This window comes from Hippopotamus amphibius, chromosome 11 (genome assembly GCF_030028045.1).
Source record: "Hippopotamus amphibius kiboko isolate mHipAmp2 chromosome 11, mHipAmp2.hap2, whole genome shotgun sequence".
NCBI classification, from domain to species: Eukaryota; Metazoa; Chordata; class Mammalia; order Artiodactyla; family Hippopotamidae; genus Hippopotamus; species Hippopotamus amphibius.
In genome coordinates this window covers 57,088,094-57,376,451 of record NC_080196.1, presented here as the reverse complement: position 1 = coordinate 57,376,451, position 288,358 = coordinate 57,088,094, and the positions used below count along the sequence as shown (strand labels likewise).

General features: G+C 37.3%; 1 protein-coding gene and 1 pseudogene across 3 annotated transcripts; one reads left to right on the top strand and one right to left on the bottom strand.

The window, feature by feature from the left end:
- The first annotated feature begins 47,300 nt into the window (after positions 1-47,300).
- Positions 47,301-184,401, top strand: PIK3C3 (phosphatidylinositol 3-kinase catalytic subunit type 3). 3 transcript variants are annotated; one of them, XM_057698878.1, is made up of 25 exons: positions 47,301-47,458; positions 50,750-50,938; positions 55,765-55,908; positions 61,840-61,969; positions 86,900-86,986; positions 89,172-89,267; positions 91,886-91,957; positions 94,407-94,511; positions 96,794-96,886; positions 105,913-106,098; positions 112,760-112,914; positions 114,520-114,610; positions 117,914-117,981; positions 124,285-124,390; positions 125,875-125,991; positions 134,361-134,492; positions 137,059-137,187; positions 137,840-137,909; positions 139,881-139,945; positions 142,800-142,884; positions 149,405-149,479; positions 165,904-166,072; positions 172,590-172,680; positions 177,000-177,125; positions 184,048-184,401. In XM_057698878.1, exons 1-25 carry the CDS (start codon positions 47,391-47,393, stop codon positions 184,060-184,062), a joined length of 2,664 nt encoding a protein of 887 aa, XP_057554861.1. In that variant the 5' UTR covers positions 47,301-47,390; the 3' UTR covers positions 184,063-184,401. The 3 variants fall into 3 exon arrangements, with proteins under 3 accessions (XP_057554861.1, XP_057554863.1, XP_057554864.1); XM_057698880.1 differs by lacking the exon at positions 96,794-96,886; XM_057698881.1 differs by lacking the exons at positions 165,904-166,072; positions 172,590-172,680; positions 177,000-177,125; positions 184,048-184,401 and adding an exon at positions 150,677-152,454.
- On the bottom strand, positions 127,011-129,802 carry LOC130831514 (protein transport protein Sec61 subunit alpha-like; annotated as a pseudogene).
- Positions 184,402-288,358: the final 103,957 nt, after the last annotated feature.

Sequence of the window (288,358 nt, the reverse complement as noted above, 5' to 3'; positions counted from 1 at the left end):
AAAGCTTAGCAATGGAGGAACCAACAGACATAACCTAAGTATAATTGTATATTAAATCTTTGGGCCATGTATGTCATCTTTGGGCCTTTGGGACCTTTTTAAAGTCTCTTGAACATTTTTTTAACTTTAGAAATAAATTCTGTCTTTAAGAAAAAATATTCTGAGAAATTAATCACGTTACCCAGGGACACCGGGTGGTTGGTAACAAAGCCCATTTGGTAAACATCTAGTGAGAACCAGACTTCCATTTCCTTCCAACTCTACCTGCTTCAGGATAAGAAAACACCTGTCTTACCTTAGGTGGAGATCAAAATCAATCAACAAATATATGTCAAGTATATTCTTTGTACAAATTTCTTTCATGTGAGCTTCTGAGAGCACACAGAGAAAAAATAAGATATAGACTCTTCCTTCAAGATGTTCACATTCTAAACGGGAAGATATAATATACATGATTTGATGCTATCCTATCTACGTAATTCAACGCCTTGTATCAATGGTCTACCACAGGTGAGATGGGATGAAATGTACAAGTATAAGTAAGAGATAGTTCTTGTGGGGAGATTTTTTTACCCTCCAGTTAAGTGCATAAGCTAAGCAAACCATAGGATGAGGTATAACAGTACACAGGGCCCCAAGTGATACAGGCAAAGTGTTTCAAGGACTCAAGGAAGAATGAGAGACCTCCCTAAGATCTAGCGTGGTGCCTGGCTCTTTATTGGTACTTGTGGCAAAGGTGGTTTTCATGGTAACAAAAGTATTAGTTCAGAGTAGGAAATACTTTGACCTGCAAAACATAGGAAAAAATATGATGGGAAAAGGAAGTTTTATTTTGATCTTGAGAAACTGGTAAGATTTGGCAATACTGTAAGTATCGTCTCTTCATCTACACTGTCCAGTGGCTATTTGTGGCAATTAAGCACTTGAGATGCAGCTTGGGAAAACTGAGATGTGCTATAAGTGTAACATGCATAGCAGATTTAGATGACTTAGTACAAAGAGAAGAATATAAGATATCCCGTCAACAATATTCTATATCAATTACATACTGAAATAATAATATTTTGGGTATATTGGGTTAAATAAAATATATTCTTAAAATTAATTCCTACCATACAAATTTCTTATGTGACTACTAGAAAATTTTATATCTCATGTGTATCTTGCATTCTGTTTCTGTCAGATAGCGCCAGTGTTGAGAGTGTCTGGCACAGAGAAGGTGCTCACTACATGTGTATTGAACCAGACTGAGACATACGAAGGCTATTCCAAGAGATGCAAATAACAAAAGCAGTGGCACAAAATGAGAAAACCAAGGTATTCCAGGGGACAGGGAAAAAAGCATGATGTGATGGTGCTTTGGAAAAAAGAAAAGCTACGAATGCACCTGTATTTTGCTTTTATGTTTATATAAAGATTGTTTCCTTTCTTCATCTATTATTGGGCCTCATTAATTGGGAAAATAATCCCCTTAAATGATAAGAAATAATTTCACATGCAATATAGTATATCAAAAGAAGACAGGGAGTCCTGGTTCTTTGCAAACTTGCATTGTGACATTGACTAGGGTGGACTAAGGTCCCTACGTTTCTACCATGGAGGGGTATGGTTCGGGGAGGGGTGGGTAGGGAGTAGCCTATGGGGCCAAAAACAGTAAGTTACATTCTAGCTCCTGCTGATGCATGTTTTCCTTCTTCTAATCTTGCTGCTGTTGGGCTTAAGCTGCCTCGGACTCCAAAAATCTTCCTTCCAGTCTACTTTTGGTTCTTGTTAGGAGAAAACACAAGAATGTGTCCAGCTCAGCCCACTGCCAGTCATCACGGTATTTAAGAAAAAAATCTCAGAAGCTGATGAAAAACACATTCATTCTAAACTCCCCTATGAAAATGTAATAAATTGTTGCAAATATTATTTGAGTCCATCCTAAATAACACCTCCTGAAGGGACAGCTCATATGTGTGCTTCTGGTCAAAAAATGATGATGAGTCAAGATGACCAAAATTTGAATTGTGGTCACATTTTCTTCTAAAGACACTGACTATTGTCCCTATTAGAGTAAAATGGCAAGCTGAGCCAGAGATGTAAAATAATTGAATTAATGAAATTCCTAGCAGCAACACAAGTGCCCTATTAGGAGACCCAGGTGGACTGGTTGGGAATATATTAGTCTAGATTCTCAGGGGTGCCAGTAACAGAAATCCAACCCCAATAGTTTAAGCTAAAAAGAGATTGCATTGGATCATAGAACTGGGAAATGAGAGATGGAGCTACTTCATCATCTCTCCCTTTGCTCAACTCATATCCCTGCTTCTCTTTGCACATTGGCCTCATTCGTTATAACTTCAGACAATTTTGCTCCATGTAATGATTGAGGAGAGGAAGTAGCAAGACCACCAGAAGTTCCAGGTTTGCATCATTCCAGCTTTGCTGTTCCAGAGAAAGAGATAGTAGTTTTTCAATATATAAAATGCCAGGTAAGAACTCTAACTGGCTGGTTTTGGACTATAAACCAGATGCTATGAATGATGAGGCCTGATAACATGCTTAACCCATAACCAGAAGTTTGAGAGACTGTGATACACGTGATTCTCAAGCTTCTCAAGCATAATTTTCAATGTATTTGCTTTTTCACATTCTTACATGTGTCCCTCCCCAAAGTGCAATTCTGACAGTTTACCAATAATTCAGCCCCTTTATTTCCTAATCAAATTGAGCATATTTGGTGCTATGGAAATCAAGAAGCTAACTAGGCTCCTGGTGGTACATTAATTTATGTGGTCAGAGATGGTTTTGCAAAGAAAAAAAAAAAAAGTAGGTAGCCTAAATGATGGCTTCACAAATAAGAGGAAGATATCACTGACATTGCCTGCAAAAACTTGCATTCCTACCATCAGAATTTGATTACACTGCTTTATGAAATTCTTGCTTTGTCTCCTGTTAAAATGGAAATTTTCAGCAGAAATTAATTTATCAATCCTCTTCTCAAGGTATGATTTGATAAGAACACTTGGAAAAGCATAAAAGCTCCAAGTAACCAAAAAAGAGAACCAAGAGATGCCATCCTGGAGGTCAAAGGCATAGGACCACAGACACTAAAGAGAGTGCCTTCTCTGGTGTTGCACTGCCCCAGCACACACAGTTCTGTTTCTGATTTCCCTTTATTTCTATGACCCAATCTGCTGTTTTCTTTTTGCCCTATTGGGGCTCCCTGACCCCACCCTAATCTTCTTTAGGACAAATGTCCCTTTACATCAGATCCGGTGATACTTCAAAACATGTGCAGCTTACAGCTAGCTTAGGCTAAACAGGAGAAAGCTAAGGCTACTGAAAGGCCAGATGAGATGAGACCCAAAAGAGATCAGCATCAGCACAGTGGTGACAAGCTAATGGGGCTGGCAGAGCTGCAACTGGCAGACGGCCAGCACCTTATCTTCCAGAAAGGGAATCGTGTATTGCTAGGTGGTTCTACATGTTGGTAATAGCTCCAGGGCCAGAGGAAGGAGGGGCACAGGTCAGACAAGGTTATCAATTCCTCTGGCCCTCCATTGGGCTGTCTTGCGTGATTAAGTTTTTGTTTGTTTGCTTGTTTGCTATTCTCACTCTCTCTCCCTCTTTGAAGATGTGTCCTACACTGGTCTAGACATAGTTGTTGATGGTGTTCACAGTTGCTATCACCCTTTGCATCACCTGAGGGTGTGCAGATGAGTTGGAGGCAGCAATGAACAACCAGGTAGCCAACTCTCATAAAGATGAATCAAATGATAGTGATCTGATAAGAAGACTTGTGAGATCCATGTTTTTCACCCAAAAGGGTAAGAGTTATTATATCTTCTGAAATCATCAGTCGTGATAAAGTAACCAACTGGAAGACACACTATTCATGCTTCACCCAAATCCACTGACTGGGTAAACCGAGAACCATGGCTTGTACCACAACCATAAATTTAAAGTTAGTATTTCAGGTCTATATCTAAAGAATGACAGAATATCATCTCTCCTGATACAGCCAGCAAGAATGCATCATCCTTTTCCTCCCGATCTAATCAGGAACACTTCTGCCATGTTCATTTTTCTTTATAAGTCAAAAAAAGCACAGAAGAGATTTAGGCCCTCTCTTCTACACCTCCCTCCACTCTGGGTTGGGGAGGAAGTAGGCTGCATCAGAGCAAAACCTTTGATTCTACCCTGACCACACCACAGGTACTCTTTGTTTTCATAGGAATCAATTTCAAATGCTGTACACAAGTGCCATCTAGTGGTCAGTGAAACTCACATTCCTCTTCAAGAAAGAAGCAAAGATCTAATGCCTCTCATGAATAACCAAATGTGTTTTTATCTTTTTCACTTAAGCAGGAAGCTTTTTTTTTACTTGTCTTCTCTTTTTAGAGGGAATTATTTCTTTCATCTGTTTATCTTGGTTCAGAATAGAAGTATCTCGGCTCCTCTTCTGTCAAAGTGTGCTTTGAGTCATAAAATGTAGGCTGGGGGTTATTCACAAGGAAACACGTTGAGAATGTTTTCTTTATTGCCAGTCAGTACCCTGTGGAATAAAATAGAGGTGCTTCCATTGACTCTGTACTTTAGCAGACGGTATAGGAATGAGTGGCTAGAATGAAAGAGAAAGGTAAGAAACGGGGATGGAGCAAATCACAGTCATTACCTTCAGTGGTTCTCCACTGCATATTGGATGACAACAGAAGCTCCCACCCCAAAGTCAGAGTCTCTACAGTCTTGCTCAGATTCACTTTTCCAGTCTGTTTCTCCTTCTGCCCCCCAGTATAAAGTTTTATCTTCACGTTAGCCTATCCACTGACTTCTGAATAAATACAGTTGACCTTTGAAAACCCTCCCCACAGTGGAAAATTCCCATGTAACTTATAGTCGAAACTCTGTATATGCACTTCCTCCAAATCTGTGGCTCTGCATTGGAGAATTCAACCGACCACTGACTGTAGTAATGCAGTGTTTACTACCAGAAAAAGAAAAACATGTATAAGTGGGCCTACATGGTCCAAAACCATATTGTTTAAGGGTCAGTTGTATGTATTTTAATTGCTCTTCATTTTCTTACTATTGGCCCTCCTCCCCAGTCTGTGATATTCTTCCTCTCCTTTCCCTGCTTATTCAACCCTTATCATCCTTCAAGTCACATATTGCCATAATAGGATATCAAAGTAAAACTATTTTAGTCTTGGTTCTCAACTGAAATCTGTATCAATTAGTTATTGCTACATAACAAACCACCCCAAAACTTAGTGGCTTTAAACATAAACATTAAGTATCATTCACAAGGCCATGGGTTACCTAGGCAGTGCCAGTCTCAGCAAGGCTTACTGATGTATCTGTGGTCAGTGGAGGGTCACGAGGGCAGCTCTGCTACCCTTTGTCCAGCTCCCTCAAATGTACATTGGTATGACATAATAAGAACCACATATTTACTTTCTCTTCCTGGTTCCTGACACAGAGTTCCTAAAACCCTTGGAATACCTGGGTGATAGAAGAGTCTTTTGTTCTAAGGAGACGACTCTTGGTGGGCTCCTGGATAGCTTCAGGATGGAGGCTGGTTACCAGAAAGTCCAAGCCATGATTAGAAGCTTGGAATTTCCAGCCCCCCCCCCAACCTCCGGGGATGGGAGAGCGGTTGGAGATTTAATCAATATCTATCATGCCTACATGAGGAAGCCTCTATAAAAATCCCTGAACTATGAGATCTGGAGAGCTACCAGGTTGATGAACACATCCATGTGCTGGGAGGGTGGCACAATCCCAACTCATGGGGACGGGAGGTCCTGTACTCAGGACACTTCCAGACCTCACCCTGTGTAACTCTTCATCCAGCTGTTCATTTGTATCCTTTAAAATAAATCAGTAAATGTAAGTTAGCATTTCCTTGCATTCTGTGGGCCCTTAAAGGAAATTACCTAACCTGGGGAGAGGGTTGTGGGAACTGCAAATTTATAGCGAGTTGGTCATAAGTACAGGTGACAACCTGGGATTTGTAAATGGTGTCTGAAGTGCAGGGTGGGCAATCTAGTGGGACCGAGTCCTTAACCTGTGGAGTCTGCACTAACTCTATGTACTTAATGTCACAATTGAATTGTAGGACACCTGATTGGTATCCAGAGAGTTGTAAAATTAATTGATGTCAGGAAAAACCCCATGCATTTGGTGTGAGAAGTGTTGTGAGTACAGTATAGAAAAATAGTTCCCTACTTAATTAATTAGCTGGCTGTAGGCCGGTCTACAATGGTCACAGCTGGGACAACTGAGCTCTTCCTCTTATGTGCTCCCATCTTCCAGTCAGCTAGCCTGGGTTTGTTCACAAGGTGGTATAAGCTACCCACAGAGAACAGAACTAGTCAAGATTTCTTGAGTCTCAGGCTTGGAACCAGCACGCTGTCATTTCTACTGCAATCAGTTGGCCAAAGCAAATTACAAGATCAGTTCAGATTACAAAGAAATAGATTCCTCCCTCTGATAGCATCAATATGAACTACAAAGTCACTTCACACAGGGTGTGGATACAAGGACAAGTGAAGAAAAATGGCTATTTTAGTAATCAGTCCTCTTCAATGCCCCCATAGATGCTACATTTCACAGTGACATGAAAGCCCCTCTGTAGAATTTTAAAGGGATTCTCTGAAACTGTTTGTAGGGGATTTGTTTGTGTGTTTCTTTGTTTTGTTTTGTTTTCACAGCACCATGCAGCTTGTGGAATCTTAGTTTCCCAACCAGGGATTGAAACTGGGGCCTCAGCCGTGAAAGCACGGAGCCCTAAACATTGGACCACCAGGAAATTCCCAGGTTTATAGTTCTTAACCCTCACTCTCATCAAGAGTTGGAGCTCAGACAAGATGCTATGCTTTGAATATAACTGACACTCCCTCCAACACACACACCTAGATTAAGGGTAAGAAGTACCTTCCCTTAAATTGAGGTCTACAAAAGAGGTAATTCCGTGGTAAGGTCTACAAAAGAGGTAATTCCATGGTAAACCTTTTAAAGACCTTGAAATGTGTTTCCTAAACTCTGGAGGGTGCCGTGAACTGGTGACTGACTCAACATGGATAAGTATAAAGTAAGGGCAGTTGGATAAAGCACTGTGGTTTGTGAAATTACTGCATTCTCACCAATGAGGGGTCACACATGCGAGGCTTCCTGTAGGAAAGACGTGAACCAAGAGATTTTTAGAAAGATATGACATTGTCCCGGATCCCCATCTAGAGGGCCATGAAAATCTAATCACTATAAAGGACTCAAGCAAAAGATAGCAGTGTGTACCATGGAATGTCTGGAAGTTAAATGGTCAGCTGGGAAAAAATGCAATTACCCATTCTGAGGGACCTGACGATCAGAGATGCTCAGATTGGGAGGAAGGGGGGAAGAGGTGGGGTTCTCAAGAACCACAGAGGCACTCCCATGAGAGAAACAATGAGCCTTTGGTAAAGAAAATCCAGATCACAGTGATACTTTCAGTCAAGTAAGACCTTTTCTGCTGCCACTGACTCTCCTTCTCCTCCCCAAAACCCCAACCCAGCATTATAACTCATATTCAGGAAGATAAACAGAGAGGAACAGTACTAGGTGAAGAACCACAGTGACCCTTTGCAAGAACTAGACTTGGGGCAGGGAGGCAGAGAAGCTGTAATTTCGTGAGAGGTTTTAATTTTTCATTATTGCACTAGACGTACTAATTACTGAGCTTTTATAGCCTCAGATCTACCAAGAGTCATGGACCATGCCTTACTTTCCACTCAAAAGTAAAGGAACATATTAGTCCTGCAGCATGTGTGTGAATGGGCATTGGAGGAATGGAATAAATCAAACTGTTTTTTAATCACACCTCTTGAGTGCTGCAGGTTCAGTATAATGATTTCCTTAAGTTTCCTCTTTAGTGCAGTTGTCCCGGTGCCTCTTTAGACACTGTCCTCTCTGCCTTCTCTGGGTTGATCTGAACTTTTCTTAAAAGAAAGCGTGAAGTCTATCTAGAGCTAAGGAATCCAAATTGGAATTATAATTTATTATATGACTGTGAGTACATCCCATAACTTCTCTGATCCTGTATTTTCATCCTTTTATTAAAAGTAAAATATGATAATAATACTCATATTCATGGTTATTGAAAGTATCAGATGAAGTGATACAAATGAAAGAGACTTTAAAATATTTACTGTTTTAGACATTAAAATAAGTTTTTAAAATATTTATGAAGTCATTTATAGGAACAATAAACCCATTACATATTTATACAGTATAAGTAATATATTTGTATGAAAAGTAACTATATTTTCCAAAGCAAAATAATTTAGGGAGATGAATGGCATTGTTTTCATTTTTGCAAATCTTTTTAATGTCTGCCCTAGTAGAGGAAAGCTAGATTCTGACATCTGCTTCTGCATTCAATACTGCAAAGTGTGATTTCACTTATAATAGTACATGAAGAAAATTTGGCCTCATACAGGTAGGTGAAAGAGGGGAGAGTATATTAATAGCAACTTCAGATAATTCTAGATATTATTTTTTGATACTACACCAAAACTCAACAAGTTGTTATTTCTTTAAAGTTAGTTACAATGTGGAAGCCAAACCCTATCAATGATTTTTGTACTCTACATAAAAATTCATTGGTTTATTGTGTACTTTGAGTAGATTTTTTATCCATGAGGATTTTATAACATAATGTATCAGTCATTTGGAACATACTGGCTCATTGAGTTACACAGATCATCCAGACATTGACACATTTCCTTATACAATATTTTTTAAATCACATTTGTTAATAATATCACCACTGACCTCATCAGAAAATTCTTTTAGTATTGGGAAGCTATCATGGTCACGTGGCAGATATAAAGGGTTCATACTGTCAATTTTTGTTTAAAAGCTCAAATGTTTCATTGGCAATAAATATTTTTCATGTTTTCTTGAAGTGACAGATTTACATTGTTCATTTTCAGAAAAGGTCTGCCAAATTCTCAACTCTGAATAACCATAATTTGTCTGTCATGTTTGATTTCAAGCAAAACGGTGTCTCATGAAAAAAGCTGCTAGTTAGATGATTTCAAAAGCACTTCTCCAGTGGGAAAGGGAGTGTCTATCATGTTGACCACACTGTCTATGCCTCTCAGCCAAGCTAACAATGATGGCCTTCAGTCACACATCTCAACAGGAATTTTATTTTGGCTTGAATCATCCAGAGCAGCCATAGTAATAATGCCAAATGTAGTGAATCATAAAATTGGAAAATATTTTAAACATCATCTAGCCCTCTCTGAAAGAAAGTCTTCTCTACAGCAGGCCTGGAGGTCATTCAGCTTTTGATCAAGCAGTTCCAGCAATGTGAATCTCAACAGTTCTCTAAGCAGCCTATTCCAACATTCTTGGATAGCTTCAATTATTATTCAGATCTTTGTCATATTAAGCCAAAATGTTCCTTTTTTGGTTATATGATGCAGAAGAGAATGAATCTACTTTCTCTTCCATATGGCTAAGCTTCAAGCACTTTACATTTCCTTGAGTTTTAAAGACCATTTTAAAGCATACCCTTTCCCACTCCATAGCGCACACACACACACACACACACACACACACACACACACACAAAACCTTCCCTCATCATGCTATTTCTTCTCTAGGATAGAACCTGGTTTCTTTACTACTCATCCTCAAATAACAGTTTCTATATCCCCATCACCTTATCATCCTAGATTCTTTCTGTTCACTCATGGACCTCTTCAAAATAACGCCAGAATGCTGCTAAAAGATTCTGAATTAGGTATTTCTGGATCAATTCCTTTCCTCCCTGTACACTTATACTGATGCAGTCTACACTTGTATTTGCTTTTTTGTTTGATTTTGTGTTTGTTATTTAGGAACCACATCAAACTGTGGGCTCATATTGAATTAGTCTTCAAGCAAAATCTTTAGCTTTTTTTCTTACATGAACATTGTTAATTTGGCTTTCCTATTCTGTACTTGTGCAATTCATTATTTTTAGCATAAGTGAAGGTACATATATGCTGAAAATTTTTATCTTATAGATTTAGACCCATTTAAAATGATCTAGACTGTTTGAATTTTTATCAATTTCAATTTTGTATCTATGGCAGAGAGCACTTGCTGGCCATGAAAACCTAGCTTCTCCTTCCTGGGCACGTGACTGGAACCTTTCCCAGCAACCTTTGTAGTTAGATGCTGCACTGAGACTGTTTTCCAGCCAATGAATGTGGATAAAAAGACTGTACTTTTTAGGGGGACTTTAGGGCAGCAGCATGCCTACTTCATCCTCTCTCCCTTCTTCTACTCTTGAACCCAGACATGATGACTCACCTAAACTATACTGTTGACAAAAAATTGGGGGAGGGGGGTATGACAGAGCCATAGGCAGAAGCAGCTTGGTTCCCTGAGTCTCGGTGCAGAAAAGAGCTGCCTTTTGACCTGCAATAACTGCCCTGGAATTATAAGCAAGAAATAAACTGTTCCTTAAGTCACTACATTTGGAGTCTATTTATTATAATGGCTTAGCTTATATTATTAATATAATATGCAGCGTATTAGAGGTAGGTATGATTGTTAGGACATTTGTCTTCATCCAAATTGTTTATCTGAATGGTAGGAATAATGAGGAGAAATATAATGCTCGCTAAAAAAATTAGGCCTTCTATATGCCTGTGCTCCATTTCAGCTCAAGAAGCCTGTTTCATTTCCTGGAAGATGCCCTAATCCCCTGATTCTGGTCGTAGCGCTTTTATTATAAGTAACCCCCTCTTTGAAGTCCCTTCCATCTTCCCCAGGCAGAGTCAGTACCTCTCTCTACCAATGCACCTACTGAAACCTTGCCCAAGCCTCACCATTTGTAATTCCATTAAAATTGTTTGCCTGCTCTCTTCTCGTTAGATTATGCACTCCCAGGGATAGGGACCACATTTTATTTTTCTGTGTATTCTCAGTCAGTCACAATGTCTGACACATAATGAATGCTCAATAAATGCTTGAGAATGAATAAGTAAACAACTAGACACTTTTAGATTCGGACCTATAGGAAAAAGAAATCATCAGGAGCTGTTGGTTCTAACATCACTATGTTTCCATTAATGTCAAATAGAGACTGAATCCCTGAGTACAAATTTACAGAAACAGAGAAATTAGTTCTCTGGGGAGTGTCTCTGGTATTCTGAGTTCTGTAAATTCTTTTCTAATCCTATTTTTGCTTTGACTCTAGAGCAAGTCATGGTGTCACAAACACATATGACTAGTCAATGTTCCATGTTGCAATGAACAAGCCTCTGAAAACCACAGCATGCTTTTCAAACCTTGTACATTCTCTTAAGATAGAACCTACTGTCTTTTCATATTTTTTTCTTTTTTTACTTTTGGTTCTATTTATTTAAGACTATTCATGACAGCCAGTTGGTCCATACTAGTTTCAGACAATTTATCACAGTGCACAGCTGTTGCATTAAATCTATTTCTTAAAGGAGAAAAATCATTTATTGTTTTAACAAGAAGAGAATAAGGCACCAGACCTACAAAGTAGCCTAGATGTCAGTTCATGGCTCCCTGCTCTTTAGAATCTTTATCTAGAAGTTATCTGATTGGCTCAAACTCCATTCAACGTCCTGTGGAAATCCAAAACCTTTATCAGATTTCCTCCAAATTCTTGGATATATGGGGGGTGGATGGGGGAAACAAATGTCCTAATGCTGACCTCTTATTTGGAGGTTTTGCTTCTCACCATCTCAGGTAACCTCCGCCTTCTACACCACATCAACCCAGGTATGGAATTGAGCTCCTTTCTAAGCTCCTACTAAAAATCCCATCAGATGTCATCTATGATTTGGGGGAAAGGGAAGGAAAGCCAACATTACAGAATTGCAAACAACTTCAAAATGAATGTCAGCCTTTCAAGTAGCCTCGCTCTCTCAATTTTTTTAACCCACCCCAGGGGTTTTTTGCAATAAGCCACTTCACCTGCAGTGCCTCAGCCCTGTGTCTTCTTACTGGCTCTTCTCCCCTTCCTGCTTCTTCTAAGTCTTTTCTCTCCCATCTCGATTTCTATTTCTTTATAACTCAGAGCAACGTAGTTGTTTCATCTTGGCTTGGGTTTCTGCAGACCCAGTTAGGATCTCACCTTTCTCTCAATCTTACCAATGTACTTTCTCAAATAATAACATTGTTCTTCTAAGTGAATTCCAAGCAATAAAACTTAAAGTCCATTACAAACATATCCTGGGCAATGAGGAGAGACTGCTGCTATATGGACCTCAGTCATTTTGTATAGAGACTTGTCCAAGAATCTACAGTATATCAGCTGCAGAACACAGCTCTGCCTCTGAGCCCCCTGACTCCCAGCTGACTCCTCACCACATTTCACCAGCCTCTGCAGTGTGGAGTGAGTGGCCAATACCCTAAGCCCAATCAACACGCCTCTATCCTCCTCCCTTTATGCCCCAAGCTCAGTAACAGTACACCTTTTCCATTCTCTGATCCCATGTTCCTGTCTTCACAATCTGTTCACTACCTCTACCCTTCTAAGACTGGGATACCTCAGTACATCCAAGATTAGAACCACAATACCAACTTTCAATATTTTACTATTCCCAGATATTATATTTCATGTCCTAAATTACTACAATTTGTTCATGTTTTTCAAAATCAGATCTGTATGATTTACATCTTGAGCTAAACTTAAAAAGCATGCTGGTGGGATGAATTGGGAGATTGGGATTGCATATATACATTAATATGTATAAAATAGATGACTAATAAGAAAAAAAATCAAATTGTACACTTTAAATATATGCAGTTTATTGTATATCAATTATATCTCAATAAAATTATTTTTAAAAGAAAAGAAAGCATTCTGACCATATTTTCCCCCTCTTTAAAATTCCTACAATGTATCTTGTTATTTTAATTCACATATCCTGAGTAACTAGGAAGGCAGGGTATGTTTTCTTATCTTTATTTATTAGTCATCTGAATTCATTTAGGACTAGATGACTAGATTATCAATTCTTAGAAGTTGGGATAGAGATGGGGGAAGCCAAGAAAAACCACAGGGGGATATATTGTTTAATTAACCATTACCAGGATGAAATATTCAATATTAGATATTCAAATAGGGTTGGGCATTAGATAATCAGCATTCATGCATATACTAAGATAGAATTATCCACATTTTGTCAATGAAACCAACATATAATATGAACTGTACATAAACATTCCTCTAAACTGTATCATATATGCTTTATCTCAGAGTTGGGTATAAGATGGGTTAATAATTGTTTCAACATGACATCAATATGTCTCTTCAAAAAGTTCATACAAACACACACACATATACACACACACATTCCAGATGTGTTGCCTTCATGCTCTGGGCACCTGGTTGTTTCTAAATAGCTGGGTGCATGGCCTCCTGCAGGTGGGACATCTGGGTGATTGACTGTGTTCTTCCCTATTCATCCAAAAGTTTTGGCAGCTAGTTGCAGACAGATTGAAAATCTTCCCCTGAAATGAGCAGGAGTAGCCTCTGTCAGCTGGATATTGACAGGGTCCGATGCAGTTTCTTTCCCAAGTCTTGGCTACCATCAAAATGTTATTTTCCAGCTGCTAAGTGCTGATCTTTTTATATTATAACTCAAGAACAATTACATTCAGAATGAAACATGAAAAATACATTTTGAGAAAAGGAAAGAAGAATACATTTAGTGAGATTTCAGTCCAAGCAGAGGTGTTTAGATAACAGATAAAGTCACAGAATGGTATATAGGGCAATGTATTTGTGAATATCAGACTATTTGACATCTAAAAATTTCCTTTATGACTGATTTGGGCTTTATGTATTTAGGAAGAAATGGAATTGGTCATCTATTGGCAATTAAATTTATGTTGGTCCAGATCTGTGTGTGTCCATTTATTCTCATAAACAGTGAAATACTAAATTAAGGAATTTTCTGAGTTCCAATGGATAAACACATGTTTTAAATTGATTACGGATTGTCTGGAATTAGCAATCACAAATAAATTACTTGAAGTATACCTATATAGTAAAATATACACTTTTTTTTCTGCATATGCATACATTATTTAGCTGTATGGTTTGGTGATTGAGAACATCTGTTTAGCAATCAGGCTGGGGATGAATTTTGGTTCTAACATCTAGTATCTACATGAACTTGGGCAAAGTACTTAACCTCTCTGTGACTTTATAAAATGTGAATAACAGTAGAGCCTGCATCATAAGGTCATTTTATGAGGATTAAATGAGATAATATGTGTAAGCCATATGGGAGGTGCCTGGAATACAATAAACTTTCAATAAACCTAATAGGATTGTGTATGTGAGTGTGAAAAAGAAAGGGGGGGGTGTATGTGTGTGTGTGTGTGTTTAAGATCTAGATATATACTATTTTTTCTGAATAATGAAAAGCTTCTGTCACTGATTTTCTAAATTTTATCCTCAAAGAACTGTGATATGATTCATAGGTTATAAAAATACAGGAAGAAAAAAACAAACTTAAAGAATGGAAAGAAATTTTGTTCAAAAACAAAATGCAACTATCATAGCTTATCTCTATATTGTTAATCTTTCTTATATGTCACTTTGATCATTTCACTTCCTAGCTCTAAAACCTTCAGTGGACTTTAATCAAGTTCTTACTTGGCCACTTACAATTTATTTGACTTTGGGCCAGCTGTTGTGTCCTCATCAACTGATGAGAATGAGAATCCCTATCCTACCTGCCCCTTGAAACTGTTGTAAGGATCAAGTGGGAAGCTTTAATGGCTATTTGCTGCTCTTGTCTGCCTAGCTCCTTCTTTCCTTGAAGACACTGCCCCCTTTCTCCATCTGTGTGTCTCCTGTGGAATTGTTCATCCTGGGGTCTGCTTACTTCTCATCTCAGACCTGGGCATGTGGTAGAGGCCTGATCAATTGTGGTACTCCATTCCCACGTCCTCAGCACTTGGTCCAAGGAGTGCACATCCAAGAAGAACTAAGAATAGTTTATCCATGAATTCAGACACAAACAGACCCTTGGTGAGAACACATCCTCTTCTTGGATCACCATTTGTATAGAGGATGGAGGCTGGAGCTTTTGCTATCACTTCCCCAGCCACATAAGGGAAGCTCTCAATAAAAGTAGAGAAAGAGGGCAACCAGTAAAAAGAAGTAGGTTTGAACAAAAGGAGACAGAACAAGTCTATAGCAAAACCACTTTTCCAATCTTGCTATAGAGCTACAAGACATCATTTACATTATTTCTTGCTACCCTATATCATGCAGCCTACAGGTTTCTGCCTTTATTCACATTGCTCTATTGCCACTCCTCTCCCTGTACACCACTTCCAACACCTACATCTCTTCTCCTGTTGCACTTTCAAATCCTTGGCCCTTTAATTTCTAGATTTCTTTTACTTCTCCACTCCTTGCTGATTTCCTTCTCCACTCCTTGCTGATTTCCTTCTCCTCTGAAATGTTACCAGATATTACCATGTACTTCATATTTGAACACACTACATGTGTTCTATAATGATACTTTTGGATGTTTCCTGTATCAGTCTGGGTTTCTGATGCACACCTGCTTCTGTAATAGAGCTCAAGGCTGCTTGCTTGCCAACTGCTTCCTAACTTTTAAATATCCAATCCTTGTTCACAGCAAAATTGGTAGATCTTTAATAGATAGTGCTTAGTTAAAAGTTTAAAAAAAATCCAGAATATTATACCAACACCATTTATAGACATTAAACACACTCATAGAGAAACAAAACACGCATCTTATAAAAACAGATGCAAATAGAAAGGTATATATTAAACACAATAAACTGGATGTGGAAGAAGGGCATAATTGTAGGAGTAGGGTACAGTGATGAAGACTTCTTACATGAATTAATGGTGATGGTGTGCTGTAAACTGAGGAGGATTAAAAAAAAATCAACCCTCCACATCTGAGATCCTAAATAAATCCATAAATGTATACCTATATTCTGGGTATCAAGTATTACAGAATCCCTTGGCAGTTTGAAGAACTGAAATCAGAACCTCCTCAAGTACATGTTTTGTTACATATACACTGTTTATACATGTTCATGTAAAAGCATGTTTCAATTAAGTCATTATTCTATTTAAAAAAATTTAACTCACACCAATATTTCATAAAAAGGAGCAGCTCTTTTTGTTGTTGGCAAAACTCTGTTTATCCGACTTTAGTATACATGTTTCATGTTTTAATAATGAATGGAGTATGCTGTATAAAATGTATACTAGAGAACTCTGAGAACATTTAAGAGTAATTTAACCAATCAAAAATACATTTTACAAGTATTTGTTGAAACTTTTTTTTCTGTTTTTTTTTGTTTGTTGTTTGGTTTAGGTTTTGTGCGTTGGGTTTTTGGAGGAATTTTTAGGGGGTTTTGGGGGGGTTGTTGTTTTAATGCAGGACAGCGAACACCTTCAGGAGCAAAGGCACATGGTGTCCTTGTGTGATTCCAGACTTGCAGGGCCTGATGATGTCAGTGACCACACTAATGACATTAATGACAATGACAATGTCGGTGGCAGAGCCGCCAAGACTGGCAAAATGAAAAATCTCATATTTGAAATGGGCCTTTTAAATTTCTTCTTTTTCTTCTTTTTTTTTTTGTCCTTTTCTCCATTGGCAATAATAGATAGAGAATCACAAACAATTTCCAACTATATTACATTCCTTGACACAGGAGACCATATCTTAAATCTCCAGTTCTCAACCACAGTGTCATGACATACCCATTTGTTCATAACAGCTGTGAAATACTTTAAGCTCAATCATAGTGTGTGATATAAATAATTAGACATGAATAGAGAAAATACTTCAAAATGTGATCTTTTAATAAAACAGTATCTTTGAGGCTCTACCAAGACCACTGTCACTTTCATTCATTTTCTTTCAAATATGCTCTTTTGAGAGAGGAAAAAATGAAGACATAACTAGTATGTTAAAAGTTGTACATGAAGCCCCTCTATTTTGTGCATACCACAACCCCATGCTGAAAACCTTCATGGGTCCTCATTTTAAATGTCTCGTCATCCCCCAAACAAGGAAAGATTTCAGCATTCAGGTTACTATCTCACAATCTAAGTCTACCAATATGCTTCTCAGTTGCAGAATTGGCACAAAAATCTTTTGTCAAAGTCTGGATCCTGAATTTTTTTTTTGAAAAATATGGTCACCATGAAAATCTGCTAAAAAGGCAGTGTTTGTTGATTGCTATGTAAAAGAGAAACAGAACCAGAGAACCATTATGCAGACCTTTAATCAAATATAAATCAGCCCTAAACCAGTAACACAAGAAAACCCAGATTAAAAAAATTCTTTCATCAGAGCAATGCATTTAACTGATAATTTCAAGAATCCCCATCTCCAAACTCTTTTCACTCTGTTAACCAAACAAAAACAAAAACAAAACAAAATAGAAAAAAAGAAAGATAGAAAGAAAGAAAGAAAGAAAGAAAGAAAGAAAGAAAAAGAAAGAGAGAGAAAGAAAGAAAGAAAGAAAGAAGAAAGAAAGAAAGAAAGAAAGAAAGAAAGAAAGAAAGAAAGAAAGAAAGAAAGAAAGAAAGAAAGAAAGAAAGAAAGAAAGGAAAGAAATAAAGAAAGAAAGAAAGAAAGAAAAAGAAAAAGAGAGAGAGAGAAAGGAAGGCAGAAAGAAAGAAAGGGGAAAGAAAGAAAAAGGAGAAACTGCAAAGGGCATCCAAGCTGCTAAGAATTTATAAGACCAGAAAGGGAGACATTTGGTTATATTCATTCCTGCAATAGAGTGCCAGTCATTTGCAGTGCACTGAATAAAGAACTGCCGTTTTCAATTCACACTGGGGAGAGAGAATGGGAAGATTCTATAGGTAAAAAGGAAAATGTCACAGTCACACAAGATACTAAAGATACAAAGTTGAGTGAGAAAAAAATGTGAGAAGAAAAGGGGAAAAGAAGATTGTGGGTGGTGGGGCAAGACAAAGAGCAGACAGATGAAATTGAGTTTTTAATTTTAAGAGGAGAAGGAATTAAATTCTCCACCAAAAAAATAAATCAAGAGAAGTTTTATAGGATAATTAATACATTAATAACATACAGGAAGAGCTGAGCTCTCAGGTGAAGCCAGTTCAAGGACAAAAGAGCGAGCTCCCACTCTTCGGATTCTGTCAAGGGATCTTCAATGAATTCACGAAGTAGAGACACAGAATTCGTAATTCTTAGAGATGCTCGTCTGCACCCACAGAGTCTCTTGTGTACATCTCTGAAAGGCCTTATTATTGACTAATGAGCTTGTCTGAATCACCTATTTGCTTTATTATTTGCAAGCAAACATACAATTATGCCTGAGCTAATATGAGATTCCAACTTTTCATTTTTTATTCAGCTTAGTTAACGCATAAAACCGTTCACAGCGTTCGTGACAAAAAGGTTACTCTTTATTCTTTTGTGCCAGTGATTTTTTCAAAGCAAGCTTCGCTGGATGTCATTTTCTCTAGAAACTTTTTTCCCTCCTTCCATTAGTGGAACAGTCTAATTACTGCATAATCAAAAAGAGAGGCGCACACGGCTGCCTGGCTTCGCCACGTCCACACAATGGTGCCGAATGCGTCTTAACAGTCCAGTGAACTGTCAGCTGCAAAAGTAATTGGAAATTGGGGGCTATTTCTTCGTGTACTGGGAGTGGGAGTTGCTCTTGGGCTTGTTAACAAGCAAATCACTCTCCGGAGGTCGGGCGTCTATAGTTAGTTTGTAAAGACTCTTTATAATGTTAAAAGGAAAAGAGAAAAAAAGAAGAAGAAGAAGAAGTCAAGACACTGCCTCACTCCCTCCTAAATTTTTTTTTTTCAATTACACATTAAATGACTTGGCATTTGAGGTAATGTTATCTAGTGCTAATTCACCTGTTAGGAAATTGCCTCTCTCTAGAACCTGGGGTTAATAGAGTGCAAAAGACCATTCTTATCAAGGGGTGGGAGAAAGGCGATTAATTTACACTATAAATTAAAACATAGAAAATGGAAAGAAAACAGAATCCGAGTTCTGGCCTCACTCCTGAAAAGCTATTATGTTTTGTTGTTTTTTCTGTTTTTAATTTGTTATTTTTATCCACGTTAGCAGGTCTCTAATCATTCCAGGCAGAACACACAGCATGGATGAAACTATACATGAAAGAATATGCTTCAGGAAGCAAAATTAATTGACATTTCAAGGAACATATTCACAGAGTCCATAGAGTTATAGCTGTGTGGCTTCTATTCACATCACAGTAGAATCATCTGTCTGTTTAATATTTGCAAAAGCACATTGGAAAAGGAAAACCACCAGGTGCTAAGTAGCCTTATTGACAAGCATGAATCCTGTTTATCATATTTCACCTTTAATAAAAATAGTGATGCTAATAATGGTTTAATCCATTTGTATCACATTTGGAATCCATTGCAAAGCAATGTAGGTCAGAAGATGGCTTCCCACAAGTGAGCCAGGAAATAATTGTTTATGGACCACTATGCTGCTCTTGGGGAAGACCAGTTATTATAAATAAAGTCTCTAGTGAATTGAGAGTGAAAAACAAATAACGAAAGACAGATACGTAAGGTATTCATTTTCATTTCAGGAGACAGGCCTTTGTTCACGTCTTCACCCACCTCCAACAACTAAAGGTAACAGCAAATCTGATCATGTGCAAAAATTTTGTTTTCTAAATTGAAGTATAGTTGATTTACAATGTTGAATTAGTTTCTAGTGAATAGCAAAGCAATTCATTTGTTTATATATATATATATATATACACATTATTATTTTTCTTATTCTTTTCCATTATGATTTATTACAGAATATGGAATATAGTTCCCTCTGCTACACAGTAGGACCTTGTTGTTTACCTATTTTATATATAATAGTTTATATCTGCTAATCCCAAACTCCTAATTTATCCCTCCCCCACCCCCTTTCCCCTTCAGTAACCATAAGTTTGTTTTCTATGTCTGTGAGTCTGTTTATCTTCCATAAGTAAGTTTATTTATGTCATATTTTAGATTCCACATATAAATATCATATGGTATTTGTTTTTCTCTTTCTGACTTACTTCACTTAGTATGATAATCTCTGGGTCCATCCATGTTGCTGCAAATGACATTATTTCATTCCTTCTTGTGGCTAAGCACATGCACAATTTTGAATAAGCTGCTAATGCTTACCTTTCACTCCCCTGACCGCCAGGTCCCAGCCTTCTCTTGATTCTGATACTTTCCCAGGAGCCCACAATCAGATGCCTCATGTTAGACCTGACATTGCCCTTCTCCCTCTCTGCAGTACTCACTTTTCCTATTTCTTTCTCTCAAGACTCTTGTCATAGGTAATCAAACACAGGAATTTGACCTGATTGGCAAATGCTTAATGTACAAGTCCACAAAGTAATATGTGTGATTGATCAAGTGTCCACCACTTACAAGTTTGGTGGCATTGGGCAGATGGCTCAGTTTCTTAAATGTGTTTCCTCATTTGTAAAACCGGGTCAATACCCAATAAGGGTCTGGGGAAGATTAAATGAGAAGATACGTACAAAGTCTGCATTTATATGCATTGATAACTATTTCAGTGCTTAGCACATAATAGATACTCAATGAGTATTAGATATTGGATTATTATTCCCACAACCAAGTACAGTACCTGTCATATAATTGGAACTAAATATATGTTTGTTGAATAGAATGAATGAGTAAAGAGAGATGAGGCTAGATTGCAGTCAGCATCTGAAATGTCAGAACCACCATCATCAAGTAGCAGTTATTTCATGTATAAAATATGCAAGCATCACATGGTTTTCAGAGTAACATAGTATCTCAGACTGGTTTAGTTTCCTTCTACAATAAAGCATAGATTACATAGAGGATAAATGTTACATGCTATCAGTAAGGCATTTGAGGCTAATACAATTATTATTAGCACTCAAGAAAACATGGAATGGTCCGCATCATTGTTGCCTGAGATTATTTGAATTGTAGTTAGTTAATGACTGACTCTTTAACTATTTTATTTTTTTTAAACTCTTTATTGGAATATATTTGCTTTACACTCTTGTACCTGTCTCTGAAGTACACCAAAGTGAATCAGCTGCATCTACACACATATCCCCATATCCCCTCCCTCCTGCGACAGTCCAAATAGATCTCTTTGGCATCAATTCCACTCAGGCTATTGTTGAAAACAATGACTTTTTTAAAAAATCAAGACTGTAATTAAGAAATTTCAATGTATCACAAAGTAAGTATTAGAAGACAGAAACTTTAAAATGTCCCTCATTGGGAAAATTGTCTTTAAAATAGTACAAAAATCAATGGGGACAAGGAGATACATTTAGAGAAAATAAAGAAAAAGAACTGGATAAAGGAAAAATCTTAGGGGGAGGAGAGGGGTTTTTAAAGAAAGTGAACTTGGATTTGAATACAACTCCATCACTTCTTAGTTCTATAGCTTTACACACATCACTTACACTCTTTCAACTTCAGTTTTCTTATCTTTAAAATGGAAATTATGTCTCTGCAAATTTCTAGTGAGAATAAGAATAATAAATATTCCAGGCACAGAGTAGCCACTCAGTAAATAGCAATGGTAGAAGAACTGGTGGCAGCAGCAGCAGAGAAGCAGCAGTAGGAGTAGACTGGTCTTTGGGGAATCATATTTAACTACCGGCTAAATACAAAACAGCAATTTCATGCTGTAGGGGAAAAAAAAAAGCAGTATCCTGAAACATATTTTTTTAGGCATGTAATGGAAGGGGGAAAAACAAATGGCTAATAAACATATGGGAAAAAGTTCAATTTTACTAGTCATCAGGGAAATGCAAATTAAATATCGTGGTCCCATTATGCACACATCAGATTGGCAAAAATTAAAGTGTGACAATATCAAATACAACTGAGGATATGAAAAACAGGAGCTATGAGAAGCACTTTGTAGAGCAATTTGCAACATCTAGTTTAAAAGCTTTAGGTCCTGTGACCTCCTAGGTGGTGCAATGGTTAAGAATCTGCCTGCCAGTGCAGGGGACACAAGTTCGATCCCTGCCCCAGGAAGATTCCACATGCCACAGAGCAACTAAGCCCATGCACCACAACTACTGAACCTGTGCTCTAGAGCCCATGAGCCACAACTGTTGAGGCTGTGTGCCACAACTACTGAAGCCCACAAGCCTAGTGCCCATGCTTCGCAACAAGAGAAGCCACCACAACGACGAGCCTGTGCACCACAATGAAGAGTACCCCTTCCTCGCCGCAACTAGAGAAAGCCCATGTTACAGCAACAAAGACACAACACAGCCAATAAAACTAAATAAATAAATAAATTTTAAGAAAATAAAATAAAAGCTCTGAGTCCTTTGCTGCTCTCCAGCAGCATGGCTCCACCAGAGACATGCTCACATCTGAGCAGAAGGACAAGTGTACAAACATCCCTTATAGCAAAACAAAACAAAACAAACAAAAAGGAGAAAACCTAAGTGTCTCTCAGCAGGAGAATGGATATATAAAAATGGTATAATAATTAAATGGGATATGTCAGGACATTTAAAATTAATGAATCAAAGCTACATGTATCAACATGAATAAACCTTAAAAACAATGCTAAAATGAGAAAAGCATGTTACTACATTAAAAAAAATTAAGCTGCTTTATATTGGTTCTGGAAAAGTACAAAAACATGAAATGGTACATACTAGATTCATAATGTTAGTTTTTCCTAGAAAGGGAACCAGAAGAATAGGAATACAAAGTCCATGATATTTGATGTCTTTCAAAAATATCTGAAGCAAATATGCCAAATGGATAAGATTTCTTGAACTTGGTACTGTGTGTGCAGAAAGGCCCATATAATCACATCATGTAGACAAATCTCTGGGGTTTAGAGTCACCATCTGTAAAATGAAACAACTGGACCAGCTAATCACCAAGTTCCCTTCCAGCTGAGATATTCCATAACTCAGAAAGTGATAAGAGGGACTTATAATAATGGGGCGGGCCAGTCAAGTTGTTCTCTCTGTCATAGAAAGGTAAAATCAGTTTAAATTTGAGGAGAAATACTAGAAAGTTACAATAAGCAAGATAGTTTGGTACTGGCATAAAGATAAACACATAGATCAATAGAACAGATTTGAGAGTTCAGAAATAAGTCCTTATAATTATGGTAAGTTGATTTTCAGCAAGGGTACCAATACCATTCAATGGGGAAAAAATAGTATTTTCAACAAATGGTACTAGGACAACTGGATATCCACAGACAAAAGATGTAGTTGAACCAGTAACTCACACTGTATACCTAAACTAACTCAAAATATATCACAGACCCAAATATCAGAGCTAAAATTATAAAACTCTAAGAAAAAAATATGAATCTTTGTGACCTTGGATCAGGCAGTATTTTCTTAGATATGAAAACATGAGCACAAAAGACAAAAGAAAAATAGATAACTTAGATTTCATTAAATTAAAACCTTTTGTATTTTAAAGGATACCATCAAAAGATGAAAAGACAACCTATGGAATGAGAGAAAATATTTGCAAATCACATGTCTAATAAAAGCCTTGTATCAATAAATAATTCTTATCTCTCAACAATAAAAAGACAAATAACCCAATTTTTTAAATGGGCATGGGATTTGAATATACATTTCTCTACATACAAACACATATGGCATACAAAGGAGCAATAAAAACATGAAAAGATGTTCAACATCATTAGTCATTAGAGAAATGCAAATTAAAATCACAGAGGGATATCACTCCATACTCACCAGGATGTCTATAACAAAAAGATGGCCAATATCAAGTGGCAAGGATGTGGAGAAATAGGAAACCTCATGCGTTGCTAGTGGGAATGTAAATTGGTGCAGCCACTTTGGAAAACATTTTGGTAGTTCTTCAAAATGTTAAACAGAGGAGTTAGCATATTACCCAGTAATTCTACTCCTAGGTGTACACAAAAGCATTGAAAGCATATGTTCACACAAAACTTGTACATAAGTGTTCATAGCAGCATTATTCATAAAAGCCAAAGAGCAAAAATAATTCAAATATCTATGAACTGAGGAATGGATAAACAAATTTGGTAAAGCCATACAATGGAATATTAGTTGGCCTTAAAAAGTAATACAGTACTGATACATGCTACAACGTGGGTAAACCTTGAAAACAAGACGTTGAGTGAAAGAAGACAGACACAAAAGGTCATATGCTATATGATTCAATTTATATGAAATGTCCAATATAGGCAAACCTACAGAAACAGGAAGTAGATTAGTGATTGCCAGGGAATAAGGGAAGGGGAGATGGGTAGTATTTCTCTATGAAGTGATTAAAATGTATTAAAAATTAGATAGTCATAATGAATGCACAACTTTGAATACACTAAAAACCATTGAATTGTGTTCTCTAAAGGGTGAATGTTATGGTATGTGATTTATATCTTAATAAAGCTGTTACTCAAAAATTTATGGGAGAAATTTGTTTTTTTTAAATAATATGTTGATTATCAAAATTATTAGAATTATTAGAATTTCCATGGACAGCTCTGAGGAAATATGTGGGGGCATTGTAGCGAAGTTTCAGAAGAGTATGTATTACTGTCTTAATGCCTTTAGACATTTTTTTATCTGAAGGCATGAAGTTGGTTCATAGACTTTATAAGATTTCTTCCAGTTTCATTCAGTGATGAACCTAAGACTTCTGTTACCAAATATTGATTTTTTTTCTGTTTTCTCTTGGGTTTCACTTCTTAATACAAAATGTATTCTCTTTCTCATCAGATTTGAGGAAAATCCTTTGTGGAAATCAAAATTCAGTAACTACATTCTCCCGTCATCATTCAGGAAGGAATTGTTCCATACAGGTAAATATTACAAAACAACTGAAATTTAAATGCAGCCAAGCTCCACACTGTGTTTTCCTTAATCACACTTGATAGAAGTATCTCAAAAATTCTTTATTTCTCTGATTTCTGGAGCAGAGAATAGTGAACATACGCCCTTTTCCTCACGAATGGGGTCAGCATCATGAATGTCCATTCCCTGTAATACACTATTGTGCACTGCTGGGCTCTGCACTGATTTTGTGTGTCCTGTCCTCCCAGGCTGTCAACAGTCACTTCTGCTGTCATTATAGAATGGCTTCCGAGAAGGCTTTTCATAGACTAACAGAGAGATTATTTCACTTCTCCCTAGCCTTCTCCCATGCTTCATCCCAATAAACTCTTTCATATCAGTCACTTTGAGGGGTAGGGGGAAGAGGGCTTTTTATAGAGATAGAGTGAAAATAGAGGCCAACAATTGCCCTGCACTTCGAAAACTCGAATTCACCTCAGCTTAACTTATAGGTGGAAGGCTCTTGAATTCAGTTATTATTCCTCTTAGGATGGATGGCTTATGTTGAACTCGATGTTAACAAATGGATGAATTTCCATCTTTTCAGTCCCAGGGAGAGCCAGGGGAGTTGGGATGAATACCAGGACTTTATCCTAATAAAGTGGATATAAGGCTACTCCCAGCATCCCCATTCTATGACCGAAACCCCTTCTCCCACCCCCCTTTCTCTTTTCACAAATGTTGGTATTATATCCATAAAGATGGTAAGGGGCAGAGGAGGTTTAAAGAGTATGTGGGCTCAAGAGAGGCAGAAACAGGGTTCCTATGTTGACTTGTTTCCTGCTAAGATGTAAGCAGAAGAATAGGGATTAATTATCATAGTATTAGCTTCTTAATCTTACTTAAAGATGCTACTTAAGCAAAGTAATTAATGAAATAAATTCCTCTGGCTGCATCATGTTGACCAGACAGGACTATTTTTTATTCATGTACTATTTTTCATCTTTGAACCCTGAATACTCACATGGTCTTGGCTTCTAATTTTTCTAAAGGAAGAAAAAAAAAGTCTGCAGAGAAAATTTTCTCCCAAACTGGCTGCTACTTATTTTCCTTCTTTTGTCTTCCCAACACTTTAGTGTTAGATAATTACAAATAAAACTTTAATAGCCCTTGCATCTTCATGGGTAGGAAATAATCAGATTAAGTGCTTGAGTATTGTAACAAATATTTTGGAATCTTAGTATTCCTGTTCACTTTTTTCTTGATCCACAGAAAGGTGGAGTATATCTGAAGTCTTATTTCTAAATAAATCAGATATTAGATTCCAGAAATTATTTGGAGGGAACAAATCTAATTTCAGTAGTTAAGGTTACTGTGTGTTCCGGATGGTACAGTTATTTTTTGTTTCAGGTATTGGTTCCTGATTGTGTGGAAGAGAAATACCTGATGACCTTTATTAGAAATGCAGTGTGAACAAGCAATGAAGATTTGTTGAATGACTGATATTTCAAGGTAATTTGTTGGCGCAACATATCCTACCAGTCTTGACTAATGTAAGCTAGAAGTCCAAAGATGGAGCAAATCTGTACGAAAAGGGCATTCAGCTTCAGCTTTGTCAAGACTGGTTGTTGTTTGGAAAGAAAGAAAGCGTTTGAGGCTAGAATATACAACTTGAGCAAAAAGGGAGATGTGAGGTCCACGTGAATAACAAAAGAGAAAGACAAATGTAAAGAAAACACTGGGGAATATGGCTGGCCATATGGTACAGGGCCAAATTTAACAGAGCCTTTGAAACCCAATGCATTACAAAAGATACGTGAACTGCAAGTAACAAATTGATTTGAGCTAGTTTAATCCAAATGGTGAAAATTATTTAAATGATATGGAGGAGTTTAAAGGAACCCAAATTCAGGAATGCCTCCAAGGCTCAGAAAAGGTTTAGAAACAGATCTGGGAAAGCTGGTAGAAGTACTTTCTCTGAACATCTCACCTCTATGCTTTTGGTATGTGTTTTTCATTCTTCTTTCTCTCTCACACTCTGAAAATGAGCTTTCTCAACGTCTATTTACATGTTACAGTTCTAGACACAGACTGGTGATTTCTAGATTCCAACATCATATCCCAGGAGAGATGACATTTGGGTGCTGCTAAAATCAGATCCCCCACTAACCCAATCAGCTGTAGGCCAAAAGGGACGATCACATCATACTTACAAGGATGTTGGGAGCTCATCCTGTGAATCAAGGGTTTCCCACAAGGGAGATGGCCTTGTGCACTAGGCTGGCCCCCAGCAGTTGCTCACTAAAAAAAGGAGATAAATTAATATATGCTAGCTTATACAACAATGAAAAGCTAAATAATATGTTAAAAACTATTTTAGAAAAATTTACCTTGGCATTAATGAGCAGATTAGATTGAGATCAACATAGATCAGAAACAGAATAGATCAAGAAACATACACACACGAACATGTATCCTAGTAAAATTAACTGTTTATTTCAAAAGTAAAGATGAAGGAAAATTCAGTTAAATTGTGTTAATAATCATGATTATTTCTTGTTTGATATTCTAGGACTTGAATACTGAGTAGACAATATATTTCTTATTCAGTTAAAGGCATATTTTTTAATTCATCCAATCAAGTCAGTTCCTCAAATTTTAAAGATAAATACACAGAGACCTCATAACATTAGTAAATGAAACATTAATGCTATCTACCTGGTCAATAATGAGAATTTCCTCTATCCTTAAACATTTAAGTCAGAAGGGTTTTATGTTTAACTTTTCAAGCTATGAATAATATATTTTCTCATATATTTTTTTCATTTGGAATTTACATCCACTTTTGATTCAATCCTGCAAGAAAAGATAGCTTGATAAGGTGGAGAGGGCCCTAGCCTGATAGCTGTAAGACCTGCTCTGAAATCATAATTGCACCTCTCTTGGTTTGGAGTCCTTGAGCCAAGGAATTAGGCAGTCTGAATCTTTGTTTTCTCATAAAGACATTGATTTTTATAACAGGGTTTTGAGCAACACCAGAAAGTATCAATTGGTTTGGGTTGGACACCAAAGGCAGAGAGTTGGCACATATATGGTCTCTCCATTACCCATGCCATCCTGTGGACCAGTGTGATTGACTGAGTAGCACTGGTCCCACCATAAGGCTGGACTCCAAGAGAAGAATCTTGCTCTCTGCCCCTGTATTCCCTTCCTGTGGTGCTCTGCATTGTGGAAGATGGGACTAGTCTAAGCAAGGACACCAGAGTTTGAACTTGGGTGCAACTGTTCTGAGGTTGCTGAAAGCCAGCAGCTCTACACAAAGCTACCCACAGGAAGTTGATCTTTTCATAAAGCCAAGCCTTAATTATTTACTGATATGAATAATTTTCCTATTCCAAGGTAGTGTCTGTCCCTACTCAGCAAATACAAAGGCACGCATGATCAAAGTATTCTTTGCGGCCATCACTTGATGATAAACTTGGCACTTATGTTTTCAGATAAACATATGTTCTCCCAAACCTACAGTAGTGTGAGTCATGGCTCCCTCTGACCCAACTTCTACTGACATCTCTTATCACATGGTCATATCAATGTTAGTGTCCCCCATTGAAGCCAGAAACCCCAAGGGAAGATAATTTGCCTTTTTCGCCTTTGTGTTACCTGAACATTTTACAGTGCTTAGAGCAGAATATATTAGATGTTCAATAAATAGTTGTTAGACTAAGAAAATACAAAGTGTTTCCTCATAAAACAAACATCTAAAAGAAAGAAATGAAGGGAAACAAAGATTTAAAAATTAGGCAAATGTGTAACTTGAGACTTTCCTAAATTTCCAAGTGGATTTCCACCTGCCCTGGGAAGTGTTTTTTGTAAAAAGTACAAAGGGATCCTTTAGCAGTATGATGTGCCCTTTCTTTCTAGTCCAGTTGCTTTTACCCTTTTCAGTTAATACCTATAATTAAAGGATGTGTGATTCTTTGGATTTACTGTATTTGATTTCACTCAGCTCTTTAATCTGTAAGTTTATGTCTTTCACCATATTTGGAAAATTTTCGGCTATTTCTTTGATTAAGTTTTATTTGCATTCTCTCCTCTCTTTTGGAGACTCTAATGATATAAATGTTAGCTCAGGTTCCTGAGACTATTCATTCTTAGCCCATTTTCTCTCTATTTTTCGGATAAGGTAAATTCTATTGATCTATCTTTAAGTTCACCGATTTTCTTCTCGGTCATGTCCACTCTACTACTGAGTTCATCAATAAGTTTTTCATTTCAATTACAGCAATTTCTAGTTCTTTTAATCTCCATTAGGTTCTTTTTTATAACATATTTCTTCACTGAGATTTTCAGTTTTTTCATTTGTTTCAAGAGAATTCATAATCATTTGTTGAAGCATTTGATGATGGCTGCTTTAAAATCTTTGTTAGATAGTTTCAATACATCATTCATCTCTGTGTTGACAAGTGTTGTCTTTTCTCATTCAGGTTATGATTTCCTGGTTCTTGAAATGACAAATGATTTTTGAATGCACCATGGATATTTGAGATATTATAGACTCTGGATCCTACTCAATCTTTTTTTTTTTTTAAGCACGTAGTCCGCTTGTTGAAGTGTAGGGAGAGATGCTGTTTCTGTAGTCACCACCTCCCATCTCCCCACCCCCCACACCACTCCTGCAAAAGTGAACCCTGATTCCTATTGCCTCTTTGCAGATATATGGAGTGGAATCTCATCTCCCACTTTTGCCAGGCTGATACCTACCCAGGAAAGTGAGATAACACTAAACACCACAGCATTGCTTCCAGTGGGAGTGTAAACCCAGCTTCAAGCTGAGCCTCCTGCTGACACTGGGAGAGGAGAGGAGAGAAAGTAAAGTGCCAACTAGCCCTGCCTCCTACCAACTCAGTCTGCCTTGTCAGATGCCAGGTGGTGGTGGAGACTGACTCCTCACCAGGCCTTGCAAATCAGAAGATGGAAGGGGGAGGGATGTGGGAGTGGGAGAGGAGGAGGGGAGATGGGAGGTTCCTACAGACTAGCCCTGTATCATACAGCTGAACTCAGTCTCATTGCAGCCAGGTGAGTGTAGAGGTTCAGCTCCCCCTCAGCCCCACTGACATGGGTTGGGCTGGGGAAGAGTAAAGCATAGTGACGCTGAACCACATCCACCTCCCCAAATTCCCCACACATGCCTACCTCGCACCATCTCTTTAAATCTTCTTGCTGCCTGCTGTGAGTGGAGGCTCAGGTCCATAAGGATCTACTGCCAATGCCATGTTGGAAAAGCCTGCTTCCCTGGGAGGGAGGCAAAGCAGATCAGTCCTCCATTCAGCCCTGCTGAAACCACAGTGGAGGCCTCTCTTTTCCTGATTTTTTGGCTAGGAGAAACAAGCTTTTCTTGCAGGGTTTTTTGGTTGTTTTTTGGTTTGTTTGTTTTTTTGTCTGCACGTGTTGGTGGCTTCAAGGTTGGAAATTTCTGCCAGCTAAATCCAAAGCAGGGATATATGGGAAGCAATAAGGAAACCCAGGGAACTAATTATCCTGTGGTTCCTCAAGTCCTGAGGTCCCTAGACCATTTCTTTCCACCTTTCAGAGTCTCCTTATGCTTGTTTGTTTTGTTATGTCCAGGGCGTCTTAGCTGGCTTTTATTTCAATCAGAACAAAAAGTTTGGGGTATGATACTTTAATTCAGACAACTGGGACACTCTCCACATTCACAGGTGGGGGCCAGCCCAACCAGCAACCTTCTTAAGGAAAAATATTTTAGAGGAATGCATGCATTCATGCATGAATATCATATGCTCTAAAATTTTAGTTGTTACCACATAATTTGAAGAGAAGTTTCATCCACTATCATCTACTTTCATGTATTTTAATATAACCATTCTTTATTTTCACTCTAACACACAAAAAAATTTTTACTACAACAAGCAGACAGATTAACATAAAAACACTCTTTGTGAAGTACATATTGTGAAATATATACTTGTGAAGTATATAGTTTAATATTTTAAAGAATAAATACTTAGTTATTGATCAAATACTACTGAGCTTGTCTCCAAATCTAACTTTAAAACCTTTTTTCTTTAACTTTTAAAAAATTCATTTTAATTTTTATTAGAAAGGTAATACATGCTTATTGTGGAACTCATAAAAGCATAGAAAAGTTTAAAGAAGAAACTAAAGATATCCTTAATCTTACTGCTTTTAATATTTTGGAATATCCCTTTCTAGTCTTTTTGTGTATGTGTCTACTTACATGGATTAATGGGATTAACACAGTACGTAAAGATTTAAATCCTCCTTTTTTTGATCTAGCACTGTATCCTGACCATTTCTTAGACCAAATTATTGGGAAAATTTATTTTGAAGGCAACAGACTTTTCTGCCTCAGGGATAAATCTGAATTTATTTGGAAAATCCCCTTTTGTCAAACATTAAATTGCTTCCTTATTTTTTGCTACTACAAATTGTGCTGCAAAGGATAACTTTTAAGTAACTGTTTATTTTTATATAATTGTGATTATTTCCTTAGGATAGATTTCTTACCTTCAATCTTTATTTTGAAGGGGAATTTCACCCCATAAGGTTAATGTTAGTGTTTTGGTCTGTTCAGCAAAGGTAGAAAAATAGTCAAGATTCTAGTTTTGAACTTTTGCAATATGCTGTTAAAGCATATAAAAGTGTACACAGTTAAATGGAAAGTGAGATCTTTGTGTTTCTAGTACCTATTTACATCTTTGTGATTAGATACTTTAATAGAGCTCATGATACTTTCAATAGTCTCCGTAATTATGTAGAATTAGTGATGAGTGGCTCTTACCTGACATATCTGATTTTCCCACTGCAATGTGAAGATTGTATATGAAATAGTAAACAACATCTTAAAGATATACTTGAGCTATTTTTTTTCAGTTTTAGGTCTTTATGATATCATGAGAAAAATGTATTACTCTTTCTTGAATGATGTGTAGGAAAACATTGTTGAACACAATTTGTTTGAGAATAGTTATAGGTAGCATGTAAGTTAATGGAATTTTTAAAGGCCTTTGGCATATAAGAATCACATGATTTTTAAAAGAAGTGAACCTATTTATCATTGTAAAGCAAAATAATCAAGCTTCAGTAGCAAGGGGTACAAGGAATATCACAAAAGATGAAAAACATTATTTGAGTTCAGATGACTTGAGGAGGAAAACAAACTGGTTATCGGTAAAGTTCTTCATTTCCTAAAATGCACATGGCAGAGGAAATATTCACATAAAAGAGTTTAAAGATTAAATTGCCTTAAATTGCCTTTCCTTCCTTTAGAAAATAGACACAATATGGCTCTTTGTAGCAACACATCTCTTCTGTAATTGAAATGATAAATAAACGGAGCTGGGCAAAACCCGAGGTGGTTAAGAGTTTGAGCTGAGAGTGTTGCCTTTACTCTTTCCAAGTTTCCTTCCTTAACTTGTGACTCTGGGGCTGAAATAATGATCTCCTTTTTTCCCTTTAAAATAAATCTTTCCCTGCTTCTAACTACCAGGGGAATATTATGAAAACATTCAGAACTAACATTACAGAACTAACATTACAGAACTAACATAGCTAAAAAACGTGCATCAGCATTGTGAAAAGGCCTATAATCCCAGAGAGAGAGAAACTCCAAACACTATCAGCAGTGCAGGGCTCTTTACTGTTGATTCTGAGAAACAGTAAGTTGGGGGTTCTTGCTGCTCATTTAGCAAAAAATAAACTTTAAAAAGAAGAAGGAGAAAGAGGAAGAAGAAGGAAAAAAACAAAAGGAAAAAGGAACTGCATAGAACATACTTCCTTGTGCTACCCTCCAACATGGTACTTCATGACCAAACTGTCACAGGATTAGAGTGAATTTAAAAGAAGGTAGGGACAGAGTAGAAGCATCAAGCTTCCGGGCTGTTGCTTCTTCTGCCCTGCTGCTTTGCTCATCCAGAGAAGAATACATATGGCAGACACCAGTTTTATTCCACTATGCTTTACCAGTTGGTGTGGGACCGAACAGGGGATCTCAAGCAGCTCCAGTTAAAAAAGATGTTCTCAAAATAATTATGACTCCCGCCTACTCCCACCCACCCCCTCCCACACATGCAACCAAACGTGTCCATCTCACCATGAGTTCTCTGGTTCCTTTTGGTATTTAGTTACTGTCACCATAGTTTCAAAGTCCACTGTGCATATCTCGATCACAGCACACATGACTCGTGTGTGTGTGTGTGTGTGTGTGTGTGTGTTGGGGAGAGTGGTAATTCTTTGTTTCATGTTCTTACCCCTTGATCATGAACTCCTTAAGAGTATCCTTGAATCCCTAAGACCTTGCAAAGTACTTGGCATGTAGTAAGCTTTCAACAGTAATAATAATTATTATCTATTGAGCAACTACTCCCAGGAATTGTGGTAAGTAATTTTAACATAGATAGTAAACAGAGGTTTAAAGAAATGAAATAGCTTGTCCAGGGTCAGCAACTAGGGGAGGCAAGTTTAGCCCCAGGAGCTAAGCTCCTGACAAGCGATAAAGCCTCATGCATTTGTTAAATGAATACAGGAAGCTCTCTACCTCTATCCCCATTGTGATAACTAACTGTGACTACAGATAGCTGATATTTTAAATTTAGGAATCTGAAAAATCTATCTTTTCACTGTCACCAAAACACTATTCAGCACTTATATATACTAAGATTGCCTTAGAAATGCTTCCTGCTTTCTAGGAACCTAGAATCCACGGCAATGACATCATATGAAGCATAGACACATAAAGAGCATACAACCTGAGAATAAAACACTATCCTATACATTAGTGAACCATAATATACTACTCAGGGGGCATCACTTTTCAAGTTACACTTGAAACTACAGCAGGAACACCTGGTATATATTTATATACGTATCTAGGTGTGTATATATCATATCAATATATATATATATATACTTCTGTAATTATATACACTTATGTATATATGTATATACATATATACAGGTTTCCCCTGCTATCCAAAAGCAGTGGGTGTCTATGAAACCTTTTGCAAACTGAAATGGCATAAAGCAAAGAAGCAAAGAGATGCACAAAATAAATCGCGATAAAGCACAAATGCTCACAAACACAGCTCAGAGATATGGTGTCTTGATGCTGAGATGCTGAGTGTGGTTCTAGGAAAGGAGCTTGGCAGTGCCCCTCTCACTGCTCTGGGTGGGAGCTGCCCTCTGTAAAAGCTCAATGCAAAACAAACACTGAACACTAGCTATTTTCATTTTTCCCCTTTCTTTATAAAAGCAAAAATCCTCTTTGGATTTCTTTTGGTTATTGAAAACAGGTACTATTGTAGATCTTTCATAAAAATAAAGTGGCCTAAAGCAAACTTTGGAAAAGGGGGGATACCTGTACATATACATACACACACACATGTGTACATACACATATACACACATGATGGAGCCATTACCAAGGAGTGGCCCCTAGACGAGTAACTACCTCTCTATTTCTCTGCTCTCTCTTTTGTAAAATAGGTTGTTGTGAGAATTAAATGAGATTAAAGCATAAAAAAGCACTTTGAATGCAATCTGTATACTCTCAGTCATTTTACAGATTATTCCAGAGGAGGGAACAGTCCCTGTGCATTTAAAGTTAGCAGCTGGGTGAGCGGAACTCCCAGAGAAAGCTTTTCAAGGACTATCTACCTTCTTCTAAACAACTCAGGACCACTCCAAGCACATAGTGCCTCACATTCAAGTTACCCCTCCAGCCAGAAATCCAGGTCATCCATCATTACCTGAATTCTCATTCCCATTTGGCAATACTAGCCCTAATCTGACTCAATTCCATCTCTTTTCTTCTGAATCCTTTCCCTGGGCCTTCTGGAACAATTTTCTGTGATCAGATGGCTGCAGCCTCATTTCTGAAAAATCCCTTCACCTCTATACCTAAGGGTAATGTATTTGTCTTTGAGGATACCATTCTCCCTTTCAAATGGAAGCTGTTTTTTTTTTTTTTTCCCCCTCTTACCTACCACCTACTTCAGGGCCAGGAAGTGGATCAGATATACTCTTGATCCCCACTGCTGCCTCCAACCATTTCTCCATCATCTCCCTTCAAACAGAGACTAATTTATTCATGGGGCACAGTAAGCACAGGACCTAGAGGCCGTGTTGTTGTTGCTTTTGGAGAACTATGGAAACATTTTGATTTCTTTTAAAATCAGAAGGAAAAACTGAATATAATCGAAGTCAGATTATATTCACCTTTGATTAACACAGTTATAAAATATACTTTTTAGTATTTTCTATGAAGGAAGAGGCTATCTTGCTTAGGGCCCAGGAAAGTAAATAATGTGACCCTGTTATAAACCCCTAGCTCTTTCCAAGTTCCTGCCATGAGGGTCTATCACCTCTACTCCCATAATTGTCCATCTAAGAGCCAGTGTTCTGCTCTTATTTACTGAGGACCTGAGCTCCCATCCGCTAGTCTCCTCTCCATCCAAACTCTAATACAAAAGATTGCCCCAACTGAATACTGAGGAATTAATTAATTAAGAGGCCATGCTTCTAGATCAGCCTCCCCACTAGATAGGAGAAGGTATGTGTTTTGGGGTGAGTAACAGGAGTGAAGAGAAAGCAAAGAGTCTGGGCTAAGGGCTGGAAAACTGTAAGTCTCTCCTGTTCTGTCCAGGTCATCTTGGACTATGGGGAAGGATCGAATCTGCTAGTAACGGGCTTTTGCAGGCCTGATGGGAAGAGCTGGGAATGGCAGAGGGAGGGATAGTAACTGAGGCTGAGAATAGTACAGCCATTTAGGGTTCTTCACCAATATTCTCTCCCTCTCTGTAGCCTCAGTTACTCTCATTTACTGGGCTTGGCTGGGCTGGGTGAGCTGAGCGAGGGATGCCAGGAGAGTGTGCTCATGGTCAGTGCTGTTAAGGACCTCCTTGTGCTCCAGCCCGGGATTGGCAGACCACACGCCTATGCCTCTGAGTGCCTCATGTCCCAAAAGCTGCGAGTTTTCAAGGTGTTTCAATGCACCTTGTAGGGAAAGAAAAAGCTCATCACAATGAAGGGAGAAAAAAACTGAATCCTTATTTCCCCTGAAGCTTCCTGAGTTCTTGAAGTGCAAAGTAGAGAGAAAAGCTCACTGTGTGTGCAGAGGGCTCTTCAGGCTGTAAAAGCCAGCCTGAGAGTGGCAGGCAGCACTCATTAGGCAGGCACAAGAGAAAGCCTCTTCTTCAAAAGGCAGGAGGCTAGATAGCAGCTGAAGGGCAGATGTGTTTGTTTTAGAGTGGGCTTGGTCCTGGGACTGCTCTGTGGAGAAGGACGATTGCCTGGGGTCAGAGAATGACCTTGCCCCAGGCATCTCTCTCTCCTTCCTTTTTTCTCTCTTTGTTAAAATCCAGATTTACATCAGGAAGCAGCCAGTTTCATAATGATGGAGACTACCTCTGTGCAGATATAATTTCTGATTGATGGGGTGTAGGGAGGGAAGGAAGAAGACAAAAGAGAGTTTGTCAATTCACTCTAAGATTCAAATCACGTCAGGGGCTCTGACAGTCTCCTTAGGAATAAAATTGGGCAAGGCAGAGAACAACTTGTGTGTGTGTGTGTGTGTGTGTGTGTGTTTTGCTTGCTCCCTCTTTTCTATAAATCTCTATTTACTCACTTAACCTACTGAACTTTGAGAATGGAGACTTACTACCCCTTCTTACATAAGGCAAAACAGGAATGAAGATCTTGCTTTTTTTCTTTTACCAATATTCCCTGGGCACACTAGCAAAACTGAACTTATTGGTTCACTTTTAAATAAACTTTTATCTAAGTTGCATCTAGTAGGATGTTCCAATGTTATTTAGTTTACTATTTGTCTCAGTATTTAAAATATTAATGTATTAATTACATATGGAAATTTGCAAATGCTCACTGTCACTCATCCAGAAACAAATATTTCTTTTTTTTTTTTTTTTCTTTTGAGTGCCAAGATTTGTCTGGCACTGTTCTGGAAACTTTGGTGAATTTAAGAAAATAAAGGTTATAGTCTTGAATTTACAAGCTGTCTTTTAAATTCTAGATTTCATTCCAATTTCAGGGCTTATGGAGACATTTGGAATCTGGGCAGGAAATTACTGTTATTCAGACTGTTACTATAGGGAGAACATCCCAGATCCAAAGATCAGAGTTTCTCATCAGGATGGTTTAATCTTAGTCTTTTGTAGGGAGAAGTAGACAAATTGCAGGTAGGGTTATCTTACAGCTGGGATTGTTTTATAATCAAGGGGATTTTCAGTCGGTCACCTGAACAAAAAATAATTTTTCTCTGTGTCTAGCTAAATTGGGGAGGACTAACAGTTCAGTTAATCACTTATGAGACAAAGAATAGAAGTATGGAGGGTCTGTGTCTGGTCTTGACATAAAGAGAAAGGTGTTTATTAGCAAGTTTTATCTAAATCACATGGAGAAGGATGGGTCTTTGTATTGTAGTAAGTCATTTCCCTGGGTCACAGAGAGTAGAGGTTTTCTTAACCATCCCTGTTTTCCAGGAACACAAGGCTCAAGATAAAGTTCAACACTGTCATTCTCAATCTGGGTATTAACTAGAACTAAACTGTCTTGCCTCTTAAGAGATTACCTACTAGGCAACCTGACTTATTCATGCAGTTGTTCATTTATTGATGTATCATCCATTGAGGGATTCATGTTCCTGTAAAAGATAATTTTCAGAAAGAGGTAAAATGCTGACTCTCATACAGGTATAAAAATGAAGACATGTTAACAATTTTATTCTACTCATTAACTAAGGAGGGAAACAGGCAGACATCCTAACCAGTTCAAAACAGAATTCAAAGATTACTCCTGATATTTTTAGATCAAGCATAATGACATGAATATGCAAATTAAGGTAAAACTGGTTTTTCCAAAGGTTGTGGAAGGAAATTAATTTGGATTTGTCTGTAGGAATTACTTTGCACTGCTATTATAGTGCCTATAATCTACAAAGTGGTAAACTAGGTAGTACTAGATAATACTGTGAAATACTAGAATTGTATAAACTGGAGGAATGTCAATAGAAAATGCATAATTCTTTGTTGAAGCACAATTTTTCTACATTACCTTTACAGTGAAGTCTTAACTTTTTAATGTTCTTTACCAGGTCCTGGCTTTTCCTAACTCTCATGCTCTTTCATTGCCTTTCCTTGTTGTTATTGGTTGAATTGTGTCCCCTCAAAATTTGTATGTTTAAGTGCTAACCCCCAGTAACTTCAAATTTGGAAATAGGGTCATTGCAGATATAATTAGTTACAGTGAGATCATACTAAAGTAGGATGGGTCCTAATTCAATACAACTGGTGTCCTTGTTAAAAAAAAAAGAGGGAAATTTTGGACGCAGATGTATGCACAGGGAGAACACGTGTATAGGTGAAGGCAGAGTTCAAGGTGATAGGTCGCTTCCCTAAGCCGAGGGACACAGAAGATTGCCAGCAAACCACCAGAAGTAGGGAGAGATGTGAAACAGATTCTTCCCCACAGACCCCAGAAGGAACCAACCCTACCAACAAGTTGATCTTGGACTTCTAGCTTCCAGAACTACAAGACAAAGAAAATGTCTGTTTTTTATAGCACCCAGTTTATGCTACTTTGTTACAGCAAATCTTGCAAACTAATATACTCCCTTTCTTACTGCATTATGCTTCTTTCAAGTCATCCTTTTCTGAGGAAACCCAGGCTGTTTCCTCTGCACAGAACACTTTTCTTTCTTCTTTCCTAACTATGTTCTCCCCAGTCACCTGGCCAATATCTACTCATCCTTCAGATCTCTGCTTCACCCTTTTGTCCTCTTCAAAGTCTTCTTTGTCCCATCTGCCCCCTACAGATGTAAAGAAACACTATATCACTTTTTATACTTATAAACAATGAGTCAATTCTGGTTATTTTCAGTGGTTATGGTCTATAAAGTAGTCATGAACACTGTATTAGTGAATACTGAACCATTGCTCCTAGGCAAAATACAGGGTTGGGTTCCTGTGAGCCTCTGGTCACATTTTCATCAATCAATACATAATCCTGTTTTATTGTGTTATTTTTTAGAGACACCTTATTTAATATATATTATTGATTCACTCATATTGAAGTCATGACCAACAGCACTGTAACTCATGCCTGGATGGAACTTCAAATATTTTCTCCATAGGCACATCACAACCTATTTACACTTAGGAACATATGACAGCACCTCAGCACTACATTTGGGGGCCATTTTAAACAGTGACGTCACCAATTAAAAACACAAACAGGCAAAACAACATGACACTAAACAGACTGCAAACAGGACACTTTACAATATGAGAGCTGAAGACAGAGCACTGCTTTGTTTGACCTCATATGGGAATTTGAGGCATTACTCAAGATTTTTCCCACTCTTCATAGGTTTGTGAACAACCATGAGAGTGCCATACGTATTAATTTGGGGGTTACAGATAAATTTTAGTGGGTAGGTAATTTCATAAGTATAGACTCTGTGAATAATGAGGATTAACTGTACTTGTTCAGTTTTCTGCCTTCCCTATGAGACTTTACCTTGGAGAGAGCAGAGGCAATACCTAGTTATGTCTGCTTTATCTCCAGTGCTATCCCAGGCCCATGGCATATGCTCAATAAATATTTGTGGAAGGAATGAGCGAATGACAGGTGCAATAATAAATCTGCATGCTATTGTGCTATGGGAAAAAAAAAGATAAATTAATTGGGGCTCTGGATTACTTCTACAAGATAACAAATGTGCACACATATGCATGTTAATAAGTGTAAAAGTTTCAAAGATATCTAAGAGTTTGGAAAATTTGTGCTTGGAGATTAAGGAGGGCTAAATAAAACGAAGCTGTTTCTTGAAGTACATGGGACAATGAAGTGTCAACAAAAAATCAGTTGATCTAAGAAATAGTGGAAAATTTTATTTGAGCCAAATTGAATATTATAACTTGGGGGCAGCCTCTCAGAAAGCTCCAAGAACTGTTCCACCCATTAGAAGTCAAAGCCCAGTTATATAAGTTTTTTGAGACAGAGGGCTGTACATTAAATGATGTATCATAGACAGTTGATACAATCCAGATGTGCAAATACAAGTGGTAGATTGCTGTGACCCCTTACAAGATCAAAAAGGAAGGTTATCTTTTAAGGAGTTGTCTTCTTTGTGCAAGGGGAATATTGCTTTTTATGGTTAAGCAGGTATTTCTACTGATGGGCAAGGTTTAGTCAATGCAGATACAGAGAATTGACTACAGGAAAAAGAGGGGGGCCAAAGGGCAGAGAAATTTTTTATGTTTAATTTTTTCTTGTGTTGCCATAAAATATGAATTTTATTTCAAAGAGGGAAGAGGTGACTTTTTAGGGAGAAGACACAGCATAAGCAACAAATGTGTGGGGAAACACACAGGTTGCAAGAAGATTGCAGTTGGCTGGAGCCTAAGCAGAGAGTCCACCTTGAGAAGCGGTACAAAACAACATACCTGGAGGCTGGAGGAAGAATCTGGAAGATAAAGCAGTCCCAGGGAAGAGAGCTGATTTTTATTACATCAGATATGATGAAGCATTAAGGGTTTTGAACAGGGGAATGACAAACTCGTAATACATTGGGTTGGCCAAAAACTTTGTTCATATTTTTTTCCTTAAGATTGCTCTAGGAGCACTTAGTTGTCTCTAACTTCATTCAAAACAATTTTTTTAGACTGTATGTGGCAACTGTCATATCAGCGTGCACTTAAGAGCTATCAAAATTTGTGAATTTTTGTGTAGCCATTTTAATATTGAAGAGGGGAGAAAAAAAAGCAATATTTTTGGTATGTTATGCTTTATTAATTCAAGAAAGGTAAAAGGCAACCAAAATGCAAACAAAGATTTGTTCAGTGTACGGAGAAGTTGCTATGACTGCTTTGAATGTATCAAAAATGGTTTGTGAAGTTTTGTGCTGGAGATTTCTCACTGGACAATGCTCTACGGTTGGGTAGACCAGTTGAAGTTGATAACGATGAAATGGAGACGTCAGTTGAGAACAGTCAGTGTTATAACACTCAGGAGTTAGCCAACATACCCAAAATATCCAAATCAAGCATTGAAAATCATTTGCACCAGCTTGGTTTTGTTAATCACTTTGATGTTTGGATTCTACATAAATTAAGAAAAAAACAAAAACCTTCTTGACCATATTTCCACATGCAATTCTCTACTTAAACTTAATGAAAATGTTCTGTTTTTAAAATAAATTGTGACAAGTGATGAAAAGTGGATACTGTACAATAATGTGGAACAGAAGAGGTCATGGGGCAAGCAAAATGACCACCACCAACCACACCAAAGGCTGGTCTTAATCCAAAGAAGGTGATGTTATGTATATGGTGGGATTGGAAGGGAGTCCTCAGTTATGTGCTACCTTTCAGAAAACTAAACAAATTTTTTTTTTTTGGTTGTGTTGGGTCTTTGTTGCTGCATGCAATTTTCTCCAGTTGCTGCAAGGAGGGGAGGCCTACCCTTTGTTGCAGTGCACGGGCTTCTCATTGCAGCAGCTTCTCTTGTTGCAGAGCATGGGCTCTAGGTGCATGGGCCTCAGTAGTTACAGCACACAGGCTCAGTAGTTGTGGCACACGGGCTTAGTGGCTCCACGGCATGTGGGATCTTCCCGGGCCAGGGATTGAACCTGCGTCCTGGGTTAACAGGCAGATTTTCAACCACTGCACCACCAGGGAACTCCTGGAAAACCAAACAGTTAATTCCAACAAGTACTATTCCCAATTAGACCAACTGAAAGCAGCACTCGATGAAAAGTATCCAGAATTAGTCAACAGAAAATGCATAATCTTCTATCAGGGTAACACAAGACCGCATGTTTCTTAGATGACCAGGCAAAAACTATTACAGCTTGGATGGGAAGTTCTGATTCATTTGCCATATTCACCACACATTTGCACCTTCGGATTTTCATTTATTACGGTCTTTACAAAATTCTGTTGATTGGAAAAATTTCAATCCCCTGGAAGACTGTAAAAGGCAACCAAAACAGTTCTTTTCTCAAAAAGATAAAAAGTTTTGGGAAGATGGAATTGTGAAGTTGCCTGAAAAATGATAGAAGGTAGTGGAACAAAAGTGTGAATATGTTGTTCAATAAAGTTCTTGGTGAAAATGAAAAATGTGTCTTTTATTTTTACTTAAAAACCGAAGGCACTTTTTGGCCAGCCCAATATATTAAGTGTATGCATGATAGAAAAAAATAGAATGTACTCTTAGCCTGACTTATTAGAAGAGTTATTATAAAGTCTTGCTCTTTTTAAGAAGTATTAAGAAGATTCTCATAGCATAGAAGTGGTCTTTAAGAAATGCAAAGAGATTTGGAAAAGGAATGGAGCAGGTAAGAAGCAGAGAGCAGCCAGAGCAGATCATAGCTTTCTAGGAAGCCCAACCATAAATTTAGTTTGGTGCCTGTTAGCATCGAGGTCCATCTCCTTTATAAGGTCTTATGGAACACTCTACTCAAGTTCCAATTTTATAATTATCAGTATGACCTTGGGAATTTTCTTTATCTCTTCAAGACTCGATTTCTGTGTTTCTAAATGAACAGGAATGGATGGTGCAGTTTAGTCCTGCTCAAGACAGATGTAGCCTCAATCATTGGAAATGAAGTCTCTCAGGCCCCACTCCCCCACCTACTGAAACAGAATCTTCATTTGGTGAATCATATGCACACTGGTCTAGAGAAGGTCTTCGTTCTCTTCTGAGAACAAATATAGTCGATTCTCATTATTCACAATTTGCAAATTTGCAAATTCACCGGCTCGTGAATATTTACTTGTTTTTCCAAAATCAATACTTGCAGCCATTCATGGACATGCATGGCACAGTGAAAAATTTGAGTTGCCCAATGTCCATGTCCCCAGTTGAGATCAAACTGCTCTGCCTTCTTGTTTCAGCTCTCATACTGTAAACAAGTGTCCTTCTTGCTGTCTATTTAGTACCATGTTGTGGTTTCTTGATTGTTTGGTTTTGGTTTTTGTGCTTTTTATTAGTGATTTCACTGTTTAAAATGGCCCCCAAGTGTAGTGCTGAAGTGCTGTCTAGTGTTCCTAAGTGCAAGAAGAGTGTGATGTGTCTCATGGAGAAAATACACGTCTTAAGTAATCTTCACTGGGGTGTGAGTTACAGTGCTCTTGGCCATGAGTTCAGTGTTAGCAAATGAACAATGTGTAGTAAATAAGGCATCTGTAAAAGAAACATACATAAAACAACATTATATATTCATTGTTTGATAAAAATGTTGTGACCGGAGGCTCACAGGAACATAACCCTTTATTTTCACTATGTGCAATGTTTCACTATTCACTAATTCAGTGCACTGTGATTTTATACATCATAACTACCATGAGAAACAAGAATCAATTCTACCACTACCAGGTGAAGATAAAGGCAAAATCTGAATATAGAATAAGAGAAAGGATATTATTCAGAATTGATACGTTCAAATACTGAGATACGGATAGAAAATAATTTCACAAAACAACTCAAATTTGGCTCCCATTTTAAATAGTCCCTGAGGTCCTGGAAAGCCTCCCTTTCCTCTTAACTCCTATAAAGAGCTCTGGTATAAAATAGTACTTCTGTGTTGTTTTGTCTTTGTTGGTTTGAAACTCGAGAGCTTCTGAATATAATCTGAAACTGACTCCATGCACAGAGGGCAAGGAGAGACCAAGGAAAGAGGCAGCTCTTGTTAGGTGGTGCTGTTAAGATGCAGGGAATTACCCAGGAGTGGATCCTGTCCACCCACCATCTTACCAGTCTATAGAGAGGCCTTAATGGGGTTCAGTCACGTACAGCATTCAATGTAGTCTCAACAACACACTGCTCTCTCAGTTCTGTGTCCTCGAACCCAGCTCTCACTGTGGGAACGGTGGGCAGAGCACACATTGAAAGATGGGGGAGGGGCAAGGAGCCTCTGATTGCCCAGGTCCAGCTCGATGATTGATCAGTGGTCAAGTCCTCTCCTGACCTCCTCCAACAGTCTTTAAGACAGAAAGAGAGACAAAGTTTCACCTTTGTCCCATAGGTAGACTAGGTTTCTCTGGGAAAATGAAAGTCCAAGTGTTTTAGTTCTCACATTCTCTCATTTAGTCTTTCTCTGCCTGTTCCCTCATCAAATCCAACCTCCAGCCTAAGCTTTCCTCTCTGAAAAGTTAACTTTCATAACACTCACACCATGCACAGCTCAAATCCAAGCAGACTTTCAAGCCAACAGTTTTCCTTCTTTTCCTTCCTCTTTTTCATTCCAAGTTTTCTTTTAGTGTTTCCATTAGCATTTTGTTTTATTTCTCACTAAAAGACAAATTCCTACAACACAGTGAAGTCCTTTCACCTTTTTAGGGTCTCTGCCACTCTTTCCCTGCACATTTATAGAATCTGGGTAGGTGGCAAAATGACTTAGAATGACTCCAGGGATCTTGAGGAATTACTTGTGTCACTAATTACTGTCAACAGACTCAGGCTCTGATTGCTCCTCTTTTTGCCTCAGAGAAGCAAGTCTGAATGTCGGGTCAACCACCTTTTTATGATTAAATATTCATGTGCAAACATGAATGCTACAAGCAAGGCAATAAGAAGTACCAAAAATAATAGCAGCATCTCTGTCCTTCGGAGCATGTAGAAGCACAAGGGAAGAATTAACATAGACCAGAATTGCAGATCAAACATAATGTGGGCTGAGGTTGCACTCATTGTAATGGGTTTTCTAACAACAGTGGGTTCTCAGAAATGTCTGAAGTCATTATCATCCCTCAATATTTATAGAAAAAGTGAAATAAAGCTCTTTGTGGCCTATGATGTTAAAGGACAGGTTTCATGAGGACATAGGAAACACACACGGAGGGATGCTGGGGTGGAACCACATGCAATGAGGTACACTATCCTCTAGTGAGATTGGAGAGGCCAATGTCTAATATGATGCTTCCTGTAATTCTTGGCACATTTTAAGCACTCAGTAAGTATTTGTTAAATAAATTGATGACCTGCAAAGACACTGAGTAGGCAAAAATCTCCTCCTTCCACGGAGTTAATCTGTAACGAGTCAAGACGGTACTTATAAGTCAAGTCAGCATGGTAGTTACACTAATGAAGAGTTTGTAGTATTTTGAATAGAAAATGAGGCAAGAAAATGGAATTGCCATGTAGTATACAGCAGTATGGATGTATTGAATTTCAAAGAACTCATTTTGTAAGAGTAGTCAATGCCATATTCATGTTTCAGGCAATAGAGTTTCACAAAAAGTCTACATATTTTATTAAGGTGGTTAATCTGAAGTTTCTGTATTTAATTTGTAAATTTCATTTTAAAATAATTTATAAGAAATATATATGTGTGTACATATATGAGGCTTACTCGGGTTTATGCAGTAAATAACATTATAACAAAAGTAATTTAAGTCAGCACTGGGATCAGAAAATTTAGTTCTCTACAAGGTGTCAATATTTTATTCAAGTCTGAGAAATCTGTTTCACATCAGACCTGACATCCACCACTGGAATTATCCCATAGACATGGTACTTGTAACTATTTGTTTTACTCTTGGGATTTACTCTGATGATTAGAAAGTTCAAGTTTCATTATTTCTTGAAATTACGTTTCCTATAAGTTCCAACCATTGGTAGTAGTCATACTTAGGAACAAATCAAGCCTGCTCTCTTTTCGTTGGAACTGTAAGTCACAGGAGAATAACTGTCATGTTTTTCCCTAATGTTGCTGCCACAAGTATTTTTGAAAACTTACTATGGGAAAAACACTATGCATTAGCCATTTTTTGGCTTTCCAGTTTAAACAGCTACACTCCTTTCAATCTTCCTTTGAAAACTTTTTCTTTTTCCCTAATTACTGTAATTCATACATACCCTAGCAACCTCTCTCTTACAATGTGGCACCTAAAAGTAAATACATGGAAAACAGAGACTTTTATTCAATATCACCAATAATAATAATAGGAATTATGAAACTCAACAATGTATTAGGCATCAAGGAGGCACACTATTCTTGCCAAGAGTTTTGGATCTAGTTGGAAATGAAGATTACAATTTTACATACTATTAATTATGCAAATAAACATTGTAAGAACTCTGAGCCGTAGAGTTGTTACTGGATGTTTCTAGGTTCTAACAGGGGTTAGGTCTTCAAAGATACATTGGGTCTCACTACACCCAAGTACTTTGATAAAAGTAGCATATATATTTTTAGTGCCAAAACTGGAATCCAGGTTTCCTTGTTCTTTGTTTAGGCCTTCCTCCTGTTACCATAATAACAGCTACTCTGTACACCAAGGCCTAATAGAAATATGGAGACAGAGATTTTGGAGGAAGAGAGAAATGGCTTTATTTTTCATTGCCAGGCAAAGAGAACACACAGCAGGCTAGCACCTCAAGACTATGCCCCCCTTCCTCGGGAGTTGGGGAAGATTTTATACGTGGGGGCTCGCAGTCTGGGGTACGTGATAAGGTTCAAATTGGTAGAGGTCGTTCATTCTTCTTCCTTTGCATTATTCTAAAACAGTCATAGCTGGCATCAGGCCCCCTGGAAACTGGGGTCTGGCAGTTTGTTGATTGTCTGTTTGTCTATGGTTTGTGGGCTGGGGACCTCCTTTCTGAAATACAAAACAAACCATAGGAATGATTTTGTTACAATAGCTGTATAGGGTCCCAGGAAGTAATAGGGCTGGGGAGTGAGAGACAGGTTGTAATATACACAGAGTTAATTACCTAGGAGTTAGCTTTGTGAAATAAACATCTAGTTAATACAATTAGTGATAGCTAAAGTAAAACAAGGAATGATTAACTCTTTCAGGTCAGGTTATCTTTCCCCTCTAGCCTGGTCGGCATTCTCTTTGTTTTCCTTGCTTTCAAGAGGAAAAAGAACACTTTTATTTGCAGTGCAACACTCCACTCTTTAGAACAGAAAGAGGAAATCTTTGCTTGAGACAGCAAACACGTGATTAAATCAACATGTTTTCGAAAGGCCACTGAAATTTAAACTTGGTAAAGCTCAAATTCTTGTGATTGTTCCCTCTTTACCAACCTCCAGACTGTGAAAGTTGTTACAGTTATTTTTGAACTGAATTTCCTTTTGGACTGATTTTAGAAACAGATGAGGCTCACAAGACTGCTTCTTATTTTCTTTAAAATAATAACAAACAACAAAAACCAAAATAAAACAAAACCCCCGCTAACACAGGAAGCACACAGGAAGCCTGGAATGCAACCAAATAGGCTGTATTTCCGGAAACCTGCTTACACTCCAGCAACGTGGTTGGCTCCCTTTGCACAGGCGCAGAAAAACGTTTGGGCGGGGCGGGAGTTCCGTCGCGCAGGGGTCGCGCCCCCCTCAGGGATTGGCGGCGCCAGGGCTGAGAGGCGGAACCGGAAGCGCCTGTGTACGCGGCTTTGCGAGTTCAGTGCCGGAGTTTTCCCAGCCCCCTGCCTTCAGCGTTAGGTGCTGCTCTTGCCCGGGGGGTACCATGGGGGAAGCGGAGAAGTTTCACTGCATCTACAGTTGTGACCTGGACATCAACGTGCAGCTTAAAATGTAAGAGAATCTGGGGACCGGAGCTGGGGTTGCTGATGCTCAGAGGCGGGGCTGCAGGGCTTGTGGGTTTGGGACAGAAGATGTTAGCTTGAGGGACGGCTGGGAGGGCTGAAGCCAGGAAAACGGAGGTGAATGGGAGCTTGGAGAGGGGATGTGGTCTCAGTGAGAAGGACAGCGATAGGAATAAGTCAGTACGGCCCGCAGGGTTTATTTTCTAGAAAGCATTTTGCAGTTCACTGCAACCTTTTGTGGGATTATTACTGTCTCAGCTTACAGATGAAGAAATCAAGTCTTGGTTAAATCGTCGTCCTGCCGTTAATAATTGGAAAATATTACTTTAAAATGGGGCCGGAAGGTGGAATGGAGGCTAAAGAAATTATGGAGAGGTAGACACAGGCAGATAAGGTAGCCGAGAATAAGATGAGCACATGAATGTAGTACTAAAAACACGAGCGGTAATAGAGGCTTAGGTGGAATACGACAGTCTGATATTATTTAGCCAGGGAGGTTGGGAGTCAGTCAAAGGAAGGGAGGGTTCCAGTTGTAAAGGGACCAGAATATATGAGACAAGAGCCTTGCAGGAATATCTTGGGGCATCACAGTTGAAGTAAAGGTACAGGGCATGGCATCTTAAGATGAGAATAACGGAACTGAGATGGGGAACAGGTAGGACCAAGTTGGAAATTATGTCCATTGGCAGTCTCGTAGATGTATTTCCATATGTGAAAACTATCAAATTATCACAAATTATTAATCCCAACATCATTCATCATATGTTTTAGTCAGTATTCAACAAATGTATCTCAGGCATAGATAGGGCTACATACCTGTAGTAAATATATTTTCTCTATCATTAGATGCTCCTTTGAATGATTGTTTCCAGAAGTTGCTTATTTCAGACTCTGACAAGTCCTTTACTGTTCATTTGGTGGTGGTAAGAATCATATGTCAGCAACCAAACTGAACTTTTGTATAATACTTTACACACCCATTTAAAGAAATTTTTACAGCATACACCAGTAGATGCTTTTATAGGACCTGTATTGCCATCACCTGATAAAGCATTTTCCTTCGGTCTCATTCCTCTTAGTATTTCTTAGCCATGTGAATGCATTTCTTTTTCTTTTTCTTTTTCTTTTTTTTTTTGGAAACTTGAACATTAAAAGGAAAGAAGAAAAAATTAAAAAAAGCTGGTCCATTATTAATAAACACACATTTAGTGTGTGTCACAATTTTGAGGAAAAGATAAAGCATAAATCAGAGGGTTGGCAAAATTCAATAATAACTACCTTTTAGCTTCTGAGACTGGTTCTTGGGAGGGCAGGAAGTACAGAGAATAGTAAATTTTAAAATTCTGTTTATTTTCCCCAGGCCTTTTCATCTATTTCTACGGTTTTAATAACAACTTGCACTTTGATGTCTCTTTTCTTAGCGCCATAGTTGAATATCAAACTGCCCACGAGACATGGTTGCTTTGGATGTCCCAAAGCACTTTATAAGCAACTTGTCTGAAATGGAGCACATCATTAGCCTGCGCTTCTAGCTCTAATTTTCTCTCACTCTGTTCTGTTGATTTTTAGCGTCATTCATTGAATAGGTTAAGACAGAAAAGGGGTCACCTGGAGTCATGCAGACCACCCCCCACCTTCTCTGTTTAATCATTCACAAGTTGTCCTGAATCTACCTGCTCAGTATCTTTGATCCATGCCCCCTTTAAACCTTAGTCTACCCTTTTGCTTTTAATTTTGATTGAAAGTCTTCCAGCTGATCTTGCTTTCAGTTACACTTCTCCATTGCATTCTTATACGCGTGCCAAAGTATCATAAGCACAAACCTGATTATATTACTGTCACTTCAGATTGTTTAGTTAACAGGTTTTGAGTGTTCATTTTGCGTCGGGCACTGTACTGACTTAGCTTCACTACCCCCTTCATGTCCTTCTCATCTCTAGCTTCTTCTCCAGGTGAGCTTTGTGCTTTAGCTGTAGCAACTTGTAATTCCCAGACACACCATCTTGCCTTTTTGCCTTTGTATATGCTGTTCTTTTATTCTGGGATGACTCCCTGCATCTGTCTCTCATCTTCCATGTATTGTTCAGGCTCGTTTCTGGCCTCTGTCTCGGTTATGAGCCCCTGCCTCCATGCCATGTTAGGTGCTCCTGAGACTTTTTGATGTATCTTTCTGTAATGGGAAGAACATTGGCTTTGGCCTCCTCTGTCCTGGTTTTTATTCTCAGCTCTGTTACTTATTTTGTGATCCTGGTTAATAAGCTCGATTTCTGAGTCTCTGCTTTATGATTTATAAAATAAGTATGGTGAAAAGTAAGTAAGAAAGTCTCTGTAAAATGTGTGGCACAGTATATGTTGTAATCTTGATTTCCTACGTCTTTTATAATCTCATGCATATGTTTTATGACTTAAAGCACTGTATTTCTTAATTTAAATAAATGATTAGATAATACATCTGCATAGTAAAAAAAAAATTGAAAGCATAAAAATATGTGCAATTAAAAGTAAGTTTTCTCCCTAGAGCAAGGACTTAATATTTTTTTGTAACACTGTATTGTTTCTCTTGTCTTTCATTTCTGGGCCTCTATGCCTAGTACAGTAAATATTGTTGAAAGAGTACAGGAATAAGTGGTCAGCTTGAAATTAATAAGATGAAAGTGATGCTTAGAAAGCTGGTGACATCTAGAGGGTAGACCCAAGAGTTGATGACAGAGTTTAAAATTAAGGAAGCCTAAAATAGAGAAATATGTTAATGAAGATAGGAATGATCTTAGCCATGTTAGGATTTTAAGACACCTTTAGAAATTGAAAAAATGACTAATTTCATCTATAGGAAAATGTTCAGGTAGCATAAGGTTACTGTGTCACAAGCATAAACTCTTCTTAATATTTGTTGTGATTGTCTTTAAAAATGTGTGTCTAGAAGATACAGAGAATGGACTGGAGAACTCGAGGTTTGGGAGGGGGCGGGGGGTGAAGGGGAAGCTGAGACGAAGCGAGAGAGTAGCACAGACATATATATACTACCAACTGTAAAATAGATAGTCAGTGGGAAGTTGTTGTATAACAAAGGGAGTCCAACTCGAGGATGGAAGATGCCTTAGAGGACTGGGGCGGGGAGGGTGGGGGGGACTCGAGGTGGGGGGAGTCAAGGAAGGGAGGGAATACGGGAATATGTGTATAAAAACAGATGATTGAACTTGGTGTACCCCCTAAAAAATAATAAATAAATAAAATATAAAAAAAAATGTGTGTCTAAACAATATTGCTTTTATGCTTTCAGAGGAAGTTTGGAAGGGAAGAGAGAACAAAAGAGTTATAAAGCCGTGTTAGAAGACCCAATGTTGAAGTTTTCAGGACTGTACCAAGACACATGTTCTGACCTCTATGTTACTTGCCAAGTTTTTGCAGAAGGGAAGCCTCTGGCCTTGCCAGTGAGAACCTCCTACAAAGCATTTAGTACGAGATGGAAGTAAGTTGTTTTCTTGCATGTGGTGGGTTCCAAACTATTCTTCCATTTCTTTATAGATGTTGAAAGTATTATTTGGAAGGAATTACAGACGAATTAAAATTCTTTATTTAATACCTATAAGCATTAATCAAATAGTTTAAAGTAGGAAGGTACTCAGGTAAAGTATTATACATAGCAATATTATAACTAATGGAGGTAGAAGTGAATTTATGTTTGCATTGAATATATTGACATATTTTTTATAAGAACTTCACTCATTCACAGAATGACCCAAACCAAAATCACATCTCTAAATTTGCTCCCATGCTATGCCCTTGAACACAGAAACACTTCTGGGTAGTCTGAGATGCTGTCTAAGCTGATATTTGGAACTTATATCTTTAGAGGGAGATCTGTTGTCATCTGTTTGGATCAGATGTTTATCTTAAATATGAAATTAACTATTTTTTTTTAATTCTTGGTTTATTAAGCATGGTGCACTAGCAAGCCATTGTTGGAATTCGAGGTAAATATAATGAACATGAAGTTCCTGTTTCTCCAGGATAATATTGTAGGTCCTTAATATAATCTCTCAACACTTCTTATTTGATAGATTGTGTGGTGCAGTTTTAATGTTAGATCCATGAGTATTATTCAGTACCCTGGTAGGCTTGGTACAGGATACATAGGTTATGTGCCCCTCAAGGAAGGAGTTCATGCCCACAGATTCATGGAGAACAGGGTGTAGCCGCATGGACTCCCAGCCTGTGCTGTTGAGGGTACAACCCTTTGTTTACCAAGTGTGGCCCAGCAGACTGGGAAAAGTTTTGTGGAGAGATCAGAAGCCTAAGCTCTGATGATGATCTGGCTACATTGAAACCAATTGTTTTAATGGTGTAATTTGCTTAGTAGTCTTTTTGTGGCTAGACACACACACACACACACACACACACACACACACACACGAGTGTAAATATGTATTTCTACTTGTATATATATGTATATATATTTTATACTGGAAAATATCAAACCTGTGAAAGTAGAGAGAAGAATATAATGAACTTCCAGGGGCCTATCACCTAGCTTCGATAATTACTAATTCAAGGCCAATCTTGTTTCAGCTATACCCACTGTTATTTTGAAGCAGATTCCAATATATCATCTTAACTTAAGTATTTCTGTATGTCTCTAACATAACTACAGTATCATCATCACACCTAAAACAACCCACCAAAACTCCTTGATTGTATCAGAGATTCTTAGACTGGAATTAGGAAATCTACAATACCTGTTTTTACAGAGACAGAGCTCAAAACATTTATTAGACTTTCTGAGGTGGCTTGTGAACCCCCCAAGATACTTAGAACCACAAATTTAGGTCTAGAAAGTCAACATTTGTGGTGAATTTCACTTTTCTTGTGGTTTTGTTCCATGGCAATATTCCTTGGCAATAAAAGAAATTAGAGGAAAAGCAAATTCCCGGTTAGAGGGAGATTAACATCTTTCTCCTCTTTCTCCCATTTACCAGCTCCTCTCTGCATTGTTTATGTATTATGTATTTTCAAGGATATGAAAACTTTCATATTTGCTTTCTCAAAGTTTGAGGTTTTTAATTTATATTTTTAAATTGTGAAACTAACAAAGTAATTAGAATGGCTTTTTTTTTAAGTTAAAAGGTTTAAAATAGCTGTGTAGAAAGTAAATTGAGAAAATACCTCATGTTGAGTAAATATATGAGGATAGGCTTTTGTCTATCCTCATATATTTAATATATTTAATATAACATATATCCTCATATATTTAATATACTCTTTGGGCTTGGGGAAACATTTGCAGATTTTGTACAACCTGCTCTTTAGTATTTAAGAGTTGAGTTTTTTACCAATTCATCAAAACAAAAACTGCACTTCTAAAGTAAATAAGGGCAAACTTTATACAGTCATTATTTTCTATAAGCACGTACTTAAAAGAAGATTCTGTAGACTGTAGGGAAAATAAATTATATGTAAAAGGATCTCTTGCTATCTTAATTTTTACATCTCCTTAGTTCAGAAAGTATGAGATTTCAAGTTGTCTAAGTCTGATTTCTGTTTCTGATAGTGAGTTGTGAGAGTTCAAATGATGAGAAGCTCATCCAAAATTCATCCAAATCTCTTCTGTCATATTCTATTCTATTCTGTCCTATAATAAGACAGCCCATGGTGAGGAAACCTATTCTTTCGTTACACTTAGGGTAAAATTATCAGCTTTAGGTGTGAAATACTGCAAATTTTTAAGTTAAATGTATAAATATTATTCTGCAGCCAAGTGGTTTAAATTTTTTTTTTGTAACTTATATTCTGCCTTGTCACATGGAGGATTTGAAACGGCTTTAGGCATAGACTAATATAATTTTAAAATTAGAAAGTTAGGATTTAGGAGTGCATTAATCAGACTAGAGAATTAGTACAATGGTGTATGGGGGTGGGGGTACATGGTGGGAAATCATATCATCTAGAATCAGGCTTTAGAATCTTGGAATATTTTGAAAGTTGCCAGGTGAATTTAAGCCTAATTAGAGTTGGGACATGAGCAAGGGGTGATGAATGGGAAGGGAGAGAACAAAATGGTGTTCAAAATACACAGTCTGACCAGATTTTCCCATTATTTCTAGAATATCTTGAGTAGTTTTCAAACTATTTTTTAGCTGCAGATTCATTTTCTTCAAAAGAAATCTTCTACAGAAGCCCAATATGTAAAACCGGTTAAAGTGTTTTGCTTTAATTTAAAGAGGTTTGGGGATCTGGCGTTGGATGACAAAAGGTTTGATGCAAATGGTTGCTTCCTCTTATTTATTGTCTCCTAGGCAAAGGACAGAATGTAGAGGTGAGTATTTTCACAGCTCATTTTGGACATTGTCACTGACTTTTCTCTTTAGCTTGTGTTAACTTCTCTCTCTGGTTTGTTCATTGGTGTAATGTGACACTGCTTAGTCTTTACCTTTTCAGTCTGGCCCACCATATGAATAGTAATTAAATAAATTTATTTAGTTTCTTAAGCTTATCTGTAGGGGAGAAAGGCTTTTTGAAGCATGTGTTTTATTTTTTTAAGAACTTCATAGAAGAAAAGGATTTAATGACATTTAGAGTCTCCTTTAAATTGATAGCCATCTCTGATTTTTGCGTAGGTCCTTGAATTTATATGGTGGATGTAAATGCTTTTTTCTTTAAGTTTGTGAAAATTCTATTCAGTGTCTTACTGATGCAGGTATATTTGACCTAGATTGTTATATGCCCTTTGAGAATAATTTTGAGTAAACAGAGAGAAGCAATTCTGTGTGTCTACTGGGTATTACTTTGTGTATTGTTTGCATAGTTTTCTTTGGGAATTTTAAAAGCCATCTGTTGTTTAAGGGAGTTGAAATGATCAGATAAATCCAGTGTTAAGTTTGAATGCAGAAGAAAATTTGCAGAGGTGAATAGAGTAAAAAAAATGGGAAAGCTGTGCTATCATTACTAAGAACAAACATTCCTTAGTGAAATCATATGTACAAATATGCTTTGAAAGCAAACTAGAGTGAAAGAAAAATCTCACGTAAAAAATTGTCACATGTCTGTCCAGAGCAGTCTAGTAACTTCTTCATATTATAAAGTTAGTGGATGGTCTCCTTTGGCCTCTTTAAAATTTTGTTTTTTTCTGCTTTATTGAGATACTGCTGTATATTATAGGACCATATTATACCTAGCAGCGTTTTGAGTATGAGTAATTCTGGTTTCTTTCTTTTCTTAATAAAAGACTGTTAAGGAGAATTCTTATAGGAAAAAATCACAGTTTGGTTCAAAACAAGTTTGGTTCTAATAGGTTTAAGTGTTTTCCCAGATTTTTACTAGCCATTATTATATTCCTTGTATCTTAGTGATGTTGTCTGTTTCTTTCTTTTTTTTTTAATTGAAGTGTGGTTGATTTACAATATTGTGTTAGTTTCAGGCATACAGCAAAGTAATTCTGTTATACATATATATGTATATATCTTTTTTTCTTATTCTTTTTCATTGTAGTTTATTAGAAGATATTGATTATAGTTCCCTGTGCTATACAGTAAATCCTTGATGTCTGAATGTCATGATTAAAAGATTTACCAGTGTTATTTTTCATGAGCTTTGTTTTTCAAAAATTTTTTTTCATGTGTTCTATAGGCATACCTTGGAGATATTGCAGGTTTGGTTCTAGATCACTACAATAAAGTGATTATTGCAATAAAGCAAATTTTTTGGTTTTCCAATACATATAAAAGTTATCTTTACACTATACTATAGTCTGTTAAGTGTGCAATAGCATTATGTCTAAAAACACAGTGTTCATACCTTAGTTAAAAATTACTTTATTGCTAAAAAGTCCTATCATCTGAGCCTTCAGCGAGTCATAGGAGTAACATCAAAGATCACTTACAACAGGTCACTGTAAAAAATATATTAATAATGAAAAAGTTTGAAATATTGCAAGAATTACCAAAATGTGACAGAGAGACACAAAATGAGCAAATGCTGTTGGAAAATTGGTGCCCATAGACTTCCTAGATGCAAGATTGCCATAAACCTCAATGTGTAGAGAATGCAGTATTTGCAAAGCTCAATAACGTGAAGTGAAATAAAATACAGATATGCCTGTATTTGAAATTGAAGTTGCCTAGAGCAAAACTGAGGTAAGTGCCATGTTATATTTTTGTGCTACTAACTTAATCTTTGGCACATTTTCTCTGGACAAACCTTCTTGTATAGATTTTTAATTTAAAGGAAAGTTATATACACATATATTTATGTTGACTTCCTTTCCTTAGCTTTATGTTTCTGTTGACTTTAATTCCACAGCTGGAATGAATGGCTAAAACTGCCTGTGAAGTACCCTGACCTGCCCAGGAATGCCCAAGTGGCCCTGACTATATGGGATGTGTATGGACCAGGAAAGGCAGTGCCTGTGGGAGGAACAACAGTTTCGCTGTTTGGAAAATATGGGTAAGCGTTTTCTTCTCTTATGGGAATGTTGTTGCTTTCTGACCCTTTTCTTTTTTGGCCTTAATAGTTTTTGCCCAGTGTGGTTCTCTGTGCTAGGAAGTGAAATCTGTTTGGTGCATATGATTCTGTAGTACTTGAAACTGAACTGGACACATATTTCCTTCAGGATATGCAGATGGATTAATTAAGAAACAGTTTTATTTCACTACTGTTAATGATTGGTAATGTGATTTCTATTAGGAAATAGTCATTGGAAACTGGAACCTTAATTTTAGGGAAAAAAGGCCATTTGGCATATGTTGTAACTGCTTTGTTATTGGATTTTTCTGCTTTGTCATTAATAGTGACAAAAAGGACATTAAACAGGGTTTAAAAGCACTAAAGCACTAATTTGCTATAATAGTAATGATTATAATAGAAAAGTTAATTTTATTTAAAGAAGTTTATAGATAATAGAAGTGTATTGTGGAAAAAAAAAACAACAACAACAACAAAAAGAAACCTCACCATAGTCCACAAGTTGTTTTTTCTCTATCCCTTTTCTCCTGAACAGAGAGATCACTCTTCGTCTTAAGAAAACTGTTGACATTCTGCTTTATCTGTGTTTATTAATTGCAGTTTTTCTCTAAAAAGCTTGGTCTTTCATCATGTATTGAGTTACCCTGGTATACAGATGAATAATTTTTTTCCCCTTTAACAATTTTAAGAATGAATTGGTGCCTTGGTAACTTGCAAAGGTGATGATTGATGGTCTTTTTTTTTTTTTTCTCCTTAAGTTTTATCGTGAACTTTTAAACAGTTTTGAAGTGTTTCAATCCATTGTTCTTTTATTCTTTATAATTCTCAAAAATTTCCATTTTTGGTCAGTAGGAACCCCTTCAAGTTGATCTCATGGTCTTTTGACAGTATAGTACACCAATAGTCATTTGTAGCTTCTTTACTTTCTGGTGACAAACAAGTCCTAGTTCCTTTCAGTATGAAATGGTGGAGACCATAATCTAGGTATTATCAAACTTATTAATTTTTGCCCATTTTAAAATTGAAAAATGTTATCTCCTAAATTAATTTTCACATCATTAAATATGAGTGAAGGTGATCATATTATGATATTACCCTTTACTATTTGTGTGTATGTTTCTGTGAATTGCTTTTTCATATCCTTTGCCCATGTTTTAAAATTGAGATATAATTTACATACCATAAAATTCTTTGCCTTTATTTTTTTGAGTTATCATTTTTTCTTATTAATGTGTAAGGGGGTCTTTGTAGATTAGTGAAATTAGCCCTTTGTGTGTTAAATGTTACAAATGTTGTTTTTCCTGTTTGATATTTTCTTTTGAATTATCGTATATTTGTTTGTCGCTTATTTACTTGTAATTCATGAATCTTAAATTATGATGTTGAATTTATCAATTTTTTATAAACCAATGGTGGTTAGAAAGGCAGGTTGTAGAACTAGATTGTCTGGGTTTAAAACCTGGCTCTTTTGCTTATTATCTTGGGCAAATTATTTAACCTCTTTATACCTCAGTTTCCTTATCTGTAAAATGTAAAAATATTTACCTCACAGCATAGTTTATGATGATAAATTACTAAAGTGCTCAGTAAATATTAGCTGTCATTATTTCTGAACTATTCTTGTTAGTTTTGAATACTGTTAATTATAAAATGTTTTAATATTAGAGAGGGATAATCATCCTCATTAGTAGTCCTTTCAGAATTTCTCTAGATATTCTCTATGTTTTTTCAGATAAATTTTAATATTACTTCCCCAGTTAAAAAGAAAGCTCGTTGTCATTTTGTTGAGAAACTGTATTGAATTGTGTATGTGAATTATAGAGAGAATTGATATCCTTATAATTTTGAATTTTTCTATTTAGGAATAGGATGTCAGAAAAGCTTCAACTCATGAATAAAATGTAGATGTGATTCCATTTAGAATAGCTTGATTGCTTAGTAATATGTAGATATTTTAGTTTAATGTGCCTATTGAAGAAATATTTATTATTGAAACCCATGCAGGAACAATAATTTAGACATAGTCTGAGACATTGTGGGCTCCAGTTTTAAATATGTTTTTGATAAAATGCCATGTTACAGTAGAACGGACATATTACAAAATCAGTATTGTTTCTTTCCAGAGTGTTTGTTCCTTTTTACTTTCTCTATCCAGGTGGAATTTGCTTGGCATACAGAAAAAAGGGCGCCGTTCTTACTGTAGTCTTAGTGGTTGAATGGTCTTGAGAAACAGCCAGATAGACCTCTTGGTTTTTCCTCCTGGCCCCTTCATAAGTGGTTTATCTTCTGAAATATCTGTGGGAGTTTCCCTCATGAAAACACCTCTTTTGGCACACGTATATTGATACATTTTTGTTGACCTTAGGATATAGTTTCAGGAGACAATCTGACTAGACATAGGTGTGAGACAGTAGAAATTTCCACAGAAGTACAGTGAAATGACCTGCCTACAGCCAAATAAACTCTCAGATTGATGTTTGTGACATTTTTACTTGGCTTTTGGCAAGTTTTCAAAAAGTACATGAAGTCAGTAGTAATCACTGTGTGTATGTGTGTGTATAAGGACTCGCGTTAGATCACCTGCTATTCCCTCTAGGCTGATGCTTATAGTGACCTTCACCTCAGAGAAAGGAAATCTGAGAAGCCCCATGAAATTAAAATAACTCCTTTTTTTCCCTCTGCGTTCTGGGGCCTTTCCTTGAAGGCGAACTGGGTTGCAGTGGAGACAAGCCCAGGCATTCCCTCGCAGGATACCGGGCTTCCTGTGAACCTTTGGATTGTGGAAGAGTAGGATATTCTGGATGTTCCAGGTGCTGTAGCAGAGTGCAGACATGCACTTTACTGCTAGGTCACAGCTGCTTCTCTGCATGGTATTGCGGACATGAACGGTGAGAAACTAGCATGAGTCTTCTGGGTGACCTCAACAGGAAGCCTGTGCAGATTTTTTCCCACCTGCCATTAAAAATCATATCATGTGCTGACGCAGTTCTCATGGCTTAGGGAAATGCTGCTTTAGACCTTCATTTCCTCAAATGTTTCTTAGGCAATGAAATAACACCAGTTGCACCCCCACCTTGTGCCCTAAATAGTCCTGCTATGGACTTAGTAGCTTTTTAAAAGTGGTCCTCAAAGTGTCCAAAAGTTGTGTTACAGTATTGGGAATCCTGTGACTACCAGGTCTTGCTCTTTGCTCATATCTGTTTTGTATACTTGAGTCAGTGCGAAGCAGTGCTTCTTGGAGAATAGTGTAGTTAATAATTGAGAGACAAATCTGTAAGGATATGACTGGAATAACTAATTGTCCTCACTTTGAAAGTCTAGCTCGTGAGATTTTCTAAGTAGCTGAAGAATGGATTGATCATTAGGTTGAACTGGCAAAGGATCACAGGCAGGCTGCAGATTTCTCTTGCAGATGTTTTTTCCAAATGTGAGTTCTGAAGTTGGGGCAGTTGCTGTTGTCGTGGCTTGGCACTGGGAGCTGGGACATCAACAGCAGCTGTTGCGGGGGCCTCTGCTGGTGTCTGAGGGAGATCCTGCTGTACTGTTTTCTTCTGTCTTGCCCATTTGGCTTAATTTCCCAAGTGGACTTGGTGCTCTGAGCATCTTCTGGCTTGCCACCTGGAGCTGTGTAACTCTCTGTAAAGGTTCCATTAGTGTCAAAAGACAGTAAATATGTTCACTTGGCATCACCCCTACCCTCCATGTCCCCTACCCTTAAATCTCTTCTCCAGATCCATCCCAAGACACCTAAATCATTTAGTAAACTGACTTCCTGCCAAATGTACTTATTTTTGATTAAGTTCAGCCAAACTATTCACTTGGGGGATGAAGTGGAGAGAAGGAAGGGAAGCTTTCTGCTGTTTCTGAAGGTACATTTAAGGATACTCACTGAAAGTGGTATTATGACCTCACTGCAACCAGTTTCTTAGAGACTAAGAAGATCTGCTTGATGTTGAATCTCTCTCTCAGTTGAAAGGTAAAGAAAATGAACTTGAACTTTATAAAAGGCTTTTTTAATAATATTACTTTTTTTATCTTTAACATGATAGATAAATATTGAGAGTTTTGATTCTTCGCAGCCAGTCAGTATATTTTGTATTGGGCCTATAAAGTAAGCTTTGCAGATATGGTTGCTGGATACTACCTGTTTATTGCCAGCCTTAAAGACCTTAACACATTTGGTCTTTAATCTTATACTGCTCATGAGCTTGTAGCTGTCCTTTATAGTTCCCAATCTAAATGTTTATGGCATCATTACTTACATACATTACATAATATTCAGTGAAAATCCTCTTTATTACCTCAGGGAAATCTGCTAAGAAATTTTCTGTTTGTCAGATCATGATAATAATGGTTGAACATTTATGTAAACCTTTTACAGTTAAGTACAGTGTTTTTAAAGATGGGAAAAATGTATCAATGTATCCAATGTGTATCTAATTAAAAAAATTATTTAACATGGGAGTGTTTGGACTTGCCTATTCACCTGCACACACTTCTAATCTTATTCTTTCCATTGCAGTTGACAGCTTGCCCTTTCAGCTTTGGGAGCATGTTGTTTGAGTAGACTTTATATTGTTTGAATGGCCTTGTTAAAAAAAAAAAAGAGAACGCACTGACAGAAGACTGTCTCTAACCTTCTTCAAAAAGACAAAACTCAGAAACTTGACAGAATATTTAAAAAACATAGCTGTCCAAAGCTCCTTTATGAGTTTGTGCAACCTTTACTCTGGATCTTCTTGGTAGCTTTTTTTTCTTTTTTTTTTTTTTCTCTTTGTGGTGCGTGGGCTTCTTATTGTGATGGCTTCTCTTGTTGCAGAGCAAGGGCTCTAGGTGCATGGGCTTCAGTAGTTGCAGCACGTGGGCTAAGCTGTTGCAGCTTACGGGCTCTAGAGTGCAGGCTTAGTAGTTGTGGTGCACAGGCTTAGTTGCTTCATGGCATGTGGGATCTTCCCAGGCCAGGGATTGAACCCACATCCCCTGCATTGGCAGGCAGATTCTTAAACACTGTGCCACCAGGGAAGTCCCCTTAGTAGCTTTTTGAAGGAAGCAGAAGCATGGCAGTCAAAGGTCACATAGTCTTTCACTTTAAAGCAGGATCATCCAGCTCAGGCTGAATTCTGATGATATGTAAAATTTCTGATTCATAGACCTGGGCATTTTTTTTTTTATTGAATCCACTGTTATATTCCCTTCTAAGACATCTCTCTTATGGAAAAGAAGACCGGAGAAAAATAAGCCCGTACTAAGTGAAAAAGAAAATAATAGCTAACATTTATTGAATAGTTATTATGAGGCAGGCGCTATTCTAAGTATTTTTTACTCGTACTGGTTTATTTAATTTTCTTAACAACCCTGTGAGATACAGTCACTTTTTATAATTTCATTTTATAGGTGAGGAAACTGAGGCACAGAGAAATTAAGTAATTTACCCAAAGTCTTGTAGGTAATAGATGGCACAGCTGGGATCCAAACCCCAGCAGTTCAACTCTGCTGTCTACTATGCTGAATTGTTACGTAAAGTAGAAAGTTATATAATTATTTTAATTTTATTTTTAGTCATTGTAAATGTGACATTCTCTCACTGGGTAGAAATTTGATTTCTATTTCTATGTCTTATATTGTTTGAAGGTGAAGTGATGAAGTGCATGTTGTCCATTACTGATGCTTCTCTTTTTCCACTCTGCCTTTAAAATCTCTTTAATAGTCCTAACTGCTTAGAGGAGAAAAGAATGGCATGTGAAAAACCGTGTTACATGGATTTTACTTGCTTGGTTAATTGCTTTACAGGCTTAAAGCTTGGCAAGAGAGACATGCGTTTCCTTGGTAGAATTCTTTCTGTTTAGGAATCTAAAATTTCTCGTAATGAACTACATAATTTAATTCTGTCCTGAGCATTCTCTTTTTGCCTAGCATGTTTCGCCAAGGGATGCATGACTTGAAAGTCTGGCCTAATGTGGAAGCAGACGGATCAGAACCCACAAAAACTCCTGGCAGAACAAGCAGTACTCTCTCAGAAGATCAGATGAGCCGCCTTGCCAAGGTAAAAAGGAAACTATTGGAACAGGTAGAAAGCTTTGAATGATATCTGTTGTAGTATAAATTGACATTATGAATTGTCAGATTACTTTTTAATTTAAATTTACTCTTTTAATAATAGTTTTGTAGAAATATACTTCATATACCATAAAGTTCACCCTTGGAAAGTGTACAGTTCAGTGGCTTTTTAGTGAATTCACAGTGTTGTGCAATCATTACCACTGTTTACTTTTAGACCATTTTTATCAAAAATATAACCATTCCTCCCTCCAGTCCCTGGCAACTGCCTATCTTTCTATCTTTGTGAGTTTTCCAATTCTGGACACTTCATATAAAGAGAATCGTATAATATGTGGCCCTTTGTGTCTGTAATCCCAACAGATATGAAAATGTAGAGCTCTTGGTGATACTTTCAGGATGACCACCTACCTTTTTTGATAACATGGTCTTAAAGAGGCAAGCGTTACATGCTAGAGATTTCTGTATTGTTTGAAGGTGAACGTTTGTTACATTAGCCAGCCTAAATTCCCTTGCTCTACCTCACCCCTCTTTTTGTAAACTGAGGTATTACCTCTTCCTTTCAAAATTGTGTTAATGTTTTCATTTAGTTTTTGTATTTCTAAGTTCAATTCCATTCTTAAATCACAACAATGTAACTTATTTTGTGAATATCTATTCAAAAAGTACTTTGTTAGATACTGTTTAAAGATCCTTTTACAATACTTTTGTTAAGAGACTTTCTTTTAATTTTTACATGTAATTTTCCTTTGTGATCTTATTAGTTATGGATGACTCCATAATGTCTGGGGAAAGTTTTGATGTCAAGCATTTTATAACTTGTTGCCTCAACCTACATATGTAAGAAATCTTAATTATAAAGAATAAGCACTTGGATTGGTTAGGCTTTGTGCTTAAGCATAAATTTTTTTTTTCAAGTTAATTCTGTGTCTTTTTGTATGGCTCTTTTATGGAAAAAATTATGTCATGTCTTCCTAATAAGCTTTTTAACCAAATTACTGTTGTCAGCTTCCCCCTCCATAATTAAATAAATGAAATTTAATTTTCAGTTCAGCTACTCCTTTGAGATTTTGTTTAGATTCTTACATGTGATATAGCAAACCTCTCAAGCTTTTCATATGTATACCTTCTCTTTAAGGGTTTATCTTAGTGATAAAATTTTGTTGCAGCTACTCTCTGTGACTTTTATATACCTTGAATAAATAGAAATTTGATCAGAATCAGCTCATTTATAGGCTGTGGGTCACAAAAGCTTATATCTCCAATGTAGCAAAACCTCATATTGTTTTTTAAGAACAACATTCATTTTGAGAATGAATATTATGATTCATACAGTAATGAAATTCTGAATTTGAGGGGAAATGGGCAGGAAATAAAAAGCTGTATAATTGCACAGTTCATCCACTTTGGTTCTCTTATATTAAACAAATTATATAGGCTTCTATTCACATGTTCCTAATTTTTTTCCCAATTATTTTTAATGCAGGGTTCAAAAATAATTTTTGTAACAACTGATTGACATTTTTCAAACAGCAGTAAATGCAGCATTGGAATTTGAAATGGACTTTTTAATGTAGCACGATGTTATAGTATACATTTCTCATTTTTATCTTTTGAATCTTTTGGTAGGAGAAAAAGATCTGACTTGATAATGATAAGCTTTTTTATGGTTGAAACTATAACCCCTTAAAGAGTTGTGTAGGTTCATAGTTATTCTTTTGATTATCAGTGTACATTTGTAACTCTAGAAATGGCAAGTAAGCATATGCAGAGCTAAATTAGGTGTTGGGAAGAAGCCTTCTTAACATTCTTGTTAATTGGTAGCAATCATCAGCAGTATAAATTCTTCATATTGGAGCTGATGGCAAGTTGGGGCCTACGTTTTCAAGACATAGTTATTGAAATTTAAATGCTGTCCGTGTTATCCAGGGTGGCTGTTCGTTTTTAAGTGAGTTTTTATGAATTTGTTTCTAAATCTTAAAAATGGGGATAAAAGTTAATGAAAATAAGTCTTTCTTATGCCAATTGGAGAGAGCTCCTTTCAAAGTTCTTTGTCCCTAATAGAATTCTACTTTTTACTTCTGAGTGGAGTAAAGTGGAGCCTTCAGAGCTTGCTGTGCTGTGACAGATAGCATTAGTGTTTAACTCATGTTCCCTAGGGACTAAATGGAAACCATTAAAAACCAATAATTACTCTTCTTAAGGGGAAAAAGGCATCACATTTGTAGCATTTTTGAAGGAACTGCTCTCCCTTTTTATTTTTTGGCACTTGGGCTAATATGTTTCATTCTTCTCTGTATAGCAGTTGGTCATGCTATTTGAAGTTTCAGAACCTGTTATATCCCTGTTGCTATTGAAGATGAATTTGTTTTATAAATGATGTCTTTGGTTTGATGAAATTGGAAGCTTGGGCATTTGGAAGCACTTTTCAGTGGGAAGAGCATTGTAGTATGAGGCAGAGATTTGGCCATCCTACCAACTCAGGGAAAATAATTTCTAAGCCTGTAAAATAAGAAATTTAGAATGGATGAGATCTGAGGTCTTGTGTAGCTATTCATATTCTGTGATTCTGAAAGTACTGAAATAGCAAATATTTAGGATTTTTTATTTACCTGGATTTTATAATTACCACTTAGTAGAGAAACAACATTCATTCATCAGTTGGCAGTTGTGGAACTGCTGTTCATGCCATTCCTTTCCTCCTGTGACACATATGCCTAGAGTACAGCACTGTTCAGGACCTGCCTCGTGTGAATGATGTGGCTCTGCACTTGGATGTTGTTGTGGTTTTGTTCTTTTTTGATTAGTGCCTGCTTCTTTACTTAAATTTTTCAGACTGGCTTCCTGAGTTATTTCCCTTGCCTTATACCAGAAAAAGTATACTTTTATATTTGTTGCGGTCTTAACTTCTAAACTTACTGGAGAGAGTATGCTTTGATGCTTGGTATGCCCTGATTGTAAAATTATACTTTGGTATTTGTTTTTTCTTAAACTTATGCCACAGTAGCTCTCTTTCTTCCTCCCTCTCTCCTCCTCTCATTTTTCTAGTTCCACATTAAAAAGTTTGTTCAGTTAGATTATCGTTGTCTTCCTCAAACTACTTTGCAGTTGTGTTTGGTACAATATACTTTTAAAGTCTGAGAAGAATGCCTGTGCTCATGTTTCCATTTTCATATAAAAGGAACAGATACTTCCATTTCTCACACTATCATTTAAGAAAAGAAATGAGTATTCAAATAGGTGAGGTTTAAGTGGCTAGAACTGATTGGTTTTTTTCTTGTTGCACTTTGACTTTTCAGCCAGTGAATCTATTCTGATTGTTTCTAATTGTTGAGAAGGTGGCTTAAGAGTAACAAGGTGTATATTAATAATAGCAAAGCATAATTACCATGCATTGTATCCATGAGCCAAAATAAATAGCATAGTGACAGTTTTCAAACTGCAGTTTAGGAGAGTTTATTCAGTTACAGAACTGCTTTAGTCTTGGCTGCCTGGGGATAGTAGGACAAGAGGGCTGTGAAAAGAAGATGAACTCTTTAAATGGCCTATGGAGAAACAATGTTAGATAATTATTAAGCAAAGAACCTCAAACTCAAGCTATACTAAATATTCTTATTCTGACTTATCACTAGGTGCGAAAGTTAAATTGTAACTGCAATATGAATAATTGAAGTTTAAAAGCCTGATTTCTAGGTTTAACATTTTAAAAAAAATCAAATTCTTTCAGGATAGTTTTAGTGGAATTAACCTCTAATGATTTTACATCATTTTGTGGACATGCCTAGTTTTCCTTTGAAGAAAAACTGAGTGTGAGAAAAGTAAACAAACTGAATAGTCTTCAGTTTAGTTCTTACTTTTTATAACTTGCATTTCGTAGACTTAGTAGGGAGCTGGAAGAAAATGAACGTGTTGAAATATACTCTTTCCCCTATCTTCCTCACTATCTTCTCTTTCCCACCTCTAAATTTCCCTAATTAATTTTAACTAATGTAGTAACCTTCTGTTTGAATTGATTTCTGAAGATAATCAAAGGCCAGACTTCTTGAGCATTTATTGCACTTTGATTGTCCTGGCCTTTTAATGACCGTGGGCCTTACTTGGGCAAGTGTGCGCGTTGTTCCCATCTGCTCCATTTTTCAGCCTGTCATATTGTGAATTTTATGACTAGGATGCATATCCACCTGGGGTTTTGGATGTGACTACCAAGGTTTAGTGTTTGATTTATATTTGAATCCATGTCTTTAGACATGAAAGGTTAGTGCAAAAGCTTGCTTCTCCACTGTCTTCTTTTCATTTTAGCAGCTCTGCCTGATGTCTTTGGAATGTGCTTTAGTTTCTGTCAATTTGATTAAGAGGCGGCAAAGAGAAAGTAACGACTGTTTGAAAAATGCTTTGTGGTCTGTGTGACACAGAAAGGGTGGGGAATATTAGAAAGAGTGTATAGGTGAGCATTGCTACAGAGGAGTTGTGGTAGTATGTGGTGATGTTTCAAGCTGACCCTCAGAGTACCTACGTGGGGTCATTCTGGGTCCAGGGTCCAGACTCAGGGTTATAGCGATAGGGACTGGATTTTTTTTTAGTTCATCCAGGAAAAATTAGTATCTTGAGATAGGTTCATGCCAATCAGTTCAAGGGGTTAATTATAATCTAGAGCTGTACTAAGATAACAGCCACGATTCATATGTGGCAATGTAAGTTAATTAAAATTAAATAAAATTTAAAATTCAGTTGCTCTGTTACCATAATCACATTTCAAGTGCTCAGTAGCCACATGTGGCTAGTGGCTACCTCGTAGACATGCAGGTATGGGATATTGCCATTATTGCCGAAAGTTCTGTTGAGCAGCGCTGGTCTAGAATGCCAATTTACTGGCTTGTAATGGGTGAGTAACCATATTATCTTTCTGGTAACCATATTACTTGCATCTGCTACCCAGGACACCATTTTTCAAGGCAAGTTGGAAATTAAATTAGTCTTCAGAAGACTGTTAATTTCTTAGTGAGCCATGAAGTAACCTGAAGGAGCTAGGAAGTTTTGTGAGATGTTTCTCAGTTTGGGGAAATCTTAAAAGGACTTTTCCTCTTTCTCTCTTGACATATCTTTCTAGTTGCAGGATTACTTGAATATGCTGGCTGCACTGTATGTTTTGAATAAGCATGAACAAATTATCATGATCACACAATAATCCTTTACAATTGAGATGAACGTAACAAGAAATTTTCTGATTACATAATTTTGTGAAATGGGATTGAGGCTATTTCTTTTTTTTTTTTTTTTTTTGAGGCTATTTCTTTTAAATTATTTTATGGTACTATTTGACCTGCTGAAATATTTGCCCTTGAAAGAAAATATTTTACATTGCATGAGCTACATTCAGTGGGTACTAATCTTGAGGTATTAATTTAGAGGAGCTTACTGAGATTTTTATTTTAAATATGTGGACAAGTCCTCTTTATCTCTACCATCATCACTTGCTGTGTTGAAGACACACGTAAATGTTGGATATTTAAGAATTGTATTACTAGGTTGAAGTCGTCCTTATTGTTAGTGCCATTGTGAGTAATAATAATAGCTATAATAATCAGCTTGCATGTATAAAGTGCTTTAAAAGCTGTAAAACCCTTTGGCATGAATCGAGAGCTAAAATGGAGTCATGGTTAAAATCATGGCTTTGGAGATAATTTTCATTCAGATTCCAGTTGTGTCTTGTTTACTTGTGATCTGGAATTAGCTGGTTAACCTTTACAAAGCCATGAATTCCTCATCTTTATTGTTTAATTTTTATTTTATTTTATTTTATTTTTATAAATTTATTTATTTGACTGCGTTGGGTCTTTGTTGCTGCGCATGGGCATTTTCTAGTTGCGAAGAGCAGGGGCTACTCTTCGTTGTGGGCTTCTCATTGCTGTGGCTTCTCTTGTTGCGGAGCATGGGCTCTAGACATACAGGCTTCAGTAGTTGTGGAACATGGGCTTAATAGTTGTGGCTCACAGGTTCTAGGGTGCCGGCTTAGTAGTTGTGGTGCACGGGCTTAGTTGTTCTGTGGCATGTAGGATCTTCCCAGACCAGGGATTGGACTCGTGTCCCCTACATTGGCAGGTGGATTCTTAACCACTGCGCAACCAGGGAAGCCCTCCTCATCTTTAAATAGGAATAAATGGTTATATCTACTTTTTTGAGTTACTGTGAAGACTAATTATAAATGAGATAAAATATTTAAAGGATTTAACCTACTATGGGACAGTAGTGAGCGTTAATGAATGTTAGTTCTTGTTACTTGATCTTATTTGCTGTCATTTTATTCTGAGAAGTGTAATGATTGGACTTGTAATATACACTGTTTTTTAACTCATGAAATGTACATTGTTTTTAAACTGCTGAAAAGATGGAAGCCTTGAGAAGTTAAGTGATTTATTTTAACCTTTCAAGTGAATAGTAAATTGTAGAACTGGGACCTAAAATCAGGTCTTTAAATCCTTTATGTAAATATCTTTCCAAGTATAAGTATCAGTAATGTATTTTAGTTTAAGGATTGTGAAGAATTAGTTTGCATAGAGAATGTGTCGTTCTTATCAAGAAGATTAAAATTGAAATATAGGAGAAGAGGCAGAGGGAGTGTGAAATGAAAAAGTGTATATTTCTGAAGGTCCTCAGGTGTAGCATAAAAGATGTGCCCAGTGACTCAGTAAACAGTGACTTGCCTGTGGTGAGTGAGCACCCATTAAATATTTGTGCTATAAATGAACTGGGGTTACAGTTAGTACTTATGGCTTCAATTACTGTTATTGTTATGGTTGTCGAGTCCAAGAACATACTGTTCACCACATAACAGTCTGGTTAATGGAGAGACTAGGTGTTGGGGCAGGGAAAAGTGATTTCATTTGAAAAGCCAACAGACTGAGAAGATGGTGGACTAGTGTCCCAAAGAACCATTTTACCTGAGTTAGAATTCAGGCTTCTTTTATACTAATAGGGGAGGGGGTGTGGCTAGTTGTTACAAACTTTTTTTTTTAATTGAAGAATAGTTGATTTACAGTGTTGTATTAATTTCAGGTATACAGCAAAGTGATTTAGTTATATATATGTGTACATATGTTTACACACACGCACACACACAAACGTTTCAGATTCTTTGCCATTATAAGTTATTACAAGATATTATATAGTTCCCTGTGCTATACAGTAGGTCCTTGTTCTTTTTCTATTTTATATATAGTAGTGTGTATCTGTTAATCATAAACTCCTAAGTTATCCCCTCCTTACTTTCTCCTTTGGTAACCATAAGTTTGTTTTCTGTGTCTGTGAATCTGTCTCTGTTTTGTAAATAAGTTCATTTGTATCTTTTCTTTAGAGTCCACATGTAAGTGATATCACATTTGTCTTTTTTTTTTTTTTTTTCTTTCTCTGACTTACCTTCCCTTAGTATGATTAATCTCTAGGTCCATCCATATTGCTGCAGATGGTAATATTTCATTCTTTTTTATGGCTGAGTAATGGAATATAATATTTATTATGTATAATGGAATACACACACACACACATATACATGCCACATCTTCTTTATTGATTTATCTGTCATTGGACACTTAGGTTGCTTCCATGCTTTGGGTATTGTAAATAGTGCTGCTATGAACCTTGGGGTGCATGTATTTTTTGAGCTAGTTTTCATCTTTTCTGGACATATGCCTAGGAGTGGGATTGCTGGATTATATGGTAACTCTATTTTTAGTTTTTTAAGGAACCTACATACTGGTCTCCATAGTGGCTGTACCAATTTACATGTCCACCAACAGTTTGGGAGGATTCCCTTTTCTCCACACCCTCTCCAGCATTTATTATTTGTAGACTTTTTGATGATGGCCATTCTGACTGGTGTGAGGTGAGGTATCATTGTAGTTTTGATTTGTATTTCTCTAATAATTAACGGTGGTGAGCATCTTTTCATGTGTCTATTGGCCATCAGTATGTCTTCTCTAAAGAAATGTCTGTTTAGGTCTTCTGCCCATTTTTTGATTGGGTTTTTTGTTTGTTTGTTTGTTTGTTTGATATTGAGCTGTATGAGCTGTTTGTATATTTTGGAAATTAAACCCTTGTCAGTCACATCGTTTGCAGATATTTTCTCCCATTCCATAGTTGTCTTTTCATTTTGTTTATGGTTTTCTTTGATGTGCAAAAGCTTTCAAGTTTGATTAGGTCCCGTTTGTTTACTTTTGCTTTTATTTCTTTTGCTTTGGGAGACTGATCTAAGAAAGTATTGCTACGACTTATGTCAGAGAATGTTTTGCCTATGTTCTCTTCTAGGAGTTTTATGGTGTCATGTCTTATATTTAAGTCTTTAAGCCATTTTGAGTTTATTTTTGTGTATCGTGTGAGGGAATGTACTAATTTCATTGATTTACATGTGGCTGAAAGGACACTTTTTTTAATGTGAAGAGACATTACAGAGAATACCAACTTTCCCCCAAAAGCCCTAACAAAAAATTAATTGAAGGTATCTCTAGGAACTTTGTATTGTATTCTGAAAACAATAAATTACATAATTATAATGAGAGAGATCATTAATAGGTCCTACTAAATAGTTATTTTCTTAAACTAATTTTACTCAGAATGTCAGTTTACTCATGAAAATTATTTCACAAAGCTCCTTCAAGGTAGAAATGTATTCAGAAGCCAAGAGAAGTATACTTAATCAACTTGCTATACTATAAAGAAAATGGTCTCTGAGATTGTTTCCTTTTCAGAATAGCTGAAAAAAAAATATGATGATGATGACACTGTTATGATGCCTCTAATTAAGAGAGAGAATGGAGTCCAACTAACCACATTCTATCAATGAAAAATGTCCACAAATACAGAAGTAACTGGCTATTCAATCAGCCACTGTGAGAGCTATAAATCAGGATTTTTGACTGCCAGTTTTTCTACCCAGTTACAATGTACCTCATTACTATTTAAATATCCCACAAATGTTGTTCTGTCAATTTTATTTTTTATTATCTTTTTCATAAATTTATTTATTTTTTATAAATTTATTTATTTATTTTATTGGCTGTGTTGGGTCTTTTTTGCTGTGCGCAGGCCTTCTCTAGTTGTGGCGAGTGGGGGCTACTCTTCATTGTGATGTGCGGGCTCCTCATTGCCGTGGCTTCTCTTGTTGCGGAGCATGGGCTCTAGGCGCGTGGGCCTCAGTAGTTGCAGCACATGGGCTCAATAGTTGTGGCTCATTGCCTCTAAAGCACAGGCTCAACAGCTGTAGCACACAGGCTCAGTTGCTCCATGGCATGTGGGATCTTCCCGGAGCAGGCATCAAACCCGTGTCCCCTGCATTGGCAGGCGGACTCTTAACCATTGCACCACCTCGGAAGCCCATAAATTTATTTATTTACTTATTGACTGCCTTGGGTCTTCATTGCTGCGCAGGGGCTTTCTCTAGTTGCGACGAGCAGGGGGCTACTCTTTGTTGTGCTGCGCGGGCTTCTCATTGTGGTGGCTTCTCTTGTAGCAGAGTACGGACTCAAGGCATGTGGGCTTCAGTAGTTGTGGCACATGGGCTCAATAGTTGTGGCTCGCAGGCTCTAGAGTGCAGGCTCAGTAGTTGTGGTGCACAGGCTTAGTTGCTCCGTGGCATGTGGGATCTCCCTGGAGCAGGGATTGAACCCGTGTCCCCTGCATTGGCATGCAGATTCTTAACTACTGCGCGATGAGGGAAGTCCCTGTTCTATTAATTTTAAAAGAATAAAATAAAAGGTAATGCTTTTAATTATCACAACACCTCCCTGAAAATTCCATGTCCCTCATTTCTCTAAAATCTAAGTATAAATATCACTACATGGGTACTGGTTTAAAAATCTACATAAGTCATCACTTCGATAATCTATTCTTGGATTTGTAAACAAAAATTATATCTAGCTTATAAATCACATTTCTAAAAATCAAAACATTTGCCAACCTTAGTTTTCTAATATATCTCTTCCTTTCTCTATGTTCCTCTAACATCAGTAGCAGATAAGCAAATAACGTTAGGTTTGATTTCCAGTTTCAGTAATGTGAAAGACTAAGATAAACTGAAAATCCTCCCACAACAAACAGCTAATAATATGAATTAGCGGTAAAATAAGTATAACAGTTTAGGTAGGTAAGCCCTGCAGAAGATGAGTTTGCAATCTAAAATTACAAACCAGTGAAAGCTGAAGTCAGTAATCATAACAAACAACTGGAATATATCTACCAGAAATTCAGATAACAGAATATTGAAAGTAAAAAAAAAAAAAAAAAAAAAAAAAAAAAAACAACTATTTAAAGATAAGACAATAATATAAAAACATAAATCAAGGAATCAAAATACAAAAAAGAACAAGATATTGTTTACTACTATAGCTATATAGTGAACCTTAATATTGGTTAGAGTAATTCTTCCCCCTTTATTCTGCTTTCTTCAAACTCAAATGCTTTTATAAGCTGCATCTACAAAACCTGCTGAGATCAATATGACCATGATACCAAAACTAGAGAAGAAAAGTGAAAGAAAGGAAAATTATAGCCAGTTCTCACTTATAAATATAGATGCAAAATTTCAGCAGAAAATTAGCAAACTGAATCAAGTGGTTAAAAAAATACATCATGGCCAAACAGGATTTATTCCAAGAATGTAAGAACAGTCTAACACAGAATATCTGTTAGTGTACATTATTGTTACATTATTGAGTATTTCAGGGGTCCCCCAAGATGAGATCATGGAATCACAGGACTCAGGCAGTTGTAATCATAGCTAAGATTTATTATAAGCAACACAGTAATAAGCATATACAACTAGATGGTTCAGTAAGGGAAAAAGATATAGATGGGGTCTAAAGAAATCCATACACAGGCTTCCTATGCTTCCTCTTCCCAGCCCAGGAAGAGACACTTGTGTGTGCTTCTTTCTCCAAGAAAAAAATAATATCTTTTAGAAAAGCCCATTTGACACTCAGAAATTAGGTTTTTTACTGGGAGTCTGGTCACATAGGCGTTCTCTGCCCTCAACTACCAAAATTCTAGCCTCCCAGAAAAAAAGCAGATGCTCACCTTAAATCACAGTGTACAAACAGCCTAGCCACAGTGAATCATCACCAATTAGGGAATATTTCAGAAGTCAAGTTCTCACACATTAGCCGAGGGTCATCTTTGCAAGCAGGTCCTTCTAAAGATAGCAGCTTCAGGCCTGCTATGTTAACTATCTCCTGCACATTAAGTTAAAGGAGAGAATAACATATGCTCAAAAGGATCCCCAATCTTACCATCTTTTCAGTAAGTTTCAACAAACATTCATCATTTGATAAAATAAAATTGGACTTTCTTAGGCAGATATAGGAAAGATATAAGAAATATACCAACATCTTTCCAAATGGTTAAATGTAAGAGACATTCTCATTAAAGTCAGGAATAAAACAAGGATGTTTCTCCTACTGTTCCGATTAGACACTGTACCAGAGCCTCCTGTCCTAGTCAGTACAAGAAAACCGTATATAGAGGTAAATAAAAATTCTTTACAGATGATGATCACATAGTCATAACAACTTAGACAAACTGTTACAAATTGTAAGTTGAGAAATGTTGTTAGCTACAAGATTAATAAACAAATCAGTTATTATTCCAAAATTCCTATTATTTCTTTTTTACCAATCTAAAAATACAATATTTAAAAGATATTTACGCTAGCAACAAAAACTACATGAAATTTAGAAATAAACCAAGCAGAAAAGATATAGATTTTCATCTTGGAAATCCAACAATTTCATGCCTAGATTTCTACACTAAAGAAACACACTTATGAGCATAAGGAGATACATACAAGTATATTCACTTCAGCCCGCATAATAACACAAAAAGTTGAGCTTGTTGGGAGAATAAAATTACTCATACACTGGGATACTATACAACAGTTTAAATGAAAGCATTTTTGATCCATGTAGATTGACATGGATACATCTCAAAAACAGCATTAAGTTTAAAAAAGCAAATTGAAATGAAAGAATGAGGGAAGTCTTTACAAATATCTGTGATTTTTTTTCATCTTTTTAATAAAGCATGAAACAAATAAGGCAAACAGTTAATATATGTTCAGTTTTGACAGTGAATACGTGGATGTTTATTATATTATTCTGGATATTTTTATAATAAAAATAAAAATTTTAATTATGTACATACATAATTTTAAAACTCAGACATTGAAATTTCCAGAACTGGGAAACATCATCATCATCATCATCATCATCATAATAACTAACTAGTGCCTTCTTACTACCTCTTTTCACCAGTCTTGGAATTCAGTTACCACTTAGCCAAGTCATTTGGTTAACTCCCCTACACTGAAGAGCACGTTGATGACGAACGTGAAAGTCAGCCAACTCTGTTAGATTGTCTGACACAGAACTACTTCAATGCACTTTTAGTGGGAGGGAAGGAAGGAGGGGAGGGAGGGAGGAAAAATGTGAATATTCTGTTATCCTGAGGGATTTTTCCTCCCAAATATCAGACAGTTCTTGGTGAAATTACTCAAGGCTGTAAAACTTGTTTAGTGGCACCAATGATGTCATCAAAAATACCTCTTAGCTACAGGTTTTTGTTTAAAAAATATGTGTAACTTTTATAAACATAGTGTATTGGATTTGATTCTGTGTTGCCTTTCTTTTGTGTCATAAAAGAAGAGTTTGGGCATCTCATAAATTTATTCCTAATGATACATGGTAGACTTTTTTATCAGTCACTTTAATTTGCTTATGGTTGTCTAAGACTGTCAAAACTTTTAGATTTGTCTTGAAATCGATGGTAACAAGTAGACTAAATTAGTTTTTGCCAGTGAAAGATTGAGCCCTAAAAGAATATCGGTTTATGTTCTGTAAATCTATCATCTGTCTTTACAGCTGTAGTTTCTGCCAGAAAACTAGAAAGTAACATGCTTTTAATACTAGATTAATCTCTGAGAAGTTAAACTGAATGAAACTTTTATGAGGCAAATAGCACTCTTCTTGAATAAGATACACATGTAAAATTTCAAAGTAAAGTTGAAGATTTGTGGCCAAGACTTCATTAATCAGGAAGGTAGAAGAAACTCCTGTGCTTTGTAAGAATTAAATATAACAGGTGTGTGTGCAAACTCTGACATACAGATGCAACTCGTTTTTAAATCTCAGTTCAAGTGAATTCTTATATACAACTATATTTTGTCTTGAATTATAAATTACTTTATAGCTTATATTTGATTTGACTCATTGTTTATTGAAGAATTATACTGTTTAATAATAGAAACCTATCTGTGAGCCATAGTGCATCCTGCAAATAGATTACTGACCAATAATGGTTTTCTATTTAACAAGTACTTATGCTCATTTCTAGTCAAGGCTTAAGGAAGTATTACTGTTGAAAGAGTTACATTATAACCTTTAACTTGAGGGAATTTAGAGGAACCAGATATAATAAACACAACCTTCTATAATCATGCTGGAAAAAAATTAGTCTTGTATATGGTAGTACCAAGCATTTCTTTTGACCAATATTCCTATAAATGTGTCAAGAGAGATTTTGAACATTCACATAGCCTCTGAATCGAAAAGTTTTTTGTCTGTTGACAAAAGTAGGCTGGGTTTTTTAATTTATTTTTTTCAAGTGGCATAGGGAAAAAAGGAAAAAAAAAAAAGAATCAACAGCTTTGTCATTTTTTTCTCCTTAGATTTCCTAAGAAAGCATAAGTGTATCTGGCCCAAGCATCACTTATTGTATAGCTACTTATTTTGGAAAATCCACTTACCTTGTAATTCCCCTCTTAAAGTTTCTTGATGTGAGTAAAGTTTGAAACCTTAAGCCTATACATTTTTCTATATAGGAGTTTTTATTAACCATATATTGAAAAGCAGCAGCATCATTTAATTTATGTGGGTTTTTAGTTGGACCTAGTTGAAAGGCCCTTGGAAGAAATAATTTGAGAGAGAACAATTATGTTGATACCTGGTTTTCATTTCATATGGTTGAGCTAAATTAATCAGATGGGTCTTTATTCTTTGAGTTTATTATGAAGTAAAATACTTCTATTTAACATCATCTAGATAAATGCTAATCTTTTATGGTTTTCTCAACAGAGTTTTCTCCACAGTTAATTGTTCTTAAAATAACTTTAGTTTGTAAATAACTTATCTTTTCTTATTGCAGCATAATATACATCTACAACGGTAGAAGATTGTTAAAGTACAAAGACTGTAAAAATCACCTCCAATCCTCTACCTACAATAGTCATCATTAGTAATTTAGTTGATATGCTTTTGGTAAATAAATAAATGTATGTGTGTATGTAATGTATGAATGTGTATGTATTTATTTTTAATTTGGGATCATATTGTGTGTGTGTATTTAAATGAACCCTGCTTTTACACTTAATGGTGTTTCAGAATTGTTCTAGGTCATTTAAGATGCTTTCATAACATGATTTATAATTACTTTAGGGTTCTGCATAGTTTGGATATGCCATAATCCTCTGTGGTTGGCTGTTCAAAGTATCTGCTATTCTGTGCTGTTGTAAAGCCTTTATCTACTGCAAATTTTCTACTAGCTTGAAAATAGTGAGAATTGTTCCTTGTTGTTTTTACATTGCTTGTTTGATATATGCTCATATACTATATTTCCAAATTATCAGACATAGTCATAAAGTGTATGTGGGTGCTTAAAACCAGGGCCAAAGTTTGTTATACATCTTTGAATTCTTTTATTTTATCAGTTATAATCTGTCTTATGTGTTCATCTTGTTTTCACAGCTAGATATTAAACTCCGTAAATTATACCATCCCTTGATAAACCAACAAAACTAGCCCACCTTTCATAGCATATGTGAACTTGGGCCATGTGTCTCTGATTAATATGTGTTCATTGACGCCTTTTGTAAAGATAGAGTATATGAATATGGAAGAAACTGGCCAAGGAAAATTTGTAAAGCAGAAACCATTTTCTCTCCAGTTTCCTTTTGAATCTGTCTGTCTCTCTCCACTTACCTCCCTACAGGTTCCTAGGCAGATTTGAATAGATAAACATTTTTCAGTTCTTTTTACTTTTCCCTTTCTTCCTTTAGGCTGTAAGTGTGGTGTCTACTATAAGCAAAAGTCTAGATCATGATGGACCTCAAGGAAGGTGATTCCCAGTAAGCATCTTATGTATGTGTAGATCTTCCTACTCTCCACCTTGAAGAGAACCTAATTTACTTAAATATTTGCTGAGGACAACCATCCTGATCTCTCTTATGTGCTGACAAATAAGCTGTTTCCTCTGTGTGGAAGAGTTCATCCTGTTTGTTTGACTTATTCCTTATCCTTCAAGTCTCTGCTTAAATGTTACCTGCCAGAGAAACCTTCTCAAGAACCCCTATTATTTTCTGTTATATCACCCTGTTCATGACTTTATTATTACTGTTTCAATTTGTGTATAGACATAGGCATTTACCATATGGGCATATAGGCATTACCATATAAATGGCTCTCCTTAAGTTCTTGAAGGCAGGGAACTTGCTTCTTTTTTTCAACATTCTATGCTTATCTTCAGAGCAGAGGACCTGATGGAAGATTAAGTAACATATATTTATGTTGAAAGTATATAAGTACTAGGGGAAAGTGGCTAAGGGCATGAATCATTCTTTTCACCAGCTTCTTTCTGAGTGTCACTCCCCCCCCGCCCCGTTAACTCCCCAAAACTCTTGAACAGAACTACAGAGTATACAAATATTTGTTTTCCGTTCTGTTACTCTTCCATATTTGAAGTCCTGTCAATAAATATAAATATTCATTGAATGAGTAAATGCTTGATTCTGTCAACCATTCATAGCTCTAGCACTCAAGAAGCTGATGGTCTAGTAGGGCAGATAAGAATAAGAAGCGATGAATTGTGAGTTGTGTTCATGGAAGTCTGTCTGTTCCCAGGGATCACTATCTGGTTTGACATTCCTTTTCTCTTCTGTTCCTAGTCTATACACAGTGTAGCAAGCTGGCCTACTTTTAGTTCTGCCTTTGGTGCTTGTATTGAACACCTACTAATCTGAAGCATCTTCCTCAAGCACATATCTGTCCTCCCATTAAATCTAATATACATGATTAGTACTCTAAGCAGTTTCCTGGGCAAGTTGTTATGCGGTTCTTACAGATTCTTTTATTTAAATAGCTTTTAAAACTGCTTGCTGTTTAATTCTTGAAGGCAGAGCTCAATAATTATGCTATTATTTCTGTGACAGTGGGCTTCTCTTCAAGTTCTATATGACTTCTTGTGAATTTTGTAGAAACCTATGTTCCTTAAAAAAAGAATGACTCTTTTACTGATAATCTTGACCTAGCTACTTTCTAGGATAGGCACCCTAGTGAGAATTATTTCTTCACAAGCAATTTGAAACAGATTGTACTAGTTTTACCCTGCTCTTTAACAGAGTGCATATTTTCTCATTTGGGAGATCTAGGTCACTGACATTTCAGACTCCAAATGAAATACAAATTGTTCAAGTTTATTTGTTGGTCTTCATTATCTGTAGAAGTTCCCAGACCGAAGACAACTAGAAGCTGCTTTGAACTGTTGAAAACCACCCAAGTCTACGTAGTCATCAGCTCCTATAGAGATAAAGTGACATAGATTATGGGCTAATAACAGCCGCTTACAATTTACATAGTGCTTTATAGTTTTCTAAAATTTTACAGAATTTTTAGTAAAAGTTTTTCATCTAGTATTTAATTACTTAATCTTCATTGAGTCGTAAAAGTAAAAGGCCTTATTTTCTGAAGAACTGAAACAGGTGGCTGGAGTATAGCGTGTCAGTTGAAGAGTTGTAGGAACTTATTTTGGAGAGGAAGGCAAGGCCTAATGATTTAGGAATTGTGATAGCAAATTCTAGACTCTACCTGATGCCTAAAGTCCAGTCAAGAGTAGCTTTGCCATCTTCAAGTTCTCTTCCCTTGCTCTTTTGCAGTTGAACAATCAGTCGTATTGTATGCTTAGATTGTCCGGTAAGTGCTGTGCCAGCTAGTCTCCAGAGATGACCTTCAATGAAACATGCCTCCCGATACTCACACTTCCATGTTGGACCTGCACTAGCTCTGTAACTCATTGTAACTAACATGATGCAGCTGAACTGACACTGTGCCTGTTCCAGGGCTAAACTTTAAGACAACTTGAAGGCTTCTGCTTTTTGCCCTTTGGGGAATAATGAGCCACCATGTAAGAAGTCCGGCTGGCTCGTTGGAGTGACTGCGTTGAAAGAGTACCTGGAGAGGGAGCAGCACTGAGAGTGCCTTCAGAAAGAGAGGTTCCACCACCCTGGTTTCCCAGCTGAGCCCATCCTTTCCCACAAAGGCGTTAGAAATGTGAGTGAAGTTATCTTGGACATTCCAGCTCCAGCCACCACATGACAACAGTCTCATGAAAGACTGTTAAACTAAGAGAAAAGTAAATATCCAGATGTCCTCAAGAAAATGACTTCTTGACATGTCCAAGAATCAAGACAAATATTAAAATGAATGTTGTTTTAAGGCACTAAGTATTGGGGTACTTTGTTACATAGTATCAGATAAATAGCACAAGTGGCTAGGGGACATTTTGAATGGTAACTTTCTAGTGCTACAGAAATTATAAAACTGATACAAGCAGAGAAATATCTAGAAATTCTGCTCTCAATCTCAAGAGACAAACTTGTAAACAAACAGTCATAGCATAAATGGTACCTCTTATTCTACAGTTGCTTTTGCATTCAGTAGTATCAGTGATCTTTCCTATCATGGTATATAGGTTTTTCTTTCCTTTTGATTATAGTATTTCTTAGTGTGTGTCAACAGTTCCCACTGTTGATAGACATTTACATTCTTTTATGTCTAAGTTTTCCATATTGCAAACATTGATGCACAAATATGAATACATCTCAGATAATTTAAACTTGTACTCCAAAATAGCTTTACCATCCTTGACCCTCTGTTCTTTGGTTACTGTTCATAAGATTAAGAGTGGTCATCTTTTAGTATTCAAATAGAGAAGCTAGGAATGTGCTGTATAGGAAGTAATATATATATATATTAGCGGCAGACATGAATTCTGGAGTTAGTGAAATGACTTTAGAAAATTTTCGATTTGTCTGATGATTTAATAAGGGAAAGAAAAATGCCCAACACATTCTCCCAAATCTAAACTTAATATGCTATTACTAGTTTTTTCCTCAAAGGAAACTAGTGGAGAATCGACTACTGTATCATAAGTATGAAACTTGTGTTTAAAAAATTACAAAGGTCGGTTGAACTTAAATGTCTTACTAAGAATGCGTCAATAGAGGAGGTAGCAAAGACTGATGGAAGGAGTATGGACTTTACAGACCTGGGGTTTAAATCCTAGCTCTGCCACTTCAGTGTAGTAGTTGATGTGATATGACCCTTTATATTTTATTCATTTAAAAAACTAGTGTGGAACATGTGGCAAAATGAGTGAGAGTATAATTCTTTAAAGACTATATGGAATAATAATACCTGTCATATTTTGTATACATTATCCTATTTGAATTTTGGCAAGAGAGAGTTAATACTTCTTTTTATAGATGTGGGTTCAAAAAATGACAGAATTTGAAAATGGAGTGCTAGGGTTAGAACCCAGGTCAAATGGCTCTTAGTCTAGCACTCTTTCCTTTAGGTCATATTGCCTGGTGTTCCTTTGTTTCCCTTGTGACTAATTCTTTGTCGGTTTCCATGTTGGTGTGTTTGTCTAATGTTCCCCCAGAGCCGGAAAAATGTTTAGTTACTGCTTTATGTGAGTAATAGTGCTAAGCATGTATTGTTGCCTTATCCATATTCATTTAGAGATTATTGCAGGGGAAAAGGAATTTATTATTCAGAAGAAAGCTAAGCTGATAATATTTTTTTTTTTTTTTTTTTTGGCACACGGGCTTAGTTGCTCCGCAGCATGTGGGATCTTCCTGGAGCTGGGATCGAACCCGTGACCTCTGCATTGGCAGGCGGATTCTTAACCACTGCGCCACCTAGGAAGCCCTGATAATATTTTTATATTACAGTGATCCTCAAACTTTTTGTATGAAGTTAATGTTTTCATTTCTGAGATACTGTGACTGTGTAGTTGTGATAAGAGTCTATTACTTGAGGAATATAAAGAATATTGATGAAGATTTTTAGTTCTATGAGAAAGATAATAATTGGCGGAAGTGTTTGGCATCCTTGTAGGAATACTGTCAAAGCATGTGTAATGAAAATGAAGATAAATCATAAAGACAAGCTGCCATGGAAGTCTTTAATGCCCAGTTTTGCTTTATGCTATGAATTTGTTTAAAGAAAGAGGGGATTTGGTACATGAATAATGCCAATGTTTAAAATTACACTTTCTAAGACAAAGTCTAGTTCCAATTTGAGGACCTTGGAAATTACCTTGAATTCTCTTTAGATTTGAAGGTTCAATGTATTATTTAATTTGTGAAAGCTATATTCGTCAGTGATATTGGCCTGTAATTTTCATTTTTGTGTGATATCGTTGTCTGGTTTTGGTATCAGGGTGATGGTGGCCTTGTAGAATGAGTTTGGGAGTGTTCCTCCCTCTGCTATATTTTGGAAGAGTTTAAGAAGGATAGGTGTTAGCTCTTCTCTAAATGTTTGACAGAATTCACCTGTGAAGCCATCTGGTGCTGTGCTTTTGTGTTTTGGAAGATTTTTAATCACAGTTTCAGTTTCAGTGTTTGTAATTGGTCTATTCATATTTTCTCTTTCTTCCTGGTTTAGTCTTGGTAGGTTGTACTTTTCTAAGAATTTATCCATTTCTTCCAGGTTATCCAATTTATTGGCGTATAGTTGCTTGTGGTAGTCTCTCATGATCTTTTGTATTTCTGTGGTGTCAGTTGTTACTTCTCCTTTTCCATTTCTAATTTTGTTGATTTGCATCTTCTCCCTTTTTTTCCTGATGAGTCTGGATGAAGTTTATCAATTTTGTTTATCTTCTCAAAGAACCAGCTTTTATTTCTATTGATCTTTGCTATTGTTTCCTTCATTTCTTTTTCATTTATTTCTGATCTGATCTTTATGATTTCTTTCCTTCTGCTAACTTTGGGGGTTTTTTGTTCTTTCTCTCATTGTTTTAGGTGTAAGCTTAGGTTGTTTATTCAATATTTTTCTTGTTACTTGAGGTAGGATTGTATGGCTATAAACTTCCCTCTTAGAACTGCCTTTGCTGTATCCCATAGGTTTGGGGTTGTCGTGTTTTCATTGTTATTTGTTTCTAGGTATACAATAAAATAAATGGAGAGATATACCATGTTCTTGGATTGGAAGAATCAACATTGTGAACATGACTATACTACTCAAAGCAATCTACACATTCAGTGCAATCCCTATCAAATCACCAGTAGCATTCTTCACAGAACTAGAACAAGAAATTTTGCAATTTGTAGGGAAATGCAAAAGACTCTGAATAGCCAAAGCAATCTTGAGAAGGAAAGATGGAGCTGGAGGAATCAGGCTTCTTGGCTTCAGACTATACTACAAAGCTACAGTAATAAGACAGTATGGTATTGGCACAAAAACAGAAATATAGATCAACAGTACAAGATAGAAAGCCCAGAGATAAACCCACACACATATGGTCACCTAATTTATGACAAAGGAGGCAAGAACATACAATGGAGAAAAGACAGCCTCTTCAATAAGTGGTGCTGGGAAAACTGGACAGCTACATGTAACAAAAAGAAATTAGAACACTTCCTAACACCATACACAAAAATAAACTCAAAATGGATTAAATATCTAAATGTAAGGGCCCATACTATAACACTCAGAGAGGAAAATGTAGGCAGAACACTCCATGACATAAATCAAACCAAGATCCTTTTTGATCCACCTCCTAGAATAATGGAAATAAAAACAAAAGTAAACAGATGGGACCTAATGAAACTTAAAAGCTTTTTTATAGCAAAAGAAATCATAAACAAGATAAGAAGACAACCCTCAGAATGGGTATTCGCCAACAAAGCAGCTAACAAAGGATTAATCTCCAAAATATACAAGCAGCTCATGCAGCTCAATATCAAAAAGTAAACAACCCAATCCAAAAATGAGCAGAAGGCCTAAGTAGACATTTCTCCAAAGAAGACGTGCAGGTGGCCAACAAACACATGAAAAGATGCTCAACATCACTAATCATTAGAGAAATGCAAGTCAAAGCCACAATGAGATATCACCTCACACCGGTTAAAATGGCCATCATCAAAAATCTAGAAACAATAATGCTGTAGAGGGTGTGGAGAAAAGGGAACCCTCTTGCACTTTTGGTGGGAATGTAAGTTGGTACAACCACTATGGAAAACAGTTTGGAGGTTCCTTAAAAAACCAAAAATGGGACTAACATATGACCCAGCAATCCCACTCCTGGGCATATACCCAAAGAAAACCATAATCCGAAAAGATACATGTACCACAATGTTCATTGCTGTAATATTTACAATAGCCAGGACATGGAAGCAACCTGAATGCCTGTCCACAGATGAATGGATAACGAAGATGTGGCACATATATACAATGGAATATTACTCAGCCATATAAAAGAATGAAATTGAGTTATTTGTAGTGAGTTGGTTGGACCTAGAGTCTGTCATACACAGTGAAGTAAATCAGAAAGAGAAAAACAAATACCATATGCTAATGCAAATATATGGAATCTAAAAAAAATGGTACTGATGAACCCAATGGCAGCGCAAGAATAAAGATGCACATGTAGAGAACGGACTTGAGGACATGGGCGGGGGCAGGGAGGGGAAGTAGGGATGAAGTGAAAAAGTAGCATAGACATATGTACACTACCAAATGTAAAATAGATAGCTAATGGGAGGCTGCTGCATAACACAGGGAGATCAACTCGGTGATTAGTGATGACCTAGAAAGGTGGGATGGGGGGTGGGAGGGAGGCTCAAGAGGGAGGAGATATGGGGATATAAGTATAAATACAGCTGATTCACTCTGTTGTACAGCAGAAACTGGCACAACAGTGTAAAGTTATTATACTCCAATAAAAATCTGGAAAAAAAGTTTGAGAAACCAAGGGTAGGTTGGTACGTAGGACCTTCAGAGGACTCTACCAACTACAACTCTATTAATTCTTTTACTACCACTAGTTCTTCTATTAATTCTTTTATTACTTCTTAAAATTGAAGCACACATGCACACCTATGCACTTGTCTTACAATATTAAAGTATAGGCTCCAGAGAAATGCTTTATATATGTTACTATTATTTTTCATATTGAGATGTGAAAAAATAGAAAAAAGTTTATTTCCAATTTGAAAAACTATTATTATAATTCTCTCCTTTTGTAATAATCAAAATACAAGAATTATAGAACATGGCAATACTTTCAGGAAAGGCTTCATTATTTTTTAGCATGTTTAGATGGCAGACTATAGACCATTTAAAATTTTTGTTTTCCTCTAAACTATAATGATTAGTCTCTAGCCAAGTCCATTTCTTATCTTGATAGTTGTGTATGGCTTTTGTTGTGTGTAGGAATGTGTCAAATGTGAAGGTGACACAACCCTTCTCTTTAGATTTTTTAGATTTTTTAAAGATTTTTTTTGTTGTTGAACAGTTTTACATTCACAGCAGTACTAAGAGGAAGGTACAGATATTTCTCATACACATTCTGCCCCAACACATGCACAGCCTCCCCCATTGTCAACACCTCCCACCAGAGTGGTACATCTGTTACATTTTGTTACAATTGATGAACCTACACTGACAAGTCCTAATCACCCAAAGTCCATATTTTACCTCAGTGTTTTCTCTTGATGTTGTACATTCTGTGGGCTTTGACAAATGTTTAATGTCATTTACCCATCATTATTGTATGATACAGAGTAGTTTTACTGCCCTAAAAATCTTCTGTGCTCCACTTATACATCCTTTCTTCCTTTCACCCCCAACACTGGACAACTAGTTATCTTTTTATTATCTCCATAGTTTTATCAATTTTTCCTTAGTTGGAATCATACTCTACATAGCCTTTTCATATTGGCTTTCACTTAGTAAAGTGCAGGTAATGTGAACTTAAGGTTCCTTGATGTCTTTTAATGGATTGATACCTTGTTTCTTTTTAGCACTGAAATAGGTTTTCTGAATGTATCAATTAATCCAGTGACTTGCTGAAGGAATCTGAATTGCTTCCAAGTTTTGGCTGTTATAAATAAAGTTCCTATATATATATCCATGGTGGGCATAAGTTTTCAACTCCTTTGGGTAAATACCTAGGAGGCTAATTCCTGGACTGTATGGTAAGAGTGTGTTTAGTTTTATAAGAACTGCCACTGTCTTCCGAAGTGACTTTCCCATTAATTACATTCCCACCAGCAATTAACAAGAGTTCCTGTAGCTCTACATCCTCACCAGTATTTGGTGCTGTCAGAGTTGCAAATCTTGGTCATTCTGATAGGTGTCTAGTGATTTCTCATTGTTTTAATTTGCATTTCCCTGGTGGCATATAATGTGGAGCATCTTTTCATATACTTATTTGCCATCCATATCTCTTATTTGGTGAGTTGTTTATTAAGGTCTTTGGTCCTTTTTTTTTTTTTTTTTGGCCCATTTTTTTAATGATTGCTTTTTTTTCCTTATTGTTGAATTTTAAGAGTTCTTTGCATGTTTTGGTGAACATTCCTTTCTCACATTTGTGTCTTTTGTAAATATTTTCTCCCAGCCCGTGGCTTGTCTTCTCATTCTCTTCACACTGCCTTTCACAGAGCAGAATTTGTTTAATTTTAATGAAGTCCAGCTTATCAATGATTTGTTTCATAGATTGTGCCTTTGGTATTGCATCTAAAAAGTTGTCACCATGCCCAAGGTCATCTAGGTTTTTTCCTATGTTATCTTCTAGGAGTTTTGTATTTTGCTATTTAGGTTTAGGTTTGTGATTCATTTTGAGTTAATTTTTGTGAAGGGTGTAAGGTCTTTGTCTACATTTATTTGTTTGCATGCACATGTCAGGTTATTCCAGCGATATTTTTTACAAAGACTCTTTGCTCCATTTTATTGCCTCAGTTTCTTGGTCAAAGATCTGTTGACTCTATGTGGTCTGTTTCTGGACTCTATTCTGTTCCATTGATCTGTCTGTTCCATTGAATCGTTTATCTGTTCTTTTGCCAGTACTCCACTGTTTTGGTTTCTGTAGCTATATATTAAGTCTCAAAGTTGGGTAATGGATAGCTTCCAGTTTTGTTCTTCGATGCTGTGTTGTCTATTATGGGTCTTTTGCCTCACCATATAAACTTTAAAGTCAGCTTGCTAATGTCTGCAAAATAATTTGCTGGGTTTTTTTTTTTTTTTTTTTTTTTGACTGGGATTGCTTTGAGTCTGTAGATCAAGTGGGAAGTGCTGACATCTTGAAAATATTGAGTCTTCTTACCCTGAATGGAGTATCTGTCCATTTATTTAGTTCTTTGATTTTTGTTCATCAGAGTTTTGTAGTTTTCCTCATATAGATCTTTTACATATTGTGTTCGATTTATACTGATTTCATTTTTGAGGGGGGTTGCTAATGTAAATGATATTGTGTTTTTAATTTCAAATTTCACTCACTGGTTGCTGGTAACAATATATAGGAAAGAGATTGACTTTTATATATGAACCTTGTATCCTCCTTGCTATAATTGCTTATTAGTTCCAGGAACTTTTTGTCCATTTTTAAATATTTTCTACATAAATGATCATGTCACCTTTGAATAAAGTATTATTTCTTTCTTCCCAATCTGTATATTGTTTATTTATTTATTATCTGTATAGCCTTTTTCTTTGCATTAGCTATTACTTCCAGTATCATGTTGATGATCATTACCAATCTTTATCCTCCTTTCTGCAAGATCTATCACTTAAAATTTTCTCCATTGTATATTTTTTTGCAGCTCACCAAAGCTCATCGACAAGGTCACATGGTGAAAGTAGATTGGCTGGACAGATTGACATTTAGAGAAATAGAAATGATAAATGAGGTGGGTTTTATCCCCTTTTTTATTTCAAAATATTTTCTCTAGAATTTTAAATGAAAAATTTATTAGAAGAATTATTTATTGCCAGGTATCTCTCAAATGTGAGAGTATTGAGGATAACCTCTCATTGTGAGTTCTATGCTAATAAAAAGGAAGACTTGGGTTATCTGCCTTTCTTATCTTTTAGTGTATTCTTGAACCCTGAGATAGGCAGTGGATATCATAAGTTGTACTAAATATACAGGTGAAGCCCATGTTAAGCTTGATGTCTCACTTGTATGTTCTCTCTTTCTCCATATGGCAGTTTATGTCCAAGTTGTTTGTATAAGTCTGTCAGCATAGTGTCAACACAACCTCTGCACTTCATTTACCTTGAGTCATCATTAGCAATTCCTCTCCCCAGTTAGGATACTCCTTGTCTTATGTAGTACACGTGGGACTGTGCACACTTAATGAGCTTACATGATTCAGGTACTTTGTGTACATCTTGATTTTGTGTATTGGTCCAGAATATGTTTAATTAAAAGATGGCTTCACTGAGACGAAGTGAGAGAGTAGCATAGACATACATATACTACCAACTGTAAAATAGATAGCCAGTGGGAAGTTGCTGTATAACAAAAGGATTTCAACTCAAGGATGGATGATGCCTTAGAGGACTGGGATGGGGAGGGTGGGGGGGAGTCGAGGGAGGGAGGGAATACGGGGATATGTGTATAAAAATAGATGATTGAACTTGGTGTACCCCCCAAAAAATAATAAATAAATAAATGAAAAAAAGAAAGATGGCTTCAATGAAACTCTTTACAAAAGTTGAGAACAAAAAAAAAATTTTTTTTTCTATACACTAGCACTGAAATACTAGATGTTAGGCCTAATGTTTTATGTTGAAAGAGCAGAAATAACAGTTATATATTAATTGCATTAGGAGAGAAGAGCAGCAATTTTGTGATATGCTATTAATTTGTGTTCTGTGAACAGTTTTCAGCAGGTGGAAAGAGAGACATTTGTCATTTTATAGTGAACACTTAGAAAAGTTAAATTCTAGCATTGTTCATTTTTTAAAAACAAATTAGTAGTGTCCAACAACATTTATATTCAGTGATATTAGGCATCTTTTCTAAATTTATTCATAATACATTCTCATATATGAAACTGGAAGAAAATTTTACTTTTTTCAATTTTTAAAATAGTCACATTCCAAAAATAGTTTAATCAAAATGCTTACTTTTTTTTCTTTTTTTTCTTTTTAATTAAAAAATATTTTTAATGTTTCTGTTCTTCAACTTAGATACCCCTGGGTGTAGAAGATGTAATGTTAGAGCACACTTTGTCCAGCCTTTTTCACTCACTCTGTCTGCATTCTTGAAAAGATAGGAGGCCATTACCATTATCATAATAGACTCTAATATGCTTCATAAAGCTGAACAGTTTAAGTGACCTCCTTAGATCTTTATGATTATATACATATAGATTTAAAGCCACTTTTCAAGCTTTTGGATCAGGACTAATCACCCTTTTAAATTTCATTTTATTTTCACTTCATTATTAACATATTGCTCTTTTCAGGGAACACATTTATACACACAATCACCATTTTATATATTGGGGAAGAAGTAACTCTTCCCAGTGTAAGGATAAAAATTTACAGATGATTGCAAGTCATTTTAAGATCATTTATAAATTGTGAAAAACTTGTAAATGTATCTGTTAAGCTCAAATGACATCTGTCCTTAGTTACATACTTTGTTTTACTTTTGTTTTTTGTTATATTAATTTCTATAGTTAGATTAGTCCATATGGTTTACAGATGGGCTGTTCTTTGCTTAAAATTATTAGAAATACAAAAATCTTTTTTTAAATAAAATAATTCTGCAAATGTATATGAAATACCTTTAAAATGTTATATAATAAAATGCATACTACTGAATAAACCAAAAATGTCATTAAGTTTGAGGAGGGATTTATAAGTGAGTAGTAGACACTTCTGGATAAAACAGTAGTACTGTGTATAATGAAATAGTAATACTGTATAAAACAGTGCATTTATAATAATGAAATAAAAATTTGTTACGTTTTAACTTGTATTTTATAATTCCATGTATTACTGAATGGGGAATAATGATACAAACTGATGTTGAAGAAAACAAATTTTCATAAAAACCTTGTATTTTATTTTTTTTTTTAGAGTGAAAAACGAAGTTCCAATTTCATGTACTTGATGGTTGAGTTTCGATGTGTCAAGTGTGATGATAAGGAATATGGTATTGTTTACTATGAAAAGGTATTTTCCTTGGAACTGTTTATGGTCTCTAAAGTAGAGGGGAAGGGAAACATTAAAAAAAATTACTGTTGTTTCTGCCAGGATGAATTATTTGGCTGCAGGATGGCAGCAGACAGCTGTCAGCAGCAACTGTTTATGTATACACAAATCAAGTCATAGAGCTGCAACAAGATTACAGAAGCTGATCACTCATGTAATGCAGTTCTGGGCTCTAGAATTCAATAAATATTCAAGAGATTACAAACTTTTTGATTAATTGTTCTGTAAATTGGCAAGTAGGACATTAGAGCAGTAGCTTCATTAACAATTAGTATCCGTTTGAAGAGTAAGAAGAGGGAATCATATTTTTTATGTAGTAGGCTGTTGAGTGTTAGTGGTATGTTTGTTATTTGAGTGTATATATAATGTGTTGGAATTATATATGTGATCCTAACACAAGTATGCTTATGAAAGACCTTATAAGTGTTCATTTATTTATATAATATATGCAAAATTAAGAAAACCATGTTATCAGTTGGCTGAGTGGTAATGAGTACACGGTTGTGAATTTGCTCTGGTCTGTTCATTACCAAAAGGAAGTCGTTGTATATTTGATATCTAGCTACTTGAAAAATATCTGTGCCTTAAATGCTTATTGATGGGTCATTTCAGTACTACAGAAATAATAATATGTATAGTTCAAAACCACATAAGTCGGTTTCCTTCTGTTATTGTGGAAGTCCTGAGACAAGTGCTTATGAGGACAGTGCAAATCAGAATCAGTGTGGATGAGGACAGACTTTCGATACATGGCATAATAGAATAATATTTCTTCTAGCATAGAGCTAAGCTGTGTGCAGTTTATTTGTTCATTAGAAGCACTTTTAAATTACACTTACACATTAGTGTTATTAAAGTTGTCACAAGTGATTTTTTAAAGTTCTAAGTTTTATAACTATTAAATTACTATTTGAAATATGTTTTCATAATGAAGGTTTAGCATTTCTATAGTTAGTTTGTGATCATTTTTTTGATACTTTTCAAGTTAATGTATTTTTTTTCCTCTAGGTTGTACCCCTTCCTAAAGTAAAAGGTTAGGAAAAGTTAACTTGTTTCAGCTTTTTATTTTATAAATGGTAGTACTCTCTGGGAAAAAAAAAAAAAGATAGGAAGGTAGACTGTTTAACATTGTTAATTCATTAGAAAGACTATGTTACAAAGAAAAGGAAATGCAGGTGAGTGAAATCGTTTTGCACCAATACATTTTAATAACATCACTTTTTACATTTTTAGTGTATGTAGTTTTATTAAAAGCAGTATTTCCTGCCCATATGGAGTTTATTTTGCAGAAACATGCTAATGGTGATGGTACTTTCAAACACTGGAGATGTGAAGGATCTTTTGAAAGACAGCTTTCATAATAGACAAAATAATAACAGAATAGAAATTAGAAGAATTTCAAGTATTTTTAAAAAGGTTCTTGACCCCTTTCTGCTGCTTCTTGAAAATTGCCCATAAATTAATGCCTGTCTACCTACCCTGTCATATTTCCACTTAGTGTAAAGATTGCTGGGCCAATGTATTGAATCTAATGGAAATAGACTTTCTTGTCACCTGTCTTTTGTGACAGATAGCCTTAGTGAAGATTACTTGTCACAGTTGAGCTGATAAATGTGTTTTCTGATGTTGTGACTGAGAACCAGCCTGTTAAACAACGGCTGTGGGAATTTGTGGTTTTCTCTAGGACTCAATTACTGAACCTAAAGTAAAGTCACAACATGTCACCTCTTTCAGTCTCTCCTGATTTTGTTGTACATATTTAAAATTGCAAATGTACTAGCATTTGGAAATTGACAGAAAAACTTGATGCTCTGTGTACTGTTGTGAGGAGATGAATTTCAACCTTAATTAATTTAGCCTTTTCCAGGATGTATGCAGTGACATTTATCATGCAGAGTTATCTTTCTTGCCTGAATTGGATAAACATAAAAGCCAAAATTCTCCAAAAATGATAAGTCCAACAAAATAATACATTTATTTCTTAAGAATTGATGGATTGATTCTTGTTATTCAAATCTGCATTGCGTCGAGAAGATATCCTCTGAGAAGCAATGCTGCTGAGTTCCTAGTTGTATATAACTTTCAGTAATGTTAACCCACATTTAAAATTCTGCTTTTCTGAGCGGAACTTAATTGTGATAATTTGAAAAATTACCCAAATCCACTTAGTAGTTTTTGCAAATAATGTAACAGATCCATTGTGCCATATTTTAATTATACTCTTTGGTTTCTTTTCTAAGTTTGAAAATTAGGGCACATTATTTGACTCAGTCATTATAAACAAAGTTTAAAACAAAATCCTGACAAAGACAATCTACTGATTTCTAGACTTCATATCTCTAAAAAGTGTAATACAGAATTTTTTATTGTTAGATTTTATTTTTCTCAGAATATTTTATCAGCAGCAAAAGGTAAAAAAATGGATACGTATTTTAAAATGCAGTTGAATGAAGATTTTTTTTAAAGGCAGGAACAATGTTTATTAAAAATTAAAATGCGTTAGAGTGCACAGGATCATGTATAGTCTCTTACCATTTGGTTAAAAAAAATTTTTTTTAACTTGTTACACTGTAATCCAGGATGGTGATGAGTCATCTCCAATTTTAACAAGCTTTGAGATCGTGAAAGTTCCTGACCCTCAGATGTCTATGGTGAGTCATTGTCAAATTTCTTATGAAAGTTCTTTTCTCCAGAGTGATTATGACTTAGATCGACATCATACACTTTCCTTTTAAAAACTGTACCTGCAGCTACATCAGTTATTTAAAAGTGATTCATGAATTCACTTCAGCTATTGATACATGGAATCAGGTTCAGGTGGAATCTTTACAAGAAATATTAACGCCGTAAAATAAAGTTAGTGTTGGGGAACCATTTTATTTGGATTATTGAAAGAGCTGTGGAATGCAGTCTTGAAGTAAGGACTTGGGAAAACAAGTATTTGAAAGATTGTCATCATAACAGAAGGGGAATTTATTTATACCAGAAGGTATCTCTAAGATCAATGGATGAAAATTTTAGGGAAACTGATTTTGTTGAAAGATAGGGAGGATTACTGTAGCAACTAGAACTATTCAATTTGGATTATGGTGTCTTGGATGATTTTGAGATACCTACCTATTGAATTGTTGAGATGATAGCTCTCTCAGGAATAAGAAAGAGGAAGAATTCCTACTTTACAGCAGAGATTTACTTTGATGACTTTAGATTCAGAAAGTTCCAGGCAAAAAAAATCCTTTTAGCAGCATAATAGATACTGTGATACTCACACTTCAAATTCGTTTACATCACTCTGAACTATGTTATTCTTATTTATACATTTCTTATTAGATTAATTACCTTCCTAATCAGAACAAGGTAGATTAAAAGTAGTACATTGGAAGATGAAAGCATGATGAGTAAATACAAGTCATTAGAGCAAAAAGTAATGGCTGATGGCCTATCATCAAAGGAAGAAATGGGGAAAAGCGAATAAAAAGTTAGGAAGAAAAGGTCGCTCAGGAATCTTAGAAACAAATGCCTAAGTACTTTCACAATCCTTATGATTAGCGTAATAAAATAGAGTTAATAGATCTAAAACTGACACTGAACTTCCATTATAAAATCAAATTGTGTTTTGCATTCTGGATATTTGAAACACACAAATGGTTATTTTCAAAATGGTTGAGAGTATACAAGTTTTGTCATATTGGGACCATATTACTTTTGTGTAACTCCTTCCAAAATGTCAGGTAAATGGACATCTGTATATTTAGTGTATTTTTTCCAAAAAAAAAAAAATGCTCATCAATAATTATAGGTTTAACATTATGGATTTTATAATTTAAAAAAATGAAGATCTAGGACCTCTGTTAAAATGTTTTACTTTTAAATGCAGTCAAGAAAGAACAAAACAAAGGATTAAAAAAAGCAACCAACAATAAAAAAGCAAGCTACACTCCTTACCACCTGTGTTAAAAAATTTTGATTTGTAGCCATTAGTGTTAACTAAATAGAGGAATATATTTTAACAAACATTGAGTGTCGCTGAGCTGGCATATCACTGTATCAGACAATAAAACAGACGTAGTTACAAGTGTGGTACTGGCACATGTACATATGCAAATAGACTGGTAGAACTGACTAAAAATCCCAGAAATAGATCCAAGTATGTATGGACATTGATAAAGGTGGCATTTCATCACTGGAGCATAGTGCTGGGGAATGAGCCATTTGGAAAAAGATAAGATTAAATCAAATCCACACCTCACACCATGCATAAGGAAAAACTCCAAATGAATCGGGGATTTAAATATTATAAAATGAAACCTTACTATTTACTGTCAGTGTAGGGAAATACTTTCTAACACTGAGTCAAAATCCAGAGGCAACAAAAAAAATGATTGGTAAATTTGACTATGTTAAAAAAAATTTGCATGGCAAAGACATTGTAACAAAGTCAAAAGACAAGTGACAAACTGGGAGAAATTATTTGTAACATCTATCACAGACAAAGGGCTGGATATTAATATGTAAAGAACTCTTAAAACCTGAAGAATAAAGGACTAAAAAGCCAATTGCACATTAGGAAACAAGCATGAACAGACAGTTCACACAGGCAAAAATGAATAAAGTCAAGTCTCTTAAGCAAAAGACAGCATGTTCAAAACTAATGATTTTGGCCTTAGGTAAAATAGTTAAGCATTTTGGTGATTGTTCCTGCCCTCAGTTTCTACTGGCAGTTAAACTCGAAGATGATAGTACAATTATATCACAAAATCGCTAGTCTCGGTTGCCAGGGGAGATTTTGTAGTGAAGGTGACATTTGAGTGGATAGAGCATGTAAAACCCTGAATACAATGGAGAGTTGAAACAAGAAGCTAGAATGGCATGGGCAGGGTGCCCCAGTGCCTGGTGAAGTATAAGGCATGCTTACTTTCCCTATAGCCATAAGATACATAGGAGACTAAAATTGTTACAAGAATAAAATGTTGAGTATTATAAACTGGACTTAAGTAAGTAACTGTTTACTTTTCTGTTTCTAAGTGTCTATTCAAGTCTATTCAAACTGTCTATTGGTGAAATTTACATTGTTGGTTAATAATTTTAAATAATTTATAGGAGAATTTAGTTGAGAGCAAACATCACAAACTTGCCCGGAGTTTAAGAAGTGGACCTTCTGACCACGATCTCAAACCTAATGCTGCCACAAGAGATCAACTAAATGTAAGATAATTTATAAAATATTAAAATAAAAATAACTAAGTGGGTATTTTGATTGCAGCTGATGTGATAGCACATCACCTAAAAGTGATTCAGATACAGGTTAATGAACCCTATATAATTTCAACAACTTCACATTTCTGTGGTTTGATATCATTTTGGGGTTTTCAGGAAATGAAATAGCCCTAGAGACAGAGCTACAAATAGTATATGCTTTCTTGATATAGTGTTCTTAGAACCTGGCCCTAAGATACATTGCCTGAGGGAGGCCTTCTGTTGCCTTAACAAGAGAAATGTTTATTATTTGGGTGTTTTTTGTTGCTGTTTGTTTTCTTTTTCTTTTCTTGTGTATGTGTTCAGCATGGCGGTCGGGAGGGGACTTTTTTCCTTCATTTTTATTGTTTTAAAAATTTTTTTATATGTAAAAGAATGAAATTAGAACACTTCCTAACACCATACACAAAAATAAACTCAAAATGGATTAAAGACCTACATGTAAGGCCAGACACTATAAAACTCCTAGAGGAAAACATAGGAAGAACACCCTATGACATCCATCAAAGCAAGATCCTTTTTGACCCACCTCCTAGAATCATGGACATAAAATCAAGAATAAACAAATGGGACCTCATGAAACTTAAAAGTTTTTGCACAGCGAAGGAAACCATAAAGAAGACTAGAAGGCAACCCTCAGAATGGGAAATAATAGTTGCCTACGAAACAACGGACAAAGGATTAACCTCCAAAATATACAAGCAGCTCCTGCAGCTTAATACCAAAAAAGCAAATAACCCAATCCACAAATGGGCTGCAGACCTAAATAGACACTTCTCCAAAGAAGACATCCAGATGGCCAACAAACACATGAAAAGATGCTCAGCATCACTCATCATCAGAGAAATGCAAGTCAAAGCCACAATGAGGTACCACTTCACACCGATCAGAATGGCCATCATCACAAAATCTGGAAACCACAAATGTTGGAGAGGGTGTGGAGAAAAGGGAACTCTCCTGCACTGTTGGTGGGACTGTAAGTTGGTACAGCCACTATGGAAAACAATTTGGAGGTTCCTTCAAAAACTACAAATAGAACTACCATATGATCCAGTAATCCCACTCCTGGGCATATACCCAAAGAAAACCATAATCCCAAAAGAAACATGTACCATAATGTTTATTGCAGCACTCTTTACAATAGCCAGGACATGGAAGCAACCTAAATGCCCATCAACAAATGAATGGATAAAGAAGATGTGGCATATATATACAATGGAATATTCCTCAGCTAGAAAAAGGGATGAGATGGAGCTATATGTCATGAGGTGGCTAGACCTAGAGTCTGTCATACAGAGTGAAGTAAGTCAGAAAGAGAAAGACAAATATTGTATGCTAACTCACGTATATAGAATCTAAAAATGGTACTGATGAACTCAGTGACAAGACAAGAACAAGGATGCAGATGCAGAGAATGGACTGGAGAACTCGAGGTTTGGGGGGGGCGGGGGGGTGAAGGGGAAGCTGATACAAAGCAAGAGAGTAGCACAGACATATATATACTGCCAACTGTAAAATAGATAGCCAGTGGGAAGTTGTTGTATAACAAAGGGAGTTCAACTCGAGGATGGAAGATGCCTTAGAGGACTGGGACAGGGAGGGTGGGGGGGACTCGAGGGAGGGTGGGGGGGGAGTCGAAGGAGGGAGGGAATACGGGAATATGTGTATAAAAATAGATGATTGAACTTGGTGTACCCCCCAAAAAATAATAAATAAAAAAAAATAAAAATAAAAATAAAAAAATTTTTATACAATTTTTTTCTTTTTTCTTTTTTTCTTTAAAAAATTTTTATACAATTTTTTAGGGTTGCTTTTCATTTACAGTTATTACAAATTATTGTTTCTATTCCCTGTGTTGTACAATACATCCCTGAGCCTTTCTTGCATGCAGTAGTTTGGTTGGGAGGCGCTTTTGTTATTTGGGTTTGTTGTGGTTTTGGTTGAAGTAAATTAGTTCTGTAATTACATACTTCTTTTAATTTAGAGCTTGACTTTTTTTATCTTATCTTTTTCTCCCCTTATACTCTGATAATATCCTTTCTGAACTGATAAGTACAGCCAATTTAAGTCTTACTTGGCTGCATATACATTCTCCTTGCTTCTATAATAAATAGTATAATTATAGATGTATTTAAATGAATGAAAATTTTTAAATGGAATGGAAATATATAGGAAGATTTTCTTTTTTTTATTTGACAAAAGTAGTTCTTTTTTTTTTTTCTTTGTTGTAGATTATTGTGAGTTATCCACCAACCAAGCAACTTACATATGAAGAACAAGATCTTGTATGGAAGTTTAGATACTATCTTACTAATCAAGAAAAAGTGAGTTTCTTGAATATTTTCATATTCCAAATTTATCTCTAAACTTTGTTGCTACTGAGCAAAATGAAGTAAAACTGCCATAGCAATACAGACTTATTGTCAAATTAAAAAAAAAAAGGTTATAGAACAATACATGTTATTACTCCATTTGTTAAAAAATTTAAAACGCAAAGACACATGTACCTATTTGTTGATGTATAGACAGTGTCTGAATGGGTTAAGTCACAGAGACTTGGGTTCAGTTTCCAGCACTACCGCTTGTTCTTTGTGGGTAAGATGAGGTGAATTGCTTTCGAAGCTTTGTTTCCTCATTTTCCTAATTATGACAACTCTCCTTCACAGGTATGATAATACAGATGAATAACCTGGTTGAGTACTTAATGCATAGTAGGTGCAGAGTAAATGTTGAGTCACTTTTATTTTTCTTCTTCTCACCTTGTTTGGCCTGGGTGGCTGGCAGAAGATTTATGTTATTAAAAGAACTGTAGAATTCTGAAGGAGATGTGGCTAGAGAGAGAATGTGAGAAATGTAATTTGAAATGGAAAATTGAGTTGGTGGAATGGCATGCAGCTTGGCATGAGGATAGAGGCTAGGTCAGAACTAGACATGTGCTTTCCATAATGAAACTATGGAGCAGATGAGAGAGAGAATTGTGATGAGGTAGTCAGTATTGAACCTGAGTGTGGAGACTTAGTTTTGAGGCTTACTATATATTACTATTTATTGTCACGAAGAAGCTTTTTGACTGCTTTGGTTTCCTCATATTTAACATGAGTCCATTAAATTATAGTGAATTATAAGTCTCTTTTGGTTCATTAAATAGTCGGTAAATTCTTAGAACATAGGTTCAAAGACAAACTGTTAAGGCATAATAATAATAACCAACATTTATTAGACAACCCCTGTGTGCCAGGGATCTCTGAAATCCCACAACAACCCCACAATGTAGGTATTATTGTTACTATGCTACAGATGGGGAAACTTGAGTCTTAGAGAGATTAAGGAACTCATGCAGAATCAAAGCTTTAAATACTCTTGATAGGCTTACATTTATGAATTAGCAGAGAAGGTATTCAGTGAAGTCATAGAAAAGAGGATGATACAGAAAATACAGCATCATGCATACTTTAGTAGAAATTCTGAAAAGTATTGCAGGCAAAACAGAGAAGCATCAGGAAAATTAATATCTGTCAGAAACCTATTATATAATTATGTGAGAGTGAATGAATATGTTTACAGTCTTATGAGATGGTCTTTAGCTACTTTAACTTATTTTTCTGAAACAATTGTATTTCCTTCAGTCGCTACTAAAGTAAAGATAACAATCCAGTTACAGCTCATTTTAACTCTTCAGCTTTTCTTCTTTATCTTTTATTGATGCCTTGGGAAATTCTTCGTAGATGAATCATATTCATTCTCTTTTGTATCTATAACAAGAATGAGAGAGGAATTTTAAATTTGCTATAGCTTTTCAGTGTTATTCTCTTTATCCCTGCAAAAAAAGAAATATTCATCAGCAGAAGCACAGGTCTGTGATTTTTGTGTTTTATAAAAAGGTTGAGTTAGTATCATGATATTCTTAAATGAAGAATAAACTTGGTCACAGAAATTGTATCTCGAATGCAACACAGCGTTGTCTAAAAATACACAGCAAGATATTGAATTAAGCCTGTTAGAATGTATAGGTTCAAGAAGCATAGAATAGATTTACAAAGCAGAACTCCCTTAGATAGAAAGTCTTCCAAGGAAAATTGTTTGTCTAAACAAGTAGTCACTTCCCACTGAAATTCAATTACTTCTAGATATGTGCAAAAGAAATAAAATGCTCAAGTGATATAAAGTGTGTGACAAATTTCATTTAACTAGTTGATTTCAAGATTTTTAGTACATATTATAGGATTCTTAAGATCACTAGAGTAGAGTGATCGCTGTTTTTTAATGTTTAGGAAGCACTTTTCAGAAAACCAAATATATATTGGTCTTGCAAAGAAATTTTTCACATAGCTGCATTTGTTTCTTTGTACCAATTTAAAATGGGTTTTGTAGAAAATAAATACACTTGTACCACTGTCCTTTAATTTATTTATGAAAGAAATTCATTCGGTGCCAGTTTCTCAGGAACTGTGATTTAGGTTATTTGACAATTGAGCCCCAAGGCAGAAAAGATTTCCTAGAGAGAAAGCAGTGCTCAGGAAACAAGTTGGTGGAAATTGGTTCTCACTAAGTTATACTTCTTGTTTATTTTTTAATTAAATTTGGTCTTTCCACGTATTTTTTTCTAAATGACCTGTCTAAAGTGTTTAGGATAAAAGCCCTCTAGTTAAGACTTGATGTTGTACCTGAAAAGTTCAGAGTACTAAGGCTGTCCAACAAAATCAGTTAAACTGATGAAGTATTTTAAAATTTGTGGTCCATAGCATGTAGAAAGTGGCTCATTTCTGTGGAACCCAAAATGTGAATATTGTAACTTTTTAAATTCAGCTTTTAACATGGAAAATGGCCTTTCTTCTTATGGAAATGTTAATTTAAAATAACCGTTATATTAATGCCTTTCCGTTATGCTTAGCGAACAAAAACAGTAGGAAGAGTCGTAATGGTGACAGATAGTGATGCACACTGCATGCTGTTATGAGGCTGCTCCTGAGACAGTGACATCAAAACATTATCATCATATTTGTGCCTCCTGGCAAGAAGTTGATGGCAAACCAGAGCGGAAATGAACTCAGTTCAGCAAGCATCTGGTATCAGCTCTTGGCCTAGCCTTATTTAAGGCTCTGGGCTTTGAGGTGTTACATCCCAGTAAATTAAAACTGTTGCGGGGAAAGGATAATTACACACAACCAAAATGGAGAAGTATGGGATGGTAACTGATAAGGGGTCACTGTTTTGTTGGTAATTAGGCAGTTCCCAAGTTAGGTAATTACTGTAATAGAGATGTGAAGGAGAACAAAATCAGGGTGCTATGGTGTGAGGGAGGTTTTACAGAGCCAATATTGGTCTTAAAGTTGAACAAACTTTGGTAGTCATTCTCATTTGATGATCATTTTTAATGGGAAAGAAAAGCATGAGTAAGGCAGAGTGTTAGGTCCGAGAGACAGAAAAGTTTGTGTGAAATGTTCTTTAAATAGAAAAGGTGGGGTCAGATTATAATGAGCCTTGAATTCTATGGTTTGGAGTTGAGATCACTGGTAATAGGAAACCCCTAAAACAACAGAATGTGTCTTACTTAACAAGTGATGTTTTAAGGAAGATGAGCCAGGTGGATTGGAGCAGCGCTGAGAATGAGAAAAGAGACGTAATTAGGAGGCTTGTGTGTGGATTTTGAGACCTGTATTGGAGGGCAAAGGAAAGAGAGGATAATGTATCTTGGAGGCAGCTCCCAAGAATTAGGCCTGGGTGCCTGAAATAAGGAAATATGGCAGATGGAGGGAGCAGGGTAGGGAGATCTTTCAGTTTTGAATGCTTTGAATTTAAAATATTAGGAGAATAGATGTGACATGGTAATATAATAAGAACTAATATATTTGGTCTTCATCTTTGGTTCCTGGCACAGTTTCTAAAACCCTAGGAATTTAATAAGTGTACGGGATGAGAGGAGTGTCTTGTTTTTGATAATAAGCCCCTTTCAACTCTACCTGTATTTATGCTAATGAGGTGGCTCTTAGAGACTGCAGCTCATTGCCAGAAGAACCAAACCTCTGATTAGAGGGTTGGAACTTTCAGTCCCACCCTTGACCTCTGGGGAGGTGGGGAGAGGAGATAGGAAAGGGGCTGAGGGTTGAGTTAATAATCCGGGAATGCCTAGTGATTTAATCAATGGTACCTGCACAGTGGAATCTCTATAAAGCTGTAGCATTGGAGTTCATAGAGCCTCTGGGTTGTGAATCATCCACATGCCGAGTGGGTGGCCCATCCCTAACTGTGGGGGCAGACGCTCCTGTGCTTGGGACCCTTCTGGACTGCCGGATGTACCTCTTCCCCTGGTTACTTATTTATATCTTTTATGATAAATCAGCAATAGTAAGTAAACTTTCTCTGAATTCTTTGAGCTTTATAGCAAATTATTAAGCCTGAGGAAGGGTCCTGGGAACCCCTAATATGTAGGCAAGCTGGGCTGAAGTATGGGTACCTGCGGATCCAGTGTTTGCCCTTGGCATCTGAAATGGGAAGCAGGCTTGGGATACTAATCCCTCACCTTCTGCAGTCTGCACTGAGGGTGAGAATCCAGTTAAATCGTACAGCACTCAGTGTCTGCAGAGAATTAGGGAATGGGTTCTTGTGGACAGCCCACGCATTTGGTGTCAGAAGCGACTTGAGTAGAAGAATAGATTTTCCTTTAGCAACAAAGCGGTGATTTCCAGTAATTGAGTTGGTAGAAGTTAATATTAGAAATATATATGATAAATACAGTGTTTTCAGCTCTAAAGTGTGATCATGATTCTAAAAGTAGGTGATAACATTGAGGGGATTCTAAGATCAGAAAGGAGGTTAACAAAATATTTATTGCTATTAATATAAAACATGGTAATACATGCAATAATGTTAACATTTGATGCTGGACTCAACAACAAATATAGAATAACAATAATATCAGATATTGACATAACATTTATCAACTATTTATTATATATATACTGTTTTAAACATTTATATTTGTTAACTTATTTAATCTTTACCACAACCTGTGAGATAGATCACTTGAAAGTTAAATAATGTGCTCCACATGACTTAGTAATAATTGATGGAGCTGGAAATTAAGGTTTGAACCCAAACACCTTGCCTCTAAAGCCTATACTATCTGTGGAAGCTCTAGGGATAAAATTGTATTTGAGTCCTGTACCTTTGTTTTACATAGACCAATAAGGCATCTTTAAAGGATCTGAGATTAAGCATCATCGTTATTATTGCCATCTTCAAATTCTTACACTTCCTTTCTTTCTCATTCTTCTTGTTTTGTCCTTCATTCTGTTCTTTCCTTGTTTACCTTTGTAACATTAGCGCTATCAAGTTGTGAAATCTTTATACAATGCCTTAAGTTCCCTGCCAAGAGAATTCCATAAGGCTTACTAATAAATCTATAAATCTCAGAATCTGGGAGTTAGATTTTTTCAGGTACTGAATTGAGTACATCACCCTGCTGCAAGATTTGCTTATAATAAGTACATACCTGTGTATTTCTATTAAGACTGCTGATGTACTGTGAAATGGAAAAGCTTTCACTGTAGTTATTTAAGAAGTATTGCTTTGTTTCCACGTTCAATCTAGAAATACATTTTAGAAGTGAAAAATAAATGCATAGAATAAGTTTGGAGGGCAGCCCGTGTTTTTAGTGGAGAGGGAGCACTGCACTCAGCGGTGTGCAAGAGATGCAGAAGAAATGGATAGCTATCCTTGGGGACCGCAGACTCCAGTGGTAGACATAAGAGTGTCCAGAAAAACATTTGGTAGTTAGAAGAGCATCATTCAAATGAAGGTAGTAAAACTGAGGCAGCTACTCAAATAAAAGAAGAGCTGAAAGTTGCTGAAGACTTCCTGGAAAAGTTGAGATTTTGACAAGCTGGCCTTTTGGAAGATGACACTGCTGTTCTGGTGAAGAGCACAGGAAGGAAGGATCTTCTTGCAGACAGGAGTTAGACAGTTGTTATAAAATAAGTTAGCTTGGTTGAAGCATAGAGGGGCAGTGAGACCTTAATGAGAGTTAGAGGTTGGGTTGTGGTGAGAAGTATCAAGGAATGTTTTGAGAAAGAAGCCAAGGTTTAAAAAACAACAAAAAATGGCTTCACAGTCTATAAACACAGTGAGTACTTCGGAAATTACTCACTGGAATTACTTAAGTAAACACTGGGTCTCTTTTTGGCAGAGATATTATAAGGTAAATTTCTGCTGACAGTGGGAGGTTGTGCTAATAATAAAATCACTTCCAACTTGAGTGTCTGACAGTTTGTGAAATGTTTGGAAAAGAAACTGGTGTTGAGGCTCTTAGCTAGAAGGCTGTGCCAAGCTCTAGATGTGTGGTATAGTGAGAAGCAATCAGAGCGGAACAACAGGAATTGGGAATGGATTTGAGACAGGAAGGAAGGGGGCAGGGTACAACCATTAAAAGAACGATGCAACTGTTAAGAACAGGATACCACGAAAACTGGTTAGAACCTAGTGGGCCCAAGATGGCAGAAGATTTGACTTCCAAGAGACCTCAAGTGTCATTATACACTCATTGTAATACATTAGCTAAGTGACACACCCACAGGCACCATGACAGTTCCGAGGCTAATCATAAAAGGCCAAAAGGTGGCAGTGGCCCAATTCCTGGAAATCTCTGCCCTTTCCCCAAAATAGTTGGAATAATCTTCCCTCTCATTAGCCTATGAAATTACTCAGGCCATAAAAACTAACCACCCCCATATTTCAGGACAGACGGCATTATGTCTATGGAATGTGTACCTCCCACGGTCACTCTCGGCTTCTGAGACTGCCCGCTCTCTGTCTATGGATTGTGTCTCTCTCTAAATAAACCTGCTTTCACTTTACTGTGTCTGGCTCTTCTGTGCGAAGCCAAGGACCCACACTAGGTGGCCAGTCCCAGGGACTCACTTGAGACCTGGAACGTGACCTTCCTCTCTCGCCCCACTTTTTTCCTACAACAGATTTAGGAGAAAAGTGTTGGTGGAGTAATGGCTCCAAGGGGCATGGGCCTAGCTACTTGGGAGATGGCAGTGCCTTAATGGTAAGGAGGAACCATCTAGTGGAACGTGCGTGGGCTGAGAACTAATGGATTTGGATTCTAGGTCTAGCCTTGCCACCATTTTGAGTTGATGAGAAAGCTACTTCACCGAGATTCTATGGAAATTTGAGCACTGGACTAGATCATCTCCGTAGTGCATTTTTCCTTAATTTAGTTAAATCAAGAGTAAGGGAATGGGAATGAAGATTCATTTTATGTCATACTAACAAGTAATTAATTGTATTTTATGTCCAAGTGAACATTTTTTGAGAACTTGATTAGTTTACTAATGAAAAGATTTTTAGTTGGGCAGAGCAGGAATTTAAAATTTTAAAGTTATCTTTGTTCAAGAGAGGAATTTGTAGAGGCAGAGAAAGAAGAAAGTGTCTTGGGATCAGCCAGGAAAGTGTTCCCAGCAGGGAGATCTGGCAATAGGGCCTGCTTTTTATGGAAAACAGGTATACACCTTCCTTTAAAGAGCATTTATTGTTATGCAACCATGAATGATATGCAGTCTTAGGAAGACTTTGCTACGTTTCTAAAGAAGTGAGTCTTCAGAATGATTCTGCAAACAGCCAGCTGAATCATAGAGTAAATATACAGAAGCTGGTGCTTCTATGTATTTATCTATTTTTATGCTTGTTTCTGTGGAGTTTTTGTTTGTCTTTTTCTTTAAAAAAATGTTTTTTTTATTGTGGTAAAAGTCACAATATAAAACATACTATTTTAACCATATTTAACTGTACAGTTCAGTGACACTAAGTACATTTGCATTGTTGTTAAACTCTCACCAACATCCTGAATTTTTCACCCTCCTTAATTGAAACTCTGTGCCCATTAAACACTTACTCCCCAATAGTTACTCTCTGTGTAAGAGAGACATACATATTCAGCTTCCTTCCAGTCCTCCTATGTGAGTAACTAGGAAAACCATTGACTCTGGGAGGTGTGCAAGAGTGGAGTTCTACCCTTCTTGGCTTTGGACTCTTTCAGTTATTGGCTGCAATATTTTATGTCTCACGTATTGATGTTATAAAATGAAAGTTTTCTCTGAGGTACCTCAGAGTTCATGAGGCATGTATCAACTATCTCCTTGTCTTGGGGCCTGCAGTATTTTAAAATAATGATGATCTCAGAGAGACAGCAGTGAGTGGTGGTGTGAAGCGAGATCTTAATTCCCTACCCAGGAATTGAAGCTGGATAGCCTGGATGAAAACCAGGAATCCTAGCCGCCAGATTAGGATTTCCCTGGCTTTTGCCCCCAGTGGAAAATGCATTTCTCACGGAGGCAAAAACTGTAAAAACAGGTACAAAGTTTATTATTAGAGACACAGCACAGCAACAAGTGGGAGAGCACACAGAGAAACAGTCTGTTTAGTTAAGGTAGAAGCAAAGCAGAGATGCAACCCAGAGAGAAAGGGTTTGGGTGTCCCCCCTAATTGAGGGGGAGCGCAGTAAAGAAGTGTTCAAGTCATTTATATAGGGCAGGTCTTCTGGTCTTTGTTTACTTTTGGCCAGTTATCTGGTTTCTTTTTCCACACCTCACCTGCCCTAGGACCCTCCCCAACATGCATGTGCAACTTTTTCCCAAGATGGATTTCAGCCCAGAGGCCTATGGGACAGCCTTAGCATCACATATTATGGGGTGGTACCCCCTCCTTTTGACCCCCAGGAGCCTTTCTGCACATGTGGAATGTCTCCCTTGCCCCGAGGATGGGAAATATATGACCTCTTGATCTTTTAACAGGGTTTAGTCCCTCTCTGTCCCTGCCATAAAAGTGTCTTATGTCCAGTTATCTACCCTATCCCTATTGTTGTTTCTTAAATCGAAGTGCAGATCTCAAAATATGGATAGGAGTCCGGTCGTAAATATGTAGTCCAGAGCCCGTTTGTCTCTTGCCTCAGGAAATATAAACAGGACTGGTAATGAATGTAGGGCCTGGAGCCCATCTTCTCACCCCAGGAGGTGTCAACAAGAGACCACTTGTAAATGTCTATCTTGGAGCCTGTCTGTCTCATGCCTCAGTGAAAACAAAATGAAGAAAAGCTGAAGAAAATTTAAAAATTCGTAGTGCTTTGTAGTGGTTTGACCTGAAAAGAATGGAAACTTACAAGGAACATGCCTTTTTTTTTTTTTTTTCTGGGATTGTATGTATAACTTTGTTTCGTGTTTATGCAAGGAGACTGTCATTGACTCTGTGACTCTGCCACCAGGTCCAAGTTGAGCTTTTCCTAGTCACCCTTGATCCTCCCTATCCCAGAATAAGCCATTGTTTCTAATTTTTAAACCTTTTCTGATTTTAGGCTTTGACAAAGTTCTTGAAATGTGTTAATTGGGATCTACCTCAGGAGGCCAAACAGGCACTGGAACTTCTGGGGAAATGGAAGCCGATGGATGTGGAGGATTCCTTGGAGCTGTTATCCTCTCATTACACGAATCCCACAGTGAGGCGGTATGCTGTTGCCCGGTTACGGCAGGCAGATGATGAGGTGCGTTACTGTTCATTATTCCTCTGCAACTGGGCGCGTTTTAAACTAGAGCCTGATTATAAACTCTGTGTGTGTGTGGCGGGTGGAGGGGGGGGGGAATGTTTGGAAGGGAACAGGATATACTATGTATGTTTTCAGAAGCAAAATTAAAATGTTCCTCCAAGGACTCCTCTGTGAAATGAAAATTTACTTCCTGATCTGTTATGTGATAGGACAGTCTCTCCCAGGACATTTACCTGGCAGCAAAGCTTGTATTGCTCTGTCTGGAAAAAGGAATTCTAATGAAAAATGGTTTACTGCAGAACCAGCTAGGGAATAATTCAGATCCCCTCTATCAGTCAGCCTACAACAAGCCACAGTTAATTGTAGCCTTGAAAAGCCCTCGGGGCCTTTAAAGCACAGAGATGCATGGTCATCTTATTCTCTTTCAAACTTCTCCTTTAAGCTCTAAGCTATTGACAATTACGTGTATGTGTAGATTTTCTGAAGGTGGTTTTGAATCCTCTGGAAAGGAAAGACTACAGACTTTATGGTGGCTGTTTATGTACATGTAAGGCCACCAGGGAAGGTAGCAAACTCTGTGTTGACCCAAAGCATTGCTGGAATTTGAATTTTAGTAATTCCTAATAAGATAAATTCACTATTTTTTTTTTTACTTATTAATTTTTATAGGGGGATGTATTCTCAAACATAACCTAATAGCTTATGCTTGCCTGTGAGGCTTATGGACTATGGGATGACTCTTCTCAAGCCTCAATATATATAGGAGTACCGATGATTATTTTGAATTCATAGTGGGATCTGAATTTCAAGAGGCAAAATACAGCATTTATTAAGGTTGATACTTGTATATGTATTTAATTACAGTAAAATTTAAACACTGGAGTAAGTAGTATAGTGAGCGCTCATACATAACTTACCCATCTTCAACAGTTGCCAGCTCGTAGACAATTTTGGTTAATCTCTAACACCCATTATTCTCTCCTCCCCGTTCCCTTCCCTCCTCTAGATTATTTTCAGGCAAATCTCAGCTATTATATAATTTCATTGGAATAGGATGTTTTTCACTCTGCTATCAAACAGCAACTCCTAGCGTTGTGATTCAGCATATTATCTTCTCCTTTATTGTTTTTACTGTATCACCAGTAAAAAAAATTATTACAATATTTGTTTAAAATAATGAAGTATTTATTTTGAAATTCATTAGAAATTTCACTTTAGTCATTAAGTCTTTATCTATGTTTGACTTGAGTCTGAGTTTAGATAAAGGCCTCTGGGCTATCGTGAAGACAGCCCCCCTTAAGGTGGGTTCAGGATTTAAATAGAAATATTGTAAATTGTGGTTTCTGATTGTCTGACTTTGTTCTCTTATACGCTTAGAGGCTAAGCATTTGATTGCATGCAAGTACTGAACTATTTCTAGACCATTTTATAATTTTTGTTATGAGGTAAAGAATAATGATGGAAATATTGCATGCATCCTAAACTGCAAAATATGGTTGTTAGTTTTGGGGTGTTTTTTTGAGGTTTTAGAGATACAGCATAGTGAGGTGGTCATTATCTCTTGATGTCCCTTTCTCTGCACTTATTTCAGTAATGAATTGTATATACTCAGCTTTATAAAAGGGTCTTTTAATTCAGTTTCTACTGATTCTTCAGATGTATATTAAGATTTGAATTTTGTCTTTTCTCTGACTCAATGTACCTATATGTCTTTGGGAACTTGTATTATTCTCACTTCAGTTTCCCAGCCAAAAAAAAATAGTAATAACAACTGCTTATGTCACATGATAGTTATGAAGAAAAGATTATGTGGAGCAGAATTTTGAAAACTGTATTCATACAGATATGCTGAAAGATTGTAAATTTATGTCAATTTCACACTAAAATCATTCATGTTGAACCTCTCATTTCTAAGTGGTTTAAAATGTCTCTTTGCTTCTGCTTTATCTGTGGAGTAGTATAATATTTATGATTTTATAAGCTCAAATGTTTTTTGGTATTTCAAAGGATAATATAATCATATAATATATAATAATATAATGTAATCATAGCATCAAAAGATATGTCAGAGGTCACTTTGTCTAAATATCCATATCTTGGACAACTGAAAAACTTAAATGAAAAATACTGTGTTTTATACTTGGAGAGTCTGTTTTTTGGAATATGCCATATTCCCTCCAGTAGCCAGGCCTGTATATGTGTTACTTCATCATCCTAGTGGAGTCTTCCTGCTGTTCATCCTTCAAGCTGCAGCACAGACCTCAACATCTCTGAGAAACCTCTCTTAACCATTCCAGGAAGCAGACAGCATTTTTGTTTGTTTCTTTCCTGCTCCCACAGCACTTGGTTTGTTCTTTTAGTATACAGTATTATCTTTTTTTTTTTCTGATTTGCTTTGCTTTTAAATTATAAACAAAATAGTAAAATAGAAAGTAATACTCCTTTAACAACTCCACTCCTTCAACCATTTTTTATCCCCGAACATATATAAGAATGTACGGTGTATATATACACCTCTTTAAAAATTAAGATAAATAGGACTATCCTATACATATTGTTAGAAACTTGCCTTATTAACTGAACAGTATAATCTTGGACATTTTCTCATCGTCAGCATGTATATTTGGTGTCCATAAAGTCTGGAAACACAGGCAAATGAATGTCAAGGCAAATGATGCTAAACCATGTTTAATCTGAGGAAAAAAACACTGTGTTTTTAGACTTTATGGATACCTGTAGATCTTTTTAAACAACAGCATAATATTTTACTGCAAATTTATTTTGTAATTTATTTAGCCAGTCAGCCTCTTCTGGTAGGCAGTTGTTTTATATCTAATCTTTTGCTATAACTATTTTAGTGAACAGACTTTTGTATATATGTTTTTCCATATTCTTGAATAAGTAGTTTGCAGTGGAATTATTAAGTCAAAATATATATTCCTTTTACATATACTTTTTTCTGGTAATCCTCTGTGAATCTTCTGTTTTTGTGCTTGTATCGTACTTTTAAAAAATTGCAGCTGCTTCGTAATAACTTTAAACATGCGGTTGGATAAAACCTCTCCCTTTTTGTAATTTTTTTTTAAGATTCGTTTTTATTTATTTATTTGTTTATTTATTTATTTTATTTCTGGCTGCATTGGGTCTTCGTTGCTGCTTGCGGGCTTTCTCTAGCTGTGGCAGGCGGGGGCTACTCTTCATTGTGGTGCTTGGGTTTCTCCTTGCAATGGCTTCTCTTGTTGTGGAGCATGGGCTCTAGGTGTGTGGGCTTCAGTAGTTGCAGCATGTGGGCTCAGTAGTTGTGGCTTACGGGCTTAGTGGCTCCGCAGCCTGTGGGATTTTCTTGGCCCAGGGCTGGAACCCGTCTCCCCTGCATTGGCAGGTGGATTTCTTTTTTATAAACAATTTTCTTTATAATTTTTGTATATTTGTTCTTTCTAGGAATTTTAGAATAGTTTTGTCACTTACTTAAAACTATATCAGAAACTTAAGTGGAATTACAATAAATTTATATATTGTATTAGGGAAAAATTAACATCTTTATGATAGTAAATCTTCCCTCCTGGAGATAAGTGATTATTTTATTCATCACAATTTTATAAAATTTTTTCACATTTTAAAAAATTATATTTATTCTTTGACAGTTGTTACTATTATGAACTACCTCACCCCTTTTATCTCTTATTTCTTTTTGTTGGTTAAATGGAAGACTGTTTTTGTTTTAACATTTATGTTTTATCTAGTTTCTTTAGATATGTTTCTTAATAGTTCTGTTAGGTGTTAGGTGGGTCCCTGTAATTTGTAGGTATAGCATCATGCTATCTGAAAAACATTGATATGTAATATATACTATATATGAAATAGATGCCGAATTCCTAATGTTAAACTCGCCATACATTTGTAAAGTAAATCTTAATCAGTCTTTTAATATCTTTCTGAATTTAATTTGTTTAATGTTTTGTTTAGGAATTTTTAAAAGCCGTATTTCTTACTGTCGTCTGGCTCAAAAGGAGAGAGATTCCCTGTTAGTATTTGAGAACGAAGTGGCATTTGAGATAGACATTGAAGGAAGAGTAGAATTTTCAGAGTTGGACATGAGTTTACATTCCAAGTGGGGACAGCAGTATGAGCAAAGGCAAGGAGATTGAAAAGTACAGGAAAAATAGAAAATATTTCACTTTAACAGAAGTATGAGATATATGTAGCTGTCTGGGAAGCAAGGTCGGAACTCATGTCTCTGTAACTGCAAATGCCTATATGAAGAGTTACTCTTAATCTGGTAAGAAATGGGAGTCATTTTGACATGGAGCATTGCATTTGTATTCTGAAGTGTTAGAATTAATTTGTTCTTGAGAAAAATGGTGATTACTATCTAGATAGTATTTCATAGCTCTTGGGAAATTTTTACTGAATTGCCTGAGATAGAAATATGATTTTTTGTTTGTTTTGTTTTACTTGTATGCTTATGTCCTTCATGCTTGGAGGAATTTTATATTTTTCAAGATGTGGCTATGTAATGAGCAAACAGACTTTGCACTTAGACTGTTGAAGTTAATTCATTTTCATACAAATGAAGGAAAGTGTAGTTTGAATACAGAATACCAGATGACTAAGACAATCAGATTGTGATGAGTGACTTAAAAAAAGAGGAGTTTTCTAATGAATTTCTCTTCCTGGGGAATTTAATAACAATACAGCCTTTTTGATTTCATGTAGTAAGTCTTTTCTGTACTTGGGAAAACACACTAGGTGATACATTCAGCAGCATTTCTGAAGCATGCAAGGCTAGCCGTGAAACTGAATTACTTATACTTCCTAAGAACGATACTTGATTAATCAGTTTTCTGTTATGTAATTTTTTTTCCTTAGAATAAGCATATAGCTGTTAGATGCCATAAATCTAAAATAAAATAACAGAAAATCAAACATTTATTTATCCAATTAAAAAAAGTTGTTATTAGAAACAATACTGTAGAGGTGCTTTGATGCAGTCATTGATTTCCTTGGCCACTGATACTGATGTATTTGAATAAGAATTAATAAACTAGTTAACCTTTCATTTAATTTTTTGTGAAAAAATCATATTTAAGAGTAGAATCATGTGTATTGCTTTTTGTCAGTATTTGGGCAGTTATAAAAAACGTTGCCTATGTCAATATGAGAAAAAATTATGAAAAGAATATATTTTGGTATTAAATGAGGGAAAATAGGTTGCTGGGAAGTAGTCTTTGTCCTCATGGAGTTTATAAAATAGTGGAAATGACAAAGAGTAAATAAGCAAATAATTACAAATGCTATAGTTGTTACAAATATGAAAGGAAAGCATGGTCCATGAAATATTTACAAGGGATTTAACTTGTTTCTGGGCTTTAGGAAAGGTGACTAAAATTGAACTGGTAGTCACAAAGTCTCAAAATTATCTTCTTATGAGTTTTGAGTGCCTGAGTGGCAACTGGAACTGGAAGATAATAGATGTTTTAAATTTTTTTGAGTTTTGTGAGTTTTCTCAATTTGTAATTATTTTTAAAAGCAAAATTTTTGGAGTTTTCTTAATAGTCATTGGGAAGGGCTAAGAACTACATTTATAGAGTAAGACAGGAAAAATTTCCATTCTGACATTAAACCTGGAGTCTCTTTACATTAAGAGAAAACTCAGAAAGGTAAAAACTACTTTGTTAATGCTTTTTTAGTCTGAATTATCTTGATTGTCAGAAGAAGTATGAGAAATTTAGTTTAGGAATTTGTTTTCTTCAAGCCATTATTGGTAGTTGGCAGGAAAGTAAACATTTCCTTTAACCAAGAGTGTTAAAATGTCTGTTTCATTGTATTTTCCATTTAAGAAAAAACCCAAATTCTCTAAACTGTGAACTCTCTAAACTCCAAATACTCTTTAAAAAAATGCAATATTTTTAAAAATTCCAATCAGAAAAGATTATGAAACAGAAACTCTGAAAACTTCAGAATTTGGAGTTTCTCATGTAATCTTAGACCTAAAATGCCGTTATCTGATGTATTGATGAAAAAAAGGATCCTTTGTTAATTTCTCAGTTTTATATGAACATCTCAATCTTTTTCCTTTGTTTTTGCTTTTTACCTTGATTTTGGGATACCATTTTTTAAATTTTATTTTATATTGAAGCATAGTTGATTAACAATGTTGTGTTAGTTTCAGGTGTACAGCAAAGTGATTCAGTTATACACATACATGTATCTGTTCTTTTTCAAATTCTTTTCCCATTGAGATTATTACAGAATATTGAGCAGAGTTCCCTGTGCTGTGCAGTGGGTCCTTGTTTGTTATCTATTTTAAATATAGCAGTGTGTACATGTCAGTGGGATACCATTTTAAACAAGACATTTACTGGTCACTTACTCTGTGCCAGGCACTATTCTGTGACTTTTTTCCATTAATTGATTTAAATCTCGCAACTCACAAATCTCTAAGGTTTGTATGATTATGGCCATTTTAAAGATGAGGACCCAGTAAAACACCAAGAGGTTAAGAAACTTAGTGATCTGCCCAAGGTAACAAGGCTGACAAGTGGTAGATAAAAGTAAATTGTTAGCTTGATATTTAGGAATAATTAGACCTGACTTGAGTATAATCATATTGCATTTTTTCTAATATTAGCATATTTTTTGTTTGTTTGTTTTCCAGGATTTGTTGATGTACCTATTACAGCTGGTCCAAGCTCTCAAATATGAAAATTTTGATGACATAAAGAATGGATTAGAACCCACCAAGAAGGATAGTCAGGGTTCAGTGTCAGAGAGTGTGTCGAATTCTGGAATAAATTCTGCAGAAATAGATAGGTATGGATATCCAGGGAGGACTTATTTTCAGGTCTCATAGTTTTCTACCTTTCCAAACTGTCTTCTTTTCTTTTTCCCCAGGTGTACCAAACCCTAGTTGGTACTAAGTGTGAAGTTTTACCAATGAATATGGCATGTGCGCTCACAGAACACAAGCTACTAGATTACAGGGCAGTATTTTGCAAGCTATAGAGTCAGAATACCCAAGTTAAAATCTTAACTCTGCCGCTTACGAGCCATGTAAACTTGTGTGAGTTAAATATTCTCTGTGAGGCCCCAGTTTCTCATCTTAAAAATGGGGATATAGCAATAGTAACCTTTAAGGATTGTTGAAAGATTAAATGAGTTAATACACATAAAGCATTTAGAAAAGTGTCTGACACATGGTGCTTGGTGTTAGATGTTATTGCTGTTGATGCAAAAATAAAATGAAAGACAAGGCATGTTAGTAGACTCAAATATTTTATTGTAAAGTATTTTTTATTGACTGCTTTTCACCTCTTCAGTAGTTAAAATAACATGGTAGGTAAATTGAGTCAGCTATTAACAGTAATAACAATTAAGAACTCCCATCTCTGTAGCAGACACCAGGAGATGGTCCACATATATTAAACTTGTTATTAGTAATCCTCTGAGGTAGGTATTCATATCCCTAATTTAGATGTGAAGGACTTAAGGAGAAGTTAATTGCCCAAAGTCTTTTATCTTGCAAATTAGGTAGAGTTGACTCCAAAGCTCTTGTTCTTTCTACTTTGTCATTTTGCTTTTCATAAAATCTTAAAATTTGCGATAAATAAGAACATTTGGGTGAGAAATCCAAGGCTTAATGATATAAAATTGTTTTGTGAAGGTCATGAGATTTGTTAATGACAGAAGAATGTCTAGAAATCAGATTATCTGAATTAGTACAATTATTTCAATTATCGCATGGGTTCAAGGTTATATTTCTGAATTTTTCTTGATGATAATGCTGTTTTTATCATCCATTTTTCATTTGGAGGAGAACTGAGAAACAGGAAAAAGACATTTTTTTCTTACATAGGCTGGTTTATGGTTTTCAATTTTTATGAGAAGAGACCCCTTACATTTTCTTCCACTCTACATTGGAGACCTTCAGTCTATAGTCGTGCTTATTTAACTTCATCTTACTTATACCACCTAGAACATTTTATTAGAAGTCTGTTTAAGATTTCATGACAGGATGTAAACTATAGCCTAGTATTTCTCAAATTATGGTCTGCTGGTCACTAATTTGTATGTTTTTTAAAAAGATAAAAAAGAGATAGGGGTTGTCTTGTGGCCAGATATGTTTGGAAAATACGGACTTAAAGTAAAATGTGCTTTTTAAAAAAACTATAGTGTTTATCAGAAACTCTAATACACGGAGACTTGCACATACGTCTCAGAGGCTGCTTGCTACCCATGTTCTTTGACTGTGGAGGCTCTTTTTCTAGAACATACTGTGACTCCAATGCTGCACAGAACACACTTTAGGAAGTGGTGCTTTAACCAGGCACAACTAAGGCGAACTATGCTAAAAATGTGTATCTTCTCTTACAGAAAGAATATTTTGCATATCAGTGATATCTCCTATTATTTTTTCAGCTCCCAAATTATAACCAGCCCTCTTCCTCCAGTGTCTTCTCCTCCTCCTGCATCTAAAACAAAAGAAAGTTCAGATGGTGAGAATCTGGAAGTGAGTACGAAGCTTTTCAAGTTTCCTGTAGGAGAGATCCTACCAGATAAACATTTTATGTTGGTCTTGAAAATATTGATTTTGATTAATAAACTAAATATTACGTCTTTATTAAATAACTTGGTTTATGATGCATGTTTATAACTTTTCCTCCCAGCAAAAAGTGCCATCTTCAGTTCAAGGCATTTTATTGGTGCTTTGGACATATAAATGAGTTCAAATGCGATGTGAAAATAAACTGGGCCTAAATATTTTATTAAGAAAACTCAAAATGTTTATTGTTAACACATTTATGAACATGACTGTAATTGTTAGTGTTTGTGATGACACTGTAGAAATGTGTGACTTTGATACTAGGGGAAAGACACTAAACTGCTGTTTTAAGCTTATACAGAAAAATTAAGTTCTTTTAGCTAAGCAGAGTAATTTTTGAGGTAAAACAGGTCTGTTTGGCTCTTGCTACTCTGAAAATTATATTTGGGAATGCATTTGCAGAAGCTGGTCTTATGTGTATTGTTGATTTTTCTCCCTAAGACTTCTAATTTGAGAAGAATCTTTCACACCCTTGATGTTGAAAATAAATAATACATGCTTGATATTAGAAGTTTGATTGTTTTTTTAAATGTATATATTATTGCTTTTAGTCAAATTGTAGGAGTTAATGTTGAGACTGAGTGACGTTTGTTTTCCCTGTGAACTGTAACCAGAGTTTGCTTGTCTGCCTACCTCTTGGTTTATTAGAAAATATTGAGAAAAGAATTTTAAATTATAGGATCATAGAATCCTTAGGTGAACCCTTTAAGGAACCTTTTAGCTCCAGTTTAATTATTTTGCCCTTTCAAAACTGAGGGACTGATTTATTGATTCAGTAATCAGTTCATTCACACGTATTTTTTGAGTTCTTACTACGTACTAGAAACTATTCTAGGTGCTAGGGATGATGTAGCAGAGAACAAAATAGTGGAAATCTTTTTCTTCATGGAATACATTCTAGTGCTTGGGCTGATGATAGACAATAATATTTATATATAATAAAAGAGATATTGATACCTATTTTCTGTGGAGAAAGATAAATCAGAAAAGGATGACAGAGAATGTTGGGGTGGGGTTAGGCAGTTGCGATTTTGAAAAGATTGGTCAGGGAAGGCCTCCCTGGGAAAGTAACATCTTATGTAAAGATGCAGCAGGTGAGGGATCAACCATGTGGTGATCTGGGGGAAGAACACTTTAAGCAGAGGCAACAACGCGTACTTTTGAAGTACCCCTGCTGCACTGAAACGTCTCATCCATTGATCTCTACCCTTTTCTTCATTTATCAGCAGCCTTCAATATTTACTTCTCTCTGAATATAGCTTTTATCCTATGGCTCATCATTTTACTCATACTTTCAGTTTCCTCGGCACAATCTCAACCCTTGATAAGCTTGATTAATTACCTAATTTCTCTATGCCTGAATATTGCTAAAAAAAATCACATGTCTAACATGTTGGTATCACTGTAAATTCATGACTGCAAATATCAGGTGGGCACTCAACACTGCCTTCTTACATTTCTCTAGATGGTTACTCTCCCTGCTCGACAGTGACCCTTTCTACTCTGTTCTTCATGCCCTGCTTCCCAGTCTCTAGATCACAATTCTGCCTCATATGTAGTGGAAACAAATAGAAACCACTAGATAAAAATGGTTGCAATTTTTCCGTCACCAGGTTTACAGATGTGAATCTATTCCCATCCTTTACTTCTGTTTTCTTACACAGAAAAAATATAACTCCCTTGAAAGATATGCTCTCTGCTTTTCCTGGTAGAAATATTCCGGTGTTTGTTAGTATCATCCATTTTAAAAATTCAGAAATGAAAACAACAGGACAAAACAAAAAATTTTCCCTTGACACCACATCCCTCAAAACAGTACCTTATTTTCTTACTTCCATTCGTAATCAAGCTTCTCAAAGGAGTTGTTTGTACATCTTGACTCTCCTTCCTTTCTCTTCAGTCTTTAATTCACATCATTCTGCCCTTTGTTTCCCATCATTATATTAAAACTTACTTTTGCTAAAGAAGTAAGTGACTTCAGTGTTTGTGGTTGTGCATACTTTTAAGTTCCTCCCAGCATTATTCAGCAAAACAAATGACTCCCTTCTTGAAAAACTAACTCTCTTCATGGTTTGGATGATACCATCCATGCCTTGTTTTCCTCTTCTCTCTGTCTGTGCTTTCTCGGTTTCCTTTGTCAGCACATGCTCTGCTGCTTGACACTTTATTGTTCCTGCAGGTCCTCTTCTTTTCTCAATTTATACTCTTGCTCTAGGCTGCACTGATAAACTCAAATTTATATCTCTAGCATATTTCTCTCAGAGTTTTAGATTCATATATCCAAATGCCTACTTGATCTCTATTGTATATCTGGCAGGGATTTCAAACTTAATATTTCAAAATACAACTCTCTCCTCCCCACATTCTTGCCTGTTCCTCACATGGAATTTCCATCTTTGATGTAACAAATCAACCCATTTGCTAAGTCCATACATTTGGGAGTTACTGTCAGTTCTTTCTTTCCTTCCTACTTCCTCTCCATCAGGAAGTCCTATTAATTATACTTCCAAAATATTTTAATAATCTGTCACTTCTCTCTGTCTCTATTCTCACTGTTCACTCTTCTAGACTACTACAATAGCATCCTGACTGATCTCAGGACTGTAATGCTCAGAGCAAATAGAGTGATTTTCAGAAAATGTAAATCAGATCATCTCACTCTCCTGCTTTTTAGATCTTCTGTTGAGTTACGATTGCTTTGAAAATACGTGAAATCCGTACTCAGTAGTGTGACCTTAAAGGTCTTCACGATTTGGCTTTCACCTACTTTTTCAGCCTCCTTTACTTTAGTGTCACTATATTTCAGCTACATTGGGCCTTTTAAAAGTTCCTTAAACAGTCAGGTTCGGGGCCTTTGTACATACCGTCATTTTGGTCTTGCCTAAATATCACATCCTCATTGCTGCCTTCTGACCTCCCAATCGAAATTATTTCTATTGTTTCTTTTCATGCTTCTCTTCTCTGCCAAATGTTAAGCTTCCAGTAGGACAAGGACCTCTGCAAACCATGACGTCCTTAGCCTCTCACATATTGCCTGGTTTAGAATAAATATTGGATGGTGGGATGGAGGGATAGTTGGATGTGTGAAAATCTGATCTGTGACATAGATATATAGATGAAAACTGATAGGCAAATGTAGACTCTCTTATTTTCCCCTTGTTAATAGCATATGGTAATATAATATATTTACATTTCTTTTAATTCTTTCAGCAAGATCTGTGTACCTTCTTGATATCAAGAGCCTGCAAAAACTCAACACTGGCTAATTACTTATACTGGTATGTGAAATAATTTTTTGTTTATTTTCTCATTACTGTTTAGGACTATCTGTTCCCATACTGTAAACAAAAAGCAGTTTAAAATTAAGCATGAACAATCATTAAAAGCCTTTGCAGTGTTTATATCTTGCTGTATTTCTTTACAACTGTGTTCATGAAAATGCTTGTTATTATTAGCCCACGGTTTCTCATCCCTTCACTAACTTTCCAGGATCTGTGATAAAAGTGGATAAGGTAATCGTTTTTTTCAGTTTGATATCTGTTTGCCTTTTATGCTATTTAAGTAGTGCAAGTATGATACTTCACTATCCTTCAGGAGTGTGTATTTTCACATTATTTACTGAAACACTGGAATCATGCAAAAATAGAAAGTTAGAATTTGAAGTTACTTATCTCATATATGAGGAAACTGAGGCGAGGCTTGATGTAGCTGAACTTGGTAAAACCTGAACTAGGATTAGATCATTTATCTCTCATTTTGCCATTTCCAGAGTACTTTCAGTGACCTTCTTTCATTTGTTCCTGTGAAGTTAAATAAGGCGAGTGTAAGTATCTCTATTTTACATAAGAGCAGGTTTCCTGAGTGAGTTACAAGAAAGAAAGAGAGGAACTAAGGCATAGAAAGGCTAACTGACTTACTGAGACACAATTAGTATCAAACGTGGCTCCCTTTATCTATCATGGAATTATAAAGTGTAAAGAACAGATAGCTTAAGCCATAATGAGAAATATTTTGGTTCAATTTAAGAAAGCAGTAGAATTAAACAATAGATAAGAGAGCCTTAGCTAATTTTATAGAGCAAACAAAGGGCAGAGCCATTTGGGTAAGCTCTACCTGAAGTTTTCTGTATTTGAGAGAACATTTCTTTAAACTTCCTGACAAACGACATTTTTTTAACTGCGGAAATGATCTCTGATCCAATCTTACTGCTCAGTTTACTGTGTTTAACTTAAACAGTACAAATTAATAGATGTCCATTCTGAAAAGTAATTGTTTTTGAAGAATAATGAGGTGTTTTGCTTTCCGAGAAGAAGTTAGACTGAGTTTGGAGAAACTATCCTGTAGGTCAAATTATTAACTTCATTTCCCCACTCTCCAAACATAATCTTACCTGGATACTGCCCTTGTAGCCAAGAAATAGGTAAATAAATCAAAGGCTCTTTAATAAATGTAGGTGTTTATTGCTTACATAACAAATATTTCTTTAGTTTCAGCCTTCATGGTTCTCTTTTCATTGAAGAAAAACTGCTATCAACAATCTTAACAAAATCAGTCATTCCCACCGCTCCCCCCCACCCCCCCACCCTTTGGAATGTGTAATTTTTTTTTCCTGTTGGCCTTAGTAGTGGGAGGAAAAATAGTTCCTTGCTTTTACTTTAGCAACTTAATATAATATTCATAAGCCATGTTTCTCTCACAGTAACTTTCAGTATGTCCTTGAAAATATATCCGCAAAATGTTTTGGCTGATTGTTAATCACTATTTTTACTTTGAAAAGTTTACTAAGAAATCATCATATTACCAAATAGCTACTATTTCCTTTAAATGTAACCTCTTGCTTCCTAATGTTCTGCATATTCCAGTCTGAATTCTTAAGTTCTTAAGTGTATGTCTATTCACTGGTGTTATGGAAAAATATTTCCTCATAAAAATCTAGGTAAATAATTCAAAGAAATTAAAAAAAAATGTGTGGGACATGGTGCCAAGGTTTTGAGTAAGTACTTTTAAGCTTCTTAGGTATTTAAAATTAAGATTTTATATATTTTAAAATCATTTACTAAGAATTCCTTTATAGATATTTTTATTTTCTCGTAGCATTCATGGAAAGTTTACTCTGGCTCGCAATTTAGAGTCTAGAGTAGTCACTATTATAAGAGCTGTATGTACATATACTGATTATGTACTGTTTAAAATTATGTATTGTTTGGATTTGAGTATAGACCAGATTTCATTGTAAAATTTGAAGTTAGTTGCGATAGAATCTTTGGTATCTTATTTCAAGTAGGAGGAGTTTTTAAACCATTCAGAAAGCAGCTGAACAGTAGGAAACCTATTAGGTGAGCAGTTTCCAATGAGGCAACACTTTTTGTTCAGAAGGAGCCCTTTGTTTTCTCCATAGATAACAAAGTACAGCCCTAGCTCCCAGTCTTAGAAGCATTCCATCAAACTTGGCTTTGATTTGTATTTTCCCACTATGTCTCTGATTCACTGATGCAATAGCATGTGCTGTGTCTACTCATTCTCTGTGGCGTAATTGTTTTTCCCATATTTACAGTCTGCATATTGCATATTCAGAAATGCTCATGGGGAAAAAAGCTATGATGTGGACTTCGGACTTTGGTACACACCACTTCTGTGATTGTAGGGTGAAAATATGGGAAATAATTTCAAATAGTTGACTTTAAATAATCATTCTCTTCCTCTGAACCTGGACAGAATAGTATAAAAATATTAATCACACGTAACAATATATATGCCTCTCAATCTCAGCTTACTCTATTATAACAAATATATTAAAATATAAATTTTAATTGATTGTGCTGTTTCCTTTTGGACATTTTGAATTTTCTTGTTCATGTGTTCCCTTTCCATTGATTTAAACAGGATTCCTGCTATAGTTGAATCCTTAGGGGCCTATAGTAGTACAGACAATCTTTTTAAAATGAATAGTGTCAAGCTTTTAAACCTCAGAGGGGAGTTATAGTCTCCAGTCTGTAAAGTGTTGGGCATCAGGATCTATAAATCACTCAGCTTTTTATTTTTATAGCTATTCCGGTATGTTGAAATAGAAAGTAAACTTTGGCTGCTTTGACATGTTTTTCTGTAACTTTTAAGACCTTTCGAGGTAATAAAGGTTATTTACCTCACAAAATGAAATTGCCAGGAAACAGGTAGCCCACTGATGTCATCATACAATGGGCACCCAGGCAATTTTGTCTGCATTTCTACTTGAAGATAACAGGTTTCAAGGAAGTACATGAGAGTGCTTTGCAGAATCTTCTTACTGCTGTGAACAGAGAATTCAGAAGTGACTCAAACCTAGGTCTTCTAGTTTTGATCTAAATTTGTCTTTCATTTTGGAGATGACACTTTCATTTTTATTTTAGATGGACTTTTCGTTTGCATCAGAACTTTGGCTTGAATGATTTTGAGAGGTGTTTAATGTGTGACCTTTATCATATGGCTGCAGCCATTGTGTTTACTTGGCAGTCAAGGGAACCTGAACAAAGCAAAGGAGCCTATATATCGTAGTCATCTGTGATGCTCCTTTAGAAAGCAATGAATATACTAAGGTGATGGGGATAGTCAAGGACTTTAAAGAGTTAGAAGGGTATGGACTGGATTTGAATCTGTATTGACAGTTTTATAGTTTAGAATCACTGTCTGTTTGACAGTCTTAGGTGGTGTCTTGAAATGACCAAACATCCTGGAATATCTTGAATAGAAAATATGAATTTATCTTACCTGTTCTTAGCTTATTCATCCAGAGCAGAGCTATCTGATAAAACTTTCTGTAGTGATGGACATCATCTACAATGCTGCACATGTGGGTACTGAGCACTTGAAATGTGGATTGTGTAACTGAGAAACTGAATTTTTAATTTTATTTAATTTTAATTAATCTTATTTTAAATTGTCATATGTGTCCTGTGGCTACAGAAGGCTTTCTTGATTCAAGAGACAAGAACACTTTCTTGAATTTTTGGTTTAGAACTCTTGTTGAGAACATAAGGTAGATACAGTGTCACGGTTTTGTTCCTCACACCACTTTACAGAAAATTCTATTGATAGGTTATGCAACTCTGAGGACTTGCAGATCACTTGTTATTATCATGATGCAGCGTGGCACTGAGCAGTCAGTGGGAAAAAGCTCTTAACTTTTATCAACCTTTAAAACATTTCTGTGTATAAGACTGTATTGTGTATGTCGGGGCTACTAAAGATTTTTAAGATACGGAATCTGGCAGCAGTTTCTTTATAACTTCTGAAGGGGGCTGGGAGTAAATGTGTGAAACAGTGACGAGCAAGGTAAGATTATCAGCACAAGTTGTGTGTGAGGCTGTGCCTGTTTTAGGAAGTCAGAGGAGAAAGAAGTTGTTAGGGTTTGCAGAGACTTCCTGGAAGAAATGAAGTGTCACCTGTATTTGAAGGGTGGGTAGAATAAGGAAAGGTGGAGGTGGGAAGGTGTTTCTGGACAGTACTGCAACATGAGCGAAAGCACAAAGTGGGGTGGTGGGGGATCGAGCTAACTAGAGTGTGACTGGATAAATTGGAGATCATGAAAGTTTGAACCAGAAGTTTATGGCGACAATAGTAGAAAATAGTAGGAAAAAAGGAACCACTGATGTTTTTGTTAATATAGGTGGGACATGATGAAGTTAGTTTAAAGAAGAAAAATTTAGGATGATTATATTGGTCAATAGGGGGTTTATTTTTAGAGTTGGAGAAGCTAAGTAAGAGGTGCTCGCTGGTTGATTCCAGACAGGGCTGGCTAGTAGTACAGAACAATTACAAGAAGCATGTTGTAGGAAAAAATCAACAGGGCTTGCTGACTAATTGAGTATAGGTGTTCGAAGTGACAGAATGTGACCTAGCTTTGGCTCTAGATTCACAGACCACAAATTAAAGACAAAGTGTCAGTGATAGTTTTAGGTGGAGGCTGTGTTCTCTGGTTTGATTACAACCTCACCTCTTTTTCCATATATTCAGTTGGTCTAGACCAGCCCAAATGCTTGAAATGTTGATAATGTCTTCAGTTGAGATAGAAAAGTAACTCACTTAGTGTGGTAACTTCAGTTTTACACATGTTCAGTTAAAAATGACAAGCAATGTCTTCAGAAGGGGATCTGCTACTTGAAAATTAGGGTAGATAAATATAAAAGCAGACCACCTAATGACATGCAAAGTTAGGCCTTAGATGTGAAAAAAGGGATATATATTCATATTTGAGAATCATCAACATTGAGATGCTGGTTAAATCCATGAGATTAGAGTCATTCATTCATTCAGCAATAATATACTGAGTATTATGATCCAGGAATGGGAGTGCTGAGGTTACAAGACAGGTAAGCTCTCTGCTCTCATGAAGTTTACCTTCTAGATAATTAACTGTCTTCTTTCCAGAAATAGTATAAAGGAAAATAATAAGCTCCGTGATTTGAGATTTGAGAAATACCATCAGTTAAGGAAGTTGAAAAGTTTCATTTGGTTTTTAAAGGTCAAACAGTGTGAGAGTAAACTTAGTAGAAAGAATTCTGGCCTCGGACCCCGAGTCCGGGGTTCTGATTTTAGCTTTTCAGTGAACTAATTGTGCCACCATGAGCAAGATACAACCATCTCTAAGTTTTGCTATTGATAAAACAAGCAAGTTTCAAACTGCACATCATGATCCACTGAAATCAATTTTAAGGCTCACAATCTAGCATTTGTTATTTAAAGAAAAATGAAATAGAACAGAGTAACAGATATTAACGTATATTGCTTTGTGAAACTCTTTTTCAGTTTAATGCATCTGTGTGCACACGTGCTGTGTATAATGAGTTGTGATATAAACTGTATTTGTTAGTATGGCTTGTTCCACTCACAACAGTTGGAAACACTGGATTAGACAACCTCTAAAATCTAATCCAGGACATTATTTGTAATGATTATATGAATTGTATAAGCAGTTTAGGTTTAGGAATATACTTATATTTAAAATTTTTTTCACTCTAAAACCAAAGTTATGATGGAAAAATTGAAGATTATATATGGAATTTTGGGAAATGGGGAACTTGGATGGGAAAGAAAAAATTAAGATTTTTATTTATCTTTCAGACTTTCAGAGGTATGTTAATGAGAAAAGCTTCAGGGTGGTTTTTTTTCTGTGTTTTGTTTTGTTTTGTTTTTTTCCAGAATAAGAGAGCCTTATGTAATACCACAAGTATTACATAGATTTTGAAAATATTTTTGTTCGTGAGTTACCAGGTAGATTTGTGAGCTTATATTTCTGAAGATGTTAATGCTCTATGTACCTCATAAAGGGTTAGAAGAAAATGCTCATTTTGATGCCAAAATTTTTAGAAAATCTAGGATATTGTACACATTGACATTCCGTTATTAATTTACCTTTAGAGAAAATTATATATGTTGTTCCTTAATTTTCAGCTTTTAGAATACTGATAATCAGATGTGTTTCATCACTCCCAGTAATTGTTTTTGCAGATGTGAATTAATCTGTTTTAATGGTAAGGCATAAATATTTACAGAATGAATCTGAGTTTCTTTTCACATTTACATGAATGACTTAACTTATTTTTAAGGTATGTGATAGTGGAATGTGAAGATCAAGATACTCAGCAGAGAGATCCAAAGACCCATGAAATGTACTTGAATGTAATGAGACGGTTCAGCCAAGCACTGCTGAAGGTAATCGTTTAGTGTAGGGGCTGGTAGACACAGTGCGTCTGGTCTGTTGCCTGTTTTGCTATGCCCTGTGAACTAGGGAATGTTTTTTTTTAAATTTTTAAATAGTTGGGAAAAAAAAATCACAAGAAGCATAATACTTTGTGACACATGAAAATTATGTGAAATTCACATTTCAGTGTTCATAAGCAAAATTTTATTGGGACATAGTCATACTCATTTGTTTTCATATTGTTTGTGGCCACTTTTGCACTCCAATAGAGATAAATAGCTGGAATGGAAACTCTGTAGTCAACACGAACTCAAGTAGTTAATCCTTGGCCCTTTATGGAAAGTGTGTTGACCCCTGATTTAATAAAATAAAATGCCTGGGACAAAAAATCACCAAAGCTTTGCTTTTTTATTTCACTCTCTGTTTTCTATTTTTATTGTTAAAACTAGGTATATTTACATAAATCTGGCAATGGTCATATTACAGATACTTTCTGTATAACTTATATTTTTGCTTTTACAGTTTCTAAAGGTATGTAAACCATTTTTCTCCTGGTATTCTTGTGATTGTTAAAGGCAGTGTCACAGTTCAACCAGCAGAAGGTGCACAGGCAATGAAAAGAAAACTGTCACAACATTAACTGTGATTCGCTGCAGAAATATATTTGACTTCAGAGCATCTTTATCTGCTGTTTCATGGTTCACTTAAATTTTCTTAAAAATTTAAGTCATAGCTTACTGAACTCTTTGAGACTGAACTTTTGTGTAGTTCTCAAAGCCCAGAGATTTTCAGTATCTGACTGGCAAATAAGCAATTGGTCCTCTCTTTTAATCTCAGTTCTGGTACCTTTGTTATCCTGTGAGGCAATTTCAGTCTCTTTGAGCATAAATTTCCATCTTTGAAATAAGGATGATAATTGCCAAGCTGCCTTTATCAATGTAATTAGAGGGATTAAATGAGAAAATGTTATTTTATAATATTTTATGAACTGAGAATTACTACATGAGACTTTATAGCATTTAATTTTTATGGCTTCTGTTTTACTAAGCAAGCATATTATATTGTTATTTGAGAACTTTTTTTTTTAAGTATATATTTAGTTCCTTGAAGATAGTATTGTTTCTGCTATATGCCCAGCACATTTTTGAAGAAATTATAGGCTTCCAGATATTTATTGAATCAGTGAGTGAATACATTTTGGGTGAATGAATTCCATCTTGTCACACAGTTGTGTGTGGGGAAAAAAAGTGCAGTTTTTGATAAACTAGTATTCTCTGAAGACTCAGATAATTTTCAACTGTGGAAGAGTTGGTGGTGTTTAAGTAAGATAGCAGGTTTCTCATTATCTCTGAATCGAGATAATTTTTTTTCGCTACTACTTTGTATTGAAATTTGTAGCTGTTAAAAGAATAAATAAAGGTCACCCATTCTATTGAAGAAATGCTAATCATTATGCTACATAGAATTAATTTTTCTTTCCTTTGAATCCCTTCAGGGTGATAAGTCTGTTAGAGTCATGCGTTCGTTGCTGGCTGCACAACAGACCTTTGTAGATCGGCTGGTGCACCTAATGAAGGCAGTGCAGCGTGAAAGTGGAAATCGTAAGAAAAAGGTAAACCTTTGGGCTTTGCTTTCTGTTTACGACTAATAATGTCTTGGTATCATAAAATACCGAGTTTTGGTACTGTCTCTTTGGTTGATATATTTTATGAAATTCTTATCACGCAATTATAGGCATACCTTGGAGATATTGCGGATTCTGTTCCAGACCACTGCAGTCAACAGATATCACAATAAAGCGAGTCACACGGGTTTTTTTGTTTCCCAGTGCATGTAATAGTTAGGTCTACAATGTACTGTAATCTAAGTGTGCGATGGCACTATGCCTAAAAAAAGCAATTAATTAAAAATACTTTATTGCTAAAAAATGCTAGGCATCATCTGAACCTTCAGAGAATCATAATCGTTTTGCTGATGGAAGGCCTGACCTCGATGATGTGGCTGCTGACTGATCAGGGTGGTGGTTGCTGAAGGTTGAGGTGGCTGCGGCAGTTTTGTAAAATAAGACAACAGTGAAGTTTGCCGTATCAGTTGACTCTTCCTTTCACTAACAATTTGTTAGTGAATTTGCTCTTTGATGGCATTTTACCCACAGCAGAACTTCTTTCAGAATTGGAGTCCATTCTCTCAAACCCTGCCACAGCTTTATCAACAAACTTTATGGAATACTCTAAACCTTCTGTCATTTCACCACTATTCACAGCATCCTCACCAGGAGTAGGTTCCATTCAAGAAACCCCTTCTTTGCTCATCCCTAAGAAGCAGCTTCTCATCTGTTAGTTTCGTCGTGAGTTTACAGCAATTCCATCACATCTTCAGGCTCCCCTTCTAAGTCTAGCTCTCTCTCTCTCTTTTTTTTTTATTAAATAAAATTTTATTGTCTACTGTTTACACTTATGTTGCTGCTATAGAGTATAACAACATACACAAATTCCTAGCATGAATTACTCACTCTTCACCCCCACTGAGCTACAGACATTGCTTGAGAATTAGATCTTTGTTTTAGGGATTTAAAAAAAGAAAATTGGGTCATAGTATCTTGAAGAGTATTCTCAAGTGACATGTTGGAATTCAAAAGCATAGCCAATACAGTAAAACAGCACCGACTGTGCTGTCCCTGGGAGGAAAGGTGAGTGGGAAACAGGAAGAGTAATTTATATATGCAGTTGTTTCTGGTGACAGATGTGGCTATGAAAGCTTGATTCTGCCCATCTGGGCTAAGCGGCTGCTTGGAGGAGGAACAAATAAAATGGGGGATGGTGGGAACGTGGCTACTATGAGTTAAAAAAGTATAAAAAGTAACTATATCTAAAATATAGATTAAATATAAATGTTCCAGAACTCATTAAATAAGTTCAAAAATACTGGAAAGTGGCAATTTGAACTACATCTATTTTTAAACACTTGGGAGGAATATTGAGTGTCTTGAATGCTGTGTGCAGAACTGATCCACGTCACCATCTCACTGTCAGCTGCACATGGTGAGGCAGGTACGCTGGGCTCCAGCATCACAGGCAGCACTGCATGTAGATTTTTTAATCTTTTTAATTTTTATTTTTTAAGAACTTTTATTGAGATACAGTTAACAGACAATAAACTGCATATATTTAGAGTGTACAATTTGGTATCCCAATCTCCCAATTCATTTCCCCCCCGACCCTCCCCGCTTTCCCCACGTGGTGTCCATATGTTTGTTCTCTACATCTGTGTCTCTATTTCTGCCTTGCAAACTGGTTGATTTGTACCATTTTTCTATAGTCCACATATATGTGTTAATATACGATATTTGTTTTTCTCTTTCTGACTCACTTCACTCTGTATGACAGTCTCTAGGTCCATCCATGTCTCTACAAATATCCCAGTTTCATTGCTTTTTACAGCTGAGTAATATTCCACTGTATATATGTACCATATCTTTTTTATCCATTCATCTGTTGATGGACGTTTAGGTTGCTTCCATGTCCTGGCTATTGTAAATAGTGCTGCAGTGAACATTGGAGTGCATGTGTCTTTTTGAATGATGGTGTTCTCTGGGTATATGCCCAGCAGTGGGATTACTGGGTCATATGGTAACTCTGTTTTTAGTTTTTCAAGGAACCTCCATACTGTTCTCCATAGTGGCTGTATCAATTTACGTTCCCACCAACAGTGCAAGAGCATTCCCTTTTCTCCACACTCTCTCCAGCATTTACTGTTTGTAGATTTTCTGATGATGCCGATTCTAACCTGCATGTAGGTTTTTAGTGAATAATGTAAACGTCAGTGTTAAGGCAGCTGGTACTAACGCTGCACACAGGCTTATTTAGCTCGTGCCTGTTTCAGGGATGGGGCGGACAGCACTGGAAAACAAACTGTGAGAGAAGAAAGGGGAAGCCAGCATTATCTGACAAAAACAATGTGTCAAAGTATTTTCCCTTTCACCCACACAAAGAGAGATATTGGGACATTTAGAAAAACAAAGCACCCACCCAACTTCAGTCTGTTCCTTGACAAATATTTCAAAATACTGATAAATAATAGTGACAGCAAGCAGAATTCCAGTGCCAGAGCCAATGGCCCTGAGGAAGTTGGCCAACACCTACAGGGCGCTGGTGCACAAGCCCCCCATGCAGCCACCGTGGGGAGGTACCTGTTTTTTAAGCTCATGAACCATAGGGGTATCCCTGTGGCCCCTCATTACCATTTGCTGTTCTCTAAGCTGTTTAGCTACATCTTTGGCTGAGGAACCAGACACCTCTATCCACTCCTTAGAAAAGAATGCACATGATCCCAACATGAAGATGCTATAAACAACCACATGGACGGGACCCTCAAATATGGCGCCCACGGACTCAGGAGGATAAAGATAGTAACCAAGTCCATCCCTCCCCACCTCCCACAGGGTAAGAACGAGCAAGTCCTTCCCCACTGACATCAGCCCACTGTCCTAGTAAATTTACTAAAACCTTGACACTAAATTGAACCAACAGCATCTGGGAAATACCATACAGGTTGGACACCAGGGCCAACTGCAGGATGTTGGGGGTGTTGGAGGTGTAGAAGAGCTTGATGGGGTAGCTGCTGTATTGCCCTCGGTACTTTAATGGGCAGGTCAACACGAAATCCTTCAAAATATGTAACACCAAACACAAAAACTATAGCAGCGAGGTTCATGAGGTTGGGTAAATTCTGACAATAGAAAACCTCCCTTAGAGCTCGAACTTTGTCCTGGTGGCTAGTAAAGGAAAGAGAGCTATGAGTGCACCCTCAAACTCGGTGCCTCTGCCAGTGTTAATGGTAGTGGGACTAAAGGCCTTGCAGACAGTGGTTTCACAGATGTTGGTGGCAATAAAGAGGGAAATCCCAGACCCCAAGCCATAACCCTTCTGTAGCAGCTCATCTAACAGCAGCACAATCAAACCAGCAACAAACAACTGATGATAAGGAGACAGATGCCAACACCCATTTCAGTAGGTTCCCCATCCATGCCCCTCATGACATACACAATGGCTGGCCCAGTGGTAATGACCATACCAGATAGTTTCTGGGCTCCACTGAATAGGGCTCTGTCTTTGGTTGTATCTCCAACTTCAGTGATTTTGGCTTCAGCTAACAACTGCATAATCAAACCAGATGTTACAATTGGGGAGATACACAGTTCCATTAAAGTTCCTCTGTTGGATGCAGGAATAACCCTCATCCAGTAGAAAGGGTCTGCAGAATCTGATGACATGATTCCAGATAGTGGTATCTGACAACATACTAAGAAGATAGAGCAGTTCATAGGAGTACTTCTCCCTAAACTGGATTTTCCTTTCAGGTTTCTGACTTTCTGGTAGAACTGCACAGAAAGGTTTGATAACTTCTAAAAATCTGATGCCCATGGCTGCAGCTGGGGTGGCCTGGGGTGGCCTGGTGTGGCCCAGTGGCCTTGGTGAGGCCTGCACTTGGGTCCCACGGCTCAGGCCTCAGGGCCCACTCCTTAAGTCTAGCTCTCTTGCTAGTTACTTTCTCCACTGAAGTCTTGAACCTCCCAAGGTCATCCTGACAGTTAGAATCACCTTCTTCCAAACTCCTGATAATTTTTTATATTCTGACCTCTTCCTGTGAATCACAGCTATTCTTAATGGCATTTAGAATGGTGAATCCTTTCCAGATGGTTGCCAGTTTACTCTGCCCAGATCCATCAGAGGAATCACCATCTATGGTGCTCACAGCCTTTTGACAGTACTTTTTAAATACAGAGATTTGGAAGTCAAAATTAGACTTTGATCCATGGGCTGCAGAATGGATATCATGTAAGCAGGCATAAAAACATCAATCTCGCTATATGTCTTCACCAGAACTCTTAGGTGGCCAGGTGCATTATCAGTGAGCAGGCATATTTTGAAAGGAATCTTTTTTTTCCTGACTAGTAGATCCTAACAGTGGGCTTAAAATATTCAGTAAACCATATTGTAAACAGATGTGCTGTCATCCAGGCTTTGTTCTTCATTTATACAGCAGGCAGTTGATTTAACATAGTTCTTAAGGGCCTTAGGATTTTGGAATGGTAAATAAGCGTTGCCTTAAACTTCAGGTTGCCAGTTGCATTAGCCTCTGACCAGAGAGTCAGGCTGTCCTTTGAAGCTTTGAAGCCAGGCTCCCCTCTAGCTATGAAAGTCCTAGATGGCACCTTCTTCCAATATAAGGCTGTGTTGTCTACAGTGAAAATCTGTTGTTTAGTGTAGCCGCTTTTGTTAATGATCTGAGCTAGATCTTCTGGATAACTTGCTGCAGCCTCCACGTCAGCACTTGCTGCTTCACCTTGCACTTTGATGCTCTGGAGACAGTGTCTTTCCTCAAACCTCATGAGCCAACCTCTGCTAGCTTCGGACTTGTCTTCTGCAGCTTCCTCGCCTCTTTCAGCCTTCATAGGATTCAAGAGTTATAGCCTTGATCTGGATTAGGCTTTGGCTGAAGGGAATGCTGTGGCTGGTTTGATCTTCTACCCAGACCACTCAAACTGTCTCCATATGAGCAATAAAGCTGTTACACTTTCTTATCATTCATGCGTTCATAGTTCATAGTAGTTTAATTTCCTTGAAGCTGTTTGGCATAAGAGGCCTAGCTTCTGGCCTATCTTGGCTTTCAACATGCCTTCCTCACTAACTTAATTATTTTTAGCTTTTGATTTAAAGTGAAAGACATGTGACTCTTCCTTTCATGTAAACACAGAGAGGCCATTGCGGGGTTGTAAATTGCCCTAATTTCAACATTGTTGTGTCTCAGGGAACAGGGGAAGAAGAGAGAGGGAGAATGGCTGGTCGATGGGGCAGTCAAAACACTCATACCCTTTTATCGATTAGGTTCTCTGTTTTATATTGGCTTGGTTCATGATGCCCCAAAGCAATTACAGTAGTAACATCAAAGATCACTGATCATAGATCATCATAACAAGTACAATCATAGCGAGAAAGTTTGAAATATTGTGAAAACTACCAAAATGTGACGTAGAGATACAAAGTGAGCAAGTGCTGTTGAAAAATTGGTACCAATTTTCTTGACACAGAGTTGCCATAGACCTTCAACTTGTGAAAATTGTAAAGTGCACTGGAAGTGCAATTCAATGAAGTATGCCTGTTATAGTAACAGGAGTGGTTAGAAGTTCTGGTTATGTCCAGGACCCTATTTTATGAATTTGTATACATTGATTTTATCCACACAACAACCCCATAAGTTAGGTACTATCATTATCCCAGTTGTAAGGAAGAGTAGGTGATGGGAGGTTAAGTAATTTGCCAGATGCCCTCAGGTAGTAAGAGTTGAAGTTGGGACTTGTACCCAGACATATTTTTATCTATAGTGCTTTTTTGGCTCTCATTTTAGAATCTTAGCATCTTAGAATACAGTTTATTTGACATGGAAAGAACCTCTAGCGATTATTTAGATTAGAATTTTTCTGAGGAAAAGAAGGTCCAGAGTGACACATCCAAGGTTGCAGAACTAGTGACAGTAAGTGGCAGCATGTCGATCTTGCTCTCAGTGAGGCAAGGTTTCTACTTGGTGAAAATAGATGAGCGTCTGTTCTTAAATGTTGTTTTTCCTAATATGTTGCCCAAGTGATACGAAGAATTCACTTGATATCTTCTCTTCACCTAATCCCGTAATTGGACAGTCTTTCTTAGTGACCTTTGTAAAACACCACCACGCATTTTACTGTTGTCCTCCAGAATCGTGAGAGGAAAGCAGAGAGGGGAAAAGGTGAAAAATGGAGTCAGGCATTTAAAGGCGGGAGGTCGGGTCTGGCAGAGGTGTGTGTGAGAAATAATGTTCACAAGGTCAGGGAGGAGAAAAGAGGCTGAAGAGACACACATTTTTATTGAGTTGGCATTTTCTCTGCTTTTGAGAAGAATCACGAATCCTGGTTAAATAACTAAAGTCCTCCTGCTATTCCTCCCAGGGCCCGTCTCCTCGGGGGTGCCTTTGTGAGCAGCAGCGGGGCCCCAGTGCTCACCAGCAGAAGGAATGCCTGTGCTTGCGACTGTCAGTTTGGGGCGTATATTTAAACCGCAGTTTGTTCTTATGTGACATAGTCTTCTGTTCACCACACACAAGCCTCTGGCTGCACCTCAGCTTTCACTCTTCTGGAAGAGGACTACCTACTGGAGACACCACTTATAGTCCCCCAAAATAAATTTTGTTTTTGCCACATGTTACAGAACACATATAGTTTTATCTGTATTTTAAGTCACACAGTCCCAAGTATAGTGTCAACACTGGCTAAAAATCTTTTCAAAATTTTTTTTCATGATACAATAAAAGACAAAGTTTTATTTACATAGTTTTACTAGAAACAAGGCCTCGCATTTTAGTGAAATGCCAAGATGACTCTACCACCATTATTTGTGTTATTACCAGGAATAATGAAATGACTACAGCTGATAATTCGCGATCATATGTGACAGAGCTTTTCCATCCCTTATAATAAAGTTGGAAGAGACTTATCAAGGTGAAGGCAAGTGTTAGATGCTGACAAGGGGATCTGTGAGTTAGGTGTCAGATGGTGAAACAAATAATATTGTTGCTACCTTTCCTTTGCTGATATCATCTAGGAAAAATTCTCTTGATTGAGGTCTTTGAGTCTAGATATTTGAATTCTAATAAAAATGCATTTATGCCACACTTTTTTAAAAAATTAAAGTTTTCATCTTGAATGTTAAGTAGTCTCTTTTCACTTTGTGATTCTTTATGTTATAATTTTTATTCTCTAAAAATGTATTGCATACCTACTGTGTGCCAAGCACTTTTTTAGCTTCTGGGGATATAGTGGTGAATATAAAAATTCCTACCCTTAGAATGTAAGGAACTTACATTCCTGTTGGAGGGGAAAGTTAACAAAGTAAGTAAAATATATTGTATGCTAGATAGTGTCATGTGCTGTGGAGGAAAGTAAAGCTGGAAAGGGGAATAAGAAGTGCCGGATTCAAGTATTAAAGCAGTGTTTCACTTCTCAATGGAATGGCCAGGAAGGCCTCACTGAGAGTTGACGTTTGAACAAAAACCTGAAGCAAGTAGGGGAGCAAGCTGTGTGAATATCTAGAGCAGGCTGTTCTAGCCAGAGGAATCACAAGCACAAAGGCCCTAATATGAGAGCATGTGTGACATGTTTGAGAATAGGAAGAAGCGCAGTATATTTGGTCAAGTTTTCTCCCTTTAAGAACAAGCTCACCTCTTTAAAGAATGCAAGACTTTCACAGCTTTCAAAGGAAAGAGATTGTTCTTTTGCAATTGAATAAATGGGCTTGGTCTAAACACTATAGATGCTGATAAATGACAAAGCTGTTTCACCATGGCTTGAATTTCTCAGTTTGTGAAATCTTGGCTCAATGCAGAATGCATGTGAGCTAAGGAAAATAAATAAATAATGATATCTTGGAAAAAGTTTGATCAGACAGAGTCAATGAACAGTAAAAGGTAGGGTCCAAGTTCCTCCAAGTAAACTGAGTTTACTTTCTAAACCCAAACATGCAGTGGAGCAGCTAATGAAATCCTTGCTTAGTATTTGGTCATGTGAAATTAAGCTTCAAGTGAAATTAGTTTCTCTTTGTGACTTCACAGATCCTTTGAAAATAGAAATTGCATCTTTAAGTCTAGCTTGAGTATATTCCTGATTCTCAGTTGCAGCAAGAGAAACATATTCCCTAATCTTACCAAAGTCAGCTTTCCATAGGTCAGGGGGTTGCTGCTTTTAAAGCATGCTGCTGCTGTTGTCAGGTGGATCGTAAGTGCTTGTCTCTCACACATACCATTTCCTTTTTGTTATGTTCTTTCACATATACTTTTATGGTGCTTTGCAAATATTTTAAAGTTAATAGAATCAGTCTTTATGTCTTTACCATATGCTTTAAAAGCCACTTATCCTTTTTAACCTAATTAGCACTTTCTAACTTGTTCTCCTAGAACGAGAGACTACAGGCCTTGCTTGGAGACAATGAAAAGATGAACTTGTCAGATGTGGAACTTATCCCATTGCCTTTAGAACCCCAGGTGAAAATTAGAGGCATAATCCCAGAAACAGCTACACTATTTAAGGTAATTGTGGTGGATCTTTAATATATATGATTGGACCTGATTCTTTAAAGCTAAACAGAGACACTGCCTTTGAGAAAAGATACCTTTTATTTATCAGTGTGTTTTGTTTTAAGATCTTTTTGTATTACCAGTAGACATTTTTATGTGAAATGTGTAACATATTTTTATATCTCTGGATTTTTTCATCTTTAATTTTTTGAACTATTTATTAATCAGAGCCACACCTGCTTTTTCCCATGTAAGTTTTTCTTTTTTTTTTAAATTAAAAGTTAAATGGCAAACTTAGGCATTTATTTTATAAGTTTCCTTGGTTAGATATAAGTTCCAGTTAGTCTTTTTAAAATGTTTCAACCTGATGCCTGTTCCTATGACTTAAATTTTTTCTTGCATTTTCAAGTATAGTAATTCTCTTTAGTCCTTAATAGCATGCCAGGCTTTCTTTTGGCTGGCCACCACTTAGATAGTTAGAAAGAACTGGTAGCAGCTGCCTTCTCTAAGCAGACTAAAGGGCTGAGCATCATTACTTGTGAAGAAGCATCATTATCTGCTGGGCATCATATTGAAAGGTCTCTGTGAGACCTGATGTTTTAGGCCTTCTGATTCTAGGGGTGGAAGGGCGTAAGTTGCATTGGGATGTTACTTTACATCAGGTAAGAAAGGGCTCATAGATTAACAACTTGGGTATATGAAGAGGGGTGTGATTACAGTAAGAAATAGTTTGGACTTTTTTAAGGGTGTGTTTAAAGGCAGCCTGTGGCAGCCCAGCTCACACAACTGCAACATAAGTTTCATAAAGCAGTACTTAACCTTACTGCATGTTATGGACTCTGATAGTTTCTATTCTTTTAAGAACTATTCTATTACATTAATTTTTACATGTTGTTTGCAACCTATTTAATTGCTTTTACAACTTATTATTGAATTATAACCTGCAATTTGAAAAGTGCTGGTACAGGAGAGAAAATGCAAGAACTCCCAAATAAGATCTGCTTCTAATATTCTCATTCCCTTAGGACTAATCAAGCACAATGAATCAAAAAAGGAGTTTTATCATGTTTTGCAAACAGGATGAAAATGAATATCTAAGACATAGAGCAGGAGTTGTAAGAGTGGGGCATAAGAATCTCTCACTATTGTTAGGTGGATTCTGGATCCATCTTTTTCTTCATAATATAATTTTCTAATTATGTCTTTTTTATTGATTAATTTATTTTATTTATTGGCTGCATTGGGTCTTTGTTGCTGCACGTGGGTTTTCTGTAGTTGCAGAGAGTGGGGGCTACTCTCCATTGCAGTGCACAGGCTTCTTGTTGCAGTGGCTTTTTTTTGTTGTGGAGCATAGGCTCTAGGTGCGTGGGCTTCAGTAGTTGCGGAACATGGGCTCAGTAGTTGTGGCGCATGGGCTTTGTTGCTCCCCGGCATGTGGGATCTTCCCGGACCAGGGCTCGAACCCGTGTCCCCTGCATTGGCAGGCAGATTCTCAACTACTGCGCCACCAGGGAGGCCCTAATTATTTCTTATATATGCAAAGTAGATGGTCAATAAAATATCATGGGACATCTTTTTAATCTTAGTATTCAGTCCTGATATTTTTCTTCCAGCCCTTACTAAGTATATGGACATTCTTGAAAATTCTGAGTTGGAGTTTAGGATTAATGGTTCTAGGGCAATTACTATATAACTCTAACATTATCATTCTTAACCATTTTTGGGTCATGAATGCCTTTAAGAATCCGATGAAAGTGATGGATTGCATACTTTAGAAAGTTGCCCATATTCTGTACATTCACTGAAATGTCCGCACAGAGTTGTAGTGGAATCCGTGAATTCTTGTTGTCTTGTTATGAATTCCTTAGAGCTGAAAATGTTATGGACCTAGTTTTCAGTATTTTTAAACAGTATTTTGTAGACCCTAGCTTAGGAATGAAAGCTAGGTCTCCATGGGGAGTGAACCCCTTAAGGCACTGGGATTAGCACTTAGTTATCCTGAGGTTGTCATCTGCTTGCATTAGATTTCAAATGAAATCTAAATTTCAGAATCAGATCCAAATCTGAAAAGAGAAATTATAGCAAAGAACCTCTTTCTTATTTATCTTTAGGAAGATCACTCTTCTTGAGCTTTTGTGAGCTAGGGTACAAGGTAATTTATAAAATATATTTTTGCCTGAGGAGATGAAAGGATACTACAGATATAAGATAATTTAAAGTTTGGCGTTTCAGTCCACTAGAGGTTGTAGGTTCTAAACATATATTCTCTGAAGTATTTTTGATGCCTTTTCCCCCAACATTTTATAGGAAAGTTTTCAAACATACTGCAAAGTTGAAAGACTTTCACAGTAAACAACTGTATACCCATTACTTGTGTTATTAACATTTTACTGTATTTGCTGTGTCACATGTCTCTTTATCCCTCTATCTGTTACTTTTTGTGCTATTATTTCTCATGGCCTCTGTAAGTTAAGGTTATTATTATTTCTTGGTCAGACTCATTTCTTTTATTTAGATTATTATAAATTTCTCCACATTTCCATCTTATATAATTTGAAAATAACATTTTTATTTCCAGAGTGCCCTTATGCCTGCACAGTTATTCTTTAAGACAGAAGATGGAGGCAAATATCCAGTTATATTTAAGCATGGGGATGATTTACGCCAAGATCAACTTATTCTCCAAATCATTTCACTCATGGACAAGGTGAACATAACCTTATGTTGGTAGGGAGCATTTTTTTCATCTTAGAAATCGATGGTTTAGTGGATATGCTATCCATCGACACAAAATTATTTGTAAAATTCAGGTATAGTCCTAGAAAAAGGAACAATCTCCACTTGATCCTGAACAAATTTAGTTGTTTCTGTACACTGCCAGATGCCTTTTACGATTAGTATAAAATGAAACTGCATGTGTTCCTTTTTGTAAAAATTTTTTCCCCAGTTCTCTCAATGTTGAATTTAGTCATTTTCTTTCTTTTAGCCAATTAAATCTTCTTCTTTTTTAAATCCTGTTTCTGTCCCTGGATTTTAAAGGAACATATTTGTCCTCATTTCCTTTTTCTGAATTCTAAAATATTTAATGACCAGTTAGGCCTGCATAAATCCTTAGGAGGAACCCTTCTGTTCATTGAAAACAGAGTGATTTAGAAAAAGATAAAAATTTGATATACTATCATGTAAAGCACTTATTACATTTATTTTAATGATCAATGTTAAATTAACAAATTGATTTAATTAAACCTTAATTTAGGTTTACTTTCTAAATCTCTGTGTATCAAACTGCTATAATACTTGCGTACAAAACTATTTCATAACATTCTTTTCATTTGGTTAATATAAATTTTGATCTTAAGCTGCTACGAAAAGAAAATCTGGATTTGAAGTTGACGCCCTATAAAGTATTAGCCACTAGTACAAAACATGGTAAGTTTATTTTATAACGTGACTGTTTATTATTTATTTATTTATTTTATAACATGAGTATACTTTTCCTTTTTTAATTGAAAATTGTTAAGAATGTTAGAGATTGAACTCATTTGTAACACTGAAGACCAGCTGGGCCTTCCTGGCTGCCTGCCTACCTTCCCTCCCCCTCTCCTTCCCTCCCTTCATTTCTTCCCTTCCTTCCTTTCATACCTCTTGGAATCATTAAACAGCATATTTGGAAGAAAAATTAGCACCTTAATGTATATTTCTCTGCATTCAAAACTATCAGTTTACAAACCACGGTAGTCTTCTTCCATGGTGATCTGTGTCTGGAATCATTGATCGCTACTAAAACCCAGAGAGGCTTTGTCCTGGGCCCTGCTCAGCAGATGTGCCCAAGCCACTCAGCAGATGATGTTGGCTCATCCACTGATTTTTTTTTTTTCTTTTTTAATATATATCTAAGTAGTTTTGAGATTGAGTAACCTCTGGAAGTTTGGCAGAAGATTCCCTAGGAATGCTTGCCTAATGCCTATTGTAAATTTTATGATCTTGTTACTCTTAGAGCTTCTTATCCTTAGGTACCTTGGAGAAACAAGTACCCGTTTTATTTTAGGCTCTCTGACCTTCTGGCCACTCCCAAATCTTTTCGATGGTTTAATTCCTCTTCTCATTTTCCTTTTCTCACAATGATCTTGTTAAAAGTGCAAATATGCTCTTTTACTATCTTACATAAATTGATTTATTTAGTTTTCATTTGCTCTTGGGACAAAGACAAAAGCCTTAGCTTAGTTTACAAGCTCTTGCATGGTATGACATGCTTCTGCACCTGTCTCTGACACCTCTTTTTTGTCACTCTCCCCCTTGCTTCTTAGGCTTTAGCCACACCAGCCACCTTCCGTTTTCTCAAGTGTACCATGCTCTTTTCAGCCGTATATGATCGTCATCCTTAATATTCTTTCCACTTTACTTATTAATCTTTATTAGCCTTCAAAACATGGGTCAGATGTCAGATGACCTCTGATCCCTGTTGTAATATAGGTCTCCCTATACTACTCCCTTTCATAGTACCCTTTCATTCAGTTTTTATTCCAGTTAAACTTGCAAGCTTGTGAGATCTTTGAAAGCAGGATCAAGGCTCTATTTTTGATTTCTGGCAAAGTTCTTGCTACATGCTAGAAAAACTATAAATATCTGTTAAGTGCGTTAATGCAGACTGTTCAATATTTATGGTATAGGAATAAAGGAGACATTTCTTACTCTAAAAAAATATACAGTCTCCTAATTTGCATGCGAACAGTTGTAATGTAAGGCTTACCAAAACCAGATCATGGTTGTTTATGATGCTGAAGTAGTTTCCGTCATTCAACTTTATTTTTCACAGATTTGTAGTTTTATACTTCTTTTGTTGTCCCTAGACTTACCAGACTTACTTTTCTCCATGTTCTCTTGTATGCTATCCTCTTTCCCTTCTTTTTTGTAGTTTAAGGGATTTATACTTCCCTCTCATATCATTTCCAGGGAAAGGCAGAAGATGGAGTATTATACAGAGAAAGCCAATGAATATACTGTAATTTTAGGGTTAGGTGATTGATATTCCACAATTCTAGATTCCTTAAAGTGATTTTAAATTCAACATAATTTTAATTGACATATGTTATAAAACTCTAGAAATTTTTATGCCAGATTTAAGAAGACTAGCCTATTACTTTGTGTTCCTTGTGTATAACAATAGAAATTGGTCTAGAAAAACATACAAATTGTCAGTTTAACTTTTTAAAAAAGTTTCCTTGTAGTTCCTATGATGTAAATTCCAGTATATTACTAAATACAATGTTTATAGACCTCTTTTAAGCTGTTAGGTTTGTAGTGTATATATTTGCAAATGAAGACTATTCTTAGCAGAATCTTTATTTTTGTTGCTTAACCAACAGCTGTGCTTAATACAGTGTGTCTATTTCTGTATAGGCTTCATGCAGTTTATCCAGTCAGTTCCTGTTGCTGAAGTTCTTGATACAGAAGGAAGCATTCAAGTACAGTATCTATCTTAAAGATTTATAAATTTCATGAATAAATTTTTGTCATAAAAATTTTAATCTTTATAAAACGTATATGAAGTTAGAAATGAAAGTCTCTCTATCACCCTTTTTCCCTCAAGTTGTTTTCCTTTCCTGAGAAGAAGTAAACAATGCTAACAATTGGAAATGCTTCCATGGTAGATGTTCAGTTCCTTAAACTGGGCCTGGCACATAATGGGAGATCAGGAATTAATTGGCAAACAAATTTTAAATTTGTTAAAGTTTATGGTCACATTATATTCCAAAGTATGGAAATGTTGTAATTTATTTAGCCATCAGTGAATATTCTGATTATTTCCAATTTTTGCTGTTATTCAGAAGAGTGCTACAGTGATGTTCTTGCTCATACGTGTTTTGCACAATTATTTTTTTAAGACCCTTATTCCACCCTCCAAAGTTGTTGCTCCCCTTTAATGTGAGAAAAGGCAAGTTGTTTCTGGGACTAAGCCATGTATAGCTTTGGAATTTTTTTTACGTTTTAAATACATGAACTTTTTTTACATTTTAAATACATGTTTAATGCAAAATTCTTATTGCATCTTAATAGTTTATTTTTGTTATCTTTTAAATGTAATTTTTCTTTTTTCCTAAGAAAAATGTATATAACTCACACAGAAAAATTGGTATGCCTGAGATGAAAAATAATACAGCAAAGGGCTTGATATTTGCTGTAGTGTGTTTTTGTGTTTCTCAGTTTTGAGTGTCCCAGTAATTAATTCAGTATGGAGTTTAGATTTGCAGGAAAGCATTACTCTGATTTCTTGGCAAAACAGGTCGTCGATTCTGTTGTTTGGCTTGGGGTACAGTCATGTTCACTGGTTAAAAGCTCAGGCTCAAAACATCAAACTGCCTGAGTTTGAAGTTTGACTCTGCAGCTTTCTAGCTATATTTTGAGTAACCTGGCAAACAGGTTAGCCGTTAGCTGGTATCTGGCTTTCAGTGAGAACTTGGCTTTTAACTGATAAGGGTGGTTCACATACCTAGACTGTTTGTACAAATAATATGATTTATAGGCAGACAACCTACTTTCCTTCTAGAATTTTGATAGTTGCTGGACTAAATAGACTATAGAGGGTGCCTATATAACCAGCCCCCAGTAAGTATGCTCAGCATATGCCTTCACAAAAGAGAGCAAGGAGGATTGGGCATGGAACTTACAGGCTTTGCCTGTGTATTTTTCCTGTGTTGATCCTTTTGTGTATACTTTTGCTGTAATACACCTTGCTTGTGGTACAACAGTAAGTTGAGTCTGTGTCTCCATCTAACAAATCAAACCTGCCAGAGGTCTAGGGGACTCCCTAACATACCCTTCAAGTCTCCAGTTTTATATCTTTAAGATTTGGGTGATGGTGAAGAGTACGTAGCTCTAAAGTTGTTCTGAAGATGACATAAAATGTATACAGTGCTTTAACACAGGTTCTTACTGAAGTAATTGTGTAATGAAGTTATCAATTACTATGTTGCTCTGTGCAATTTTGATTTTGTAAAATAAAGACAATGACAGTTTGTGTCCTGATTCTTAGTTCCTTGTGTGATCTGTGTAAGTAATTTTGCTGAGTCATAGTTTATCTCATCTTCAACTTTAGTAGATAATTAAAAATTGTGTTCCAAAATAATTCTTTTTGCAAACAACTGTTTCTCATTCCTAGCCATCTTTGCCTAATCTTGGTATTGTCAAACTTCTAAATTTTGCTATTTATTATTATTTAGTTTGCATTTCCCTGATTACCCAAAAGATTGAATATTTAAAAATATGTGTATAGGCCATTTATTTCTTCTGTGAAGTGCTTGTTCATATCTTTTGCCCATTTTGCCCAACCCTCTTGGGTTGTCTTTTTCTTATTGATTTATGGGAGTTCTTTATGTATTTTAGATATGGATTCTTTGTCAAACTTACAAAGTGTTCAAAAATGCTTAAAACATAGGGTAAACTTACTTTTTTAATAGTAAGTTGTATTTTCAAATAATATACTTTGTTTTTCTTTAACATCTAGATGTAAGGGAATAGGTCCAGCTGGTAATCTGGGGGAAAAAATTAAATACACAATTTTTCCCAGTATTTCCAGACACTTTGGACACTCTAGTACAGGGGACTAGAACTCAGGCTGCACAGCAGAAGGTGAGCGGCAGGCGAGCGAGGGAAGCTTCATCCGCTGCTCCACTCGCGTTACTGCCCGAACCATCCCCCCACTCCAGTCCATGGAAAAATTATCTTCCACGAAACCCATCCCTGGTACCAAAACAGTTGGGGACCACTGCTCTAATATATTTATTGTGCCCCTATAATTCTTCGGTTCAGTCTGCATCTCTTGTATTTATCTTTCTATCAGTTTCCTCTGAATCTGAAAATTCTTAGCATTACATTCTAATTATTTTGAAAATTGGAATTTAATTTTTGAGCTTGTTAATAGTAACTGTGTTTCAGTGGCTATACTTAAAAGATAATTTTAAAAACTCATGGTCACTTTTAGCAGAACATATGATGCCCCAAAATGCCTTTTGTTTTCTTTCAGGAGAAAGGTGAAACAAACTGATAAATTAAGTATAGAGATATAGTAGGATATTTATTTAATGTTTTCCCCTGTGGTGTAGAAGTAGCAGGCTTTTATTTGTTTGTTTGTTTGTCTTAGCCTATAAGCATAGTAATAAGACTGATTCCTGAGGAAGATGCTTCCTAAAGTCCACATTTTATATTATTTTATATAAATTTTACACCAGACACCTGTTTGTCATTATTTACAATTTTGAAATGCCTAATTTGTTTAAGGATTGTATTGAATTTGTAAACTTGTAAATAATATCTTTTCAGAACTTTTTTAGAAAATATGCACCAAGTGAGAATGGGCCAAATGGGATCAGTGCTGAAGTTATGGATACTTATGTTAAAAGCTGTGGTAAGTTTTTCAACTCATTACTTTTCATCGATATGTGGGAATAAAGGAAAGCAAGCTATCCTGATATTACCATACTCATATACATTTAGAACATGTTAAGATTTTTTCTTAGTCCATTTGGGCTGTAGTAACAAAATACCAGAGACTGGGTGACTTATAAACAACAGTTGTGGAGGCTGGACGTCTGAGACTAGGTGCCAGCCTGGTCAGGTTTAGGGCCTTCTTTGGGTCAAAGACTTGTTATTGTATCTCCACCTGGTGGGGGGGGTGGTGGTAGGGAGCTCTGTAGGGTCTCTTTTATAAGCTGCTAATCCCATTCCTGAGGGCTAAGCACCTCCCAAAACTCCCACCTCCTAACACCACTACCTTGGGCATTAGGATTTCAGCATGTGAATTTTGAGGGGACACATTCAAACCATAGCAGTTTTAAATGCTCTATTTAAGCTAAAAGAAGATTAAAGGATACAAAATGTGATAAAAGATGTCATTAATGTTTTGACATATTAGGAATAAGGTGTAAATTCTGTTCAGTCTTTTATAGATGCATCTTTTCAATCACCTAACTATTTTGTAATTAAAAGTTATTTCTTTTTGGAAGCTGTAATTTTTCCGTTGATTTTCCCTGAGTTTGAGTAAGCGATTAAGTAGACTGTGGGAAAAGTCTGTCAGGAGTAATTATATTTTTGATAACTCTCCAGAGCTGAGATAACAGTGCTGTGTTAGGAGGGCCTCTCATGGTATTTTGGATTAGTACTGTGGTGCCTTCCTGGAAATAAGTAAGTAGTGGCATGCCATAGGGGTTAATTCAGAGGTTTCAACCACTTATGCCTCTTTTCATGATGATTACATTCTAGAGGATTATTTTTTATTTTCTTAAGAGTTTTTTTTTAATAACTGGATTGTTTAAGGGAGGGTTAATAAAGGAGTTGACACTGGAGTTGAGCCCTGAATAGTATATGATACATAAGAACATATGTTGTGTTATTCCTGTTTTATATAAATATTATGTTTATGTTTATGTCCATATTTATACTTATACTTAAGCAATCAAAGCTGGGGGAAGGAAGTAGAGGGTTTTCTAGACATATAACAACTATATTTAAACTTTCCTATCATTTTACGGCTTATAAATTGCTCTCTTATGTGTGACTTTTTTTTTTTCCCACAATGCTCCCATGAGGTAGTATTCTAGGTTATTTTATACTTCATAATTTATTCCCAAATTTATACTTGATACATTTTTGGCAGAGAAGTATAAAGAAAATGTAATATTCCTAGGAACTTTTAAAATACTGAAATAAAATTGTGTATATGTATTCAAATTCCTTATGGTTTTAATTCTTATTTTAACCTAAGGAACATATGTTATATGTAACTGTTTACCCATAAAAATGATCACATACAGTGTATTTCGATTTAAAGACTAAAAAAAAATTTATTGAAGCATCTGAGAAAACGTTTCCCTTTTCTTTTCTTACTCTGTATTTCTCTTTCCTTCTTTCCCTCCCTGCTTTATACTTCCTTTCTTCTTTCCTTTTTCCCCTTTTCTCTTCCATCCATTTTTTTCTCCATTAAGTCTGTGTTTTCTAAGACCTGAAAAAATTAAAATATCTTCTAAAGGCTTGATAGATCACCCACATGGCTGGCAGCTTATACTGATTTTCAGCAAGGCTTGTCAACCAAGTCACCTGTGCAAGGCTTCCCTGTGGCTTGTGTTTCTCAGAGCTGGGTTTCTAGAGGAAGTATTTTAAGAGACAGGAAGTAGAAACGATTTCTGAAGGCTTGGATTGGAAAACTGGTAGCTTCTGTCACTTCTGTCACATTCTAGTGGTCAGAGGAGTCACAGAACCTGCCTGGATTCAGGAGGAAAGGATATATTCTTTCTCGAATGAAAAGCATGTTACAGAATCCTTAATCTGCCACACCTACTTTTCAGTACTTTATTACCTGAGATGTTTTGCATGCCCTCAAGCAATTACCTTGTGTTGTTTTACTTGACTTTCAGATAGTTACTCTAAACTTTTGTACATCATAAATCTATTTAATAAAGAAATGTTAACTTTTTCTTCTTGAAATATATATGCACACAACCTGTAAGTATTGACTAAAATTCGAAAACCCTGCTCACTTAATAAGAGTACTGGAACAATATTTTATAATATGTGCTAAATGTCATAGTGTTGTGCCTTTTATTTAATGTTACAGTTTTTTCCCAAGAGTGAAAATATGACTTTCTTATTGTTAAAACAAAATAGCCGTTTAAATTGTACCTGGGTCGTTAACTTCAAATTAGATCTTCTTCGTAATCAAAGCATTACACATTTATTCATATCCCAATACCTGGTTTGATGGCAGACCTTCTCTTCATCTGACTTTGAATACCCTTCTGTTTTCTATATATATTGCTATGTTACAAAATAATTTTTTGTGTTTCAGTGAGTTTGGTTGCATTCTAGGTAATGTTGGAGGTTGAAAGTCATTTGAATTTTTCATTAGAGGATTCAATGCTTAATAAATTGCAACATTGTATAAAATCTGATTGTTGGGCATTATCATATAGATGCATGTATTGTAATTTTCATTTTAAAAAGTAATGTTTTGGGTTTTTTGGCAGAGTGTAAGAAGAATATGATTAGTTATGGTGACATTTTTTCCAGACTGTGCAGGTATCAAGTCTTTATCTTGCAAGTAAATATGGAAACACTGATTATTCTCACACTCATATCTTTACTAAGTAAAGGGAAATAGTATTGTTTAGTTGTCTGCATTTCTCTGTATTTTACTTTAAATCAAAGTTGTTTTATAAAACCAATTTCAAGATGTTTATGTATCTCACATGGAGTCAAAATACTGATGAAGAGCATCCTTTTGACGAGATTGTCTTGGACAGGTATAGTATTTCCATTATAGAGAATAACTACAGTTTTCCTAAAACTCTTCTGAGCTACTCTGCCATCTCAGATCATTCTGAATATTGTTTATGTCCTCACAATTTCTGAGGATCATCCCACTCTTCCCTTAGGTATCTTTTGCAGGCCGTAATCTTTTATCTCTTAAGTGTTAACATTTGAATTATTGAAACAGCCCAGATTCTCACCTCCTCCATTTACATATATGAAAGAGAGGAAGAGCATATGCTGTCTCACTTGACTTAAAAAAACTTTATTGAAATGATCATTCAACATATTTATGACCTTAACCCACTGAGGCAGGCTCTTTCTCATACAATTTTCCATTTCCATTGGAAAACAATCCAGTAATAGTGAAATATTACTGAAAAAGCATATTTGATGATGAAGAGTAGTTTATAAAAACAGCTTGCTTTATCAGTAGGGACAGGCATAATTCATGCATGTCTAGTTACATGAAAATTTTAGATCAAAAATACTGTTGCTGTACATGTGGATCATTACTTTCAGAGAGACAGCTAAACAACTTGAAACAAAGTAAACTGTGTTAAAATTAAACTAATTGTAATTTATAATTAATAAGAAAGTAGCTAGTACCATATAACAACTTAGATGCACTGATAACACGATGTTCTTTTTGGAAATTGTAGGGGTTTCAACTGTCTTCATATGCATATTATCAGGAGGAGCTTTGTATCCTTGACAAGTGGCAACCAGATTTCTAAGTGAATCCCTTATTAGAGTCAGTGTGCAAAGTTCTAATGTGTTCTCAGTTCTCTTTACCAATGCCAAAGTTAGTATCCTTCAGTAAGTCACTTACTAATTTTTCCGTGGAGAGCAGTTTTAGAGCAGTGCTCCTACGAATATAATCCAGCAGCGTTGGCTTCACCTGGGCACTTGTTTGTATTACAGGCTCTCAGGCCTTTCCCATGCTGTTTGGATCAGAGTTTGCAAACCGGATTCCCAGGGGATTCTTAGGCGCATTAGAACACTAGAGAGGGCTTTTCAGACTTTGATATGTATAACAATCACTCTGACCACTGCCCATGGATATTTTGATGCAATAGGAATGAAGTAAGGCTTAAGAGTTTGCATTTTTAACAAGTTTCTAGGTGGTAGTGAAACTGCCAGTTTGTGTATCACATTTTGAGTAGCAATGCCCTAGATCAAATGTCAGTCAGTTTTTCCCTAAAGCCTTTCAGATAGTAAATATATTTATGCTTTTCAAGCCAGGTGGTCTCTGTTGCAACCATTCAGCTAGGCCATTGTAGTGCTCAAGAAATACTGAAATAAATGGGCATGGCTCTGTTCCAATAAACTTTCTCTATAAAATATAAAAACAGAGGGGGCCTGGTTTGAGCCATCAAGCTGTATTTGCTCACCCTTTATGTAAAAGACCCTCAAGTCCCCCAGTGGCCCAACTAACAGTTTCATTCAGCGGCAGTTAACATAATCTAACTATAGTGGTTTACACACATAAAAGTTATTTTCTTTTTTGTAAGAAGCCCAGATGTAAACCATTGCTGTTGGTGTTTTAGCTCTTTAGGGATGCTAGGGTCAGCCACCATCCCTGATTCTCCTGGTAAGCTCCCTCTTTAAAAATGCTCACCACAGAACTACATTTGCCTGCATCTCACTGGACATGCCTGACTTCAAGTGAGGCTGGGAAACGTAGCCTTTTATGTAGGCTAAGTCTTGCCCCTGAAGTCTTAGTTTGGTTTTGTTTTAAGGAAGAAGTATACATAGGACATTGTGTTGTTGGCAAACTAGTAGTCCCTGTCACACTACAGACTCTATTTTGAGAATAACTGATTTGTTTGGTCAACTATGACTGATTTGTTACAGTTAAGTGAAAATTATTAGTAGACTAGAAATATGATTAGAAGCATTTTTTGTGATAGTATGATATCTTTCATTCATTCTCTACATATGGATATATTATGAAATATGTATAGTGTATAATTTTATCTAAAATTAGGATATGGTTATTCTAAACAAATATACTTGAACTTAAATATCTCGTTGAGTGTTGCATCCATCAAAATAGCCACTTTGGAAAGGAGGAATTACACAGAGTACAGTGCAAAAGTGGCATGAGTAATGACATTAGAGTCTAACTTAGGTTGAAACCCCATCCCAGTGACCTTGGACAATCCTGTTAACTTCTGGAGCCTGAGTTTTTTTCTCTTGAAGGATGGTTATAATACTTCACTGACATCATTAAAAGGGTTAGACATGGGACTTCCTAGGTGGCACAGTGGTTAGGAATCCTCCTGCCAATGCAGGGGACATGGGTTCAATCCCTGCTTTAGGAAGCTCCCACATGCCGTGGAGCAACTAAGCCCGTGTGCCACAATTATGGAGCCTGCACTCTAGAGCCCATGAGCCAAAACTACTGAGCCCATGTGCCGCAACTGCTGAAGCCCACATACCTAGAGCCCGTGCTCCACAAGAGAAGCCACGGCAATGAGGAGCCCGTGCACCATAACAAAGAGTAGCCCCCACTTGCTGCAACTAGAGAAAGCTCGTGTGCAGCAACGAAGACCCAACACAACCAATAAATTAATTAATTAATTAATTAATTAAAAAAAAAAGGGAGTTAGACATGTTGAATGTAATGTGCCTAGCTAAGAGTCTAACCTTCAATAAATCTGTGTTTATAATTGAAGATTAATCTGATGATGAATGTCATTGCTTAAGTCACTTTTGGTCTTCCAGAATGGCCTTCAGAACCTGAATCAAATGAAGTTTAGTACTAATTGAATTTAGATAGGATTAATTTAGTCATTAACAGGTGGTCCAGTCTTTTTTCTACATAGTGGCTGAAATAAACGTGTTTGTAAATACTGGCATAGTCATATGTGTGTTTGCAAGTTGTATTTGTTGGTAGGTTACTAATGAGAGAAACAGAACAGAAAAAAAAAAATCTGCTTCAAACAGGTGTTATTTGCTTAAATTTTTTGAGGTTTTTCAACATGTGCCAGGTTTCCAGACTTCAGAGGAGAAAGGAAAAGAGAATAAAGGTAGAGACAGTGACTTTGCCCCTGGTCCTGCTTACATAATTTTTCTTAATTTAGAGGCTGATGCTGTGAACTGTATACTTGCCTTTACCACTCAAGTGAATTCATTTGTTTTTCTTTCTGCTGGCACTTCAAGATTGTTTCTTTAACGATTTTTTTTTAATTCTACTTTTGTTATAGTGTAGATAAGATGGTTGTGGGATGGTTGACTTCATTATGTGTTTCTGCAGACACTTTTTTTTCATTGTCATTCTTAACATATATCTAATTTGAAATGAGAAATGATAGACATGTTATAATTAAGGTTTCTGAAACCTCATTTAACTTTTGATTAAAGTGACTTTTATAATTTGACAGAATTCTACAGGATATTTTTTTCTGTTGCAAATAATTTGAGTTTCAAATGATAGCCTCTTCATAGAGTCAAAGATGACACATTTAATTTGAGAATTTAGATAAGAAATCAAAAAGAATAGTAATCAATTTGAAATTAAAAACACAAACTGCTTTTGTATTCAGTTTTATGTATAACCTGGTTTGCATGTGTTTTTCACAATTCTTTTGTTTTTTATTTTCAAACTGTTATTGCAGCTGGATATTGTGTGATTACATATATTCTTGGAGTTGGAGACAGGCACCTGGATAACCTTTTGCTGACAAAAACAGGTAACAAATAATGGCTAGTAGCAGATATACATTTTATATGCCAGTGATTTTTGCCCTGGTATCTACTTCATAAGCAGATAAGTTGCATAAGAGAAGATAAATTATAGTCTTAAAAGTCCCTTTATATGGTACCTTTGAAGGACATCTAAGGGAAACTCCTATCCTTTATAAGAATTGCTTTAGTAGAAATCCTACAGATGGTCATCTAGCCCTTACTTCTTGAAATGCCTCCTTTAGTGGAAAGCCCATAATGTATGCAGGCAGCCCAGTCTCTAACTGTACAGCTCTGGTTAGAATGTTTAAATGTTCTTTCTGTTATCAAACAACACTAAACTCACATTAACCTCTGTCTTTAATTCTTTACCTTTTCCTTGGAGTTATGTGGAATAATCATTCTCATCTTCCTTCTTCCTAAACTCCTTGCCTTTAAATACCATCTCTGTGCAACTTCCAAACTTACTCTATTTCATTAGATGCTTACTTGAAATCCTAAATATATGGCTAGTTGTAAAAGTTTTCTTCCTCCTCCACCTACCTGATAACCTGCTCCTCACTTGGTTTTCCCATCTTAATAAATAGCAACATCATCTACTCAGACTTGGGAGTCATTTTTAATTCCACTGTTAGCTTCATCTTATGTATTGAACCTATTATCAAATTGTATCTACTGCTCACCAAAATAAATCATGAAATTACCCTCTCTCTTCATTTCCATTGCTTTGATCCCATTTGAAACCACCACCATCGTTTGCCCAAACTGATTAAAATCTGAACTTTTTACTGAGGCCATTGCTGCTTGTCCACACTGACCTGTTTGAATGTCTGAATGTAAAATCACTCCTTTCTTGGGCAAGTGCCCTTGTTGTTTCTTCTTCCTGGAAGCTCTTCTGTCGGATCTTTGCAAGACTTTGGTTTGTCTAATGAATGGCATCTTTTTAGAGTAGCCTTTTCTAACTCTCTAGTCTGAAATAATATTTATATACCAGGCACCCCACCCCTCTCCATTACTCTCTACTTATTATTCTGTTTTGTTTTCTTTTTTTGTGGGTGACTTTATTTTTTTTTATTTATTTTTTTATTTTTTAGGAGGGTGTTTTGTATTCTTTATAGCACTTATCACTAGCCAAAGTTATCTTTTTTAAATATAATTCAACAAATATTTATTGAGCACCTACTATATTTTATGTATTGTTCTAGGTGCTGGGGATACCAAAGTAAACAGAACAGACAGAAATCCTAGCCCTCACAGAGCTTGTTGACTTCCTATCATCATCCTCTCCCATTCAAGATCTAGGTTCCGTGAGAGCAGGGACCTTGTCCATGCACTTGGCCACCGTGCCTCCAGAGCCTTGAACAGTACCTAGCTACAGTGTTTGATGAATCATTAAATTAATGAATAACGATTTGTGCTCTTCTGTATAGCCTTTTCTCCCATATGCCAAATAATCCAACTTTCTTCAGCCCTTCATAGAAAGTAGATTTTAAAGTACCCATAAAATAGTCTCTCAGGTAAGGACATTATCTGTTTTGTTAGCATTCCTCCGTAATACATCGGAGTTTAACATAATACATTGAGTGTAGCCTAATTATTAATATAGTGACTGGGTAAATTCATGTTGTTTGGAATTTCATATACTCAGTTTTAAGTTATTAGTGTGAAAAATTATCTGGTAAAGTTTGTACCATGGGAACCATGTCTATATCAAGGCCGGGCAGTCCCTTTATAATCAAAGCCTGAAGAAATGTGATCAGGTTGCATTGGAGTTCTTGCCCAATTTGCTAATTTAGCAAAGGATATTTCTAAAATGTTATGCTGTGTTTGGAAAAAATTTTAATTTGGAAAAAGTTTTCCTGTGTTGTTTTCTTAGCTCTCTTTTTCAATTGAATCTTTTGACCACAAGTATCAAACTACCAAAATAATTCCATTTGTTTTTATATTGTAATTGTTTTATAACCATAGTAGAATTCTTTAATGTGTAGAGTATCATTATATATATATATATATTGTTATATTCACAGATCATGCTTGTCTCTTCTTTTGGAAATTGATAAATAATAGACCTTTTTCTTTTGGACTTTGAGAACTGCTCTGTCTTGTGTATGTTTGTGTTATTGATGGGGATACTTTAAAGAGTAAGACTTGTAAAGAAAGGCCTGTCTAATATACTTCTTTGGCCCAGGTCATAGACAGTTGCTTTATGGAAACTGTAAAATTTGAGAAACAGGTTTTAAGCGTCTTTTCACCAGTTTTCCACTAGAGGGTGCTCTAAATTTTGCTTTTGAAGAACAAAAGCTTACCTTAAAGTGTACTAGTTAAGAGGCACATTTTCTTTTAAAACAGCATTTCTTTGAGTTATTTCTTCTTAACTGCTCTTTAGTTATTTCATCCACTTACATCATACAACAAACATTTTAAATCTTCCTCACTAGGATAAATGTTTTAAATTTTTGGATTTAGTTTGAATGAAATTGGATCATATGAGGAAAGACCGATTATGTCAAGACAAATGGAAGTATAGTACATTCGTCAACTTCTAGAAATTTATAATGATTTTTAAATGTTTGTGTCTCTACTCATGTTTTACTAACAGTCCATATTTCAAAGCATTTTTAAGTTATATTAATTACGTGTTATAATTAGACTTTGTATAGTTTAGACAACTATTATGTATTTAAAATGAATTTTGAATGTGTTTCATTGCAGGAAATAAATTTCAATGCTTGTACTTAAAAATGCCTTGACTATCATGAAGCATCTTCCATTGTATATTTTGGATCCATTGTGCCTTCAACACAGACCATCACATATTAAAAACTTAGAACATTAGATTCTCTTATATAGCTCTCCAGTCTCTCAGTGTTGATGGAGCCTTTTTTAATGATAAATAGCATTTCTCCCATTCTTCAAAATAAAATACCTTTTGTCTTCTATTCTCATTTGCCAGCTTGGGCAGCTTTTTTTGTGTGTGTTTGTTTATTTGTTTTTCTTGGGCAGGTTTAGATGGTTTGAAATTGTAATCAGAGTCCTACTGACTCGTCAATGCCCAGTTCCCTCATATGAGAGGTAGAACAGAGGGGAAGGAGACAGTCAAATTTCATTTTACTGTGGTCTTTTGGGGATTCGTCGTGAAGACACTTTATTCTGCCTGTAAATATAGATGAGACAGAAAAGGGTCAGACTAAGAACTTTAGGAATGTGTGGAAGAAAATGTTTCACCTCTTATAGAGAATTTCAATATCTATTCAATGGTAATGTGCAAAAAATGCAAAATATAAGTCTCAATTTCAGATTTCCCCCTAATTTTTTTGCCCGTGCTTTAATTGGTTGTGGATACTTTTAACTTGGTTGAAGTTTCCTCAACTTGTGCAGCAGAGGGCGTTGTGTATCTACCACAAATGCAAAAGTCTGGAAATTCCTTTGTCAGTGTTATAGTTTTCTGCAGGCGTATTTGGGGTGAATTATATTTCACTTATTAATGCATTAATATATTATTTTGACAGGAAACTACAAAATTCATGCTGTGATACAGGATTGGAAAAAAAACGTGAATTTTTTTCAGAGCTGCTGTCCTTTGAGGAAGCTTTAAGAAGTTTATTCAGGGTAATCAGTTGTGGCAGGACTGAAATGAAATATGACTTGAGTTTATCTCAACTCTTTGGAGAAAGTTTTGCTTTTGTTTTTGAGAATTCGAGGGGGAAAACAGGACCAGTATAACAGAAAAATGTTTTGTTTGTTTATGGTATACAGACTTTATGATATAGTTAGCATATAAAATGAATATGTAGATAACTGAAAAACATTCACAAAAGAAAAGTAGGAACTGGGTATCTGTAGCAAATGGGAAGTTTTTTGTGGGTCGCAGATGGCCTTGTTAACCTGGATTTACCCATTTCTATAGTGGGAGAAGTGGTAGCTTCTGTTGCCTACAGTGCCACTTCGCAGTGATACCCTTGAGTCTTCTGTCAGCCAGCTCAGAGCAAAGAAAAATAGCATTGTTATCCTAATTGCACAGTTTTTCAGTACATCTCCTATCCTGATCTTCTTTATCTTTCTTTAACTTTATATACAATTGATTCTCTTCCTTTTTTTAATTCTGAGGAACAACCTCACAAAGGAGTTAATATGTCAGGCTCTATTAAAGTCAAATTCTTTGGGTGTAAATTGCCCCTCAACCATTGCATGACTGAGCAAGTTATCTAATACATCTGTGACTCAGTCTCTTCTTCTCAATGCATAAATAGTATTAGAACCTCTCTCCTGGTGTGAGGGTTGAATGACTTAACATAGTAGAATTTTGTATGGTACTGATCACATAGTAAACATTCCTTATGGGCTGTTGTTTGTTTGTTTATTTCACCACCAGGAAATAAGAGTGCCTTCCTTTTTTAGCTTATAGAGCTGTTATTTAGAATCATAATTTTAGAGATAAGAAAACACTACATCCCAAAAACATTTTCCACCCTAAAATCGAAGCTCCTTTAAGTTATTGCCCTCTAAGTTCTCTTTTGAGTGGCTCATTATTTAAATAGTTATAGGAGGATTTTTAAAAGAAACCATGAATTTGATCAGGGATTTAGTTATCCTTTCTCTGTTTTAAGGTAAACCTTGATATTTTAAAAATAAGTATGATTCTTTTATTTTTTCTCAGGGCATAATACTGTTTTTCATGATATTCAAAATCTTCTTACATAGAACAAACTTAGTTCCTATTCAAATGGTGGTGCTTTCTCAGCTATTTGTATTCAAGTTATTCAGTTTGGGGGATTAAATATACTGTGAAATCTAAAGCTATAGACTTATTTTCCTAATGTGCTTGTCTATTGTCTGGAACGTGAAAGAAAGGAGTATAAAAAGTTCTGTGCATATTAGGCACCTAGGAAATACTTTGAAAATAAGTAAATGAAGTAGGTTTTTTCATGTCATTTTTATCTGTCCTTAGGGTTTCAGAAAAATCTGTTTCCTGTCAAAACGTATTTTTACTATAGACTGTGGACATACTATTATTTACCAGTTTGATTTGTATTTCTCAATTGATATGTGCAAAAGAGAGCCAAGCCCATAAGACCTTCCCTTTTTATCCATAAATACTATTTTAGTCTTTATTGATCATTACTTTAGATGTTTAAATAATGAGGACTTCTCTTCATGTGAATAGTTTCTTTTTTAACATTATTTAAAATCTGATCTTTTGAAAGTTTCTTAAATATTCAGTATCAGGAAGTCAGTCTTTATGTTTACTAAAACCTGTCATAAGGAAAACGTTAATAGTTTTTGTAGAGGCTGCTTTTTTTCTTTGAAGTTTGAGAAGAACATTGTTTCTTCTCATTAGAAGTAATAAAAAATGACAAAGGACTATCCTCTTTGTACCTAAGGAGCTGGAAATAATGGAGAGAGTAACTTAGACTGTGTCATGAAGAATGTGTTGAATTTCTGTGTGATGCAAATGGAGAGAAGCACACATTCCAGTAAAATACCTAGAAGCTGAAATAAGCCATGCCTTTGCAGGTAATATATAGACTGTTTAGGGAAATCTGAAGTCAGACTGTGGAGGGAAATAAATCTACTTCCTTTCAGACCACCTTTTATATGGCAAAGCTTAATTCAGTCACTGAAGGAAAACTATAGATTAGGATAGTAAATTTTTAAATGTAAGTTTTATCAGATGATATATTCCTTAATGCTAGATAGATACTGTTTCGCTTCGAAATGAATAATTAGGGGGGAGGTTACATTTTAATGTATTGTAAAGCATTCAAAATTTATAAACTAAAATATTAAAAAGTTATTTCTATAGTAACCCCTAGAACAAAAGAAAAATGTGTCAAATTTTAAGGCAATGAGGTTGAACAACACAAGGAGACTATAACCATGAGTCTGCATATGATTTTTTTTTTTTAAGAACTTTTATTGAGATACAGTTAACAGACAATAAACAGCATATATTTAGAGTGTACAATTTGGTATCCCAGTCACCCAATTCATTCCCCCCCAACCCTCCCTGCTTTCCCCACTTGGTTTGTTCTCTACATCTGTGTCTCTACTTCTGCCTTGCATTTCCTCTTTCATCGTTGTTAGCATTTGCCTTATGTATTGAGGTGTTCTTATATTGAATGCATATATATTTATAATTGTTATCTCCTCTTCTTGGATTGATCCCTCGATCTTTATGTAATGTCCTTTCTTGTCTCTTGTAACCTTTTTTATTTTGAAGTCTATTTTATCTGATATGAGTATCGCTACTCCAGCTCTCTTTTGATTTCCATTTGCATGGAATGTCTTTTACCATCCCCTCACTTTCCGTCTGTGTGTGTCCCTAGGTCTGAAGTGGATCTCTTGTAGACAGCATATATATGGGTCTTGTTTTTGTATCCATTCAGCCAGCCTGTGTCTTTTGGTTGGTGCATTTAGTTCATTTACCTTCAAGGTAATTATCGATATGTATGTTCCTAGTACCATGTACTTAATTGTTTTGTTTTTGTTTTTGTAGGTCCTTTTCTTCTCTTATGTTTCCTGCTTAGAGAAGTTCCTTTAGCATTTGTTGTAGGGCTGGTTTGGTGGTGCTGAATTCTCTTAGCTGTTGCTTGTCTCTTAGCTAAAGCTTTTGATTTCTCCGTCAGATCTGAATGAGATCCTTGCTGGGTAGAGTATTCTTGGCTGTAGGTTCTTCCCTTTCATCACTTGAAATAAATCATGCCACTCCCTTCTGGCTTGCAGAGTTTCTGCTGAGAAATCAGCTGTTACCCTTATGGGAGTTCCCCTGTATGTTATTTTGTCATTTTTCCCTTGTTGCTTTTAATAACATTTCTCTGTCTTTAATTTTTGTCAGTTTGACTACTATATGTCTTGGCCTGTTTCTCCTTGGGTTTATCCTGCCTGGGACTCTCTGCTTCCTGGACTTGAGTAGCTATTTCCTTTCCCATGTTAGGGAAGTTTTCAACTATAATCTTTTCCAATATTTTCTCGGGTCCTTTCTCTCTCTCGTCTCCTTCTGGGACCCCTATAATGCAAATGTTGGCATGTTTAACATTGTCCCAGAGGTCTCTTAGGCTGTCTTCAGTTCTTTTCATTCTTTTTTCCTTATTCTTTTCTGATTAAGTGATTTTCAACATTCTGTCTTCCAGCTCACTTATTTGCCCTTCTGCCTCAGTTAATCTGCTATTGGTTCCTTCTAGTGTATTTTTCATTTCAGTTATTGTGTTGCATATCTCTGTTTGTTTGCTCTTTAATTCTTCTAGGTCTTTGGGAAACTTTTCAATCTTTGCATCCAGTCTTTTTTCAAAGTCCTGGATCATCTTCACTATCATTATTCTGAATTCTTTTTCTGTAAGGGTGCCTATCTCCTCTTCATTTAGTTGTTTTTCTGGGGTTTTATCCTGTCCCTTCATCTGGTACAAAGTCCTCTGCTTTTTCATTTTCTCTCTCTTTCTGTGGCTGTGGTTTTCAGTTCCACAAGACAAAATACTGCTGACACTGCTTGATACTGCTATCTTCCCTCTTGTGGAGGAAGCTATCGGAGGCTCATGGGTGCTTCCTAATTGGAGCGACTGATGGTGGTGCCTATGAGTTTTAATTCGTTAGATGATTCATCTTGCCACTGTCCCCTCCACAATGACCTAACTGAAGCTGAGAGTTGTATTAGTCAGTATAAAGTATATCAGAAGTCCTCAAGCTTCTGAACTTTTTAAAATCATCAGGAGAGCCTGTTAAATAACAGATTGCTGGGCACCAGGCTCAGAGTTTCTGATTTAGTATGTATGGTTAGGGCCTGAGAATTTGTTTTAGTAGCAAAGAAAACTATCAGTAATTTTCTGAAAAGGGTATTAAGATTCTTCTCCCCTTTTAAAATCCATTTCTATTTAGAGGCTTGGTTCTTTTACTTCAGTTAAAACTATATATCATAATAGATTGAAGGAAGAAAGAAATATGAGAATCCAGCTTCTCCTGTTAAGCCAGACATTAAAAAGATGTGCAAAATGTAAGGCAGTGCCACTCTTCTCATTAATTATATTTTGTTTTAGAAAATAATTATTATTAATAAAAAAAATTTTCTTTTAAAATGTTATTGACATTATTTTTAAGCTAATATTTTTAAAAGATCTCAGTTTCAATTTCAAATATAGTAAATATCAACATAGGTAGCCCAACTAAGGATTTTTGGGGGTCCTGCATAATTTTTAAGAGCATAAAGGGTCCTGAGACCAGGATCTTTTAGCATTGCTTTTCTTTTTTTTTTAATTATAATTTTTTTTTTTTTTTTGGCTGTATCAGGTCTTAGTTGAAGCACGTGGGGTCTTTGTTGAGGCATGCAGGATCTTTTGTTGCAGCACACGAGCTCTTTGTTGCGGCACATGGGCTTCTCTCTAGTGACGTGTGGGTTTTCTCTTCTCTAGTTGTGGTGTGCAGGCTTCAAGGTGTGCAGTTGTGACACATGGGTTCCAGAGCGCATGACCTTTGTAGTTTGTGCCACGCAGGCTCTCTAGTTCAGGCGTGTGAGCGCAGTAGTTGTTGCATGCCAGCTTAATTGCCCTGTGGCATGTGGGATCTTAGTTCCCCGACCAAAAATTGAACCTGCATCCCCTGCATTGGAAGATGAATTCTTTACCACTGGACTACCAGGGAAGTCCCTAGAATTGCTTTTTGAAAGTCACTGTTTTTCATCTTCAAAAGGTTACTGTTAAAACAGATCTCTAGAAGAAAATATTTCAGGGAAAAAAATTTCATTGGTTCTAATGAATGTAGGAAAAATGAAAATACATTTAAACATTTGTTTTTCTAGGATGGAAATAGAGTATATAATCAGAGATACTAAGTAGACATGGTTTTGCCCCCTTTTCATTAACTTAATGTTATCCCTGTTTATAAGAAGCAGATGATTGGAATGTCTGTACTAATCTGTACTTATGTCTGTACTAATCTGTATGTCTTATTGTACTTTGTTACTCAAAAAGTAGTTTTGAAACATATTTCATCATTACTGCGCTTCTTAACTGTAAATGAAAATACCTCTAACCAAGTATATCATAAGCATTTAACTAATAAGTGTTGGGAGCAGTGTGAGTGTTGGTATAGAGAGCGTTAAGTTCCATTGTATCAATAAAGAGTTGTTCACAGTCTTCTTTGTTTCTAGGTTTTGTGGTAGGGCAACAGGAAGGATTTAACATTCATGTAAGAAATAAAGGCATTTTGTGGGAAAATAATAAAATGTCAGGTTATATACAAAAATAATTGAGGAGAGTAGGGAACTTACTGTGGAGTAGAGTGACAGAGAAGAATTTTTGAACTTGGAAATTGTGTGGGATTTTCAAAAAATTAGAGTCTGGATTATAGAGAACAATAAAGAATCAAGTAGAAGGAATAAGCAGAGGTGTGAAAAATGGAATAAGTACAGTTTTGAGATTGGTTGCATTTAATTATTAAATAGACAAAAGGGAAATTAAAAAAAAAAAAACTCTACCACCGAATACTATTAATTTCAGCAGTATCTTTTTAATCCAAGAACTGCAAATGTCTTCAACTGCAATTTAAAAAGTACATTCATGTCACTTATGCAGATAACAGGAAAATGTAATTAACACCTCATTCCCTTTATATTGCAAGGCAGGGACAAAAGAAGGTACAGTCAACATTAAGTTTGTTTTATGTACACTTTGCCTCTTGACTCTAATGTAATAGATTTGAATAAGACCACACTCCCTGAATTTTTTAAACTTTTTTTTAACTTCATGAAATGCATTTTAAAAATTCTTAAAAGTTTAATTTATAGATATTAATTTTAAAAAAGCCATTCCCTTTGGTATGAGGATGAATTTTGTTAAAACACTGATAGCCTCTTTTCAAAATACATTCCTCTTTGACCTTGCAAAGCATAGTAATGGTTTCATAGTTAGATACTGAATCTTTTACGCCTTATAATTAAGTAGTAATCCTGTTCTTTGAGAATGTTCTTACAAGAAGGATAGAGTATACTCTTCATTTGCAGGCAGTGATGCATAGCTGACATTGGAATTCCAGTAATACCTGTGATGAAGTGAAGAAAAGTGGGGCTACGTTTCCTATTGAAAGTGTCGAGGCCATTAAACTCCCTGTGATGGTTGATAGCATTTGATACCTGATTTATTAAGGGTAGCAGTTATGAATCAAAGATTGGTCAAATAGGTTCTCTGCTCAAGTGGTGGGTATCAGGAAGAATTACATTGATAACAAAACATTACTTAAATAAGTAAATAAAACTAAGGAAGGTTTATCTGTACCTGTGATATCGTAAGCTTCTCATTTCTTTACCTCTTGAAGGGTAGAATGGTATTTGTCTAACAAGGGAATTAAATGGGAATTCCAGAATGAGAATAAATAAGAAAATGAAGTGCTTAGCTTAGCTGAACAGAGGGTACATGTTTAGTTGAAGGCAGTGAAACCTTTAACAGAAGTTGATCATGAACTTTTCACCAAATCATGGAAAATTCAATGATAGCATACTCCCTTGAACCCTAAAAGATTAGGAGATGATACTTTCCCAGTGAGTATCAAATTTTCAGATTACTTATTCAAAAACTAATTTCTCATCTTTTTGGAATCATGGACTTCCCTTGGGAAATTGGTGAAGTCTGTGAACTTCCAAAACTACTTATTTCATTGTTTAGAGACCCTGAAGCCCATTTTGGAACTCTGAAAATGTATTTTTCAGTCATGAGTAATACATAGAACTGTTTTAAACAGAAATGAAACCCCCTGTGTTGACATGTTACATTTTATGGTCTTAAATACGTGCAACAGAAAACCTGATGTTAACTTATTACACACCTACTCGTACATAACTATAAAATAAAAACAGATTTATAAGTTAAATAATGTTACAAACTAGCAAAATTTAATCTAACAGTATTAATGTGACAAAGGAATACTAAAACTGAATTGCTGCTTGCAGTGTGAATATGGTAAGATGATGTAGTGTGAGTTTCCGTTCAGAGTGCTGTTATGTCCTGTCCCATGCTAATATTCTTATACTACTTTCCACTACTTGAACTATTTTATAACCTCCATTTATTCAGGATGCTGTAATGTAGTTTTCCAGGCACTCTGCTTCTGTTAGTATTAGCCTGCAGCAGTTAAAGTAGCCTTGCTGTTGATAGCACCCAGTCAAAAACACTGAGATCACAGGGCAGTATTAAGTAGTAAGGTACAATCCAGATGATCCAGACTCACCTTTATTAATTTCATTATAGATCCTCACAGAAATGAAGACACAAAATTTTTAATACATGACAAACTATAAGAGCTCTAGTTAAGAACTATCAGTTTTCTAGAAGAAAATTTCTCACATCTATAATGTTATTAAAAGTCTAACCTGTAAATGCGAAATTGAGGTGTCATTGGTTAAATAAATGAAAAATAGCCACACTGCATGCTCCTGTGTGCTAGGCATTATCCTAGGTTTCAGGACTATAACAAAAGTAAATGAAACAAGGTTCCTGAATATAAGACTCTTAATGGTTCATTAAAAGTATAGCACTGGGGAGAAAGATGAGTGAACAAATAATTTCAATATACACTTAAGCTAAAGTGTTGTGTTTTTTAAAATATAGATTTATTTATTTATTTTTATTTTTGATTGTGTTGGGTCTTTATTGCTGCGCACAGGCTTTCTCTAGTTGTGAAGAGTGGAGATTACTCTCCATTGCAGTGCGTGGGCTTCTCAGTGTGGTGGCTTCTCTTGTTGCAGAGCACGGGCTCTAGGCATGCGGGCTTTGGTAGTTGTGGCACATGGGCTCAGTAGTTGTGACTCGCAGGATTAATTGCTCTGCAGCATGTGGAATCTTCCCAGACCAGGGATCGAACCCATGTCCCCTGCATTGGCAGGTGGATTCTTTTTTTTTTTTTTTTTAATAAATTTATTTATTTATTTTATTGGCTGTGTTGGGTCTTTTTTTGCTGTGCACAGGCTTTCTTTAGTCGCAGTGAGTGGGGGCTACTCTTCGTTGTGGTGCTTGGGCTCCTCATTGCCGTGGCTTCTCTTGTTGCAGAGCATGGGCTCTAGGAGCATGGGTGCTAGGCGCATGGGCTTCACTAGTTGCAGCACATGGGCTCAATAGTTGTGGCTCACGGGCTCTAAAGCTCAGGCTCAATAGTTGTGGCACATGGGCTTAGTTGCTCCGTGGCATGTGGGATCTTCCTGGAGCAGGGATTGAACCCGTGTCCCCTGCATTGACAGGCGGATTCTTAACCACTGTGCCACCAGAGAAGTCCTAAGTTAAAGTATTTTGATAGAAATAGGTGAGGTAGGACCTTCATTAATAACTGCTTACCAAATAGATGCTGATTTAGGTAGTCCTCGTGCGAGCTAGAGGAGACATTTAGTTAACCTGTTACTGCCTTTGTTTCTGGGGTGGGGAGACAGAACCACTTTTCAATTCTCCACAGGCTCCTTGCTATCTGTATCTACTGAATTCCTTTTCATCTCACCTCTGCCATTTGTCATTTACTATACTAGATATAGCCATTTAAAAAAATTATTATGAGACTCTTGGGGAGGAAGAAATTTTCCTCTACCCTTCTAGTTCCTTCTGGCTGGTCTAAGAACTAAATTGACATGAGATTATTGACAGATTAATAGGAAAAAAACTAAAGTTTATGGAAGATACCCAGAAAAACTGTGAAGAACTCACCAAAATGGCTGAAACCCTCACCTTAAATACCATCTTGGGCTAAAGACTAAAGAGGATATTGGGGATAGTGGTTTGGGACTCAGAGGTGAGGAAGGCAATTCACATGGAGATGGAAAAGCAAATGTTTGGTAAATAAATGTTTGCTGGGCCAGGCAGAGACCACGAGACACAAAGAGGAATTTTTAACAAACAAACTTCACTAGGTTCCTCCCTGTCTACATACGTAATTCATACTATAATTAATCTGTGGTGATAGGTCCCTTCCTGGAACAGATCCTCTGCTGACATTTTTTTAAACAGTGAGGGGAAGGTCAAGTTTCTTCCTTTTGGGTCTTGATTGGTTTCATCTCAAAAATAATCTTCATTCCAAAAAGATATTTTGGGGGCAAGTTTTGCTCCCCTATAAGACTTTAAACATTTATCCAATTTGTACAGAATATTTTAAGCCTGGTATACCTTTAAAGAAAAAAAAAAGATAATTTTGATAAATGGAAAACTGGTTTTCAGTGCAATAGTTACACTGATGATGGTGCAGGGGAACAAAACTTGCCACCCCAGAATGTTTCTGGTATGCCGTTTCAAGCTGAAAACAATTAAGGCCAAAAAGTCGCTGGAAGCAGCTTTGACCTTACCCCTAACTGCCTGAAGAATTTAGATAGAGGGCTTATAACAGGAATAGAGCCATCACCAGAAATATCTGCAGAGAATACAGGCCAGGTGTGATGGGTGAAACTCTTGGGTATTTAGAGTCCATTCTGGGTCGCATTGCCTCTGCAAGGCCTAGCAGACGTTTCCCAAGCATTTGCTTTTCCGTCTCCATGCCTTCCTCACATTTGAAGTCCCAACCCCTGCCGCAGCATCCTCCTTTGTCTTTAGTTGAAGATGGTATTTAGAGTGAGGGTTTCAGCCATTTTGGCAAGTTACTTGGATTTTCTGGGTCTCTTTCATGTATACATGTTATTAAACTTTGGTTTGAATTTCTCCCCTTAATCTGTCTCATGCCAAGTTAATTCTTAGACCAGCCAGGAAACCGAGTAGGGTAGAGGAAAATTTCTTCCTCCTGGATGATGGCTGTTTTTCTACAGCCAGGTGATGATAATGTCTAAGTCTCTGGTTAGCTGTCATTATGAGCATGCATTTGTAGGCTGTTGTTTCTCTTTGTGTATGAACTCCGTGTCCCAAATTTAGTCTGGCTTCTATCAACCCCAGATAATTTGCAATACAATTTCCTTTACTCTTGTGGGAAAATAGTGCCAGAGTCTATCTTGAATTGTACTTAAATTTAATATATTATTGCCTAAAATTTGGACTTTTTTCTTACGCAGCCTTGACAGATTTGAAGTTCTTTCTCATTTTCAGAGTTTTATAACATTTCCAGTTTAATGTGTTATTTAGTTTTTCTTTGTAAGAAAGATGCCCAAAGGAGTTGCAGAAAATAAGATTGCTTCCCACTAGCTATCCGTTTTACATTTGGTAGTGTATATATGTCTATGCTACTCTCTCACTTCATTCCAGCTTCCCCTTTGCCCCACCCTACCCCGTGTCCTCAAGTCCATTCTCTACATCTGCATCTTTATTCTTGCCCTGTCACTGGGTTCATCTGTACCATTTTTTTTAGATTCCGTATATATGAGTTAGCATATGGTATTTGTTTTTTTATTTCTGGCTTACTTCACTCTGTATCAGAGACTCTAGGTCCATCTACATCACTACATATAGCTCAATTTCATTCCTTTTTATGGCTGAGTAATATTGCACTGTATATATGTTCTACATCTTCTTTATCCACTCATCTGTTGATGGGCTTTTAGGTTGCTTCCATGTCCTGGCTATTGTAAATAGTGCTGCAGTGAACATTATGGTGCATGTTTCTTTTCACATTATGGTTTTCTCTGGGTATATGCGCAGTAGTGGGATTGCTGGGTCATATGGTAGTTCCATTTTTAGTTTTTAATGTAAAATAGATAGCTAGTGGGAGGTTGCTGCATAACATAGGGAGATAAACTCGATGATGGGTGATGACTTAGAGGGCCAGGATAAGGGAGGGTGGGAGGGAATTGCGGGAGGGAGAGGACGTGGGGATATATGTATAAAAAAGCTGATTCACTCTGGTGTACCTCAAAAACTGGCACAACAGTGTAAAGCAATTATATTCCAGTAAAGAGCTTTAAAAAAAAGAGATTGCTTATCTCTTTAATATTTAATTTTACTAATTTCTGTCAGTTGTGATCTCAGGTATCAAGGACATTTTAAACATCTTTAAAATGTATTAATATTTATTTTTGAACAAAGTTCAGTATTTAAAAGAGTGATTACTGTGTACCAAGTACTGTGTTAAGTATTAGTTATATTATCTCTTTTAATTCTGCCATAGGAAGTAATTATCAGTATTAACCTGTTCTGTAGTTTAGAAAGTGAGGCTTAGAAACTTTATCAGGATCAAGTACCTGATCAAGTGAGATGTGAAGGTGTCTGTTTTACTCCAGGGCCTGACTTGGAGTGCCTGCCAGGGCATCACTGTGACCTGGGACTTCATTATCACAACCAGAGTCAGATGCGTGCCCATCTTTGTTTTATGTTTCCAACAGTGACCTAATGATGGTGTGTAAAGTTCACAGATAACAGTGGTAATGCTCAGAGAAAGGCATAGACAGAAGAGTATAGCTTAACATTTTAACTGGATAGAGTCACTGCCTAAAAATACTTTGCAAGATGGCAAAAGTGTGTAAAAATTCAATACAAGCACCTCAAGAAGGAAAGTTTTAGGCTTGTGCCATTGAGGGAAAGAAACCTAAGCTTCCCAAATACATGATGGAGGATAGATTTCCACATAAAACAGTTCAGAATGCATTACAAGATAAATTGAGTGGGCAGGTTGCACTAGGGAAATTTTTAGTTGGCTTTTTTAATGCATTCATTTCTTCATTCAACAACGAGTGCTTACTGTGTGCTAGAAACTATTCTGAGGCTCGGGAAACAGCAATATACAACACAGGCATAAATCCCTGCCTTGGTGGTACATAGATTGTAGAATCCAAGGGGTTACTCTTAGTGTTATAATGTATGCCTACTTTATACCTCCTCCTAAATCAAAAGATTCTTTATGGATTCAGTGGTGAATCATTCTCTAAAGTGAATGATCACATTCTTACGTATCTGACCTGTGAGTTTAGATGACTGCTGAAGGGTTTGTCTTCACGGGCACCATAGCTGTATTCAGCCCTTGGCAAAGGTGAATACTGTGCTTGGTTTTCTAGCCTGCAGCTAATGAGTGACACATATTAGTTGGAAGTAGTTCAAATGAAGCTAACAATATAATTTGAAATTTGGGGGATGTTTTTGAAAGTGCAGAGAATAGTGATAAGTTAAAGGAAGGATTCATCTCAGGAATACTTAAGGAAATGATCTTCCTTTAGCATAAGAAATTTGCTACAAGATACTAATTTCTACTAACACCTCAAAAAGTTGTCCAAGCATTAGCCATCTTTGATTCTGGAGATCTAAAAGTAGGATTTAAATTTTAAAATATTACTGTGGGATGATTTTAAGTATACCTTCATCTGAATGAATGTGAGCTGAAAGGAACTAAAATGTGCTCTGAAGGCCACTCTCAAGTTTGGGGTTACAGGATCAGTTTAATAAACTTCAGCGTGAACTAGTATTCTTTGTGAAGAGACACGGCTTTACCAATTGTATGACGTATCTATTTCTCAGTTTCTTAATATAAAATTCTGGAAACAAATGAGTTTCTTATCAACATCCAGGCAAACTCTTCCACATAGACTTCGGATATATTTTGGGCCGGGATCCGAAGCCTCTTCCGCCTCCGATGAAGCTGAATAAAGAAATGGTGGAAGGAATGGGGGGCACACAGAGTGAACAGTACCAAGAGTTCCGAAAACAGTGTTACACAGCTTTTCTCCACCTTCGAAGGTAAGTTGGTTTGCTTGATGTAGAGAATTTTGGTAAATTCATTTCACAGAGCAAGAAAAATATTTGTTGAAATGTATACATTCTTTAGCATCACTCTTTTTCAGAATGACAGAGGCAGCAGTATTTGTTAATGTTCACTTGATGACTATTTTGATCAACAGTCAGATATTAAAGGAAGAAGACAATTTCTTCCTTTCGCACTAATTATCTGACTGCTAGATCCCACCAAGTGGGAAGCTGGCATTACACAAGAATGAAGCATTTAGCTCACGTGGAGTGATTAGTCAAATAATTTGTATTCTTTAGCACCTTTACCAGCCTTAGTTGGTTGCTCTTGAGGAGCATTCCAAAGTTTGTTAAACAATTGAAGGATAAACATTATATATGGTTTTGTCTCTTTAGCACCTCACCAGTCATTCTGCTTAAAAAAAAAAAAAAAAGTTGATTTTTCTTTCTATCCCTTTTTCTGCAAAGCCACTGTATCTCTGCTTCTTTCATTCAAATTTACTTAGGAGTGAACATGCATCATCAGGAAAAAGATAAAAGTCATGTTTTTTAAATTCAGGACATGGCTCTGATGATTAGTCAAAAATGATGGGTCATTTTTACTCTAACTCCGTTTTCAATCTAACTGTGCAAAATGAATATCCTTAGTCCATGAGAAAAACCCCAGCTCGGGAGAAACCTGTGTGCTCTTCCAGGTGAATATGTAACTGATACAAGTGAGTTGCCTATGCATGTGTCTTTTCTGTCTTTGTAACCTCAGTTTATAGACACTCAGTGTGTGTATGTTGAATAGGAACCTTCAGTGTTTGTATGAGAATTTCTGCTTCATGTCTGGAGTGAGGCCATGTTCCCAGGTGATATTGGTGCTGCTGGCCCCAGGTGAACGGCTGTCCTATAGTGATGAGGTTCCGTCTTTGCAGTGGCTCAGCAGGCCTTCGCTGTTACCTCAGTCTCTACTGCATGTCACCAGCTTTACCGTACATTTTGCAAACAGCCACGTTATTATCCTTTGGGTGGTAGAGTGGCTCAGTTTTACTTTCCAGAAATGCTGAAGGAATAATGAGAAGATTGGTGCCTGGTGATGCAGAAGCACTTTCAGAGGTGAACGTTCCACTTTAATACCTGGGATTTTTAATTTAAAATAGTCATAGCCTGCAGAAAGCTAGATGAAACTGTGGTGGTCTCAGTAAGGAGGCAGACAAGATGATATGAAATAGTAACTAGAGAAATGTCAGAGGTGCTCTATCTTATTGAAGGCAGAAAGAAAACAATGTGCCTTATAAACTGTCATTGATAATGGATTGGTAGCAATTCAGCAAAACGAGAAAATAGAGGCAGATTTAGTATGGAGCCAAAGTTAACTTTCCTCACTATTAAGAAAAATCACATTAATTAATCTACCTCACTTTATGTTAAATCTTCATGAAAATTGTTTTATTTTTTATTTTCAGAAATTTCACTGTTAAGATTAGCTGGACCCTAATATTTTGATCAACATTTATTTTTTAATGTTGTATTTTAGAATATGATTCGATTAGTAAAAATTTCCATTAGGACATAAGAATTAACCAGATAGCCAAAAGCTTGTTTGAAGGTAAAGATATTTGACACTTACTATTAGAGTTTTTATGTGTGACCAGCCATGTTCTTTTTATGGTTTTTGTTGATTGCTAATCAGCAAGAAATCATTGTATAAACTGTGGACCACATAAACAGAGCAGTCTCTTTTGAACTAAGTTATGAATGGTTATAGTTGTACAGATGCCAGAACACATTTTATGGTGTGATTTTTCATGTAAGAAAATACATCGTTATACCAATAATGTATTGGAAATTTTATTTTTTTGAATACTCTTATGGCAATAGTAGTAATGCCAGAACATTGTAAATCTTAAGTGTTCAAGGAAAACATAACTTCTCTTAATCCATGTTTATGCCAAACACCACGCTAGACACTGATGATAAAAAGAGGGCCTAAACTTCTCAGTAAAAATGTTGAAATTGGGAATGCATTTTGCTGCATCAAGCAAAGTTCTTACATTGTCTTAGAGGATGTTTGCCTAGTCACTAAACAGCAGTCAATCTATTGATCACACAACTTTTCATCGTTAACCTCATTGTTTTTCCTCCTGGAAGTAGTATACTTATTAAATAAATATTTTTATAGGATTCTACTGTGTTGCATGCAAAATGAATAGACTGTAGGAGAAACAGACCTCTGAAACACTGTAAGAACCTCACTTGATATAGTTAATGCTTTTTATTCTTAGTACTGAAGGTTTTTACTGAAAACTTTAGACCATCTTTGTATAACCAGTGAGTAGCGTGGTGGTTTGCATAAACATGGGTAAGAGAAAGAGTACGTTTTCCTTGAACACTGTACTTAACCCAGTCCTTTTCAAAAATCTAATTTATATCACATCCATCCTTACATCTTTGTCTAGAGTTGGTTTCGTACACTTTTCTCATTCTATTATTTTTTTAACCTTAGCCTTACATTTTTCTTTTGATAACGGCTTTTAAGATTTCTGGTAACCTGTTTTTCTGGATAGGAGTTGAATGACTAATATATAATTTCTGTTTTGTGTAACTGCTTCTGTCTTAAATGGAAAATGCAGGTAAATGTCAACAGATGTAAAAGATTAGTACAGTTACGATAGTGACAAATTATCCACAAAGTACTTGGATGTTTCAGCTTAGAGAATATTCCATTTTATATGTTTTTGCATTGTTTCCCTTTGCCATAATAATAGAAGCAGGGGTGGTTACGTTTATACCAGCAGATATTCCAGAAAATATTAATATTTCCCTTTTACAAAAGGAACACACATTATGCATCCATAAAGGCAGACATTTTAACACAGATCCTGGCTGTCCATTAGAATCACCTGGGGTTCTTTGTGGGGCAAGGGGACCAAAGCAGTTTCAGGCCCATCAGATTTAATTGGTCTGGGATTTGGCCCAGGCATTGGTATTGTCCAAGAAGCTTCCCTGGTGAATTTAATGGGCAGGTGGATTTGAGAACACCTGAAATATCCCTTTCAAAATTGAGCCTTGTATTCCTCTCCATGGTAGATTTCTGAGATTCCCCTGTGGCAAGATTGGGAGAAACCTTATATAGTCATTAAAGCAGAGAATGAATGAGGGTTCATTTTTTCCTAACGTAATATGTAGCAGTTGGTTGTATCCTACTGACACCACAGTCCTTACAGCCTTCTCAATGGATCCTTTTCTCTGTTTCCATTTCCTACATACCGCAGAGCTTAGAGCGGGGCCTTGTGTCCTTTTTGCTCCCTAATGCCACTTCCAAACCATTTCTTTCCTTGCCTTCTTAAAGAAGAAAAGCATAGACCCACACCATGAAATCAGACAAATTACCTACTGCTGACCATCAACTGCCTATTTCCCTGTCATTTTCATTCATTGAAAACTTTGATTGTCTTCTTCAGGCCTGCTGCTGTGACTTCAGCATCTGCATGAATAGTTTAGCCATGACTGACCCTCTTAGGGCCTTGTCCTCCTCATGTAAAGCCAGCCTTGGCTACTCCCTCTTATCAATAGTAAATTTACCCTTCAAAATCTTGATCCCCTGCTTATCACTCTCTGACCGACACCTTCTGTCCTTATAGCTCTTTTTGTTCCTTCCTCATCCCTCTCATACATCTTTATCTAGTGCTATAATCTCACCTGCTAAAACCCTAACTGTAATCAGAACTGTCTGCCTTACTGTTTCATTGGCAACAGCTGTATGTTACTGCACAAAATCCTACAATTATGGTATTTTCACCATTGGTTTTAAATCAGTGGTCCTCATCTGGGGGCTACTCTGCACTCACCTTCCCCCCAGAGCACATTTGGCAGTGTCTGGAGATGGCTCTGGGTGTCACAGCTCGGTGAGTGCCACTGGCGTCTAGTGGGGAGAAGTCAGGGATATTGCTAACATTGTACTCCTGTCCCGTTCCTTCACTCTCCTTCACAGTACATCAGCTTTTAAAAGTTCTCACTGTTTCCATTTACTTGTCTTCTTTCTTCCTTCAGCCTTCTCCAGTACGTCTTCCAGTCCTACTCTGCCACTGAAAGTAGTTTTATCAAAAAAACCCAGTTACCTATGCCAAATCCAGCAGCCACTTTTGCTTCCTAGAAGATTTGACACAGTTGACCACATCTTTGTTCCTAAAAACCTTTCTTATATTTGGTGTAACCCACTCCTCTATTTCTTTTTGCCTTACTGGTCACTCCTGCTTCTTTGCTGATACCTTCCCTCTTCTGTCTCACCTCTACATATTGGACTATTTAGAAGTTCCATTATCGGTATTAAGAGTTCTGGATCTTTTTCCCCTAAACCCTCTCCTTAAGTATTTACATCTAGACTTGTGACTATATTTATATATACATATATAAATATATGATCCAAATGCTGATGACTCCAAACTATGACCACCAACCCTAACACCTCCTCTGAAATATATCCGACTGCCTACTTGACATCTCTACTAAGAATCTAGTAAAGATCTCAAACTCAGTATGTGCCTAAAATGGAATTCTTGATTCCCTGCCCTGAATCCTGTTCTCCTTTCATTCTTTTTTTTTTAATTTTGATAAATAACTATACTTCCCCATGCAGGCTAAATCCTTGGTGACATTCAGTTCCTCTGTCCTCCGTTTCACTAAAGCCGTCAGCAGGTGCCATCCATTCCATCTCCAAAATATAGCCTGATAATGTCTGTATTATTTCTTTTCCACCTGGACATCTGTGAAGTAGTTTCCCTTCCTCCATTCTTATTCCCCACGGGATAGCCAGTGTGGACTTTTACAAAATGCATATCTGAGTATATCACTCCACTCTTCAAACTCACTTGTTTCCAGAACAGTTAGAATAAAATCATACCCCCCTAAGATGACTCTTGTCCCCACCCCATCAATCTCTGACCCATTTCCCTGTTTTTTCTTTATTTTAAAAACTCTCTTGTCAGTCAAGCAGGTATGAGATTTTCTTCACCAGTTTACTGTGTGAGCCCCCCCTCCAGAATGTAAGCTTCATGAGTGTGTAGAGACCTTGTTTTTGTTCTGTTCGCAACTGTACCCTTAGTGCCTAGAACAGTGTTTAGAGTGAGTACTTAATAAATATGTGTTGGTTGAATGAATAAAATTATTATGTGAGTAGAAATAGAATAATCTGTGACATGCTTTTTATCAATTCCCACAGGGAAATCAGTAACTTTTAAAACTATAAGTTAAAGCTGCTTAACTATTATCATACTCTTTTTTTAAAGAGTATAATTGAGTTGGGGCCTAATTTGATTAGAAGATTATATCAAGGTAGAATTTTTTCATTATAGTCCCTGATTTTCATGGATAATGTAAAATTCAAAAATGGTGATGAAGTAAGTAATCTGAGGTTCGTATGGGTAGTCATTTGTCTACAAGTTCTGTATTACAGGTCAAGTCTTAAATAGTTTTATTCACTTTTTTATATTATGGGTAAGTAGATGGCGGCAATAAAGGTTCTTCACAACCTAAAATCCTGACTCCCATCCCCTAGAGAAGACAGTGCAAGGCACTTGTGTTGACACTTTCACTGAGACCAGCTAAAAACCTTCATTGCCTAAAACCAGAGCTTTCTTTACTCTCCTCCATCCCTAAAGTCAGACCTGGACCCCCTTTTATCACTGCAGTGCTCGGGGCTGCTCAGGTCACACCTGTCCCAGGGGAGAGTGTTCTGGAGCAGGAGGTGGCTTGTGCCCAGTGTACACTTACTTACACCTTTCCCCACATGGCTCCACCTCGGGAGATTAAAGTCTGGAATAGTAACATTCCTTCTGCTTGTTTGGAGGAAAATGAAAAGTTTGAGGATCGATGAGGATAAACCTTTAGTTCCCACAGGGGCCAGCATACTCCAAAGGTGAAATTATTTAGATATCTTGCGCATTTTTAGTGTAGAAGAGTGTGAGCTATTTTCTCCTCCATTTAGGGTTGCTCATATCCAGACCAGTCACTGTATTTTCTAAGATGGTGGGATTAGTGTCCCTTGGAGGTTACTTACGAATGATTAGTAGGATCACACTACTTCCCTGTCACTCATTTACCCGTGACACACTGAGGTGGTCTTTAGGAGGCAGATTCTTGTCAGCATTGAGTGAGACAGATCTTCACTGCTTAGTAAAGTGTTAATTAATGGTATAAAGCAGATTCCCCTTAGCTCCCTTCTAAAAAGAATATACTTACTAAAAGAATGAAACAATTTCATTATTAGATAGTTACTCCAAAAGTGTGTTCCCTAGGGGGGAACCTAGAAATGGCATTATATCAAGACCCTAGAATAAGATATGTTTTCAAGGCTTCCTTTTCACTGAGACAGCTGGTGAATAAGCTCACATTCTATTTTCCATAAGAGTAATAGTAGTCATTATAAAGATCTAAGTACCCCTGCTTCTAGAAGTGCGCTTAATGTGAGAAAGAATGGCAAAATTCTAACACATTGCTGTTCTGTTTTTCTTTCCCACTCTCTTAGGTATTCTAATCTTATTCTGAATTTGTTTTCCTTGATGGTGGATGCAAACATTCCAGATATTGCTCTTGAACCGGATAAGACTGTGAAAAAGGTAATTTTTATACATCCTCAGATTTCGTAGTCTGCTTTTCATATGTAAAAAAATTAGGGTCTTAACAACCTATTTCCCCTTATCCCGACCCCTAGACTCTTAAGTACCATGAATTAAGAAAGAGACTTTGTGTATATTTTTATTTCACATTCCTTGATACAACAGCCTCTCAAGTCCTCTGCAACAAGTTTTATCCCCTTCCCTGTTTGTACACACAGTCACATGAATAGGTCACTATATCAAGAGAGAAAGCTTACTCTAACAGCCCTTGCTTTCTGTCCTAAAAAGTTTAGCTTCTCTTTAATATGCCTACTGGGATGCCTGATTCCCGGTACTCCCAGGCTGAGCATGCTAAGAATGAGAAACAAAATACTGTAATAGGATGTAGAAGCAAACAGCCATTCTTTATCCTTCCCATTCATACCCTTGCTTACAGGGGTTTCTTACTATGTCAGGAGAGTAGAGACCTGCTTTTTAACTTAACCTGCAAAGAGAAGAACGAAGGAAGAACTGCACATAGGTGCGCAGTTATTTGGAACTGTCTTACCCTGAGTTGCAGCAAGAGATAGGAGGAAGGGTAACAGACTTGAAGATTTTTATTCAACTTAATTTCTGACTCTGATTCATTGAGGCAGGGTGTATATAATACACTTTATTTATGCAAAGATAACATAAAATGATCTTAAATATCAGTGTAGTTATTAGTATTGAACTTGAAAGATAGTGTAGCTTTTTAACTTACAGAAGTATAAAATTATAACAATATAATAGATGGAATTGCCCCGGTGGTTGAAAATAATAATTGGCACCAAAAGCCCTAAGTTCTGATGTAATTGACTCTGAGCATTAGAAAAATACCTCTGTGGCTTGAACATTGTCTTAGTCCATTTGGGCTGCTCTGTATAACAGAATACCAGAGACTGGGTGTCTTGCAAACAACAGAAATTTATTTCTCATGCTTCTGGAGGCTAGAAGTACTAGATCACGGTGCCAGCATGGTCAAGCTAAGGCCCTTTTTGGGTCAAAAACTTGTTGTATCTTCATAGGGTGGAAGGCACTAGGAAGCTCCATGGGGTCTCTTTTGTAAGAGCACTAATCCCATTCACGAGGGCTCCACCCTCATGACCTAAACACCCCCCAAAGAGTTTGCCTCCTAACACCATCACAGTGGGCATTAGTATTTCAACATGGATTTGGGGAGTACAAAAATATATACATCTTTGCAGACATGAATGAAGCTAATCTCTTTTACCTAATTTTATGTCTTTGGCAAGCAATGAGAGGGATTTTAATGTAAATAGTTTGTTGCTTAACCATTTAAGAAAATTATGTTCTTACTAGGATTTCACTTGTTATTATCCAGGAAGCACTGTTTCAACACTCCCTCCCCCCAAACTAGGAAATGGACCACTTATCACACTAGGTTTTGGCGTGGGGTATTTTTTGTCAACTTAAGCTCATCCCTCAAGAAACATAATTGGTTGCTTCTCAGCTAAAATTGATGACTGTACCAGATTTCAAATGTTGTTGCCTTTTTTTTTTGCATTGCTGTTTTCAGGATCTGTTTTTGCTGTTTACTTTAAACCCATTTATCTCTGTCATATGTTCACTCTTGCCTGACTTCACTCGCATTCAGAAGTCATTTACGAAAGTTCTAGCAGTATTCCAATTTCTTCCGCCAGCTAAGTTATATAGTTCTTGTTCTTATTAGATCTTTTGTTTCAACTTTTGCTTCTCTTTTAGAGAATCATGATTTTATTGTTTAAGCTTTCATTACTAGCTATCTTTATGGCATCATCTTTTAATACATGAAGCAATTCGTTTTATGGGGGAAACAACACATGTATATTAGTCATTTTTCTTTACACTGTTTACTCTCTAGTTGTTTATTCTAGTTGCAATTAAGTGAACCTTGAACGAAAAGTATTTTACCATATTTTTCCCCAAGAGGATATTCCATGAAAGATTGATTTGCTTGCTGCTATTTTATCAAGAACGTGAAGTAATCAATTGCAACATAAACTTGACTTTAAAGTCATAATACTGTTGGAAAGTGACACTGCAGTAGGCTAAAATTCATGTTTCATATTGGTTGGCTTTTGTAAGAAATAGACATAGGTTTTTATACTTTGTGAAATAACATTTGCTGTCATTACTTTGAAGTCTTACTACGTAGAAATATTTTGCATGGGCCTCATGAATGAAAGCCAGCTGGAGAAAGAGCAGCACATTTGAGGCTGAAGCCTTCAGAGAAGTACAGATTATTCAAATTATTTAATCATAACAAAGTTCAACAATATTTTCCTTTCTTCATAACATATTTTAGTACACATATGTCAATTTCTTTTTATGCTGTTTTGAAACTGATTGTTCGGCTTTATTGTGCTTCACAGATCATTGTGTTTCTTACAAATTTTGAAGGTTGTAGCAACTCTGTGTTGAGCAAGTCTGTTGGTGCCATTTTTCCAACAACATTTGCTCATTTTGTGTCTCTGAGTCACATTTTGGTAATTCTCACAATATTTTAAATAAAGGGTATCTTATCTACCTTTGAAAGACAGTGCAGAGGCTGAGATTTACAAGTCTGTATCCTTTTGCTTGAAGGCACTCTCCAGATTGTTTTGAGTGCAGCCTTATTAATGAGGTGTAAAAAGACGGAGTTTGGAGCTGGTAGGGATAGCCAAGAAGTCAGGGGAGAAGCTCTGGAAAGGTGAAAGTCACACAGGTGACTTAGGGGACAATAACAAGTTGCCTAACATAAGTCTATATATATGATAACCAATCAGCCATTTATATGCCATTAACCTTCCTTGTTATAAAAGAGAATGTCTTCATATTTGGTAAATAACATTTCCTTTATATGCTAAATACATACCTTCTGTTTGTAATTTAAGCACTTATGTAAGTATGCAAGTTTAGATACATTGGGTTAAAGTTTTATTTTGATTCTCCTGCCCTATAATTTTTTGATGTTTTTAAAAGATAGTTTCAAAATTGTCAGACGTGACCTCTATAAGTAGAAATCAAGGAATATAATGGATTAAACTCTTTAACTGGGATCCAGAAATAGAAGGGAGAGTTGATTGAAGGTATACTTTCAGATCTCCCTCTACCAAATTATCCTTCACTTATTACACCAACCTCTATTTTACCTCCTCTTTCCTGAGGCTGCGGGCTGTGGGATCAGCTGGTGTACTTCCAGTGCCGTTAAGAGGAAAGACCACTGAGCTGTAGTGCTATCTGCCCTTTCTTCTTCCTGGTTTTATAGTAGTTAAATTCTGTACTTAAAAGGAAATACTAAATGTGGACCACTTTTTATCCACTTGGAAATCCCATTTTCTCTTAGCCTGCCTTTTCAGAAGTATATTTGGGTCATTTATAAGAGGAGAAAGGAGTGAGTACAATGGTTAGTGCAGTAGCATGAGCTTGTCTGGAAGTGCAAGCCACTTATCATCAGTTAAAGGTCCCTGGGTTGGCTTCATAAATTCTCCTGAGTCTCAGTTTCTGCACCTTATAGATGGAGATATCCACCTCAGAGCCATCTGAGAGCTGCGTGAAATACTGTGTGTAAAGTGCTTTGCACAGTGTTTAGCACAAAGTAGTCATTCAGTAACACTGGCTTTTGTGTTTTAGGGAACTATTCTGATATATATCTCTAATTTTTCAGTACTTATTGCTATTGAGAATTAACTGTATGTTTTAACATGAAATAATGAAAAAGTCCTCTGTCTTTGGAAATTTTAGGCCAGTTGAAGTAGTTCTTTGCAGAAGTACAGGGACCTCCTATAGGAAAGGAGACATTTTAGAAGACCTAGTTTAGTTTATTGTGCCAGCAGTTGACGTATTTCCTATTCTTGTACAGGCAGAGAGGGTGAGGGAGAATAGTAATATAAGCTTACCTTGATGTATCCATTTCATAAAGTGAAGGAGATTGTTAATAATTAACTATGTCGCAGTTTAAATCTTATGTCGTAGTTCTAGCTTTGAAATGCAAATACTAAAACACACCTTTGAGTTAAAAGAACAATTTTTGTCCTTTTTTAAATTTGCAGGGCCTAACAGAATTATATTTTCTATTCACTTTAATTTTTTTCTGCAAAAATATTTACAACCAACAAAGATAGGATGACATAAAGAGCATATAACAAAAAGTAAAGTTCCACATTCAAGAGAGTAGTATTCAGAACTCCTTATAGGTTATGAATCATTTCTTTGGCATAGAAGTAGCTTATTGTAATAATATCTATATCTGTTTGTTCTTGTCTCTTCGAAATGTGTGTGTTTCTTTATTGAAAAGCTAACAGACTGTGACCTTGTAGGTTCAGGATAAGTTCCGTCTAGACCTGTCTGATGAAGAGGCGGTACATTACATGCAGAGTCTGATTGATGAAAGCGTCCACGCTCTGTTTGCCGCAGTGGTGGAACAGATTCACAAGTTTGCCCAGGTGAGTTCCCTGAGGGCACTGTGTTCATCTCAGCTCCTCCGTGTACTACCCTAGAATCCTCACAGAACCATACCTTTCCCTGCCAACGACATCTTCCCTGGTTTTCTGTCGAGCCTTCTTGACATCTCACCAGCCTTCTGATGTGAACGTGTTTGATGCACTAGTAACTCTAAGAGGAGAATGTCCCACTGACATGTGCTTAGTAACTAAATTGTGAGCGTCAGCATAGGTGTGTCTGTGCTTTGTAGTCAGTGGTGACTCTAGACCCTTCTTGAGAATGATCTTGGGCCTAGCAGCGGCCTTGACAGGTGAGACTTGGACACATGTTGGGTTTTGGTAAATGGTTAAGTGCGAGGAAAGGAGGTTAGGCGCTGAGAAAAGCAGTGTGTGGCACACACAGAAAAGGTCTATCTGTAGATTTACGGTTAGCAGATTCTTTCCCATAAATGTTTGAGGGAAGCCTTTTTAAGTAGGCCTTGATGATAAACTTCAGATTTAAAACCTGTTCTAGTTTTGAACTTCATACTGAGGATAATGACAGAAGTGGTTAGCAAACAGAAAACAGGCCCTTTTCCTCTCCCACATCCTCACACGCCTCTCCTTGTGAACTCCTTCCTGATTTTACACATTCAGTTAATAATTTTACTAGTAACCCAAGCTCAAAGCTTGTCTGGTTTTTTTTTTTTTTTTTGGTTTTGTTTTGTTTTTTATAAATTTATGTATTTTTTATTGGCTGCATTGGGTCTTTGTTGCTGGGCGTGGGCTTTCTCTAGTTGTGGAGAGTGCAGGCTACTCTTCATTGCAGTGAGCAGGCTTCTCTTGTTGCATAGCACGGGCTGTAGGTGCACAGGCTTCAGTAGTTGTGGCATATGGGCTCTAGAGCGTAGGCCCAGTAGTTGTGGTGCACGGGCTTAGTTGCTCTGCGGCGTGTGGGATCTTCCCAGCCCAGGGATCAAACCCGTGTCCCCTGCATTGGCCGACAGATTCTTAACCACTGCGCCACCAGGGAAGCCCAAAGCTTGTCTGTTTTAACTTCTCCCTCACCCAGTATACAGAATGTCACCAAGCCTTGTGAGTTTCTTTAGCCATTTTTTAATTATTGTTTTCTGTCATTTTCCCACTATTGACATTTTAACCCAATTGTTTTTTACTTTATGTTAGGTTGGGTAACTAAAATCCTTCATAACTGTTCTCTCTGCTTTAGTATTGTTTTATCTCTCAGCATTCTTATCTTTATTCTGCTAAATATTTCAATCAGATACATCTTCACAAAATACTGTTTTACCTTGTTTGTTTGTTTTTTTAAGTTCAAACGTGAAAAGTGTTTCCCCAGTGCCTAAAAGTGACATCCAGTCTCTAGCAACTCAAGGCCTTCCAGACTGTTGTGTTCTAAGCTTCTTTCTAAGCTATTCCCCTAATACTTTCTCTCAATATTTTTGTTTTCTTCCATTTCTCTGACTATTTGCTGTTCCACGTCTTCAGCCCAGAATATGCATCTTCTTCATAATGAGTCGTCTGTGAACTCCTGCTTGCTAAAGTCCAACCTGTTCTTCCAAGATCTATTCTTAATGCCACTCTGATTCATCTTCCTGTGAATATTAATAGTACTTTGTACTTTTATTATGAGTTTCACTTACATTTTGTTTTCTATTATAGGTGCTTGGATACTTACCTTATAACTCCTGAAATGAAATTTTTTTAAAGGCTGGGATGTGTATCATTGACCCAGAAACACAATGCCTTTAAACACTTTAGAAATATCTAATAAACATAAGGGAATTTTTTTCCTGTAAATGTTAGCTGATACTCTTTCTGTCTCTCACCAAAAAATGGTTCTTGTCTCTGAACACCAATCTGAGTCATATTTTATTATAAGTGCCAACTCAAGGTTTGCTTCACGTCATTAAGCATAATCACTTCTCAGAGTAAATTGTGACTCAAATGGTAAGTGACTTGTCAAAGTCACCCAGCTAGCTAATGGCAGATACAGCACAGCAGAACATTTTACAGCTATAAGGAAAAAAAGCCCAGAGAGGCATAATGACTCAGCCAATTGCATGTGTCTAACAAGGGACAGAATCAGGGCTCGAACCCAGATCTTTTGATGCCGGTGTTCAACCAGTGATAAGCTAGGTTACTTTCTAGCTTATCAAACTTGGGTCTTCTTTATCAGAATCCTGTATTCTTTTTTATTTTTTATTGAGGTGTAGTTGATTTACAATGTTATATAAGTTTCAGGTGTACAGCATAGTGAGTCACAAGAATCCTATATTCTTTATCCCAAGATGTTAACTTGAAAATACTCATGCTGTCTTTTATGTTTCTTTAAATATGTCACCTGTGCTCATACTATTGTACAACTGAAACAGTATCAATATAAGAGTAACATAAGGATATTAAACTTAATTGGAACTTGCTTAGGCATTGAAGGGTACCAGAGATACTAAATAAGGTCTTAACTTCACTTGTCTTTTCAAATTATAAAATTATAGATACATACTTGTTTCTTAACTAATCTCTGAGGAAGTTTATTTTCCCTTGGAAATTCATATTCCTGCATATACATTTTCTAAATATTGATACAAATAAATCACATGTACTCTCGAATTTTGATGATCAGCATCTTTTTTTTGGTCATTCATAGCGTTTATTATAAGGATGCATTTTGCTAATTGACTTATGCTAATTTTAGTGCATTCCTAATAATCACTATGGATTATAGAACCCAGTTTTTTAAAAATGGAGGTAGACAGATACACGTTAACAAAAGTTATTTCTGCAAAAACGAAATATTCTTAAAAACGACTAAAAAATTGCCAGATACAACTATTATGTTTAAATGCAGAGAAGGCTTATTTTATTCCATCACGCCATTTGCTGGGAAGGGTAGAGATTAAACACTGCAATATTTGTTGCTTAGCAACACCCACCTATTAGTGGTAGAAATTTTCCACTGAAAAACACTTTTATTTGGGTCATTGTCTTTGGAATTGCATCATCGGGACTCTTCTTCCCTTTGAAATGATCTTTAAAGGGCTTTCTAGTCTTGTCTGTGCAAAAAGGTGGAGATCACTTAGTTGGATCACTTCCTGCTCTAAAACTGTGGCTTTCAATGCATATCTCTCATATTGCAGCCCATTTCTTTCCCGTTTCTGCTTTTTCCGATCTGTCTTCGCTGATGGATGGTAGAAGTCTGAAGAAAGGGCATGTGATTTCCATTAATCTTATACATATTAAGTCTAATTAAATGAATCTTTATAGATTAAGGTTAGAAATATATTTTTTTGCACACTAAATGTAAAAAATTAAGAACAGATTGCATTCTGAAATTTTACCTAAGTTCCAGCTCAAGATACTAAGAACATATATCACTGCTATCCATCTGGCAAGAACCCTTACTTAGCCACTGTGGTGTTCAACGAGGAAGAGCACAGGTCCAGGCAGTGGGTCACATGAATGTGCAGTCCCATCTATGCACTTTTACCTGAAGAGAAGCCAGCTATACACACACACTCTTAAACTTGAGGAGATTTAAAAAAAAAAACAAAAAAAAACAATGAAAGGAGGAAAATAGTGTGTTTATTATGCCTGACATTTCCCCTGTGTCTAATAAATGTGTCAGGGACTCCCTCTGAAGTGTTTCAGATCCCACGTTTCTCCCGTAACATGACATCTTACAATGTTGAATGTGATTCCAGTATTGAAGGTTCTCATTTTTTTTGTACAACATGGCCTCTAAGTACAAGCCATCTGCCCCATCTGCTGCTCAAAGAAATAGGTTTTTTGCATCAGTACTGAGGGGAAAGCTTCCTATTTTGGACTCTGAGAAATGACTCTTAATATGTGGTCTTCTGAAGGGCTTTTCTTGAGTAATTTTGTTTATTTAAATTCTGTTTTACCTTTATGTACTGACCTTAGTACTTAAACCCAGTGTAAGATGTTTCCATTGTAACTGCTCTACTTTCTCATCTACTTTGAGAAGGCATAGATGCAAAAGATGCCCTAAGGAGAAGAGACTAGGGCATCATTTCTGATTTTATATTATATGGACCTTATTTTACCATTAGGAATAAAGAACAGCAATGTAAAATATTTCATTGATCAAAACATAAAGTATTGAATTCTGTGGCCAAATAGAAATTCTTCTGTTCTAAAACCAAGTGTTTTTTAGTTTAGTAAATATTTTTCTAAAGAGTCAGATGATTTCCCAGACCAGTGGCTTAAATAAATAACACCAGTATATCATACAAAATTATTCTGTATCCTTTTGTGTCCCAATCTATCTCTAATATATTTCAGTTATGCTGGCAGGAATAAGAAGGACTACAGCAAAGAAACCACAATAGTAGCAATAGTAACAGCCTATTGAACACTTAAATGTGCCAGGAATTATGTAAGCTTTTTGCTCTTTAATACCTCCTTTAATCCTCATACCTGTGGAGTAAGTGTATCACCAGGCTTGTTTATAGATGAGAAAGCTGAGGCTTAGATAGGTTAAATAACTTGCCCAAGGTCTCAAGGTTAACATGTAAAAAAGTCCAGATTCAAACTCAAATTCTGGGTTGTAGAAATAGACAGTGGTTTCTAAATAAAGTTTTTCTCAATTTACATCTGTGTCTTAACTTACTAGATATGAATAGATGATGTGGTGAGTGGTGAGTTTCAAAAATACTTGTACATTTTTAAAAAAATGATCTTTAAATTTTCTCTCTTTAATCTTTCATCTGAGCATCAAAATAAAAAAAATTTTTTTTAATTTTAAAAATTTAAAAACTAGCCATGCAGATAGCCAATAGTGTATGACATAAAAAGGAGTTATTGAAAACAGTTAATCCCAGATAAATATGATAAATATGGGATAATGTTTATTTTGCACATTGGCCAAAACCGTTAAATTTTTATTGACTCACAGGTGCTCTCTTGTTGCACTGCAGTCAGTACTGCCGCACAACTACATTAAAACCTATGATGTTATAAACTATAATATAAGCACTTGCTACATTACATATGTTTTAAGGTCTTAAAATTAGTTATCATAATAGCAGCACTCAGCAGAATGCCCATAACTTTCAGCTAAAATTCCCTACAGTTTATTTTTCATCCGTACAAACTTAATTTCCTTATCTTCTCTAAAGAAAGTTTTCAGACACTTGAGTGTAACCCATGGTAAGACTTGCCTGTTTGCTTCATGATCGACTTTTAATAAGATTATTTATAATGCTAACCATTGTTCTCCTGTGCCTCTGTTACATGGAACTGTTATGTCAATTCTTCAGGTGTACTTTCCCCCTTAGGTGCAGACACTTGGAAGTGTTTAGGAGATTGTTAGAGACCATCTGTTCAGTAGCAGCATTTTTCTCACATATACAGGTGTGGATACACAGGTGTGGTTTTTCATTGTTTCCAGGGTTTTAGACGAACTAGCATGTCAGTGAGGAACTTTCGTAGTTTGGCTTTAATCTGCATTTTCAACTTTCATCATCTTCTACCAGCCTTCTAAAAGAACCTTCTTTGTATCCCTGATGAGCTACCCCATGACAATTCCTATACGCAATATCTCTGCTTCCCCAAACAGTACACCTTTGTTCTTTGCCTGGAATGAGATCCCCACCCCTTTGACCAAACTTTTAGGTGTGTGGTGGGGAGGGGGGTATGGGGGTAGGGGTAACTGTTTCTTTATATAAGGTTCTTGTCTTAAAGTAACTTGGGGTCTCCCACAGCAGCTGAACTGTTCCTGGTATATAGTAGGCAACAAATAAATGTATGTGATTTTATATAAGTGCCAAGGACCATTTGAGAAGAGTAGTTTCTCTGATACTGCCTTTAAGAAAATATTTAAATAGCTTTTTAAGTTATAAATTACATTCCTTTTATTGGCATTAAAAATAAATCTTACCATATTCTCTCTAGAATTGCCACTTTAAATTGTATCAAATTAAAATCAGTCAGCATCTTTCCCATCTATACACATACACACGCATGTGCACACACAAACACAAACACATTTGTAAGCAAGGTTCTTTTTCCTTCACATTTTCTCTCAGAGTAATAATGAGGTGAAGTTCATAGAAACAAAGTATTGTTGCACGTAAACAGCATTCTTAATTCCTCCAAGATAAGCCTGACTCAGAGGGCACAGGAGATGTGGATGACTCACCCAAACAAAATGACCAAGAGAGTGGGAGACTGTACATTAAAGACAGCATCTTCAGCTGTTGCACATAACTTTGAGATAATTGTGAGGGTGCCTAGCACAAAACAAGTGCTAAAAATGCTGATATCTTTTATTTCTGCTTCATATTTTAATGCTGAACACTGTTAATGTATTGGCCCCAAAACAACTCTTGACTGGGCCTTTCTTATTCTCTCAGGACTACTTCCTTTGATTTTTTTCTTTTTTCGAGAGCATTTCTGTACTCTGTGTTGTGCATTCACTGCACTCTGTGGAATAAATTACAGCTCTTCACAGTCTCTGAAAATGTAGTACCAAGAACTAAGCTCACTACTCAAAATATTAATCATCTATCATTGCAGAATTCAGTGGAATTTTTGCCTTCCTAGTGCTAGGTTTGTCTACCATGTGGTAATGAGGTCATATTGAGCTTACAGTTAGCAAACATCCCCTCCCCTAAATATTTGCTCATATAAACTGATTTTTAAGCTAAGTCTCAGGAATCCTGTACATTTTAGTGCATTGAAATCCTCTTCATGGCATGTAGTAAAGTAATAATTTCACCTTTTTTTTAATAGAATTTTTTTTAAAAATTGAGGACCAGAATTACCTGAGGGTTTTTTTTTTTCCTATTAAAGAATTATATGTTTGTCTCTTTCTAAGCAGTTTTTAAAACTATAAACTTGTTTCTCCATCTTTGTGAACAGTGAAGCTAATTATTTTCTGTTTCCTTGTTTTTAATTTTTGTAGTACTGGAGAAAATGAAACTGGGTTTGGCTCATCAAGATGCTTGTTCTGTAAGAAAACTACTTTAGAAACAGCATGTGTATAATGAAGACGGCAAACTAACAAGCAAGGAGGAGAACGTTTAGTCTTCAAGATACCATATATCCTAAATGCTACATGGTGCCTGAATTTTGTTTCCTTGGATGTCCTTACAGTCTTGAAGGGTTTGTTTTGAAATATTGTATGTATTTATTTTCAAATGTACACATTGTTAATAAGCTAAGACGTAGGAATTTTGTTCCCGAACCATGTACATATTATGAGAATCTGGAGGAGTTTTATGTTGAGATATAAAACCTTTTAGTCTTTAGGTTTGAACACCCATGTTCTTCTTCGTCTCTTCGCATCAGGAGAGCAATTACATGAGTCTGATTTGTCTCGGTTTTGGTTGTTTGCTTGATGTCTCCCTCCCTTGCTCCCTTTCTCTCTTCTTCCTTCTCCTCTCCCCCTAGATTTTTTATTTTTTAACTTTTTGGCCTAATCTATAATACTTAAAGTTTAACCGTTATGGCCTATTCTTTTATACTTTGAGAATTGTATTTTTCAAATAGGATAGTCATTTTTCTTACCTACAAACACTGGTTTTTTGTTTTGTTTTGTTTTGTTTTATTTTTGTGTAGTTCTCATTCTCCAAGGTTGTAAGCACATAAAGCTGGGTATAGAAATGTAGCTACTGAATAACTGGCCAAAAGGTACTATGGCAGCAGCTTTTCATACTGAGCCTAAGACATTTTTACATATAAGCATAAATTGTCTTTCTACAATAATTTTTTTTAATGAAAACTTAGTTTTCAAGAGCTTTTAAAAATAACTCCCCTAGACCTGTTAATGTAATATATCCTTTCCGATTAAAGCAAAATAATTTTTGGTCTTTTAAGACTAGAAGTCCTATTAATCCATCTAGCTTTTTTCTTCATGGAACTTTAAGGAAAAGGAACAAACACAAATGAGAACAACACAGCAATCATCTTTGCAAATTAATGTGTGCAAAGTCATGTGATTTTGTTTTGGGAGATAAACAGTATCTCAATCTTTTGGTGCTGAATAAATAATATCAAATGACAGAAAAGATTAAGAAGGTTAAATTAAGGCAGAGTTTCAGAGAATGTCATTAATTATGATGTTTGTCACCAAATTCATACCTGAGTTTGCCTCGTTAGAGTGGAGTTACCAGCTGGAGAGCAAGCATATAATTAAGAGCTATCTTAGAGGCATATGGAATGTAACTATTATAAAAATATACATGCAGATCAGAAAAATGGTAAAGATGCAGAGGGCTTCACAAATTATCCTAAGAGAATAATGACTAATCTAATTGGTAGGCTCCATCCTCTATCTTGCTTTTTCTTTGCTTTACATATTTCCATCATTTTTTGTTGCCTAGAATTTTGTAACCAATCCTGCATTCGATACTTTTAGTACTATTTCTATTGGTACCTCTTCCAAAAAGTTTTCTCAAAATGACACTGCTGAAAGTGACCACTCCAACTTTCTGAACTCTCTTAATTCATTTGTAGCTTTTTAATTAACACTTAGTAGGGTATTTTTGCTATAGTTGCAACTCCTGTTAACAGAGGTTGGCAGACATTTTCTTTAAAGGGCCAAGATAGTAAGTATCTTCAGCTTTGGAAAGCATGTGATCTTGGTCACAACAACTGAACTCTGCTGTATTAATAAAACCATCATAGACAACATGTAAACAAATGGCATGGCCAGATTTGACCTTCAGGCCATAATTTGCTGACCCCTGTTTGAATTAACTGTAGGGCAAACTGTATCATCTTAATCATCTTTATAAACTCTATAAAATTTTGCATAGATAGTAACATGTATATTTATATTACATGCTCTGTAAATACTTTTTGGACTAGTATGAAATTGTATAATAGCTAACACTTAGAGCTAGTAAGGAGGGTTGATCATGAGTAACCTTGTATTCCGTGCAGACTTGATAGGGATTAGGAGGGAGATAGAGCTTTCTAGAAAGGAAGACAGGTATTGACTGAGGATGGATAGTGGCTTTGGTTTTGCAGAAAGTACTTTGGCTGTGGGTGGTGAGCCCACATCAGAAAGAAAACTGATTCATCAGTCTCAATTTCTGTTGCTCAAACAACCTCTGTGCGCCTACTATTTTCCCCAGATACCATTGTTCTTAGAATATAGTCTGTATTTTCCTTTACTATCATTGCCATTTAGATTCTTTGGCAAGTTTTATAGTGTTTCAAGCACAATGCTTGCTTTGAGTTTGAAGAAGGTGTTTGTAAGGCACAGTGCTTTAATTAAAAATTACGAGTGCACTATAGTATTCAGAGTCAGATTTCTGGGTTGGGGAGAGAAAATGCAAATGGCAGCCACCGTGAGTGGGCTGTCAGAAAGGCGTAAAGTGTGGTTCACATCCCTAAACAAGGGGTTGGTACCACTTGATTTTTGTTATTCTCCATATACTCGGGTTACATGTTCCCCGGCTCATTTGTATTATAGAGTTTTCAGGTGGGTATATCATAATAATAGTCAACATTATTTACAAGGCCTTACTATTACATATCAGGATTATGCTAATTGCTTCATATGCCTTATATCACTGTTCTGTATTGCAGTCCTGATATAGAATTGTCTCCGCATTTTCCAGAACTTTAAGGCACGTGATTCATCTGCCCAGTGTAAGGCTGCAAAGTGAGAGCAGAGTTAAGGATTTTAAGTTGTGTTACTCAGATTCCAGTGATCACAGTCTTAACCAACAAAATCTCCTGGCCTTCATTTCTCACTGAGACAGCAGTTATAGTACTGACCTCTAGTGTGTGCATGTAGGTGTATTTGTGGTCCATTAGCCTGGAATCCCCCCCAGACAAAGCCTGTTTCTTCTTTTTATTTTTTATTTTTGTCATGGACAGGATTACCAAAGGTACAGGCAGCAGTCAACAAATTAAACAAATTTCTAAGAAACTGAGTCGTGTCATCATGCCACATACTCGTACTTGCCTTGAAATAGGAAATGTCATTCAGTAAAAACATACAGCAAAGTAAATCTTAAACATGCAGCTATTAACCTACAGTCATGATGTACTTTATATTTTTGCACATAGATCTAACATTGCAATTAAAAACAACAACAACAAAAACCAGATTGAGACTTTTAGAAGGATTGGAGGTAGGTAAATTTCAAAAACAACATGAATTTTCTATAATTAATACAGAAAATATACTGGTTTTACCAAATGAATAATTTGATATGCTAACACTTCACCATAAAGAATGCACACCAGCTGGATAGGGTCCTGGCACAGGAAAGGACATGAGCTAAAACTAAAGAAATTAAATAAAGTGAGGACTAGTTTCAAACACACAAATAAAACAAGCAAAAAGAAAACGTAGCATATAGTAGTCTCAAAGTATAAGGCAGTTACTTTGTAGAAAACCCTACAGTTTGAGTTTCTCTAATTTTCCTCAAATTTGTCCATTTTTGGTAGGACCTTTTCAGAAAAAGTGCCATGTAGTTCTCAGGGCCTCTTATCAGAAAGCACATGATGTGAATTTGTCCCATTCCTGATGGTGGTAACTTTTATTACTTGGTTAAGATATGTTTTCCAGCTTTCTTCACTCTGAAGTTAGTTTGTACTTGATACTTACAAATTAGTGAGCAGTTTGTAATTTTTTTCTGGGGAGATACTTTGAAACTATGTAAATATATTCTTTACCACACTTTTACCTACCAGTTTTAACATAGATTAATGTTTCTTGCCTGAATCAAGTATTCCTGTGGTGAAAGCCAAATGGTGACTTTTTTTTTAAGCTCTTTATTGGAATATAATTGCTTTACACTGTTGTGCCAGTTTTTGCTGTACAACAAAGGGAATCAGCTGTATTTATACATATATCTCCATATCCCCTCCCTCCCATGACTTCCTCCCACCCTCCCTATCCCCCAGCCCTCTAAGTCATCACCCATCATCGAGGTGATCTCCCTGTGGTATGCAGCAGCTTCCCACTAGCTATCTATTTTACATTTGGTAGTGTATATGTGTCAGTGCTACTCTCTCACACTTCGTCCCAGCTTCCCCTTCACCGCCACCCCCCACCCCCACCCCCCGCCGCTTGTCCTCAAGTCCATTCTCTACATCTGTATCTTTATTCTTACCCTGTCACTGGGTTCATCTGTACCACTTTTTTAGATTCCATATATATGCATTAGCACACAGTATTTGTTTTTCTCTTTCTGACTTACTTCACCCTGTATGACAGACTCTAGGTCCATCCCCCTCACTACAGATAACTCAGTTTCGTTCCTTTTTATGGCTGAGTAATATTCCATTGTATATATGTGCCATATCTTCTTTATCCATTCTTCTGTTGCTGGGCATTTAGATTGCTTCCATGTCCTGGCTATTGTAAATAGTGCTGCAATGAACATTTTTTAAAATTCCATTACTTTCCACACTTGTTAGTTAGTGATCTGTTAAGTAGAGCTCTCCTTTCTCCATTAATTATTTATTCACTTATTTATGTTAGTATGGATTCTTTTATTTTATTGTACAGTGCATTCCTATCATCACTTATTTTGATGGTGTGATTGCCCCTGGACTGACCTGTCTTCAGTCTGGTGCCTGTGTCCCTGACATGACTCGAATGTTCTTGAGCCCTTTCTTGCTTTTTGGCACAAGATGACCCAGGCTCATCCTATGTTTTATGTGCCCCAGCCCTGGAGTCAGCCATTTCTCTAAGGAGTCCTAGTTCTTTTCTGGTTCGATTTTACCAGATTGCTCCCCAAATAAGGTGTCTGACTTTTCTAAAATATAAGTTATTATAGCATCCCAGTATTGCCATTCTAAAGCTATGGAGTCTAAATAGGAGGGATTAGATATAAATAAGCTCAGAATAGGTAGAGTAACCCATATCTGAATGAACCACAGAATTTAACTACAATTTAACTGTTTCTTCAATTCTTCTCAGCTTTAGACCATCACCAGCACTATCTGCCTTGAGACCATCAGGACCAATGTTATCATGCTCTTCATCTCTGTTTTGCTAACACAAGAAAACCAGACCTCCCAGTTGAGAATGGTCTCTCATTCCCAGCTTTGTACAACCCCCATCTCTCAAACCCCTGGAGTTTCTCAGGCCATCATCAACAAATCTATCAGTGTCACATTTACCTTCCGTGCTGTAAAACTAGATACTGCACGTTTGTTTGTTTGTTTGTTTTTCCTGTTTTCTTTAAAAGAAAAAGGCCAGTAAAACCAAGCAAGTTAAAGGAATTCAGTAAAGTCAAATAAAAAAAAAAAAATCTCAAAAAGTATATCCTAATGTACACATAGCTTTAGCCCCATCCTCTTTACACAGCACTAAATCATGGCTGCTGTGTTCATAATCATGATCTTTGCAAGATTACCAGTCGTCAGAGAAAACCAGTGATGTGTAGTTAACTTTAATATGGAATGGTTAGTACAATGGCTTGCTCAATAAGTGCTTGAAAAATGAGTAAAAGAATGGTTAATTCCCAGTTAACAAGAACATTAGTTAGAGCTTCTTCCACCAACTTTAGTTTCAATAGGCTAATTTTTTTATCAAACATTTTACTGTAAATCTAATAAAAAGAGATCTGAGACATTTAGACAAATTTAACATAAACTTAGTATACAAAACTGCAATTCCACTCCTAGGTATCTACCCAAGATACATGAAAACAAATCCACATAAAGACTTGTATACAAATGTTCCTGGCACAATTCATAGTAACTCCAAAGCAGAACAACTCAAATGTCCAGCTGACGAATGGCTAAATGAAATGTGATAGTCACACAATGGGGGACTATTCAGCACTAAAAAACAACTACTTACACTACAACGCTAAGGATGAACCTCAAAAATATGCTAAGTGAAAGAAGCCAGACACAAGAGACCACATACTGTAAACTTCCATTTACCAGAGAAGGTCCATCTTCAGCAGAAAGCACATCACAGGCTGCCAGGGGCTGGGTATGAAAATGGGAACTGACTGGAAAGGGACGCTGAGGGAACTTGATGCAACGATGGAAACGTTCCAAGACTGGAACATTTACTACATGTACCAAGTTCACAACTACATTTACTAAAAAACATAGAATTACATTTTATGACACATAAGTTGTGCCTCAATAATGCTGATTTTAAGAGATCCTAAGCAACTCCCCGTCTAAAGCCAGAAAACACTGGTTTTCTACCTCCCGGAGCCCGGCAGACATGGCTCGCTGCAGCCCCAAGGGCGCTTCCGTGGTGGCTCCTGCCCAAGCCACCCTTGTAGCCTGCGGCCCCCCGGGCATCACCAGGGTCCCAGCTTCACCCGCGCTGGAGTCGCCACCTGGCAGACATTGCCACCTCCAGCACTGCTCTCCCAAGTCGGGCGAAAACCACAGGGTGCACTTTTCCAGCGCTTCTGGCGTGGCCGATGCTAAGGACCCACCAGCCCAGGCTGCTGCAGGGGAAGGGGGTGGGGGGAAGCGATGCAGGAGCCGAGAGGGGTGCAGGGCTGCACACGCCCACAGGTGCCCAGCCCCTTAGCAGTCTGCCCGGCTCAGTGCAGGAGACCAAGTCCAGTTATGAAAAGAAAGCCAAATTGCTAGGAATTCCTTAGCATTCTGGTCAACTTGACAGTGTTACTGCTGTGAGCAGCTACCATCAGCTGCCAGGTAGAGGCTTCCTCTTGTCTTTCTTTAGGGAAAAAAGGCATATACATGTGCTGCCACAGAACCAGCAGAATTAGCCCTCAAATAGAGGCACCTAACCAAAATCTCAGGAACACCTCTCTGAATCCAGTCTGTTTAGGACTTGTTCTCAAATGCAAATCAAACCCTCACACCTGTCAGAATTGCTATTATCAAAAAGTTTACAAATAAGAAATGCTGAAAAGCATGTAGAGAAAAGGGAACCCTCCTGCACTTTTGGTGAGAATGTAAATTGGTGCAGCCACTATGGAGAACAGTATGGAGGTTCCTTAAAAAACTAAAAATAGAGCTACCATATGACCCAGCAATCCCACTACTGGGCATATATCTGGAAAAGATGAAAATTCTAATTTGAAAAGACACATGCACTCCAATGCTCATAGCAGCACTATTTGTAATAGCCAAGACATGGAAGCAATCTGTCAACAGATGAATGGATAAAGAAGATGTGGTACGTATGTACAAGGGAATATTACTCAGCCATAAAAAAGAATGAAGTGTTGCCATTTGCAACAACATGTATGGACCTAGAGATTATCACTCTAAGTGAAATAAGTCAGAAAGAGGAAGATACAACATGATATCACTTATATGTGGAATCTAAAAAATAATGCAAATGGATCTATTTAGAAAACAGAAACAGACTCAGAGACATAGAAAACAAACTTATGGTTACCAAAGGGGAAAGTGGGGTGAGGGACAAATTTGGAGTATGGGTTTAACAGATACACACTTATATGTAAAATAGGTAAACAACAAGGCTTTATAACACAGGGAACAATATTCAATATCTTGTAATGAACGCTAATGGAAAATAATCTGAAAGAAAATTATTTATATATAATTAACTGAATCGCTTTGGTGTATACCTAAAATTAACACCATGTTGTAAATCAACTATACTTCAATAAAAAAACAAAAAAACAAAACACTTGTTTTTGAGCATTATTGTGCTTCCCTGTGAAAGCACTAATATCCCAGTGTACCTCAATTAAATGACTCACTTCTGCCTACCCATCCACAGTACTGGTACCAGAATCTCAATAGTGAGCCCCTCACACACCAGTGCCATCCTATTAGGTCTGTTACTAAACAGCAGTCCCAGAAAATGCAATTAGAGCATCATGGCCAGGCAGTTCATATCATGTCCTACCTCCCTGGCTGCTTTCTCAGTCTCCTTTGTGGACTCTTTCTCCTCTGATCAATCTCTAAATGTTGAACCAACCCAGTGTTTATGGCTGGGACAGTTTGCTCCTTCTATCTGCTCTCACAGGTGATCTCATCGAGTTCTGTGGAGTTCAGTGCCAGTTACATGCTAATGACCAGGGTCAGCTTCGTGGGTGTAGCCTTACCTGTGCAGTTGCACACGACCCCACATTCACAAGTTCCTGAGCTTAGTTTAATGCTCTGCTGCTGCTGTGTTAAAATCCTTAGTAATTTTATCTTGGTGTTTTGTTAGTAAGTCCACTGAGGCAGGGGAGCAAGAGCGAGGGCAGAGGAGATACCTGTGATATGTGGTCTACCACCATTCCTTGCCACTCCACTAGCATCTGCAGTGCGCCAGGAGCACAGAATTCTGGTAGGCCCACCACACACGGGGTTCAGTGAGACTCAAAGATGATTGCGGTACATCTATGACGGAAAGTGGAGGCATTGACCACTACTGACCACTTCAAGAAGACATACTTACTATTTGAACCAGAACTTACTTTGAACACAGAAAAAAAGACAATGGTGTTCTAAGAACACAAAGACAGTGGTGTTCTAAGAACACAAGAAACTCTACACACATCCTGAAATGTCTCTGTGTGTGTGTGTGTGTGCACGCATGCGCCCGCGTGCACACGCACAAGTGCGTGCACTCACTGTGAGGGCCGGATGATAGTATGAAGGTTAAGGCCCATCCAGTGCACAGCATGCCAGTGTGAGACTTCCCCCTGCAACTATCCATCTATCTATCATCTATCTATCTATCTAGCATCATCTATCTATATTTTTTAATTGAGATGTAATTGATACATAACGTGTAACTGTAAGGTGTAAAATGTGTTGGTTTGGTACATTTACATATTGCAATATGATTACTATAGTAGCATTAGCTAACACTTTTTCACGTTACATATTTATCATTTTTTGTGTGTGCTGAGAAGTTAAGATTTAGTCTCTTAACTTTGAAATTTATAATACAGTATCGTTGACTATAATCACTATGTTGTGTATTAGCTCTCCAGAACTTAATTATCTATTGGTTATAATTTTGTACCCTTAAAACAATTTCTCCCCAATTCCTCCACCCCCAGTCCCTTGTAACTTCTATTCTACCCCCTGTTTTTATAAGTTCAGAGTTTTTAGATTCTACATGTAAGTGATATCATACAGTATTTGTCCTTCTCTGTCTGACTTATATCATTTAGCATAATACCTGCAGGGTCCATCCACGCTGTCACAAATCGTAGGCATTTCTTCTTTCCCATGGCTGAAAAATATTGCGTTGTGTACATATACCACACCATCTTTATCCATTCATCCAACGACAGACGCTTAGGTTGAATAATGTGAATAATGCTTCAGTGAACGTGAATATGCAGATAACCTTTTGAGATACTGATTTTAACTCAAACAGTTACATATCCAGGAGTGGGATTGCTGGATCATATGGTAGTACAATTTTTAGTTTTTTGAGAAACTGTCATACTGTTTCCCATAGCGGCTGTACCAATTTACATCCCACCAACAGAGTTTCCTTTCCTCCACATCCTCACCAGCAATTGTTATCTCTTTTTGATGAGCCATCCTAACAGGTGTGAGGCGATATCTCATTGTTGTTTTGATTTATCTGCAACTCTTTTAATTTCACACACTCCTGGGTTTAGTCGTTTTCTCCTAGGACCAACAGCTGCACCTGGAAAAGCTCACGGTTTCAACCACCCACCTTGTACTGATCCTAGGTCACCAGCCTCGGCTTCTGATTCCTTCAAGGATATCTTACTTTGAGATCCTGGCTATCCTCCTTTCAGGAGGCAGCTGCTCCCATCCCATAGTACTCCTTTATCTCTGAATCTCAGAAAGAAACAAACAAAAAATGGCCACAAGTTGCCGTTTTTTAAACTTCGAGTCATTTGAGATGCTCTTGCAAATTGCTCCATCTGCTCCCACAAAGTGTGCATGCAGAGACAGGGCTAGGAGAAGATGCCAACTCCCTAAACCAAAGTCTGCTTCCATGCCTTCCTGGTGTGCATCAGTGTAGCACAGTGGTTATGAACATAGGCACCAGAGCGAGAGTGCCCACATACTAACTCCAGGTTTACTCATATCCTGCCTGGGTGGCTTATCTTCTCTGTAACCCGATTTCCTCTCTTTAAAAAAATGGGATAATAATAAAATTTACTTCATAAGGTTGCTGTGAGGTTTAAACAAATCATTCCATGTAAAGGATGTGTAACAGTGCCTGGCCTATACTAAGCATTATGAAACTGTCCTCTATTATTAATTTTTTAATGGGTAAAAACGAGACATTTATTCAAGTACTGATTTAATGAGCACTTATTGTGTGCTTAGCACTCGGAATACAGTGATAAAAAGAACAGACATGGTTCCTACCTGCATGGATCTTACAGCTTCGTAAGAGAGACAGAAAATAACCAAGCATATAAACAATTAATTTAATACTTACAAAGCAGAATAAATGTGTTGAAAGGAACAACTGTGTGCAGTGAAAGAAGATACGAGAGAGACCTAATTTACGCATAAAGTTACCAAAGATAAGTTCTGTTAGGAGATGATATTTAAGCCAAGAACAGATGGGTCATAGGAACTACCCATGGAATAGTAGGGGGTCACGGTGTCAGAGGAGACAGCATGTGCAAGGACCTCAGGCCAGGAAGAAGGTTGTCTTGTGTGAGAACCTAAAGGAAATCTGGTATGTCAAGAACCTGTGAGAAAGGGGAGACAGCGAAAGGCAAGGCAGGAAAGGTAGGTGGATTCAAATCATGCAAGGGCTCATATGTCATGGGAAAGATTTGATTTCATTTAAGTATAAAGGACATCAGTGAAAACTTTTAAGAAGGGGAACAAAATAATCTGCTTTAAGTTATTAAATTATCAGTTTCTTGTGAAGAAAACGGGCCTTTGGGGGAAAATCAGGGACACCAATCAGTAACCTAGGAGACAATTATAATAGCTGCTTCAAGGTTTAAAATGTGGGTATGGTGACAGTGAGTAAATTTGAGGTATGGTTTGGAGGAAGGATGGGTGGGACTTGCTGAAGGATTGACAGTGGGAGTGAAGAAGAGGGAGTAGTGAATACTGACTCAGTTTCCTGCATGAGCAACAGGGTTAATTGTGGGGACACGTATAGCAATTAAGTGTAGGTGACACTAGAAATGGGATGGGGGGTAGTTATGTGGATGAATTTTCTGTTTCATTTGGGCAGTTTGAAATAGCTGTGAGACATTTCATTGGGACTGCCAATTAAAGACATTAGTTTCAACATGAGTCACGGCTTCAGAAAATGATTTGGATAATATAATTTGGGAGTTGTCTGTTTATGAGATGGGATTTAAAGGATAAAAACTGATGAAGTGCAAGTGGCTAAAAATGCCCAGAACTTCCTTTTTTTTTTTCAGACTCCAATCTATGTTGATTTTTTTTCAAGTGCACAATTTGGTATTTTTTCTTATTAGTAATGTATATATGGCAATCCTAATCGCCCAATTCATCCCACCCCAACTGCCCCTGCTTCCTACCCTTGGTGTCCATATATTTGTTCTCTACATTTGTGTCTCCATTTCTACCTTGCAAACCCATTGATCTGTACCATTTCTCTAGGTTCCACATATATGTGTTACTATACAATATTTCTTTTTCTCTTTCTGACTTACTTCACTCTGTATGATGGTCTCTAGGTCCATCCATGTCTCTGCAAATGTCCCAATTTCATTCCTTTTTACAGCTGAGTAATATTCCATTGTATATATGTACCATATCTTCTTTATCCATTCATCTGTTGATGGACATTTAGGTTGCTTTCATGACCTGGCTATTGTAAATAGTGCTGCAATGAACATTGGGGTGTATGTGTCTTTTTGAATTATGGTGTTCTCTGGGTATATGCCCAGTAGTGGGATTACTGGGTCATATGGTAGTTCTATTTTTAGTTTTTCAAGGAACCTCCATACTGTTCTCCATAGTGGCTGTATCAATTTACATTTCCACCAACAGTGCAAGAGGGTTTCCTTTTCTCCACACTCTCTCCAGCATTTATTGTTTGTATATTTTCTGATGATGCCCATTCTAACTGGTGTGAGGTGATACCTCATTGTAGTTCTGATTTGCATTTCTCTAATAATTAGTCATGTTGAGCAGTTTTTCATGTGCCTCTTGACCATCTGTATGTCTTCTTTGGAGAAATGCCTATTTAGGTCTTCTGCCCATTTTTGGATTGGGTTGTTTGTTTTTTTGATATTGAGGTGCATGAACTGTTTATATATTTTGGAGATTAATTCGTTTGTCTGCTGATTCTTTTGCAAATATTTTCTCCCATTCTGAGGGTTGTGTTTTTGTGTTGCTTATAGATTCCTTTGCTGTGCAAAAGCTTTTGTTTCATTAGGTCCCACTTACCTATTTTTGTTTTTATTTCCATTACCCTAGGAGGTGGGTCAGAAAAGATCTCCCTGTGATTTATGTCAAAGAGTGTTCTTCCTATGTTTTCCTCTAGGAGTTTTATAGTGTCTGGCCTTACATTTAGGTTTTTAATCCATTTTGAGTTTATTTTCATGTATGGTGTTCGGCCAGAACATTCTTGAAAAGAACAAATTTAGGGGACACAAACTTCCTGATTTCAAAACTTACTACAAAGCTACAGTAATCAAGTTAATGCAGTATTGGCATAAGGATAGACATAGAGATCAATGGAATATAATTGAGAGTTCAGGAATAAATAATTAATTTATATTCAATTCATTTTTGAAAAGAATGACAAGAAAATTCAACGAGGTAAAGGGGGAGGATAGTCTTTTCAACAAATGATGATGTGACGACTGGATAGCCATGTACAAAAGGATGAAACTGTAACACACACTATACACAAAAATTAATTCAAAATGGATCATAGACCTCAATGTAAAAACTAAACCTTGTGATATTCGATTAAGCAGTGACTTCTTAGATATGACGCCAAACCCATATACAACAAAAGAAAAAAATAGATAAACTGGACTTTATCAACATTAAAAACCTTTATTAAAAACATTTATGCTTGAAAGTACACCATGAAGAAAGTAAAAAGTCCACTGAAAGGGAGAAAATATTTGCAAATCATATACTTGACAATGGTCTTGTATATAGAATATATAAATAACACTTAAAATTTAACAATAAAAAGACAACTCAATTCAAAAATGAGCATTTTTAGTCATTGAGGAGATTGCCACTTCACACCCACTAGGATAGTTATAATAAAAAAGACAGGCAATAGCAATCGTTGATGAGGATGCAGGAAGATTGGAACCCTTATACCCTGCTGGTGTGATTGCAAAATGTTTCAGCCTGCTTTAGAAAACAGTTCAGCAGTTTCTCAAAATGCTAAACAAAGAGTTACCTTAAGACCTAGCAATTCTACTCCTAGATATATCCAAGAGAAATGAAAATATATGTCCACACATAAACTTGTACACGAATGTTCATAACAGCATTATTTATGGTAGCCAAAAAATAGAAACAGCTCAAATACCCACAAACTGATGACTGAATAAACAATTGTGATATATAATACAATGGAAATTATTCATCAGTAAAAAGAAATGAAGTTCTGATACAGGTTACAATGGATGAACCTAGAGAACATGCTAAATAAGAGAAACCGGCCACAAAAAGACCACTTATGATAGGTTCCATTTATTTGCAATATTCAAATCTGTAGAGACAACATGGATTAGTGGTTGGTAAGAGGTTGGGGAGGAAGGAATGAGGAGGTGAGTGCTTAGTGGGTATGGGATTTCTTTTAGGGATGATGAAACTATACCAATTAGGTAGTGGCTATGGTTGTACAACTCTGTGAGTATTATGGTATGTGAATTACATTCCAATAAAACTGTTATTTAAAAAATTGATGACATCACCTACGGAGAAAAATATTAAAAAAATTATAGAGGATGTGTACATAAGATTGATGTGTGAGAAACTTCCAAGTTTGGAGGTTGCATAGGGCAGAGGAGCAGGCAAAGGAGATTGCGATGGAAGAAGGAAAAATACATGAGTGTGTGATGATACAAGTCAGTTAAAGAGTGTCTCAAAAACAAAGCAGTTTTCAACACGAATTGGGGAGGAAAGGTATAGGAAGTTTGAACGAAGAGATTATTTAGTGAATGATTGCCATAATAGTGTTAGTTAACATATCCATCATCTCACATGGTTACAGTTGTGTGTGTGTGTGTGTGTGTGTGTGTGTGTGTGTGTGTTGAGAACTTTTAACATCTACTCTCTTAGCAGCTTTCAAATACACAATACAGTATTGTTAACTATAGTCACCATGTACATTCCCAGAATTTATTCTTATAACTGGAAGTTGGCATCCTTTGATCACTTTCACCCACTCCCCTACCTGTGGTAACCACCAATTTTCTCTCTATTTCCATTAGTTCATTTTTTGTAGATTCCACATAGAAGGAGATCATACAGAATTTGGCTTTCTGTGACTTATTTCACTTAGTATGATGACCTTAAAGTCCATCCATGTTGTTGCAAAGGGCAATCTTCTCTTCTTTTTATGGCTGAATAATACTCCATCCACCCGTGAACACAGCCTGTTTCCATTTCTTGGCTATTGTACACAATGCTGCAACAAACATGGTGGTGAAGATACGAGATAATTTGTTCATTTGCTTTGGACATATATCCAGAAGTGAAATTGCTGGAGCATATGATCATTCTATTTTTAATTTTTAAAGGAACCTCCATAATGTTTTCCATACTGGCTGTACCAATTTACAGTCCTACGAACAGGGTTTAAAGGTTCCCTTTTTTCCGCATCCTCACCAACGCTTGTCTCTTGTCTCTTTGATAGTAGCCATTCTAACAGGATTGAGGTGATATCTCATTGTGGTTTTGATTTTCATTTCCCTGATGATTAGTGATGTTGAACATTTTTTTTTCCCATGTACCTGCTGGCCATTTGAATATCTTACATGGAAAAATGTTTATTTAGGTTCTTTGCTCATTTTTAAATCAAATTATTTGCTCTTTTGCTATTGAATTGTATGAGTTTTTTAAGATATATTTTGGATATTAATCCCTTATTAGATATTACAAATATTTCCTCCCATTCCATAGGTTGTCATTTTATTTTCTCAATCATTTCTTTGGCTGTGCAGAAGGTTTTTAGTTTGATGTGGTCCCACTTATTTATTTTTGCTTTTGTTGCTTGCACTTTTGGTCATATCCAAACCATAACTGCCAAGACCAATCTGAAGGAGATTTTCCCCTATGTTTTCCTTTAGGAGTTTTATGGTTTCAGGTCTTATATTTAAGTCTATAATCCACCTTGAGTTAATTTTTGTGAATGGTGTAAAATAGGGGTTCATTTTCATCCTTTTGCCTATGAATATCCAGTTTTTCCAACACCATTTATTGAAGAGACTATTTTTTTACCCATGGAGTATTCCTGGCTCCCTTGTCAAATATTAGTTGACCATATATGCATGGGTTTATCTCTGGGCTCTCAATTCTGTTCTATTATTCTGTGTGTCTTTTTTTATGCTAGTACTGTACTGTTTTGATTATTATAGCTTTGTAATACATTTTGAAATCAGGAAGTGTGATGCCTCCAGCTTTGTTCTTTCTCAAGATTACTTTAGCTATTTGGGGTCTTTTGTGGTTCCATACAAATTTTAGCATTTTTATTTTCTGGAAAAATGTCACTGAAATTTTGATAGGGATTACATCCAAACTGTAGATGACTTTGGGTACCATGAATATTTTTTTATGTTTGTTTGTTTGTTTGTTTGTTTTTGACTGCTTTGGGTCTTTGTTGCTGCATGTGGGCTTTCTCTTGTTGCAGTGAGTTGGGGCTACTCTTTGTTGCAGTGTGTGGGCTTCTCAGTGCAGTGGTTTCTCTTGTTGCAGAGCATGAGCTCTAGGCACGTGGGCTTCAGTAGTTGCAGCACATGGGTTTGGTAGTCTTGGCTCTTGGGCTCTAGAGTTCAGGCTCAGTAGACGTGACACAAGGGCTTAGTTTCTCTGCGGCATGTGGGATCTTCCTGAATCAGGGATCGAACCCGTGTCCGCTGCATTGGCAGGTGGATTCTTAACCACTGTGCCACCAGGGAAGTCCCAGAATGAATTTTAACAATATTAGCTCTTTGACCTATGAACAAGGGATTTCTTTCCATTTATTTGTGTCTTCAATTTCTTTCATCAATGTCTTGTAATTTTCAGAGTAGAAATCTTTCATATATTTGGTTAAATTTTTCCTAGGCATTTTATTGTTTTTGATGCTATTGTAAATGAGATTGTTTTCTTTATTTCTTTTTCAGATATTTTGTTGTTAGTGTGTAGAAAGACAATTGTTTTCTGTATGTAGATTTTGTATCCTGCAACTTCACTGAATTTGTTTATTAGTTCTAATAGTTTTTTTTTTTTTTTTGGTTTTGATTTTGTTTTTGTGGAGTCTTTAGGATTTTCTATATATAAGATCAATTCATCTGCAAATAGAGATAATTTTACTTCTTCCTTTCTGGTTTGGATGCCTTTGATCTTTTTCTTACCTTATTGCTCTGGCTAGGACAATGACTTCAGTAAATAATTGTCAGTATTGATTACCCATTTCAAGATTGTGATCATGAATAAGGTGAAGACAGTTGTGTAATTTCTCCTTTTCTAACAATCTTCAGCTGCAAGCATAGAACAGTCAGAAAACCCTAAGGCTTGTCCAGAGCTTGTGTTTATTCTCATGAATACCAAGAAGGTAGAGAAGAATAAGAGAATTAAGGATTTTTAAAGGCACTGCTTGAATTGATGAGGCATATCATCTAAGCTCCTAAAAGAGGAATGTGAAGCTAGGATAATGGGTAGATTGTGAAAGTGGTGGAGTCAATGCATTGGAGGTCTCCAAGAGACTTTAAATGTTGTACTGGCAATGGGTGAGCAGGTGAACTACAAGAGTAGGTGTAATAGTCATGGGTGGGATGTTTAAAGCCAATATTTTAGAGACAATGGAATTTTAGGTGTTGACACTGCCTACGTATAGGATGGAGCAGTATGAGTGTATAGCTAAGAAAGAGTTGAGGGATAAAAGATAAAAATTATTCAATTGAGAGGCCTGGGAATCTGATGGACTATCTATGTGCATATGGAAGACAGTGAGAATGATGGCCCTCTTAAGCTACTAATGGTGGAGGTGGGCTGCTCTCTCAAAACCTACTTAATGGTGACACCTAATGTGGCTTGAACAAAGAACAACTCTCAGCATCTTTATCTAAAGAAAATTGGTGTTGCCGTTTGCACATTGGAAATATTTTCTGGTAGTCATATCTAAGTGTGTACCAAGGACCTTTGTGCAGTCTCATTTAAAATTTAGAAAATCTTGAAGGTTTTCTTTGTGGAATAATTTTAATAATCCCCATCTGAAAAAGGACAATTTATTATTCTGTGGTCCTCTCTAATTCTATATTTTTCCAATTCATTCATTCATTCACATTTAGTCCTTGCATACTCTGTGTCAGGAATGTACTAGGACTGAAAGTTCAGATGAAAAATATACGCACAGTGGTGGCCCTCACAGAGTTCCTGGTGTGATAAACTGTACAGTGGTATCTGTTGTGTGATTAAGTGTTATATTTCATTTGCATAATTCTCTTGTGTTGGTTAAATTTGTAATTTTTGCACCAATAGATGCTTTATGATTCATTATTAGGAATTGAAGGTAAGTAAAACTTTTTTGTAGTGTTGACATCACCACACCTGGCCACATTGATTTTAGGTATTACTTTTTTCTCATTGCTTGGTTTGATTTGTTTGATTTCTTTGCCTTCTAGACTTTGACATTTTACTGGAAGACAGTGAAATAAGAATGTCTTGGAGTGGAAAAACACATGATGGTCTTGTCCTAGGGTATGCATCACTGAAGTCTCAGAATTGAAAGATTTCCTAAATCTGGTGTCAGGAACTTGTTGCTAGAGCTACTTTCCCTGATTTCAAATTAGGGTCGTTGAGCACATTTCCAAACTCTTCTCAGGGTTGTACAGGTTGCTGAGGAAGTGGAAATACAGGTTCTTTCAGCTTGGCATATGGGACAGTCTGAAGTTGCCTTTGATGATCAAAAATTCCTTCTTCTTTTCAGCCATTTAAAATGTTACCTCAACCTCCCCACAGTTTAATTGTTCAACCAGGGAAGCCAGCACTCTTCAGGATTTCAGTCAATCAAATATCAGCTCCATTCAAGGTCCCAGTCAATACAATTTCTTGGCTTAGCAAGGAAATGCAATTTGTTCTTCATTCAATTTCTGTAAGAACTTCATTGTGTAAACCCGCTTCTGCCCGCTCTAGTAAAAAGGAAAGAGTTGTAAATCTGTGTGCAAATATTTTACCCTTGTGCATGTATACTGATTTTCCTTTGGACTTCAAAACAATGTTTATATTATGCTTTCTTTGTGGGAGAGTTTTTGATAAAGAAAACAACTCTCTCGCCTTCCCCATTCTCACCATTTTCCTAAAGTTAACTCCCACAGATTTCCCACTTCTACATATTTCTGTTTAGTTGAGAATACTCGATGGTGATTAAAAATGAATGTTGACATTGAAATTTATCATGCTATTAAAGTATTCCCACATATATTTATATAGAATTTATCTTCACCTTATCAGTGGTGTTTTAAATTTTTCAAATCACAAGGAACTTGAATCTTGAGAATGAAGTATGTACCAGGGTAAATAAATTTGAATCTTCAACTTCTTTATACATGAATTGAACTTTCCACCATTTTCCATAGAATTCAGGATAGAATGTTTGCTGTTAGAGAAAATATTTTTAAGTACTATTTTCTTATGGCAAGCGATTTGAAAAAGCAAACAAATTAAACTTTATGACCCTAATTGCAATGCTTAAAATTTTAAAATGGTTAGAAATCATGGAGTCCAAACTCCATGGACTTATTTTATGGAGGAAACCAAAGCCCAGCAAGGTGAACAGAGTGCTCTGAGTTGTAGGAGAATTTGTGCGGGGCTGAGACCAGATGTCTTTCCAGGTTCCCAGACTAGTTTCTCCCCACAGATGAAGCAAGCCCTTCCCTGTACTAGCTGGTTCACTGATAATGAGTGAAATTCCATTTCCTTATCTGTAAAATGAGGGGGTTGAGTCAAAACCCTAAGAATCTAGCCTGGCTAGAAAACAAGTTGATTGTAGTCTCTGAATTTAATAAGAAATAATGTGAGTGGCAGGAGAGAAGGTGTGAAATGGGGCTGCTTGACACTATCCCAAATTTTAGCCATGTTTTTCTCTTCCAAATAATAGTATATGTTTTTGTTTTTTACATTCTTGTACCATTCTGTGTAGATTGAGGGGACCGTTCAGTGATGGTGCACAGCACCCCCAGCAACACAGATGGGTACATGGCTCACACCTGCCCTGATCACGGTACCAGGCTTGCCACATACACGTGGGATTTTATGTGCAGTCACTGGGAGAGACGGTTAAGAACCCTTTCCTCTGGGATCAGGCAAACCTGGAGCTATCTGTGGAGCTGTAGTCCCAGCCCTCCATGCCCAGTCCCAGCCCACAATCTCTTGACATGAAGGAAATCTAACTGGAGGAGGAGAAATAAAGGGCAAATGATAGAGAGGAAAGGAGGGAAAGAGGGAGGGAGAGAGAGAATATGAGAAAGAAAGGGAGAGAAAGAGAGATAATCTTTGGAACCCCTGGATTTATCTATGCCTGAAGTGTCTTCCTGGTCTTCCCAATTACATGAAGCAATAAATTACTCCTTTTTCGCTTAAGCTAATTAGAATTGGTTTTCTGTCACCTTTATCTGAAAGACTCCTGACTAATGCAATTACCTATGCTGAACATAAGGGAATTGAAACTGGGTCAGAATAAAAGCTTAAAAAAAAAAATCCCCAAGAATGGTTAGTAATATTGGATGTGATCCTTAGTTATTTTTATTCACTCATTCATTTACTGAGAACTTTCCAGATGCAAAGCACCCTAACTTTGGGAAGTTAAACTGAGAACAGGAAAAAAAAAAATGAGGCATCAGAGCAAGTCAGAGTGTGATGAAACCAACATCCGAACCTCAAGACACATAGTCTATGGAAGTGGGGAAGCAGTATCAACTGGGAAATCTGGGGAAGGCCTCCTAGAGAAGGTGAGGACCGAATGGGACACAACCAAGTGATCTGGGTTGAAAGCAATTTGTTTGAAATGAAGATTGGTGAAAACAGAACAAAAAATTCTTTGGCTAGAATTTCTGGTATTGGTGACTGTGGTGCACTGTGGGGTAGTTTGATAACTTTTAAAGTGACTTTAATCATTTTTGTTTCTGCTCAGAATTTGTGTAGTTTTCCTCTTTCTTGATTTATTTATTTTTTTTTACTGAGTGCTATTTATAATGGAGAAAAGTTGGTATAATATAGTTGCCTAACAGCTGATGGATTTTTAAAGAACTTAAAGTAGGTCATAAAATATACTGGATTGCATAATCTCATATTTGAAGAAAATACATATACATACTAAGGACCTAAAAGGAGATACACACCAGTGTAGCACGAGCAGGTGACTCTGGGAGGGTGGCTGGGCACCTTGGCTATTCTTTATATTGTTTTGCTTGTTTGCATTCTCTGATAGTTTTGTAGTGGTCATGTGTGCTCATGTTTTTAATAAGAACATGATGAGAAATATAAGCATTAAAAAATATAAAAATGTAAGAAAACTGAACACAGCCAACACTGCAAGTAGGAAGGGCTGGGTTGATGAAGGGTAAAGGGACACCTTGACAGCATTTGGAAATGGCACAGGCAGAGATCTGGGCACTGGGGAGGGGGCATCTCGTGTTGGGTGTTTAGGAGGAAGAAGAAGCAACGGGTAGGACTTTTTCTGTTGTACCTCTTTTGGGTCATCCATATTTTAAATAGTAAAATGAATTTTATTTTGAAAGGAAATTTTAAATGAAGAGATATCAGTAAAAAGGCACCACCTTGGGCTAAGAGGGGTTAGTACAGGTCGAGTATGTAAGAAAGGGTCATAAAGCGAGGTGGACAGTACCCCTTAAATGGAGGCCACTGCCTTTGTCACCTTGCTCTCCACTTTGAGATGAATACAAAACACAATGACAATTTGAAACAAATCATTTAGGATGAGAGACTCTGAAAATCAGAAGCCTTGATGAAAGGGGAGGAGGATTGGCCAAGAATTCTTTAGGACGACAGATATCAATTGTCTCCGGTTAAACAACTACTTGGGTTGCTGGAAAGGAAGCGTTTCTCTTTGAATGTGACTGATGGAAGGGAGCAAAAAGCCAGAGTCACCTGCTTAATGTTGCTGAATACCGGAGAAAAACCCAAACTGAGAAACAACCACAAAACCTATTTTAAACTTGCTTCTTAGAAAGTTCAAATAAAGAAAAAAGGCAAATTATCCGGGACAACTTTCTGTGGACTGAATCAGAACAAGCTAACAGTAATGGGAAGAACCGAAGTCTTGGCAATAGAGTTCTCTATGTAAGATTGAAAACAAACAAACAAACAAACAAAAAAAACGGAAAATGAAAAGCTTAAAATGTTGGAACAGACTTTGAATGTATATCCCTCTGAACTGGTGATTATGCAAAACATGTTCTAAAATCTACAAATTATCTGTCAATAGTAGAGTTTCATAAAGTGTTTACTTTGGGGGTTGCTTCTCTAATTGTAGGTTAGGAAGAGCACAGGAGTGCTTAATTGAAGAGGAAACAGAATTTGAGATTCAAAAGTTTTAGGTGAAGAATCTGTGATAGCAGACTATGAATTGAGAAGATACTGAAGCATTTCGTAGCACTACACAATACTGTAGTCAGGACAAACCCCTGCTGAGTTAACAAAGTTGGAATCTAGGTAACATTCTCATGGGACCCAGAGCCCCCTTCCTCCAGTTACCACCGCACCCTTCATTTTCTGTGACTCAGACTTAAGTCAAGGCCCTTGTACTTGTTGGGAAACAACACCTGCTCCACTCATCTGCCCTCTTCAAATCCTGTTATCTGAGACACTGTTTTCATCAAGGGACACCTGTGGGCATGCCCCTCTCAGTGCAGTTCAGCCCATCAGGCAGATAGGCAGCTGGCTGCCCTGAGACTCTGTATTTTACTCCACAACAAAGGGCCTCCACATGCTGACACGAGGGCTCTTGCTCAAAGGTCTGCTGTCATATTCTGATGACTGTTCACATCAGACTGCTGTTGTTAGCTGGCTGTCAGGGGTTATTAAGACCCAGAGAGCATGGCTTCCTGTTTCTTTTTTTTTCTAAAGCAGATCAGGAGTTTTGCCTTTGTCCTTTCTCATGCTCTCCTCTGCCCATCACGTCTCAAAAGACCAAGTTCTGGATTCACAACTTTCACCTCCTTCCTTGCCAAGGTACTTGATTCAAATCTCCCATCTCATTGGTTGCATCTGTAGCCAGTGCAGTCTGTTGCACCCTCAGGCAGAGAAACCCCATCATGACACTAAGAATTTTGCTCTTTCATGCCCATCAGAACCTTAAATCTGGTGGTTAGGTGTGGACCAAACAGCTGACATCCCTGTATAACAGTAATTAGAGATTCTCTAATTCAGCCAAAAGAGTTGTTGGGAATGACTGAATCTACACTGAACAGCGAACTACCTACACCTTATTGTGCATAGTTGTTATATAAGAATTTATAAAGGGCCCTTAGTGGAACAGGTGTTAACCCTGAATAGGTGTGTCTGATGGAACAGTTTTTGATATGTTTAGATTATTTTCCTTTGTAAATCCATGATGCTTTTATCATACTGCTTATTGTTTTAGGGACTTGTACCCTTGCTAAAAATATAGCCCTTAAACAGTGGTTCTCTCAGGTCATTTCTGGGGAGGTTTTGCTTCTTTCACAGTGCTTTGCAGAGTGCTGGCTGTGATGGTGGGGAATACAGTGTTTCTTTTTCCCCCTCCCTAGCTTCCTCCCTCCATTCTATCTTGGTCCTTCCCTCCCTCTCTCCCTAAGACAAATGTTCTGCAGTTGTGTTATCGCTGCTGTGACAGTTACCCTCTGATAGTCTGATGTAGTCAAGAACCTGATAGCCAGGAAGAAGGTGGTTGGAAGGACCCTTATCCGTCTTCTCTCTATACCTCTCCTATCCCCTCTTGCTAATGTAGGTTTCAGACCTTTCCAAGGTAGGCAAATGGGGAGGGAGCAGAGTCCAGGGCCCAAGAGGTCATTACTTGAATGGTCCTGCCCAAGAGAGCTTTGTGATGGGTGGGCCTGTAGGTGTTTAAGGCTATCTCTTTCTCAGGTGCATGCCTCAGTGGCCTTCTCAAAGGCCCTCCTTAGGGACCACACTAACAGTGACTTCTGCCAGCTGCTGCCTTGCCCTCAGCCCTCCTTTTTTGGCATTTACTTCAAAGACACTCTGTCTATGGGAACACATTATCTTTCTTGACTGTTTTCTTTCATGGGATTTCACGTGACTCCCAGCCAGCTCTCTTTCTGGTTTGGGCCACGTCTGGTCCATGAGAAACTCTTATGCAGTCTTTGCCCCAAGAAAGCAGTGACTCCCTTTCTCTGTCCCTCCAAAGCTGTGTACTGGCCACACCTCATCCCCTGAGCTTCCTAGACCAGAATCAGACACCAGGCCACTGAGTACTCTTCTTACTGCAGGGGGCCTGTTGAATTTTTACTTGTAGTTTCTTCTCCTTAATGCTTAGATAAAGGGCTGGACCAAAGGAGAAACTGAGTGAGAAATACAGCTGGGCTCAGAATCTCTTCCTTTCAGTCCTGAGTAAATGTCCTTGAACTAAGAGTTTCTTCACTCCCCTTTACCTGAGACTGTACTTCCCCCAAGGAGCCTACTCTAGAGACCCTCTAGATGCGTAAAATGAGGATAATAATAGTTCCTACCTCATAGGGTTGTGTGAAGGTTAAATGAGTTCATGTGTTTAAAGCGCTTACAGCTGATACTGGCACACAGTAATTGCAATGTAAATAGAAGCTATTATCACAATTACAGTGCCATGAGGACAGACCCTCTAGTTCATGCCTCTAGTTCTGTAGGTTTGAGGCAGAGGGGTGGAGGTGGAGGTGGAAAAGCAAGGATTAGTCTTGAATAGGAAGAAGGCTTGGGACTCGGAATGGGGGACCTAAGTACATAAGGTTTATTAACTGGACAGGAAGTAGCTAATTAAAAACATTACTGAATTTCTTCAAGCTAGGCTTCTTGAGGAGGAAACATTGAGTAGCCAGACAGTGAAATGTTAAAATGATGCATTTGTCTAGGTTGGAAGAAACAGTCAATGAAACATACCACCTTATTAAATATATGCAGTAATTAACCCTTTACTCAATGAACTAGGTGAACTTTTAAAAGACCAGTTCATGCCTCAACAAGAGTATCTAAATGATTGGCTGGGATTTCAAAGGGACTCTGGAGCTCAATAGAAATTGAGATGCCAACTTAATACCTGTCAGCAGTTGAGTTATCATCCATTTTGGACCTTGAACAGTTATTATGTTCTGTGTTTCTATGCTTCTGAAAGGCACAGAGTATGAAGACCCAACCCAAGTACAGTAAGTCCCCTACATACGAACAAGTTCCATTCCGAGAGCACGTTCATAAGTCTCATTTGTGTGTAAGTCCGACAAAGTTAGCCTAGGCACCCAACTAACACAATTGGCTATATAGTACTGTACTGTAATAGGTTTATAATGCTTTTCACACAAATAATACATACATAAAAAACAAACACAAAAATAAAGAAAACATTTTTAGTCTTGCAGTACAGTACAGTACCTTGAAAAGTAGAGTAGTGCAGCACAACAGCTGGCATACAGGGGCTGGCATGCATATTCTCATCTCTGAAAGTTCACAACTTGAAGGTTCATATGCAAGGACTTACTGTAATTCAACAAATTCCTCCCCTGTTTCAGCAGTCCTATGTTTTCCACATTTTATAAGAGTAGCACATTCTTTACAATCAAAGACCCCTCCAACCTGAGCTAATAAGCACCGTGATCCTTGTCCCCCTGCCTTGATCGTTCTTTCTGCTTCCCTGCCTGCCTGAGCTCTCTCCAGCTTCCGCTGGCCTCCCCGTCTGCCAGCTTCAGAAGCCTTGCTGACCAGAGCAGCCTTCACATGCTATCAGATCCCGCCGGCTATGTCTCCTCCCTCCCAAGAGCTGCATGTAAAACACGGGATGCTGTGCACGTTTTAATTTAACCACATTGATTCCATTGATGTTTTGTCAAATACTACAAAGCCCAAGGCCTCATCAGCCACAGAGGACAGATCAGAGGTGGCCCCTCTGGTCTTTTGACCCTGATTATTCTTTCTTTTTATTCTGCTCTCTCTTGGCATTATAGAATTATGTGGCGAAGAAAAGCCAGAGGGAGGAGGAAGGACGGAAACAAGGAGGAGGGAGTAGGAGGTCAGTGCTCGCAAAAACACAAGAACAAAAGAACTGCAAATTGGGACCTCCCTGCACAGGCACCTTCATTTCAGAAAGTCAGTGTGGACCATTCAGTATCTCCCAGGACTCCCAGCTCAGGGCTGACTTGGATCAAGTAAGAGCTGCCTGCACAGTGACTCATCAGGGTCCCCTCTGTGCAGTCACCCCACCTTCCTCAGGGGGTCTCCCACTGCCTTCCGGGGCTTCACATCCCAAATATTTATTAAGGAGAAAAAAAGGAATAGTTGATGGAGCCTGGGGTTGGAGAGCCTCAGTGGCCCAGGGCTGCAGCTGCAGGGTGGGCTTTTGCTCGGCAAATGCTTGACCAGGTTTATTTTGTTCTTGTTTTTATTTTGTTTTTGATATTTATTGCTGTTGTTCCTGAACACATCCAGAGATGATATGTACCCTAATTGCACTTCCAGAGTGCTTTTTGACAATTCTGATAATCTATTGGTTTTCAAAATTCAAGTCTTGGCATTGGAAGTTCCTCTGATATTTGAGTCTGGTTTGTACATGAAGGTGGGTTGTGATTGAAGAGTCTATGAATAATATATGCAATTTGTAACCATCTGTGGAGCTGAAAATGAAATAGAGAGTGTGTGTGTGTGTATAAAATCTCTGTATTTGCATACTGTATTTGGAATTTAGAGTTTTAAGTGAAAGTTGGTGCCTTTATCTAACTTGTCAACATTATAGATGATACTGTATATAAAGATATTTGCATATCTTTTATCAGACAGATGCTCTTAGATGATTTAGTGTTTCAGCTTATATTTGGAAAATAAATTAATACATGAAACGAAGATGAAAAGCTCAGGGGATTTGACTTCTTCTTAGTCCTGTGTTCCTCTTGCACTTGGGATATGTGACCTTTTGGGGTCAATGCTGGATGTAAGCAAATTAGTGAAATAGGAGCCCTCCCACTGCTTTCTCTTTTGTTACTGTTCGCCTACAGCATACAGTGTATCCTGATCCTCAGAGGTTTATTTGGGGCCCTGCAGTTCACTGGTTATTTAAAATGCACCTCCCTTCTATTGATTTTTTTTAATTAATTTATTTTTGGCTGCTTTGCGTCTTCATTGCTGCACACGGGCTTTCTCTAGTTGAGGTGAGCGGGGGCCACTCTTTGTTATGGCGCGTGGGCTTCTCATGGCAGTGGCTTCTCTTGTTGTGGAGCACGGGCCCTAGACACGCGGGCTTAGTGGTTGTGGCACTTGGGCTCAGTAATTGTGGCTTGCGGGCTCTAGAGCACAGGCTCAGTAGTTGCAGTGCATGGGATTAGTTGCTCTGAGGCATGTGGGATCTTCCCGGACCAGGGCTCAAACCTGTGTCTCCTGCATTGGCAGGCAGATTCGTAACCACTGAGCCACCAGGGAAGTCCCATTTCTACTGATTTTTAAATGGACAGTCTTGAAAACCTAAAGTATTCAGGATTAAAAAATTGAAGTTCCTTAAGAACTTCTGCAACAGAAGCAAACCTGGTTGAAAAAGTGCTTTTGCATATATTATCTCATTCTGATTTTTCTTTCACAGTTACAGAAGCCCTATTTGATAAGGATAGTTTTTATTATGTATGTTGTACAGATGATAAAACTGATATTCAGAGCAGTAAGGCATTTAAAGCCACAATAAACTTCGGCTGCAAGGTATGAGGGTTAATTTCATCTCCCTTGAAGTGTTTTCCACCCCTATGATACAGCACTGCCTCTGTCCCCTAATGATGGCATTTCAGGCAGTAGGATAGAAGAGGAAGAGAGGCTTTGGGTTAGGGAAGCTTACTCACCTCCTGGAGGATGGCTCTCTGTCCTACCTCATCTGGAAGAATAATATAGTAGAGGAAAACCTACTTGCAATCAGACAGAATTCAGTTCTTAATCCAGCTCTGCAACTTGCTAGCTGTGTGATCTTGGCAAAGTATTTAACATCTCTGAACTCCAATTTTGCATTTCGTAAAACGGAAAAACATTGAAGAATTTGAAATGTGCATATAATGTTCCTGGTTTATAGTGGAAACCAAGGCGATATTTCTCATTATTAATATCTCACATTTGCTTCCTGCTTTTTGGAAATGAGGAAAACTCAAATAAGAAGACAGTTCAGGTTACGCATACAAGTGTTTACACACAGGTTGGCTTCAGGTTAACTAAAGAAAACTGGTCTAATGCAGATAAGCAATGACCTTTCTATTATCAAATGGTTAATTCCATCGAGTTTGAATTTTCCAAATGAGTTTTTAAGTGGAGACAGAGTCTAGTTTCCCTGAGTCCTCGTACTTGGCCACCTGATATGCCCATCTGGAGGACTCATCTTAGGGGCTAGAACACAGACTTGAAGCAGTCATGTCAACAGATGTGAGGGGTCTGAGATGCTTTTCCCTACTTGCAAGCTGACACATTGGTCAACCACAGTTTCACGGGCCCTGGTGGAAGACTCGCGGCGCCCGAGTCAGAGACAAAGGACCTCGCTGCTCACAGCACAGCAGGCAGCATGAGCTTCACGTTCACGTCCACTGCCCTCGGCTTCACGTTCTAAAGCAACAAGGGCAGCCCAGGAGGTGCTGCACAGATGGTGGTATGCATCACAGCTGAAAACTCCCAAATTTAGGAAACCACACATTTTATAATGGGCTGCAAGTAACTATTTTCAACTTTTACCTCAGAGGCAGCTATTATCTTTATTATACTGGGCAACAAACAAACCTGCCCTTAGCTCTGGAGGAATAGATCTTCTAAGGCTAGTTGCTATGCGAACATCCTTAAAAAGATAGTCCAGGAATGGCGGGGAGCAAATTAGGAGTATGGAATTAACAGCTACAAACTACTATACATAAAACAGATAAACAATGAGGATTTACTGTACAGCACAGGGAATTATACCCAATATCTTGTAATAACCTAGAATGGAATATTATGTGCAAAAAACTGGAATCACTATGCTATACGCCTGAAACTGACACAGTGTAAATTAGTTATACTTCAATTAAAAAAAAAAAAGATAGTCTAGAACAAAGAGAGTCAGTGCCTCTGCTTACAAGATATGCAGAAGCAAGAAAGACCCATAGAGAGTTGTCTCCCCGAAAATGACATTCACATTCATTGCTGATTACACAGGTACTAACATCCACTAAGAGCACTAAGCACTGCTTGTTTTGTGACAGGTCAGGGAATTGCTTGGAGTCGCAGGGTCTTCCACAACATCTTCCAGAGTTTCTCTCCTTTGAGAACGCTGATAGGTTTCTGCTTTGAGCTCCTTCTCCCTTACCAGTAAACTGGCCACACTTCGTATTTTTAAAAGTTACCCCCTCCCCAAGTATTTAACATATTTGTTATTGAGCACTTCCTATGTTCCAGGCATTGCTGGTGCTTCTCCTAAGTTACTACTGTTATCTCCATTCCAGAGGTGAAGAAACCGTGGCCCAGAGGTTAAGCCACTTTAACCAGTGTCACATGGGTGATTAGTGGCAGGGATTGGACTGAAAGATCTTCTGGTTCTTTGCAATCTCACTAAAAAACAAACAAACAAACAAACAAATTAATAATAATAATAAAGAAAAGCAAAATGTGTCTTCTGCAGTTCTTCCGGACTGAAATACACTTGGAGGGGGGGATAGAGAATTAGAAGCAGGAACAGAAAAACTGGGGAAAAAATTCTCTTCACATTTTACAGTCACCATTTAAGTCACTATATATACAAAGAGTGCTTGGAGAAAGCTGTAAAATAATAGTGCGTAGGAGGAACATTTATATTTGAATTGTCTATATTTAAGAAACACTTTGCATATCTGTTCAAGGCTTCCAGGCATGGTTTTGAATATGAATGAGAGAGGAGGAAACAAAGGAGGCCCAGAGGCAAGAAAAGGCAATTAGAGGGCACGTCAAGGGAGGTAGAGGCTCTGGCCTGACCTCATCACCAAGCCTTTCCGGCCTCCTCTGAGACTTACTCGTGATTACATCGGAACTTGCACCATAATTTTCCTTCATAAGTGGCTTATGTTGCTGCATGCAATATACAAGTTATTGGACTGTAACCAGTAACTTCATTAATATTTTCAGATGCATTGATTAGGTTAATATGTGCCACAATTCTAGAAGGGGAAAAAACTAATAGGTTTCAGCCAAACTTACCTAAATTCATGGGAACTTGAGTATTCTGCTGTTAGAATTAGAGCAAAAATTAACTTTCATCTTTCAAGTGAAGTTAAGAACTGATAATAAAGACCCCGAAGTTTTGCATTACTTTGTATTTTTCACCCCTGTAGCTGAGAGAGTAAATAGAGCAGGCAGGCACTGTTACCCCAATTTTACGCATGAGATAACTGATGCAAGAGTCAAGTGACTACTGAAACCATCCAGCTAATTGTTGGTAAAACTGAACCGAGAAACAAAGTCTTTCCACTAGATGGCGCTGCCCACTAAGCTAGCGCCTTGGGGTCGCCCTGCCTGCTGCTCGCAGAGCTCCCCTGCCCCTTAAATAACCCAAGGAAGAAAGCCTCCTTAAAAGTTCTATGGGCTTCCGTAACTTCTCTCTCCTCAGCCATAGTTTAGTGTGGTTGGTATTCAAGGTACAAATCTGAACACTATAGTCCTGGAATAGCGGCATTTTGGAGGCTACATTTATAAAGCAAATTTCGGAAGATTAGATCAATTTGGTTTACATAATAAAAATTGAGATGGGTATAAAGGAAGAAATGTGACATTCCAGAAAAAACATGGACATAGAAACAAGGATTAGCAATTGAAAATAATACTGCTGGGGGCTTCCTAGGTGGCTCAGCGGTTGAGAATCCACCTGCCAATGCAGGTTACACAGGTTCGATCCCTGCTCCAGGAAGATCCCACATGCCACAGGGCAACTAAGCCTGTGCGCCACAATACTGAGCCTGCGCTTTAGAGCCCATGAGCCACAACTATTGAGCCCATGTGCTGCAACTACTGAAGCCCATGTGCCTGGAGCCCGTGCTCCGCAACAAGAGAAGCCATGGCAATGAGGATCCCGCACACCACAACAAAGAGTAGCCCCCACTCACTGCAACTAAAAAGAAAGCCTGCGCACAGCAAAAAAAAAGACCCAACACAGCCAATTAAATAAATAAATAAATAAACAAATAAATAAATTTATAAAAAAAAGAAAATAATACTGCTGGAAGAAAAATCATACCCTTTCGGTATGGCTTTGGTAATAATAACTCTGAATAAGTCACAGAGAGAAATACTGTTTTCGGACTTCATTGTCTCTCATGTATGAATAGCCAAGAAAAAATATGTGTGTGTCGAATTCCAGCTTCTTTCGTTCAGTTCATATGCTCTTTCTATTCCAAATATCCTTTTTTTAAAGAATATTTATAAAAGTGATTTATAAATATAAACAAACATTGGCATGTACTTGGGTTTAGTCTTGGTTACTTCACTGCTATCTCTTTGCTGATAGCTTGGATGATAAATATTTCTGTCCTGGTTACTGTTGAGAATTGCTTTTTTTTAAAAAACAGAATCTTATTTTTTTTATATTTAATAGACATCTTTTTAAAGCATTTTTAGATTTACAGAGAATTTACACAGAAAGCCCCAAGAGTTCCCATAATCCCCTCCTCCCCCTTTTCCCCTGTTATTGACATCTTGAATTAGTGTGGTACATTTGTTACAATTGAGGAACAGTACTGATACACATTATTCTTAACTAAAGTCCATAGTTAAATTAGGGCTCCCTAGTTTTTCATGTTGTATAGTTCTATAGGTTTTCACAAATGTATAGTGCTGTACATCTACCATTATGGCATCACACAGAATAGTTTCACCACCATAATTCCATGTGCTCTGTTAAGAAAACACAATTTAAGAGAGTAATTTGAAGATCTAATTGGCTTTATGAGATGATTCATGAGTTAGGCAGCATCCCATCTAGCAACTAGAAGTGTGCTCAGAAGTGTTGCACAAAGTGGAAGGTTTTTACAGAAAGAGGGATGGGGCAAGCAAGCTATTAGCAAAAAGAAAAGAAAAGATTATTTTTAGACCAGAACATCTTTTCGGGGGGAAGGAATGGCACAGGCTTTATCATGCCTCTTCTTCCTTTGGAGAGGTGGAAAGGGCCCATTGACAGATTCCCTCATTGGTGCTGACCAGAAAATTCCAAACAGGCTGCTTAAGGTCACATTTCTGGGGAAAGTTGAAACTGCAATTAAGCTAGGTATCAAATCTGGGTTTGATATCCTGGGCATTAGATGACTGATTCCGTTTGGGGCTGTGCTTCTCTCTTTTAAAAAATTTTTTTTTAATTAATTAATTAATTTACTGGCTGCACTGGGTCTTGGTTGCTGCACATGGGCTTTCTCTAGTTGTGGCAAGCAGGGGCTGCTTTTCATTGTGATGCACAGGCTCCTCACTGGGGTGGCTTCTCTTGTTGCAGAGCGCAGGCTCTAGGCACATAGGCTTCAGCAGGTGTGGCACACGGGCTCTACAGCACAGGCTCAATGATAGTGGTGCATGGGCTTAGTTGCCCCGCGAATATGGGATCTTCCTGGAGCAGGGATTGAGCCCGTGTCCCCTGCATTGGCAGGCGGATTCTTAACCACTGCGCCACCAGGGAAGGCCCAGGCCTGTGTTTCTCTTTTTGACAGCTCCGGCCATTCACTCTTCTCTCCCTCGGTCACCCTTGGCAATGACTCACTTCTTTCCCTGTCCTTATGGTTTTTGCCTTTTCCAGAATGTCATTTAATTGAAACCACAGAGTACTTAGCCTTTTTAGACTGACTTCTTTTCCATAGTAATATGAATTTAAAATTCCTCCATATCTTTTTGTGGCTGACAGCTCTTTTTATTTAAATTGCTAGATAATACTGCATGGGTGTTCCAGCTTGTTTTTCCATTCACCTATGGAAATAACATCTTCCTTACTTCCAATTTTTGGCAACTTTGAATAAAGCTACTATAACCATTTGTGTGCAACTTTGCATTCGGACATAAGTTTCCAAGCCACTTGGTGAATACCCAGGAATGCAATTGTTGGATCACATGGTAATGAACATTTAGCTTTGTAAGAAACTGCCAAACTGTCTTCCAAAGTTGCTGTACCGTTTTGTTTTCCCACCAGTGCTGATGCTGGTTCCCGATGTTCCACATCCTTGGAAGAAAGCCATTCTAGTAGGGGTGTAGTGATCTCTTATTGCATCTTGTTTTAGTTTGCAGTTGAGCATGTTTTCATTTTTGTTTGCCACCTGCTATCTTTTTTGGTGAGGTGTCTGTACTGATCTTTTGCCCATTTTCACTTGAATTGTTTTCTTACTATTGAGTTTCAAGAGTTCTTTGATATAGTTTTTTTTCAATTTTTTTTTTTTTTTTTGGCAGTGCCTTGTGACTTAAGGATCTCAGTTCCCCAACCAGGGATTGAACCTGGGCCACGGCAGTGAAAGAAGCCCAGTATCCTAACCACTAGGCAACCAGAGAACTCCCTTTTTTGTATATATTTTGGATACATGTCTTTTTGCAAATATTTTCCCCCAGTTTGTTTTGTCTTGTTATTCTCTTTAAAGGACATGCTTTTTAAGGCCTATTTTAAAACTGTCTTACACTAACACAAAAACTTGATGTTTTTCTCTTCCTTCTTATAGTCACCACATTTATAAATGTATAAAAGCCTCTGGATTTCAAGGCAGGCTCTAATTCTAAATAGGGGAAGTCAGTTTTCTCTCTAAGCATCAATTTCCTCATATGTAAATACAAAGCACTTGAATTGGATTGTTCCTAAGGTTGTGTGCAACTTGAGATTATATGATACAGCTATGAATCTGATGACTACAGATTCTGAACAGTCATGGATTTCTCTGAAGCTCACATTTTTCTGCATGGATGTTGTTATTGGAGACTTTTATGATTCCCTACATATATTGATGTCAGAAGTGAGAACTCATTTTCCTTGGAATGGGTATTGATCCTGTCTTGAAGTGTTTAAGATTCAGTAAGGTAAATAGAAGAATGACTTTGGAATATGACACACAAACTTACAAAAAATGAATGACATGGAATCCAAGCTGATAAAGTTAAAGAAAGAAGAGTGTCAAGAGAGGTATCCTAGGAAGCATGGAAGCAAGTCTCCTCTTTCAGATTTTTGCAGGCCTGTCACTTTTGCTTCTTCTTTCCCTTCTCCTTTTTTGACTTTGTTAGAAAGACTGGCATTTTCAATATTCCTTTTTCCTTCTACTACTACTTTGTGAGTTATCCACATGATTTGAGTTATACTCTTATGTTTAAGCATATATACTTTCCCTAAAAAGGTTAAAATTAATTAGTATATTTCCTCCTCTGAAACACTCTCAGAAATTTAATCATCTTCTCTTCTCTTTTTAATCCTCAATACATACTTATGTCACCAATGTGTTTAACGTCTTCTTTGCTTCTTGCTTCTTGCATTCTGCTTTTTTCTCCTGGGTTTAATCTTCTTCTTGTGGAAGTATATGTCTTGTATAATTATTTTACTAAGAATTTGTAAAAACGTCAACACTTCCAGTTTTTGTATTTCTGAAAATGTTTTTATTTTGTACTTTACTCTTGAGTGATCATTTAGTTCCCTGTCAAAATTTAGTCTGATAGTAATTTCTACATGCTTTGAATATATTAGTGTTTGTCTTCTGGCATCTGTTATTGCTTATAAAATATTACTAGTCTACTTATCATTCCTTTATAGAGAGACAGTCATTTCTTTCTGGTAGCAGTTGGAATTTCTCTTTTTCTGTTATAGTCTGTAGCTTCACGAGGAAATGCCTAGTATGGATTTATTTTTATTTGTCTTGTTTGGGACCCATTGTGCCTCTCAATTTTCAGAATCCATATCTTTGCACTCCAATCTTTATTACTTCCCACTGTTTACATTGTGCTTCATTTATTCTTCCTTTTCTAGTGTTTCAATGGAAGCTAAGGTCATTAATTTGTGGCTTTTGTTTTTTTCTAATTTAGGCAGCTTGTGCTATAAATTTCATTTTAAGTCCTCCTCTAGTTATGTCTCACACAATTTGATATGTTGCTTTTACATTTTCATTCAGTTCAAAATTTATAATTTCTCTTGATTGCTTCTTTAATTCATGGGTTATTTAGAAGTGCATTATTTAGATGACAAATAATGGAGTAGTTTCTAAACATCATTGTGTTTGTTTCTAATTTAACTCTAGATGAGGTCAGGGGAAATGTCTCCTTTATTATTACTTTTGAGAAATTTGATTATGATATATACCTTGGTTTAACTTTCTTCATGTTCTCATGCTTGGAATTTGTTGTGCTTCTTGGATCTGTGAATATATAGTTTTCATCAAGTTTTGAAAAGTTTCAGTCATAATTTCTTCAAATATTTTTCTGTTTCTCCCCTTAAGGACTCCAATTATACATCTCTACTTATTTTGTTGAACATCTGGAATATAGCTCAATTTTTAAAATGTTAGTGCTTAAGCTTGCTATTTTATTGTTTTCTGTTTATTTGTTCTGTTTCTTATTCTCCTGTTTACCCTAGTTTTCCTTCTTGCAAGTTACTTAAACTTTTTTTAATTTCCATTTTCATTTATCTCTAGTGTTTTTTAAATACAACTTTTATTTTTAGTGGTTCCTCTAGGTATTAAAACATATATGTGTAATATATCACAGTCTACTTTTATTGACATTTTATCACTTTGAATGAAATGTAAAAACTTTATTTTCATTTAGGTTTCTTTATATTTCCCACTTTTAGAACATAAATGTCTTTAGTATCTCCTCTACACACATTGAGTACCACATCAGATGATGTTATAATTTTTGCTTCATCCTTCAAATATAATTTTAAAAAACTCAAAAGGGGGAAAAAAAAGAATAAAACAGCAGCTCTATCAAAAAAGGAAGGGACTGTATATCAACTATACTTCAATAAAACTTAAAAAAAAAAACTCACAAGGGAAAGAATAGTGTATTATACTTGCCCCTATTTTTACCCATTCCATTGTTCTTTCTTCCTTTCGTAAGTTTAAGTGTCTTTCTGTGCTGTTATCACTTCCTTTCTGTTTAGAAAAGTTCCTTTAGACACTCTTTAAGAACAGGTTTGTTGGCAAAAAAATTCTTAGTTTTACTTATTCTGAAAATGACTTTTTCAGAATGTTTTTCATTCTGAAATGAAATGTTTCATACTGAAACATTTCTGAATGTTTTCCCTTCATTGCTGAAAAATATTTTCACTAGTTAGAGTTCATTGTTGACAGTTCTTTGATTTTAGCACCAAAAAAGGTTGTGCCTTTTTTTGGCCACTTCCTCATGGTTCCCATGGTTTCAGTGAGAAATCTGATGTCAGTCAAATAGTTTTTATCCACTGTAGGTAAGACCACCTTCTCTTAAGAGTTTTTCTTTGTCTTTGGTTTTAAGAATTTTGATTATGGTATGTCTTGGTGTGAATTTCTTTGGTTTTATTCTGTGTACAGTTCATTAATCTTCTTAAATTACTACATCTGTGCCTTTCAGTCAATTTGAGATATTTTCAGCCACTGTATCTTTAAATATTGTCTCAGTCCCCCATTTTTCTTCTCATGTAATTCCAGTGATACAAGTATTAGAGATTTTGATATCATCCCCAAAGCTTACTTTATTTTTTAAAGAATCTCTTTTCTCTCTGTTGTTCATTTTGGGTAATTTCTATTGATCTTTGTGTTCACTGATTTTTTCCTCTTTGTCTCCAGTTTACTTTTGAGCCTGTCCGGTGAGAGTTTTGTTTGTTTGTTTGTTTGTTTTACTTTGGTTATTGTATTTTTAATTTCTACATTTTTCCTTTGGTTATTTTTTATGTCTTGTATTTCTTTGCTGAGATTTTCAATTTTTCAACTGTTTCAAGAGTGTTCACAGTTGCTGAAGGAAGATTTTTATAATGGCTGCTTTAAAGTCCTTGTCAGATAATTGCAACATCTGAGCCATCTTAGTGTTGGTATCTATTGATTCTTTTCTCATTCAGTTTGTGATTGTCCTTGTTCTTGGTATGAAGAGTAGTTTTCCATCGCAAACTGGACACTTTTGGTAATATGTTGTAAGACCCTGGATCCCATTTAATCTTCTCTTTTTAGTAAGCAGTCACCCTGTGTTTAGTTCCCTGGTAGGCTCTGTTGACACTGTCCTGACAAAAGAGAAGTGCAGCCTCACCCTGCCTCATTGCACACGAGTGGGCTGCACAGTAAGCTCTGGTTGGGCTCTGTGGACATCTCCCTGGAGTAAATGGAGCACCAACTTGTACCTTCTTGCTGCTGCTGCATAGGCATGTGAGCCCGGCTCCCCACTTAGTCTTGCTATCACCACCTGTGGGGAATCGAAATGCCACCTCCTTTTTCCACTGGGTGGGGGATGGCTAATCACCTGCTTGGCCCCACTGAAACTGCAGAGAGGAAGGAATGTGAGTAGTTTTTCCATTGGTGCTTGGTGGGAGTAGGGTGAATATTGTCAAAAATATTTTCTATTCTGTTAGGTTTATCTTTTCCCAGTTCACGGACCAGAGAGAGCAGCTTTCCTTAGAACTTTGTACCTGTTTGGAGTTCTGGAGTTCCAGCTTCTTTAGCATCCTCTCTGGGATATAGGGGAGGCAAGAAGAAAACTCAGGGAACTCACTGTCATGTTGTTCTTCCAGTCCTTGCATCCTTTCTACCTGTTGGATTCTTCTTATGGCTGCTTTTTGTGTTATATCAGGGTTTTCTAGTCATTATAAGAACTATTTTAATGTCCCTTTTTGCTAATTGTGACATTTGTGTTAGTTATGGGTTAGTTTCCACTGTGTAATTTTTCTCCTCATTACAAGTTGTATTTTCTGGCTTCTATGATTGGATGCCAGACATTGTGAATTTTATTTTTTGGGGGGATGGGTTGGATATTTTTGTATTCTTACAGATTTTTAAAACTCTGCTTTAGTACACAGTTGAATTTCTCAGAAATAGTTTGATCCTTTTGGGTATGACCTTTAAAATTTGTTAGGTGTGATAAGAACAGCATTTTGTTTAGGTACAATTATTCCTCACTAATGAAGGAAGACCATTCCAAATATTCTACACACTGTGTACTGAATTATGAGGATTTTCCAATCTGGCAGAAGAAAACAGGTACTATTCCCAGCCCCCTGTGACTGCTGGGCTCTGTCCTCTCTAATCTTCTCAGATGGTTCTTTTCATGATGTTCAATCTCTTCAAAACTGTTTATACATTACCTTTCTAAAAATTGTTTCAGGAAGGTGAAAAATCTGGTTCCTGTTACTCCACCTTGACCGGAAGCAGAAGTCCCATGGGCATCCTTAAAAGGGATAAAAATCACACACACAAAAATAAGAAAAGGCTGTTTGGGGTAGGCATGAGGAAATGAGAAAACCCTAGTTTCAGATGAAGTTAGAAGTGTTCATGATAATCTTCGATAAATACTTATCACCAAACAATCAAAATATATATACTTCTTCTATACCTACTTTCATTCTAGAACTAATACTTAATGCCATTAATGCTGAAAGATGCAGCTCGAACAACTGCCCAATGTCTGTTCTTAGCTTTCTCCAAGGGTCAGTGGAAATAAATCAGGTCTTCTCTCATTTCCACTAAATCTTACTGCTTTTTCGAAGATAAATTCAATACCTACTGGAATATTTTTAAAGCTAAACTTCCTTTCTCCTTCATACAATACTCATAATGATTAATTTTACTTTCATAGATTCAGAGAATGTTATTGTTAGAAGGATGTTTAGATATCAAAAATCTCCACATATATGGAGAAAGGAACCGAGGTGCAGAGAGAATTGACCAGTGCAGATGAAAGTATTAAATACAATACAGTCAAATAACCAAGGAAGATATTAATCAGGAAAGTCAGGCTCAAACTTATTCAGTGTTATATGAAGTGAGAGAGCTGGGGTCATTTACAGATAAAGAGTGTGGTGTTTTCATATTTCTAGTCCTTTTTTGAAAATGGAGCTCTTGTTTTCCAGTCCTCAAACTATGACTCCTTTCTCAGCAGCCCAAGAGTAACCCATAAGAAGTCGAAGAACTATCTGACTCATATAATTCTGCAAAATGTTGGTATAGTGATATTATGATATGGAAGCCAGGACGTGGACATATCCATCCCATCTCTGAAATATAACTTATGAATAAGGCAACATTTCACAATTCCATTCCAATTTCATTGTAACCATTTGTCCTATGTGATTTTAATTCAGAAATAGTTGCACTGGGTGGTTCCTCACTAACACAGTGGAGGAGGGAAGATTTCTAGACTCTTTGGTAAAATTATAGGGATTTGGAGCCTCATCTGTAGTCTTGGCAGATGTGGAAATACATTGATGCCTTATAATTTATATCAACTGTGTTCAAGGTGGGGGCAAGGACTGAAAGAAAACATTCAAAAGAAAAGAATTGCAGGTTATTATTAGGTGTCTCTGTTTAATACGTTAAAAAAAATTGATGAGACATGAGAAAAACTACTAATTAAATTGGATTTGATTCCAGATCCCTGATATTTGAGCAGGGACTTCAGAACTCCTCTAATTCCCACTGTAGTCACTACACTCAACATTTTAGCCTGGTCAAGCACAATACTCTCAGAGAAAATGGTTTGGAAAAAAACAGAAAACAGCAAAGAAAAATTTGAATAATGAAATGATCTTTTAATATCAATTTATAGCTCCTTTGTTTCAAGGATTCAAAGGTTTGGTACATATATATGTGTGTGTGTGTGTGTGTGTATATATATATGTATATATATGTATATATGTGATATCCCAAAGAACAACATCCCTAAGATAGCTTTTTGGAGTTCTTAGACTTATATTGGCTATGGGATTTAATCACTGATTCCCTATGTGCCTGATTCAGTGTTAATCACATACTAAGGGCTCAGGCCATGTTTATGGTAGACACATATGTCACTGAATGGAGGGTTCTTACTGTCATATATGAAGACTGCTCTGAACAATTGATGCTGACTTTTTAGGTCTGTGGTGTTTGAGCTGTGATGTCTATTCAGAGTGCTCAATGAGTTACAGAGCTCAGATGGCTCTGGCATAATCCAACCATATGTCTTTGGAGTCCCTGGGGCTTTATGTACCATTTAGAGAGGAATATAAGCTTCTTTATTTTTTAAAACAATGTTAAAAATTTCATCAAATTGACATATGCAACTGTTTTGAGAAGTAAGATAGTTTCAAAATCTTGTCCCAATTTTTCTCAGCAGAAGCAAATGCTTAAGACTCTTAGTTTTCCTTCTAGGTTTAACATTTTTGAAATAATATGTGTGATAAATTATGTTTTTCAAGATGGCCTCAATAAGATCTCCAACTCATGTACTCTTTTTTGCAGTGCAACATTGGAACTTGTCCCATTGAGAGGTGGTGTCTCTGTTTTCTTTCCTTGAATCGGAGTATTTGAAGCCTTGAGCTACCATGTAAAAAGTCTGAGGCCATCACATTATAGAGAAATTCATGGCATATAAAGAAGGCATGTCGTATACCCTGAAAAAACCGTAATCTGAAAAGACATGTACCACAATATTCATTGCAGCACTATTTACAATAGCCAGGACATGGAAGCAACCTAAATGCCCATCAACAGATGAATGGATAAAGAAGATGTGGCACATATATACAATGGAATATTACTCAGCCATAAAAAGGAATGAAATTGAGTTATTTGTAATGAGGTGGATGGACCTAGTGTCTGTGATACAGAGCAAAGTAAGCCAGAAAGAGAGAAACAAATACCATATGCTAACATATATATATATATATATATATATATATATATATATATATGGAATCTAAAAATATGGTACAGATGGATCCAGTGACAGGGCAAGAATAAAGATGCAGATGTAGAGAACAGATTTGAGGACATGGGGCGGGGGGTGGGGGTGGCAAAGGGGAAGCTGGGACGAAGTGAGAGAGTAGCACTGACATATATACACTACCAAATGTAAAATAGATAGCTGGTGGGAAGCTGCTGCATAACATAGGGAGATCAGCTTGATGTTGGATGATGACTTAGTGGGCTGGGATAGGGAAAGTGGGAAGGAGTCATGGGAGGGAGGGGATATGGAGATATATGTATAAATACAGCTGATTCACTTTGTTGTATAGCAAAAACTGGCACAACAGTGTAAAGCAATTATATTCCAATAAAGAGCTTAAAAAAATAAAAAATAAATAAATAAAGGGGCCATGTGTGGGTGTTCCAGCCACAGCCTCAGCTGAGGTCCCAACCAACTGGCAGAATCAATTCCATATATGTGAGAAATAATAAAATGATGGCTGTTGTTTTAAACTTCAGAGTTTTGGGGTAACTTGTTTTACATCAATAAATAACTGAAACATTTATGTACACTGCTGTCTTTAAATCCATCAATTGTAAACATTATCTTTTGTCTTTCTTTTAAGGTATTGACAATTTACCTCTCTTGTACCACCAACTCTTTGGTTTCCTCTCCCCATTCTTCTGATATAATTGTATATTATAATTTTTGGTTAAATTAATGATTGTATTTGCATTCTTGTGCCTATAAGATACTCTGAGTTTTTTCCTTTCTTTTTATCTTTTAAATGATTCAGTAAGTAATTACCTTGATTCTTAATCTGCTGCATTTCCTTTATGCTAAATTGGTTCCCTCTCATTTCAATAGCTTCAAGTACAACTTTCCATAAGGGCATAATAATGACAGCCCTGAACAAGACTATCTGAAATCCAGGCTGGAATAGGTATGTGAACATTTTGGGGACTTTGTATAACTGAAAATATCTTTGTTAGAAGTTGACATTAAAAAAAAATCAGGGTTTCTTCACAGCAACTTTGCCTAAGTGGATGGGAAATTTTCAGCTTTTGGGTAATTCTGTGAGCTGCCATAAGTAGGCACATTGATACTAGGTGCATTTCGGGAACAAGCTTAACTTGCATAAGAGAAGTAGAAAGAGGACTGACCAGCCCCTAGTAGTGAGCCTTGCAAGAAGGATTACTGCTTTCCAGACTCGGGCCTGGGAAAGTACATAAACATATTAGGGAGAATAGTGTGTAAAATAAAATTGGAGAAATTGGAACTCTTGTACATTGCAGCTAGGAATGCAAAATCATTCAGCTGCTGTGGAAAATAGCTTGTTGGTTCCTCAAAAAGCTAAACATAGGAGAGAGACAAGATGGCAGAGGAGAAGGATGCTAGCTCACTGCTTGTTACAAAAACACCAAGATCACAACTAGCTGCTAAACGACCACTGACAAAAAAAAAAAATGCTGGAACCTACCAAAAAAGATCCCCTACATTGAAACACAAAGAAGCCACAACAAGATGACAGGAGGGATGCAATCATGATAAAAACAAATCGCAAAACTGCTGGGGAGGGTAACCCAGAAAATGGAAAATAACTGCTGCAGAAGTTCTCCCACAGGAGTGAAAGTTCTGAGCCCCACATCAGGCTCCCCAGCCTGAGGACCCAGCAATGGGAGGAGGAGACCCCAGAGAATCTGGCTTTGACAGCTAGAGGGGTTTGATCACAGGAATTCCACTGGACTGGGGGAAACAGAAACTCCACTCATGGAGGGCACACACAAGTTCTCCTGTGCACCAGGACCCAGGGAAAAAAGCAGGGACCTCATAAGAGACTGAGCCAGACCTACCTGCTAGTATTGGAGGGTCTCCTGAAGAGGCAGGGCTGGCTGTGGCTCACTGCTGGGACAAAGACACTGGCAGTGGTAGTTCTGGGGAATACTCATTGGTGTGAGTCCTCCCAGAGGTGGCCATTTTCCTAAGACCTGGACCTACCCACCAGCCTGAGGGCTCCAGAGATGGTATGCGTCAGGCCAATCAAACCATGGGGGGTGGGGGGGAACACAGCCCCACCCATCAGTAGTCAGTCTCCTTAGTCTTACTAAGCCCACAGACCTCTAGAAATGCTCCTTGGCATGGCCCTACCCTTCAGAGGGACAAGATCCAGATCCACTCACCAGTGGGTGGGAACTAGTCCTTCCCACCAGGAAGCCTGCACAAGCCTCTTTAGACAGCCTCATCCATCAGGAGGCAGACAGCAGAAATAAGGAAAACTACAACCCTGCAGCATGCAGAATAGAAATCACAATCACAGAAAGTTAGGCAAAATGAGATGGCAGAGGAATATGTCCCAGATGAAGGAAGAAGATAAAACCCTAGAAGAACAAATAAGTGAAGAGGAGATAGGCAATCTAACCCCCCCCCAAAAAAAATTCAGAGTAATGATAGTAAATATGATCCAAGATCTCAGAAAAAGAATGGAAGCACAGATCAGGAAGATACAAAAAATGTTTAACAAAGACCTAGACGGACTAAAGAACAAACAAACTAAGATGTACAACAAACTGTTGTACAATAACTGAAATGAAAAATACACTAGAAGAAATCAGTAGTGGAATAACTGAGGCAGAAGAATAGATAAGTGAACTGGAAGACAGAGTGGTGGAAATTACTGCCGCAGAACAGAATAAAGAAAAAAGAATGAAAAGAATCAAGGATAATCTAAGAGACATCTGGGACAATGTCAAATACACCAACATTCACATTATAGGGTCCCAGAAGGAGAAGAGAGAGAAAAAAGACCTGAGAAAATATTGGAAAAGATAATAGCTGAAAAATTCCCTAAAATGGGAAAGGAAACAGTCACCAAAGTCCAGGAAGTGCAGAGTCCTGGGCAAGATAAACCCAAGGAGGAACACACTGAGACACATAGTAATCAAACTGACAAAAATTAAAGACAAAGAATAAATATTAAAAGCAACAAGGCTTCCCTGATGCTGAAGTGGTTAAGAATCTGCCTGCCAATGCAGGGGAAACTGGTTTGAGCCCTGGTCTGGGAAGATCCCACATGCCACAAATCAACTAAGCCAGTGTGCCACAACTACCAAGCCTGCACTCTAGAGCCCATGAGCCACAACTACTGAGCCCATGTGTCACAACTACTGAAGCCCACATGCCTAGAGTCTGTGCTTTGCAACAAGAGAAACTACCACAATAAGAAGCTTGCACACTGAAATGAAGAGTAGCCCCTGCTTTCTGCAACTACAGAAAGACTGCATGCAGCAATGAAGACCCAACACAGCCAATAAATAAAAAATAAAGTAAATAAATTTTTAAAAAAATAAAAGCAACAAGGGAAAGCAACAAATAACATACAAGGGAATCCCCATAAGGCTATCACCTGATTTCTCAGCAGAAAATCTTTTGGCCATAAGGGAGTAGCAAGACATATTTTAAATGATAAAAGGGAAAAACCTACAACCAAGAACATTATATTAAGCAAGGCTCTCATTCAGATTCAACAGAGAAACCAAAGCTTTACAGATAAACAAAAGCTAAGAGAATTCAGCACCACCAGACCAGCTTTGCAACAAATGCTAAAGGAACTTCTCTAGGCAGAAAATAAAAGGCCAAAACTGGAAATGAGAAAAGTCCTAATGGAAAAGCTATTCAGTAAAGGCAAACACACAGTAAAGGTAGGAAATCATCTGCAAACAAAAATGATATCAAAATGAGCAATTGTGAGAAGAGGAGATCACAAGTGCAGGATATTGGATATGTATTTGAAATTAAAAGACCATCATATTAAAACAATCTTGTTCATGTATAGAATGCTTTATCAGATCTGCATGATAACCACAAATCAGAAATCTACGATAGATACACACACAAAGAAGAAAAAGGAATCCAAACATGACATTAAAGTTAGTCATCAAATCACAAAAGAAGAGAACAAAAGAGGAAGGGAAGAAAAAAGACCTTCAAACAAATCCAAAACAATGAACAAAATGGCAATAAGAACATACATATCAATAATTACCTTTAAGATAAATGGATTAAATGCTCCAACCAAAAGACATAGACTGGCTGAATGGATAGAAAAATAAGACCTGTATATATGTTGTCTACAAGAGACCCACTTCAGATCTAGGGACACATACAGACTGAAAGTAAGGGCATGGAAAAAGGTATTCCATGCAAATGGAATCAGAAGAAAGCTGGAGTAGCAATACTTGTATCAGATGAAATAGACTTTAAAATAAAGACTGTTACAAGAGACAAAAAAGGACACTACATAATGGTCAAGGGATCAACCCAAGAAGAAGATATAACAATTGTAAATATATATGCACCCAACATAGGAGCACCTCAATACATAAGGCAAAGGCTAAAAGCCACAAAAGGAGAAATGGAACAGTAACACAATAATAGTGGGGGATTTTAACACCCCAATGTCATCAATTGACAGATAATCCAAACAGAAATCAATAAGGAAATACAGGTCTTTTTTTTTTTTTTTTTTTTTTTTTTTACTTTAGGAATACACCATTTACTTCTCAAAGTCCCACATGTATACACAAAACAGTCTCAAATACAAAATGCCCTGTTCTCCACATTTACTGCTTGCTGAATATCTTTTTTTTTCTTTTTGCCATTTCCATAAAATGTGTATATATATATATTTATTTATTTATTTTTATTAAGCTCTTTATTGGAATATAATTGCTTTACATTCTTGTACTAGCTTATGAGGTACACCAAGTCAATCAGCTGTATTTATACACATATCCCCATATCCCCTCCCTCCTGTGACTCCCCCCACCCTCCCTGTTCCAGCCTTCTAAGGCATCACCCATCATCAAGTTGATCTCCCTTTGTTATACAGCAACTTCCCACTGGCTATCTATTTTACAGTTGGTAGTATATATATGTCTATGCTACTCTCTCGCTTCATCCCAGCTTCCCCTTCACCTCCCGTCCTCCTAACCCTGTGTCTTCCAGTCCATTCTCTGCATCTGCGTCCTTATTGTTGTCTTGTCACTGGGTTCATCAGTACCATTTTTTTTTTCTTTTTTCTTTTTTTTAGATTCTGTATATATGAGTTAGCATACAATGTTTGTTTTTCACTTTCTGGCTTACTTCACTCTGTATGACAGACTCTAGGTCTATCCACCTCGTTACATATAACTCCATTTCATTCCTTTTTATAGCTGAGTAATATTCCATTGTATATATATGCCAAATCTTCTTTATCCATTCATTTGTTGATGGGCATTTAGATTGCTTCCATGTCCTGGCTATTGTAAATAGTGTTGCAATAAACATTATGGTACATGTTTCTTTTTGGATTATGGTTTCCTCTGGGTGTATGCCCAGTAGTGGGTTTACTGGATCATATGGTAGTTCTATTTGTAGTTTTTTAAGGAACCTCCAAACTGTTTTCCATAATGACTGTACCAACTTACTTACATTCCCACCAACAGTGCAGGAGAGTTCCCTTTTCTCCACACCCTCTTCAGCATTTATTGTTTCTAGATTTTTTGATGATGGCCATTCTGACTGGTGTGAGGTGATACCTCATTGTGGCTTTGACTTGCATTTCCCTAATGATTAGTGATGTTGAGATCTTTTCATGTGTTTGTTGGCCAACTGTATGTCTTCTTTGGAGAAATGTCTATTTAGGTCTTCTGCCCATTTGTGGATTGGGTTATTTGCTTTTCTGATATTAAGCTGCATGAGCTACTTGTATATTTGGAGATTAATCCTTTGTCCATTGCTTCATTGGCAAGAATTTTCTCCCATTCTGAGGGTTGCCTTTTTGTCTTGTTTATGGTTTCTTTTGCTGTGCAAAAGCTTTTAAGTTTCATGAGGTCCCATTTGTTTATTCTTGATTTTATTTCCATGATTCTAGGAGGTGGGTCAAAAAGGATCTTGCTTTGATGGATGTCATAGAGTGTTCTGCCTATGTTTTGCTCTAGGAGTTTTATAGTGTCTGGCCTTATATTTAGGCCTTTAATCCATTTTGAGTTTATTTTTGTGTATGGTGTTAGGAAGTGTTTTAATTTCATTCTGTTACAAGTTGCTGTCCAATTTTCCCAGCACCACTTATTGATGAGGCTGTCTTTTTTCCATTGTATATTGTTGCCTCCTTTTTCAAAGATAAGCTGCCCATATGTGCTTGGGCTTACCTCTGGGTTCTCTATTCTGTTCCATTGATCATCCTTTCTATTTTTCTGCCAGTACCATACTGTCTTGATCACTGTGGCCTTGTAGTATACTTTGAAGTCGGGAAGCCTAATTCCACCAACACTGTCTTTCCTTCTCAAGATTGCTTTGGCTATTTGGGGTCTTTTGCATTTCCATACAAATTGTAAGATTTCTTTTTCTGGTTCTGTGAAAAATGCTGTTGGTAATTTGATAGGGATTGTGTTGAATCTGTAAATTGTTTTGGGTAGGATAGTCATTTTCACTATGTTGATTCTTCCAATCCAGGAACATGGTATATCCCTCCATCTGTTTGTGTCGTCTTTGATTTCTTTCATCAGTGTCTTAAAGTTTTCTGCATACAGGTCTTTTGCCTCCTTAGGCAGGTTTATTCCTAGGTATTTTATTCTTTTGGTTGCAGTGGTAAATGGGAGAGTTTCCTTAGTTTCTCTTTCCGCTGTTTAATTGTTAGTGTATAGGAATACAAGAGATTTCTGTGCATTAATTTTGTATCCTGCTACTTTACTAAACTCATCAATTAGTGCTAGCAGTTTTCTGGTAGAGTCTTCTGGGTTTTCTATGTATAATATCATGTAATCTGCAAAGAGTGACAGTTTCACTTCTTTTCCAATTTGGATTCCTTTTATTTCATTTTCTTCTCTGATTGTTGTGTCTAAAACTTCCAAAACAATGTTGAATAATAGTGGTGAGAGTGGACACACTTGTATTGTTTCTGTTCTTAGAGAGAATTCTTTCAGTTTTTTCCCATTTAGAATGATGTTGGCTTTTGGTTTCTTATATATGGCTTTTATTATGTTGAGGTAATTTCCTTCTATGCCCATTTTCTGTAGAGTTTTTATCATAAATCGTTCTTGAATTTTGTGAAAAGCTTTTTCTGCATCTATTGAGATTATCATATGGTTTTTATCCTTCAATTTGTTGATATGACATATCACATTGATTGATTTGTGTATATTGGAGAATCCTTGTACCCCTGGGATAAACCCCACTTGACCATGGTGTATGATTTCTTTAATGTGCTGTTGGAGTCTGTTAGCTAGTATTTTGTTGAGGATTTTTGCATCTATATTCATCAGTGATATTGGTCTGTAATTTTCTTTTTGCGTGACATCTTTGCCTGGTTTTGGTTTTGGGGTGATGGTGTCCTCATAGAAAGAGTTTGGGAGTGTTCCTCCTTCACCTATATTTTGGAAGAGTTTGAGAAGGATAGGTGTTAGCTCTTCTTGAAATGTTTGATAGAATTCACCTGTGAATCCATCTGGCCCAGGGCTTTTGTTTGTTGGGAGATTTTTAATCACAGTCTCAATTTCCATACTTGGGATTGGTCTGTTCATAGTTTCTATTTCTTCCTGGTTCAGTCTTGGAAGGTTGTATTTTTCTAAGAATTTATCCATTTCTTCCAGGTTATCCAATTTATTGGCATACAGTTGCTTGTAGTATTCTCTCATGATCTTTTGTATTTCTGTGGTGTCGGTTGTTACTTCTCCTTTTTCATTTCTAATTCTCTTGATTTGCATCTTCTCCCTTTTTTTCCTGATGAGTTTGGCTAATGGCTTATCAATTTTGTTTATCTTCTCAAAGAACCAGCTTTTAGTTTTATTAATCTTTGTTATTCTTCCTTCCTTTCTTTTTCATTTATTTCTGCTCTGATCTTTATGATTTCTTTCCTTCTACTCACTTTGGGGTTTCTTTGTTCTTCTTTCTCTAATTGTTTTAGGTGTAAGTTTGGGTTGTTTATTCGATACTTTTCTTGTTTCTTAAGGTAGGACTGTATTGCTATAAACTTCCCTCTTGGAACTGTTTTTGCTGCGTCCCATTGGTTTTGGGTTGTTGTGTTTTCATTGTCATTTGTTTCTAGTTTTTTTTTTATTTCTTCTTTGATTTCTTTAATGATTTCTTGGTTGTTTAATAGTGTATTATTTAGCCTCCATGTGTTTGTATATTTTACAGTTTTTTTTTCCTGTAATTGACATCTAGTCTCATGGTGTGGTCAGAGAAGATGCTTTATATGATTTCAATTTTCTTGAATTTACTGAGGCTTGATTTGTGATCCAAGATGTGATCTATCCTGGAAAATGTTTTGAAAACACAGGTCTTAAATGACACATTATACCAGATGGACTTAACTGATATTTATAGAGCATTCCATCCCAAAGCAGCAGAATATAGATTCTTATCAAGTGTGTATGGAACATTCCCCAGGATAGATCACATGCTGGGCCAAATTGGTCCCTGGTAAATTCACAAAAATTGAAATCATATCAAGCATCTTCTCTGACCACAATGCTGTGAGGTTAGAAATCAACAAAAGAAAAAAACTCTAAAAAGCACAAACACATGGAGGCTAAACAGTATGCTACTAAACAACCAATGGATCACTGAAGAAATCATAGAGGAAATAAAAAAAAAAATACCTAGAGACAAATGAAAATGAAAGCACAGTAATCCAAAAGCTATGGGATGCAGCAAAAGCAGTTCTAAGAGGGAAGTTTATAGCAAAACAGTCTTACCTCAGAAAACAAGAAAAATCACAAATAAACAATCTAACCATACACCTAAAGCAACTAGAGAAAGAACAACAAACAAAACCCAAAGTTAGTAGAAGGAAAGAAACCATAAAGATCAGAGCAGAAATAAATAATTTAGAAACAGAAAAAACAATAGAAAAGATCAATGAAACTAACAGCTGGTTCTTTGAAAAGATAAAAAAATTGATTAACCTGTAGCCAGACTCATCAAGAAAAAAAGGGAGAGGGCTCAAATCAGTAAAATTAGAAATGAAAAAGGAGATGTTACAATGGACACCAAAGAAATTCATAGTATCATAAGAGACTACGTGACTATATGCCAATAAAATGGACAACCTAGAAGAAATGGACAAACTCCTAGAAAGGTACAATCTCCCAAGACTGAACCAGGAAGAAATAGAAAATTTGAACAGACCAATCACAAGTACTAAAATTGAAACTGTGATTAAAAAACTCCCAACAAACAAAAGTTCAGGACCAGATAGCTCACAGGGGAATTCTATCAAACATTTAGAGAACAGTTAGCACCTATCCTTCTGAAAGTATTCCAAAAAATTGCAGAGGAAGGAACACTTCCAATTTTATTCTACGAGGCCACCATCACCCTGATACCAAAACCAGACAAAGGTACCACAACAAAAAAAACTACAGGCCAATAAATCTGATGAACATAGACAGAAAAATCCTTATCAAAATACTAGGAATCCGAAGCCAACAATACATAAAAAGGATCATACACCATGATCAAGTGGGATTTATCCCACGGGTGCAACAGTTTCTCAATATCTGCAAATCAATCAGTTTAAGACACCACAGCAACAGACTGAAGAATAAAAAGCATACAATCATCTCAATAGATGCAGAAAAAGCTTTTGACAAAATTCAACACCCATCTATGATAAAAATTCTCTAGAAAGTGGGCATAGAGGCAACATACCTCAACATAATAAAGGCCATACATGACTAGCCCACAGCTGAAAGCATTTCCTCTAAGATCAGGAGCAAGACAAGGATCTCCCCTCTCACCACTTTTATTCAGTATAGTTTTGGAAGTCCTAGCCACAGCAATCAGAAAAGAAAAAGAAATAAAAGGAACCAAAAATAGAAAAGAAAAAAATTGTCACTGCTTGCAGATGACATGATTCTACACATACGAAATTCAAGGGATGCTACCAGAAAACTGCTAGAGTTCATCAATTAATTCAGTAAAGTTGCAGGATACAAAATGAATACATAGCAATCTCTTGCATTTCTATACACTAACAATGAAAGATCAGAAAGAGAAATTAAAGAAATAATAGCATTTACCATCACATCAAAAAGAATAAAATAACTTAGAAATAAACTTATCTAAAGAGGCCAAAGACCTGTACACTGAAAAATATAAGATGCTGATTAAAGACATTGAAGATGACATAAACAGATGGAAAGATATACCATGTTCTTGGATTGGAAGAATCAGTATTGTCAAAATGACTGTACTACCCAAGGCAATCTACAGATTCAATGCAATCACTATCAAATTATCAATGGCATTTTTAACAGAACTAGGACAAAAAAATCTTAAAATTTGTATGGAGACACAAAAGACCCTGAATAGCCAAAGCAAACTTGGGAATCAAGCTCCCTGACTGCACACTATACTACAAAGCTACAGTCATGAAAACAGTATGTTGCACAAAAACAGAAATATAGTTCAATAGAACAGGATAGAAAACCCAGAAATAAACCCATGTATCTATGGTTAATTAATCTTTGACAGCGGAGGCAAGACTATAAATGGAGAAAAGACAGTCTTTTCAATAAATGGTGTTGGGAAAACTTGACAGCCACATGTAAAAAATGAAATTAGAACATTCTTTAACACCATACACAAAAATAAACTCAAAATGGATTAAAGACCTACATGTAAGTCTGGATACTATAAAACTCTTAGAGGAAAATATAGGCAGAACATTCTGACATAAATCACATCAAAATCTTTTTTGATTCATCTCCTAGAGTAATGGAAATAAAAACAAAAATAAACAAATGGGACCTAATTAAACTCAAAAGCTTTTGCACAGCAAAGGAAACCATAAATAAAACAAAAAGAGAAAACACAGAATGGGAGAAAATATTTGCAAACTATGTGGCCAACAAGGGATTAATCTCTAAAATTTACAAATGGCTCATGTGGCTCAATATCAAGAGAATAAACTACTCAGTCAAAAACTGAGCAGAAGACTTGAATAGACATTTTTCCAAAGAAGACAGAGATGGCCAAGAGGCACATGAAAAGATGCTCAACATTGCTAAGTATTCAAGAAATGCAAAATAAAGCTACAGTGAGATATCACCTCACCTCACATCAATCAGAATGCTCATCATTAAAAAAGTCTACAAACAACAAATGCTGGAGAGGATGTGGAGAAAATGGAACCCTTCTACACTGTTGTTGGAAGTGTAAATTGATACAGCCACTATGGAGAACAGTATGGAGGTTCCTTAAAAAACTAAAAATAGAGCTACTATGTGATCCAGCCATTCTACTCCTGGCATATACCCTCAGAAAAACATGATTCAAAAGGATAGATGCACTGCAATGTTCACTGCAGCACTGTTTACAATAGCTAAGACATGGAAACAACCTAAACGTCAATCAACAGATCAATGGGTAAAGATGTGGTACATATATATAATGGAATAGTATTCAGCCATTAAAAAGAATGAAATAATGCCATTTACAGCAACATGGATGGATATGGAGCTTATCACACTGAGTGAAGTAAATCAGACAGAGAAAGACAAATATCACATGATATCACTTATATGCAGAATCTAAAAAAAATGATAGAAATGAACTTATCTACAAAACAGAAACACTCACGTACTTAGAGAACAAACTTATGGGTACCACAGGAGGGGGTCAGGGGGAGGGATAGACCAGGAGTTTGGGATTGACAGGTACACAGTACTATATTTAAATTAGATAACCAATAAGGACCTACTGTATAGCACAGGGAACTCTGCTCAATATTCTGTAATAACCTAAATGGGAAAAGAATTTGAAAAAGAATAGATACTGTATATGTATAACTGAATCACTTTGCTGTGCACCTGAAACTGACACAACATTGTAAATCAATTACACTATATAAAACAAAAATTAAAAAAAGAAGCTCTGTAGAAAAAAAAAGTTAAATATAAAATTATCATATGATGGGGCTTCCTAGGTGGCACAATGGTTGAGAATCCACCTGCCAATGCAGGGCACACGGGTTCAATCCCTGCTCCAGGAAGATCCCACATGCCACAGAGCAACTAAGCCCATGTGCCACAACTATTGAGCCTGTGCTTTAGAGCCCATGAGCCACAACTATTGAGCCCATATGCTGCAACTACTGAAGCCCACGTGCCTAGAGCCCATGCTTCGCAACAAGAGAAGCCATGGCAATGAGGAGCCTGCACACCACAGCAAAGAGTAGCCCCCACTCACCACAACTAAAAAGAAAGCCTGTGCACAGCAAAAAAGACCCAACACAGTCAATTAAGTAAATAAATAAATAAATTTATTAAAAAAAATCACCATATGATCCATCAATTCCACTCTTAGGTATTTACCCCAAAGAATTGAAAACAGGTGTTCAAGTAAATAGTTGTACACAACTGTTTATAGCAACACTATTCACAGTGGTCAAAAAATTGAGAACAACACATGCATCAAAGGATAAAAAAATGTGTTATATCTGCACAATGGAATATTATTCAGCCATAAAAAGGAATGAAGTACTGATTCACACTGCAACGTGGATGAACTTCCTAAACACTCATCTAAGTTAAAGGGGCCAAACACAAAAGGTCACATGTTATGATTGTACTTACCTGATATACATAGAATTGGTAAATCCACAGAGACAGAACGCAGACTGGTGGTTGCCAGTGGCTGGAGTAGGGAGTAATGCAGAGTAATTGCTTAATGGTACAGGGTTTTATTTTGGGGTGGTGAAAATGTTTTAGAACTAGATAGAGGTAGTGGTTGCACAACATTGTTAATATGCTAAACGCTACTGAATTGTTCCCTTTAAAATGGCTAATTTTGTGCTATGTTATTCCACAAGCTCAGTTTGGACAAAGAAAGTAGGATGAGGAGTGACTTATCTTTAAAAACGAACCTGTAGGAAGGATTATTATTTTCTAGATTGGAGACTTAGTGCATAAATATATTTGTGAGAATTGTGTGTAAAATAAACTGTGTGTATATATGTTTGTATGTGGATATGATGTCTATTTCAACTGTCTAGAAAACTATTTTGCTTCTTAATGCTTTTTTATTATATAATGTTTTGGATACAAGAATATTCTAGAAAGATGAGTTCTGCCTAGATAAGTTGTAACAGAGCCATGTAAATATATTATGTGATAATAATCTAAAAATTCATGACCAAATGAAAAGGAATATATGAGAAAAAAAAAGACATTTAAAAATATTAAGTCCAAAATAATATCCAGGGATTTCTACACTTAAGATAATATTTGCCAGATGATTTTAAGAGATTCTTATAATTAAAAATAAAATAAGAAGAGGTGGGAAAACAGCAAAGTGAATAAGAACCTCATCTTAAAGGGCCTCCTTTTGGCCAGCTGGATGACTCTCGCCTCACTGGGTGCCTTTATGTGCAGGAGTGAGTGTTACTTTTCTAGAAACACAGAATGAGTGAGTGTTTGCCAAGAAGCCCAGCCCAGCCAGCCTCAGAGCTGTTATTAAGCTATAGCCCTAGAGCCTCCCAGTTTTATTTTATTGCTTCTGGAATGAGAAAGCTATGCAGTTCTTAGGCAACTTTCTTTCCGAGTAATTAAGTCCCCCATCTCCCCACCTCAGAAGCCACAAAAAGGAAGTAAACAAGAAGGGGGAGCTTGGAGGGGGCTCCCAGGTTATTTATTACTTTAATAAATCTGGGCTCCTCCCAGCCTGCCTCAGACTCCTGTTTCTGTCAAGCTTGTGAGGACAAACGATCGCTTAATTGTAGGGTTTGTGGGCCGAGGTGGGCGCCAAGCACGGTTTATTGTCCCAGAAAGGCTGTTAAGTTAGACTATGTGATAGTGCCCTGGCCAATATGTCATTAAATAGAAATTAAAGGCAGAAAACTTGTAAGGCTCCGTTCTCTAACTCACACTAACCTCTTCGGTTGCGTTTGGAGCCCAGGGGAAACTGGGAGGAGGTGTAGTCAAAGGCGCAGGAGAGCAGAAGGGGCTTTGGAATGAGAATCATCAGACTGTTGTGCTGCTTCAAGGACATGGCCCTAACCTGCTGCGTCACTGCCTGGGGACCAGAGGCTGCCCAACTCCTGGCAATACGTTCTCTTCTGTCCTTTTACTCTACCTTTATTCCCTCCTTGCAATATATGGGCACATTACTGTTGCCACAGGAGAAGATGGCCAGAGGCCTTGGGACTTGCTCAGGTCACACCGTCGGGCGAAGGTCTGGCCGGGTCTGCCACGTGACCACCCCTTCTCAGCAGCTAAGTTTCACTAGGATCAGAAAACTCTTACCTTAGGGAATCAGTCTGGGACTCCAGCTAGAGTTCATCCAGGCAGCGTGGCATTCCCTTACGGATTAGAGTGTAATTTCTCCCCTCTGGGTTAATAGAGTAACTGAGGAACTTTGAATGATGGTCAGTAACTGACCACTGCTTCTCATAGCAAGATAAAGAAATCCACAGAGCAAATCAATCATCAGGGAATGGCGATTTCAACGTGCTTTTAATTCTCAACCGCCCTGTCTTTGCCTATACTTTCCTGCTTTGCTCTTTTAACCTCATCTCTTTTTAAATCTCTTTTGAATTGTTGCTTCTTGTTTGGGAATTTTCCTGATTTCCACTGTCTCAACTGTTGCCTTCTATGGTTCGTCCTAGCCTTTGGTTTTGTTTCTTTAGTTCCTGTATGGTAGTTTACTCATGTTTCTTCTTTCCACTCTCGTTTTTCATTTCTCTGTTTTTTCCTACATTTCTGTCCCTTTCTTCCATTCCAACTTGCATAAACATAAAATTGAAGGGTCATATATATTTTCAGCAAATATTGGTTGTATTAAACATATTAGCTGGCTCTTAATTATGAAGAGAAAATATTAAGCATTTTATAGTTCTCTAAGGGAAAAGGCACCAAATAAATCAAATTCCTTTTTGTATGTAGCTCTCGATTTATTTTTTTCCATGGAATCAGTAATTCTCAAAAGTGATTTCCTACCACATTATTACTGTTTGTAACATACCCACAAGGATTTTCAGCAAATAGAAAAAAAATTGATTTTCAACATATTTCTAATCCTGTAAAGATTATCTGCTCAATCCTATATTTCTCAGATTGCAAATGAATCCTATTTTGTCTTATTCAGTCCATAGCTGAGAGTGTTGTTTTTCTCCTAATAGTGCACGTGAGCAGATGATGCTGTCATCCTAACTCTTCCTTCAGTTTTAATGATGTTTGTTTCCACTGCTGCTCTCGATTTATGTGCTGCCTTTGTTAAGGAGAATTATCCGAGACCTGGAAATAAAGCAGAAAGAATCCTGCATGCCCTTTCAGTGTCAAACTAGAGCATCCACCCAAGGGTCATCTCATACTCTGGAGAAAGATAACTTTGTTTGGCTTATTATTTATCATTTTTTTAGGGCTCAGATCTCTACATTTGGGTGCTAAATTATGGAAGATTTATATGTTGCAAATGATTTATATTGGATAGAAAAGATATATCCAAGGGCTATGGTTTTATTGTCCTGTAGGACATTGACCAGATTTCAATCTAAGTTTGTACTTTTGTTCTTTTTTTATTCACAGATATATATCAGTTTGTGTGTGTGTGTGAAAACTAATAGCAGTTTTATTTCTGTTTTCATCTTAAACGTGTACAAAAATGGTTAAGCATCTGAGGAGATAAGTATGTTACATATTCAGTTTCATTTAGCCTTTAAGGGAGTAGTTTATTTTATTTTTTATTTTTTTACTTGAATTTTATTTTATTTTATTTCATTTTATTTTATTTTATTGGAGTATAGTTGATTTACAATACTGTGTTAGTTTCAGGTGTACATTATAGTGATTCAGTTATACATGTACATATATTCATTCTTTTTTAGATTCTTTTCTTACATAGGTTATCACAGAATATTGAGTAGAGTTCCCTGTGCTATACAGTAGGTCCTTGTTGGTTATCTATTTTATATATAGTAGCGTGTGTGTTCATCCCAGGCTTCTAATTTATCCCTCCACACCTCGGTTTCTCATCTCCTCTTTCAAATCAGCTTTGCCATCCTGTTGGTTCTTCATTAAAGTGTTAAATACATCTTTGATTCATCTTTCTGTACTCACATGACAGTGAATTTATTGAAAAATGTTCTGATATCTTCACATTTGGCTCTAGTGACACCTTATGCAGAGACCTTCCCTTATTACTTCTGCAACACGTATCTTGCCCTTCACAGAGATTTTGTAATTGATTTAAGTGAGTTAATACTCTTTATTTATTAAAAAAAAAGTACTATTTTAGAGACAGAACCTGTGTTGTATGCTCTTCTATACCCAATTCTTATCTATCAATGAAAACAGAGACAGCCTCATTAAATGTTTATTGGATTGAATAGAATTGGACTGAATCTGTTTCAATTGTCTTCAGCTTTTAGCTGCTAACAATATCTGCCTGGAAAAAAAGCTTTATCTCTCACATAATATTAGCTTTTGGAGATCTCCATTATTGTTTCTCGGGAATATTTACACTGGCTAGCGTTTGTTCTTGTAGCTGTCTATCTCTGGTCCAGTTTTGGAGCCCTTCCTGGAGTCTCTCGGTAAGCTGCAGAGCATATTTGAGTCATCTTGCTTATGTCAGCCGGGTTCCATCTCGGGGATTTGAGCTTAAACTAACTGCATCATTCCTTCCTCATCTAGGAATTTTATCCACACTGGGCAGATTTCTGCCTGGAAATTATAGAAAATGTAACATTTATGCCCTTCTTTTTTTTTTGTTTTCATATGTTGAAATGAATGTGTCATTGTGAAGATTCTAAACAGATGGGGAAAGGTCAAGGTTTCTTTGTTGCTAAGTGTGTTTCCATGGCTACGGCAATATGTGTGCATTATCAGAAAGTATCATTTGTTTGGCTGTGGTGGCTCATTAGAGGAGAAAGGAGCACTGCTTTGATGGTTCTGGGTGGTTTATTTCTGTTTTACTTTTCATCTTGCTCTGAAAACCATAAAGATATGTTGGAACAGGAATAAACCCGGTAACTATAGGTGGAGAATACCCACAACAGCTCAGTACTTCCATGTAAATAACCCAAACAGTTTAATTAAGACAGCTGAGCTCAGATTAAATAAACTCTAGGTAAAACCAAACATTTTCCAAACAACCACGTATCTGGGTTTTGCTTGTCTCAGGACTCAGCACTTTACACAGCACCTGCCCTTTCTGTTCTACTTCCTGGTACTTTATTTTCAGTACCTGGGGAAGCCCCATTTTATTCTGGGTTTCCTGGGAAATTCTGTCTTCCATACTTGTTGCTTTTGTCTTCTCTCAGGTGGTTTTGCTGCAAGGTGTTTCTGGGATTGCAGCATGGGGCATGTGAAGAGGAGTACCTTGGATAAGACAGTGTTAGGATTAAGGGACCAAGTTAGCTCAGAAGGAAGCCTCCTGTAGTGAAAACGCTTGGATACAAATGTATGACAAATTGCGATTTAATTCAGGCAGAATTCAGGATTCTGATATGGGTGAAACATAACAACGAGGGTCTGTGAGCCTAAGGGATGCTGGAAGTCAGACCCAAGGTGGGCTGTCTGTCTAGCAGCATGCCAGCCAGTGTCTAAAGATCTCAGGGACATGGCCTGCCTGGCAGGGAGAGCAGTTGAGAAGGCAGTCTTTGCGGGATCTCAGCCCAGGGAGACTGAGGTTCAAATCAGTGCTTCAACCTCAGTGAACACATGGGGTGGGCACTGGTGCATTCCACACTTAATAAGAGCCAAAGTAATTCTGGATTCCACTAGCCAGTGGGTCCATGCTGTCCACCTTAGCAAAGTGCTACCCTACCCACCTTGATAAAAACTCATTTTAGACCTGTCACAGTCCTGGGATTTATCTATCTCTGCATTCCCGGCCTCTAGCAGCAGGCCTCTTTCTTAGCAGTGTTCAGTGAGCATTTGTCAGTGAATGTGTGATGTGGGAGGGCTGAGCCTGAGCGGTGAAGAATTTACGCCTCTCACTTTGAGCAACCAGGAAAGCCAAGAACTGAGAGCTGCCACCATCTCTGTCAGGAACACACCCTAATTCTGCACTTGGTCCCTCTGGTTGATGATGGATGGTGGTTTCTAGGGTGAAATGTGACAAGAGGTGCACTAGAGTCACAAGAATGGGGCTGTTCTCCTTTGTCTGCTACCAAGACTGGCTGATTCAGGACAGTCTTCGCTATTTTCTGGCCTCAGTCTCATCATTGATCCAATTCAGGGCTGGGCTTAATGGCTCTGTTATTGATCTTTTTAATATATGCTGAAGAATCCATAGCAGAAAATTGCCTGGTATCAGTTTTAAAATGAAATAAATCCATCTTAGGAAGTACTTTCAACTGATACTATGATACTTCAACTGATACTTCATCTGATATTGTACTGATCTGTAGTATAATGATGTATATCAGAAATATACATCTGATACTTCAACTGCTACTCCATCTACATCTTATAGATGAGAAAAATATGTCTGATCCTTTATGCTACCAATCTTTGAGTCTGGCGCATCACCATTTCAGGCCTGGTTTGTACGTGCAGCTGACTAACCAGTCTCTGCCTCTGATTCTTCTTCACCTTGGTACGTCCAGCTCACGGCTGCCAGTTGCAGTAACAGGTATAACAGCAGACTATTATTTCTGTGCTCTGAAGAGTATTCTGTGCCCCAGAATGCATAGAATAAAGAATAAACTCATTAGTTGTCTATTGAAAGCCATGTGCAAACCATCTTTATTTTCCATTACCACTAACATACAATAGACAGGCTGGGGTCTTGGCTCTCCCCCAAACTGGCTATTTTTTCCTACCTGAATGCTACATGCTTTCACATGCCCTCCTGCACTCATACAAGCTGGTGTCCTGGTCTGAGATGTGATCAATACCTCCCATGTCACCTGGCTAACTGGTATGCTTTGATGCGTTCCCTGCCAGCACTCTGGGCCTGCCTCTCTTACGGAATGCACCATATTACATTGACTTTATCTAGAGGGGCAGAACCTATGTCACGTTCATTTTTGTTCCCCAGTTCAAGGCATATACAGTTGATCAAACTGAACCAACTAAGGTCTCTGCTCATGTTATTTCTCCCTTGGGAATCTTCTTTCTCAGGTCTGTCCTCTAGCTGTGCCTCCCTCAACCCTGCTGCATTCTGTGACTGGTGAGCTACTTTTTATCTTGTGCTTGCTGCTTATACATCACCTTTTGTGAGAATTCTTGCTTAGGTCTCTCCTACCATTTAACTTCATTGCAAACAATTGGAGGGAAGCATCCAGGCTGCTCAGGGTCATGTTCCTAGACCTTAGCCCAGGCTCTCAATACACATGTGTGGAATGAATATTATTAGTTTTTGTTTCTAGGATAATTTACATTTTATAAAATTCTTTTACCTTAATCATCTCTTTTTATAAAACAAGGAGATTACACAGGTATGGCAAGCAATGTTAACTTTTTTTTTAATACATAAAGAGATTGAGATTCGTACAAAGTGGAATCTGGCCAAGATCAGAGTTAGGAAGCCAATATGGGATTCAAACTATTATATTTTACCTAAACTGAGAGGTTTTTTTTTTTTTTTCTTTTTCTATAATAAGATAATTACCACAGTCCCCTTCTCATGGACTCTAGAAATCCTACCCTCCCACCTGGGATCACCTCAAGGCTTCAATATGATGCTTTCACATCCCCCTACCCCCCAGCCTGTGTGACCTCCCACTTCTCTTTTAGGTGGCAGGCCACCTGTGTGACGTGTGGCAAGGGGGACCTGACATTTGTGGAGTTCCTAGGTGGTAGAAATTTCATATTTACTATGCAATTCTTACGTAAACCCTTTGCTCTACCTAACCATGATCTTTTATTATTTCATGTTGCATATTTTGTAAATTCCTCTGTGGGGAGTGTAAGTTTTTGGTCATCATTTGTATCAACCTGCAGATAAGAGAGGCAAGACTGACATTCTTATCTTCTGACTGATTCCATGGTATTTTCATCAGACCACACTGTCTAATTTAAGAAAGGCAAGAGTTACAGCCTCTTAGACCTGAGCAGGTCACATTCTTAATAACACACATTTGAAAAATTCCTTGCATTCTCTACCTTTAGAAATTTCCTCCTCTTCTTGAAAAACTGACAAGCAACCAACCAAACACAGAAATGAAGCATCATCTTTAGCCCAATTTGCTCTTCATAACACCAGAAAAAAATATGATTTCTTTATCAGAAAGTACATTTTTTCATTCCAGTGCACACCTCTATTTCAAAAGTAATTTTGGTGCAAACACTGTGTTTTTTTTTTTTAACTCTTTATTGGAGTATAATTGCTTTACACTGTTGTGTCAATTTCTGCTGTACAACAAAGTGAATCAGCTGTATCTATACACATATCCCCATATCCCCTCATTCTTCAGCCTCCCTCTCACCCTCCCTATCCCACCCCTCTAGGTCATCACCAGTCATCGAGTTGATCTCTCTGTATTATGCATCAACTTCCTACTAGCTATCATCTATTTTACATTTGGTAGTGTAAAATGCTACTCTCTCACTTTGTGTTCTTAGATAAACCCAACCTAACAGGGGCAAAATGACAAGGGAGGAATGGCATCCTTCTGGAAATACTTGGTTGGTATGTTGTTCTTGAATATACCTTCTGTTATGGGCAGAAGTCTATTCTGTGAAGTTGAAGTACTAGGTAAAGTGGAATTTGTCTATTGCCAAAAAATGAGCATAAAATTTGGGGAAAAGGGCAAGGATATTTCAAAGCTATTCAACATCAGGAATTTCATGGAAGTTAGTAGACAGGATACGTTAGAAGTAATGTTGTGTGCTGTGGCCAAAATTATTCCATAAGTAGATTTTTCTAAGTTTGGAAGGTCAGTTTCACTGTTCACATGATTACAAAGGGCCCAACATTAAACATAGATTAAGTAATGATCACTTTCTTGGAAAAGCTTGAGAAATGCAAGAAATCTTAGAGTGACGGAATCATTGAATTAAAAGGCTGCAAAGAAATCTTAGAGGGTATCTTCTAGAGTTATGTTTTTTTAAACCATTGGGTATAACCCTTTAGTTAGGGATGCAATCAATTTAACAGTGTTAAAAAATTAAAATAAAACTAAACCAAAATATCATAGTGCACTTCATATAACAAGATTGGATATTGTTTCATGAAAAAAACTTTTTAGTCACACATACAGTGTTTGATTTAAAATATATTTATAAAATTCTTACAGTGGGTCATGTCAAATGTTTAAAAATCACTACCTAAGACCTAAGGTCCAGGAGAACAGGCAGAATCTGTTTTGGGTTTTTTTCCCGTCACTGAATGTCCTGTGTCTAGCACAGTACCTGACTCAAACAAGGTAATCAGTAAGTATATGTTGACTGGTCTAGACCACCCCTGTTATCATACTACTGTGGCACAGAAAGCTGAATTGTCTTGTCTAAAGTCACAAAACTGCTTAGTGAAAGAGTCAGAAGTTCTTGGTACTGAGTCCTGTTTTACAATGCCTTCTACTCTGTCCTTCAAAAAAATAAAATTCTTCATAGAATTGTCACTGTATTGGGAACTTAAACTATTTTTCCTTTCAACATGAATCCCTTTCTAGGAACTGGACCCTTTCCTGACCCCCCTGGTCCTTCCTGGATCTGCCCATTATACCTGTTCCCTTTCGCCTTGGAATAATTGGCCCTGAGCTTAGCATCTGTCCTCAGACCATTGTCCATCATCTCATCGCTCATCTTGCCTAAACTTTTGGTCACAGTCTCCTTATTTTGGTCCCTGCCATGTTGTCTTAGATCACAAGCCCCATAACCTAGACATGGTCATCATTAACTCACACTTTTTTCTATTAATTTTACTTCATTGCAATGATACTAGTTGCATTCTGCTTTCTTCTACTAATTTTAAACGATAAAGTGTTTAATGATGATGAAATGCCTATCGAGAGAGAGGATGCAGAAATAGAGATCTTCTATCTTTTCAGAAGATACAGACCTGAGTCATCTACGTGTTAATTGGGTGTTGAGCTGTAGAAATCATTACTTCATAAGAGCAAAGGAGATGCACTTTTTGTGTCAGGCTATAGAAAAACAATGGCCATCTTGTGTCAGACCAGCTTGCAGTGAAAACCAGCAATCTTTTTCCCCAATTGGTGCTGCTCTTCGTGATGATATGCCTCAGTCTGGAATCCCTCTCCACTTCCTCTCCAGTGCTAAGCAGCTCATGGCTGTGAAGGGGAGGGAAGGATTCCCATCATAAGGCACGACGGAGTAGTCACTTGTGCTGATGGAGTAATGCATTCTTTGGTACTTGGTGGTCTTGTTTCAGAGAGTGGTAACTCATTCCTATTTTGGTAATTAAACAAATAAGTCCAGGGCTAGGAGAGACAGAGTGGCGTAGGCTTCTTAAAGAACAAAGGGTTTTTATTTAGGGATGAAACAAATGTTTGGTACTCACGTAAGATGACATTATACTTTTTAAAAAGGCATCGGATTAGAAGTATGGAGACTTGGATTTGGGACCAGTCACTTCCTATGTTTGAACCTCAGTTTCCACATGTTCAAAATGAAGATTTGATAAGACCAGTGGTTCTGAACTCTGAGTAAACATCAGAATCACCTGGGGAATTAAAACAAAAACAAAAACTGATGTGTGGCCTCCACTTGTAAAAGATTCTGATTTAATTGGATTAGAGTGAGGTCCAGACGTAGGTACCAAAACAAAGTTCCTCATGTGATTGTAATATGCAGTGAGGGCTAGATGACCTCTAAAGGCCTTTTTTTTTTTTAGTCCCACTGCGTGGCTTGCAGAATCCCTGAGCAGGGATGCAGCACAGGTCCCCTGCAGTTCAAGTCTAGAGTCCTAACCACTGGGTCACCAGGGAATTCCCACTAACAGTCTTTCAAACTCTGATATATTATGATAATTGCAGTGAAAACATGCGGGTGTTAGGCAAAGCACTATGTCAATTGTACCAGAAATACAACTCAAACCAGAATAAGGAAAAATAAGAGGAAGATATTTAGTGGCTCCAGGCTTTGGGCTCCCAGTTTAACTTTGTTTACTTCTGTGGTTTGATCTTACACTCTCTTTGATGGAGTCTGGCTCCCATTTGTGCCAAGGGAAGTCAGCCGGTCTGGACTTCCCTACTTCAGATTCCCCAGTAGAAAAGAGAGCTGCCTCCTTCTAATGTCTGCATATCAACTCCAGAGATGGGTTCTGATTGGTTTTGCTTGGATCACCTGCCCCTTCTTGGCATGTTGGATTATATGATTGACAGCCCACTATATCTCTCTTCTCTAGAACTTGCTGTTGGGAGCGGAGGCTGATTGACTGCCTTTAGTTGCCACATCTTTGAATCACACCAGGGCACATTTTCACTGGGCAGCTCCCAGCCAGTGACCAAGCACAGTGGAATACTCAAACCAGACTATGTCTTTCTCCTGAGGGATTCCTCTAATGGGCTTAACTGAGTTCAGAGGCCCCCTCCCCCACCTCCACAGTGGCCTGGCTGAGACTCTTTCAGAACTGCACTGTAATCTGAGGTCCTTCTACCCAATTCTTCCTTCCCTTTCTCCTTTTATAGATGTCAGACCTGCATCATGGTCTAAATAAAGGTTCTCCCTGCCCATTTCTACTCTCTTCTTTGTCTTTCACAAGTGTTTCCTCCGATAAGTCTCTTGCTTTCTAATCCCAACTTGCTGTCTACTGATTCAGACTGGAACCACATGGAATGGGGATGAGATGATTCACCTACGAGAGACATCAGGTGTTTCAAAGAAAACACATGCCCACTATAGGCTGCATCTCTGGGTGTCTGTCAAGTATGGGTCACTCTGTAAAGAGGATACAGTGCAAGTGCCAAGGTCCAGAGCAACGAGGCCTGCTTCAAGCCCTCAGGTGTCTTCTAGAGGAGAACAGGTATTCCTAAGGGACAGTGAAGCCTCTAAGCATCAAGATAAAGACATCAGGTCTTGGTTTTTGAATTTAAGAGGGATTAATCTAGATGCTCATTGAGTTGTTAGAGTGTTACTCTGAGACCTCTACAGACATCAGCCTAGAGCCACACTTGTCTTACTAATGTTGAACTACTCATTTGATGTTCCCAGAGCCTGTTTTATGTATTTTTTTAATTAAAAAAAAACACAAACAGGAGTACAACCTCTATCTGTACAACCTCTAATCATCATTTGGCTTTGACAAAAGCTAATATTTTGTTAAAAATGCTTCATATTTGTTTTTTTGGGTGTTGTGCAATGATTCTGCTTTTTAAGGGGAAATTTATCAGGACCAAGAAATGCAGGGTTTTTGATGGTAAGTAAATAGAATTCTTCTACTACTTAGGCTCAAGGTAGCCACCCCATAATGCCATTGCTTTTCTTGGTGATAACGCATTTGGCAATCATTATTTCTTTCTTTTCAAAAAATTATTTATGAGCCTATCACTAACATGTGCGTATTCTTAAGAGGAGTTACTTTTAATTTTGGTCATCTTTTATAAGCTTTTCCATGTGAGCTACTTATTGGCTCTGATTTCCAACTGGTGACTTGCTGAGAGCAAGACAAGAAAGAGGCAGCCCACTTTCAGTGAATTTGGGGTTGAGGAGCAGAGATGTCTGGACCACAGGGTGCTGTCTCCACAGACTGGCTTTGAGGGCCCAGGGGTCATGGGTGTGAGCTATGGGTGACACTGGAGGGACACCATATGGTGAGGGAATGGGGAAATTGAAGAAGAAATAGGAGAAGCAGAGGTTTTTTGCTTTGTGGTTTTGCTAAGGACCTAGCTTGGACTCTGTCTGCCTTTGCAGGAAAATCTGCAAGAGGCACAGTGACATCCTAAACAGAACAGGTGGTCACAACCTCCCCTGCTTCTCTCTAGCCAGAAAGAGGCTAATGTCCAGCCCCTGGTGAGGCCCACTTGACTCACCAGTCAGAGCACGATGGTCTGAGCGTCTGTGCCAACTCTCCTGCCCAGCCAAGCTGTGAGACCAACTGTTCCTTATTTTCTAAGCACTGAGCTGCTTATGGACTTTGGTCCTTTGTTTAGAAATTGTATCCAATCCCCCTCCTCTGGATTTCCTGTATCTCCAAGCCTGAAGTCAAGCCAGCATTGGCTATTATTTATTTTCCCAACCACACCTTAATAACCATAATAACCACACCAAAGTTACAGCTTCACTTCTTGTCTTCAAGGGGTTTCTACATATTCTACCTGATTTGATACTAGAAAAGAAGCTCTGCACTGGATTTGGGCAGATGTTATCTCCTGTTTGGCAGGTGTAGGCCTAGGTCCAGAGAAGTTAATATAAAGCCAGTGTCAGAGCCAGTAGCCCACCTTCAGCATCTTTATCTATAGTTCGGGGATACCGATGTGTTACCTCTTGGGAAGAAAATTCACATTCCTATTTCCTATTGGACAAAATTTAAACTCTTATAGGACTTTTATTTTCAGTTCTTTGTTCTCAAGTAGCCAAATGAAGGAAAAGGGGTGTCGGGGAGGGGGAAATTACCCCCTCTACTCCCCTTGAGGTCTTGTGGCTAGGCTAATAATAAAATTGACACAAGACAGATTAACAGGAGGAAAAGAAAAAAGATTGTTTTAAGCACATAGCGGTCTCATAGAAATGGGACACAAGAAGTAGCCAAAGCTGGCAGCTTTTATAATTTTTGGACAAAGAAATAATAAATTTGTGAGGAATTCACAGGACAAAAAACTTAGGTTTGAGGTGTTCAATTAGTGAAGCATCTAAACAGAGTTTGGACTTGAGGTAGTAAATTTAGAAAGTCACGTGCTTTGTTCATCCAGGCTTCCCGGCCTGAAATCCCTGCTCTGGGATAAGGGTGTCCTGTTACCTCCAGTACAGGGAGTGTGCCCTTCACAGGGGAGATTCATTTCCTGTTTTCAGGGAGACAGGAGGATCAGAGTGTCCCTCTTGCGTTGGCTGATTCTTAAGTAACTTTAATTCAAAATAATCAATATGCTATGGAGGCATATTATGCGGTGGCCCGCCCTCAGCCCTAAGGGGGCATTGGCATCGTGGGGCCCAAGGCCATCCACTTGACAGGGTGAAAGTAGGAATCTATAGGAGTAGATGCTCATATCTGTGACTTACCAGGGGGAACGTGGAGCAGGAATGAGAAAACTTGAATTTGAATCCTGACTTTTCAGTGAATTAGCTCTGTGACATTTGCTAAACTCAACCTCTCTGAGCTTTGCTCCCATTTTCAGCAGGAATTTATATCCCAGAGAGTTGATATCAGATGGAACATAAAACTGTATTTTAAATTGTAAAGCAAATTCAAATAGAGACATTTTCAGCATTGTTTTAAATTATTTTCACACAGAAGGACTAAATGAATATCTGCTGGAAGAACGAATGAAGAAATGAATGAATGACTTGGCTCCTTTGAGTATGCTAGAGCTCCTGCAGTCTGTTAGCTTCTCCAATCCCGCCTTCTTCCCAGTGTCCCACTGATTGAGGGTAGATTGTCTTTTCCCCTTTTCCTTTAACTAGATGTCAGTCTGCTAGGCGCCTTGATCCCAAAAGTGTGAGTACAGTTACCAACCAATGTTCATGATATTGACAACAGCCCCTCCCATGCCCAAAAATACTAAGAGGACACTTTCTGAACCAACTGGCCTCACCTGCCACTCCTGTTCTTCCCTCTACAGAGCAGTGTCTAAGAAGTTGTCACGAGGTTTAGCTAATAGTAAAACTCTTAGACACTACAGGGGAATAGACATTGATTCAAAGAAAGTTAGAGCTAAAAGGGTCCTGAGAGAGTGAAGTGAGTCAGAAAGAGAAAAACAAATATTGTATAGTAATGCGTATATGCGGAATATAGAAAAATAGTACAGATCAACTGGTTTCCAAGGCAGAAATAGAGACACAGATGTAGGGAACAAACATATGGACACCAAAAGGGGAAAGCTGGGGGTGGGGGTGGGGGGTGGGGGATGGGGTGGGATGAATTGGGAGATTGGGATTGCCATATATACATTATTAAGAAAACAATATCAAATTGTACACTTTAAATATATGCCGTTTATTGTATGTCAATTATATCTCAAATAAAAATTCTTAAAAAAATAAAAATAAAAGAGTTCTGAGAGACCATCTTAACCACTCTACTTATTTTACAGATGTGACTGCTGAGGTTCACAAAGATGAAAGGACTGCATTGGGCCCACTTGCTAGTTAATGTAAGAACCACTAAATCCAAGACTCTGGGCTTCCCAGTGCAGTGGTCTTTCCAATTTATAATTCTAAAAGGAGGATGCAGAAAGAGGAAGCCAAGTCTGCGCTTTCCTTAGATGGAAGAGTGAATTTCAAAGGTCTGTCTCTGTTGCTCTCACCTCCCAGTTTTGAAGACCTCTCTTTTAAAACTTCTCCAGCCTATGCAGTGCCCTCCGGTGCTATATCCCTCTGAAGCTACCTGTTCTAGGCAGTAGTGTTTTTCTGAGTTATGCTTTAGAGGATGCAAGATATAGTGCCCACCTTCTTGTTGTTTGTATACTTTTAAAGTTTTAGTTCATTAGAAAGTGAATTCAGTTGATGACAAACTGGAGAGCTTATTGGGAAAAATCCTAAGGGGTTGATCCCAACTTTGTTGAGTAATTTGGAAACTAATGGGATTTCCAACCTGGAGCAGGCTGGAAAAAATCTCAGTGATTTTTTTTTTTTTTTTGAGGGTGTCCTTTTTTCTTTTTTAATTGAGGTATAATTGACATACACCATTATATTAGTTTCAGGTATATAACATAATGATTCAATGTTTGCATACATTGCAAAATGGTCACAACAAGTCTAGCCTACATCCATCACCATATACAAAATTTTTCTTTCTTGTGATAAGAGCTTTTAAAAATCTACTCTTCTTACCTTTGAAATTATGTAATACAGTATTATTAACTACAGGCATCATGCTGTGCATGATATCCCCATGGCTTACTTATTTTATAACTGGAAGTTTGTGCCTTTTAACTCCCTTCACCCATTTGGCCCATCCCCCTGCTGCTGGCAACTGCCAATCTGTTCCCTGTATCTATGAGCTTGGTTTCTTTGTTTGTTTGTTTTGGATGCAACATATAAGTGAGATCATATGGACAAATGTCTTTCTCTGACTTATTTCACATAGCATATGCCCTCAAGATCCATCCATATTATCACAAACGGCAGGATTTCCTCATTTTTATGGCTTAATAATATTCCATGAGATATATATATATATTTATACACCACATTTTCTTTTTACATTCATCTGCCAATAGACACTTAAGTTGTTTCTATATCTTGGCTATTGTAAATAACACTGAAATAACATGAGGGTGTATATTTCAAATTAGTGTTTTGCTTTTTTCAAATAAATACTCAGACGTGGAATTGCTGGATCATAGAGAGTTCTATTTTTAACTTTTTGAGGACCCGCCATAATGTTTTCCATAATGGCTACATTCTCATCAACAGTGCACAAGAGTTCCTTTTTTTCCACATCTTTGCCCAACACTTATTTCTTTTCTTTTTGATAATAGCCATTCTAATAGGTATGAAGTGATGTCTTATTGTGATTTTGGTTTGCATTTCCCTGATGATTGATGGCATTGAACATCTTATCACATACCAGTTGGTCAGCTGTATGTCTTCCTTGGGAAAAATGTCTATTCAGATCCTCTATTTTTTAATCAGAGTTTTGTTTTACTATTGAGTTGTATGAGTTCTTTATATATTTTGGGTATTAACCCCTTATCAGATATATGATTTGCAAGTATCTTATCCCATTCTGTTGGTTGCCTTTTCATTTTGTTGATAGTTTATTTTTCCTTCAGAATGACACTGTATTCTCACAGCATGAGACAATGAAATAGATAAAAATATCCAAACTTGGATTTGAATATTGTGGAGTAGCATGTAGTTAGTTGCTAAATTCCATTTCCCATGCCACATTGGTTGGTATTCGTGCAGCACCTGGTTATGACTCCACCACCAGCCTATACTCTGTTGTTGTTGTTTTTTTTTTAATTTTAAGAAAATTTTCGTTGTGGTAAAGTACGGATAACGTTACCATCCTAACCATTTCAAAGCATACAGTTCAGTAGCATTAAGTACATTCACATTTTCATGCAACCAATCTCCAGAACTCTTTTCATCTTGCAGAACTGAAACTCTACGCATTAAACAGCAATTCCCCATTCCTTGTTACCCCCCAGCTCCTCACAACCACCCTTTTACTTTCTGTCCTATGAATTTTACTATGAGTTACTCTATATAGCTCTTGTAAATGGAATCATGTAGTCTTTTTGTGTGTGTGTGACTGGCTTGTTTCACTTAGCATAATGTCCTTATGATTTATTCATGTTGTAACATGTGTCAGAATTTTTCTTTTTTTAAAACATATATTTTTAATATTTATTTATTTAGGCTGCATTGGGTAGTAGTTGTGGCACTTAGAATCTTTTTTTTTCAGTTGCAGCATGTGGACATCTTAATTACAGCATTTGAACTCTTAGTTGTGGCATGCATGCAGGATTTAGTTCCCCGACTAGGGATCAAACCTAGGCTCCCTGCACTGGGAGCACAGAGTCTTACCCACTGAACCACCAGGGAAGTCTCAGAATTTTTCTTTTAAAGGGAATTCCCTGGTGGTCCAGTGGTTAGGACTCTACACTTCTACTGCAGGGGACATGGGCAGGGGACACGGGTTTAATCCCTGGTCGGGGTAAGTTCCCACGTGCTGTGTGGCTAACAAAAAAAAAAAGAATTTCTTTTAAAGGTTGGATAATATTCCATAGTATGTATATACCACATTTGGTTTATCCATTCACCCATCAATGTGCACTTGGGGTTGTTTCTACCCTGTGACTATTGCGAATAAAAGTAAAAAGTGCACAAAGTTAAAAATTTCTAAAGGGTGGCTTCCTAGGTGGCGCAGTGTTTAAGAATCTGCCTGCCAATGCAGAGGACATGAGTTTGATCCCTTCTCCAGGAAGATCCCACATGCCTTGGAGCAACAAAGCCCATGTGCCAAAAAAAAAAAAAAAAAAAAATTTCTAAAGGGCTTAGAGTGTCCTCATCCTTATCTCTTTTCCCTTCCATCATGCTCCCCAAGGGCAGCCTTTTTCAACTCTTTTAGTTGTTCTTCTGGCCCTTGAATGCATAATCTGAAATAATATGCTAATGCTGTTATTTCTTGATTAATCTGTTTCGGTCATTACTTTGTAACTATAGCAAAGGTATAGCATTCTTCAACCACTCTCTTCTGTGCCATCCATTCTCCCAATATAGTTACGTAAGTATGTTTAGTTAATTCAGTACAACTAAGTGTCATTTACTTCTGATCTATGTATTGTGAATAAATTACATTTCCGTAGTTCTTTGCAGAGATTTAATAATTGCCTCATTTTAAAGTTTGGTTTATTTTCTATGGACTTTCTATATATCTATTACTAATTCTTCATCTACTCCAATGGCTTCTTGGTACAAGTTTTACAAGAGTCAGATATGCCAGACAGCTCATGATTTCCCTGTTTTTCTGGACCTGCTCCTCCTGGAGCCCTCCATTCTCACACTCTTCCAATCTAGATGTGTTGTTTTCTAACAGGCTCCATTGCTGAACTGAACTAGTTGCTTAGCTTTGGGTACAACGTTGGCCAGAACCACTTCAGCTCCTTGCTGGCCCAGGTCTGGTTTCTTCATCTTTTGAATCCTTTCTTCCAGCGTACTCTGCAGCCCAACCCTTTCTCTAGGCCTGGAGAGGATGGGTCAGATGGGTGGTGTGGAGAGAACATTGCACAGATCTCAGTTTCCTCACCTCTAAAATTAGAATTATAGAGTTTATTTCACAGAATCCTTCTGAAAATCAATTGACATAAGGTTTATGGAATCAATAGACAGGAGAAGTAAAAGGTGGTGTTACTTTTATGCAGGACAGAGTAGAACAGTTAATGCACGTGGCACCCTGCAGTACCTGTTGGCAGGTACACTGAGCTATGAGCTTCTCTGCTGTGGGAGCTGGGTGGATGCTAGTCAGTGTTACGTTTTTGGTTCCCTGCACTGTGTCTGACACATGATGTGTGTTTGAGGAAAAGAAATTAGTTTAGGAAGAAAATAAGAAGTCAGTGCCCAAAGAGAGGTACAGAAAATAAGTCCTATGGAAGTTCACAGACGTGACAAAATTCAGTTATGTGAGATATGTTACAGCAATTTTTGTGTAGGCTTAATTTAAGAAAGAACTTTCTAAAAATAAAATTATTAACTGTGAAATGAATTGTCATAAGATTATCACAAATGGAGGTAAGTTTCTTACCCTGGAAGTATTCTAGAGAATGCTAGAAAAATGACCTATCAGAAATCTTCCATACTGCGTATAATAAAAAGTAATAATCTAGTACTTGTGTATAATGCCTACACATTTTCAAAGTGATTTTACTTTGAAATTATTATTTAGTAATATTATTAGTAATATTTGGTATTATTATTAGTAATAATTTAGTAGTATTATTTAGGAATTATTCCTTTCATTTGATTCTTACTATGATTACAGTACTGTGAAAATGATAATAATACCTCCTAAGCACTGTTCTACATATATTATTAATATATTAATTATATTATATTAATTATGGATTAATATCATATATGTAAATTCCTTTAATCCTCAGGAAACCTTGTGAGGCAGGTCACTATTTTTATCTTTATTTGACAGACAATGAAACTAAGGCAGGAAGAATTTAAACAACTTCCCTAAGGTCACCTAGCTTATACGTGGCAGAGCTGGGATTTGAATATATGCCACTAAAGCCAGCACCCGTGTGCTCTTAACTATGGCACCATGTGCTCAAGAAGTAAGCTCTGATGTCCATCTGGGCCTGGTCTGAGATGTACATGAGCGCTGTAGGAATACCAGACAGTGATAGCCCCCCCCAAAGACTGCAGCCGACCCTTAATGCCAGGTAGTTTTTGCCATGCTGGAATGCATATCTAGTGTTGCTAGATTTTCTGAATTTTATAAGGCAACATTTAGTATTTAAATGTGGCAATTAAGTAAATATATGCTTTCATATGTGTGTGTATGTGTACATATGTACCCATATGCCTGTGTATAAATGTACGTATACATATATGTATATTAACAGCGTTCACACTGAACAAACCTGTGGGCTGGGTTTGGCTTGTCTGCTGCACAAGCATGTGACCCCTGACTTCACTGAAACCTAGGGAAACCCCATCTTTCCTGACACGCAAGGAGAGGTAAATTGACTTGCTCCAGGTGTTAACAGTTAGTCGACTCTGGACATAAGGAAGGCCCGGCTTTTGTCTCATTATCATGTCCATTCTATACCATGTTTACGTAAAGACGAGGTGAAGGAAGGAGTAGCCGAAGGTGGGGGGGTCCCTCCTTCATGTGGAATATATCTTAGCGTTCCTGTGATAGATTAAAATGGCCACCAATTCTTTGTTGTTCTTGTCATTGAGAGTTGGAGTCTGATTCTGCTCCCCTAGTGATTTATTTTGTTTGACCCAAAGAATGTGGCAGAAATGATGTTCCGGGACTTCTGAGATGAGTCATCAGAAGGCTTACAGCATCCGCCTGGGCCTTTCGGTACACTCGCTGTTGGGCTGCTGGGAGGCACTCTCTGGAGCCTGGCCACCTGCAGTGAGAAGCCCGCAGCACGTGGAGAGACCAAGTGTCAGCTCTCTGGCAGACGGCCACAGCTGGGCTCCCCGCCATCCCCCAGGACGAACGCCAGGCATCCTGCCCGGGCCTCAGAGCAGTGAGCAGAGATACCCTAATGGATGTGAACCCCTCTTCCCCAGCTGCCCCAGCTGATGCTGCATGGTTCGGAGCTGAACTCCCCCGCCCAGCCTCTCCTGAATTTCTGACCCACAAAGCATGAGCCAAATAAAATAGTCATTCAAGCTGCTGCATTTTGGGGTAGTGTGCTGCACAGCAATAGATAACCTGAACAATATCTTTCATTAGTCTACTCAGGAAATAGTGCAAAGCTGCCTCCTTCTCTCTGCCCACTTTACCTTCCAGTTCTACTGTGGAAATTTCATTCACTTCTGGGACATCACACAAGCCTGCTTGTGCAGAGAAGTCATTTTTATAAAAGATGACCTCGGAGTTTCCATTTTCATTTTTGAATGCATTTGTCATTTGGACACAGCTAACAGGTAGAAACCCTCAGGTAAAGGGGGTAAGTGACACATTCGTGTGTGTCCCTGGCCGTAGGATTTATCACTCCATCTCCGAGGGCCTTTGGAAGACGAGTAGAGTTGGGAGGATGAAATGACTCCAGGCCCCCTTAGGATCCCACCTGAATTCACAGTGTTGTTGGAAGTGACTGTTGTGGGAAGAGAGAATAGAGTGTGGTCCAGTGTTGCTGTGTCTGCAGCCTGGCACTTATGGATGTGCCAGAGTATGTTTGCATCCACCTAGGTGGCCCTTCATTTCATCTCACCATAAACAGTGTGCCAGGGGCTGGAGATATAAAAACAAACAAATAAGCCTCTTTCCTCAAAAAGCTGCAGACTAAAAAGATATGAATGTATACATACATACATACATACATACATCTCCTTTATATACACACACACATACATATATACACATGCACACCTTTTATTCATATATACATAAAAATAACATAAATTTATTACTTGGGCTGAACTTTGTAGAGTATGAACAGGAAGCAGCTTTGTTACTATGTTACCATTTCCTTCAGCATGCTTTATCTCCTTTCCCTTCTTTGCCTCTTGATGACATCTCGAGCAGATTCCATAGCTGTCCAATTCCTTTCACTTCGTTTTGATAATGTAAAGTCCCTTTTGAGCATTCAAAAGCCTAATTCTGACCTTTTTAAAACTCCAAGGGCTCTTTTAATTTAAAGCTTCTCTTATTCACTTAGAGCATGTTTAACTTAGTGACTGAGGTGGGGGTGGGCAGTCTGATCCCTTCTTTCTCTGTCACCTTCCCCTGTTCTGCTTCATTTTCCTCCAGGGTTGGGGGTGGGGGCCAGGAGAGGGAAGGTCAGGCATTAGACATTACAAGGATGAGGGCAGAAACAGCCACATGGCTGATGGTTTGTAAGGCTGGCATCCATGCCCTTGGCTGTAGCAGGTGTCCAAATGCTACAGGAGGCACCTCATAGCTTGTTCACAGGACCTGCTGCCCAGTGCCACCTCCCCATCTCCAACATGGGGATTTCTGCAATGCAGTTTCCAAATACAGGGGCCTACTCTCTGAACGGCCCTTGGCAACTCCTTTCTAACCCCTACCCCTCTGAGGTCAGTCTATAGGCATCCAGCCCTCTTGGGCAGGATCTCATCAAATTGCCTTGCCCTTGGCCATCCTCTCAGCCTCGTACTTGGTCCACAGGAAACTCTCATACACTTGTCAAGCCCAGCACTTTTCTGATGCTGCCTGCTGCCCTCTCACTGTCATCCTGGGCTGCTCTGGGTACCCCTATGCCAGAGTCCTTCCAGGTTGGAAGCAGGTTTCAGTCTCTGTGTGCACATATGTCTCCAACTCAATCTCTCTCAAGAAAGAGACCTGTGTGTTTCACTTGGATCCCCGACTGCTATGAGGCCTGTGATTCTGTGGCAAGGTAAACATCCTGCTGGGAGTGGGGTTCCAGCCTCCCCTTCTTGCAACTACACCCAGGATCTATAAATGATGATTTTCAAGCCCTTCCTTCAGCCCCTTGGTTGAGAAAAGCCAAGAATATTTTTTTTTTTGAGAACTAACTTTTTCTTTCTTTCTTTCTTTTTCCCTTTCTTTCTTTCTTTCTTTCTTTCTTTTCTTTCTTTCTTTCTTTCTCTCTCTCTCTTTCTTTCTCTCTTTCTTTCTCTCTCTCTCTCTCTTCCTTCCTTCCTTCCTTCCTTCCTTCCTTCCTTCCTTCCTTCCTTCCTTCCTTTCTTTCTTTCTTTATTATTTTTTTGGCTGCATTGGGTCTTTGTTGCTGCATAGGCTTTCTCGCTAGTTGCGGTGAGCAGGGGCTACTCTTTGTTGCAGTGCACAGGCTTCTCATTGCAGTGGCTTGTCTTGTTGTGGAGCATGGGCTCTAGGTACACGGACTTCAGTAGTTGTGGCATGTGGGCTCAGTAGTTGTGGCTCATGGGCTCTAGAACGCAGGCTCAGTAGTTGTGGTGCGTGGACTTAGTTGCTCCATGGCATGTGGCATCTTTCTGGACCAGGGATCGAACCTGTGTCCCCTGCATTAGCAGGCAGATTCTTAACCACTGCACCACCAGGGAAGTCCCAAGCCAAGAACTTTCTATTCATTTACTGAAACTCCTTTCATGTTTCTAGAGTTTTCTCACAGCCTGGATGGCTTAGTGGTCAGCTTCTCTTTAGAATGAGTGAGTCCTTATCTGTTGTCCTCAGTTTTAGCCTAGATTCTGGGACAACAGGACACACCCCATGAAATACCAAATATCCTGTACCATGTTAACAGCTGTTAATGGAGCCAGACAATAAACCAGGTCAAGGGGAGGAATGGCAGGAGGGCCTCAGGTATCTGGGCACCCAGGAGGAGTGAGCTCTGAAAGGGCAGTGAGGAGGAAACTCTAGGCAGGGGCGTGAGAACAAGTCTGACAACAGAGAGTTTGGTGAACTCAAAGCACAGCAAGTTTGCAAATCTGTGGGCGTCAAGACTACCTGGAGCCAGAGCACAGGGACGTGGGCCACTGAAGAGCTGCAGGCAGGGGGTATGTGATATCCTTTGCTGGTCAGAGGGTGCCTGGGTGGGGGAGCAGGGAGCACAGGTAAGAGACTTGTGCCAGGCCTGGATGATCAACAACAAAGGCCTGCTTTAGGCAGGATGGACTTGGAGAAGGGGGCTGGCTGGAGGAAGGTCTTCAGTCAGAGCTTGGAAGTTGGCTGTGTGGAACTCAGGGCTGTGAGTGGAGGTCCAACCTTGTCCAGGCCCCTCAGATCATCCCATTTACCTTCAAAATTTTACTCTCTTACATCTTCCTTAGTTATCCTGTTGTCTTGTGTTCTTGAATCTCTTCACCTTCTATGTCCCCTCTAGAGGTGGCACACTGTTTATTTGGTGGTGGTGGCGTGGGTTCCTATGGCCATAGTGAGAGCGAAGCAGGTATCTGAAAATGCTCTATAAAGCTCTACCTGAGGAAATGCAGGGGGCCCTTATTTTTAAGCAGATATTGTTTATAACTCATTTGGTAATTAATCATGAACTATCTGTGACATTTCTTCTCTCGTTATCTGGGATTGTCATTTAAGTCTATGAAGCCACTTGCCCCATTCCTTGGGGCTCTGATCCTCGGTTTCCAAGGTGACAGCTAGCTGGCAGGTAGATTAACTCATGCTAGGCCATTAGTTACTACCATAGAAGACAACTCTGAATAATGTCATGCATTTTAAACCTAGTAATACTCAGACTTCTTTTAGAAGAAGAAAAAAAAAATCAGACTCAAAGTATTGACCTAGATAATTTTAAATTATAACATTAATTAAATAAGTATGTAGAATATTTGAGTATGCCAAATATGTTCCTTTACTTTATGTACTTTAATTCAGATTGAATAAGACTCTCATCCTGCCAGGCCAGCAGGAAATTGAATCTCAGTCTTATTAGGGCTCCTTGCAGCTCAGCTGACACATCTACTAAAGGCTGTATAAAGGTCTTGGGAGTGTCTTGGGCAGTGACAAAGCATGTAAGCCATTTGTCCTATTAGTAATCAATGAGATGGCCTCATCCAAGGTCTCAAGGCAACTTCGTTTGGGGCCCAGGAATTGGACCCCAGATCCCTAGTATCCAATTCTCTAAGGTACGGCCAGCAGCCATTTACCCCATCTCCCAAGCCTTGTCCTGAAAGGGAGTAGAACATGGATCTCATGACTTCAGGGACCCTAAGAGCCTTATCTCTCTCAAGCTTGGGTAAATCTGCCATCATTTTTGCTACATCTTCCTCTATCCCTGGTGAGAAACTTTGCCTCCTTCCCTACTCTGCTGGTGGACTCAGCATAGTCCTAAATAAGTGAGGTCTTTACGAAAATCCCTGTGTGATGTGGTCTTCTAGTAGCTCCACTTATGGCCGCTGATGTGAGAATACAACACAGCTGATTAACCTCTGGAACAGAAGTGGTGGGCAATGCAGACTGCGAACATCCTCTCGATAAATCTCCTACCTCTTATACAGTCATAAAAGTAGATACAAGTTGTTTAATGTCTCTAGTTCTTAGCACAATAATAAACATAATAAAGTTATTAGTTACATAGAAACAAATACACAACCTAATAAAACTTGCATTAACAATATAACTCGTATGTGATGATGATGTTTGAAGAGAAATTGTTCTGGACACCACTATGGCTCTGACTATAACGGGTGGCTATGGACACCCCTTTCGAAGTCAGCACGTGTGTACTGTTGTATGCTGTGTGATGATGACTCAGTTTGCCCACAGTTCTTCTGTTTCGCTATTATGACCTTTTATCATACAAACAGCTGTGATGCTATTTGGAATTCACATTGTGCCAAAATTATTATTTACAGAATAAATGTGCTGTGCTTTTTTCCCATTATTCTGGGACAATTAAAAATTATAGCGCCAATTGGTACCAACTCCATCACCAACATAACACAAACTTGGACAGAAATCAGGGAGTAATGTTTGGTTATAAGATGGTCATTAAGATAAGATGGTCATTAAGATATATTCATTATTTTAAAAACAATTGAAATGTAAACAGACAATGAAGAATGTTTTGGATTGAATGCTTTGAATTCTGGGCCTCTGTCTGTGCATGCAAGTCCCGTGGAAGCCAGTTTGAAAATACTGCTGTAGTGGCGTGAGTATGAGCTCTGAAGTCAGCAGAGATGGATTTGCATTCTGCTTCAGTTTCTACATCTGCAGCATATGAATGGTAATATTTGCCTCTGTATCTGCTAGTGCTTCATAACCAAATAAACTGGGCAGCTTAGAACAATAGAAATGTATTATCTCACAGTTCTGGAGGCTGGAAGTTTGAGATCAACATGTCTGTAGCCTGTGCTGCCTCTAGAGAAGGCTCTGCTCCCTGACACTCTCTTCGCTTCCAGAGGCCTCAGGCATTCCTTGGCTTGCAGGTGCATCACTGCAGTCCTCCATGTACATGGCATTTTCCCTGTGTCTTCACATCATCTTCCCACTATGCGTGTCTGTCTCTGTGTCCAAATCTCCTCTTTTCATAAGGACACCAGTTGTGTTAGATTAGGGCTTGCCCCTAAAGACCTCATGGTAACTTGATTATTCTGTAAAGACACTATTTCCAAATAAGGTCACATTCTAAAGTACTGGGAATGTTTTGGAGGACACAATTGAAAGGATCATAGCACCTTCCTTTGCTGGTCTGAGGATTCCAGGTAATGGCTCGGAACTGTCAGGCTCAGGTAAATGCTCAAGAAGGAGTGGTTAGTATGTTCCTAACAGGATGGCTCCCTGCTCCTCCCATAGACACACTTTCCAGAAGTATCTACTTTCAGCACATTGGCTGTACTTTGGAGTTTCTGACACTGCAGTGTGTCAGTGAGAGAAAGGCCCTTTGTTATATATCAAATTCCACCAAAATGTTTTTGTCTACTCAAGACTCAGGCTGTCAGCTTTTGTCATCTACCATGTTAGTTTTCAAAAATCACTTTGGACCAGATTGTGAGTCTTTTGATTGCATTCACTACCCCATTTCCACCGTTCACCAGCTGCTTAGTGAATACCAGCCCCTCTGCAGTTCCAAGTTTAAGCTGTGAGTTTCTTTTGCTTTAAAGCAGCAGGCTGCTATATATTTATTTTCTTTACTTTTTTTTAGTTGGATTTTGGGACTGAATCTGATTCTCCCGTAAGTGAAGAAAAGTAATGCCAAGCTAGAGGCAGTGAAATGAGGGACTTAGAAAGAAGACTTTGAAACAAAGGGAATATGTGTGATTTGTTTTCATGGCTGTGGCCACCTGCGTCCAAAGATTTTGAAAGCCTCTGCATTTTAATACTGGGCTTTCATATTCTGTGCAGATTACATTTTCAAAGAGAACTCTGAACAGTGGCCTTTGCCTCATGGACATAAACATTTTCTTTGTGGAGTCTCATCGCGTTAAAGCAAGGAATGGAGCCTGGCTCATCAGGCTGGCGGAGGGTTTTTATGTGGTGGTGGGGGGTGGGCAGCTTTATAGAGTGCCCTATCAGGTAGATACACATTTGACACAAGAACGCTGAGTTATCAAGTTTTCTCCAAGGGCAATCATATATCTTGGGAATCCAGAGCCAAATTATATTTGACATTTCATTTAAAACCTGAGACATCTTGATGTTAAACCAGAGTCTGAGAGTGCTAAACCATGAGGCTGTTCAACTTGACAGAGGGGATGTTTCTATTTCTATCTTACCTGCATGGGTAATAGACAAGTCCTGATAGCTCTTCCTTATTTCATCTAGATGAAATCACGGAGTAAGCTCTCTTCTGAAATGACACGAACTCAAAGCTATTTTCTCTCTGGCAACATGAGGAGAGCACACCTGGAGTCATTTAGAAGCTGCACAGAGGCAGGTATTATTTATGCAGTGGGTAATGAAGCTGTATTTACTTGGCTCACATTGAAGAGGTATGGGTGTGTGTACGTGGGAGATAAGTGAGCAGTCCATCCAATGGCATTTCCTCCACATGTACGAGCTGTGAGGGAGAAGCCTGGGAAAATTGCCTTTAACTCAGGGTGGCGGTGATTCTCATTATTTTCTTCCTTTTTATGAAAATTTTAGACGTGTTTATGTGGATTTGGGAGGAGGGCATAGAAGAGAAAAGGGGCAAAAAAATGCAAGTTTAGTATTTTCCAGATGCATGGAAATAATTTATCAAGTAAAAATAAGAAAATCGTAGATGTATTATATTGCATGGTAGTATGTAACATGTATACAATTCATAGATAAAGAAATATGTGTACGTTGAGAGATGTTGCTCAAATATGTATGTATATACCTACATAGATATATATATATATATTATATATATATATATATATGTACTGAGGGGTGTACATGGTCAAAAACCAGCCAATGGTGCATCCCTGGTGGCCCAGTGGTTAAGAATCCACCTTCCAATGCAGGGGACATGGGTTCAAGCCCCGGTCTGGGAAGATCCCACACGCTGCGGAGCAACTAAGCCCATGCACCACAACTACTGAGCCCATGCACTGCAACTACTGAAGCCCTTGTACCTAAAGCCTGTGCTCCACAACCGGAGAAGCCCCCACCAATAAGCCCACGCACTGCAATGAAGAGTAGCCCCGCTCTCTGCAACTACAGAAAGCCCGTGAGCAGCAATGAAGACCCAATGCAGCCAATAAATTAATAATAAATAAATAAATAAATAGCCAATGTCCTATACTGATTGGTATGTAATAAACCTTAGAATGTTACAATTACACAGTCAGTCCATCTTGTAGTCAATAATTATTTGATGAATATCTAGTCCCATAAAGGAGAAGAGTAAAAGGAACAAGCTGGATCCCAAGTGAGTTGCTGAGGGCAGGACACACGCAGCGTCTTTCCAAGCCCAGAGTCTGTGTCGAGGCTGCCTAGGTCTGGGGATGAAGCACAGTGGACAGAGTGAAGAAGTGAGTGACTGAGTGAGGAAACAAATGAGAAATTTCTCTGTCAGACTGGAGCTAAGGGAGAGCTCAGAATGGACTGGGCTGCGGTGGTCACAGAGAATTTGAGAGAAGGGCAAACTTATGAGCTGGGAATTCCTGTTTTATTTGTGAACTTCTACAAATACACCCAGTTTCCTCCAGAGGCCTCCATCAGGACCCATGCCCAAATAGGTCTCCTCGAAGGATGAGAACAGACCCATCGGTCCCTCCAGCACCATCCATCACGATACCGCCCTACTCCAAAATGTTCTTTTTGCCTCATTTATCATCTTTCTTCTTAAAATATTTCTATGACATTACAGCCAAGTGTTAGAGCACTGGTAGAGGTATATTGCTAAATTTTAGAGAAACAAACAAACAAACCAGAACATTCTCATCACTCAGAAGTGACCATTGTTTACACCTTGTTGCATATCCATCTATGCCTAGCTATGGCATTTTACACCAAAATGAGCTCATACTGTATATGCTGTTCTACAACCCACTTCTTTTTTCGATAATGATGTCCACTTTTTCATTTTATTAGATGGTAAACTCATCAAATATTCCCCCAAATGACATTCAAGTGACTTTTACAGTTGGTTTCTCCAGGATTAATCCAGGAACACACAGAGCCAGGCAAGGTCCTCTCAGCAGGGGCATGCCACAGCTGGCTCCGCCTGTGTGCAAAAGATTTTGTGAGCTGTTTGATGTCACACGGGTACCCTGAAATTGCCTTGGTGGAGCTGTTTACAACATGGAAATCAGCAAATACCGAAAATCTGGCCTCCCTACCGCTCTGAACTGGGTGTGAAACATTTACCAGTACAGCTTTGCCTCTAGTATCTTTTAATCCAGCCTAGCACCCCTGTCACTTTTTTCTTATGACACTGACTTGTTAAAGAGAACAGGTCATTTGCCCTGCAGAATGTAGTACCTTCGGCATTTGTCTGGCTGTGATGTCATACAGCTCACATATTTCCCATATACGGGAGGTTATGTCAAATGGCTGAATGGATTCAAGTTAAACATTTCTGGGTTTTAGTTGATTTTCAGTATATAAGATTGTAGTTTTCTAAAAGTCACACAATATTTGGTTGAGCCATCATTAATGTTACTCACATCGGCATGTGGGTTAAATTTAATAAGGGCAGTTCCATCTCTCCATTGTAGGATTATGTTTTTCTCTTGGGACTAGCAAGTCATCTGTGTAGATTTCCCTTGCACTATATGAATGTATTACTGTACAAACCATTCACCTACTGGTTTTGACACCAATTGATAATCCTTGCCTGAAGCAGTTAATTTAATTAGAGTTTCTAAAAAGTTTTTAAAATTCCACCACTCCTTCTTCATTTGTTAGCCGACATGTCTATGTAAAGAAGATCTTTCTTTCACCAAGTGGGCTATTTTCTTACCCTGAAACCCAGTTCCTGCCAGAAAGGCAAGATAAATTATCAATTCTTTTCCTTTATTTCCCAATTTTCAGAGAGGAGTTGTGTTAACACTTACCTCAAATAGGGATAAATGAGTTTTCTATGACTTTCTTTTTTATAGTATCATTATGCACGCATTGATTTTTCATTGATCCAATCTGTTTCAATCCACTAAACTTATTATTCTTTTTGAGGTCTCAATTGTCTCAATTTTGACCAGTAGTAGCTTCCCCACATTGACTCCTGGATGTTTGGCACAACCCCAGTCATCTTTGCAGGCAGCTTTGCTCTCTGGCAAAAGAGGCCCCAGATCCACCTGTTCCCTTTCTTTCTTAGACTGGAATCAAACCATTTCTCCAAGGAGCCTTGGTTTCTTTCCACGGAGAATGGTAACAGAGGCCACCGTCTGGGTACACAGGAGGTTAATTGTTGTTGAGATTACATTGCTTCTAGATGTTCTCAAGGTGTTTAAATACATATTTAAAGGGTCATGAGCTCATATTTATAATTTAAATTGTTGACATCAAAGTGTTTTCACTTTTTCTTATTTTATATTTGTATTCTTTGTTTTACATTGAAAGTTTTGATTCATGAAACATAATTAACATAGTAACTTGTTTTAATATACAATATATTTTTAAAAGTTTGAAAATACCAATGCCAGTTTTAAAAACCCACAAAGTGGGTTTTTTTGTTTGTTTGTTTGGTATAGTTGTTTTTTCATTAGAATATCTCATAGTGTATTATAATATTATAATGTCATAAGTATTCACAGTCAAAATACTGTGTTTTTGGGAATTCCCTGGTGGTCCAGTGATTAGGACTCAGTGCTTTCACTGCCAGGGCCCAGGTTCAATCCCTGGTGGGGGATCTAAGATCCTGCAAGCTAGGTGGCCAAAAAAAAAAAAAAAAATACTGTGTTTTCAAGTCCTTTGAGTGAAATCTTTTCACTGTTACCAATTTGATATATAGATATCTTCATTTGTTTCAAATTGAGGTGTTTTTTCTAATTTAATTTTATTTAAAAGTTAGTATATCTATATAATTAAAAAGTCAAAACAATATATAGTGTATAAACAGAAAAGTCGTGCTTTCATTTCCCCCTCACCAATTTCATGTAATCATTTAAAAGCTTCTGGTTTACCATTTCAGTGTTTCTTTTATATATATATGTTTCCCCATAGTCCATATACAACATTCTGTGTCTTGCTTTTTGTTATTATGCAATATTTATTGGCAATCTTTCCATATCAGTTCATGAATATTGTCCTCATTCTTTCATTCCCCTGCAGAGCAGTCCTTCTCGAGTGTCTCTCACAAGTGGGAAGCGGAGAATAAAAGCAGAAGGGAGTTAAGAAAGCAAAAGCCACACCCCATTGCTTGTGGGCATCACAGCAAAGCCAGAAAAAGGCAGAGTGGGAAAGGCCAGGGACATGCTTTGTACTGGATAAAGTTTTCTCAGCCTCCACCAGACAACTACCTTCCTTCTTAGGGGCTAAAACTTTCTCCAACTGATTCCTCCTTTCCTAGTACAATAAGGTTCAAGGCTGTCTGTGCTGTACCCTGCAAACGAGAAGAGCCAGCTTTCCTTAGCAGGTATCAGGGCCTCCTCCAAAGGGATCTGGTGATGGTTGAGGGGGTGATGAGGTCAGGTTGTGTCTCCTTTGTGGAAGGAGCCTGAAGACTGACCTCACTGAGGTTGTTCCTTACAACCAGGTCCTGAAGTTTTATGTGTAATTGATAAAAATGGGCTGATGGAGAGTACTGGAACACAAAGGTCATAGCCATGTCCACTTATTACTTCATTCATTTGTTTATTCAACATACATTTATTTACTGTCTACTATTTTCTTTTTCTTTTCTTTTTTTAGTGCTTCTAAGAGAATTCATTATCCAATCTAGTAATATAATATTAGCAAGGAAGTATGTTTCCATTGAATTACTCAACAGTGTACTCCTATAATAGAGCCAAAATAGATGCACACACATCAATGTAAGTATGAACACATCCACATTCATCCCTCCCTTTATACTTCCTTCTGCCCCTCTGCTGCCAACATAATGAACAAGTCCTGACTCAGAGATGGTTTAACAATTCCATGTCCTAGACGCTGCTTTTCTATCAATTATTTAAAAAAAAGATATTTACAAATTGGTTAATTCACTAGCTCTACTTTTTACCACACATTGTCACCTCAGGATGTTTAGAAAGCTTAGATGTTGCAAAATAAAGAATGAGTTTTGTTTACAATAAACACAGGCACTTTACAAAAATGCACATGTAGACCTATGGTTATAACCTAAGCCTGTCTTTTTGGTATGGAGATACTAGCTAAGAGCCCTTCCCTTCACCCTTCTTCTTCCTCCTCCATGATTTCAATGGACAGTCTGCTATTTTCTAACAACTTAGCTGGGAAAAGTAAGACATAATCCCATTTTAAGGATCTCCTAGTATAAACCAATGGCCCCCAGCTCTTAAAGTCTCACATCCCAGCTCTAAACATTATCGACATGCGTTCCAATTATCCCTACTTATTCATAACACAACATACTTGCTATTCTAATATGAACATTATAAAGTGTACAAAGAATTTATAGAAATATAAATAGAAATTTTAGTATTTTCTCCCTTAAAATGGTATAATAAAAATTATTGACTACAATACCAATACACTCTGGGCCATTGAAAGTCTACCTGGAGCAGACATCCAGGTAGAACTATAGGCCAGTTAAAACAATTTGTCAAGGGTCTTCTTACCTGGGCATCCACATACCTGGATCTTGCCTCTAATGTTAACATGAAGTTGCCTAGTTCAACTAAATCAAAGGGATCTTTTACTTTGTTAAACTAAAACTTAAAAAGACAATAAAAATGATTTGGGGGTGGGGCTATTTGCAATGTATACCACCTGCTTAAAAGGCAAAAAGTACTGAAGCTGGTCCCCAGTTCATCTGTCAAGAGGAACCGGTAATGATCCTCACGGGTGTGGTGAGGGGGCCAGTTTGAGTCCAGGCTTTGTTTTCTCTGGATGCACCATAGCATTCTGAGTAAATGCTAGCACATCTTGCTCTTGATTCAAAGGCACTGTTACTAAAGCATAGACTATGCTTATACACTCTCTCAAAATAAAACCTTTAAACACCGAACCTCTAGTAGTTGAGTTTGCTGAAGGATGTTTTTCCTCTCCAGTGGTCTCTGAGAATTGCTACCTTCTGCTCTGTGATGCTGCAATTTTTGTGACCGTAGTCTACTTGCTAAAGTCCATTTTTTTTAAATCAATTGTGGTGTTTTGGGGTTAGGGTGATGTGGAAGACTCCATTTTGCAGGAAGACTTATTTCCCTCTTGAAGTCCTGGTTGAGAAATGAGTGTCCTCATTGTGCAGAAACACGAGTACCCTGACATTTCCTTGCAGAGATCATCAAACACCTCTGGGGCAGCAGCAGATTAGGACACTGTGTTAATCACTCATGTCCAACATTTGGTGAGTTGCAGTAAGATAGAAATATCAGTGCTAAATCAGAAACATAAAATTATTTTTTAACTTCAAGGCTTACGATCCCAAGTTTGAGAAGTGTAAACAAAGTATTTTTCAGGGTTCCACAGGAGATTTGTTTTACAAGAAATAAAATCATGATTTCTAATTTCCACAATTGTTGGTACCTAAATGGGTGCTGCTACAGTGCTTGGAAATCACTTTAAAATATTATTTCAATACCTCACACTGCAGCCCCTAGCAATCTACTTCACGATATTAACTTATTTAGCAATGTTCTTCTCACAAACGACTTAGAAAGAGACTTCAGCCTGAGTCAGAAGTATTCAGATTTTAAGCAGCACGGTCTAAATTACGGACGCCTTGGTGAACTTTAAGGCCCGATGTAGAGCTAACCTGAGAAGCAGCAGGGAACCAAGCCTGGCAATGTGAGAAAAGGCCTCTGCAGGATGCTTAGCAGGCTTTTGGTTCTCTCTTTTATGGGGTCTGTTTAGCTCTCTCTTGTGAGTCGCTGTTTGCAATATTAATATAATAATATTCACATACATATACTTATAGAATGCCTGCTTTCCAAGGAGGAAAGACATTAAGGTTAAGCCAAATCTTTTTATTTCTTCAACCATATTATGAACAAAGCAATTGCTTTCCTTGCCTCTGGGGTGGAAAGCCTTGGTTGTCTACAAGTTCCCCAAATATGTAGGAGGATAAAAATGATCGAATTATGGCACTATGTTATTTATTTATTTTTTTAAAGAACTTTTATTGAGATATAATTGACATACAATAAACTGCATATATTTAAAGTATAGGCACTCTTTTAAATTGAAGATCAAATCACAGAATCTTGATACTCTTGGGATGAATGAAAACAAGTTTGGATAGTAAAGTTTTCTTGGGGAGCATTCAGTTGTCCATATGGCTTGTTTCATTTTATTTTATTTTATTAAAAAATTTTTTTTTTCATTTTTATTTTTTTAAAATGAATTTTTTAATTTATTTTTATTGGCTATGTTGGGTCTTTGTTGCTGTGTGCGGGCTTTCTCTAGTTACGGTGAGTGGGGGCTACTCTTCATTGTGGTGAGAGGGCTTCTCACATTGTGGTGGCTTCACTTGCTGCAGAGCACGGGCTGTAGCCGAGCGGGCTTCAGTAGTTGTGGCATGTGGGCTCATTAGTTGTGGCTCACGGGCTTAGTTTCTCCGCGGCATGTGGGATCTTCCTGGACCAGGGATCGAACCCTTGTCACCTGCATTGGCAGGCAGATTCTTAACCACCACACCACCAGGGAAGCCCCATAGGGCTTGTTTTAAACAGCAGAGAGATGGTGCCTTCATTTGCAGAATCATCGTCACTCATTATTTGCAGCAGCATCTGAGCATATTTATTGGCTCTTAGTTGAGTGTTGTGTGATATATGTGCATATCCTACGCACTATACACCAGAATCTCGTCTGTAGCCTTTTCATAATTCAATTGTCTATCTGTGTGATTATTTTATTAATGTTAGTATTCCCTCAGACCACCTGTCCCATGGATGCAAAGATCATTTCTGATTTACACTCAGTTTCGGCACAGGAACTAGCACCTCATAGTGCTAAATACATATTGGTGGAAGGAAGGAAGGGAGGGAGGAAAAAGGGAATGGAAAGGAAGGGAAAAAAGGAAAAGACATGAAAATAGAAGAAAAGAAGGAGGGGGGAATGAAAGAGGGAAGAAGGAAGGAGGGACGGATTGAATACAAAAAGTACAATGCAGCTGTAATCCTTGGATTCTTGGCTGGGGCTCTTCAAATGTTTTGGAGAGGTTCGTGATATTTAGTTACTCAGAATCTTCAGATTAAGGGACGTGAGTAGGGTGACCATAGCTCTGTTTGCTTGACTCAGTCCTCATTTGTTGACCTGATATAATTATTAATAAAGTCCCTTTTCAGTCTCAAATGTGTTCTGATTAGCAGACATATTATACGGTAATCCTCGGCAAGCAGATGTAGAAAATTGAATCTGTTAGAATTTAGCTCCCCACTGGCCACTCTTAGCTGGTCCTGTACTTTTCTGTTTTCATAAAATATGAACCCAGGCTGCATCCCACAAAGCTTTGTAGGGGAGGAAGAATAATTCCCCTCCTCTCTTCTGAGTCCTTGACTGAGACTCCTGTGCTAAAACATAGATTAACAAGACAAAAACAAATAGACTTTTATTAGTATGTGAATCATGGGAGATACCCAAGAAAAAATGAATCGCTCAGAGGAGTACCTTTAGAATTCAGGATTAAATGCCATCTTAAAGGGAAAGGAGAGGGGAGGTGTAGGCCTCTTAGGGGAGAGTAAATGATTTTTAGGAAAGATGAATGGGCCCTTAGAATAGATGGGGGAGGGGTATGACATTCTGTGACAAAGTGTGTCTGGGTGTGGTGTCGACTTTTCATCTCCTCTCCCATGATAAAATCAGTCGTTCCTGATGGATGATGAAACTCCTGGGAAGGGGATTTATGACAATTGAGTTCTCTTTGGAGGATCTGACTTTAGGCAGATAAGGGGAGTTCAGAGAAAGCATCTCCCTGCACTTGTTTTTCAAGTGCTGATAGCTCAAAATAATCACTACTCCAAAGTGGCATATTTTGGGCTGGCATATTCTGCTACCCTTCAGCTTGTACCTCTTTGAACTGGCCCTATGTGCAGTGATCTGAAAAGAACTTTGAATCAAAATACTTATACCATTTAACCATTTTTTGATTCTTCCAAGGTACAGGATCCAGCTCCAGTTTCTTGGATGCCAAACAGAAATGAAACACCTGGAAGAAATGATATGTTCCAAGTGCCTTAGTTAATGTCTTGGTTCTCACTAGTCTGTGACTTTTTGCAGCAACCAGAGTACTTATTTTCACTCCTCGATAAGAGCAATAGAGAGTGAAATGAGAGCTAGCAGTGTAATTTGTGTTGGTGTGGTTTGTACAATACCAAAATATTAGGACAAAAAAGAAACCCTTCAGTGAATTATCTGAATACTTTGTTTATGTGACATGTGTCACATAGATGGGGGATTTAGAAATAGCCAAAATGTTCTGATTTTCTATTGTTTATCTGATTTTTTTCACCATCCCTAGCTAGTACTTATCTGTCTTCATGCTTCCTTTGGAGGGACAGCAGGGTTAGGTCTGCCAAGTGTTCAACTGCAGCTCATAGTGAAGAGAATTAACTCTCAAGCGAAAATAAAACTACAAGCAGGCTGCTCAGATCACTGTAGACTCTGAATTTAAATCTAAGAGGAGCTTGTGGGCTTATCACATCCTCATTTTGGTGATGAGGAAATCGAGGCTTAGCGAGGTTAGATGACTAGGCAAACGTCACATGGCTGGTGGCAGAACCTCTATTTCATGCTGCTGCCTATGTAGCATTCAGACAAAGCACACCCCACATTCTGATTCTGTTGCTCTCAGTGTTGTATGGAAGTCAGAGTTCTTGCTTCAAAAGGAGTGTGCTGCAGCAGAATAACCCAGGAACAGCACAACAGGCTCTGAGAGCTATTTGCAGCCAGTCATGTGAAATTTGGGTTTCTGGCTGAAACTGACCTCAGTTAATCACTGGCTCTTTCTCTGGCTGTTGGGAAGGAAGTAGTGTAATTTTTTTGGTTGTTGCTTTAGTTGTAGTTATGGGTTGATATTTTGAAAAAATACACGTTTGTTTTCTTTCAAATCTGTTTCCAGTAAGGTTAATTAAATTGGGTGCTTAATTTGTCGTCTCTAGCACCAAGGAAAGATAGAGGCTCCTCCATTCAAAGCCATGTGTGGTTCTCAGCCCCTGCTGTTTCACACATCCCAGGCCATGTAGTTCATGCATCTTAATTCTGTAATTATTTGATAAGATTCCAATAATGTCTACTTATCAAAGGTCTCTAGAATACATACCATACCCCTCTAATTAGGGGTGGTTAGGGAGGATTAGAGAAACACCTGATATCAAACTCTCTTCACATTTCCTTCTGTATTGATTGTCCAAAAAGTGATTATTGTGGCTGCTTGACTGGCTGTTCTCATTAGGAATCCATTGATTGTGGGCTGGTTATGGTCCCACAGGCCAGGCTAGATGTGCTGCATTCGATTCATAGTGTGAGAAGACAGATAAGTAAAAGGAAAATTAAGGCCAGCATTTTGTCAGCCAAGCTCTGGTAAAACTGCTCTACCTTCTCACTGCTTCCCCAGCTCCCTTTCCAAAGAAACAACATTCATTAGCATTTTCAGTTATGCAGACTTTGGAAGCAATATTCTTGATCTATTGAAGCCTGCATTATTAAAATTATCTGCTCTGTCTGTCCTTAATAAGGTCAAAGAAGGAATCTATGAAAGCTGATTCATCACAAAGGCCCTGGGGATGCACATTTCTGAGAAAGCCAATGTTATTTTCCTGTTGCAGCATAGAACTGGGTTGCAATGCCTCTTGCTTATCAGGAAGGCAAAGTCTGAAGACTCCACCATTAATCTGGAGAAAGCGTTACTCATCTCATCTGGCTTTCCTCATGGAGGTTCCTCACGACCAGGGTACATATAGGGGATGCAGTGCTGAGGGAAGGGCTCTAACTCTCTAAGTGAACAATAATTCCTCTTGGGAGATTCTCGTCAGAATAGATTTCCCTCTGAGTTCTCAGCTTACATTTCTTTAATAGCTATTAATGCCACTGTATTGGCAATGCTCCCCTCCCACCACGATAAAATCTCTCCAAAGAGGATTGCTAGCACATATGTTCAGAAGGATTTAGGAAGAAAAGATGCTGGGAAAAATAATTGATTTTTCCTCTTTCAATAGAGGACAATGATGGACACACTGGTCTGTCTTACAGCACAAAATCTTCAAATTAGCTCAGAATCACACAGGATAGTCTCTGTAATATCCTCCAAACAGAAAGGCTCCCAACTTGGTATTTACTTTAATTTGTGCTTTCTGAAACAGAGTTATTTCTTATTTCTATTGAAAAAATTGAGTTCTGGAATTTCAGGGACTACCAGTGTAGGAAAAAGGCTTGTGTTTGACCTCATACACAGACACATAGTAAGTATCAGTGAATATTTGCCAACCTGTGGATAGTTGCCAAGATAAAAAAGCCAAAATCCCCCAGGAGTCATTCCTATACCGCTCCCATTTACTGCGAGTAATTAGAGCTTGATCTTTCACATAACATGTTTCTTAAGTAAGTGTGACTGTGGAATCTAAGCACTGGAATTTCTGCAAGCTCCCCCTTCACATCAAATGCAGGCATCAGCTGAGGAGTCACCATCCAGCCTCCAGCTGTGGGCTTGTGTTAATTTTTTTTTCCATTTCAAGACTTGCAATGATATTTCTTAGAATATGTGAAAAGTTTTGGCCTCCCCCCTAGCCGAGTAACAGGAATATTAATCAAACGAGTGGTGAAGTAGGTTCTTTTTTAAAGCCTTGAAAGTAGTATTCGATTCCTCCTGGCTGAAAATACTGTGGAAAGTTTTGATTACTAGGTTATATCAGGAAGCTTTTTATTCATCATACTAAAAATTGCTAGCAGTTTCTAGTGGGTTCTGGGCCTTTGCTTGGACTTAGAAGTATAAAGATAATTAAACTGTGGCCTCTAATCAGCCAGTCTGATTAGATTAGTAAAATGTTCTGGGGCATAGAGAAGACAAAAAGATTTCCCAGTTGGATATGCCACAGAACCGGAAAAGATCACAGTCTGTCCTGGAACAGGAGGTCTGCTTGTAGGTGAGTGGCTGCAGGAGTTTGAGAACCAAGGATGGGCCAGGCCCTGCAGGACTTGATAGATCAAACTGGGTAGACTGGATAATTTGTTGTATGGCCAGCAGAAAAATTTACCCTGGGATGAAAAGATCACACCCTTGCCCTTTAGAACATTTGTGGCTGTCCATAAATCCAAAGAAAACAGCAGGAATTCAGGCTACAATAGGCCTCACATCTATAATATCCTGAGCTCTAACCCTGGTTGTTGCATTATTCTACTGAGGGCTTTTTTTTTTTTTTTCAACAATTTCAATAACAGACTTGGAGGACACATCCTAGTTGCGAGATCACTAATTTTTATTTCTCACTGCCAACATCACAGAGAAAAATATAATTTGTGTGGCTCTAGGAAGATTGATCTTCAGGTGGGATAAAATATCTTGCACGTACTCTTCATTTAATTTCTGATTTACATTTTCAGCATAGAAAACCCTGCATAGCTTCCTGATGCTGCCCTAAATTGTGTTATCACGGTATACCAGTTCATTATTCAACGTTGCTCCTCTGTAACTTAATATTATGATTTATTTCTGACTTGGATTTTCTTTATCAAATACTAACTTTCCCTGAGAGGTTCATGTGGAAATGTGCTGCATGGAAAAAAGAGCAGTTTGGCCTCAGGGCAAAAACATGAATACTGACCCAGGGACACAAGTACAGGGTAGAAGAGATAGTGTCGTGAGTACCCTAGCAGCCAGCAAAATTAACTCATTCCTTTGTCTCTTGTATGCTCCGAAATGTTGTGGAGTGACTGCAAATTTTAGCATATAAAATAAAGTTAGGAGGTAATTGTTGTCTGATGGCGATCTGTTCTTTCAAACTCATAGTTCAAAAATTTGCTTAAAAACTGCATTTTCATTTTATCTTGGCCCAATTCACCAAATGTTAAGGTATGTAGTGGCTCTGATACTACCTAAAAAGCAAATATTTCTTGCAGTCTATTTCTAAATGATTTGAATGAGTTCAAAGTAAATGACTCAGAGATGCATTAAATGTCCCTTGAAATACACCCAATCTTAATAATTAGGAGAAGAGTGCTTGAATAAACACATTTAGAGTGTTATTGAGCATATACAGGCTAGATGGTGCATATTTTGAAAAGGCAGTAAGTCTATGGCATGTTCTGGGGAGCTGAGCTGATTATACCATAAATAAACATGGCAGTGGAGGCGTTTGTTTTATCATTCAGTTAAGCAAGAGGAATTCTTTCATTCCTAGAGGGACTTGGGTAAGACTAATGATCAGACAACCCTAACAATAAGAACCACAGAAAATAAGAAAGCATTACCATTCAAGAGTATGAAATCTCTTCTCTCAGAGTCTTTTAGGATTTAATACTCTTTTGTTGGTAATGTCAAATTAAAATGTTCCCTAAAGCAGTGGATAAGTAGATGAGTCTTCACATGCCACCCAGGGCTTAAGGTGTCCCATTATTCAGCTAACGTCCTTTTTTTCAGTGTCTCCAGTGTCCAAAAACCTGCTGGACAGAGTGAGGTGTGGAGGAAGAGTGTGTTCAAATCCCGGCTCTGTCACTGGCTTGCTCTCTTCACCTTGAGCAAGGTACTTAATATCGCTGAGCCTCAGTTTCCACATCTGTAAAGTGAGGAAAGTGAAACATCAGTCTCAGGGTTGCTTTGTGGGTTGAATGAGGTTCACAAGGGAAGATGCTTGGCTGACTTTGCAACAATCTCCTTATCCAACAGTGAATCCTCTTGGCATGTGGACTCAGACATGGCCTTCCAATGTGATGCCTTGACTCTTTCTAACACATCTCATGCAGTGTCTGCTGGCTGTTGCCTTTTGCAGTCCACAGATACCCCTGGCATCGTACCGTATCTGTACTCGTTCCACATCACTCCCCCATACATGGAACCTCCAATGACGGTGAAATCTTTTTAGAGAACCTCTGAAGTAGAAATATTACTAGCCCACAGTGAATATAAAAATAGATTAATAGCAAAAGGAAAGACTGAGTATGAATGAGGATGAAATGATGCATTTCCTTGGGACACATGTAAATAGAAAGTACTTATTTTCTTACTTAAGGGGAAAAGTTCTGGGATCTCTCTGTCACTATTCTGGCTGTCCAAACCAAACAGAGAGACTTGGTTCCCCACTGAGGCTGAAGCTTATTTGTGATACATAGATGCTGCTCATTATTGTGATTTCCCAGGGGCCCCTCTGGAAAAGACAGAAGTCCTCCCTCCCTGCAAGCTATGATATGGCATCTACATGACTCGTTACCACATGGTGCTTCACCAGAATTCTCTTTGTTTACTTCCCCCCCGTACAGCCAGTCCCTGTGGCCAGCCACCTGCCCTGCCTGTCCTAGTCGCAACTCTTCTGCTTGTGTCTGCTGCTGCTCCTCAGGGTCATTTCAAAGAGGCTGACATGTATGTTGTGACCCCACTCTAATCTGTTTCCAAGGGCTGTCTTGACAGCCAGATGGTCTGCAATGTAATTTGTGTTTAGAGAACCCGCAAGACCAAAATGTCTTTTAGAAACTCATTCCCTTGGGTTATGTCCATCTTCCCCCTGTTCAAATGCTCTTGGGAAGAATACACATCAAATCATCTCTCTATTGATAATAGTGTGAATGACACATGTGGCTGAGGTGAGTTTGTGATGGGCACCATAAAAGGGAGGAAAAAGGTGCACGTGGCTGAGGTGGTTAATATGGGAGGTGCCCACGAAAAGAATGGGGAGGGGATTTGGGACAGGTCTGCATGCGTGGAGGGGGACAGAGAAGAACCAAACCAAACCCCTTATATTACACAATTGTGCCACTAGCTGGCCCTGCTCTCCACAACATGTTAGGAGTAGTAGCCACCTGTACCTCTCTTTAGGAGCAAAATCTGTTACTGTTTATAGTATGTTCCACTTATTTAGAAGATAAAAGTCCCCTGCTAGAACTAGCCTTCTCAGAATGGCATTCAAGTTTTCAGAAAAGCCCAGCACCAGCATATTTCTTACCCATTTTGAAGGTTATAATAAATTTCTCCTTCTATTAATTCATAAGTCCTTTAACCACATGCCATTTTTGGTCCATATGCTTTCCTTTCTCTCTCTAACCCTGGGAAAAATTTTTCATACCCAATCTCTAGATATATAAATATGAAATTGGGTATGGTTATCTTATTCTTCTAATAAAAAGGTCAGCAGTTACCTCGGGCTTTTCCATCTCTCCTCTAGCTGAACACTGGCATTTAGTAAATCAAAAATTGGTTACAAATTAGTGAAGCTGACTGGCTAAGTGAGTTACAGTCCAGAGTCTTTGTTGAAAGGGTGAAGGTTTAAATATGGTTTGAAAGGAATTCTAGGTGAACTCTATTTGTCAAAGCAGTAGAGTTAGCAACATAGAAGATGAGAGATATTCTCCTGGGGAAAAGGGTCAAATTTCATGGGGAATGGGAATATTTCACAAGGTGATTATTGAATTTTGAGCATCACTCTGAGTGGATTAGATGTAGTTTTTTTTTGTTTTGTTTTTTGGTTTTTTCCCACAGGCATAAGGAAGTATCTGGAAACACTTTTCAGCCTAGAAAATTGTTTCAGCCTAGAAATCAGTAGGGAAGACTCTTGTACATGTCTAGCAGTCTGCTATGTGCTAGAGTGATGCAGGGTAAGTTTCAAAATTCACACACTCATGAAATAATTTGCAAACAATGAAGTGCTAACCTATGTGATATGGATTACAGATGTATCAGGACACTAAAAAAGGAGGGAAAGAGAGCCAACTGAAGAAATTGCAGGGAAACTTCACGGACAAGCTAAGTCTTGTCCTGGGCCATAAAAAATGGGCATGTGTTTTTTTTTTCTTTCTTGTTTTTATTTTTTTAACCAGAGGTAAGAAGAGTGGGAACTGGAAGTGGAGTGAGAAGAAAGATACAAGTAATGATGAAAGTGATTGGGGAAAGTAACTAGGTTTGGAAATGGGAGTAGGAAGACTCTCTTCCAATGGACACAACAAAATTACAATCACATGTAGAACAACTCTCTCTGAGAACAACCTGAAGACTAGCAACACAGCTTTTCTACAATTAAGGGTCTAAAGAAAAAACATATTTAGACAGGTATGAAGGGGAGAGAAATGATCTAGTCAGAACTCACACCCCCAGTGGGTGATCCCAAAGAGGAAAGGTATATCACAAACTCGGAGTTCCTTCCCAAGGAGCAGTGGGGTTGAGCTCCACATTGGACTTTCCAGCCCTGGGGACTGGCTCTGGGAAAATGAGCCCCCTTAAAGAGTTTTGAAAAACAGTGGGACTTATGACTGGGAGAGGCTGTAGGAAACTGAGACTCCACTTATAAAGGGCTTGTGCACAAACTCACTCACTCTGAGTCCCAGCACAGAGGCAGCACATTGAAAAGTACCTGGCATTCTAGCTGGCTGCCAAGGCCACCCCAACATGACCCACAGTCCACATCTGGCTCTGGCTCTAGCACACTTCTGGAGAAGCCCCAGCTGATACCAGGCTCCAGCTCCAGCCCTATGCAGCCAGGGTGGCGGCCTCCAGCATCCCTTAGGAGAAGCCCTGGTCTGAGCTAGGCTCCACTTCTAACTCTCTTCCCACCAAGGCAGTAGTTTTTGATGTATCCTGGGAGAGGCCCTGGCCCACATCGGGCTCCAGCTCCAGCCAACCTGGCCAAGGTGGCAGCCATGTGCCCCAGAAGAAGCCCCAGCCCACACTTGCTTTAGCTCCAGCCCTCCTGTCAAAGCTACTGGACACATGGAATCTACATAGGGATGCTCCTACACAAGGAGTGGAAGAGGTAGCTGTTTCACCTAATTCATAGAGACAAACACAGAAAGTCAAACAAAATGAGAAGACAGAGGAATATTTTCCAAATGAAAGAATAAGATACAACCCCAGAAAAAAAGCTGTAATGAGACAGAAATAAGTAATTTACCTGATAAAGAATTCAAAGCCACAGTCATAGACATGCTTACTGAACTTAGGAGAAGAACAGAAATAATTAAAGCTGAAGAATATACTAACTGAAATGAAAAATATACTAGAGGAATCAATAGCAGATTAAGTGATATAGAAAAATGCATAAATGACCTGGAAGATAGAATAGTGGAAATCGCCCAATCAGAACAGCAAAAAGACAAATGAATTTTAAAAAATGAAGGTAGTTTAAAGGACTTCTGGGTGAACATTGAGTATAATAGCATTCACGTTATAGGAGTTCCAGAAGGAGAAGAGAGATATAAAGGGGAATAAAACAAATTTGATGAAATAATGGCTGATAACTTTCCTAACTATGTAAAGAAACAGATATCTAACTCCAGGAAGCATGGAGAGTCGCAAAAATGATAAATCCAAAGAAACATACACCAAAACATATCAAAATTAAAAAGGTAAAAGTTAAAAATAATGAAAATTTTAAAGGCAACAAGAGAAAAACAGTCACATAAAAGGGAACCCCTGTAGCACCATCAGCTGATTTTTCAGCAGTAGCTTTGCAGGCCAGAAGGGAGTTGCATAATGTATTTAAAGTGCCAAAAGGAAAAGACTACAACCAAGGATAATCTACCCAGCAAGTTTTTCATTCAGAATTGAAGGAGAGATAAATTTTTCCACACAAGCAAAAACTGAAAGAGTTCATCATCACTAAACTGCCTTACAAGAAATGTTAAAGGGTATTCTTTAAGTGAAAAAGAAAAGGCTCTAACAATAAATAAGAAACTACATGAAGGAAAAAAATCTTACTGGTAAAGGCAAATATATGTTAAGGCAGTGGATCAACTACTTAAAAAGTTAATATGAAGATTAAAAAACAAAAGTCATAAAATCAACTGTAACTACAATAAATAGTTAAGGGGTACACAAAAAATGTAAAATATGATGTCAAAAACATAAGATATTGGGAGGGAAGTACAAAGTGTAAGCTTTTAAAACATGTTTGACCTTGTATAACTATCAGTTTAAAACAAATGTGTGTGTATATATATATATATAATATGGATATAACATATAGATATAGATATTGATATATATGAACCTCATAACTACAAATGAAAAAATATACAATTGATACACAAAAAACAAAGAGAAAAGAACTCTAACATAGCACTAAAGAAAATTTTCATACCACAAGGGAAGAGCCTAAAAGAGGAAAATAACAGAGAAGAACCACAAAAACAACCAGAAAACAAATAACAAAATGGCAATAAGTATATCCTTATCAATAATTACTTTAAATTTAGATAAACTAATGTGCCAATCAAAAGCATTGTATGACTGAATGGATTAGAAAACAAGACCCACCTGCATGCTGCCTACAAGAGACTCACTTCAGAGCTAAAGACACACACAGACTGAAAGTAGAGGATTGTATTGAGCAGAGTTTTCTGGGGAAAGAATTTGAAAAAGAATAGATACATATATATATATAACTGAAAAAAAATAAAGGAATTAAAATAAATAAACAAATACAATGCAATAAATAAATAAACCATAAAATAAAGGAAAGCAAAGGGTTGTAAAAAGATATGCTATGCAAATAGAAATGTAAAGAAATCTAGGGTGGCAATACTCACATCAGACAAAGTAGACTTTGAAATAAAGACCATAACAAAAAACAAATTATGGCATCACATAATGACAAAAAGGCCAATAAAAAAGAGAAGTACCTAATATATAAGGCAAATATGAACAGACATAAAGTGAGAAATTGATAATACTACAATAATAGTGGGGAACTTTAAAACCCCACTTACAACAATGGATCGATTGTCCAGATAGAAAATCAATCAGGAAATGTTGGTCTTAAATGACACATTAAATAGATGAGTTTAATAGATATCCACAGAACAGTCCATCCCCAAACAGCAGAATACACATTTTTTTTTCAAATGCAGATGGAATATCCTCCAGGAGGCAACAAAACAAGTCTCAACATATTTTAAAAGACTGAAATAATACCAAACATCTTTTCTGATCACAATGGTGTGAGACTAGAAATCAATTACAGAAAGAAAACTGGACAAAAACACAAACACCTGGAGACTAAACAACATACTAGAAAAAACCCAATGGGTCAGTGACAAAATCAGAGAAAATAAAACAATACCTTGAGACAAATGAAAATAGAAACACAGTTTTCTAAAATGTATAGGATACAGCAAAAGAGGTTCTAAGAGGGAAGTTTGTAATGATACAGGCCTACTTCAAAAAACCAGAAAAATCTCAAATAAACAACTTAACTTTACACTTAAAGGAATTAGAAAAAGCAGAACAATCAAAGTTCAAAGTTAGTAGAAAGAAGAAAATAATAAAGGTCAGAGTAGAAATAAATGAGATAGAGACTAAAAAAAGAAGGGAAAAAGAGAGAGAGCAAGAGAGAGATGATAATGAAACTAAGAGCTACTTTTTGAAAAGATAAACAAAATTGATTTAATTTTAGCCAGACTCATCAAGAAAAAAAGAGAGAAGACCCAGGTAAATAAAATTAGAAATGAAAAAGAACTTACAACCAAAATCACAGAAATACAATCATAAGAGAATACTATGAACAATTATATTACAACAAATTGGAACACCTGGAAGAAATGGATAAGTTCTTAGAAACATATAATCTTCTAAGATTGAATCAGCAAGAAGTGCAAAATATGGACAGATTTATTACAGTAATGAAATTGAATCAGTAATTAAAAAAAAGAAATTAACAAACAAAAATCCAAGATCAGATAGCTTCCCAAACTATTCCAAAAAATTGAACAGGAGGAAACACTTCCAAACTTATTCTATGAGGCCAGAATTACCCTGATACCAAAACCAGACAAAGACACTGCAAACAAACAAAAAAATACCAGACAATATGATTAATAGTGATGCAAGAATCCTCAATAAAATATTAGCCAACCAAATTCAACAGCACATTAAAGAGATCATATCTCATGATCAAGTAGGATTTATTCTAGGGATGCAAATATTATTCAATATCCTCAAATCAATCAATGTGATATACCACAGTAACAAAACAAAAAATTAAAACCACAGGATCATCTCAGCAGGTGCAGAAAAATATTTAACAAAATTCAACATCCATTCTTGGTAGAAATTCTCAAAGTGGGTATACAGGGGATATACCTCCACACAATAAAGACAATTTGTGACAAACACACCACTAATATATTTAATGCACAATAAAGGCAACTTATGGCAAACCCACACTAATATCATATTCAGCTAATATCATATTAGAAGAAAAGCTGAAAGCAGGAACAAGACAAGGATGTCCACTCTCACCACTCTTTTTCAACATAGTATTAGAAGTCCTAGCCACAGCAATCACACAAGAAAAACAAATAAAGGCATACAAATTGGAAGGGAAGAAGTAAAACTGTCACTATTTTCAGATGACATGATATTATATGCAGAAAACTCTAAAGATTCCACCCAAAAATTGTTAGAACTAATAAATGAATCCAGTAAAGTTGAAGGATACAAGATTAATATATCTGCTGCTTTTTTATATACTAATACTGAATCCCTTTTACAATCACATCACGAAGAATAAAATACACTTGACCCTTGAACAACACAGGTTTGAACTGCATGAGTCCACTTATACATGATTTTTTTCAATACATACATACTACAGTACTACACAATTCATAGTTTGTTGAATCTGTAAGTGTAAAACCACAGATACAGAGGGCCACCTGTAAAGTTAAACACAGATCTTTGATTGAGTTGGGGGGTTGGCACCCTTAACCAAAACATTGTTCAATGGTCAGTGTACTTAGGAAGGAATACATTTAACCAAGGAGGTGAAAGACCTGTACTCTAAAAACTAAAAGACATTGATGAAAGAAATTGAAGATGAAACAAATAAATGGAAAGATATACCATGCTTATGGGTTCAAAAAATTAATATTGCTTAAATGTCCATACTATCCAAAGCAATCTACAGATTCAGTGCAATCCTTATCAAAACACCTATGGTGTTTTTCACTGAAGCAGGAGAAACACTACTAAAATTTGTATGGAATCACAAAAGACATCTAATAGCCAAAGTAATCTTGAGAAAGAAGAACAAAGCTGGAAGTATCATGCTCTATGACTTCAAAATGTGCTATAAACCTACAGTATGGTGCTGGCACTAAAACAGACACAGATCAGGGGAACAGAATAGAGTGCCCAGAAATAAACCCAAACACATATGGTCAATTAATCTATGACAAAGAAGGCAAGAATATACAATGGGGAAAAATAGTCTCTTCAATAAGTGATTTTGGAAAACTGGACATGTAGAAGAATGAAACTAGACCATTTTCTGACACCATATACAAAAATAGACTCAAAATGGAATAAGGACTTAAATGTAAGGCCTAAAACCATAAAACTCCTGGAAGAAAACATGGGCAGTATGCTTTTTGACATAAGTCTTCATAATATTTTTGGGAGTATGCCTCCTCAGGCAAGGGCAACAAAAGCAAAAATAAACAAATGATACCACATCAAACAAAACTGTTTTTGCACAATTAAAGAGACCATCAACAAAATGAAAAGGGAGAATGGGAGAATATACTTGCAAACTATATATCAAATAAGGGGTTAATATCCAAAATATACAAATAACTCATACCACACAATATTAGAAAAACAAACAACCCAGTTAAAAACGAGCAGAAAATCTGAATAGGCAATTTTCCAAAGTCATACAGATGGCCAACAAATGCATGAAAAGATGTTCAACATCAATAGTCATCAGGGAAATACAAATCAAAACCACAATAAGATACTACCTGACACCTGTCAGAATGGCAATCATCAAAAAGAGAACAAATAACAAGTGTTGGCAAGGATGTGGAGAAAAGGGAACCCTTGTGCACAGTTGGTGGGGACGTAAAATTGGTGCAACCACTATGGAAAACAGTATGGAGGTTCCTCAAATAATTAAAAATGGAGCTACTATATGATCCAGCAATTCACTGCTGGGTGTTTAATCTAAGAAAAGGAAAACACTAGTTAAAAAAAGATATATGCACCCCAATGTTCCAATGTTCATTGCAGCATTATTTACAACAGCCAAGCTATGGAAGAAACCTAAGTGTCCATCATTGGATGAATGGATGAAGATGTTATATATATATACATATATGAAGAAGTTATGTATATATAACCTTATATATATGCTGAGTGATATTCCATTATATATATGGAATGTATATAATAGAATGCATATAATGGAATATTACTCAGCCATAAAAAATAACAAAATCGTGCCATTTGCAACAACATGGATGAACCTACAGGTTGTTATGCTAAGTGAAACAAATTAGACAAAGACAAATCTCACATGATCTCACTTACATGTGGAGTCTAAAAAAGAAAGCAAACAAATGTAACAAAATGCAAAGACACTCAAAGATACAGAGAACAAACTAGTGATTGCCAGAGGGGAATGGGGCAGGGGGATGGGTGAACTAGGCGAAGGGAATTAAGAGGCACAGACTACCATGTATAAAATAAATAAGTAGCCGGAATGTAATGTGCAGCACAGGGAACACAGTCAATAATACTGTAATAACTTTACATGGTATGTAACCTATAAAAATATTGATTCACTGTATTGTACACCTCAGATGAATATAGTATTGTAAGTCAACTACACTTTAATTTAAAAAGTAAAAAGAAAGAGCGTAGGTCTGTCCCACTGGAGCTGAAGGTACGTGCTAGGAAATGGTGGAGGCGGATCTTGGCAATCACTGAAAGATTGACCAAGGCATTTGCAGGTGATGTTTTAGATCAAAGGAATCCACAGATGTTTCTCCGTAATAATATAAAGACAGATAAAAGTGACATTTTACTATGTATCTGGCCATCGGGGTTGAGACTGGGAAGAAAATCCATCGTAATCCCCAGGCATGACTTGATGGGAGTGGTTTACAATGAGGCACTAAAAGGAAGACACGATTTTGCAGTGAAAAATGTCAATGAAAACCAAGAGTTCTGCCCCCCGCCCCCCGACACACACACAAAAAAAACCAAGAGTGGGACTTCCCTGGTGGTGCAGTGGTTAAGAATCTGCCTGCCAATGCAAGGGACATGGGTTCAAGCCCTGCTCCAGGAAGATCCCATATGCTGTGGAGCAGCTAAGACTGTGCTCCACAACTACTGAGCCTGTGCTCTAGAGCCCGTGAGCCACAACTATTGAGCCCACGTGCCACAACTACTGAAGCCCGTGGGCCTAGAGTCCATGCTCTGCAACAAGAGAAGCCACCGCAATGAGAAGCCTGTGCACTGAAACAAAGAGTAGCCCCCACTTGCCACAACTAGAGAAAGCCTGTGCTGCAGCAGTGAAGAACAAACACAACCAATAAATAAATAAATATAAATTTATTTATTTATTTATTTATTTAAAAAAAAAAAACAAAAACCAAGAGTACTCCATCACAACACAAAGAGGATTTTAAAAAACTGACAGACTTCTAACCTGCAGTGGAGGGAAACGTTGTGCCTTGGACTTCTAAGGGCTTCTTCATTGGAATGTTTCCATTTCAGCCAAATTGCTCAGTACGTATGTGAGGCCTGGGCCCCCTTTAACATGAAGGGGTCTGCTGTGCCTCCCCTTGTCCAGATGGGCTCAGGAAGCAGCTGGTCACTGGGGGATCTTGATGCCCCCTTGATGCAGTGGAGCTGGGACAGGCCTGCCTAGAACAGTGGTGTAGGAGCCTCGGGGCTCTGAGATGTAACAGTGGCAGCCTTCTGTGTTCGTGAAGGACTCTGGAGCTCCCTGGCCACTTCACCTGATTGAAGGCACAAAGTTGAATTGTACATGCTGAGAAGCAGGTGCAAAAGTCCTCGTGATGTAGTTCAGCTTGTGTGTGGACCTGCTGCCCACCTAGCATTTGCATCTCAGAATGGCTGAGTGTTTCCTTTCTCATCATTGTCCTGTACCCGGTAATTCCTGTGGAGGGTCTGACGGGGACCCTGGAATTTTTCCCTTTAGAATTTACTGCATTTATGGCAGAAATGATATATTAAAGTACTATTTGCAAACTTAGGCAAGAGTAAGGCTCTATGAACATATTTATGAATATCAAAGTTGGGGTTGAATCATGTTGGGCCTGTCCTGTTCAGTCTTGGTGCCACCAGGATATGGGGCGAGGTGGGGAGGATGTTGGTAGAAATGGGGAGGGGAGGGGTCAGGGATGCAGGGTCAGGAGCTGAACTAAGCCGAGGAACAGACAGGCAGGGCTGGGCAGTTTAAGGGGATGCTGAGGCAAAAAGAAGAGACTTGATTTTCCTGCAGCTGCTTGTCCAGAAGCATCTTTTACGGCAGCGTTCACTCACAGTTCTCCGAAGGGTCCTGTCTGTGGACACTGAGTGAGGGGCTGGCAATGACTGCTTTGGAGCCAAGCCGGGGTCTCTGCCATTGCTGGCTTTTCTGAGCTGGTGATAGGAGCAGTTCTTCCTCAATTTGGCCTAGGGATTATGAGGATGTCAGACAGAAACTGAATTTCTGAATCCCCAGGGTCATCACTGTCTTTTTGGTCACTGTAGCTGGGGTTTAAGGTTTTGAAATGGGACATGTAATTAGGGCTTTGCCTCCCTTTAGCAGTCATTTTCACACTTTCAAAACATGATATATTTTCCCAGGTGGGCGTGTGGCTGCCTATGGCAACCTTCAGCTAAATGAAAGCATTCTCTTGGTCTCTTGGAAACCAGATGCTGATAGACGAGCTTCTAGGATTCAGAATTTCCTGGGTTTGTTACCTGAGCCTAACAAAACAGGAAAATCCATTCTGGATGCAATTAGACCATTTTTTCTTTATCTTCTCCCCCGCTCCCACCTGAAAATTAGAAGAAATGCGAAGGACAGACATTTTCTGCTGTTATTGGTAAT

Bases quoted from the DNA above. Each gene is read 5' to 3' on its own strand.
- PIK3C3 (XM_057698878.1), top strand. From the start codon at position 47,391: ATGGGGGAAGCGGAGAAGTTTCACTGCATCTACAGTTGTGACCTGGAC. The intron at 142,885-149,404 runs GTAAGTTTTTCA...CTGTTATTGCAG, and splicing joins TACTTATGTTAAAAGCTGTG to CTGGATATTGTGTGATTACA. The intron at 166,073-172,589 runs GTAAGTTGGTTT...CCACTCTCTTAG, and splicing joins GCTTTTCTCCACCTTCGAAG to GTATTCTAATCTTATTCTGA.